Source organism: Chiloscyllium punctatum, chromosome 15 (assembly GCF_047496795.1).
Source record: "Chiloscyllium punctatum isolate Juve2018m chromosome 15, sChiPun1.3, whole genome shotgun sequence".
Lineage (NCBI taxonomy): Eukaryota > Metazoa > Chordata > Chondrichthyes > Orectolobiformes > Hemiscylliidae > Chiloscyllium > Chiloscyllium punctatum.
Window position 1 is genome coordinate 1110243 of NC_092753.1, and position 288358 is coordinate 1398600.

At 43.2% G+C, this 288358-nt stretch overlaps 3 protein-coding genes across 12 annotated transcripts in view; 2 read left to right on the plus strand and 1 right to left on the minus strand.

Moving 5' to 3' along the window:
* Positions 1-48221: 48221 nt before the first annotated feature.
* Positions 48222-138073, plus strand: LOC140485972 (gamma-taxilin-like). 5 transcript variants are annotated; one of them, XM_072584430.1, is made up of 11 exons: positions 48227-48351; positions 61046-61152; positions 80742-81054; positions 105476-105567; positions 116475-116645; positions 118693-118887; positions 120327-120446; positions 121939-122013; positions 122423-122515; positions 130152-130247; positions 132387-138073. In XM_072584430.1, the coding sequence occupies exons 3-11, from the start codon at positions 80757-80759 to the stop codon at positions 132720-132722; spliced, it is 1476 nt and encodes a 491-aa protein (XP_072440531.1). In that variant the 5' UTR covers positions 48227-48351; positions 61046-61152; positions 80742-80756; the 3' UTR covers positions 132723-138073. The 5 variants fall into 5 exon arrangements, with proteins under 5 accessions (XP_072440530.1, XP_072440531.1, XP_072440532.1 ...); XM_072584431.1 differs by having other exon boundaries at positions 61046-61143; XM_072584429.1 differs by lacking the exon at positions 61046-61152 and having other exon boundaries at positions 48222-48351.
* A 727-nt stretch (positions 138074-138800) lies between these two features.
* On the minus strand, positions 138801-182076 carry LOC140485973 (histone-binding protein RBBP7). Its single transcript, XM_072584434.1, has 12 exons — positions 181922-182076; positions 177478-177622; positions 174088-174233; positions 171028-171201; positions 163479-163594; positions 161625-161785; positions 159469-159595; positions 151720-151797; positions 148065-148141; positions 144984-145041; positions 142994-143104; positions 138801-142754 (listed from the first exon to the last, which is right to left on the minus strand). Exons 1-12 carry the CDS (start codon positions 181944-181946, stop codon positions 142686-142688), a joined length of 1287 nt encoding a protein of 428 aa, XP_072440535.1. The 5' UTR covers positions 181947-182076; the 3' UTR covers positions 138801-142685.
* A 49567-nt stretch (positions 182077-231643) lies between these two features.
* reps2 (RALBP1 associated Eps domain containing 2) overlaps positions 231644-288358 on the plus strand; it is a 205429-nt gene continuing 148714 nt past the window's right edge. For 3 of the 6 annotated variants that reach the window (XR_011962488.1, XM_072584435.1, XM_072584436.1), the window contains exon 1: positions 231644-231992. Coding sequence is in view for 4 of the 6 variants with exons in the window: in XM_072584435.1 (XP_072440536.1) it covers positions 231819-231992 (174 nt within the window). In the remaining 2 variants the exon portion in view is untranslated. Of the gene's footprint in view, positions 231993-284994; positions 285226-288358 lie in introns of all 6 variants that reach the window. The other 3 variants (XM_072584438.1, XM_072584437.1, XM_072584439.1) reach the window with 3 other exon arrangements.

The following is a 288358-nucleotide window of genomic DNA, read 5'->3' on the forward strand; positions in this document are numbered from 1 at the left end:
AATAAAGCCTAAGACACTATATGCTTTATTAACAGCTCAGTCTACCTGCCCTGTCACATTTAATGACTTATACATATACGTACTCTGGTATTTTCTGATCTCGCACACCCTTCAGGGCCTTTCAGCCATTTATTTTATGCTTTATCTTCATTTTATTTTCACTGAAATGTATCATCTTGTGCTTCTCAACTTAAAATTCCTACAGTGTGTAAACAGGCCATTTGGCCCAACAAGTCCACACTGATCCTCCGAAGAGTAACCCATCCAGACCCATTCCCCTAACCTGTATTTACCCCTGACTAATCCACCTAATCTACACATCCCTGAACACTATGGGTAATGTGGCATGGCCAATTCACCTAACCTGCACATCTTTAGATTGAGGGAGGAAACCGGAGCACCTGGCAGAAACCCACACAGACACTGGGAGAATGTGCAAACTCCACACAGACAGTTGTCCAAGGTTTAAATCGAACCCTGGTCCCTGGCACTGTGAGGCAGTAGTGCTAACCACTGAGCGACCATGCCACCCTTCATTTGCCATCTATCCATCTACTCCTCCAACCTATCTATGTCCTTTCAATTTTACAGTCTTTCTCACAGTTTTAGTGTTTCCAAGTTTTGCATCATCTGAAAACTTGGAATTGTCAATTGGATCAAGACCATTAAAATTTATATCAGAGAAAGAAAGGATCCTAAAATTGATCAATGGGGATCTCCACTGCAAACCTTCCACCAGCCTCTTTGGTATCCTTGGTGTTACTGTGCCATTCATTTCATAAGATAAACCTCCCTCAGAAATATGTGGCACTTCAAGTGCCTTTTAGGAAGTCCTTGTACATGACATCAATTGTATTATACTCATCAACACTCTGTTATTTGCCTAAGACCAATGAAGCTGAAGACTGAGATAGACAGTTTTTACATTCAGTAAGGGAATTAAGAGTTATGGGCAAAAGGCAGGAAAGTGAAGTTGAGGATTTTTAGATCTGCCATGATTTCATCACATGACAGAGGAGACACAACGAGCCAAATGGCCTACTGCTACAGATTATGGCTTTTCAAATAACTCCAAGATACTTAAACATTCTTTTCCGTTGAGGTCTGTGCTGGCTGCTTTTAATTAATTTTGTGTGACTACTATTTCTATGCCAAATAACTCTCTCAAGAAATTTTTCCACCACTGAAGTTAAACTGACTGATCTTTGTTGACCATGCGCTATTTTCCAGTCCTCTGGTACCAGCCGAATGGAAGAAAGGTTAGAAGATTATTATCAGCATCTCTGAAATTTCCACCATCATTTCCTTCAATATTCTTGGATGGTTTCATCCAGTCAAAGTACCTTATTAACTTGTAAGTATCAACCACCCATGCAATAGCACCCCTTATCACTTTTAAGTCCTTCAAGTATCGACAGCACGAGCAAAGTGCCCCACAAAGAACTCAGTCCTTGTTCTGTTCCGATGCAGTCTACCCCACCCCCACCTCCCCTCCCCGAGCTTGTCCTTAGAACCTAAAGCCTTCCCTCCGTTCTATCCTATGTCCATCTGTCTTATCCACCTACTTCTGTACTCATTTGTAGGAAGTTATTATTTGTGACATGGTGCTGTTAATTATCTTTCAATTTGTGTCTACAGGAATGCATTGGTATGAATGTGGACCATAACCATTGGCAGCTCAACTTTTCACTGCACCCACACCTCCCTTACCCTCACCAAATCTCCCAAAGAATGAGTTTCATCTCTTTCCGACATTCTTGAATTTGACCCTGGCACCAGGGATTCAGTACATGACCCTGGAGTCAGGTATACAGCCACAGACATATCTGTCTCTTCCCCAAACTAAAAAATCCCTGATCACTACTGCTCGCTCTTCTCTCCAGTAGAGATGGGCCATCCATGGTGCCACTACCTTGGTTCTTTCTGCACCCGTCTGAAGATCTCTTGCCACTTTCACTATCCAGAACGGAACACTAGTTAGTGAGCAGGACCTTAAGAATTGGTGCACGCCTGTCTGGGTCACTTTATCTGCCTGAATGTCTCTATCCTGTGGTGTGATTTCCTACCTCTCTCTAAATGTGCTGTCCATGTAGTTCTCTGCCTTGCTGATGTAGCACAGTAAGTCCAAATGCTGCTTCAGTTTGAGACCCAGAGCTCACCTTTATGCAGCCAGTGAACACTTCCTGTACATGCTTCATAAGGTCACATGAATTTTCCACAAGTCCCCACACATCCTTAGGATTGGCATTTCTCTTGGCCGAACTCTAGTAGTCTTACTTTCTATTTTTATTTTTGAGACAGTACCAAACAGTAACTGTTCATAAAGAAATACCTCTATCCCCATCCCTTCACTGAACTCTCCACTCAGTAAGTTTAACTTCTTACAATAAACCTTACTGAAAGCACCTTTTTCCTCCATATACCAAATTCCCATTTTTAATCAAATTCCCCAAGCACTCACCCAGTTTTTTCTCACTCTGGTGCATTCTGACTGTGCATGTCTTACTGCATGAATGTGACCTTCATTTCAACATGACATTCATGCTAAGAGGGGCTGACTTGATATGATTTTAAACTATTTTTTTTCCATTACAATTTTTGTTCTCTTGGGAATTTTTTCAGTGTAAACTGTGTATTAATTATCCCAAGAAAACTGATTGAAGAGACAACTTTGACAAAAACATTAACTCAGTCAGGCAAACATTTAGATTACAGTGACACTAATGGTACATTAACTTACAGATGTTGTGGGTCCAAAAAATGAAAGTGTGTTATAAGTAGGAGAAAGTAGATCTGCTACTAACTAGCAACTCCTGGGAGCCATGAGACCTCCATGCCATAAGCAAATGTGCTCTACTTAAACCCCATTATAATGGGCATTGTCTATTTGAAGAGAGCAGAGTGTTCATCCAGATAAATACCACCAAAAACTGGATTAACCAATCTTATTTATTGACTTGTGGAATTTTATAGTAGAGAATATTAATGTCGTGTTTATATGACGAACAGCAGTTAGATCAATTGTATTATTTGATTGTCATTACAAGGTGCAAGTTGATGCCTTTGGCATCAATCTTTGGTAAATTGGAAGGTGTACAAAATCAAGGAGCTATAATCTGTAATACACATTTCTGTTCAAGCAGAAGTTTAAGTGAATTCTTAGGAGTGTGTTCAGATCATTTGAAAGTTAACTTCTGCATGTGTGTTAGTAATTTGTGACTCATCTAGATTAGGTAGCCATTTAAGGTCAATTAATTTATCTAAAGTCTAATTAAAAAGCAAAATTATTTCACCTAAAATCAAACAAAAAAAAACAAAACAATGAGAACACCCACTAAGTCTATCAACATATGTGGGAACAAGCTAGGAATTAATTTTGGAGGGGTGAATTCTTTGCCAGATTACACAATCACTTGTGCTTCTAAATCTCTTTTTGGGAAATCTCAAGGCAGTTGCTAACTTTGCCCACTTGATGGGGCTGTCACCAGTATGTTGACAGCAATAGTCATATTGGTTGTGCTCAGCAACAATATATTCATTTCGTCTCGAAACTGAAATTACAGAGGGTTAAATTTCACTAGTACCTGCAAAGTGAATAATTCTTATTGGTGAAACACTTATAAATAATTAACCCTAAATAACTGAAATGACTGTGGTATATCTGATACATAGACTGCAGTAGAGGTTGGCTCAACAATACTAAAAGTTTCCCAAAAGTTGATGGTAAAGCTGGTTTGTGTGGATGAAGGGCACTTATTTAAAATGACAACTCACCAAAGGAAAGAGAAGTGGTGTAATACTGGCAACACGTATGGTTAAGTAAACACATTGAGTTTGACATTTTCAGAAAATTCACCGGCAAACAGAAGTTGCAAATCCTCCTGGAATTAGGATACAAATTATCAAAGAAACATCCTGACAAACTTTATTCACAAAAAGTACAGGCCAGGTGAAGTGAAACTTGCACAGATGCGTTAATACACAGTGCCTCTGCTAGAAGTCCTAGATAAATATAGCAGAAAGTATATTTGGAATTACCCTAACCCCTCACTCACTGGACAAACCTTCTTTCCCAAATGAGCAGAGATACTGTCATCACTCTACACCCAAGATCTATCCAGCCCCGAACACTTCATTATTCTCACACTGAGCAACAATCAATGATTCTCACTGTCAAATTGTGACAGATAAGTCATTACTATAGCTCCATCGGGGAAAATTAGTGTTATCTTTGTAAAAGACATCTCCAGAGATAGTGAAGTAATTTTTTTCAGTTCGTGGAAAAATAAACCTTTAGAACTTTTTCTGTCCACTATATAAATGTGTTCTCATGTACCAGGCTGAACAAATTTCTGCCTATAAAATATGGCCAATTCTTTTTTCCATTACTATTTGCCTGTTTAAGGAAATGACTCTTTGTTAAAGTGAAAGAGGTATACAAAACTCTTATCTTTCTCCTTACTACATGAATCTTCTGATAGCAAATAATATAATATTTAATAGAACCTTTGAAAGAGACTTTAAATTTAATATTATGTTGGTTTCATTTTTACACAATTCTTTAACATAGAAAATCATACTAATCCATTTCAGAGGCATAAAAATGTATTGAATCCAGTACAGAAGTTAGAAAATAATATTCTAGGGATTGAATTTTAAAGAGAAGAGTGAGCTAAAGACCTCAAGCAATTTTGCAAGGAAATGCAGGGTGGAAACTTGATGGATGAATTTAGGTTTTATTGGTAGAGGGATTGAGTTCCAGAACCGTAATGTCATGCTGCAACTATACAAAACGCTAGTGTGGCCCCACTTGGAATATTGTGTACAGTTCTGGTCGCCCCATTACAGGAAGGATGTGGAAGTATTGGAAAAGGTGCAGAGGAGATTTATTGCTTGGTCTGGAGGCAAGGTCTTAGGAAATGCTGAGAGGCTTGGGTCTGTTCTCATTGGAAAGAAGAAGGCTAAGAGGGGATTTTATCGAGACATACAAGATGATCACAGGATTAGATTGGGTAGACAGTGAAAGTCTTTTTCCTAGGATGATGACAGCTTGTACAAGGGGGCATAACTACAAATTGAGGGGTGATAGATTTAAGACAGATGTCAGAGACAGGTTCTTTACTCAGAGAGTGGTAAGGGTGTGGAATGCCCTACCTGCCAATGTAGTTAACTCAGCCACATTAGGGAGATTTAAACAATCCTTGGCTAAGCACATGGATGATGATGGGATAGTGTAGGGGGATGGGCTGAGATTAGTTCACAGGTCGGTGCAACGTCGAGGGCCGAAGGGCCTGTTTTGCGCTATATTGTTCTATGTTCTATTGTTCTAAGAAGGAAAGACTCCCAGCGCTGGGTTAAAGAGAAGAGGATATGCACAAGAATCAGGAGGACAGAATGTGCTGATGGAAGGTGTCAGCAACAGAGATAGAGGGTTAAGAGACAATCAGTACATAAACAAAATGTTCGAGAGGCTTTAAGATTTCAGGTAATGATGAACTGGGTACCCGTATGGGTCAGCAAAGACAACAGGCAGGCGGGACTGATGCAAGTTGGGAAAAAAACATGTGTAATAGTTATAGATGATCTGAGATTTATTGAGATAGTTGAATAGATGCTGACTAGGAGAGTATTTGAATCTTTAAGATGACAAAGGAACAGGTGAGGGTTCCAGCGGTGTACATGAAGGAGCTGACAATGTTGTGAAGGTGCCAGTAGGCAATCTTTATGATGGAGAGGATTTGGGGTTGGATAGGATGCTAAGTTTGCAAAACTGTTTCATTCCCACTGAGCCAATGGCTGTGAAGGGTAATATAGTTGGTGTCAAGAATATGTCATCTGTAGTAGAGTTTGAGTACGGTGATTCATGTATTGTTAATGATTAGTGAAAATTATAGTTTACCCAAGACCAGTTAATCAAGTGGCCAGGATAACAGTGGAGTGGTTGACAGTGCTGATGGGGAGGTAGGTTTCATCGATGTATATATTCGGAAGCTGACCAGTTGATTAGGAGTGGGGTGCACAGGAATATTCTGGGAGCAACTGCCTGTTGATTTGAACCCTTCAATAAATGGATACATTTGGGAACTTACAGGTAATGAAGGATCATGTGATTCACGTAGGCTTCTAATACAAAATGTCTTTGAGGTATGACTGATTCAGAAAATACTAAATGCATTTGCACAAAAGTTTCATACTTGATAAGCTTTGTAATTCTTTAACTTAGTCATGCTCAAACCTTATTTCTATCAGTCAATGCCTTGCTTAGGAAAGGATCCACAATAATGACTGAGAGAATTGGGTGCTGTTTCCAACAAAATAAAAATAGGCTTAGATTTCATGAACTTCATGGTTGGTGTTTCTCTTCCTTATTATTTACAAGACCACCACCCCCTCCCCAACAGATAATTAAATCAAAATTTGTTTTCATTTTTAAATAAATGCAGTAGATAAGTGCACAAGCAACAAAAAGAACAAATAGTTGACCCACACCCTTACTCAACTCCTGGAATTACACAAAAGTGTTCAAAACTTTTCCAAACGTAAATGTTTCCAAAGAGTCGTTTGTTCTTCAGGCTGAAATTGTAGCCATAGCAACAAAGTGGGACTGCTGGGAATGCTGCGGATTGCTTTCAGCAGCTGTTCTTCCAGCTTGGGGCAGAACTGTCAATTAATTTGTTTCAATTAATTTCTTATGAGACTATTAAGCATAAATAAATTGGGTTGTGTGAAGGGAGAGCAGATGATACAACTGTTCCGGAATAAGACAATGAATGCTTGGCATTCTACCTATGATGCAACCATGCTCACTGGGTAGATCATTAGATGTTTCTAAGTCACCAGGTGCTCTGTTGCTGATACTAATTGAGACAAACAATGGGAGAAGGACAATGAATGGTTCTGGGATTAGACAATGGATGGGTGTTTGAAGATTGGAGATCCTATTTTGGGAATAAATGACATATGTTTCTCATGTCAAACCTGAAGACAGTTGGGGAGGGGTTGTTTCTGAAATTTGACAAGAGTTTGGAGTTGAATGTCTAGTGTTTACAGATTGAAAACAGGTTTCCCTGTTAATTCCTAGGGGGCTACGTGGGAATTGAGAGAACAAGAGACAGAGGGTAAGATTTTGATTACTGTAGAATTTATAGTACACAGATTCAGTTGGGAATTCTGACATTTGCAGTATGGTGGTTAAGATCCTGTTGTATTGTGGGGCAGAAGAATCTGGAGTTTGGGAACCTGAAGCTTTGCAGCCCAAAGAACATACCTTTCAACACATCAGACCCAACCGAAGTCTGCTTTTGGTCCTTGACTAGGAGAAAGTGAGGACTACAGATGCTGGAAATCAGAGTCAAAGAGTGTGGTGCTGGAAAAGCACAGCAGGTCAGGCAGCATCCAAGGACGAGAAGAATCGATGTTTTGAGCGTAAGCTCTTCATCATTTTGGTCCTTGAAATCAATGAAAAGGATTTGTGTATGAGCCACATACTAGAATTGAAGATATCCAAATGTGGTAGGGGACAAAGTGCAGAGGCCTGTTATATGAAGAGTAACAGAAACTGGACGAAAACTTGTATAGGATAATTCAGATGTGAGAATCATACCATACTTAGAGATAGAGTGGTAGAAGAAAAAAAGAATAATTGCTTTCAGTTTTCTTAAAAACATTATATTGGAAAAATTAGTATCTGTAAGAATATTGAATTATTTGTTTTTGATGAATGTTATAGGAGATGAATCATTTTATAATGGATTGTGTGATTATGACACTATACTGTCAACTACAGCAGTATAATCCACAGCTGGAACGAGCAAAATTGTCTTGTAAAATGTCAACAGTGAGTCAGTAGGCCCAATTACTTATTCTGTGATAAAATCCTGCACTTAAAATAGAGAGGTGCAGGGAAACAGGCATCTTCTTCAGAAGCTGCATTATGCTAATTCTAATATTTCTGGTAAGTCCATTTTGAAAGCACCCAATTTTATTTATTTTTCTCTGTTTCCACTCTTTAGTTTTTTTTTAGATTACTTACAGTGTGGAAACAGGCCCTTCGGCCCAACAAGTCCACACCGATCCACCGAAGCGCAATCCACCCAGACCCCTTCACCTAACACTATGGGCAATTTAGCATGGTCAATTCACCTAACCTGCACATTTTTGGACTGTGGGAGGAAACCGGAGCACCCAGAGGAAACCCACGCAGACACGGGGAGAATGTGCAAACTCCACACAGACAGTCGCCTCCTTCGATTGTATGATTCACCATGAATAATGTGATCAGAGAGTGGATTCAAACCATTCTAACTGTTAATAAGTGAAACAAGTTTCAAGCTATTGGAGCACTGATAGAAACATAGGAATATAGAAAATAATGGTAGGAGTAGGTCAATTAGCCCTTCAACGAGGCAAAGGTGAGGACTGCAGATGCTGGAAATCAGAGTCTCGATTAGAGTGGTGCTGGAAAAGCCCAGCAGGTCAGGCAGCATCTGAGGAGCAGGAAAATCAACGTTTTGGGCAAAAGCCCTTCATCAGGAATCAGCCCTTCAAGCCTGCACAACCATTCAATATGATCATAGAGTCATAGAGATGTACAGCATGGAAACAGACCCTTCGGTCCGACCCATCCATGCCGACCAGATATCCCAACCCAATCTAGTCCCACCTGCCAGCGCCCGGCCCATATCCCTCCAAACCCTTCCTATTCATATACCCAATCCAAATGCCTTTTAAATGTTGCAATTGTACCAGCCTCCACCACTTCCTCTGGCAACTCATTCCATACATGTACCACCCTCTGCGTGAAAAAGTTGCCCCTTAGGTTTCTTTTATATCTTTCCCCTCTGACCCTAAACCTATGCCCTCTAGTTGACTGATCATGAAATCTCAGTATCCCACGCCTGCTTTCTCTCCATACCCCTTTAGCCTCAAGGGCCATGTCCAGCTCCCATTTGAGTATATCCAGGCCCCAACAGCTTCCCATGGAAAAGAATTCCACAGGTTCACAACTCTCTGAGTGAAGAAATTCTTCCTCATCTCAGTCCTCAATGGTTTACCTCTTATTCTTAGACTGTACACTATCAAAACAATCTAACCTGAGGGAGAGGCAACGTATTCTCCTGCAGGCAGCTAAGGCAAGTGTAGTTGTTACAAGATAGCATTGACAGAATCTTGAGCGTGGGACACCAATATAGTTTCTCCACCAAGAAGGTGAAGAGAATAGAGAAAATTCAGTGAAAACAATTCAAAACAAAGAAAGTAAATAAAATTGGGTGATTTAAAAATGGACTTACCAGAGGTATTAGAATGGCATAATGCAGCTTCTTAAGAAGATCCTTCTGGGTAAAATTTCTGACTGTAACAACTGTTCCTTTTTTGAGGTATTTTAGGTGCTGGAGGTGATTTCCTCGAGCTCCAGGAGCAGCAATTACTGTTTTATATGCTGTTGCATTGTTTTGGAACTTTGGAAAAAAAGTCAAAACAACCGCAGTCTTAAAAGGGAGAAGTACAGGCAAAGGAAACACATGGTGAGGTTAGTGCAGGAGAGAGAGAGAGAAAGAAACTGACACCAGAGTGATCCTGCACAGTACTGCCTTTGCTGTTTGAATTCATGTATCGCTGGACACCAGAGTGCATCTGGGAAAAGTAACAGACAGTGAAATTCACAACTGATTTTGGAGGAACTGTTTGGGCAAAGTTTACAGCACAGAATCAGATAAGTTAATTGTTTTAAGTCACCTACAGAAAGTCTGCAGTAATGAGTAGAGTGGATTCTTTCTTGATTATATGTTTTTTGAGATATCCTTCGTGATTAAACTTAAACTATAAGCCATAACTATTAATCTAACCTGGGGCAGTGTTTTGTAGAGGACTAAGACAGTGTTATTTTCTGGGTCTGGAGATTGTGAAGGAGCAAAAATTGCCTTTAATAGAGTGATATGTGCTTCTTGTCAGATGTGGGAGGTTAAAGAGAGTTTAAGGGTTACTGCGGATTATATCTGGGATAAATGCTGTTGGTTGGAAATCTTATTAGATCGAATGGATTGGTTGGAAAGACAGTTAGAAGCAATGAGGAATTTGCAATAGCAACAGTATGTGATGGATGGCATTTATTCGAAGGTGGGAAAGTCACATAGATGGGTTAACTCCAGGAAAGGTAAGAGAGGTAGGCACCTAATGCAGGTGTGTTCTGTAGCTATAGCCATTCCAACAGGTATACTGTTTTGGAAAATGTAGGGGATGATGGATTGTCAGGGGAACAGTCAAGTTTCTAGTATTGAGACTGGCTCTAATGCAATGAGAGGTACGTCAGATTTCAAGAGATCAATTGTGTTAGGGGATTCTCTAGTCCAAGGTACAGACAGATGTTTCTGTGGCTAGCAGCGAAAAATCAGAATGGTGTGTTGCAAAGTAGGGCCTCCCTCCGTCCCTCCTCCTCTAACCTAAACTAAGAGTCCAGAAACTTGCCCCAAAAAGAAGGTCCAAGGAAGTTCCTGTGGATTGAAGAGTGAGGCTTTAGTTCAGGAGTCTTTGACAAGGAGGTTGAGTGAAGTAATTACGCCACAGTTGAAGAGGGTGAAGACATGACTGCCCAGCTGGTTCAGTGCACTACGTGCTTGATGTGGGAGGTCAACGACTCTGGTGTGTCTGGCTCGTATAAGTGTGGAAAGTGTGTGCAAGTTCAGTTACTGACAGAGCATATTGCAACACTGATGAAAGAACTCAAGGACCTTAGGCTCATCCGAGAGAACGAGATCTTTCTGGACAAGACCTTCAGCGAGGTTATTACACCAATCATGCCAGAAGAGAGTAGACGATGAGGAAGGCAGAGAGGAGACAGGTGCAAGAGACCCTGGGTGAAGTACCTGTCTGGAACAAATTGAATCTTTTGGAAACAGTAGAGACAGATGACACTGCCAGTCCGCGAGGTGGCCAGGTCTGTCAATCAAAAGTTGGCGCAGAGGCAGAGCGGAAGAGTCGGACATCACACAGAGCCGTGGTAATAGGGGACTCCATAGTGAGAGGAACTGACTGGGGTTTTTGTGGCAGCAAATGGGACTTAAGGATGGTGTGTTGCCTTCCTGGTGCCAGGGTTAAAGACGTCACAGACAGAGTGCAGGAAATCCTCCAGGATGAAGGTGAAGAGCCAGAGGTGGTGGTACATGTCGGTACAAATGATGTCGGGAAGAGGAAGAGGAACAAACTACAGCGGGACTTCAGAGAACGAGGAAGAAGGCTGAAAAGCAGGACGTCCAGGGTGGTTATCTCTGGTTTGCTTCCAGTTCCTCGGGCTGGTGAGGCCAGAAACAGGGAGATAATGGACTTGAACGTGTGGTTGGGGAACTGGTGCAGGAAGCAAGGATTTAAATTCTTGGATCACTGGGGTATGTTTCGTGGTAAGCATAAATTCTACAAGAGAGACAGTTTGCACCTTAATAGGTTAGGGACCAGCATTCTGGCAGGCAGGTTTGCTACTGCAATACAGCTACGTTTAAACTAAGTAGCGGGGGTGGGGGGACAAGCTGGATGTTTAAGAAGGAAATTGAAGGGAAAGTTAGAACAAGGGAAGTCAAGAAAGACAACTGTATCAATGAGGCAGAAAACTCAAAAAGGGATCATGCTGTAAGGTTGAATGAAATAAGAGTTGACGGGAAGGGTGAGGGCAGTAACAAATTAAAAATACTATACATGAATGCACAAAGCATTAGAAATAAGATGGATGAGCTTGAGGCTCTTTTGGAAATTGGCAGATACGATATTGTGGGGATAACTGAGACGTGGCTTCAAGTGGACAGGGCCTGGGAAATGAATATTCAAGGCTACACATGCTATCGTAAGGACAGACGAACGGGCAGAGGGAGTGGGGTGGCCATGTTGGTAAGGGATGATATTCAGTCCCTTGCGCGGAGGGACCTAGAATCAGGGGATGTAGAGTCAGTGTGGATAGAGCTGAGAAATACTAAGGGTAAAAAGACCTTCTAGGGAGTCATCTACAGGCCCCCAAACAGTAGTGTGGATGTCGGATGTAAGTTGAAGATGTTACTACAGTTGTTATGGGGGATTTCAACATGCAGGTCGACTGGGAGAATCAGGATGGTATTGGACCTCAAGAAAGAGACTTTGTGGAGTGCCTCCAAGACGGATTCTTAGGAGCCAATCAGGGAGAAGGCAATTCTGGATCTGGTATTGTGCAACGAACCAGAATTGGTCAGGGACCTCGAAGTGAAGGAGCCATTGGGAAGTAGTGACCATTATACAATAAGTTTCAATCTGCGATTTGAGAGGGAAAGGGTACAATCGGAAGTGATAATATTTCTGTTGAATAAAGGGAACTACGGAGCTATGAGGAAGGAGCTGGCCAAAGTTCAATGGTGCAATACCTTAGCAGGGATGACAGTGGAGGAATAATGGCAGATATTTCTGTGTATAATGCAGAAGTTGCAGGATCAGTTCATTCCAAAAAGGAAGAAAGATCCTAGGAGGAGGCAGGGGTGGCCTTGGCTGATGAGGGAAGTTAAGAAACATATAAAGTTAAAAGAGAAAAAGTATAACATAACAAAGATAAGTGGGAAAACGGAGGACTGGGAAGCTTTTAAAGAACAACAGGGGATTACTAAGAAGGAAGTACGCAGAGAAAAAATGAGGTACGAAGGTAAACTGGCCAAAAATATAAAGGAGGATGGTAAAAGCTTTTATCGGTATGTGAAAGGCAAAAAAATGGTGAAGACTAAAATTGGGCCCTTGAAGACAGAAACAGGGGAATATATTACGGGGAACAAAGAAATGGCAGAAGAATTGAATTGGTACTTCAGATCTGTGTTCACTGGGGAAGACACAAGCAATCTCCCTGAGGTAACAGTGGCTGAAGGACCTGAACTTAAGGGAATTTATATTTGCCAGGAATTGGTGTTGGAGAGACTGTTAGGTCTGAAGGTTGATAAGTCTCCGGGACCTGATGGTCTACATCCCAGGGTACTGAAGGAGGTGGCTCGAGAAATCGTGGATGCGTTGGTGATTATTTTCCAGAGTTTGTTAGATTCAGGATCAGTTCTTGTGGATTGGAGGGTGGCTAATGTTATACCACGTTTTAAGAAAGGTGGGAGAGAGAAAGCAGGAAATTATAGACCAGTTAGTCTGACCTCAGTGGTGGGAAAGATGCCGGAGTCTATTATAAAGGATGAAATTACGACACAAATGGATAGTAGTAACAGGATAGGTCAGAGTCAGCATGGATTTATGAAGGGGAAATCATGCTTGACTAATCTTCTGGAATTTTTTGAGGATGTAACTCTGAAGATGGACGAGAGAGATCCATTAGATGTAGTGTACCTGGACTTTCAGAAAGCTTTTGATAAAGTCCCACATAGGAGGTTAGTGAGCAAAATTAGGGTGCAAGGTATTGGGGGAAAGTACGAACTTGAATTGAAAGTTGGTTGGCTGATAGGAAACAAAGAACAATAGAACAATAGAACAATACAGCACAGAACAGGCCCTTCGGCCCACGATGTTGTGCCGCACTTCTAACCTAGATTAAGCACCCATCCATGTACTTATCCAAATGCCGCTTAAAGGTCGCCAATGATTCTGACTCTACCACTCCCACGGGCAGCGCATTCCATGCCCCCACCACTCTCTGGGTAAAGAACCCACCCCTGACATCTCCCCGAAACCTTCCACCCTTCACCTTAAATTTATGTCCCCTTGTAACACTCTGTTGTACCCAGGGAAAAAGTTTCTGACTGTCTACTCTATCTATTCCTCTGATCATCTTATAAACGTCTATCAAGTCACCCCTCATCCTTCGCCGTTCCAACGAGAAAAGGCCGAGAACTCTCAACCTATCCTCGTACGACCTACTCTCCATTCCAGGCAACATCCTTGTAAATCTTCTCTGCACCCTCTCCAAAGCTTCCACATCTTTCCTAAAGTGAGGCGACCAGAACTGCACACAGTACTCCAAATGTGGCCTAACCAAAGTCCTGTACAGCTGCAACATCACTTCACGACTCTTGAATTCAATCCCTCTGCTAATGAACGATAATACTCCATAGGCCTTCTTACAAACTCTATCCACCTGAGTGGCAACCTTCAAAGATCTATGCACATAGACCCCAAGATCCCTTTGTTCCTCCACCTGACTAAGAACCCTACCATTAACCCTGTATTCCGCATTCTTATTTGTTCTTCCAAAATGGACAACCTCACACTTGGCAGGGTTGAACTCCATCTGCCACTCCTCAGCCCAGCTCTGCATCATATCTAAGTCCCTCTGCAGCCGACAACAGCCCTCCTCACTGTCCACAACTCCACCTATCTTCGTATCATCTGCAAATTTACTGACCCACCCTTCGACTCTCTCATCTAAGTCATTAATAAAAATTACAAACAACAGAGGACCCAGAACTGATCCCTGCGGAACTCCACTTGTAACTGGGCTCCAGGCTGAATATTTACCATCTACCACCACTCTCTGCCTTCGACCGGTTAGCCAGTTTTCTATCCAATTGGCCAAATTTCCCTCTATCCCATGCCTCCTGACTGTCCGCATAAGCCTACCATGGGGAACCTTATCAAATGCCTTACTAAAATCCATGTACACTACATCCACTGCTCTACCCTCATCCACATGCTTGGTCACCTCCTCGAAGAATTCAATTAGACTTGTAAGGCAAGACCTACCCTTCACAAATCCGTGCTGGCTGTCCCTAATCAAGCAGTGTCTTTCCAGATACTCGTAAATCCTATCCCTCAGTACCCTTTCCATTACTTTGCCTACCACAGAAGTAAGACTAACTGGCCTGTAATTCCCGGGGTTATCCCTATTCCCTTTTTTGAACAGGGGCACAACATTCGCTACTCTCCAGTCCCCTGGTACCACCCCCGTTGCCAGTGAAGATGAGAAGATCATTGCCAACGGTACTGCAATATCCTCTCTTGTGATAGAGTAGTGATAAACGGCTCCATTTCGGAATGGCAGTGACCAGTGGGGTACCGCAGGGATCAGTACTAGGACCGCAGCTTTTTACAATGTATGCTAATGATATAGAAAATGGTATAAGCAATAACATTTGCAAATTTGCTGATGATACGAAGCTGGGTGACAGGGTGAACTGTGATGAGGATGTTAGGAGATTACAGGGTGACCTGGACAAGTTAGGTGAGTGGTCAGATGCATGGCAGATGTAGTTTAATGTGGATAGATGTATGGTTATTCACTTTGGTGGCAAGAACAGGAAGGCAGATTACTACCTAAGTGGAATTAATTTAGATAAAGGGGCAGTACAGAGAGATCTGGGTGTTCTTGTACACCAGTCAATGAAGGTAAGCATGCAGGTACAGCAGGTAGTGAAGAAGGCTAATAGCATGCTGGCCTTCATAACAAGAGGGATTGAGTATAGAAGCAAAGAGGTTCTTCTGCAGCTGTACAGGGCCCTGGTGAGACCACACCTGGAGTACTGTGTGCAGTTCTGGTCTCCAAATTTGAGGAAAGATATTCTGGCTATTAAGGGAGTGCAGTGTAGGTTTTTTTTTTAGATTAGATTACTTACAGTGTGGAAACAGGCCCTTTGGCCCAACAAGTCCACACCGCCCCGCCAAAGCGTAACCCACCCATACCCCTACATCTACATCTACATTTACCCCTTACCTAACACTATGGGCAATTTAGCATGGCCAATTCACCTGGCCTGCACATCTTTGGACTGTGGGAGGAAACCGGAGCACCCGGAGAAAACCCACGCAGACACGGGGAGAACGTGCAAACTCCACACAGTCAGTCGCCTTAGGCGGGAATTGAACCCGGGTCTCAGGCGCTGTGAGGCAGCAGTGCTAACCAGTGTGCCACCGTGCCGCCCACGGTTCACGAGGTCAATTCCTGAAATGGTGGGATTACCTTACACTGAAAGACTGGAGCGACTGGGCTTGTATGCCCTTGAGTTTAGAAGACACAGAGGGGATCTGATTGAGACATATAAGATTATTAAGGGTTTGGACACTCTGGCAGCAGGAAACATGTTTCCGCTGATGGGTGAGTGCCAAACCAGAGGACACAGCTTAAAAATATGGGGTAGACCATTTAGGACAGAGTTGAGGAGAAATTTCTTCACCCAGAGAGTGGTGGCTTGTGTGGAATGCTCTGCCCCAGAGGGCAGTGGAGGCCCAGTCTCTGGATTCATTTAAGGTAAGAGTTGGATAGAGCTCTCAAGGATAGTGGAATCAAGGGTTATGGAAATAAGGCAGGAACAGGATACTGATTAAGGATGATCAGCCATGATCATATTGAATGGTGGTGCAGGCTCAAAGGGTAGAATGGCCTACTCCTGCACCTATTGTCTATTGTCTTCCCTGATGCCAGGATCAAGGATGACTCAGAGAGGGTGCAAAATGTTCTCACGGGGTAGAGGGGCCAGCAGGAGGTCATTGTCCACATTGGAACCAATGACATAGGAAGGGAAAAGGTTTTGATTCTGAAAGATTACAGACAGTTAGGCAGCAATTTAAAAAGGAGGTCCTCGAGAGTAATAATATCTGGAATACTCCCGGTGCTACGAACTAGTGAGGGCAGCAAAAGGAGGATAGAGCAGATGGATGCATGGCTGAGGAGCTAGTGTATGGGAGAAGGATTCACATTTTTGGATCATTGGAATCTCTTTTGGGATAGAAGTGACCTTGACAAGAAGGACGGATTGTGCCTAAATTGGAAGGGGATGAATATACTAGCAGTGAGATTTGCTACAGCTGCTCGGGAGGATTTAAGCTAGTAAGGTTGTGGGGCTGGGGGGTGGGGGGACCCAGGGAGATAGTGAAGAAAGAGATCTTTCTGAGACTGGTACAATTTAGAACAGAAGCGAGTCAAACAGTCAGGGCAGGCAGGGACAAAGTAGGACTAATAAATTAAACTGCATTTATTTCAATGCAAGGGGCCTAGCAGGAAAGTCAGATGAATTCGGGGCATGGTTAGGAACATGGGACTGGGATATCATAGCAATTACAGAAACATGGCTCAGGGATGGGCAGGACTGGCAGCTTAATGCTCCAGGATACAAATGCTACAGGAAGGATAGAAAGGGAGGTAAGAGAGGAGGGGGAGTGGTGCTTTTGATAAGAGATAGCATTACAGCTGTACTGAGGGAGGATATTCCTGGAAATACATCCAGGAAAGTTATTTGGGTGGAACTGAGAAATAAGAAAGGGATGATCACCTTATTGGGATTGTATTATAGACCCCCTAATAGTCAGAGGGAATTGAGAAACAAACTTGTAAAGAGATCTCAGCTATCTGTAAGAATAATAGGGTGGTTATGGTAGGGGATTTTAACTTTCCAAACATAGACTGGGACTGCAATAGTGTTAAGGGTTTAAATGGAGAGGAATTAGTTAAGTGCGTACAAGACAATTTTCTGATTCAGTATGTGGATGTACCTACTAGAGAAGGTGCAAAACTTGACCTACTCTTGGGAAATAAGGCAGGGCAGGTGACTGAGGTGACAGTGGGGGGGCACTTTGGGGCCAGCAACCATAATTCTATTCGTTTTAAAATAATGATGGAAAAGGATAAACCAGATCTAAAAGTTGAAGTTCTAAATTGGAGAAAGGCCAATTTTGACGGTATTAGGCAAGAACTTTCAAAAGCTGATTGGAGGCAGATGTTCGCAGGTAAAGGGATGGCTGGAAAATGGGAAGACTTCAGAAATGAGATAACAAGAATCCAGAGAAAGTATATTCCTGTCAAGGTGAAAGGAAAGGCTGGGAGGTATAGGGAATGCTGGATGACTATAGATATTGAGGGTTTGGTTAAGAAAAAGAAGGAAGCATATGTCAGGTATAGACAGGATAGATCAAGTGAATCCTTAGAAGAGTATAAAGGCAATAGGAGTATACTTAAGAGGGAAATCAGGAGGGCAAAAAGGGAACATGAGATAGCTTTGGCAAATAGAATTAAGGAGAATCCAAAGAGTTTGTACAAATACATTAAGGACAAAAGAGTAACTAGGGAGAGAATCGGGCCCCTCAAAGATCAGCAAGGCGGCCTTTGTGTGGAGCCACAGAAAATGGGGGAGATACTAAATGAGTATTTTGTATCAGTATTTACTGTGGAAACGGATATGGAAGATATAGAATGGAGGGAAATAGATGGTTACACCTTGCAAAATGTCCAGATTACAGAGGAGGAAGTGCTGGATGTCTTGAAACGCATAAAGGTGGATAAATCCCCAGGACCTGATCAGGTGTAACCTAGAACTCTTTGGGAAGCTAGAGAAGTGATTTTGGGCCTCTTGCTGAGATATTTGTATCATCGATAATCACAGGTGAGGTGCCAGAAGACTGGAGGTTGGCAAACGTGGTGCCACTGTTTAAGAAGGGCAGTAAAGATAAGCCAGGGAACTATAGACCGGTGAGTCTGACTTCAGTGGTGGGCAAGTTGTTGGAAGGAATCCTGAGGGACAGGATGTTCATGTATTTGGAAAGGCAAGGACTGATTAGGGATAATCAACATGGCTTTGTGCGTGGGAAATCATGCCTTACAAACTTGACTGAGTTTTTTGAAGCAGTAACAAAGAGGATTGATGAGGGCAGATTGGTAAATGTGATCTATATGGACTTCAGTAAGGCATTCATCAAGGTTCCCCATAGGAGACTGGTTAGCAAGGTTAGATCTCATGGAATACAGGGAGAACTAACCATTTTGATACAGAACTGGCTCAAAGATAGAAGACAGAAGGTGGTGGTGGAGGGTTGTTTTTCAGAGTGGAGGCCTGTGACCAGTGGAGTGCCACAAGGATTGGTGCTGGGTCCACTACTTTTTGTCATTTATATAAATGATTTGGATGTGAGCATAAGAGGTACAGTTAGTAAGTTTGCAGATGACTCCAAAATAGGAGGTGTAGTAGACAGCAAAGAAGGCTACCTCAGATTACAACAGGATATTGACCAGATGGGCCAATGGGCTGAGAAGTGGCAGATGGAGTTTACTTCAGATAAGTGCGAGGTGCTGCATTTTGGGAAAGCAAATCTTAGCAGGACTATTACATCTAATGGCAAGGTCGTAGGGATTGTTCCTGAACAAAGAGACCTTGGAGCGCCGGTTCATAACTCCTTGAAAATGGAGTCGCAGGTAGATAGGATAGAGAAGAAGCCACTTGGTATGCTTTCTTTTATTTGTCAGAGTATTGAGTACAGGAGTTGGGAGATCATGTTGCGGCTGTACAGGACATTGGTTAGGCCACTGTTGGAATATTGTGTTCAATTTTGGTCTCCTTCCTATCAGAAAGATGTTGCAAAACTTGAAAAGGTTCAGAAAAGATTTACAAGGATGTTGCCAGGGTTGGAGGATTTGAGCTATAGGGAGAGGCTGAACAGGCTGGGGCTGTTTTCCCTGGAGCATCGGAGGCTGAGGGGTGACCTTATAGAGGTTTACAAAATCATCAGGATAAATAGACAAAGTATTTTCCCTAGGGTGGGGGAGTCCAGAACTAGAGGGCATAAGTTTAGGGTGAGAGGGGAAAGATATAAAAGATACCTAAGGGGCAACTTTTTCATACAGAGGGTGGTACGTATATGGAATGAGCTGCCAGAGGAAGTGGTGGAGGCTGGTACAATTGCAACATTTAAAAGGCATTTGGATGGGTTTATGAATAGGAAGAGTTTGGAGGGATATGGGCCGGGCGCTGGCAGGTGGGACTAGATTGGGTTGGGATATCTGGTAGGCATGGACGGGTTGGACCAAAGGGTCTCTTTCCATTCTGTACATCTCTATGACTCCATGACTCTATGCCTGTATCTCTGGAGCTCTCTATTTTAAGTGCAGGATTTTATCGCAGAATAAGTCAAATTGTCAGGTGCAATGTAACAGATTGCACTGTGCAGAAAATGTGTGATAGCCATAAAGATGGAGTGAGCACATTCTCAAGCTGATCAGATTGCTCATTTTTGAAATCTTCAAATAGGTAACAGCTAGTCTGGCTGTACAAGGTAAATTATTTGAATACTGACTTACCCGAGTTTCCAAGGGTTGTGAAGATCAAGGACATTAACTTCTAACATGCCATGATGCCTGCACAGAGTGGGTGAGTCTGCAAATAAGCAGTCCGGTGTTTTGGATTCAACAGTGACCAATGTGCAGACAATAGTGTGCTGATGGCACAAAATCCCAACCACTGGACACACGGCTGAGTAAATGGAAGCCACCATGTACTGAATGATGGGCAGAAACAGGCAAAGGAGACTCCAGGCAGCAGAGGCATTGTAGTCGGCAGTGTCGAAGCAGGGTCAGGGATCAGGAGATTTTGTGAGGGACTGAAATGTTTTGTTAGTGGGAATTAGAGGTTCAGAAATTTTGCCCTAGGCCTAACCATCATCAGCTGCTTCATCAATGACCTTCCCTCCATCGCAAGGTCAGAAATAGGGTTGTTTGCCAATGATTGTACAAATTTCAGCATCATTTGCAGCTTCTCAAATAATGAACAGTCCATATTCAAATCCAAGAAAACCTGGTCAAAATCCAGACTTGGGCTGACAAGTGGCCAGTAACATTTGCACCACACAATTGCCAGGACATTGTGCCTCTCCAGTAAGAGACAATCTAATCACTGCCCCTTGACATTCAATGTCGTTACCATCACTGAATCTCCTACTATCACTCTCCTAGGGGTTTCATCGACCAGAACCTCAACTAGACGCTCTGCATAAACGTAGTGGCTGCAACAGCAGGTCAGAGGCTCGGAATACTGTGATGAGTAACTCACCTCCTAATTTCCAAAGCCTGTCCACTGTCTACAAGTCATGATCCAGGAGTGTGATGGAATACACCCCATTTGCTTGGATGGGTGCAACACCAAAAACACTCAAGAAGCTTGACACCATCCAGGACAAAGCAGCCCGTTTGATTGGCACCACATCCACAAGGATCCACTCCCTCCATCACCGACACTCAGTAGCAGCAGCACTGAAGATCCTTGGACAGCACCTTGCAAATCCATGATCAGAAGGACAAGGGCAGGAGATGCATGGCAACACCACCACCTGCAAGTTCCCCTCCCAGCCACTCACTATCCGGACTTAGAAACATATCACCATTCTTTCACTGTTGATATGTCAAAATCCTGGAATTACCTCCATAGTGGCATTGTGGGTCAATGTATAACACGCGGACTACAGGAGTTAAAGAAGGCAGCTTAACAGCACCTTCTCAAGGGCAACTAAGGACTGGCAATGAATTCTGGCCTGTAGTGAAGCCTGCATCTCATTAGTGAATAAACAAAAAAAAACGCATGGTGCTGTTGTGAAATGGTGCTTGGAGAAACCCAGGAACAGCACCAGCTAGGTGAAGCTAGGTGTCTGTGAAAGAGCTAGACTTGTGCTCATTAGGAGATGCTGAAATATAGCTTTGGGAATCCAGTTGAATTCAGACTCGAGAAGCAACTAAAGTCCCAGAACATGAGCATTACTGAGGCAGTGCATGATGGAGAGACTTTTGAGGGAGTTCCAAGTCTAAATCTTTGAAAGTGAAGAATCAACTTCCTTACGAAGGCAGCAAAGTTTTCATGAGATTTAGTGACCCATGTTTTCACTACAATGGAATGGATTACTAAGAACTCCATGGGATCTTTCGCAAACTCAATTGCTGTTTGATATAGTCTATGAGGAGTTCAATCTCAGCTTCTCTATTAACCCATATTTGTTTTATTTTTCTAACTCTGTATCATAAAACTAGTTTTTTTAGCAACATGGAAATGTAGGAGCAGGAATAAGCCATTCAGACCCTCAAGCCTCCTCCACCATCTAAATCATAGCTGATCATCTACCTCAATGCCACTTGCCAACATTTTCCCTATACTTCTTGATCTCATTAATGTCCATACGTCCCTCAAATTCTCTCTAGGACATGCTTAATGACTGAGCTTCCATAGTCCTCTAGAGTAGAGAATTCAAAACATTCTTCACACACTGAGTGCAGTAGTTTTTCCTAAGTGGCTTTCTCCTTATTCTGAGACTGTGTCTCCTGGTCCTAGATCCACCAACCAGGGGAAATATCCTTTCTACACCCACCCAGCCCAACCCTACTAAAAATTTTGAAAGCCTGAATGGGATTACTTCTCATTCTTCTAAACTCTCGGGATTACAGGCCCAGTCTCTTTGTTCTGTCCTCATAGGACAATTCCACCATCCTAGGAATCAGTCTGGTGAAAGTCCACTGAATTCCCTCTAAACATGTACATACTTCCTTAGGTAAGAGGGCAATGCTTCAACAGCAGTCTCATCTAGGTTAGGTACAACTGAAGGAAGACATCTTTACTCCTGTGCTCAAATCCTCTCATCTGCCTTTATTTTGCATGCTCCCATATGTTACCCCTCAGTGGCTTATGACAAGGCCATCTAGGTCCCTTTGGGCATCAACACTTCCCAATCTTTCACCATCTGTGAAATATTCTCACCTCCATCATCCACCAGGGTGGAAAACACATACTTATCCTTATTATATCTCACATCATGGTTGTTCAAAAACAGTGGAATTTTGTGGCATTATTCTCTAAGTTAGTACCTGGGATCTCAAATTTTATTTAAAAAACATACCTAGTCCCTGACAGACAGCAACATAATTTAGTAGGCTTGTGAGGGATGGTAATACCACTCTGGGATGAATCAATTCATCTCAGTTAAGACACTTCAATATATTGACTCCAATGTCCCTGGGCAATGATGGGGAAATTCCATCAAGGTTTCATCTCCTGGTAAACTTCCAGCATCTCCTGTTCAAAGTAGGCATCGAGTGAAGTTGGTGTTATGTTCTCTGGCTCAAATTAGTTACTGGTACTCACTGGCAAGGCTGGCATTTGAAAAATAGTTACTTGGCAAGGAAAAGCTGGCAGATCTTTGTCAAACTTATACCTCAACAAGGAATATCAGCATTTTACCCTGTGGCATGTAGTGACTTGGAAAAAATTACTGCACTCAGTGAGATAAGAACAAATGTCAATCATCCATAAAAGGCCACCTCTAGTATTGCTTATGTATCTGCCAATAAAATGGAAGATCAATAATAATTGTATTGTCATGAGTCAGGCGTGTGTTAATGGAATAATGAATAGCAAAGCAAAATCCTTGTTATGGTGATCCTACATTATTTGAAATCGCATTAATCAGGGACAACCAGTACTGAAAGAGAGATGGTGCATGACTGTGTACTTTGGGTGTTTTAAAAAGAGGAGGGGATCCACAAAATGGATCTGTACAAGTCAATAAAAAGCTGGCCAATTTAGGATGTTGGGTTTTCCATACAATTGAAATTGCTTTTGAAATGAATCTTTTCAAAGAAGAAGAAATGGGCATAGAGTCATAAAGCCTTACAGCATGGAAACAGACCCTTTGGTCCAGCCCTTCCACACTGACCAAACCTCCCAATCTGAGCTAGACCCATTTGCCAGCATTTGGCCCAAATCCCTTTAAACACTTCTGATTCAGATACCCATCCAGCTGCCTTTTAAATGTTGTAATTGTATCAGCCTCACCACTTCTTCTAGCAGCTCATTCCATACATGCACCTCGGGCCCTTTTTAAATCTTCATCTCTCCCCTTAAACCTGTAGCTTTGGACTACCCACCTCAATGAAAAAGACTACTTTCTCTATCCCTGCCTCTCACGATTTTATAAACTTCCATAACATTACACCTCAGCCTCCAAAGCACCAGGAAAACATGCCCCAGCCTAATTAGCCTCTCCCTATAACTCAAACCCTTCAATCCTGGCAACATCCTGTTTATCTTTTCTGTACTGTATCAAGTCTAACAACACCTTTCCTACAGTGGGACAATGAGAATTGTACACAGTATTCTAAAAGTGGCCTCACCAATGTCTTGTACAACCACAATATGAATTCCCAACTCCCATATTCAGTGTTCTAACCAATGAAAGCAAGCATGCCAAATGCATTCTTCACCACCCTGTCTACATGCGACTCCACTTTCAAGAAACTGTGCATCTGCACCTTCTTTGTTCAGCAACATTCCCCATGGCCCCACCATTAACCATATAAGTCCTGCCTTGGTTTGTTTTACCAAAATGCAACACCTCATATTTATCTAAATTAAACTCCATCTGCCACTCCTCTGTCCAATGGCAAATGTGATCAAGGTCCCATTGTGCCCTGAGATAATCTTCACTGTCCACTATACAATAATATTGGTGTCATCTGCAAACTTACTAACCATATCTCCTATATTCACATCCAAACCATTTATACAAATTATGTAAAGCAGTGGACACAGTACGAATCCTTGTGGTCCACCACTTATACCAGCCTTCAGTCCAAAAAAAATCCTCTACCACCTTCTGTCTCCTATCCTCAATTTTGAATCCAAGGGGACCAACAATCTCTTTCCTAGCTTCCCACAAAATTCTGGGAAACACCTGATCAAGTCCCAGAGAGTTATCTACCTCTATTCCCCAAGTACCCTAGCTTCCATGTCCTTCTCCACAGTAAATACTGATGTGAAATATTTATTTAGTACCTCATCCATCTCTTCTGGTTCCACACATAGATGGCTGCATGCAGATAAGCAAGATCAAAAAGATTGTAATTAATGTGGAGCAAAAATAGCCATTTAGAATAGAAATCATAGGAAAGGAGATGGGAATTTCTTGTTGAATAAATGTCCCTGTAGCATTGTTTGATAGGGATGTGCTACTTTGCAACAAAAGATTTGTTTTACAAAGCATAATTTGGCTTCGAAGAAAGAGTTTTTTGCAACATAACCATTCCATCTCTTAAATGCTGCAGTGTGTTCAAAATGATGAGAGGTCAGGACGGAGCAAAAAGGGAAAAATTGTGTCCATTCATGAAAGGAACAAGAATGAGAGGGCTTTAAAATAATTAGTAAAAGAAGCAAAAGGGACACGAGGAAAAGATTTTTTGCAGAACAAACAGCTTAGGTTTGGAATGCACTGCTTGAGAGCAAAATGAAGTCAAGGCATTCAACGGGGAATTTGATGGTTATTTTAAAAGAAACATGTGCTGAGTTTTGGAGTGAAGGCAGGAGACTGATGCTAAATGAGACGTACGTTTGCAAAGCTGCACAGTCAGGATGGAGTCACCTCCTTTTGTGCTGTAACAAATTGTGATTCCATTTCTACATCTCATTGCTTTCATTTGAAAGATCACCGAGAGGGAAAAGGAGCAATTTTATGTTCCTCGGACCAGCAAATATTTGCTTTTACACTTTTTTTTGAGATTAGTAGCTGCATAAAATTCATTATCTTCTGGATTTGTTGAGGAAATTTACAGAACTGAATACATGACAAAATATGATGCATGAAGGGTGATGAATGCATCTTAAATTTTATATGTAACTTGAAGGAGAAGCAAACTTAGGAGGTTGGGACAAGAGATTGAGTCTTGAAAAAATCCAGGGAGAGAAAGAAAAAGATCGGAGAAAACAAATGAAGGAAGTAAAGCTGACAAGTGAGTGACGAGGGGGGAAAGGATCAAAATAAGATGTTTGGGTTAGGGACATTCAACACATCCTGATAGTTGCTAAACGATACATATAATAAAATGGGTACATTACTTCCCCTCAAGCTTGAAAATGTTGTGGTGATTTTTGTCTTTGCTAGAAAATAGCTTTCAGTGGAAGTCTGAAAATTGTAAGAGAAGAACTGCCGACACAGAATTCCGCTGGTACATTCTGTAACTTGGAGTCTTCTAACTTGGCTGCAGATGATGGCCGGGAGAAGCCTCATGTCTTTCAAGCTGCAGGCATGTAGAGAGAGGCATGCTTCCAATGAAAAATGCTGTTTGGAATTGTTTCAAGTCCACTAAAGACGACCAGTTAGTTCAACTTAATTCCATTGTGAACTTTGTAAGCTGCTGTATTTCTCTGCTCAATTCTAGTGTTAAGCCATCACCTTACTTTGAAAACAATGACAGAATCACAAACTCATGATTATTATGGTGCAGAAGGAGATCATTCAGCCCATCATGTCAGCACTGGCTCCCTGAGTAATTTGACTTAGTGCCAAATGTTGCCTTTGCTCTATAACCCTGCACATTGTGAAATATTCACCCAATGCCCTCAGTTTGTACCACCCTTCACCACACATCCAGTCTGATACCATGAACTGGGTGATTTTCTCACCTTGAATTTGCTTCTTTTGCAAACCACTCTAAAACCATGTCCTCTACTTCTCAATTCTTTTACCAATGGTAATAGTTTTTCCCTATCTCTACTCTGTCCACATCCCTTGTGACTTTGAAAAGTACCAATCTCCTTTCAATCCTCTCCTCTCCAAGGAAAATGGTCACAACCTCCAATCGATCCACTTAACTAGGTCTCCAATCCCTGGGACCATTCCTGTAGACCTCTTCTGCACTCTCTTGAATGTACTCATATCATTCCTAAAGTATGATGCCTAGAACTGTACATAATATTCCATCTGAAGTCTAACTAGTTTACCATACAAGTTGAGCAAATATTTTCCAGATCTTGTTCTCTATGCCCTTATTAATGAAGCCTAGAATATTGTATGCTCTGTTGACAGCTCTCTCTACTTGTTCAGCCACCTTGTTACTTATGTAAGTGTACATCCAGGTCTTTCTGCTCCTGTACACCCTTCATTTTATGTTATTTGTCCATGTTCTCTCCACCAAAATATATAATCTTTAAATACTCCACATTGAACTTCACCTGCCAACTAACCACTGACTCCACCAACTTGTCAATGTCTCTTTCGAGTTCTACATCATCTTCCTCGCAGTCTACAAGTTATCCATGTTTTGTGTCATCTGTAAACTTTGAGCTATTCCCCTGCACACCATGTGCTACATAATTTATATATACATCAGGAAAGGCAAGCGTTCTAATACCAAGCCCTGAATAACTCCACCACAAACCTTCCTCAAGCCTGAAACATACCCATTAACAATTACATTTTGTTTCCTATCACTCAACTAATTGTTTTATCCACCTTGCTACCATCCCTTTAATTCCGTTACTCACACCAAGCAGGAAATGCTGGTGATACTCAGCAGGTTTAGCAACTCCTTTGGAGATAGAAACAAAGTTAATATTTTGAGTTCCAATGATCCATTTTCAGAAGTTCTGAACACACAAAATTTAATACACCTTTCAAACAAATATATCTTGAGTATGTCTGAACCCATCTCCACTTTGAAGCTAGTCATTGTTTAACTATGATTTATTCTGCCAACCACTGATGCCAGTGAAGCCAGCCCAGCTCCATTCTTGCCCCATCACAGTCGACTCTCCACCATTTGATTATTCTTACTTTGGATTGACCAATGTTATTTTCCACCATCATACTAACTTTTCTGATACAATGATCACTTTTCCAAATGTATTCCCAACGTCACTTGATTTACTCAGCCCACCTCATTCCCAAGAATCTGGTCCAGCAGTGCCTGCTTTCTTGTTGGACTGGACGCATACAGCTGTGGGAAATTCTCTTGCATATAGTCAAGGAATTCCTGTATATTCTTATTGTGCCACTATCCCAGTTTATATACAAGTAATCAAATTCTCCTACTATAAGTATGCCAGGATGTTTATACCTCTCTGTAACTTCCTTGTAGAGTTGTCCCTCTATGCTTTTCTCATTAGTTGGTCTATTGCTTACACCAATCGTCCCTTTATGATTCCTTAGTTTTCGTCAAATCAGTTCTGTCCTTGCAGGCTCTGAAACATCCTCTTTCTCCACTGTTTTCTGCAATGGTCTCCTTAACCAAAATCACCACCTTTCCTCGTTTCTTTCCCTTTCTTCCCTTTTTCGAACACATTGGAACTAGGAAAATTTAAAAACCAGATCAGCTCTTTCTTGAGCCAGGTCTCTATTTTCACCACAACATTATAAATTCCTGAAGGCAATCTGTGCCTGTTACTGTCCAGACTTATTAACCACACTGTGCATTTACAAACATGCAGTGTAACCCCAATTTAGACTTTGCTACCTTCTCCCTTAATCTGACTTCACCTATTTGCTTATTACACTCGAGTGCTATCTGCTCCCCCTCATATTTTATGCACACTGGAATCACCCTCTAATATTGTCTCCTGGTTCTCACATCCCTGTAAGATTAAACCCTCCCCAACAGCACTAGCAAAATGCCCACAAGGAAATCAGTCCCAGCTCTCTTCAGCTTGCACAGGTCCCCCAGAGCTAGTCCCAGTGTCCTCCTCCAGGGCAAGTCCTCACTCACACACCATCCTTCCAGGCACGTATTCGTTTGATTTGTCTTTCTGTTTCTGTACTCACTTGCATGTGGCAATGGGAGTAATCAGGAAATCACTACTTTAGAGGTCCCACTTACTAATTTCTGCAAACTCCCTAATTTCAGATTGCAGACCCATATTCCCCTTCCTACCTTTTCAAAACATGTTTTCAACTATAGATATTTGATTCATATCTTTTAATTGCTGCTTATTAATTATTGGTTTGTACTCCTTCTGATTCTTGCCTGCACAATCCCTATTCCCTATCACTCCTACCCAAAACACATCTTCCTCTAGTTGCTCTTCTATCACTTATCTTGCCCATGAGATCTTGCTCCCTCTACCCCCATTCTACAGAACCGCTGACCACCAAAGTTTTCATTTGCTGGCCATGCCCATTGACCTTGTAAACAATTCCCTCCCCATTTTAAAGCTAATGCTACAATCACCTCTTCAAAAAAATTCTTCCATTCTTGCAAGTTGACAGCCCATCTCCAATATCCCCACCATCTTCAGAGTGCTCACATCAACTCGAGCCTCCCAGCCTACCTCGATCCCCTGCTATTTGCCTATTGGTGAAACAAGCCCTACACTCATCCCTGGAATATCTGGATAACAAGGACACCTACGTCAGGCTCCTACTAATCGACTAAAGCTCTGCCTTCATAACTCCTACCAAAATAATCTCAAACCTCCGAGACCTTTGTCTCAGCTCCACCCTCTGCAAGTGAATCCTCAGCTTCCTGACCCACAGACTGTAAGCAGTGAAGATAGTCAACAGCACCTCCTCCATGATAATTCTCAACACTGGTGCCCTGCAAGTATGCTTTCTCAGCTTCCTACTGTACTCCCTGTACCCTCATAGCTGTACACCAAATTTCGTATGAACACCATCTCCAAGTTTGTTGATGACACCACCATTGTAGGCCAGATATCAAACTACAGGAAGGAGATAGAGTGTTTGGTGTCATGTTGCAATGATAACAATCTATCGCTCAATGTCAGCAAAACAAAAAAAAACTGATCATTGACTCCAAGAAGAAAGGAGGAGGACATGCCCCTATCTACATCAATGGAGCTGAAGTGGAGAGGGTCGAGAGCGTGAAATTCCTCAGAGTGACGATCACCAACAATCTGTCCTGGACTTCCCACATCGATGCAATAGGCAAGAAGGGACAACAAGGCCTCTTCTTCCTCAAGAGGCTTAGGAAATTCAGTATGTCCATGAGGACTCTCACCATCTTTTACAGATGCACCATACAAAGCATTCGATCTGGGTGCTTAATGACTTGGTATGGCTATTGCTCTGCCTGGGACTGTAAGAAACTACAGAGGGTTATGTGCATAGCCCAGACTAGCACAGAAGCCAACCTCCCATCCATGGACTCCATCTACACTTCTCATTGCTGCAGAAAAGCTGCCAACATCATCAAAGACCCCTCCCACTCTGATTATACTCTCTTGCAACCTCTTCCGTCAGGCAGAAGATACAGAAGCTTGAAAATATGCACCAACAGGTTCAAAGACAGCTTCTTCCCTGCTGTTTTCAGACTGCAATTTCAAATCTAATGTTGACCTTGTTTTTGTGCACCTCCTGTGCAGTCATAAGCTTGTATGCTTCATCATGTCTCAGCATCCTATGACATGTATGTCCTTGTTTCCTGTGATCTGCCTGTACTGCTCATAGAACAAAATGTGACAACAATAAGTCAAACAAAATCAAATCAACATTCACAAATATGTTGTCCCTTCCTCAATAAGCATCTTTGCTGTAAGTATATGCTTGAATATCTCCAATCAGGCTTCCACCCCTGTCACAGCATTGAAATGGCCCTAACAAAAGTCTCAAATATACTTTTATGGCAGAAATTAATGCTCAATCCTTCCTTACCCTTCTCAAGCCTTACAAGTTGAGCAAAGTAAAACCTTAAGTTATCTCGGGACTGTGACTTGAAGGAAGTTCTGGGATTTGCATATTAATGAATCAAAACCTGCATCCCCATTCTGGGTAATTAAAGACTTTACAATGATCTAGATTTGTTCAATACATCGCATCAGTTGTATGTCACTTTAATCTTTTATTATAAATTCTATGTCCTACGGTGGCACAGTGGTTAGCACTGCTGCCGGGTTCAATTCCCGCCTCAGGCGACTGACTGTGTGGAGTTTGCACGTTCTCCCCGTGTCTGCGTGGGTTTCCTCCCACAGTCCAAAGATGTGCAGGTCAGGTGAATTGGCCATGCTAAATTGCCTATAGTGTTAGGTAAGGGGTAAATGTAGATGTAGGGGTATGGGTGGGTTACGCTTCAGCGGGGCGGTGTGGACTTGTTGGGCCGAAGGGCCTGTTTCCACACTGTAAGTAATCTAATCTGATCCTGCCCCACTCACTACCTGACGAATGAGCAGCACTCTGAAAGCTTGCACTTTCAAAACTTGTTGGGCTATAACCTGGTGTTGTGTGATTTTTAACTTTGTCAACCTCAGTCCACACCATTTCTGAAGGAGTTCAAGGGCGCCGTAGAGTGAGTATGACTATCAGAGAGCTAGGCAAAAAAGAATTTAAAAGTGATGCTGCACAAAGGACGGTGTGAATTGGTGAGTCGTTGGCAATTTTCTTTTACACTGTAAGTTTTTTAACAAGTCTTTCGTTCAGTTCTGCTTAGTTATTACAACGTATAAAGACATGGTTGGACACCTCAGTCATAGAATGTACATCCTGTTCTATTTAGAATCTCCAGGATATTCCTTGCGTACTGGATGAACACATGCACAGCAAGTGTCAACAGATTGAGCTCTTGGTATCACTGCAGTGCATTTGTGTATGCTGCACTTCTGACCCATTAATCTTTCCATCACAAAGACTGCCTGCTTTCACCTTCATAACTCTGCCTGAGCACATTTGTTGCTGCAGCTGTCATCCATTGCTGTGTGATCTCAAAACTTAGCCATTCCAACACTGTCTTGGCTGGCCTCTCACTTTTCAAAATCATCAGCTTATCAAGATGTCTTCTGCCTTTATCCAATTCCTCAATAAATCCCACTTACCCATTACCCCTGATGTAAAGAAGTTTCTGTTCCTTTAATCTCTTCTTTTATCTTCAAAAGACTTGAATCTAGAAAGTAATTAAGTGCGACATGCATTTCACCAATTATTTTACAACCAAAACAAAATTCCATTGATTTAGTCTCACAGAAAGATATTTACTGTGAGATAAATGACTAGTCAAACTGTTTCTGGTTTTGTTTTAAGGGGTGAATGCTGGTCAGGAAATCTTTCCTGCATAACAAGGAAGTTAGACCAAGGAGAGCCAATGGATGTTATCTACCTGGACTTCAAGAAGGCCTTTGACAAGGTGCCACACAGGAGGCTACTGAGTAAGATAAGGGCCCATGGAGTCAGAGGCAAGGTGCTACCATGGATACAAGCCTGGCTGACTGGCAGAAAGCAGAGAGTGGGGATAAAAGGCCCTTCTCAGGATGGCAGCGATGACATGTAGTGTTCACAAGGCTCAGTGTTAGGACCACAACTTTTCAATTTCTATATTAACAATCTAGATGAAGGAACTGAGGGCATTCTGGCAAAGTTTGCAGATGATACAAAGATAAGTAGAGAGACAGGTAGTATTGAAGAGGTGGAGAGGCTGCAGAAGATTTGAACAGGTTAGGAGAGTGAGCAATGAAGTGGCAGATGTAGTACACTGTGGGAAAGTGTAAGGTCTTACACTTTGGTAGGAAGGATAGAGGCACAGACTATTTTCTAAATGGGGAGAAAATTCAGCAATCTGAAGTGCAAAGAGATTTGGGAGTTTTAGTCCAGGATTCTCTCAAGATAAACTTGCAGTTTGAGCCGGTAGTTAGGAAGGCAAATGCAATGATGGCATTTATTGTGAGAGGACTTGAATATAAAAACAGGGATGTACTACTGAGGTTCTATAAGGCTCTGGTCAGACCACATTTGGTGTATTGTGCACATTTTTGGGCCCTATATCTCAGGAAAGATGTACTGGTCCTGGAGCATGTTCAGAGGAGATTCACGAGAATGGTCCCAGGATTGAACACCTTCACATATGAGGAATGTTTAAGGACTCTGGGTCTATACTTGGTGGTGTTTAGAAGGATGAGGGGAATCTAGTTGAAACTTACAGAATACTGAACGGCCTAGACGGAGTGTATGCTGGGAAGGTATTTCCATTGGTCGGAGATACTACCTGAGGGCACAGCCTTAGAGTAAAGGGAAGACCTTTTAGAATGGAGATAAGGAGAAACATCTTCAGCCAGAGAGTGTGAATCTCTGGAATTCATTGCCACAGAAGACTGTGGAGGCCAAGTCATTGAGTATGTTTAAGACTGAGATAGATAGGTTTTTGATTATCAAGGGGATCAAAGCTTATGGGGAGAAAGCAGGAGAATGGAGTTGAAAAACTTAACAGCCATAATTTACTGGTGGAACAGACTCGATGGGCTGAATGGCCTAATTTCTGCTCCTCTGTCTTATGGTCTTATGCTCCTATTTTAAGTATGGCATCTTTTATATTCACTTCAACTTGGCAGTTTAAATTAAAATGGGTGCCTCCAACAATGCAGTTACTCCCTCACTGCTGAATGAAGTTTATGCTGAGGTGGCATATTCAATTCCTGAGCTAGACCCCTGAACTGCTGACTCGCACATGTAATTACTGAGCCAGCCCTGGCTAACAACTCCTCTTTAGGAACGTTCCTTATGAAATGTAAAACACTGCTATCCTTTTATACATGGACAAGCCATGTGCACCACTAAATCCCATTGAAAGAAAGGCATTTTCTTCCAACATCACTCTAATTTCAAATTATACATTCAGTAGTATTAACTATTAAAATAAAAGGGTCACACATTCTCTATGGAACCATTTTACATCGGTGCAATTGAAGCATTTTTCTATTCAAAGTCAAGTGGGAAACTACAATATCTGTCTCTTCTTCAAATTATTGTCTCTACATACATGGACTGTTGGTAAAGCCTTCCATCAGAATTGGCGGGACAATATTGATAGATCAGCTGGTAGACATTGCAATATTAGAGTTTCCTCGAACTGAGATCAGATAGGGGCTTTAAAGAAAACCCTATGTTGAGAGACACATATTAGAAACAGACTAACTCATATTGTCCAGTTAATTTCAGTTTAAGCCAGCACTAATTTCCCTTCTCTGAATTAAGGCTTGATCATAGTTTTGTGAACTTTTTCAGTTCTGTTCTACTGAGGAACTCGGTACAGGAAAACAGAACAGAATGGTTTAATTGGGAGACATGGCAGTACCACTGAACTAATTTACCTGTTGAACAGTTACCTTGAGGTTATGACCACTGGCACAGCAGATGCCCTTGAATCTGTCAAAAGTAAACTAAGTAAATTAAAAGGATTGTTATCTCAAGTTCAACTTGTGGTAAATTTGACTCTGCAACTGACAACTAAATAATTCTGGAGTGTATGTGAGGCAGGTTTTGTTTGACATATATATAATATATATACATAACATACATAGCTTATATTTGATTATAGCTCCCTTCAAGCAAGTTTGCTTATGTCAGCCATGGCTATGTTGGTAGCACTCTCAATTCTAAGTTTCAGGCTTCAAGGTTCAGTCTAGGGCTTGAGCCCAAAATCAAGGCTGACATTCCAGTATAAAACTGAGGGAGTAGTGCACTGTAACAGGTGCTGTATTTTGTACAAGATGTTTAACTGAGACTCCGTCACCCTCTCAAGTAAATGTAAGACACCCCGTGACATAATTTCAAAGAAGAGGACACGATTTATTACTGCTGTTCTGGCCAATATTTATTATCAATCAACATCACAAAAACAAATAATCAGATCAGTATCACATTGCTGTTTGGGGAGTTTGCTGTGCATAACGTTTGTGGATGCTGGGAAAACATCAGGTCATGTGCTTTGGTAGGAAGAATAGAAGCATGGCCTATTTTCTAAATTGGGAGACAATTCAGCAGTCTGAAGCACAAAGAGACTTGGGTGTTTTAGTCCAGGATTCTCTCAAGGTAAACTTGTAGACTGAGTCAATAGTTCCTCATGTGCATAACCCGACTACCATGTTTCCTGTATTACAACACTTCAAAAAGATCTCATTACCCCTAAAATACTTTAAGATGCCAAGTCAGTATGAAAAGCATTTTTAAAATGGAAGTTCTTTTATGCAACAATTGGCACATAAAAAATTGTTATATACCTCTAGTATCTGATATCCTGAACCAGATGTTTTAAGAAACACTATTTGAGGGAAGAATTTGTTTATATGCTATATTGCTAAAGACTTATGACATTTGTATTAGAGTACAGTAGAGTATTATTTGTATTTATTTGTCATTTCTACCAATTACAACTGATGCAGTAAAAATGAGACAGTGTTCCTCCAGTACCGAGGGTGCTACATGGACAGCATAAACTACACAATTGTACATGGCATAAAGCACATAAGAAGAGCAAAACACACATCATACAGTGTAATAGAAGAATGATAAATAATAGACATTTTTCTAGCAGCAAATCAAAGCTGTGCAAAGGATTTCAGATGGATAAGAGTCCAATCACACTGTGTTAAAGAGCCTGATGGCTTGGGGTATGAAACTGTTGCACAGTCTGGCCGTGAGAGACCGAATGCTCCGGTATCTTCTGCCAGATGGCAGGAGGGAGAAGAGTTTGAGCGAGGGGGTATGTGGGGTCTTCCACAATGTTCTTAGCCTTTCGGATACAGCATATGGAGTAAATGTCTGTAATGAAGGGAAGAGAGACCCCCAATGATCTTCTCAGCTGTCCACACTATCCGCAGTAGGGTCTTATGATCCAAACCAGGCAGTGATGCAGCAGCTCAGGGTACTCTCAATGAACCCTCAGTAGAATGTGGTGAGGATGGGGGTGGGGGGTGTGCGAGGTGGGCTTACCTCAGCCTGCACAGAAAGTAGAGATGCTGTTGGACTTTCTTGGCTATGGAGCTGGTGTTGAGGGACCAGGTGAGATTCTCCGCCAGGTATACGCCAAGAAATCTGGTGCTCTTTACAATCTCCACAGGGGAGCTGTCAATGTTCAGTGGACAGTGGTCGCTCTGTGATCTCCTGAAGTGAACAACCATCTTTTTCATCCTGTCCACGTTTAGAGATAGGTTTTTGGCACTGCACCAGTCTGTTAGCGGCTGCACTTCCTCTCCGTATGCTGACACACTGTTCCTGCTAATGAGACCCACTACTGTCGTGTCATCAGCGAATTTAATAATATGATTCGTGCTGTGCATTGCTGCACAGTCGTGGGTCAGCAGGGTGAACAGCAGTGGACTGAGCACACAGTCCTGACGGGCCCCCATGCTCAGTGTGATGGTATTGGAGATGCTCTTCCCAATCCGCACTGACTGAGGTCTCCCAGTCAGGAAGTTCAGGATCCAGTTACAATGGAATTTAGGCCCAGCAGACTTAGCTTTCCAATCAGATGCTGAGGAATGATACTATTAAATGCAGAACTGAAGTCTATGAACAGTAGTCTGATGTAGGTGTCCTTCTTGTCCAGATGGGTGAGGGTCAGAGGGAGGGTGGTCCAAATGGCATCATATGTTGAGCAAACTGCAGGGTGCCCGGTGAGGGCAGCAGCAGGGTCTTACTATGCCTTGAAGCACACTGAAACTATGGCATAGCTCAGGGAGATGTTGAAGAAGTGGCAAGGACACAATTCTTATGAATTTATGGAGGAATCAGGTATTATTTTGCATAAATTAGATTTATCATGTACTATTTTCCAAGCAAGTCTGGTTTGTGATGACTTATGCTTGTGATGACTTATGCTTGTTTCATTTCTTTTAGGCACATTTTGCATCTAAAATGTATTTTTTGATTCCTTATCGGGAAGCAAGAGACACTGAGCCTCCTACTGAATGCAACCTGCTAACCCTCATGTGAATCTTGGCAGAATTGGAAAGTCGAGATTAGATTGTATTTAGCAGCAGTAAACATTAGTGGAAAGCTATTTACCTTAAACACCAAGATAATGTTTACATGCACACTGGATATCTGAGGTACTGCAGTAACTGGCAAATCACTTTCCCAGTTCTGTCATCTCTTGAAAACCATCACTCTTCAAGTGATCAAGTTTCATCTTCCTACTAATGCTCTGTTGCTGTCCTTGTCTGTGTGTACCGATAGTGCCTCCATATAGTTGGTAGAATATTTTCAAGATAATTTTCTAGAACAGTACGTTCCACAGTTGATCAGAGTGCACGCTATATTGGAACAGATATTCTGCAATGAGATATGATTAATTAATGATTCTACAGCGAAGGTCCCTCTATGTAGTAGCAATCATAATATGTTTGTATTTTACATTCTGTTTGAAGGAGAGAGAAATGAATCTGAGACTAATTGTACAAACTCAGTAAGGACAATTATGAGGACATGAAAGCAGATGTGGCTAAAATAAGTTGACAAAGTAATTCAAAGGATAGGTCAATAGAGATACAGTGGCAGATAATTTTTTTAGATTACTTACAGTGTGGAAATAGGCCCTTCGGCCCAACAAGTCCACACCACCCCGCCGAAGCGCAACCCACCCATACCCCTACATCTACCCCTTACCTAACACTACGGGCAATTTAGCATGGCCAACTCACCTGACCTGCACATCTTTGGACTGTGGGAGGAAACCGGAGCACCCGGAGGAAACCCACGCAGACACGGGGAGAATGTGCAAACTCGACACACACAGTTGCCTGAGGCGGGAAATGAACCCGGGTCTCTGGCGCTGTGAGGCAGCAGTGCTAACCACTGTGCCACCATGAGAATACACAAAACAGATACAATATAATGAGTGATAACATCCTCAAGTACAGACCCACTATCCATGGTTAAACATAAAGTTTCAGGATAGTATGAAACTTAAAGAAAATGGATATAAGTGTGCAAAGATAGGTGGCAAGTCAGAAGATCGAACAGAACATAAATAAGCAGTGAATACGGACAAAAATATTAAGGAGGGAAAAACATAATGCGAGAAAAATGGCCAGAAATATAAAAACAGACAGTTCGAGTTTCTATAAATATTTAAGGAGACCAGAAGTTAGGAAAATGATCATGGCACTGTGGAAAGCAAGTCTAGAGAATTAATGATGGAAGTTAAAGGAGATGACAGATGAATCAGACGGGTATTTTGCAGTAGTCTTCACTATAGAGAGTACAAGCAATATCTCAGGAGTAGTTATAAACCAGGAAATGAAAGGAGAGGGAAATTGAGAAATTACAGTCACCAGAGAAGTGATACTAAGCAAATTGGTGGAGCTGTGGGCTGACAAGGGTCATGATAGACTTCATCCTAGGATCTTAAAAGCAGTGGCTCGTGAAGTAGATGGTGCAGTGGTTTTAATTTTACAAGAACCTCTAGATTCGGGAAAGGTCCCGTTGGATTGAAAGAGTGAATATAACTCCTTTATTCAAAAAGAGAGGCAGACAGAAAACAGGAAACTATAAGTCAGTTAGCTTAACATTTACCATACAGAAAATGTTAGAAGCTATTAGTAAAATACTCAGAGCAGGACACTTGGATAAAATCACAGTAATCAGGCAGAGTCAGCATGGTTTTGTGAAGGGCATATCAAGTTTAATCAATTTATTAAAATGCCTTGAGAAGGCAACATGTTGTGGATAAAGGGAAACTGATAGATGTACTGGGACTTCAATTTTCAGAAGACAATTGATGAAGTGCTACATCAATAGTTATTGCAGAAAATAAAAGCTCATAATCTCGTTGGTAGTATTCCAGCAGGGATAGAAGATTGATCAGCTCACAGGAAACAGAGTAGGCATAACTGGGTCATTTTCACTTTGGCAAGATGAGACTACAGTATAACACAGGTCAATATCGCAAACTCAACTGTTTACAATTTATGTAAATGATTTAAGTGAAAGGACGTAAAGTATGATTACCAAATTTGTTGATGACACAAAGATATTTTGCAAAGTGAGTTGTGAAAAGGACATAAGGAGGCTACAAAAAGTTAGGTTAAGTGAGTGGGCAAAGATGTGGCAAATGAAATATGATGTGAGAAAATGTGAAGTCATCCATTTTGGCAGGAAAAACAGAATGAGGCATATTCCAAGTGGTGAGAGATTGCAGAGAGAGCTATCTAGTGCTCCAGTGCATGAATCACAAACAATTATTATATAGGTATAGAAAATTATGAAGAAAGCTTCTAGAATTTTATCTTTTATTGTAAGATAAATTGAATACAAAAGTAGGAAGGTTTTGCTTCAGTTATGCAGGAACTGGTGATGTCATGTCAACTGTAGTGTGTATAGTATTAGTCATCATGATTAGAGAAAGCTGTAAAAGTATTGGAAGCAGTTCAGAAGTTTACTAGACTAATACTTGGAATTAGTGGCTTGCCTTATCAGGAAAGGTTGGATTTATATCCACTGGAATTTAGAACAATAAAAATGACATGGTTGAAACATATAAGATCCTGAGTTTTCTTCAAATCACGGTGGGAGCAGTTTTTGAATATGTTTAAAGCATAATTAGATAGATTATTGGTGTGTGCACAAGGTAAAATCAAGGCTAAGTGGGAATGTGGATTTGAGGTTACAATTAGATAAGCCAATAAAATTAGATGACCCAATAAAATGGCAAAACTGGCTTAAGAGGTTGAGTGGCCTACTTGTGCTCCATCTTCATATGTTCATGGGAATCTCCCACTAGTTATATCAATTATTTATCCTTACAAGCTAGGGCCAAAGAGGAGTGTTTTCTAGCCATTCATCAGGAAATAAAACAACTTCTATTTACATAGCACTTTTAATGTATTAAAACATCATAAAATGCTTTACAGAAGCATTATAAAACAAAATATGAAACTAGGCACATGAGAAGATGTAAGGTCAGATGTTCAAAAGTTTGGTCAAGGAAGTGGGTTTTAAAGGTGTTATTTTCTCAGCTGATGGCAACATCAGGCAGGTCCGATCCCAAGGTTAGACCTGGCTTGATAGATCATACATTTGATTTTGCAATTTAGTTTTGTGGTGTTCAGTTGCTGAACATATTCATAACAGGCTGCCAGAGTACTTTTAACAAATGAACATAAGTTTATTGCACAAAAAAAGGGAAAGACCAAACTATATATGTAAAACACAATTTGTAAAGATCTAATCATAAATAACAAAGACAAAGGTTTAAAACATTTTCCCAGCCACTCAGTGCAGAGCCAGAGACTAAAATCATGGGTCTCACTGCTGTTCCTGGTGCCTCGGTTGCCCTGTCTTTGATTCGCCACACCCAACCCAAACACAGTGGGCCTTCTAGAGTCCTAGGAATCAGTTATTGGGTGCTGATGTACTCTCTTGCCCCAAACTCTTACTCAATTCTAGTGAAACATCATTCCTATCTTACCTCTTTCTTCAATTCTTTAATCGCTTACTCAACTAATGAAGTTACGAGCATTTCTTTTCTGCAGTTTTTTGCACATTCACCCGTTGTAATTCCCTGTGATACACACTTACTGATTTTTCTCACTGGATAAAAGTAACTTTGACAACTTATAGGCAGCTAAAACAAGTTAAGACTAGTTCTGATGGACTGGAGATTGCCAAAACGGAACTAGTGCAAACATAGAAGATGTTGGAGAAATGCAGCTGGTTTGGCAACATCTGTGGGGAGAGAAAAACAGAGTTAATGTCTTCAGTTCAGAGTGGCTCTTCTTCTGAACTGAGCAGGACTCAAACTTGGTGATGCCATGCAACTGGAAGTAGGTGGTCCTAGCAATGCATGAATATGTAGCCAGAAGCTCATTTCAGAGTCAAACATGACACCATGCTGTGAACAGTCTGGTTTAGTTGGAGTGAAATCTGAAAATGATGGTTTCCGCCATCCCAATATCCAATTAGAGTGAATTCTGTTTATCCAGGAGTGGATGTCAGATAAGCAATCTGATAATTCAGCAACTTTGAAGGAATAGAGAGAGATAGAGGTGGGCATCAATGTAAAAGTGAAAGTCACCATAGGCCAGGGGACTGACCATAGGCTGTTGGCTCATTAAATGCTGGCCAGCCAGCAACACCCATGACCCATGAGTGAAGTTAAACAAATTAGAGACAGATGACTGGGGGTGAGTTTAACCTGAGCACCATCATGCCTCAGACAAGGGGTCATGTTGAGAAGGCAGGGCATTTTTGGTGACCTCAGTTTGTACAGGAATTAAACCCATACTGTTGGCATTACTCCGCATCACAAAGCAGTCTTGAGATACCCAACTGAGAGGACACTGGTGTGGTCAACCACATGTCAAAGGCTCAGATGTGGTGAGAAAGATGAGAAAAAATAGTTTGTCATTGTCACTCCCCCTGCCTCTGCTGTCCCTCCATCCTCACCACCAGCAATAGGTAAGATGAGGTCATGGATTCTTTATCACAAAGATCGAAACAATTAGTTTTCTTTGATAGATCTCTCCCTTCCACTAGCCGCCATGCCAAGCTCACTTTAATGCTGTTCCTTTCCCCAACTCTGAATTTACAACTATCTCCAGTTTTTCGCGATTCCCCTCTTAGAACATCTCTGAGCTCACCTATACGCCTTTCCCAATAACTGCTAAATGTCCAACATTCCATCCTGCAACTCATATTAGCTATTTAGTGAACAATTCTCTCTTCGTGTGTTTTGCCCTCATGACCCCTGCTCAAAACTTGACCCCACCAGCCACGTCTAAACTCCATTTCCCTTCAAAGTCCATAAAGGTGATGGTTGTCTTCCAAATCTCTGCCCCAGACTTCATCTTTTAATTTCTCCAGTCAGATTTCCAGCCCATGACAATTCTCAAATTGCTCTTTTCATTATTAGAATGGCATCCTGAAGCACTATGACTAAAACAAACCTTTCCTTCTTCAGCCTTATCAATCTATCTGCTGTATTTGACATGGCTGAGCTAAACATCTTTCTTTAAGACCTCTCCAATATCACCCAGCTCATTAGGAATACCCTCTCATAAGTCCCATTCTTATCTAGTTAATCTAGCTAGGGTATCACTTTCATTGATTTCTCTTCAAGCTCCTGGGCAGCAAAGTGGCTCAGTGGTTAGTACTGCTACCTCACAATGCCACAGACCCAGGTTCAATTCCAGTCTTGGACAACTGTGTGGAGTTTGCACGTTCTCCCTGTGTCTGTGCGGGTGCTCTAGCACAGTCACAAAGATGCACACAGAAGAGGTGATACAAGACCCCCCACCCCGCCACCCCCAAAAAATACAAACCTTCATTTCTCAGCTACATGCTGATGCTTGGCAACATCATTAGTTTTCATATTTATGCTGACAAAACTGCTGTCCTTACCCAGTCTGGCCTGCACGCTTCTTCAGAGCCACAGCAATGCAGTTGACTCTTAACAGTGCTGTGGGTAATTTGGGATGGGCTATAAATGCTGACCTAGCCTATATCACGTGAATTAATAAAACAGCCAAATCCACTCTACCACCAACCCTTCACTCCTCAACTGTTATCAAACTGCTGATCTGAAATCAAGAGCAGGATGAGCAGAAATTTCTACCAATTAGAATATTGAGAAGTCTGAAGCCACTGTTTTCTGTCCTCACTTCAAACATCACTCACTGACTCCATCCTTCCTGACAACAGACTGACACCGTAGGTTCACTTGACCCCAAAATGGGCTTCTGGCCACATTTTCCTGCCATCAAAAAGATATATCTCTTTCACAGCACATCTGCACTGCAACCTCTTCATTCATGCCTTTAGATTTCACTATTTAACCACACACCTGCCTGGTCTCCCTCAATAATCTTGAAGTAATTTAATTCAGGCCTCCTGAGCATCCTCAATTTAAATCGTTCTAGTGGTGATCATGCTTTCGGTTGCCTGGGCTCTGAGCACTACAATCTCCTCTATACATGTCTCCACTTCTTTGCATCACTTTCTTCCTTGAAAAATACTCCTCAAAACCTACCTCCTTCTCTCAAGCTTTTAGTAATCTAACCCAGTATCTTCTTATGGGCATGATGTCAAGTTTTGCATTATAAACCTCCAGTGAAGTGCCTTGGTATGATTCATTATATTGAAGACTATATAAATCTGTTACTATTTTGACAAGCTCCTGTCACAGTCTCATAGACTAATCGAAAAGCAATTTCAATGTTGAGTCCTGAAGTCGGACAGAAATTTTGCAGTCTGCAAAAATGACCTAAGGAAAACATGCCACCACTTCAACACACCACTGTGTACTCTGAGCAACGTTTCTGTCTCGGGCCTGCTGCAGTGCTCCAGCAAACCTCAGAGCAAGCTGGAAAAACAGCATCTCATTTTCTGCTTGGAAAGTCACATAAGCTGTTTTCGGTACAACCAACCCATTTTTACCGAATTATGGTCCCCATTTGCAGCTTTGCTTTCTCCCCGGCTTACCATTATACACCCCTTTGTCTCCCAGTCTTTCTACCCCTGGGAGCTCCATCTCCACCTGTTGCTTATTCCTTCACCCACCCTCCCCCTCCATCTTCAGCATATATACCTCCTTTTCCCAGCTACTAATACTTCCAAGTAGGGTCACTGGACCTGAAACATGAACTTTACTTTCTCTCCACTGGTGCTGCCAGACCTGCTGAATCTCTCCAGAAATTTCTGTTTATGTTTCAGATTACCAGCATTGTTCTTTGTTTCATTTTATTGATGAAACCTAATTGGAGGGTTTCAAATGTGGAGCAGTTGGGAAGATAGGCATGGATTGGGACACAATACTTGGAGTAGTTCAGGGCTTGGCAAGGTTCCTCTTTTACATTTATAACTTGCCCAACTTGTTACATCTGCTGCCATTTACCTACATTATCTGAAAGATCTAAATGAAAAAGACACTAATTTGTCAAGACTGAAGCCTTCATGTTAGCATGCTGCAAAAATGTATGACATGGCAAGTGGCACTCATTTTAAACTTCTGAGGGTGCAGAAAAGATTTACAAGGATACTGCCGGGTTTGAAGGGTGTAAGCTCTAAGGAGAAGATTTGGGCTATTTTCCCAGGGCGTCTTACAGAGATTTATAAAATCATGAGAGGTATTGATAGGTTGAATAGCTAATGTCTTTTCCCCAAGGTAGAGGAGTCCAAAACTAGAGGGTATAGAAGAGAGGGGAAAGATATGAAAGCAACCTGAGGGGCAGCCTTTGCATGCAAAGGGTGGTGCATGTACGGAGTGAGCTGCCAGAGGATGTGGTGATACAATTACACCATTTAAAAGGCATCTAGATGGGTTTATAAACAGGAAGGGTTTTGAGGGATATGGACTAAATGCTGGCAAATAGGACTAGATTTATATAGAATTTCTGGTCAGCATGGATGAGTTGGACTGAAGCGTCTGTTTCTGTGCTGTTCAACTCTATGACTCTATATAACTCATTTTAATGTTACGTCACAACTGCACAACTTTAAATAGGTCTATGACCTATGTTACACCTAACACTTTACATTTTTTCCATTGTTGACAGCTTTCACTGCCAGAATTGTTTACTATAAAATCACAAAGCCAGAAAATGACAAGGGTGGCTGTTTAGTCCATTTTCTTTAGCTCAGCTGACCAGCAAAAACTGGCAGTCTTCAGAGTATCCAGCAGTTTATTTAATGATTCTAGCTCTTTATTTTCTTCTGTTCTGTCAATAATGTACTCTGTGCTATTCACACTCTTCATCGGGTAAAACTATAACCCAGGAAATGGATACCACTTGCAACTGTTAATCTGTGCCCTAAATTAATCAAAAACTGAAAGAATGGGCAGCAATTTTACATGGTGGTCCAGGTATGTGTCCATCTGGAAGGTTCCTGAGTTGCAAATATAAAATTATGCAATCTAATGAATTTCCCTATTCACTTATGTTTAATTGATCTAATTATGTTTGCTTCAAGGCACAGCATAATAGATTCCGAAATGTATTCAGGCAAGGTGCATTTATCCCTTTCATTGTAGTTACTGACGGCTGGATTAAACATCAATTCTGGTTTCTATGGGGTTAGAAAGAATAGTTGAAAAGGACAAAATTGCAAGGCTGTGGTGAAAGAACAGGGGAAAGAATCTTATAGGATAACTAATACATACAAGACTATGGGCCAAGTGCTGGAAAATGTGTTTAGAATAGTTAGGTGGTTGTTTCTGATTGACACAGAATGACAGGTCAACTGACTTTTTTTCCATAGATCTCTATGACACTTTCAGAGAGCAACACGGAATTAATAGGCTGATGATCATTTTTTGCACTGGAGCATTCTATGATTCTCAATCCTCTCTGTCTCTGTTACTGTTCCCCTTTCTCTATCACTGTCTCTGATCACTTTTATCCAAGAAAAAAAGTATTCTTTGCTTTCAATATCCTGCCTTAAATCCTCTTCCTTTGAACAGCTGATCAACATACATTTATTGTCAAAGTGAGACTGAAAAGCTAACTTGATGAGTTGCACAATAATTTTGAGATTTAGCATTGAGATTCCTGTTGACTTGGGAGACTGTGAAGGAGAGGAATTGACAGATATCTTTAGCCTATCTCAGGGATGCAAGCAACACGTTAAATTGTGCAATTTTTACAATATCAAAAAAATTTAAATATCTTAAAGCATACCTCTGAAAATGTTTCATCCTAGTTCTGTGGTGTCAGTGGAGATAAACATCTCTATTCAGCAAACATTTTAAAATCATGAATGTGGTTAACAAAGTGATATTCGTGAGATAATCTTTGCTTATCATGTTGATTGAAGAATAAATACAGGATAGGATGCCAGAAGTAACTCCCCTGATCTTCCATAAAATAGTTCCATGGGGTATTTTACATCCACTTGTAAAAACATATGGACCTTGGTTTAATATCTCATGCTCCTCCGACAAAGCACTGTTTCTTCAGTACCGCACTAAAACAGCAGCTTGGTTTTTATACACTCAAACTCTGGAATAATATCTGTATTCAGGATCTTGTGATTCATAGATGGGAGTGCTACTGTCAGATCCACAGCTGATTTAACCTTTAGATCTTTGCATTTGAAAATAATGCATTCTGAACTGATTAAGAAATTTTCATATTTCATTCTTGATGGATTTAAATAAAACATCATGGGAAAATAAGTGTTATTGATAATCACAACCTCTCTGAAAATGCACAAGCCTATGTCCGTATACCACAGGATCTGGAGAGCATCCACACTTTGGCTCACAAAGAACGTAGTGATCTTTTCCAAAATAAGAACAGTCAATCAGGTCCTCTTGTTTTACAACAGCACAACCTTCACTAAATCACCCATTATCAGCCGACAGGGCCATATTCACCCAGGAGCATCTTTGACATTCTCACGCTTTTGCTGACACATCACCCCTTTCCTGGCTTCTCTCAGGTCTCATTACCAGTTTCCATGCTGTTTCTAGACAGATGCAAATTGTTGTGTTTCACCATCTTTACCCAAGTTCTAGGCTGTCGCTCTAATGATTGACGATGACACAAGACTGAAACCAATAGGTTTAAGCAAAGATAGCATGAGACAGGAAGCAAATGCCAATAAGCAGAACTGAGGTAGAGATCAGTCATGATGAAAGCTTTTGTGCTTCTTTAAGATTGGGAAAGGACAGATGAGTTTATAGCAGGACTGTACTTGCAGCTGGAGACTGAATACCAGAAAAGGGGTTAAATACCTTCTGTTATGTTTCCAGAATCAGTCTAAATGCATAAACACTCATTTGTTGCCATTTTAGCTGTGATGAAAGAAGGGGTTGTTCACTTCCTTATCTACTCTAAAGTGTTTGGCACTTAAGGTGGGATTCACATTTTGACAATGACTTAAAATCAAGATACGTTGCAGTTGTCGTTTCCTTACCTTAATGCCAGAAGCTCTGTGTTCAAGCCCCATCTGGCACAAGGTGTACCCTGACATATCTGAACAATTTGATTTGGTAACAATACACTTCTTAATATGAAGGAGATGCTAGTGGTGGGAGGGTTGGTGCATGATGAACTCTTGTGGTTCAGTAGTCGTGCCTATGCCTCAAGGCCAGAAGCTTGGTGTTCAAGTCCCACCTGCCACAGAAGTGTACCCTGACATGTCTGAACAGGATGATTTTATGAATGAGAAACTATTACGGTTTCAGCCATTGTGGCGGTGGTTTGTGCTGCGTAGCAGTGTGGTCCCTTTCGTTGGCCAGAATGTCAGAGCTCAAGACCCATCTGCCCTGGAGATATCAATAAAAAATGGAGCTGGAAAGATTCAGCAGTCAGGCAGCATCAGAGGAGCAGGAGACTCGATGAAATGAAGGGTTGAGATCTTTTGTTGCCTTTTCTGCTCCTCTGACGCTGCCTGACCTGCCATGCCTTGACATTTTACCAACTCTGACTTTCAATGTCTGCGCTCCATGCTGCTTCCATGTCCTGGAGATAATATTTGAACAAGTTGACTAAAGGTGTGCTTATATGAGGGAGATGGGTAAAATGTGAGGGAGATGGATAAGATGTGAGGGAGCTGGGTATAATGTGAGGGAGATGGGTAAGATGTGAGGGAACTGGGTATGATATGAGGGAAATAGGTAAGATCTGAGGGAGATGGATAAGACGTGAGAGAGCTGGGTATGTTGTGAGGGAGCTGGGTATGATGTGAGGGAGCTGGGTCTGATGTGGGGGAGCTGGGTATGTGGTGAGGGAGCTGGGTATGTTGTGGGGGAGCTGGGTCTGATGTGGGGGAGCTGGGTCTGATGTGGGGGAGCTGGGTATGTTGTGGGGGAGCTGGGTCTGATGTGGGGGAGCTGGGTCTGATGTGAGGGAGCTGGGTCTGATGTGAGGGAGCTGGGTCTGATGTGGGGGAGCTGGGTCTGTTGTGGGGGAGCTGGGTCTGATGTGAGGGAGCTGGGTCTGATGTGAGGGAGCTGGGTCTGATGTGGGGGAGCTGGGTCTGATGTGGGGGAGCTGGGTCTGATGTGAGGGAGCTGGGTCTGATGTGGGGGAGCTGGGTCTGATGTGAGGGAGCTGGGTCTGATGTGAGGGAGCTGGGTCTGATGTGAGGGAGCTGGGTCTGATGTGGGGGAGCTGGGTATGTTGTGGGGGAGCTGGGTCTGATGTGAGGGAGCTGGGTCTGATGTGAGGGAGCTGGGTCTGATGTGAGGGAGGTGGGTCTGTTGTGGGGGAGCTGGGTCTGATGTGAGGGAGCTGGGTCTGATGTGAGGGAGGTGGGTCTGATGTGAGGGAGGTGGGTCTGTTGTGGGGGAGCTGGGTCTGATGTGAGGGAGCTGGGTCTGATGTGAGGGAGCTGGGTCTGATGTGGGGGAGCTGGGTCTGATGTGGGGGAGCTGGGTCTGATGTGAGGGAGCTGGGTCTGATGTGAGGGAGCTGGGTCTGATGTGGGGGAGCTGGGTCTGTTGTGAGGGAGGTGGGTCTGATGTGAGGGAGCTGGGTCTGATGTGGGGGAGCTGGGTCTGATGTGAGGGAGCTGGGTCTGATGTGAGGGAGCTGGGTCTGATGTGAGGGAGCTGGGTCTGATGTGAGGGAGCTGGGTCTGATGTGGGGGAGCTGGGTATGTTGTGGGGGAGCTGGGTCTGTTGTGGGGGAGCTGGGTCTGTTGTGAGGGAGCTGGGTCTGATGTGAGGGAGCTGGGTCTGATGTGGGGGAGCTGGGTCTGATGTGAGGGAGCTGGGTCTGATGTGGGGGAGCTGGGTCTGATGTGAGGGAGCTGGGTCTGATGTGAGGGAGCTGGGTCTGATGTGAGGGAGCTGGGTCTGATGTGGGGGAGCTGGGTCTGATGTGAGGGAGCTGGGTCTGATGTGAGGGAGCTGGGTCTGATGTGAGGGAGCTGGGTCTGATGTGGGGGAGCTGGGTCTGATGTGAGGGAGCTGGGTCTGATGTGGGGGAGCTGGGTCTGATGTGGGGGAGCTGGGTCTGATGTGAGGGAGCTGGGTCTGATGTGAGGGAGCTGGATGTTGCTGCTGTTCTGGGCGGGCAGACACCTCTCTCTCTCTCCCTCCCTCTCTCTCTCTCTCCCTCCCTCAGACGCCCTCACTCCGGGCTGTTGTCACTCTCTCACTCCCTCCCTCCCATTCACTTCCGTCACATCATGGCGACGCGGGTTGTACAGGAGGCGAGCAGGCTCGATTTAACGGCGGACGACCCTGAGGTAAAGCGTGTGCGGAGGTTTAGGGCACCGCAGCTGGGGGAGAGGGCCGGGCAAGGCCTGGCTGAGGCCGGGAGGAGGAGGGGGCTGGGCCCGGGCCCGGGCTGGAGGGAGACGGCAGGGGAGAGGACCCGGGCCCGCCGGCTCCACATGGAACAAACGTCAGGGAACCCGGCGGCGGGAGAGGGAGGGCCGGGGGGCTGGGGGCCGGGGCACGGGGCACGGGGGCTGGGGGCCGGGGGGCCCGGGGCTGGGGGGGCCGGGGGCTGGGGGGGCCGGGGGGGGGGCCCGGGGCCGGGGGGGGGGCCGGGGGGGGCCCGGGGCCGGGGGGGGGCCGGGGGGCCGGGGGGGCCCGGGGCTGGGGGGGCCGGGGGCTGGGGGGGCCGGGGGGGGGGGGCTGGGGGGCCGGGGCCGCAACAGCCAGGCTCCGTCCCCCCCGACAAACCCCTCAACCCCCCCCCCCCCCGGGTCAACACCGAGCCCAGGCCCCGCGGCCCTTGGGGGGGGGGAGGGGGGGGAGATGGAGGGGTGACCTCGGGAGGTGAACGGATTAATTAATTAATTGATAAACAAATGAATAATGGTGACGGGGGAAGGAAACGGGCGCCTCACGTGGACCAGGACCAGGAGAGACAGAGAGAGAGGGGTGGGGGGTGGGTGCTGGGGGGGGGGTACTGTGTGGTGGGGGGTGGGGGGGTCTCTGACCCTGGGAACTGGTGGCCTCACTGTCTGGGCACGGTCTGTAAACAGACCCCCTCAACCCCAACACCACCACCACCCATTGACCCCATCTCCCCCATCCCCTATCGCCGCCTCATCGCCCCCTTTGCCCCCCGCCGCCTCATCGCCCCCTTTGCCCCCCGCCGCCTCATCGCCCCCTTTGCCCCCCGCCGCCTCATTGCCCCCTTTGCCCCCCGCCGCCTCATTGCCCCCTTTGCCCCCCGCCGCCTCATCGCCCCCTTTGCCCCCCACCGCCTCATCGCCCCCTTTGCCCCCCGCCGCCTCATCGCCCCCTTTGCCCCCCGCCGCCTCATCGCCCCCTTTGCCCCCCGCCGCCTCATCGCCCCCCTTTGCCCCCTGCCGCCTCATCGCCCCCTTTGCCCCCTGCCGCCTCATCGCCCCCCTTTGCCCCCCGCCGCCTCATCGCCCCCTTTGCCCTCCGCCGCCTCATCGCCCCCTTTGCCCCCCGCCGCCTCATCGCCCCCTTTGCCCTCCGCCGCCTCATCGCCCCCACCACCCCCACTCCCCTTCCTGCATCGTGACATCCCCTCCCCCTCACACCCACCATGCCACCACCTCCCTAACCCCCTACTTTGCCATTCCCCACCTCCAGCCCTGTGTCATGCCCATTCCCCTTCCCCCCCCGTGCCACTCTCCCTCCCCCCGTGCCACTCTCCCTCCCCCCGTGCCACTCTCCCTCCCCCCGTGCCACTCTCCCTCCCCCCCGTGCCACTCTCCCTCCCCCCGTGCCACTCCCCCCTCCCCCCCCGTGCCACTCTCCCTCCCCCCCTCCCCCCGTGCCACTCTCCCTCCCCCCCTCCCCCCGTGCCACTCTCCCTCCCCCCCTCCCCCCGTGCCACTCTCCCTCCCCCCCTCCCCCCGTGCCACTCTCCCTCCCCCCCTCCCCCCGTGCCACTCTCCCTCCCCCCCCTCCCCCCGTGCCACTCTCCCTCCCCCCTCTCCCGTGCCACTCTCCCTCCCCCCCTCTCCCCGTGCCACTCTCCCTCCCCCCCCTCCCCCCGTGCCACTCTCCCTCCCCCCCTCCCCCCGTGCCACTCTCCCTCCCCCCGTGCCACTCTCCCTCCCCCCGTGCCACTCTCCTCCCCCCGTGCCACTCTCCCTCCCCCCTCCCCCCGTGCCACTCTCCCTCCCCCCTCCCCCCGTGCCACTCTCCCTCCCCCCCTCCCCCCGTGCCACTCTCCCTCCCCCCCTCCCCCCCGTGCCACTCTCCCTCCCCCCCTCCCCCGTGCCACTCTCCCTCCCCCCCCTCCCCCCGTGCCACTCTCCCTCCCCCCCTTCCCCCGTGCCACTCTCCCTCCCCCCTCCCCCCGTGCCACTCTCCCTCCCCCCTCCCCCCGTGCCACTCTCCCTCCCCCCCCTCCCCCCCTCCCCCCGTGCCACTCTCCCTCCCCCCTCCCCCCGTGCCACTCTCCCTCCCCCCCCTCCCCCCGTGCCACTCTCCCTCCCCCCCTCCCCCGTGCCACTCTCCCTCCCCCCCTCCCCCCGTGCCACTCTCCCTCCCCCCCCTCCCCCCGTGCCACTCTCCCTCCCCCCCTCCCCCCGTGCCACTCTCCCTCCCCCCCTCCCCCGTGCCACTCTCCCTCCCCCCGTGCCACTCTCCCTCCCCCCGTGCCACTCTCCCTCCCCCCGTGCCACTCTCCCTCCCCCCGTGCCACTCTCCCTCCCCCGTGCCACTCTCCCTCCCCCCTCCCCCCGTGCCACTCTCCCTCCCCCCCTCCCCCCGTGCCACTCTCCCTCCCCCCGTGCCACTCTCCCTCCCCCGTGCCACTCTCCCTCCCCCCGTGCCACTCATCCCTCCCCCCCGTGCCACTCTCCCCTCCCCCCGTGCCACTCTCCCTCCCCCCGTGCCACTCTCCCTCCCCCCGTGCCACTCTCCCTCCCCCCGTGCCACTCTCCCTCCCCCCGTGCCACTCTCCCTCCCCCCGTGCCACTCTCCCTCCCCCGTGCCACTCTCCCTCCCCCGTGCCACTCTCCCTCCCCCCGTGCCACTCTCCCTCCCCCCGTGCCACTCTCCCTCCCCCCGTGCCACTCTCCCTCCCCCCGTGCCACTCTCCCTCCCCCCGTGCCACTCTCCCTCCCCCCGTGCCACTCTCCCTCCCCCCGTGCCACTCTCCTCCCCCCGTGCCACTCTCCCTCCCCCCGTGCCACTCTCCCTCCCCCCGTGCCACTCTCCCTCCCCCCGTGCCACTCTCCCTCCCCCGTGCCACTCTCCCTCCCCCCGTGCCACTCTCCCTCCCCCCCGTGCCACTCTCCCTCCCCCCGTGCCACTCTCCTCCCCCCCGTGCCACTCTCCCTCCCCCGTGCCACTCTCCCTCCCCCCGTGCACTCTCCCTCCCCCCGTGCCACTCTCCCTCCCCCCGTGCCACTCTCCCTCCCCCCCGTGCCACTCTCCTCCCCCCGTGCCACTCTCCCTCCCCCCGTGCCACTCTCCCTCCCCCGTGCCACTCTCCTCCCCCCGTGCCACTCCCCTCCCCCCGTGCCACTCCCCCTCCCCCCCGTGCCACTCTCCCTCCCCCCTCCCCCGTGCCACTCTCCCTCCCCCCCTCCCCCCGTGCCACTCTCCCTCCCCCCCTCCCCCCGTGCCACTCTCCCTCCCCCCCTCCCCCCGTGCCACTCTCCCTCCCCTCCTCCCCCCGTGCCACTCTCCCTCCCCCCCTCCCCCCGTGCCACTCTCCCCTCCCCCCCTCCCCCCGTGCCACTCTCCCTCCCCCCCTCCCCCGTGCCACTCTCCCTCCCCCCCTCCCCCCGTGCCACTCTCCCTCCCCCCCTCCCCCCGTGCCACTCTCCCTCCCCCCCTCCCCCCGTGCCACTCTCCCTCCCCCCCTCCCCCCGTGCCACTCTCCCTCCCCCCCTCCCCCCGTGCCACTCTCCCTCCCCCCTCCCCCCGTGCCACTCTCCCTCCCCCGCCCCCTCCCCCCCGTGCCACTCTCCCTCCCCCCCCTCCCCCCGTGCCACTCTCCCCTCCCCCGTGCCACTCTCCTCCCCCCGTGCCACTCTCCCTCCCCCGTGCCACTCTCCCTCCCCCCCGTGCCACTCTCCTCCCCCCGTGCCACTCTCCCTCCCCCCGTGCCACTCTCCCTCCCCCCGTGCCACTCTCCTCCCCCGTGCCACTCTCCCTCCCCCCGTGCCACTCTCCCTCCCCCCGTGCCACTCTCCCTCCCCCCGTGCCACTCTCCTCCCCCCGTGCCACTCTCCCTCCCCCCGTGCCACTCTCCCTCCCCCCGTGCCACTCTCCCTCCCCCCGTGCCACTCTCCTCCCCCCGTGCCACTCTCCCTCCCCCCGTGCCACTCTCCCTCCCCCCGTGCCACTCTCCTCCCCCGTGCCACTCCCCTCCCCCGTGCCACTCTCCCTCCCCCGTGCCACTCTCCCTCCCCCCGTGCCACTCTCCCTCCCCCCCGTGCCACTCTCCTCCCCCCGTGCCACTCTCCCTCCCCCCGTGCCACTCTCCCTCCCCCCGTGCCACTCTCGCCTCCCCCCGTGCCACTCTCCCTCCCCCCGTGCCACTCTCCCTCCCCCCGTGCCACTCTCCCTCCCCCCGTGCCACTCTCCCTCCCCCCGTGCCACTCTCCCTCCCCCGTGCCACTCTCCCTCCCCCCGTGCCACTCTCCCTCCCCCGTGCCACTCTCCCCTCCCCCCGTGCCACTCTCCCTCCCCCCGTGCCACTCTCCCTCCCCCCGTGCCACTCTCCCTCCCCCCGTGCCACTCTCCCTCCCCCCGTGCCACTCTCCCTCCCCCCCGTGCCACTCTCCCTCCCCCCGTGCCACTCTCCCTCCCCCCGTGCCACTCTCCCTCCCCCCGTGCCACTCTCCCTCCCCCCGTGCCACTCTCCCTCCCCCCGTGCCACTCTCCCTCCCCCCGTGCCACTCTCCCTCCCCCCGTGCCACTCTCCCTCCCCCCCGTGCCACTCTCCCTCCCCCCCGTGCCACTCTCCCTCCCCCCGTGCCACTCTCCCTCCCCCCGTGCCACTCTCCTCCCCCCGTGCCACTCTCCCTCCCCCCGTGCCACTCTCCCTCCCCCCGTGCCACTCTCCCTCCCCCCGTGCCACTCTCCCTCCCCCCGTGCCACTCTCCCTCCCCCCGTGCCACTCTCCCTCCCCCCGTGCCACTCTCCCTCCCCCCGTGCCACTCTCCCCTCCCCCCGTGCCACTCTCCCTCCCCCCGTGCCACTCTCCCTCCCCCCGTGCCACTCTCCCTCCCCCCGTGCCACTCTCCCCTCCCCCCCGTGCCACTCTCCTCCCCCCGTGCCACTCTCCCTCCCCCGTGCCACTCTCCCTCCCCCGTGCCACTCTCCCTCCCCCCGTGCCACTCTCCCTCCCCCCGTGCCACTCTCCCTCCCCCCGTGCCACTCCTCCCTCCCCCGTGCCACTCTCCCTCCCCCCGTGCCACTCTCCCTCCCCCCGTGCCACTCTCCCTCCCCCCGTGCCACTCTCCCTCCCCCCGTGCCACTCTCCCTCCCCCGTGCCACTCTCCCTCCCCCCGTGCCACTCTCTCCCTCCCCCCCGTGCCACTCTCCCTCCCCCCGTGCCACTCTCCTCCCCCCGTGCCACTCTCCCTCCCCCCGTGCCACTCTCCCTCCCCCCGTGCCACTCTCCCTCCCCCGTGCCACTCTCCCTCCCCCCGTGCCACTCTCCCTCCCCCCGTGCCACTCTCCCTCCCCCCGTGCCACTCTCCCTCCCCCCGTGCCACTCTCCCTCCCCCCGTGCCACTCTCCCTCCCCCCGTGCCACTCTCCCTCCCCCCGTGCCACTCTCCCTCCCCCCGTGCCACTCTCCCTCCCCCCGTGCCACTCTCCCTCCCCCCGTGCCACTCTCCCTCCCCCCGTGCCACTCTCCCTCCCCCCGTGCCACTCTCCCTCCCCCCGTGCCACTCTCCCTCCCCCCGTGCCACTCTCCCTCCCCCCGTGCCACTCTCCCTCCCCCCGTGCCACTCTCCCTCCCCCCGTGCCACTCTCCCTCCCCCCGTGCCACTCTCCCTCCCCCCGTGCCACTCTCCCTCCCCCCGTGCCACTCTCCCTCCCCCCGTGCCACTCTCCCTCCCCCCGTGCCACTCTCCCTCCCCCCGTGCCACTCTCCCTCCCCCCGTGCCACTCTCCCTCCCCCCGTGCCACTCTCCCTCCCCCCGTGCCACTCTCCCTCCCCCCGTGCCACTCTCCCTCCCCCCGTGCCACTCTCCCTCCCCCCGTGCCACTCTCCCTCCCCCCGTGCCACTCTCCCTCCCCCCGTGCCACTCTCCCTCCCCCCGTGCCACTCTCCCTCCCCCCGTGCCACTCTCCCTCCCCCCGTGCCACTCTCCCTCCCCCCGTGCCACTCTCCCTCCCCCCGTGCCACTCTCCCTCCCCCCGTGCCACTCTCCCTCCCCCCGTGCCACTCTCCCTCCCCCCGTGCCACTCTCCCTCCCCCCGTGCCACTCTCCCTCCCCCCGTGCCACTCTCCCTCCCCCCGTGCCACTCTCCCTCCCCCCGTGCCACTCTCCCTCCCCCCGTGCCACTCTCCCTCCCCCCGTGCCACTCTCCCTCCCCCCGTGCCACTCTCCCTCCCCCCGTGCCACTCTCCCTCCCCCCGTGCCACTCTCCCTCCCCCCGTGCCACTCTCCCTCCCCCCGTGCCACTCTCCCTCCCCCCGTGCCACTCTCCCTCCCCCCGTGCCACTCTCCCTCCCCCCGTGCCACTCTCCCTCCCCCCGTGCCACTCTCCCTCCCCCCGTGCCACTCTCCCTCCCCCCGTGCCACTCTCCCTCCCCCCGTGCCACTCTCCCTCCCCCCGTGCCACTCTCCCTCCCCCCGTGCCACTCTCCCTCCCCCCGTGCCACTCTCCCTCCCCCCGTGCCACTCTCCCTCCCCCCGTGCCACTCTCCCTCCCCCCGTGCCACTCTCCCTCCCCCCGTGCCACTCTCCCTCCCCCCGTGCCACTCTCCCTCCCCCCGTGCCACTCTCCCTCCCCCCGTGCCACTCTCCCTCCCCCCGTGCCACTCTCCCTCCCCCCGTGCCACTCTCCCTCCCCCCGTGCCACTCTCCCTCCCCCCGTGCCACTCTCCCTCCCCCCGTGCCACTCTCCCTCCCCCCGTGCCACTCTCCCTCCCCCCGTGCCACTCTCCCTCCCCCCGTGCCACTCTCCCTCCCCCCGTGCCACTCTCCCTCCCCCCGTGCCACTCTCCCTCCCCCCGTGCCACTCTCCCTCCCCCCGTGCCACTCTCCCTCCCCCCGTGCCACTCTCCCTCCCCCCGTGCCACTCTCCCTCCCCCCGTGCCACTCTCCCTCCCCCCGTGCCACTCTCCCTCCCCCCGTGCCACTCTCCCTCCCCCCGTGCCACTCTCCCTCCCCCCGTGCCACTCTCCCTCCCCCCGTGCCACTCTCCCTCCCCCCGTGCCACTCTCCCTCCCCCCGTGCCACTCTCCCTCCCCCCGTGCCACTCTCCCTCCCCCCGTGCCACTCTCCCTCCCCCCGTGCCACTCTCCCTCCCCCCGTGCCACTCTCCCTCCCCCCGTGCCACTCTCCCTCCCCCCGTGCCACTCTCCCTCCCCCCGTGCCACTCTCCCTCCCCCCGTGCCACTCTCCCTCCCCCCGTGCCACTCTCCCTCCCCCCGTGCCACTCTCCCTCCCCCCGTGCCACTCTCCCTCCCCCCGTGCCACTCTCCCTCCCCCCGTGCCACTCTCCCTCCCCCCGTGCCACTCTCCCTCCCCCCGTGCCACTCTCCCTCCCCCCGTGCCACTCTCCCTCCCCCCGTGCCACTCTCCCTCCCCCCGTGCCACTCTCCCTCCCCCCGTGCCACTCTCCCTCCCCCCGTGCCACTCTCCCTCCCCCCGTGCCACTCTCCCTCCCCCCGTGCCACTCTCCCTCCCCCCGTGCCACTCTCCCTCCCCCCGTGCCACTCTCCCTCCCCCCGTGCCACTCTCCCTCCCCCCGTGCCACTCTCCCTCCCCCCGTGCCACTCTCCCTCCCCCCGTGCCACTCTCCCTCCCCCCGTGCCACTCTCCCTCCCCCCGTGCCACTCTCCCTCCCCCCGTGCCACTCTCCCTCCCCCCGTGCCACTCTCCCTCCCCCCGTGCCACTCTCCCTCCCCCCGTGCCACTCTCCCTCCCCCCGTGCCACTCTCCCTCCCCCCGTGCCACTCTCCCTCCCCCCGTGCCACTCTCCCTCCCCCCGTGCCACTCTCCCTCCCCCCGTGCCACTCTCCCTCCCCCCGTGCCACTCTCCCTCCCCCCGTGCCACTCTCCCTCCCCCCGTGCCACTCTCCCTCCCCCCGTGCCACTCTCCCTCCCCCCGTGCCACTCTCCCTCCCCCCGTGCCACTCTCCCTCCCCCCGTGCCACTCTCCCTCCCCCCGTGCCACTCTCCCTCCCCCCGTGCCACTCTCCCTCCCCCCGTGCCACTCTCCCTCCCCCCGTGCCACTCTCCCTCCCCCCGTGCCACTCTCCCTCCCCCCGTGCCACTCTCCCTCCCCCCGTGCCACTCTCCCTCCCCCCGTGCCACTCTCCCTCCCCCCGTGCCACTCTCCCTCCCCCCGTGCCACTCTCCCTCCCCCCGTGCCACTCTCCCTCCCCCCGTGCCACTCTCCCTCCCCCCGTGCCACTCTCCCTCCCCCCGTGCCACTCTCCCTCCCCCCGTGCCACTCTCCCTCCCCCCGTGCCACTCTCCCTCCCCCCGTGCCACTCTCCCTCCCCCCGTGCCACTCTCCCTCCCCCCGTGCCACTCTCCCTCCCCCCGTGCCACTCTCCCTCCCCCCGTGCCACTCTCCCTCCCCCCGTGCCACTCTCCCTCCCCCCGTGCCACTCTCCCTCCCCCCGTGCCACTCTCCCTCCCCCCGTGCCACTCTCCCTCCCCCCGTGCCACTCTCCCTCCCCCCGTGCCACTCTCCCTCCCCCCGTGCCACTCTCCCTCCCCCCGTGCCACTCTCCCTCCCCCCGTGCCACTCTCCCTCCCCCCGTGCCACTCTCCCTCCCCCCGTGCCACTCTCCCTCCCCCCGTGCCACTCTCCCTCCCCCCGTGCCACTCTCCCTCCCCCCGTGCCACTCTCCCTCCCCCCGTGCCACTCTCCCTCCCCCCGTGCCACTCTCCCTCCCCCCGTGCCACTCTCCCTCCCCCCGTGCCACTCTCCCTCCCCCCGTGCCACTCTCCCTCCCCCCGTGCCACTCTCCCTCCCCCCGTGCCACTCTCCCTCCCCCCGTGCCACTCTCCCTCCCCCCGTGCCACTCTCCCTCCCCCCGTGCCACTCTCCCTCCCCCCGTGCCACTCTCCCTCCCCCCGTGCCACTCTCCCTCCCCCCGTGCCACTCTCCCTCCCCCCGTGCCACTCTCCCTCCCCCCGTGCCACTCTCCCTCCCCCCGTGCCACTCTCCCTCCCCCCGTGCCACTCTCCCTCCCCCCGTGCCACTCTCCCTCCCCCCGTGCCACTCTCCCTCCCCCCGTGCCACTCTCCCTCCCCCCGTGCCACTCTCCCTCCCCCCGTGCCACTCTCCCTCCCCCCGTGCCACTCTCCCTCCCCCCGTGCCACTCTCCCTCCCCCCGTGCCACTCTCCCTCCCCCCGTGCCACTCTCCCTCCCCCCGTGCCACTCTCCCTCCCCCCGTGCCACTCTCCCTCCCCCCGTGCCACTCTCCCTCCCCCCGTGCCACTCTCCCTCCCCCCGTGCCACTCTCCCTCCCCCCGTGCCACTCTCCCCCTCCCCCACGCCACTCTCCCCCTCCCCCACGCCACTCTCCCCCTCCCCCACGCCACTCTCCCCCTCCCCCACGCCACACTCTTCCCCCCTCCCCCACGCCACACTCTTCCCCCCTCCCCCACGCCACACTCTTCCCCCCTCCCCCACGCCACACTCTTCCCCCCTCCCCCACGCCACACTCTTCCCCCCTCCCCCACGCCACACTCTTCCCCCCTCCCCACGCCACACTCTTCCCCCCTCCCCCACGCCACACTCTTCCCCCCTCCCCCACGCCACACTCTTCCCCCCTCCCCCACGCCACACTCTTCCCCCCTCCCCCACGCCACACTCTTCCCCCCCTCCCCCACGCCACACTCTTCCCCCCTCCCCCACGCCATGTGCCACTCTTTCCTCCCCCCCCCCCCCCCCATGCTACTCTCCCATCCACCAAACCTTGTTACCTGATTTCTGACACACACATACAACTTCATCCCAAAACCCTTTCAAACCCCGAAACCCTTTTTCCTTAATTTCACCCCCCCGCACCCTTCATTCCCCCGCACCCTACACCTCCCCATCCACATCAGCGCATTAATTGACTTATCACTTATTGACTTTAACACCTGCCTGTCCTTCAATGCTGTGCCCTCCTTGCTTACTGTACTCAGGCCTACTTCCTCCCTAACCCCCATTCTCCTCCTCCTTTCCCCTATTGTGCACTGCTGTCCCACTTCCCATCCTCCCTCCCGCTTCCTTTCCTCCCTCCCACACTCCCCCTCCCCATTCCACGAATCTCCCTCACCCCCCGCTTCCATATGCTCCCGCCCCCTCCCCTTCCCCACATGCACCCTGCACCCATTTCCTTCCATAACACACCCCCACCCCCACCCCCACCCCCACCCCCACCACATTCCCTTCCAGAAATGTTGCGAGCTCAGAACAGGGGCCATGGCGTCAAATTCCCTATTTTAACCCCTCCCCCCAACAGACACACACACACACAGACACTGGTTAATGCCAAGCATGCACAAGATGCAGGTGAGGAAAAGGGGAGGGGGCGGGGGTCCTCTTCAAACCTGAGCTGCAATCGGGATCCAGAACATTGCTTTTTTCCATCTTGCCCACATGAACCATGTGTGTCTAGATTATTCATTTTCAATGATGTATCGTTCCTAGCCAGCCTGGTGTGGAAAGTAAGGTGTCTCTGTGTGTGTTTTACGTACCTTGGTTGCGCTCGCACTCCAGGGCCTGTCACTGTGCTGTAGTTGCAGTGTGGACTAGCACATGAGTGGGATCTGCAAGTTAACTCAGCAAAGCATGCTTCTCTTTTAGCGGTAGAGAGGGAGGTGGAAGCAGAAAATCACCTATTTATGCAGAAGATAAATACCACACAGAGTTTAAATTTGATACTGGGACAAAGATTGACTTTGGAGGTTGCAGTAAGGCATCAATCTGTTCAGAGTTTTTGCCATTTGGTTGTATTCATGTTGGTATTCAAGTTAGTTTATGAAAGTATGCCTTTTTTTATAAGTTGGTGCAGCAATTAAAATAGGCAAATAAAGTTTCAAATTAGTGATAGTTGCAGATGCAGTGGTGAACCATTTCCACTTCCAAAGTTACTGCTGAGAGTAACTGTATTGGGCCATAAACGGTGCTGTGTCTCCAAGGATACTATTTATATTGATTTTTGCGATCTGCAGACTGTCATTGCTGTTACTGGACCTTGTCAGTTTACATGAGAAATATCCGATGATGCCTCAGCTCCTCCAACACAATTTCATGTATTTGAGTTGTGGAGACTCCAGTCATGTCTGTAGTATGTAGAATTGTCTTTTTGAGACAGGATGAAGATCTGTGAATTGTGGTGAATCACTAGAGGCCCGCGTTATATTTTTACAGGCCTAATCAGATGGGCTGAGGAGTGCCAAGAGGAGTTTAATCTAGATAATTGTGAGGTGTTGCATTTTGGAAAGGCAAGTCAGGGCAGGACCTATACAATTAATGGGAAGGTTCTGAGGGGTGTTGCCAAATCAAGACCTTGGAGTGCAGGTTCATAGTTCTTTGAAAGTGGAGTCGCAGATAGACAGTGAGTTTGGTACACTTGCTTTTATTGGTCAGTGCATTGAGTATAGGCGTTTGGAGGTGATGTTGCGACTGTACGGGGCATTGGTTAGGCCACATGTGGAATATTGTGTTCAATTCTGGTCTCCCTTCTATAGGAAAGGTGTTGTTAAACATGAAAGGGTTCTGAAGAGATTTACAAGGATGTTGCAAGGGTTGGAGGGTTCGAGCTGAGTAGGCTGTGGCTATTTTCCTTGGAATGTCAGAGGCTGAGGGGTGTCCTTACAGAAGTTTATAAAATCTTGAGGGACATGATAGGGTGAATAGTCAAGGTCTTTTCCCCAGTTTAGGGGACTCCAAAACTAAAAAGCATAGGTTTAAGGTGAGAGGAGAAAGCTTCAAAGGGCACCTAAGGGCCACCTTTTTCAGGCAGAGGATGGTGTGTGTTTGGAATGAGCTGCCAGGGGTAGTAGTGGAGGCTGGTACAATTACAGCATTTAAAAAGTATCTGGATAGGTATAAAAATAAGTAGTAAGGTAAAAACAATGACTGCAGATGCTGAAAATCAAATACTGGATTAGTGGTGCTGGAAGAGCACAGCAGTTCAGGCAGCATCCAACGAGCAGCGAAATCGACGTTTCGGGCAAAAGCCCTTCATCAGGGCTTTTGCCCGAAACGTCGATTTCACTGCTCGTTGGATGCTGCCTGAACTGCTGTGCTCTTCCAGCACCACTAATCCAATAAAAATAAGTAGTGTCTGGAGGGATATGGTCCAAATGGTGGCAGATAGGACTAGATTGATTTAGGATATCTGGTTGGCTTGGATACGTTGGACTGAAGGATCTGTATCATCCTCAGGCATTCAACTCCAGACATGCCCCAAAATATATAAATCCACTGAGGCATTTTTGATGTATTGCATAGAACAGGTCAAAGCCTCCTAAGAATTACAATTGCATATCTTTTAATGAAGTTTCTTATCTGAATACTATCCCCTGAATTACTGTTGCCTGATTTTTTTTTAAATACATATGTAGATTGAGCCAGTCCCTTTTTGAACCTGTCTGAGCTCAGCAATGTATGGGACTTCTCTCAACAAATCCCTGGTCTGGCCAAGGACCACTATATGTAGACACTAAGAAAAAAGCTGAGCCAGTCCTGTGTCTCTGAGCCCTGCTGTGGATGTTGAAGCATGTGATGACTTAACATGGTCTGAAAACACTAGGCATTTTTTGACCCTGTGACCTTTTAATTGACCTCCAGCTCTGACAGGATTGGGAACCAACCTTGTGGATCTTCAAATAGGGGAAAAAGGGGTTGGAGAGCAAACATGTGTCCCTAAACCACTGATCTTCTAAGAGGTACTAGAGGTATATAAGTGCACTCTGAAAGGAGATTCCAATATTTTTGAATGTTTCCCTCCTTACACGTCTGTTTGATAATTTGTATACTTACATGCCTGTTGAATACATGTTCCTCTCGAATAATCAACTTGGCATGTGGTCATGTCATATCATCCATGCAATAATTGGCCAAGACTTTTGTTTCTGGTGAGACGTGTAGTCAACATTAATTAAGTAAAGCAATCTAATGTTTGAATCACAAAATTAGTAAGTAGGTGCACAAATGTTTGTGCTGGCTCTGTAGCAATTGATGTTTCTGCTCATGAAACTGGATTACAAGACCATTTTAAAAAACAAAATGACGTGAACGCGTGTTCTCAATTGTGGTTCAATTCCAGAAGGACTGAGCTGTTATGTGATTTTCAGCAGAGTGTTGTAAGATTTTCCTACATATTTATATCTATAATTGTATGCATATTGTGAAACAAGATCATGGAACAGCAATGACCGTACACTGAATCCAGCATTATGCTAATATCTGAAGTTGGTACTTTTGTTGTACAGTGGTTTGATTTTGTTTGGATGTCTAAAAATCCAAATGACTTGCATTTTGTGGATCATGTTCTGCAATAAAATAATCTTAGTGTAAAATCAATGTTTCTAGGCAAAGGCATGATATATGTGGTTGGGAATATGAAGCAAAGTACGTTTCTGCACGGCCATGTGTAAAATGTTGATAATTCAAGAACGTAACAGAATTGTCACATTGATTGAGTTGGTAGCACGTTCTTTATGTAGAAGGTTCAGTTTTCAAGTTCCAGGACAGGAGCACACAATTAATGTTGGCATTCTACTTTTATACTGAAAGGCTACTTTGGTCAGTATCCTTGTACTGCATTTTCAAGACACTATAATTAGAAGGTCACTTCAAGTCAAAGAAAAGAAGCTTCGCTTTGCTAATCTTCCTTTATCCACACCTTTCCTTTGGCCTCCCTCCAATTTTTCACGTACACTGTATTGTCAGTGACACAATGCAGAGCGAATGTATTGTGTCTCTGATGTTGCCTGACCTGCTGTGCTTTTCCAGCATCACACACTCTACTCTGATTTCACAATCTGTAGTCCTCACTTTCTCCGCTTCACTGGGTAGGTCAACATATGTTGTTCAACACGAATTGGTTTCCATGTCAACACCTCACTAACTCTATGTTATCCTCATCTATCCTGATGCCTCCATTGCCTATTTTGTTTTGTCTGCTTCCTATTAACTACTCAAACTGAAACCATTGTTTTTGGCTTGCCCTCCATTAAAGCTTACTGTCTTATTGATTATGTACTCCTTCTTGGAATCCTATGATTGGAACTGTACAGCCTCAGGGTCATCATTGATGCTAGATTTTGCTTCCAGATCCATAACTTATCACAGATGCCACCTCACTTTTCTTTAATGGTGAGGTTGCCTGTCTCTGCATTGTCGAGTCTCTTGCTGAAATGATCATTCTTCAGATTCTCCTGCTCTAGTGCTCTGCTGGCTGTCTCCCATCCTCCACAATCTTAAACTCACTCAAAACCCTGCTAACATCATAATTCACATTGCATCCTGCCTAGCCAATCACCCCTGTACTCATTTATCTCTGTTAGCTGCTGGTCCACCAACATCAGGGACTTACATTACGTTCTCGGACCAAGCTTTTGGTTACTGTTCCTAATATTACCTAAAGCTTAAGTATTTTGTCAGGTTACCCTCTTAAAAATGCCTTGCGTTCAAACCTCTATGACTATAAATTAGGTGTTCTTGTAGCACAGTCGTAGTGCCCTTACCTTTGAGCTAGAAGGTCTGGGTTTGTGTCCCACCTGTGCCAGAGGTTATTCAGATTGATTGATTAAATAATTATAAATGTCAACTCGTGAATTCCTAGTGGCTGGTATAGTCTGTTATTGTACATTATTACTGTTCAGCCCATGATCAGAAATGGAACCAGCCTCATACGTCATTGCCTTATGCAGCATCTATACAGCTTAAATTTGACCTAGTGTCCTAATTACACAGACAACCTGCAACCCTTGCCTACAGCTGTCGATTCAGTCACCAGAACTCCTTGGATAGCATTCCTGATAGGACAGGAGAATTTTCACTGTGACTATTGCCAAGAAGATGGATTGTAACTTTATGTATTCCCAGATTCTGAATGTGGAATTGTATCAAATACATGTGTGATGTGAAGGTGCAGTAAAAGTATTATCCCCCAGACTCTGTATTTGTTCTCCAGTAATTAATTGTTTTCGGAGGTGTGGGTGGGGAGGGGAAGGAGTCTTTATTATGATAGCACGTTTGAAATTCCATCAGCTTTTAATTCACAATGTTAGCCTTTTTTTAGCCTCCGCAATAAACAATATTGAGCAGTCATAAACAGCTGGAAATGAATCCTAATTGGGGATGGGGATATGTAAATAGCCAACCAGATTAAGTTTAATTAATGGTATACTACCTTTAATTTCCACACCCTTCTATTTTTAAAGAAGATTTGCACTTTGTATATAATCCAGTATCACTTTGTTTCCTGAATCAACAGCTCTTTATTTTATGTGACAGCTTGTGTTAACTCTGTTTAAAGCTCCTATCCCTGTTTCAGTGATGTGAAAACAGTCTTATACGTTCCAGTACAATAGGCACCAATTATTAAATAAATCTTGCACCCAAGAGTGTGTAAAATGAGTTGGTTTGTTATTAAGTGATTGTGTTTTAATATTTTGAAAATCAAATGAGGAGCTTTTTTATTCAGAGTTATACTTCAAACACAGTTAAATAGTAAATCTCTCAATTGGTGCATTGCACAAGCTGTTGTATGTCATCAGTTTGCATGATATCCATGTATTTAAGATCATAGAATCAACATGAGAAGTCAACATGGAATACATTAGTCTGCAGTGTGGAGACTTTCATTAATGTTAGAATGATAGATTCATGAGAGAAGAGGCGACCATTTGGCCCATCATGCACCGGCTGATTTATAAAAGCAATCCAGTTAATTCCTGCCTTCCACCTTTTGTTCTGCGGATTATAGCACCTTTCTGTCCCCTGCTTACTTATCCTTTAGCAAATAGAAGTAAGTTCTTTCTATTCACTGCATCAAGATCCATTGTAATTTTTCAAGCCTCCTTTAATCTCCCTTAAAATGCCTGTTTTTGCAAGGTAAACAACCCCAACTTGTCCAGTCTTTTTTCACAGCCAAAATGCTCCATTCCTTGCAGAGTCCCAATACATTTTTATAGTGCCTCTTCTCAATAATTACTTTCTGGTTGTAATGGCATGAGCAGAACAGTATGGAGTGCTTCAGCTGCTGTCAAGCCAGCGTTCTCTATAGATCAAGAAGAACCTCCCAGCTTTTATTCTGGAGACCGTGAGCAAAAAAATGAAAGTATCCTGTATACCCTCTTGAAATCCTGAGTGACATGTCCTGCAGCCTGAAGATATGTGCAAAAATGCTTCAGGGTTCTTCTGTTCCTCTGGTTTTTGGTCCTTGTGTATTCCCATGCATTGTTTGTTCTCCCCAAGTGCATCACCCCTCAATTCTGTGGACTGAATTCTATTTAGCACTATTCCACCCACCTGATTAGTCTGTTGGTCTCATCATTTCTCTCTCACTAACAACCATGTGGCCAATTTTTGCATCCTATGAATATTTCTTAATAATGCTGCTTACATTTAAGTCCAGATCATTGCAAAAACAGCCAGAAACCCAAGATTGAATCTGTGCAGGCCCTCAACCAGAACTATTCCTCCAGTCACAAAAACATCCGTTGACCATAACTCGACTTCATGCAATTGAATCAATTTTTAATCCAACTTTCCACTTCTTTTTGCTTTTAATTTTATGACTAGTCTGTCATGCATGCTTCTTTGATGGTTAACTTGATTTCTGTAATTGTGGCGTCACGTGTAGGCCAGACCAGATGAAAATGACAGATTTCCTTCTGTAAAGCACATTAAAGGACCTGCTGAGGCCTGCACTGGGCAGGGTAGAGGCCTGGACCAGAGATGGATGAGGAGGCTAGGACTCTGAGGCAGCCTGCGTTTTGCCTTTGAGTGTTGGGAGGGCTGTTGGTATATGGGGGACACCACAGGGGGAGAGGGAGAAAGGCTGCTGCGAAGAAACGAGGTAAACTTCAAAATAAACTGAATGCTTTTTAACTTTTATTTTAGTGTGCAGGGTCCATTGTGCAGCACCATCTTTAGACCGGTAGCTTCTTTCTATAGCTTGAGAGGGCTGTCCACTTTCTTTCTGATCTTTTAACCACCTTCTACTCCATGTATTTGTTGACATTTATCCAAGGTGTGTGGATTTGTGAGGGACATCCCTTTGTCTTCGTGGGGACATATTTGATTCTTCTTGGATGCCTCCCCCACTCTGACTCAGGTTTACTTTCTAGTACCTATTTCCGATCCGCTTTTGCCAAATCGCACCTCAGCTCTGCAAAATGAGCCTTTCCCTGGTTTGAAACTTTTATTCTCTTTGTCTTCATCCTTTCCCATAACTGCTCCGAACCTTAGTAATTTTTGATCGTATGACTAAAATACTATCCCACTGGTATCCTTTCCAACTGACCAGATTCATTCATTAAAACTAAGTCCCAATTGCCCTTTTTTTGGTTAGACATACTACATATTAATCAAAAATAGTTCTCCCTAATGTAGTTTCAGAATTCTATGCCCTCCACCATTTATAGTTATTGCAATTTCTGTTAAGATTGTTGAAATCCCTCACTATTAATGATATTTTACTTATGTATTTTCAGCAGATAGTCTGCAGGTTTGCTGCTGTATCTCTATTTGATTGTTTGGGGTCCATAAGTACACTCCACACAGCATAATGGATTTATCTTTGTTCTTCGGCTCAATTCATGGATCTTCATTTAATGACCCTTCAAGCATGTCATCATTTCTCATAGCTGTGATTATTTCTTTAACTAATATTTCTTTAACCTATTTCCCCCACTTTGTTCCCAATGAAAGTAGTGATCAAGTGATCATGATTTGGTTATAGAAGAAACAGATCTAATGCACTGCAATGGTGAAAGCTTTTTCAGTGATCCCACTGTTGCGTTGTAATCCAAAGAGGCAGGTCCTCTTGCATAGAAAGAGACCATACAGTCGCCTGAGTCTGCTTACCATTCATTGTGATCAGTGCTGATTACCTGCGTCAGATACACTTTCCGTCCTCAAGTCCCTAGATTGCCCAAGAGTGTGAAAGAGCAGCTTTGATTATGTGAATCAACTGGGTAGCCACAGCCCCCTGTGGTGAATCATTCTGAAGTTTCCCAACCCCCTGAAGAAAGTTCTCCTCTCCATCCTACATGTTGGACCCCTTATCCTGAGACTGAGAGAGTCATGTTCTAAATTTCCTGGTTGGAGAAAACAGCCTCTGTGTTTACCCTTCAGTCCCCTTTGGAATGTTTCCCCCTGAACACCCCTAAACTGGAGGGAGTATAGACCCAATTACTTGAGCCACTTATCATAGAGCATCTCTCATCCCAGCAATCAGCCTAGTGCATGTTTGCTGTGTCTCCTCCAAGGCAAATACGTCCTTCCTTGGATATAGAAACCAAAACTGCACATAACATTCTAGGTGTGACCTCACCAAAGTCCTGTGCAATTGTTAGCTCAACTTCCTTGTTATTGCAGTTATTTTATATGAACCTGCTCAGACATGTCATGACACACCTCTGGGGCAGGTGGGATTTGAACCTGGGTATTCTGGTCAAAGGTAGTGACATTTTCTAATGTGCTGAAGAACCCTGTCCTTATCCCAAGGCGAACTTGTAACATTTTTATACTTTAAACAAATTCTGCTTTCCTGCTCTTTATTACCAAAGTGAATAACCTCTCACTCATGCTCCACATCGTGCTCCATCTGTCACCTTGTTGTCCACTTTTTTTCAACTGCTATATCTCTAGTACAGTCTTTTTGCTCTCCTCACAGCTTATATTCCCACTGAGCTTTGTACCATTAGCTTACAAAGATACAGGTTGTTCTGCGCTAACATGCGCTTTATCAAGGTGAATTAGCTGTGCTGCAATTTAAGAATTGGTGGCACTGTTTCTAAAGCGCGAACTTTAAAAATGTATGTTAGCTGTAACACGATTACATCACCAACACTTGAAGCACTGTTTCTAAAGTACGATTTTCTATAATACAGGGTTGCACAAGAACACAACCATTGTGTTATAGAGGTACTTCCCGTACATGACTCTCAATATCTTTATTAAAGTCATGAATGTGGATTGCAAACAATGATAGGCTCAGTGCTGATTGTTGTGGCATTTCCCTAGTCAGACTTTTGACTTGAAAATGCATAAAGTATCCTCTCCTTCTATCCATTAACTAATTCTCCAAACTTGCTATTATAATGCCTCAGCTGCCTGAATGCTTATATTTCATATTCCGTTTTTGTGGTGCCTTTTGAAAATAAATTGGGAGTTAACTGCAATTTTATGGCTGTGCAGTGAGCAGAACAAAATCAAGATCACAGTTTGAGATGAGCTACATTATGTTTTCACAGTTTCCTTGGAAGCAGCTAAGACAGAACACGTCTGGTTATTCGGTCCTATATTAAATAATTTGTTTAAGCTTATGGCTTGAAATCGAGAGTGGTTCACATGGTTCTCTAAACAACATAGTACCAAGGAAAAGATAACACCTGAGTCATTTATGAGCTTGTGGAAAAAAATTACTGTGGTAGTTCTTTGACAACTGTAAATAATCTTTATAAAGTTGGCGGCTCAGGAAGGAAGTAGATTGATGTTGCTATCAATCAGGAATTGAAACCTGTTGCCTGCTAATTTGCAATTTAGCATGCAGATGTTGGGTCTTTGCTTATAATTTCAGATTTCAATTTCTGCCATTTGGGTTTCTGGGACAGTAACCAAAATGTATGGGGCAGAGGTGGAAACCGCTCCATATAGACATGGAAGATGCTAGCAATGTGCTACTAAGGTTGAAAATCCCATAACATCGGGTTATAGTCTGATAGGTTTATTTGAAACTGCAAGCTTTCGGAGCCCTTCGCTCCTTCCTCAGGCCCTAAAAGCTTGTTGTTTCAAATAAACCTGTTGGACTATACCCCGGTGTCATGTGATTTTTGACTTTGTCCACCCCAGTCCAACACCGGCATCTCCACATCATCACTACTAAAGTTGTTTTTTGATGTAGTCCAGACTAAAATCTAATTGTTGTTGTAATAAGACCTTTTTTTTATATGATCTGTAAAAGGGCAGAAATGCCTTTCCTAAATTCTCTAACCTTTCCCTCAGTTCCTCTTTTATTCAACATTTAGTCTCATAAAGATTGAGAACATCTTTAACTTGATGTTGCTGTAAACTCTTGTGAAGAACCTGGGGAGATGCTGTAATTTTAAAGGATGTTGGTACACATTGAAAGGGTAGAAAATGTTGATGAGCATACTGTGCTCTTAGTGACTGTGGCTCCGATACGAAAAAATATTTTGCCAGATTTTAAGTGAAAAAATGACCCTAACCTGATTGGAATAAGCTGGGGCTTATCCAAGTGAATTTTTAATGGTGTGCTACCTCTTTGTTACTGTCAAACGGACCATGTGATACTGAAGAAGTTTATAAATGTAGAGACTCATTCTTTCAGATTTGTTTATCATTTCAGACATATTGTTTATAAACTTTTTGTCTTTTTACCCTCCTCAATCCCATTTTAATTTCACTTTAACTTGATTTGGTATTGAATTCACTTTGGTGCCTTTAGCAAGATTCTCCAGTCTGATTGGTTAAGGCTTTAATTAAGGCTCTCACTCATCCTAGATCCTCTAGAGGGCACCACATAATTTTGCCTAATTTATAGTAAAGTCCAGGGCAAAATCCATAGAAAGTCTCTGGCCGAATGCAAGTATAATGAGTAACTAATGATATTTATTTGTCAGTGACAGCAAAATTTAATCCATCACATTGCCTAACATGTGTATAACAGCAGGCATCCCAGTCTTGTTATTTTCAGAAAGGAAGGTTTAATTGAATAGAGCTTGTGGAATGCAGACTGAAAGTTACTTTGCCTTAAACTGCTTAGAGGACAAGGCACATGGTGTATGAAGAACATGGTGTGATGAAATAGTTCTGGTGATGTTGGGGGAAGCTATCCATGGGCTGAAGCTCTTAGACAGTCAGATCCACTTGAAGTTATGATGACCTGCACTACCTGTCTCACTGACCTGAATTGTTTCTGGAGTTGTTAAGTTGCCAGCCATGGCGTGTGATGCTTAGCCTGTTGGAATGTGACCTCCTTGTGTTCTGTGGTATTGGAAAGAAACAGCAGCTTTTTTAAAATAGGAGAAGCAGAGCTGCTTAACCAGCAAACAATATTTCTGTGTTCATTGATGTTTTGTCGTACTTTTTTTTGTTAGTTGGCGAATGATAGCACAATTGGAGTTTTCAACTGAGACAGAAAGGTGGATAGATTGGATAAGATTTTTGAAGGGATATGGAGTTGACATGAGGCTCAGCAATGGTCTGATTTAAGGACAGAGTAAATCTGAGGCGCTCACTGGCATGCTACCATTCCTGTCTCCTATTAGAAATGCATCTGATGTTTGCAGGTCCATCAAACCTCTAACTGGGATTTGGGAAGTTTGCACCAAGCTTCAAGGGCCTAACTCTGCGTTTGCTGCAATGTCTTTTAGCAATACCTTCTCCCCTTCCAGCAGTGAGACAATTCTCGGTGCTTATTGAGGAGGGTGTGACTGTTTGAGGAGTTCTGCCCATCTTTGTCAGGTGTCCATCTGAAGGTCTGGCAACCTATAGGATTTGTGAAAATGCAAATTAAAGATTGGTTTGATCTCTTTGAAATGTATGAATAGCCTTGATCTGCTTGTATTTTTAAAATTCGTTCCATGGGATATAGGTGTCTATTACATATCCCTAATTCTACTTTGAGAAGGTGGTGGTGAGTTGCCTTTTGACCCACTGCAATCCATTCGGTATCAAATATCTCACGGCAAAGTGGCAACTCCGCACTGAAAGCTCGGTATTTTTGTCAGGTACTAAGTACCATCATATCATTTATTTCATGCTCGGCAGTTTACAGCTGCAGATACAATTCATGCTTGGGTTTAAATTGCAAGGTTAGTTCTCAGTCTTTGCTGGTTTTTCCAAAGCTGGGACTATAGTTAGAACAGATGCAGTAAGGATGCATCTAAGTGTGAAGGTTCACTCAGAAAAAAATGATCTTTTGCAAGTGTACATGATGGATATCACATTGAGTATGGAAGATAATTTAAGTGTTGCCAAAAAAAACCAATGCAGGCAATGCCTGGATCAATCCAAAATAATCTGCCTGGTTTCAGATTCAAACAAAGCAGCTTTATGTCTATCATCATTAGTTGGTGCATTTTTCATGGCAACGCCTCTACCAATCAGAGTCCACATCTAAACCAAAAATCTCTCCTCTTAACAGTATAAATGTTGGTTTTCCCTCTTAATTTTTATTCTTGTAAATTGTCCTATTGAGTGGAAGACAAAAACCTTTGCCTAGAAGTGTTTTCTTTCCAGTGATAGGTTGAGTGCCAGATGATGGCGATCACTGGGTCTCATACCCAGGATTGTTAGTCCGGCCATTTTAGCTTTGCTGATTTAACGCAAACGGAATTATGTGTAACTGGTAGGCATTACAGGGGATTCACTTGACCCTATGCTGTGAATGATACAGACAAACAGTGGTGGGAATTAAGAGGTGTCTGCTTACACACATTGTGAATGTGTGTAAAGATTGAATCTAGTTTTATCTTCCACCTTCTGGCTTTCTGGAAAAGGCCACTTGTTGCTGACAGGTGAGGAGATGTTATTGCTGCTGTAACTTGAAGGAATGGGAGTGTGAAGGAACTTGGAAGGAAGTAGCTTCCTTTATTTACTTTGCTGATCTCCATTTTGAGGGGAGGAGAAAGGAAGGAAGAGTCAACAACAGTGACGCCAGCAAGAAGACTTTCACAACTTCTGCTCTGAAGAAGGGAGAGGGAGAGATCGTTTTCAGCTTTGAGGTGGGTGTTTAGTCAACTTTCCTAAGGCCTGTTACTTGGAGGCAAGAGGAAGGAAGGTGGCAGAGGCTGGAAGATGGCAATTGATGAGTGTATTAGTGTATGCCCTTCCTTTTCGCATTGTCTGGCCCTGGATAGCTGCAGCCGCCTGAGGGAAAGCTTATTTCTTTTCAATAATGGGATCTATTGGAGAACTGTACAGATGGTTCCAGCTGTCCCACACAAAGACATCTTCCATCCAAAATAATCAGGAAGATGACTATCAGAGATGACTAATAATTTCAGGTTGATGTGTTCCTCCAATGCCCAATAACAAGCCATATATAGAATGTAGTCCCCACCCCTGAATCCCCTGTCGTCCTTCTTTGATCCCCCTATCTTTCTCTGTCTTACTCTTTGAGCAGCTGGAAGTCATGCTGCTCAGAGGATCAGGGTGACCCCATGCAAGGCTCCCTCCTAAGAAATCTCCCTTTGTACATAGGAACTTTGACACAAAGGGGTTTGCACACGTAAGTCCCAATGCAGCAGAATGTTGCTGATTCATAGACTCTGAGACTTCCTGTAATTTCTGCGACCTGGACTAGTGAGTGTTTCATATTTATACAGGATGTTTGAGGTTACAGCCACGCTTTCATTACGTGAAGTGGTTACTCCTTAAGTTCCGGCTGAATTTCAGATCCAATCTCTTGATCTTTGACCACCCAGTGCAGAGGAGAGTGAGCACATAAAGAAGGACCTTCTTATGGAGGGGTCTTGCCAGAGTGGCTGTCAGCAGGTTCAGGAAGCAGGCAGTTATTCTGCCTGACTGCCTTTTCATGCCCAGGTAGACCTGATAAATGAGCATGTTGTGTCTGCTGGTACACATACATCCTTCTGCAACCAGTGGGAGGATCAGAAAGAATCATCAGCCTGGGAACTATCACCTTAATTTATAAGTTTCCTTTACAGTTTCTTTTTGTTATGCATATTTGTTCTGTCACTTGCAAACTGACACTTGGTTCCTCTTCAGTAACTTTCTAGAGTTGGAGCTAGAGAGATTTAAATAGAGAAAGGCTGACATTGTAACTTGGGTAAGGAGTGTCTGCTATAATGTGCAACTCTGTAAATAAATAAGAATGTGTGTGCAAAGATTGGCTGCAGTTATATCCTTCAGTAACTGGCCACCTCACAGCATGTCATCCTTCACCTACCTACCTCCATCCTATCATGACCACTTCTGTTTTAAAACTGACTCAACTTTCCAAAAATCCCACTCCCTATCTTGGCCAGCCTGTCTGTAGCCGAGCTATTTTCTGATTTGGCACCCGGTCTGCCTCACCCGCTGTGCTCACGTTTGACTGAAGCCAGCTCCCTCACCAGTGAGCTGCTGCGCAGGCAATCTCACCCCAACAACAATTTGTGATTGTTTAGCATTTTTAACATAGTTAAATGCCCCAACACACTTCATAAGATAATCAAACTAAATTTGATGATTAGCCAAAAACTAGGATGAGTGAGGATAATTAACCAGCAGCTTGGTTAAAGAGGCAAGTTTTAAAAAGAGAGGAATTAGAATTCCAGGCTATTTTATGTGCAGAAATGTGTGACTCGTCCTCTTCCCAAAATGACTTTTTTGTAAATTAATTCAGCTAAGTTGAAATGTGTGATCGCATTTTTAATATCTCTGCTTGCATCATCTGATGAAGGCCACTTCAAATTAAAAGTTCTCCTAGTGTGGTATTGCTGACCTTTGTTGACTTTGTATGTCTCCCGATGTTTAGTCTTTGCTGGGATGGATCTACCAGCTTCTGAAACGTGCATAGCTGGCAGCAACCCCAAAGTAAACATGCCCATTTGCCAAGGTCAGCATTAAACAGAAATGAAAGAAATGAGTCTGCCCAGTTTTGGTACATCTAGTATATTAACGCTGGAGTTTCCACAGGTTGCATGAGCAGCATTGAACATGAGTTGATGGAGCTAACAGTCACAATCAATTTGAAGGATGCTGTACAGTCACATGGTGTGGTGTGAGTGTTTGAATCCAGTGCGCACACTGTATTTACTGAGTTCATTGGTGCTGACACTGAAGCAGAGGACAAAAAATATTATCAGTACTGATTTTGAGCCAGCTAAGGGGTGTTTAATGATAGATCACTCAAATACATCACAAAAAGAGACTATTCAGCCCAAGGTATTCCTGCTGGCTCACTATGGAGCCATCCAGTCTGTGGCATATATTCCTTCTTAAACTTGCAAGTGCAAATTTGATCTTATTTTGAAATCCTTGATGGTCTTCACTTGCTGCATGCTCATAGGCAGTATGTATGAAAAAACAGTATTCCTTTACCCTCCGCTCTTGTCCAGAGCCTTAAATCTGTCTCCTCCAGTCCCTGTACCATCAGCTAATGGGAAAAATTTTGCTTTGTCTACCTTATCTGACGCTGTCTCATTCTTGTGTACCTCAATCAGATCTCTTCTCAATCTCCTTTGCTCCAAAGAAGGCAAGCCCAAATTCTTAAACTTCAGTCTTACAGACACTTGTATCACTAAAGTAAAGGACAGGGTCTCTGCAGTAAGACCAGGTGGATGAAAGGGACTGTGTTGATAGGCTCCGCAGCCTGGTTACATGCAAAAAGTACTGGATGTTATTCACATTTTTCATGCCTTTTTAACTAAAGCATTATATTGATCTGGTCTGCAGCTGCTTTACAGTGACATTTGCTAGGGTTGCAATTTAGCAGTAATGTGGGTGAGCGATTCAAATCTCTGCTGATTATATGCAGATCAGTCCGCTTTAACAGTTGATTCAGTAGGAAGCGTTCTCACCCGATCCAGAAGATTGTAGGTTCCCAGTTGCTGTCCGGAATCTTGCATGTTCAGTTTAGTTCATTACTTCACTGCACTGAGAGAGTGCAGGATGAGACGTAATCTTTTCTGCCCCATCAGGCGGATGGATAGGACCCCATTTTGAAGAAGAGCAGGGGAATCCTCACCATTATCTTGATCAATCCTTATTCATCTCCCAGCATCACTGCAGTAGTTAATTTGAACGTTACTTTGTCTTTTTGGGTGGGATCATGCTATGCACACATCAGCTGCAGTATTTCAAAAAGGTTTTATCGACCGTAAAGTGCTTTAGGAAACCCTGAACTTACGAAAGAAGTTATGAAAGTGCCCCATGCACTCTGCCTTGGCTGTCTCTGTTATGAGGTACTGGAAGCTTTGCCAGCACCTAAGATGTGAGGCCTGGTTGGAGCTGCTGGCTGAGGCAGGAGTGATACCAAACACTGAAGGGTTGTCCCAAAGTGATAGACTATGACAGTGGGGGTGGAGAAAGGTGCAGTGACTGAGTATCTGCAAGGCTTGGTGACCATTTTGGGGTCATAAAAGATGGCAAGTGTGGCAGTAGGGCTTTGGTACTGTGTGGACAGGGCATAGATCAGGCAGAGAAGGGAGAGTGTGTTGAGAACAGACTGACTGACTTGCGATAATGTTTTCAAGGAAAATTGTAGAACAAGAAAGCTTGGAGATGGGAAACAAAACTCTCATGAGCTTTGTATCAGCTGCCTGAAAGGGAATGGCCTACAGTGTGAACTTGTTTTCCAGAGAAGCACAGAATGGTTACAGAACACGATAGCTCCTGGCGTGTAATGTTTGTGCCAGCTCTCTGCTACAGCAACTTAACTAGTTCCTCTCCCGTGCTGTAGTCCTGTAAATGTTTTCCCTTCAAAATAATTATGCAGTTCCTTTCTAAAAATGACAACTAAATTTGCTTTGACCACATTCTCTGGATGTGTACTCCAGATCTGAACAACTCACTGCATGAGGATGGTTTTTCCTTGTATCGCTTTGGTTCTTTTGCTCATCACTTATTAAGAGAAAGCCCCAAGGCCTGTATTGCAGTAAATCACCAAGGTCAACATGAGTAGACCACTTTGTACTGTTGGGTAACCTATTGTGTTGCTTTTTTATTTGAAGCTTCAAACTTAATCGTTGACTCTCGTTCAAGGTGCATTGTAATGGACTAGTTATTCAATAAGTCCGTAAGATGTAGAAGCAGAATTAGGCCATATTGTGCCTGTTCTTCCATTCAATGAGATCATGGCTGATCTGATAATTATCAACTTTCTTGCCTTTTCCCTATGACCCAGGATTTCTTTACTGATTGAAAATCTGTGTGTCTTGGCTTGAATGTACCTAACAATCTAGCCTCAAAAGCCGTCTGTGGTAAAGAATTCTGCAGATTCTCTACCTTCATGTACTTTTAGATTTCTAAGATCAGAAACATCCAGACCTCCTCTGAATGTAACACAGCATCTACAGTTACAAAGATTCTAAATATACAAATCGAAGATCCAGTCTTGTGGACTAACATGACTTTTTTTTGCGTATTTGTGGGAAATCTGCTCAATTACATAGAATAATTCCTCTTGCTCACTTTGCAGTCTTTCAGGAAGATGATGCTATTGTGGACTGGCGACTTTGGTGATATATGTAATGCAGAATTAATATTGTGACAATTAGTGAGTATTTTTTTTAACTTGACTGTTGAGATATGTGCTTAACCCAGCAAGCATGGTATTATCCAGCATTCTACCAACCACAATTATGAATGGCAAGGCTGATCACTTTGTGTTCAGATGACACATTGATTTTTAAAGAAGAACTAATAATAACAGTAGATTGTAAAACTGCAGGAGTTGCTGTTTAGCTTTACATTGAAATGATTACATTTGTATTGAAATTATTGAGTCAGTTTTGGTGATTGAGCCTTACAAGAATATTGCATTCAAAGCAACTGTCTTCACAATTCACATTTGTTAAAGTCAGTGTGAAGGTTATAGTGTCAGTGTGCTGTTCACTTGTGGGTTTTTCCTGTGTTGTCCTGCTGTACTGGAACATTTCAGTGCCCAGTTGCTTCCCTGTTCCCTTGAGCCCTCCCAAGACACACACTACCTTATCTTGTGTTCAAAGTACTGTCACGCACCATTAACTGGCACCACCCATTCCCTGAGTATGGTGGATAAAAGATCTTACTGAATATCCAGTAAAATCTATAGTAGAATGCATAATCCATGAACTATTTTCATTCACAAGTAAATTTGCTGAAGTTTAGTTTTGTTTGTTCAACAATATTGATTTGATATTGAGTAGTTTGTAATGTATAATATTGATAAATGTTGGAGTAAAATTCATTTTGATGATACTTGCTCACCAGAAACATGAGGTGCTAGTTAATAATAGATGGTTTGTGCATCTGAGCTGGCTGTTATGACGCACCTCTGGAGCAGATGGAACTTGAACCCATGCCTCCTGGCCCAGCAGTAGCGACACTACCACTGTGCTACAAGCGCTTCCCCACACTGCTTATGTTTTGGTTTCCGGAATCAGGCTGGCTCTGATTGTTAGTGTGCTGCTTGAGTGAGAAAAGTTGGCTTTGTACCACAAGATGCAATCTACAGAAAGAACTCAAAGCTTTAACATAGTGCAACAAAGCAATTTTTGTTTTTACATATAGTTCTCCATATGTCCACGTGTGTCGCTGGCCAGGCCAGCATTGATTGCCTGTTTCCAGCTACCCATGAGAAGATGACACTGAGTTCCTTCTTAAACCATTGCAGTCCATTTGGACATTAGGGAGTCCCAGGACTTTGACCCAGGGACATTGAAGGAACGGCAATATATTTCCAAGTCAGCATGGTGTGCTACTTGCATGTGGTTGTATTCCCATGTATCTGCTGCATTTGTGCATTTAGATGTTAGTGGTTGTTGCTTTGGAAGGTGCTGTCTAAGGAGCCCTGGTGAAGTGGGACTGAATGTTGGTGACAACAATCAAGTGGTCGCTTTGTTCTGGATGGTGTGAAGTTTCTTGAGTGTTGCTGGAACTGCATCCACTCCACGTAAGTTGGGACTATTCTATCAAACATCTGACTTGTGGACAGGTATTGGCGGGGGGGGGGTGGTGGTCAGGAGGTCAGTTCCTCATGCAGCATTCGTAGTCTCTGACCTAATCGTTTGGCCACTGTGTTTAGTTCAGTTTCTGGTCAATGTTGGTAGTGGGGGATTCAGCGATGCTAATGTCATTGAATATCACAGTGGTTGGGGAATTGTTGCTTTTTGCAGGTGATCATTGCTTGGAATTTGTGTGCTGTGAATGTTACTTGCTACTTGTCCGCCCAAACGTGGATCTTGTCCAGGTCTTGCTGCATTTGAACATGAATTGCTCCAATATGTCAGAAATCGGAATGGTGCTGCACATTGTGCAGTCATGGGCGCACATTCCCACTCTGACTTTCTGGTGGATGGAAGATTATTGATGAAACAAGTGAAGGTGAATGGGACTAGGATGCTGTCCTAAGGAACTCCTGCAGAGAAGTCCTGGAGCTTAGATGACTGACCAACAACCACAACCATCTTCCTATGTGGCAGGTTTGACTCCAACCCATGGTGAGACATTGTCTGGCATTGTCCTTCGAGGTGATAGAGACCATAGGTTTTTAAATTGCTGTGGAAGGGGCCTTGTTAAGTTGCTGCTTTGAATTTTGAGGGTGGTTACCAGAGCTACCACTTAATGCGTTGGTGGTGGAGTGAGTGAATATTCAAGCTGGTGGATATGTTTCCATTCAAGGCTACATCCCTACCCCATGTCAATGCTTATGAGTTGACTGCAGGATTAATTTATGATTTGGAGATTAGATTAGATTCCCTACAGTGTGGAACCAGGCCCTTCGGACCCATTTCCCTCTGACTAATGCACCTAACACTGAGCAATTTAGCACGGCCAATACACCTGACCTTTTGCCTGTGGGAGGAAACCCTCGTACCCGGAGGAAACCCAGGCAGACACTGGGAGAATGTACACACAGACAGTCTGCCTGAGGCTGGAATCGAACCTGGGACCCTGGTGCTGTGAGGCAGCAGTGCTAACCACTGAGCCACCGTGCCGATGCAGGTGTTGGACTTTGGTTACAAATTTAAAAATCACACAACACCAGGTTATAGTCCAATAGGTATAATTGGAAGCACACTAGCTTTCGGAGCGCTGCTCCTCAACCACCTGATGAAGGAACAGCGCTCCGAAAGCTAGTACTTCCAATTAAACCTGTTGGACAATAACCTGGTGTTGTGGGATTAATTTATGTTAGCCTTTTTCCGGAATAACTCTGTATCTGTGTTTGTTCTCTTTATACATATTTTACCCAAAATGGCATTCCCAGCTTAGATTTTCTCCCATGTATGTACAACACACGTTTTCATGGGAGTCTAGGAAGAAACTGTAGTCAGGCCTTTGTTGGCATCCCCCTCACCCCACACCAAAGTAGCTCAAACAACTCCTCCATTGGATTTGGTATGGAAATGAAACACTCGAGCTCTGAGCTTGATTAAGATCTGTGGGAGTATCGTGGGTGTGAGCCTGTCTTAGCACTATGCTCTAAAACAGAATTAGCACATCAGTGTGTACATGTTAACTTCCCTACTGCTGTTACTGCCAAATCAACAGTAACTGCTCCCACCACAGCCGCGCAGCTCTACAGCATTGAATTCAAACCATGTAAATTTTAAAACACATTTGAGATTGCAGTTATCACATAAATACCAGGCTTCTGTCGTATATTGCAAACTGCAGTGAATTTTAAGTCTTTTTTTATTGAAATGCATAAATTGCTACAGTCTCCAGTATCAATGTAGATGTGAACCCCTTTAAATGCCTCCCTGCAAAAGGAGTTAGGGTGGGAGTGAACTCTGAACCAGAGAGATTACCACAGAAATTGGGGTGTTGACAGGACTGGCAGCAGAGAGTTTGGAAAACCGCACAGGGGGAAGCAAGCAGCAATGACGGTCGCAGATGTTGAAGGTTATTGCAGACTGTTGGGGATTACATATATTTGCACATTTATTTCAAGAGAAAAAACACATTTTGTCACATATTGCAAGTTTTTGAATAGGCCTCTGCACTCTCCCGTAAACTCTTATTCCAAATATAATGTCAGGAGGATTTGTGTTGCTTGAATGTGTGGTAGATCGTACAATCAGTTGGCCTACCCTACGGTGAGAGGTAACATTGTAACTTAGATGTAACATAGTAACTTAGTTCAACATCTTGAAGCATGACAAGACAGACTAAAGCTCCCTTCTGGTTTCCAGTGTCACTTGGTAAGTGAAACAGTCTATTGAGTATTGGTATTGATTATCTGTGTATTCTTAGTAGGATATTATTAGTTTGGTTTATTGTTTTGTAGAGTGCCTATGATGTGTTTTCGTTTTGAAAATATATCTTTTAAATGGCATTCTCAGAACTCAGAATCAAACTTATTTCTCTGAAATCAAGGTGATGTGGATGCAACAGATTTTGTGGCAGCCTTTTCAGTTTCTGCTCGTTTATTCTCCTTGTGCTGACTCCTACCGAGTTGCAATTTAAGAAAGTGCTGATGACTGTCACTAGCCATATTGATTGCTTCAGCCACTTGGACCACCAAAAAGAAAAGTGGTCCTTGTGGACTTTATAATTTAAAAATGTTGCAATTTTAAATTCTTCATTTTCATTCCACTGAGAATTTAGCCTTAAAGTTGAATGCATTTCATAGAATAAATTGAAGAAACAAATGCTTTTTTCTTAAAAGGCGAATCAGTGTTCACAATGAAACTGTTTCATAATAAGCAGTTTTCTGTCTTGATTTAGGTTCTACAATAAGGTAGATCATATATTCTTATAACTATTTTTAGAAGGTGCAGTTGTGTTTGTTTTTGAGACAATGCAACAACCAGTTTTAGCTTCAAAGATCCATTTGTGCATTCTTGTTTGTTTGGCTATATTTACATTTGATGTTTGGGAGGGCTTGGAGTTGTCAAGTTTGTGGATTTAAAGGGAATGTTGATGCAATGCAAGGGTGGGAACAGAAGCAAATTCAGCTGTTCAAGAATCGAAACATATATGATTTCAGGTAGCAACTGAGGATGCATGGCAGGAAATTCATTTGAGCACGAGCAAGTAAAAAGGCCAGATTTTGCTGCTGCAGCTTCAGTCTTTCTTTTGTACAGTGGTTAAATACCTGTCCCAAACCAAAATAAAACTACAAGTCGACTTGAAATATTTACTAAAGCGACACAAAAGCTCACTTATACCTGTGTTTAATTTTAATTCATTGGCTTGTTTTATAAATTGTGTAAAAAAAAGTAAGTTAACTTGTTATTTCTTCACAGACGAGATTAAATTTTAACTCTAGGGTAGGAGAATGTATTTGCTGTTTTTTTTAATCGAACTTGGACCAATGGCAGATAAGTAACTTGAAACTGTTGAGGATTCTGTAATATTTAAAGCCAAGTTGAGATAATAGCTAATATTCTTGAGTCTTTTGCGATTTGACTTTTTGTTGTCCTAAATCCAAGGATTATTTTCAAATTGCTTGGCTGTTAATTCTTATAATGGTAATGCCCATTGGCTTCTGATTCTGTCACCTTCCTTTGCATTCTTTATTCAGTTTATTTCAGATTTTTTGCGTTGTTGCACAAACTAAACATAACTAAAGACAGCTTTCTCCCCATTCCATAAATGATGTATTTTTTCGTTTTTGTTTTGCTTGCAGTTTCGAGGTGAAAACATGGAAACCCAGGATGTTTGTGGATTACATGTAGCTCCCAGAGGTTTGTTGGTTGATGATGACTGCACTGACTCCGCTCCTGGTCTTCATGCAGTGGATGCCACTGCTGAAATAATTGAGAACGCATGCAACTTGCATCCGGCCTGCTACACCAGAGAAAGCGGGCTGCTATCTGTCTCATCCACCTGTGTCATGTTGGAAACAAGAGGAGAAATACCTGGCAGCGAGGATATGCGAATGGACCCTGCTGGGGGAGAGCACCATCTGCTTTTGGACAAAAACAAAGAGAAGGCTCTCGGTGAGTGTTCCTGCTGCTTCTGTGGTTCACCTGAAATCAGAATTTTATCAGATATTGCTGCTGATGTTATTGTAAGGTGCTAACTGGAAGGAGCAAAACAATCGAATCAAATGAAGGTACTGATTGGGTTAAGATCTGTAAAACATATTATGAGGTAGCAGAATAGAAAAAGATTAAATCAAATAAAGAAAGAAAGGAAGGCAAACAAAACACTGACTGTGTTAGCTTGCATTTTATTGTGTCTACCACAAAGTAGAACTCACCAAGGTGTTTCTCTCAATATGATTTAGAGATGCTGGTGTTGAGCTGGGGTGTACAAAGTTAAAAATCACACAACACCAGGTTATAGTCCAACAGGATTAATTGGAAGCGCTAGCTTTCAGAGCGCTACTCCTTCATCAACATGTGGTGTCACACAACCACCTGATGAAGGAGCAGCGTTCCAAAAGCTAGTGCTTCCAATTAACCTGTTGGACTGTAACCTGGTGTTGTGGGATTTTTAACTTTCTGTAAATAGGTGGCAGGAAAATTTGACACCAAACCACAAAGGGAGAGATTAATCTGGAGGTCCTTAAGAAACTGGAAAGAAGAACAAAGTGGTTAAGGAGTATAGTTCCAGCGAAAAGACAGCTGGAAGCTTAGTCATTAATTATGAGGTAAAGGACTGAACAGAGAGAGATTTACAAATATTTAGGAGTGAACACAAGGTGGAAAAAATGCAGAGATGAAAAGCTTTATCAATAAAGGCAAAAGTTATGAATGTGGTATAGATTGGGATAGAATAAAAACTTGTGCAGAGTCGAGTTTTGGAATTCTAGCTTTGGTGGTGTGCTTTGCCTCATTTAAAGTCTGTCATCCTTTTATTCTAATATTCCTGGGCCACTAGTTATTGATGAGAGGGCAGCTAACTGAGACTGCTACTGTAGTTGGGCTGTTAAGTAAGATGGGGTACAAAATTTGTCTAGTATCAGGTTAATGACCCTTTCCATTTTGCCCTTTTACAAGGAGCTGATGCCTGAAAGCACAATTCCGAAGTCTAATTGGGATCCGAAATCTCAAACCATTGATTTAAACCTTTATCTCAATTCCACAGAGTTGATTTGGGTTTCCCTTGGTCTTTTCAAACAGATTTGTCAATTGGAAAATCAAAGCTTTTTTGATTGTCATGTACCGCTTTTGCCAGAATCTCCAGACCGCTGCCCTCACTGCAGTACTACTAGACTTTTTGCTTACCTGCAACAGGTTTTTAAAATTCTCAGTGCTGAGAGTATGAGCATTGCTGGAATCCTGTCCAATCCCTAATTGCCACTTTGACTTCTGCAGTCTCTGGCATGAAAATACTGCTGTCATGTTTGGTAGTTCCATAATTTTGAGACTGCCACACTGAAGTTGCAGAAGTATATGTACCAATCGGGATGGTGTACGCTTTGTAGAGGAACTTGGAGATTGTCGTGTACCTGCACATCTGTAGATTTGGGAAGTACTGACAGGGTTGTCTTGACACCTTCCTGGAGTGCGTCCTGAAGATAGTACTCACTGTAGCTATACAGTGGAAAGATTGAGTGTTTGACCTAGTGTTTGGAGTGCCAATTACTTTTTCTTGGATGACTGAGCCAGAAGTGCTACACCATTCAGTGAAACTCTGACTGCTCTGTGTATGAATTCTGGACTCTGTGCGCAGACTCTTGATACTTTTGCTTGATTGTTGCAGTTACACTTGTTCAAACAGTTTGTTCCAGTCAATTGAAAATAGCAAATGGAACTCCTCCAGACATAGAGTCAAGAAGCATGGAAACAAACCCTTTGGACCCAACTAGTCCACACCGACAATGTTCCCAAACTAAACTAGTCCCACTTGCCTGTGTTTCGCCCTCCAAACCTTTCCTATTCTTGTACTTACCCAAATGTCTTTTAAATATTGTAACTGTGCCTGCATCCCCCAATTCTTCTGGCAGTTCATTCCATACATAAACCATTTTCTCTGTAAAACAAGTTCCCTCTCAAGCCCTTTTTAAAACTTTCTCCTGTCACCTTAAAAATATGCCCCCTAGTTTTGAATTCCCCAGCCCTAGGCTAAAGACCCTTGCTCTTAGCCTTATCTTTGCCCCTGATAATTTTACAAACCTCTATACGTTCACCCTTCAAGCTCCTATGTTCAAGTCAAAAATGGAAGATGACAGAACATAAGCTATAGGCCAGTTAACTGAACACCTGTCACAGGGGAAATCATGCAAATCCATTATTAAAGATACTTGGAAATCATAATGTGATCAGGCAGGGTCAACGTGGTTTTGTGAAAGGGAAATTGTGAAACTAATTAATTATAAATTTTTGAGGAAACTAACAAGGGAGAGACAAAAATGGATAATTGGAAAAGGATATAAAAAGGTTAAGTGTTAGAGGGAAAATGTATAAATATGAGAAAATGTAAACTTGTCCACTTTGACAGGAAGAATAGAAAAATGGTATGCTATGTAAATGGAGAGACATTGCAGAACTCAGATACTGAGGGATCTGGTGTCCTGCGCAATTTCGAAGGAACATTGGTGGGAAGTACGTGGATCACACAGAGTTAGTTTGCAGCAAGTGGAATATTGACATCTGTTGTGAGAGGAATGGAATGTAAGAACAGGGAAATATTGCTGCAGATGTACAGGGCCTTGGTGAGACCATTTCAGGAGAACTGTGTACAATTTTGGACTCCTTTATTTTACACAGGATATAATTGCCTCAGCAGTTAAGAGAAGGTGCACTTGACTCATTCCTGGAATGAAGGACTTGGGAGTATGAAGAAACTTTGAGTAGGTTGGGCTCTTACTCATGGAGTTTAGAAGATAAGAGATGGCACGGTGGCTCAGTGGTTAGCACTGCTGCTTCACAGCACCAGGGACCCAGGTTCGATTCCAGCCTTGGGTGACTGTGTGGAGTTTGCACATTCTCCCAGTGTCTGCGTGAGTTTCCTCCCGGTGCTCCGGTTTCCTCTCTCAATCCAAAAATGTGCAGGTTAGGTGGATTGGCCATGCTAAATTACCCATACTGAGAGGTGCATCAGTCAGGGGTAAATATAGGCTAGGGGAATGGGTCTGGGTGGGTTGCTTTTCAGAGAGTCGGTCTGGACTTATTGGGCCAAATGGCCTGTTTCCATATTGTACGGAATCTAATCTAATATAGTCTTATTGAAACATAATTCAGATTTTGAGGGAATTTGACAGGATAGGTGGTGAGAAGATGTCTCCCCTTGTACGTGAAGCTAGAATTAGTGAACACATTATCAGCAGTTTTGCTTTTAAGTTTTTTTTTCCTTTTTGGTTGTTGGTTGATGGAAATCGTTTTCCTAGAAAACAGTGGGGACTGGGTCATTGGATTTGTTCAAGGCTGAGGTAGATTAGATGTTGACAGACAGTGGAGTCATGGATTATTGGTGGGGGGGGGGCGGTGGCAGTGGCAAGCAGAAAGGAAAGTGAAGGTGAGACCACGACTGATTGAGGCATGTCTAATCAAATTGCAGCGAAAGCTTGCAGGAGACAAATGGCCTCCTCTTCTATGTTCCTACTTGGTACACTCGACTTGTACCTTGTAGGTGATGGACAGGCTTTGAGGAGCTAGGATTTGAGCAATACTGGAGAATATCCAGCCTCCCCCACATTTATGCGGCTGTTCCATTTGACTTTCCTATCCGTATGGTTCCCAGGATGTTGATGCTGAGGAATCTGGTGATGGTGGCACCATTGAATGTCATGGCAGTGTGGTTAAACAATCTCTTGTTAGAAATGGTTATGGCCCAGCACTTGTTTAGTCTAGGCACTATTTGTAACTTAACCCAAAACTGCATATTATACAGACACTTTTCCAAGTGAAAATGGATTGCTTCATTATCTATAATAAGGAAATTTGTCTGTATCCATCACCAAACATCCCCATTTCTGACTTTATAGTGAAGATCGTTGCTAGAGCACTTGAATGTAGAGAGGCCTACAGTGCTGACCTGAGGCTGACATCCTATAATGATCTCAAACTGAAATGATTGACCTCCAATAAATCTAACTACCTTTTGAGTTAGATATGACTCAAGCAATGGAAAGAGTTTCCCATCTGATCCCTATTAAGACCAGTTTTACTGAGCTGGTTGGAACACTGTTCTTCATACTATTTTTGAACTAATGAAGTCTGGAGCTCAGTGATCCCAGCTTAACCCAAACTGAGCCTGGGTGATTAACAGTTGGTTGATAGCTTAGTTGACAGTTCAGCTGGAATATTTTTTAATTAGGCATTAATGAGAAGATTGGCTTTCTCCTGCTTTTCGTGGAGGAGATATGGCTGTTTGCTTTCACTCATCGGGTGGATACTAGTGTTGTAGTTGTACTGGAGCAGCTTTTCTGAAGATGCATTTAGATGTGAAGCGCAGGGACTTCATTACACAGCAGAATCCCAATGAGTTGAATCCCAGCAAATCTATCCACAAATTCATGCTTAACATGTCTTTATGATCGCCAAAGAGGCCACATTTCCACATGCATGCCCTCTGTATAGCCTCATATACCAAAAAAACAACAGATTCAAATGAAATCGCAATACAGGCAGTACCTCAGTTGTGAATGGGTTCTATTAATCTATCTGTTCACAGTTTGGTTTGTTCTCAAGTCAGAACGCAGTGCTGTTCATAAGTACAGGTAATATTTGTGTGTTGGATATTTAAAATTACAGCCCATATGGAATCGTGGTCATTAGTACGAGTGTTCGTAAGTCAGGTGTTCATAAAAGGACGTGTGTGAAATAACTTGGTTCAAATTGTTCTCACTTTATAATTGTCTGACCTTGTGAAAGGCCAGAGCTTTTCAATGAGAAAAATCAAAAGTGGTACTTCCTGCATCATTCCACGTCTTCCACTTGCTGTGTCGATTTCACCTGCTCTCCATTGATCATCCTTTTAGTTGTAGTTATTTGGTAGTACAGAACTTGAGTTTTGCTTCAAAAAATATCTTATCTTGCAGTCATCAGACTACTTGTGTCACAATTATCCAGTTTTGAGCTGCTCACTGTTATAATCTATCCCATTTTGTCCTCAATTTGAAGGTGAGATTTGTTCTGCACACTGACATGTGAAATTGGTCACTTCTAGCAATGCCGTCTTGAATGGAAGCTTCTGTGACTAGACAATGGTGAAGTCAGGATCAAATAGATAACTTTCTCTCACTGACTGCTGCACATGTAGTTTTAATAGCTCCATCTTCAGGGCTCTGCTAGATTGGCCAGTCAAGTTAATGGGGAGTTACTCATGCTGATGGGCATTGAGGTCTGTCATCAGAAGTGCATTCTGTAATCTCGGTATTTTCTCTGCATGCTGGAGCCTTGATGTCTTGTTCAACCTTGAACTGATCTTCAAATTCGCATCCTATTATCAAAGACAGTTTACCATTGAAGTTCTGCCTTTCTCCCCCACATCTCCTTGGCTTTACGAAGAGGCACACAAAGTTCAAGACCAAAGACGTTGTACAAAATCATCATAAATCACTAATGAAGTTCCAACTTGAGTATTGTGGCTAATTCTGGACGGTATGTTGAGTGGTGATAGAGGAAATTCACTCAAATAGTTACAGCAATAAAGGCTTTATTGATGTAAAATACCTTGATTTGCTCTCTTTAAAGCAAAAGAGGTTAAGAAGAGATTCAGTAGCTGTTTGAAAGAATTTTAATTGTGAATAATGAAAAACTGCTTCTAATGGTCAAAAAGTCAGTGTTCAGAAATAATTGACAGAAGAACTGGAGAGGACATGAGGAAACGATATTTCTACCGCAAGTTGTCAGTCTAGAAAGGGCTCTATGAAAAGGGGTTGGAGGCAGAATGAATAATATTTTTCAAAAGTGGAAAAGCTTTTAGAGTTGCAGGAAAAGCGGAAAGGTGGGACAAATGGGATAGATCTTTTTTTAACTCCTGGGTCATGGGTGTCATTGGCTGACCAGCATTTATTGCCTGTCCCTAGTTGCCCTTCAGGAGGTGACGGTGCGCTGCCTTCTTGGACAGCTGTGGTCCTCGTGCTGTGGGTTGACCCACATCCTTCAGGAGAGAATTCCAGGATTTTGACCCAGCAACAGTGAAAGAACGGTGATTTAGATCCTAGTCAGGATGGTGAGTAGCTTGGAGGGGAGCTTGCAGGTGGTGGCATTCCCATGTATCTCCTGCCCTATTTCAGATAGAAATGGTTGTGGGTTTGGAAGGTGCTCTCTAAGGTTCTTTGGTGAATTTTGCTGTGCATCTTGTAGATAGTGCCCACTGCTGCTATTGAGCATTGGTGGTGGAGGGAATGGATGCTTGTGGATGTGCCAATTAAGCGGGCTGCTTTGTCCTGGATGATGTAAAGTTTCTTGAGTGTTGTTGGAGCTGCATTCATTCAGATATATGGGGCGTATTCCATCACACTCCTGACCTGTGCCTTGTTGATGATGGGCAGACTTTGAGGATTCAGCAAATGAGTTACTTGCTGCAGGATTCCTTGCCTGTGACCTACTCTTGGAGCCACTGCGTTTACGTGGTGAGTCCAACTGAGATTCTGGTCAATGATAATCCCTGGATTTTGATTGTGGGTAATTATGTGATGGTAACACCATTGAATGTGGAATATGGCAGTGGATCAATTGTCTCTTTTTTTTTGGAGATGGTCATTGCCTGGCGTTTATGTGGAGCGAATGTTACTTGCCATTTGACAGCCCAAGCCAGGATATTGTCAAGATGGTGTTGTATTTGAACATGGACTATTTCGGCATCTGACGAGTCGTGAACATTGTGCAATCATCAGCGAACATCCCCACTTTTGACCCTATGATGGAGAGAAAGTCATTGATGAAGATGGTTGGGCCTAGGACACTATGCTGAGGAATTCCTGCAGGGATGTCCTGGACCTGAGATGACTGACCCCCAACAACCTTGACCACCTTCCTTTGTGTCAGATATATGTCCAACCAGTGGAGAGTTTACCCCCAATACCTATTGATTGTACTTTTGTTATGGCTTCTTGATGCCACACTTGGTCAAATACAGCCTTGATCCAAAGGCTGCCACTCACCTCACCTGTGGAATTCAGCTCTTTTGTCCATGTTTGAAACAAGGCTGTAATGAGGTCAGGAGCTGAGGGGTCATAGAACATAGAACAATACAGCGCAGTACAGGCCCTTTGGCCTTCGATGTTGCGCCAATCCAAGCCCACCTAACCTACACTAGCCCACTATCCTCCATATGCCTATCCAATGCCTGTTTAAATGCCCATAAAGAGGGAGAGTCCACCACTGCTACTGGCAGGGCATTCCATGAACTCACAACTCGCTGAGTAAAGAATCTACCCCTAACATCTGTCCTATACCTACCACCCCTTAATTTAAAGCTATGCCCCCTCGTAATAGCTGACTCCTGGCCTCACTGGGCATCGCTGAGCAGGTGTTGCTTCATCGCACTGTTGATGACACCTTCCATCACTTTACTGATGATCAAGAATAAACTGATAGATCAGTAATTGGCTGTATTAGATTTGTCCTTTTTTTTAAATAAGGCACAGCTAAGCGATTTTCCACATTGTCGGGTAGATGCTAGTGTTGTAAATGTACCAGAAGAGGCCGGTAGGGTTCAGAAAGTCAGCTGAAGACTGGTATCTGTCATGCTGGGAACCACTGGAGGAGGCCGAGATGGATCATCCACGTGGCACCTCTGACTGAAGATTACTGCAACTGCTTCAGCTTTATCTTTTGCACTGCTCTGCTGGGCTCTTCCATCATTGAGGATGGGGATATTTGTGGAACGACCTTCTTCTCCAGTGAGTTGTTCAATTGATGGTCATAGTCCATGATGAGATGTGGCTGAACTGCAAAGCTAGATCTGATCCATTGGTTATGGGATTGCTTAACTCTGTCACTTGCTACTTACCAAATTTGGCATGCAAGTAATCCTATTTGGTAGCTTCATCAGGTTGACACCTTATTTTTAGGTATGCCTGGTGCTGCTCCTGGAATCATCTCCTGTATGCTCCATGTAACCAGGGTTGACGAAACCCTGGCTTGATGGGAATGTTTGAGAGGGGAATATGTTGGCATATGAGGTTACAGATTGTGCTGGGGTATAATTCTGCTGCTGTTGATGGTGCACAGCACCTCATGGATGTCCAGTCTTGAGTTGCAGGATATGTTTGAAATCTGTTCCATTTAGCACAGTAATAGTGCCACACAACACCATGGAATCAGATGAAGGGCTTTTGCCCAAAACGTCGATTTTTCCTGCTCCTCGGATGCTGCCTGACCTGCTGTGCTTTTCCAGCACCACTCTAATCTAGACTCTGAACACCAGCATCTGCAGTCCTCACTTATGCCTCATCTCTACTAAGACTGTGTGATGGTCGCTCTTATTGATACTGTCATGGACAGATGCAACTGCAGCTGGCAGATTGGTAAGGATGAGATCAAGTCTGTTTTTCCCTTTTGTGGTTTCCCAGTCTAGCACCAAGTCCTTTAGGACCTGACTAAAGGCCTCTTTCAAAGAGCTGATACAGGCTCAGTAGGTTAAATAACCTCTTACTTTGCTGCATTACTCCACAATTTCTCTAGCTGTGTCCTCATTTGTGATATAATTAGTGAGATTGTATACTGTAACATTGCCCTATTCTATCCTGAGCTCCACGCTACACAAAGTCCAAACTGTTCAAAAATCCACCATCCACTCTTTGTTTTCTCTATATCCAACCTTTAACATTGCTCATCCTCCAAAGCACTGAATCCAAAACACTTGTACCTGGTTGACAAATGCCCGTCATGGTTGTGCCCTTACTCTGCAGCCCCCTGCCTCCAACCTGCTACTGCACCTTGTAGGCTGTGCTTCCAGCCATGTCAGTCCTGGCATTTTTGATTTGCTGCTTGTGATCTTTACAGTGTGGGGGCTTTGAGTTTCTTTTTGTGTAAAAGACACTATGAAAATTGCAAGTTTAAAATAAATTAATTACCAGTGAATAATGTAACACTATCTCAGCCCGTGCACAGGCTGAAATGTAAAGCAGGTCGGCAAATTAATTATCTTTATTCTTAACAGAGTGTAGTGCTTTGAAAAGAGGAATGAACTGCCAGAGAAAGTGGTAGATGCAGGTCCACTTATAACATTAAAAAGACTTTTGGACAGGTATACCAACAGGGAAGGTTTGGAGGGATAAGGGCCAAATGCAGGCAAACAGGACTCATTAGGTTTGGGAGACATGGTTGACATGGATGAGTAGGACTAAAGGATCTGTTTCCATGCAGTATAACTCTATAACTAAGCTCCTAGCATACTTGGGTCAACATTGCAAAATGCCAGGAATTTTGCAATTTTTATTCCAACCTATTATAAGGATAATAGAATCGTAGGATCTCTACAGTGCGGAAACAGCCCCTTCGGCCCAACATGTCCACACCGAACCTCTGAAGAGTAACCCACCCAGACCCATTCCCCTACCCTATATTTACCCCTGACTAATGCACCTAATCTACATATTCTTGAACACTATGAGCAATTTAACATGGCCAATTCATCCAACCTACACATCTTTGGATTGTGGGAGGAAACCGGAACACCCTGAGGAAACCCACGCAGACACGGGGAGAATGTGCAAACACAGACAGTTGCCCAAGGCTGGAACCGAACCTGGGATCCTGGCACTGTGAGGCAGCAGTGCTAACCACTGAACCAGGAAGTGAACACAAATATGATATTGTAATAAGGAGGCTCATTGTATGGATGAACTAAGAAATGTGATGGATGTAACAACACTCCACGGAAAGCACGTATGATCTATCCCTCACGTGGGAGCAGTGTGCTCCCGACAATGATGTCATATGCCATTCTCAACTGATACTCTTGATTGGAATGGAGGTAGAGTAGGGTAAAAACTAATGTTGGCAGAGCCTTCTTTTTTGGTTAGAAGTTAAAGTGTGTTATTCTAAGTCTATTAAAGCGAATATGAGTGTTGCTGGCTTGGCCAGCATTTATCACTGACTCCCAAGTGCCCTTCAGCATATGGTGGTGTGCTGTCACCTTGAAGTGCTGCAGTGCTGTTGGGAAGAGAATTCCAGAATTTTGACCAAGTGACTGAAGGAATGTCAATACAGTTCCAAGCTGAGATTGTGATCATTTTAAGGGGTTCTTGAAGTTGGTGGTTCCACGTAGCTGCTGCCTTTGTCCTTCCAGGTGATGGAGGTCATGGGTTTGGTAGGTGGTGTCAAAGGATCCTGGGGGAGTTGCTACACTGCTTCTTGTTGGTGGTACACACAGTGAATGTCAAACCTGGGTTGGTGGCAGGCTGCTTTGATCTGGATAGTGTGAGTTTCCGAAGTGTTTTTGGAGCTGCTGTCTTCCAGATAAATAATGACATGACCGTTCCTGACATGTCCTGTAATCATGTACAGGCTTGGGGAAAGCAGGAGGTGAATTATTCACCACAGAATTTTTGTTCCTGTAGCCAAAGTGTGTTTGTAGCTGGTCCAGTTCAGATTGTGGTCTGTGGTAACCCCTACTAAGTTAATAGGAGGAGAAAATTCAGTGAAGGTTAGGCCATTGAACCTAACAGAGTGGTGGTCAAATTATCTTTTGTTGGAGATAGTCATTGTCAGGTATTTGTGTGGTACAAGCTAGCCGTGTATAAGGCATGATGCTGAGCATTGTGCAGTCATTGGTGAACATCCCCATACCTGACCTTTATGATTTCTAGGAGCCATAGAAAGTTTTAAAAATATTTTAAACTGTGGTAAGATCTAGAGTGTTGATGGTGTGTCTATTCCAGTACTGTCCCCCCACACCACCACCTTTCAAATCTGTCATGATTGCCCATCTTCTTAAAAAAAACCTTTTTGTGACCCCAACATCATTGCAACTCATCATTGTTCCCAACCAAATCTCCCTTTGCTCCACAAAGTGCAGAAACAGCTACTGCTTCCCAATCGAAGATGGAGGATGGGAAAAATTTCTGGCTGTAACAGGCCGCTCCTTTTTTGAGGTATTTTGAGTGTTGGAAGTGATTTCCTTGAATTCTAGGAGCAGCAATTACTGTTTTATAAGCGGTTGCATTGTTTTGGAATTTTGAAGGGAACAAAAGGTCAAACCAATAGCACTTTTAAAAGGAGGAGAGACAGACAAAGGCAGCACATGGTCAGGTCAGTGCAGGAGTGAGAGAGTGAACCTGCACAGTTACTGTATTTGCTGTTGAATTCATGTACCGCTGGACAACACAGTGCATCTAGAAAAACTATCAAACAGTGAAATACAAAACTGATTTGGAGGAACCTATTTGGGAGAGGTCACTGCATAAAAATAAATAAGTGAATCGTTTGAAGTATAGCCTTGCTATAAATCTACAATAGTGAGTAGAGTGGATTCTTTCTTGATTACATGTTTTATTTGAGATTAAACTTAAAAATATAAGCCATAAGTATTAATTTAGCCTGGAGCAATGTTTTGTAGAGGAATAAGGCAGTTCTATTTTCTGGCTCTGTAGGTTGGAAAAGGTAAAAATAGCCTTTAGTAGAGTGATATGCTGCTCTTGTTGGACGTGGGAGTTTAGGGAGAGTTTACATGTTACTGAGGATTATATCTGCAATAAACGCTGTTGCTTGGGAATCCTATCAGATTGAAAGGATCGGTTGGAGGAACAGTTAGGGCCAATGAGGAATTTAGAAGAGCAAAGGGGTGTGATGGATGGCAGTTATAGGAAGGGGGGAAAGTCTCAGATACAGTCACCTAGATGGGTTAATTCCAGGAAAGGTAAGAGAGTTAAGCAGTTAGTGCAGGAGTCTTCTGTGGCTATCCCCATTTCAAACAACTGTGCTGTTTTGGAAAATGTAGGGGGTGATGGATTCTCAGGGGAATGTAGCACGCACAGCAAAGTTTCTGGTATTGAGACTGGCTATAATGCAGTGAGAGGTACGTCGGCTTCCGAGAGATCAATTGTGTTAGGGGACTCTCTTGTCCGAGGTACACACAGATGTTTCTGTGGCCAGCAGCAAAAAATCAGAATGGAGTGTTGTTTCCCTGGTGCCAGCATCAAGGATATCTCAGAGAGGGTGCAGAATGTTCTCAAAGGGGGTAGGGGCCAGCAGGAGGTCATTGTTCACATTGGAACCAACGACATAGGAAGGGAAAAGGATGAGATTGTAAAGGGAGAACATAAAAGTTAGGCAGGAATTTAAAAAGGAGGTCCTTGAGAGTAATAATATCTGGGATATTCCTGGTGCTATAAACTAGTGAGGGCAGAACAGGAGGATAGAGCAGATGGATGCATGGCTGAGGAGCTGGTGTATGGGAGAAGGATTCACATTTTTGGACCATTAGAATCTCTTTTGGGGTAGAAGTGACCTGTACAAGAAGGACAGTTTGCACCTAAATTGGAAGGGGACGAATATACTGGCAGGGAAATTTGCTACAGCTGCTCGGGAGGATTTAAACTAGTAAGGTTGGGGGAGTGGGGTTGGGGGTGGGTGGGGGGGGGGGGAGAGAAGAGGCGGGGGGTACTGGGACCCAGAGAGATAGTGAGGAAAAAGATCAATCTGAGACTGGTACAGTTGAGAAAAGAAGAGAGTTAAACAGTCAGGGCAGGCAGGGACAAGGTAAGACTAATAAGTTAAACCGAATGGGAAGGCAGATGAACTCAGTGCATGGTTAGGAACATGGGACTGGGATATCATAGCAATTACAGAAACATGGCTCAGGGATGGGCAGGACTGGCAGCTTAATGCTCCAGGATACAAATGCTACAGGAAGGATACAAAAGGAGGCAAGAGAGGAGGGGAAGTGACATTTTTGATCAGCGATAGCATTAAAGCTGTGCTGAGGGAGGATATTCCTGGAAATACATCCAGCTTATTTGGGTGGAACTGAGAAATAAGAAAGGGATGATCACCTTATTGAGATTGTATTATAGACCCCTTAATTGTCAGAGGGAAATTGAGAAACTAACTTGTAAGGAGATCTCAGCTATCTGTAAGAATAATAGGGTGGTTATAGGAGAGGATTTTAACTTTCCAAACATAGACTGGGACTGCCATAGTATTAAGGGTTTAGACGGAGAGGAATTTGTTAAGTGTGTACAAGACAATTTTCTGATTCAGTATGTGGATGGATCTACTAGAGAAGATGCAAAATCTGACCTCCTCATGTTAGGTTCTTTTCCATAGGTTTCACACAAGATGCAATTCACGCACACCAACTTCTGTAAGCACTGAAAGCTTATTCAAGCTTGTACAAGCTAGGTGACCCCCCTCGGCTGTTCCCCCCCCCCCCCCCCGTGTGCAAAGTCAAGTCAAAAGAGGAACTAAACAAAGAAAACTCATCCCCTTTATACAGGTCAGTTAGCGATGCTTATAGATAATCTGGCCACTCCCCCATTGTCACATGCCACTCAAGTCAACCCTCAGTCTTTCCATCACAGTCACATGTTACACCAGTTAACAATAGTTTGAGAAAATGTAAGTGTCAATGGCCTAATTCTAGGGTATCGTTATGCAAGCAATTTCCTGACTCAGTGTTTCCCCAAGACAATGCAGGTGCGACATACCGAGCTTCAGGGATGGCAAGAAAGCATTTCGGAATGGAAGAGATTGAATGATAGTTTAATTTGATAATAGTAGGGGGAGTAGTAGCAAATATACTTAAGAGGGAAATCAGGAAGGCAGAAACAGGACATGAGATAACTTTGGCAAATAGGGTTAAGGAGAATCCAAAGAGATTTTACACATACATTAAGGATAAAAGGATAACCAGGGAGAAAATAGGGCCCCTCAAAGATCAGCAAGGTGGCCTTTGTGTGGAGCCGCAGGAGGTTGGGGAAACACTAAACAAGTATTTTGCATCAATGTTTACTGTGGAAAAGGACATGGATAATATAGAATGCAAGGAAATAGATGGTGACATCTTGAACAATGTCCATATTACAGAGGAGGAAGTGCTTGGATATCTTGAAATGCATAAACGTGGATCAATCCCCAGGACTTGATCAGGTGTACCCTAGAACTCTGTGGGAAGCTAGGAAGTGATTTCTGGGCCCCTTGCTGAGATATTTGTATCATTGATAGTCACAGGTGAGGTGCCAGAAGAGTGGAGGTTAGCTAACCTGGTGCCACTGTTTAAGAAGGGCGGTAAGGAAAAGCAAGGGAACTATAGACCAGTGAGCCTGACATCGGTGGTGGGCAAGTTGTTGGAGGGAATCCTGAGGGACAGGATGTACATGTATTTGGAGAGGCAATGACTGATTAGGGATAGTCAACATGGCTTTGTGCATGGGAAATCATGTCTCATGAATTTGATTGCGTTTTTTGAAGAAGTAGCAAAGAAGATTGATGAGGGCAGAGCAGTAGACGTGATCTATATGGACTTCAGTAAGGCATTTGACAAGGTTCCCCATGGGAGACTGGTTTGCAAGTTTGATCTCATGGAATATAGGGAGAACTAGCCATTTGTGTACAGAACTGGCTCAAAAGTAGAAGACAGAGGGTGGTGGTGGAGGGTTGTTTTTCAGACTGGAGGCTTGTGACCAGTTGAATGCCGCAAGGATTTGTGCTGGGTACACTGCTTTTTGTCATTTATATAAATAATTTGGATGTGAGTGTAAGAGGTATGGTTAGTAAGTTTGCAGATGACACCAAAATTGGAGGTGCAGTGGACATTGAAGAAGGAAAGCAAATCTTAGCAGGACTTATACACTTAATGGTAAGGTCCTGGGGAGTGTTGCTGAACAAAGAGACCTTGGAGTGCAGGTTCATAGCTCCTTGAAAGTACAGTCACAGGTAGATAGGTTAGTGAAGAAGGCATTTGGTGTGCTTTTTTTTATTGGTCAGAATATTGAGTACAGGAGTTGGGAGGTCATGTTGCGGCTGTACAGGACATTGGATAGGCCACTTTTGGAATATTGTGTGCAATTCTATTCCCCCTCCTATCTGAAGGATGTTGTGAAACTTGAAAGGATTCAGAAAAGATTTACAAGGATGTTGCCAGGGTTGGAGGGTTTGAAATATAGGGAGAGGTTGAATAGGTTGGGGCTGTTTTCCCTGGAACTTCGGAGCCTGAGGGGTGACCGTATAGAGGTTTATAAAATCATGAGGGGCATGGATAGGATAAATAGGCAAAGTCTTTTACCAGTACTAGAGGGCACAGGTTTAGAATGAGAAGGGAAAGATATAAAAGAGACCTAAGGGGCAACTTTTTCACATAGAGGGTGGTATGTGTATGGAATGAGCTGCCAGAGGATGTGGTGGAGGCTGGTACAATTGCTACATTTAAGAGGCATTTGGATGGGTATATGAATAGGAAGGGTTTGGAGGGATATGGGCCGGGAGCTGGCAGGTGGGACTAGATTGGGTTGGGATATCTGGTCGGCATGGACGTGTTGGACCGAAGGGTCTGTTTCCATGCTGTACATCTCTATGACTCTAATTCCAATCAAATTTCCTCTTTGGTGCTTCGCAATATTACAAATCCAGTGTGTCTGTGACAGTAGTGAGCTCACCATTTCTCAACTCGTCTGCAGCCTTCATAGTCACCCCGTTAAATTTTATTGCCTTATGTGGTCTAGTTACTTTTATCATGTCTCAGGTAAAGACCATCTAAAACCACTCATCTCCTGCCTTAGCCCAACCAAAACCACTTCTGTCTCCGTTGCTTTTGCTCTTTCTGTTGCATGCTGAATGTCTCTGTTGCTCTCCTCCCATTTCTCTCTCTCTGTCTCTACCTCCCCCTTCCCCAAACCCTCCAGCTGCTTCTCTCCCACCCATCAGAACCACAGAAAGCACTCTTGAATTCTGCACTTCTCTGCTAAAACTGCTCACAAGTCCAAGATCATCCTGGAATGCAAATATAACACTGAGCTCCTTTCCAGTGTCTTACAAACGATCTTACCATCTCTTACCTACCTCCTCCTGGCAGCACGTGTGAGGAGCCCACGGATTGATGTCTGTCAGACTGATACCATTTGATTGCTTCTCTTTGCCAACCCCACTGTTTCCCAGAGGTCAGCTTGCCCTGCCTCACTCCTGAACTCCCATCAATTCCTCTCCTGTGTCCTCTTATGCCCTCTCCAAGCTCATCTTGTCTGGGAGACCCCATATCCCATAGTCAAGATGAGCTGAATCCCCATTCCAAATAAATTGCTGACCAGCTAGCTTTCTCTCACATTGCTTCAGGTACAACTCCAATCCTTCAGATTGAACATGATCACTCCTCAGAATACCAACATTGTCCTTACCAATTATCTCCTTACTTTCAGTCGTCTTCTCCAAGTGTTTGAGCTGCACATTTGAATCACTCCCATTAGTTTCTCTCCAATCCAACCCCTCCCAATACCAAAATGGCTTTTTATCAAAATCGCAAGTAATCTCCAATGTCTCGTTATAAACTCTTCTTCCTCTACCTTTTCAGCCTGTCTCCAGCCTTTGACATGATTGACCATGACATCATTCACCAACATCTCTCCATGGTCATCCAGCTCGGTAGGTTTATAATTGCCTCATTCCGTTTTCCCTATTCGGAGAATCACCTGCAATGGCTTCTGTAGTCAATCCTGTACAATTGCCTCTGCTGTCCCCCAAGGGTTCCCTCTTAACCCTTCATATTTCTTATTGACATGTTGATACACAGCAGCAGCATTTGAAAACTCAGTGATAGTTTCACATGTGCACTGATGACACCCTGCTCTCTCAACTGTTCCACTTTTTTTGAGTCATGTAGGGTTTTTCAGTTTTCAGGCTGCTGATATAATACTGGTGATCAGAATTTCCTCCAGCTGTCTTTAGTTCCTGCTGCTAAATCTGTTCCCTAGCCACTGTCCAGTTCCTACCTTTTGGAGCTGTGAACCACACTACCTGGAACCCCTGTGTTATATGTGACTGCAGGACAGGCTTCCATATTTCAGCTCAGTCGCCACAACAGCTAATCTTCCCCTTTATACCTGTGCTCTAAACCTGTGTCAGCTCATCTAGTTCTACAACCCTTCTTCATGCCTTTGTTATCTCGTAATTTGACTATTCCAGTACACCTCGACCCGATGACCCGTTTTTCCATTCTTTAAATTTAGATCCCTGACCTAATTCATAACATCATCGCACTCCTGCTGAGAGATCTACATTGTCTCCCAATGTAAAAAAAATGGCCTTGCTACATCCTATCTCTCTCATGTCCTCTCGTCTCTCAATAATCCAAAAAATCTCTGATCTTTTAATTCAGACCTAGAGTCATAGAGATGTACAGCACGGAAACAGAACCTTCAGTCCAACTCGTTCATGCTGAACGGATATCCCAACCTAATGTAGTCCCACCTGCCAGCACCCGGCCCATATCTCTTCAAACCCTTCCTACTCATATACCCATCCAGATGCCTTTTAAATGTTGCAATTGTACCAGCCTCCACCACTTCCTCTGGCAGCTCATTCCATACACGTACCACCCTCTGAGTGAAAACGTTGTCCCTTAGGTCACTTTTATTTCTTTCCTCTCTCACCCTAAACCTGTAGTTCTGACTCCCCCACCCCAGGAAAAAGATAACTGTCTATTTATCCTATCCATGCCCCTCATGATTTTATAAACCCCCAATGCTCCAGGGAAAACAGCCCCAGCCTATTCAACCTCTCCCTATAGCTCAAATCCTCCAACCCTAGCGACGTCCTTGTAAATCTTTTCTGAACTCTTTCAAGTTTCACAACATCCTTCGGGTAGGAGAGAGACCAGAATTACATGCACTATTTCCAAAAGTGGCCAAACCAATATCCTGTACAGCCGCAACATGACCTCCCGGTCCTGTACTCAATACTCTGACCAATAAAGGAAAGCATACCAAACGCCGCCTTCATTATCCTATCTACCTGCAACTGTACTTTCAAGGAACTATGAACCTGCACTCCAAGGTCTCTTTGTTCAACAACACTCCCTAGGACCTTACTATTAAGTGGATAAGTCCTGCTAAGATTTGCTTTCCCAAATGCAGCACCTCGCATTTATCTGAATTAAACTCCATCTGCCACTTCTCAACCCATTGGCCCATCTGATCAAGATCTTGTTGTAATCTGAGATAACCCTCTTCACTGTCCACTACACCTCCCAATTTTGGTGTCATCTGCAAACTTACAAACTATACCTCTTAGGCTTGCGTCCAAATAACTTATAAAAATGATAAAAAGCAGTGGGTCCAGCACCGATCCTTGTGGCACAGGCCTCCAGTCTGAAAAACAACCCGCCGCAAACACTCTGTCTTTTACCTTTGAGCCAGTTCTGTATCCAAATGGCTAGTTCTCCCTTTATTCCATGAGCTCTAACCTTGCTAACCTGTTTTCCATGGGGAACCTTGTTGAAAGCCTTTTTGAAATCCAAACAGATCACGTCTCCCGCTCTGCCCTCATCAATTCTCTTGTTACTTCAAAATACTCAATCAAATTCATTAGGCAAAATTTCCCATGCACAAAGCCATGTTGACTATCCCTAATCAGTCCTTGCCTCTCCAAATACATGTACATCCTTTACCTCAGGATTCCATCCAGTAACTTGTTCACCATCAATGTCATCTCACCAGTCTACAGGTCCCTGGATTTTCCTTACCGCCTTTCTTAAATAGTGGCACCATGTTAGCCAACCTCCAGTCTTCTGGCACCTTGCCTGTGACTATCAATGATACAAATATCTCAGCAAGGGACCCAGCAATCACTTCTCTAGATTCCCACCGAGTTCGAGGGTACACCAGATCAAGTCATAGAGATGTACAGTATGGAAAAAGACCCTTCAGTCCAACCTGTCCCTGCCGACCAGATATCCCAACCCAATCTAGTCCCACCTGCCAGCACCCGGCCCATATCCCTCCAAACCCTTCCTATTCGTATACCCATCCAAATGCCTCTTTAATGTTGCAATTGTACCAGCCTCCACCACATCCTTTGGCAGCTGATTCCATATACGTACCACCCTCTGCATGAAAACGTTGCCCCTTAGGTCTCTTTCATATCTTTCCTCTCTCGCACTAAACCTATGCCCTCTAGTTCTGGACTCCTCAACCCCAGGCCTAGGGATTGATCCACATTTATGTATTTGAAGACATCCAAGCACTTCCTCCTCTGTAATATGGACATTTTTGAAGATGTCACCATCTCTTTCCCTCAGTCTATATCTACCATGTCCTTTTCCACAGTAAACATTGATGCAAAATACTTGTTTAGTAGCTCCCCCATCTTCTGCGGCTCCACACAAAGGCCACCTTGCTGATCTTTGAGGGGCCCTATTCTCTCCCTAGTTATTCTTTTGTCTTTAATGTATTTATAAAATCCTCTTGGATTCTCCTTAACACTATTTGCTAAATCTTGCTCATGTCCTGTTTTTGCTCTCCTGATTTCCCTCTTAAGTATATTCCTACTGTCTTTATACTGTTCTAAGGATTCACTCGATCTATCCTGTCTATACCTGACATATGCTTCCTCCTTTTTCTTAACCAAACCCTCAATTTCTTTAGTCATCCAGCATTCCCTACACCTACCAGTCTTTCCTTTCACCCTGACAGGAATATACTGTCTCTGGATTCTTGTTATCTCAGTTCCGAAGGCTTCCCAATTTCCAGATGTCCCTTTACCTGTGAACATCTGTCCCAATCAGCTTTTGAAAGTTCTTGCCTAATACCAGCAAAATTAGCCTTTCTCCAGTTTAGAACATCAGCTTTTAGATCTGGTCTATCCTTTTCCATCACTATTTCAAACCTAATAGAATTATGGTCACTGGCCCCAAAGTGCTCCCCACTGACACCTCAGTCACCTGCCCTGCTTTATTTCCCAAGAGTAGGTCAGCTTTTGCACCTTGTCTAGTAGGTATCCACATACTGAATCAGAAAATTTTCTTGCACATGTTTAACAAATTCCTCTCCATGTAAACCCTTCACATAGACTGGGACTGCCATAGTATTTGGAAACTTAAATCCCCTACCATAACCACCCTATTATTCTTGCAGGTAACTGAGATATCCTTACAAATCTGTTTCTCAATTTCCCTCTGACTATTATGGGGTTTTTAATACAATCCCAGTAACGTGATCGTTTCTTTCTTATTTCTCAGTTCCACCCATATAACTTCCCCGGATGTAATTGCGGGTATATCCTCCCTCAGTACAGCTGTAATGTTATCCCTTATCAAAAACGCCACTCCCCCTCCTCTCTTACCTCCCTTTCTGTCCTTTCTGTAGCATTTGTATCTTGGAACATTACGCTGCCAGTCCTGTCCATTCCTGAGCCACATTTCTGTAGTTACTATGATATCCCAGTCCCATGTTCCTAACCATGGCCTGAATTCATCTGCCTTTCCTGTTAGGCCTCTTGCATTGAAGTAAACACAATTTAATTTATCAGTCCTACCTTGTTCTCTGCTTTGTCCTTGACTGTTTGACTCATTTCTTTTCTCAACTGGACCAGGCTCAGATTGATCTCTTTCCTCACTCTCTCCCTTGGCCCCACCCTTCCCACCTTAATAGTTTAAATCTTTTCTGAGCAGCTCTAGCAAATCTCCCTGCCAGCACATTAGTCCCGTTCCAATTCAGGTGCAATCCATCCTTCTTGTACAGGTCACTTCTACCCCAAAAGAGATTCTAATGGTCCAAAAATGTGAATCCTTCTCCCATACACCCAGCTCCTCAACCATGCATCCATCTGCTCTATCCTCCTATACCTACCCTCACCGCAAATAATCCAGATATTACTACTCTTGAGGATCTCCTTTTTAATTTCCTGCTTAATTCTCTATATTCTCTCTTCAGAATCTCATCCTTTTCCCTTCCTATGTCACTCATTCCAATGTGTACAATGATCCCCTGCTGTGCCCTCTCCCCCTTGAGCACATTCTACACCCTCTCTGAGATATCCTTGATCCTGGCACCAGGGAGGCAACACACCATTCTGATTTTTCACTGCTGGCCACAGAAATATCTGTCTGTGCCTCTGACAAGAGAATGCCCTGACACAATCGATCTCTTGGAACCCGACATACCCCTCACTCCATTAGAGCCAGTCTTGATACCAGAAACTTGGCTGTTCATGCTACGTTCCCCTGAGAATCTAGCACCCCCTACGTTTACCAAACAGCATACTTGTTTGAAATGGGGGTAGCCACAGAAGACTCCTGTACTTCCTGCCTTCTCTCTTTCCTTTCCTGGACTTAACCCATCTATCTGCAACTTTTTTCTCTTCCTCTAACTGTCTCCAACCGATCCATTCGATCTGATAGGATTCACAACCAATGGCATTTATTGCAGATGTAATCCTCAGTAACACGGAAACTGTCCCTAAACTCCCACCTCTGACAAGAAGAGTATATCACTCTACTAAGTGCCATTTTTGCCTCTTCCAATATACAGACCCAGAAAATAGCACTGTCTTATTCCTCTACTAAACATTGCTTCAGGCTTATTTAATACTTATGGCTTACTTTTAAGTTTAATCAAGAGACATATCTCAAATAAAACATATAATCAGCAAAGAACCCACTCTACTCACTACTGCAGACTTACTGTGAGGCCACACTTAAAACGATTCACTTATCCATTTCTGTGCTGTGCTGTGACCTCTCCCAAATAGGTTCCTCCAAATCAGTTGTGAATTTCACTGTTTGTTAGTTTTCCCAGATGCATTCCGATGTCCAGCGATACATGAATTCAAACAGCAAAGGCAGTAACTGCGCAGGTTCACTGCTGTGTCAGTTAGCAGTGTGAGTTTTTTCTCTCTCTCTCTCTCCTGCACTGACCTCACATTGTGCTTCCTTTTCTGTTCCTCTCCCTTTTAAAAGTGCTGTTGTTTTGACTTATTTCTCTCCAAAGTTCCAAAACAATGCAACAGCATATAAAATAGTAACTGCTGCTGTTGGAATATGAGGAAATCACCTCCAACACCTAAAATACCTCAAAAAAGGAGAACCCTGTTAGAGGCAGAAATTTTCCCCGTCCTCCATCTTGGATTACCCAGAATCATCTCTTGAGTTCCTGATTTAGCTTCACCAATAACTGTGTTGTTTTCAGCTCCCAAGGCGCTAAACATCCGGCTCGTAATTCCTCTTCTCTTTCCAGTTCTTTTTGTAAAACCAGTCTTGTGGACCTAGTTTTGATCATTGGGCTCTCCACATGCAAAATACAGCCAAGGCCTGGACAACATCCAGGCTTGGGCTGATGTGTTGGGCCAATGTTGGTTTCTATTCAAGCTCCAATCAATGGCCGTCTCCAACAAAAGAGAATATACCATCTCCTCTGGACATTCAATGGTATTACCATTGCTGCCTCCCGACTATCAAAATCATAGGAGTTACCACTTGCCAGATCACAACTAGACCAACAATATAAAAGTTGTGGCTGCAAGAGCAGATCAGAGGCTGGTAATCCTTCAATGATTCCTCAAAGCCTGTCCATGTTTTACAAGGCATAAATTAGCAGTACAAAGGGCTAATCTTCACTTGACTGGATGAGTGCAGCTCCGACATCAGTCAAGCAAATCGATACCATCCAGAACAAAGGGCCCACTTCTTCATCATCTCATCCACAAACGTTTAGTCACTTTACCGCGAACACACATTGGTCACAATATGTAGTATAAGATGCACTGTAACAGCTCACCAAGGCTCCATGGATAGGAGCTTCCCAACACACAGCCTGTTACTCGGATGGACGAGTGTTAAAATGACAGGCCAGAAGCCCCAAAATATAGTGGTCAGTTTTAACTTGTGATACTGAAGTGTTTTTTTTAAAGGAGGGCTGAACTGCCAAACTTGGCTGCAGGTCTAAAATAAGTGGTTTGAGAGAGAAACCAATGAAATGCAACACCGTGTCAAAGAAATTTCAAACAGACTGGAATGTGATCTCTTGTGTCCACAAAAATAAAAGAGGCTGATGAGCCCTTGGTCAATAGTAAGCCATCCTCTGTGGATTATATCCCAAATTGCCAATGGCATTTTGTGTTTTTCCCCTTTGAAGACTACAGTCAAACATCTATCCCCTAGTTGCCTCTTGCATATCAGTTAAAAAATAATCAAGACAAACAAGGTTTAGTCAGCCTACAGAATCAGAGTCTTAAGATTAACCAACTAACTGCTAACAGCCTGACCCTAACCATAACCCTATTACTACCAGTAACCATCATTGGAGCAGCTGCGCATTTAATGTATCTGCTTTTTAAAATTTTTTAAGAAGTTTTATCTTTTGGATTCACCTGTTACTTTGAATAATTGTGCTTGTACACACCATTACTAATTCTCGTGTCTAGTTGTTAATAAAGTCACTCTTTGTTAGTTTGAGAAAGTCTGGTGCAATTTGCTTGTTTTAAAACATAAATCATTTGAATGTGGGACAAAGGTATCCAGAAGAGAAGAAATCCTTTCTAAATTCACATTCTTCGACACCCTCCTTCTCTCTACCAACCCCCGCACCTCTGCCGGTTGACTGTAACAAGGGGAGCTTGTTCATCCTTAGTGACTAGGAGACCTAGCAGTTTGGAGATTGCTGTCTGAAGCTGTAATGAATTGGGGAACCTCGCCCCTGATCTGCTCTGAGCACAAGGGAAGCAGAATCATGGGATTGTCAAAACCTGCAAGTTCCCTCCCAATTTACACACTATCCTGACTATATCACCAAAACAATATGCAAAATTGAACTTGCATGGCTTGGTGTCAAACTTTTTGTGATAATATTCCCGTGAAGTGCCATATAAGATGTTATATTATATTAAAGGAGCTCTATGCAGTGTAAGGTACTGTTGTTAAATTAAATGGAAACATGTCAGAATTATCGGTCTTGCACTTCACAGTTAAATAGGCTTGAGTAAAATCTCTTGCTCTTTTGGTTGCTATGAGCAATAGTTTGTACAAAACGAAGCAGGAGGAAGGAACAGCCACTGCAGCCACATCCATAAACACCATGTAAAATGATTGGTTTGAAAAACTATTTTCCAACTATCTTGACCACAGAGCTGATGAAATAATTTGCAGCGTGGAGTTTTTAAAGGTCAGACTGTACCAGTGAACCAGATTGAAGTCTTTGGTAATTAGTGTACTCAGTGGATTTTCTGATCACGTCTCTTCAGCTCGCTGGTGTGATCGACTTCAGTCACTGCAGGGGGATCTGTATTTATTGATTCATACTCAGACCCATAGCCATGTTTTTTTTTCAGTACTTTACTGGATATGGGCATTTAATGTTTACTTTCCATTTCAGAAGTGATTTTAATGTCCGGTTTGGAAGCAGAGGGGCTTTATGTGTGTTTTTTTGTTGCATTCTGGTCTATTTATTGAATGGTTTAAGTTGCTCATTGAAATTCAGTGTTGGTGTAAAGCATCCAGGGACTAATTTATTAACTAAGGTGTTAAATGGAACTGGAGGTGTAAATCTCATATCTGAAATGAAAAATTGCTATTGATTCTCATGTTGCATTGCAGGGAAAGAAGTGATGTTGCTCATGCAAGCTTTGAACACGCTCAGCACTCCAGAGGAGAAACTGGCAGCTTTGTGCAAGAAATATGCAGACTTGGTATGTTGTATCACTGTGTTACTTGTGCTGTAACACTACATATTGTCAACTGGGAAGCGAAGGGAATGAAGGAAGGGAAAATAGGGCTAGCTACAGTTTTTGATGTAATTCTTCTGTTTAAATTGTTACCCTTCATTGAGCTGCTTATGAGCACATGACTAGGCACATACTCCCCTGAGTTTAAAAGAGCTGAATTCACTGCAATATACAGCAACCTTAAAGGATGTGAGGGATAGATGCAGGTAGGGTATTTCCCCTGGTGGTGGTGGTTCTCGTGTCAGAGCCTCTTTAAGGACTGAGGTGATGGAAAACCTGTTCTTCACTCCAGGTTATTGTGAACCTTTGGAATTCTCTACCCTCAGATATCGGTGGATGTTCAGTCATTGAGTACAATTGTAAAATCAGCATGGTATGGTTACAGCAAGGAAGAGGCCATCATTTCAAAGCTTTGTTCAAGAGTAGCTCAGCTAATCCCATTGCATCATCATGTCAAGACAGAGGTTAATATATGTGGAGTCATGGAGTGATACAGCATGGAAACAGACCCTTTGTTTCAACCAGTCAAAGCTGTTAGATACTGAAGAAACTAGGTGATATAGGGAATAGTCCAGGAAGTGAAGTTGCGTTAGAAGATCAGCCATTATTATATTGAGTGGCAGAGCAGGCTCAGAAGGCCGAATGGCCTGCATTTGGTCCTATTCTTTATGATGTTCTGTTATAATCAAGGCCCAAAAGCAAGGATTGATGTCATATTCTGTTTTTTTTTCCAAAACATCTATATCTCTCACCATCGGAGAGGATTGGAGGGAGGTATGGGATAGGCCCATCAAAGATTGGAAAGAGTTCTTAACCTGGTGTGCTGATCATCCTTTATTCGTTTCTGGAAAATGAAACTGTTTTGAGGCCCTTGCTATGGGAAAGCTGGTTTGCTTTTGCTTTGCAAAAAACTCAGTTTGGCAGCACCTATGGCAAGAAAGTAGAGTTAGCGTTTTGGGTCCAGTGACCCTTCCTCAGAACTCTCCTTCAGAACTCAGTTTGAAGAAGTCACTGGATGCGAAACATTAACTCTCATTTCTCTCCAGAGATGCTGCCAGACCTACTGAGCTTTTCCAGTAACTTCTGGTTTTGTTTTCTGATTTCCAGTGTTCATAGTTTTTGGGATTTTGTTTTTGCTTTTCCTTTTGCTGGTGAACAAGGCCTTGTTGTGCTCCTGTACCTCATCCAAGTAACAGAGCTTATGTGAGGCTTAGCTGTAATTTGAGCTTTTTAGGGCCATGTACCAGCCTGGTTTTGTTCTGGCTTGCTATCCGCATGACAGCACTTAAACCATCACAGAGGACCTGGGGCATTTTTCATTGTTCTGTTCATCCTCTATTGCAGGCCGTTGAGATCATTTTTAGCACCTTTCAATCACTCTGGCTCATCACTGTCTGGAGGGTGAAGTTACTCTTCCCAAGCATTTCATACAGCCCAGTAATCTCCAGTGTTTTTTGTGATTTAAGGCACTGAATCTCCGAATGCTATTCGACCTTAAGAACAACACAGTTAAAACTGTCCTGTCCTTCATCAGTGGATGCTTTTCACTGGGTTCTTTACAGCATGTTAGTGGTCTCGAAAGGGGACAGTGGTGAATTTTCCCTTGTGTAATTTACACCATCACCACAACCAAGATCAGTTATTCTTGAGGGTTTGAGCAGGGGCCATCTTGGTATCTGTAGCACTACCAACACCCTTCAGCTTCTGAGGGAAGTATAGGTGAAATTTATGTGCTTGTTTTAAGACTATAAGAAATAGGAACAGGAGTAAGCCATTCTGCCCCTTGAGCCTGCTCTGCTCTTCATTAGAATGATGACTGATCCAACATTCCTTATTTCTTGCCTTTTCTCTATTATCCTTTGATTTTAATTTCATGTGAAACACCTTAGCTCAAGTATGCCACTTAGAGTGGTACTGAGTGCAGTCTCGCTTTTTATAAGGGAAGGTCTCTCTCTTTACTGTTTTTTTTTGTCAATGCTTGATTGTCAATTCAGAATCACTAGCATTCCTAAACCCTTTTGCTGGCTGGAGTGCGTTTACAGTTTAGTTAAACCTTAATAAAAGCCAGGATTATCCAGTAAATCACTTGAGCAATGTTCCAAGTTACTGAAACAGACAGTGCTCTTTGTGCTCTGAAGGGTAATTGTAACAGCAGGGGAGGCAGTGGTGTGGTGGAAATGACACTGAATTCCATCTGCTGTGTTTGGAATTTGAATTCAATAAGAATCTATAATGAAAAATTGCTCTAATGGTGACCATGTAACCACCATTGATTGTTGTACAAACTCATCATTAATGTCCTTTAGGAAAGGAAATCTGCCATCCTTACCCAATTTACCCTACACATGATTCCAGACCCAGAGCAATGTTGTTAACTTTTAGCTGCCCTCTGGGCAAATTAAGAATGGGCATAAATCTTAGCCGAGCCAGTGACACCTCATTCCATGTGTAATTAAAAACTAAATCAAGGTTTGTGTTTTGCTAGTGTGTTTGGCCCTAAGAATTACCTCCAACAAAAGAGTGGGCACCCAATGAACACAGTCCACTGATTTCTCAGCAACAAATCCAAACAAGCAGACAAAACGCATCCAGAAACTCTAGCCACACTCCCCTAAATCAAATTCATCTCGGAAATGACTGCCAGACTACTCATCCCCCTTGGCATCATGGTAGCCCACAAACCCACCAACACACTAAAGCAGCAGGTAATGAAATTGAAAGACCCTAAACAGGCAACAAGCAAAACTAATGTCATTTACAAAATACCGTGCAAGGACTGTAACAAACATGACATTGGACAAACAGGCAGAAAACTACCCACCAGGATACATGAACATCAACTAGCCACAAAATGATATGACTCTCTCTCACCCGTATCCTTACATAGTGATAAGGAAGGACACCACTTCAACTGGGACAACACGTCCATCTTAGGACAAGCCAAACAGAGACACGCAAGAGAATTCCTAGAGGCATGACATTCCAACCAGAACTCTATCAACAAACATATTGACGTGGACCCCATTTACCACCCCCTAAGAAAAAGACCAGAAAATGACAGCATCATAGGAAATGACATCACCAACCCAAGGAAACCCAAACATATAAATAGAAAGCAGGAAACACGAGCAGGGCTTCGTCTGGAGACTCGCTGAAGATGTTACCTAATATGACAAAACGTCTGAAAATGAACCTTCCAGCTCAGTGAGCAAACCTACACCCACATCTTGCTTTGTATGGGGCTATCTTGGAAAAGGTGATGAGCTCAATATTAACTCACTGGTGTAGGAGCAAATACAGCCACTGAATTGCTGTGCTCGCAGGAAATGCAGAGCTTAGACTTTGGTGCAAAATCTGGCTAATAACAATTTTCCTCCATTTTGCTATCGCCGTGAAATTGAGAACTTTACTAAATCTATAAAGTAGAAAGATAATGTCAAAAATGAGGACTGGTCTTATTTCTGTGTTTCATATAGTTCAAATATTACTTTCTGTTGGAAGTCTCTGCCCAATTTTGATTTCTTAAACCATCCATCATTCTGGGGAACCAAAGTCAACAAGGCAGCAGGCTATGAGTTCCAGTGTTTGTCCTCTCGACTTGCAGAATTTTTAATTGGCAACATAACCTACCATTCATAAGGCAGATCAGGGTTCACCACCCACAAATGCCCTACGTTCCAGCGCTACCCACCAATTGGTGGGTAAGTAAGCAGACTTGATCTGGTAAGGAGTGGTCAGGGTTCCCTCTTCTTAACCCTCTGTCAACTGTGACAAATATTTTTATTCTGTTTCAGCACATAGTTATCATACTTATTTAATCTTGGTTAACCTGATTAAAAATGAAACAGAGCCAAATCTGAAATGAAAGAGATTGGAGCTTTTTTACCAATGACTGAATAAAATAATAAACCACAGTTTATCTTAAGAGTGCCTTTCGTTGTGTGAATGAAAAGACCAGTGGCAAACTGTGTAGCTGCTGTCTTGTCTCTGCAGTGATGGTTGAATTGCAGATGTCCTGGAGCTCTTAGTGAATCATTGTTGGTATTCTAATTTGCTTTTCATCAGTTGATTTTCTGTGCTTGAGGAAGATTTTGGGAGAGTGAGAGGAGCTTCCAGAATCCTTGCTGTTATCATTCCATGCTGCTATCATTCCATGCTGCTAACCCCCTCCGCATTGTTGTTAAACAAAAGCTACTAAAGCATGATTTTTTTGTATATTCCAAGTCTATTGTCTCTTTTTCAAACTGAACACTTCTAAGGTAACATTTCATCTCCAATATGTGAAGATATGATGTAAATGTGAGCAAAATAAGAGGCAAATTGCTGACAGCTCACTGAGTTTCAGGGCCTGTTGATTAAGATGGGAATTCCATTGCAGCTGTTGTTTATGTATTCAGTGTGTTACTTGGGCTTGTGAGGTGATTACGGGAGGCATTTTAGTTCATGAGAGTCCTTTTAAAAACCATTTTTAGTCCATGAAAGTCTCAGATATTGACATCTAATGGTGAAAGTTGAATATTGATAATCCACTTTCAATAGTTGTAGCAAGACGAGTAGTCAAAAGGAAACTTGTTTCAAGATTCTCTATCAGTGGATGTCTGCATCACCTGCTTGCCTGTAAAATGAATTGTAACAGCATAATGTTCGATTTGGAGTCACAGGAAAGCTGACTGTATTATCCTTATGAATTGAATGTTAAATGTTTTTGCACCACTGCAGTTGAATTTATGTTTGCGTTGATTGATCAATGTGAGCAATGGGCCAAGGTAATCCAAGATTCAGTACCTATTCTTGTGTTAGCAGCGAACCACTGAGATTGGTTTCAATATGGGTGTGTTAATTCCTAATTGACCTCCAGCAACTCGTACTAGAAGTAAAAGCATGTAGACATTTGGTGAGGACAGAAATGACTGATCACAATGCCCAAGCTCTCCGTCAAGACATTATTATTTGCTGCTATGGCAAGGAACTAAACAATTGGTCGCGACACGAGTCAGTGGCCTTCAGGAGAGGTGCAGTGGAAATATTGATAAGTTAACAAAGTGTTTTTGGTTTGATCCTTTTTGATATTTTTGGATCATCTTCATCAGATTTTCTTTTTTGGCGATGTGTAAGGGGTGCTGAAGGTGAAAGATTATAGAACAAAGACCAGTACAGCACAGTACAGGCCTTTTGGCCATCATTATTGTGCTGGCCTTTTATCCTATTCAAAGATCAAACTAGCCTACGTACTCTTCATTGTATTATCTTCTATGTGCCTATCCCAAGAGTCACTTAAATGTATCTGACTGTACTACCACCGCTGACAGTGCATTCCACGCACCCAATACTCTCTGTGTAAAGAACCTACCTCTGACATCTCCCCTAAACTTTCCTCCTGTGACCTTAAAATTATACCCCTCATGATAGATATTTCCTTCACAGGAAAACATATCTGGCTATCCACTCTATCTATGCCTCTCAACTTCTTGTACGCCTCTGTCAAGTCACCTCTCATCCTTTTTCGCTCCAGGGATAAAAGCCCTCGCTCCCTCAACCTTACTTCGTAAGACATGCCCTCCAGTCCGGGAGCATCCTGGTAAATCTCCTCTGAACTGTCTGTAAAGCTTCCACATCTTTCCTATAATGAGGCGACCAGAACTGAACACTGTATTCCAAGTGTGGTCTAACCAGGGCTCTATAGAGGTGCAGCATTACCCTCGTGGCTCTTAAACTCAATCCCCCTGCTAACGAAAGCCAACATGTCATATGCCTTCTTAACAACCCTATCAACTTGGCTGGCAACTTTGAGGGATCCATAGACATGCACGTCAAGATTCCTCTGTTCCTGCACACTGCCAACAATCCTACCTTTAACCCTGTATTCTGCATTCATATTTGACCTTCCAAAGTGAATCACTTTACACTTTTCCAGGTTGAACTCCATCAGCCCGGTTCTGCATCCGTTCAATGTCCTGTTACAACCTACAACAGCCCTCCACACTATCCACAACTCCACCAACCTTTATCTCATCGGCAAGCTTACTAACCCACCCTTCCACTTCCTAATCCAAGTCATTTATAAAAATCACAGAGCAGAGGTCCCAAAACCGATCCCTGCAGAACACCACTGGTTTCCGAGCTTTGGGCTGAATACTTTCCATCTACCACCACCCTCTGTCTTCTATGGACCAGCCAATTCTTTATTCAGATAGCCAGATTTCCCTGTACCCCATACCTCCTTACTTTCTGAATGAGTCTACCACGGGGATCCTTTATCAAATGCCTTGCTAAAATCCACATACACCACATCCACTGCTCTTCCTTCATCAGTGTGTTTTGTCATATTCTCAAAGAATTCAGTAAGGCTTGTGAGGCATGGCCTGCCCCCCTCAAAGCCATGCTGACTATCTCTAATCAAACTATGGTTTTCCAAGTAATCATAGATCCTGTCTGTCAGAATCTTCTCCCATACGTTGCCCACCATTGACATAAGACTGCCTGGTCTGTAATTCCCAGGATTCTCCCTATTCCCTTTCTTGAACAAGGGAATAACATTTGCCACCCTCCAATCATCTGACACTACTCCAGTGGACAGTGAGGATGCAAAGATCATTGCCAGAGGCACAGCAATCTCTTCCCTCGTATCCTGTAGTAACCTAGGGTATATCCTGTCTGGCTCAGGGGATCAACTGTCTGATGATTTTCAAAATTTTCAGCACATCCTCCTTCCTAACATTAACCTGTTCTAGCATATCAGACTGTTTCATGCTGTCCTCTCGATAGTGAATACTGAAGCAAAGTACTCATTAAGGATTCCCTACTTCCTCTGATTCCAGGCACAAGTTCCCTCCACTATACCTGATCGGCCCTACCCTCACTCTAGCAATCCTCTTGTTCCTCACATAAGTGTAGAATGCCTTAGGGTTTTCCTTAATCCTACCCGCCAAAGCTTTTTCATGCCCCCTTCTAGCCCTCCTAAATCCATTCTTCAGTTTCTTCCTGGCTACCTTGTAACTCTCTAGAGCCCTTTCTGATCCTTGCCTCCTCAACCTTGAGTAAGCGTCCTTCTTCCTCTTGACTAGATGTTCTACATCCCTTGTCACCCAAGATTCTTTCAAACTACCTTCTCTTCCTTGCCTCAGAGGGACAAACCTGTCCAGCACTATCAGCAAGTTCTTCCTAAACAACCTCCACATTTCTGTTGTGCATTTCCCTGAGAACATCTGTTTCCAATTAAAGTGCCCCAGTTACTGCCTAATAGCATTGTAATTCCCCTGTCCCAATCAAATACTTTCCCATACCATCTGCTGCTATCCTTCTCCATGAGTATAGTAAAGGTCAGGGAGTTGTGATCACTGTCACCGAAATGCTATCCCACGGAGAGATCTGACACCTGGCCTGGTTCATTGACCAGTACCAATTCCAATATGGTCTCCCCTCTAGTCGCCCTTTCTACATATTGCATCAGGAACCCTTCCTGGACACACCTGACAAAAACTGCTCCATTCAAACTATTTGAACCAAGGAGGTTCCAATCAATATTAGAGAAGTTAGTCACCTATAACAATGACACCGTTACTTCTGCACCTTCTCAAAATCTGCCTCCCAATCTGTTCCTCCGTGTCTGAGTAGCTATTTGGCGTAGGGTGGGGGGGGCTGTAAAAAAAACTCTCCAATGAAGTGACTGCTCCTTTCTTGTTTCTGACTTCCACCCATACTGACTCTAGACAAACTCCCCTTGATGACCTCCCTTTGTGCAGCTATGATCCTATCCCTGCTTAGCAATGCCACTCTTCCACCTCTTTTACCTCCATGCGCTATTTCTTTTGAAACATCTAAATTGTGGAACATCCAATAACTTTTCCTGCCCCTGTGATATCCAAGTCTCCGTAATGACCACAACATGCCCCATGCCTTCTATGCCACAGACCCAGGCTCAATGGCAGAAGCCTGGCCCCTGTGGCTTTCTCTTGGTAAGTCACACACACACACCCCCCTCCCTGCACAGTACCAAAAACAGTATACTTATTATTGAAGGGAACGGCCACAGAGGGTCCCTACACTGTCTATTCCCTTTCCCTCTTCTGATGGTCACCTAACCACCTTTATCCTGTAACTTATGTGTGACAACATCCCTATGATTCTTCTCTATCACCCCCTCAGCCTCCCGAGTGATCCAAAGTTCATCCAGCTCCAGTCTCTAACATGGTCTGTGAGGAACTGGAGTTGGCTGCACCTCTCGCAGGCGAAGTCAGCGGGGACATTAATGATGACCCTTATCTCCCACATGTAACTGCCGTAGCTTCCATCCCCTCTGTTCTAAATTGACAGGAGACGTTGAATATATAAAAAAACGCTTAATCTACCAATCCTCACCACACGGTCTTTTGTTTTTTGGTTAGAGGAGGAGGAGTGGGAGACACTACACGTGTAGTTGTCTTGAGTTTAACCACAGCCTGAATATATTAGTTCACGTGCCCAGCAATTCCTTTGCCCACATCCACTCCTGTTGAGTCTTCGCTCCACCTATTCACGAGGTAAGTATTTAACAGGGAGCCTTACCTTACCATCCTGTTAAATATTCTCCAAGATGGCAGCTTTTATTGCCAATAATAAAGTAAACGTGAACAAACTAGTCTCATCCGGTTGAATTTTCAAGCTGGAACAGGGTGCCTGATTATATTATGATACAAATATCCCTACCTCCCTAATAAAAACTGAAAGAACTGCAGATGCTGTAAATCAGAAAGAAAAATAGAAATTGCTGAAAAACCTCAACAGGTCTGGCTGCATCTGTGGAGTGAAATCAGAGTTAATGATCTGAGGAAGGGTTACTTGACCCGAAACGTTAACTCTGATTTCTCTCCACAGATGCTGCCAAACTTGTTGAGCGTTTTCAGCAATCTCTGTTTTTGTCCCTACCTACATTCTCAGTTGGGTCATGGTGTTTTTTCTCCTTTGTTTATGGGGTATAGATACTGATGGATGGCCAAAATTTACTGCCCATCCCTCTTGCTGCCGGAACCAAGTGGCTTGGTCAAACACTGTTGTGGGTCTAGACTCTCAGGCCAGACCAGATAAGGATAGCAGATTGCCTTTCCTAAAGGACACTTTTGAACCAGACTTGCTCTCAACAATTGACGTTAAGTGAGCTTTTAATTCCCAATTTTCATTGGCCTAGATGTCACCATCTGGGTCGGTGGATTGGCCATGCAAAATTACCCATTGTGTCTAGGGATGTGCAGGATAAGTGGATTAGCCATAAGAAATGCAGGTTTGTAGGTATAGGGTTGGGGATGGGTGAGTTTGGGAGGGATGCTCTTTGGAAGGGTAGTGTGGACCCAATGGGCCAAATGGCTTGCGTCCACACTGTAGGGATTCCATGATCTACAAGGAAGTGTGTGGTGGGCTTGGTGGGGGGGGGGGGGGGGGGGGCGGGGGAGAGAAGAACACATCTTTCAAACATCAGCCTGAGTCTGTGCACTATTAGGAGGAGAAAGTGAGGACTGCAGATGCTGGAGATCAGAGCTGAAAATGTGTTGCTGGAAAAGCGCAGCAGGTCAGGCAGCATCCAAGGAGCTGAGCCTGAAGAAGGGCTCATGCCCGAAACGTCGATTCTCCTGCTCCTTGGATGCTGCCTGACCTGCTGCGCTTTTCCAGCAACAGATTTTCAGCTCTGTGCACTATTAGTCCTGTGACAATAGCACTACACCAGTGCCTCCCCATGTGACTGAAGGAAAATTATTGAGGGACTAATACTTTGTTCTTAAATCATTAATTACTTGTGTCACCAAGATGTTTTGTTTTTAAGACATTGGTTCATGTGCTTTCTTCACAGAACACATTTTTTTGTTTGATTTTCCTGTGGGTGCATGTGTATCTCAGGAAGAAAATCTGTTGTGCTTGTCTGCATTTCTCATGTTCGCTGTTTATTAATTTCTTCTTTCAAAATGCACGATGGATTTCATTTTTCCAGTTGTGTATTCAATATCCAGACATTACTAGGTTTTAAAATTTAGTGTGTTCTAACCTGTTCTTTGATTTATTTTATGTTACCTGTTATTTATTTATGCCTTTTAGTTATCAACCATTAGCTCATTTTAATTACTTTTCCTCCATAGAAAGTTTCAGAATTTCTCTTGGTCTTCTCTGTTCTGGTAAAAGACTTTAGCTAAAACCCCTTATCTCTGGTATTTGCAAAAGTTGAATATTGCTTCTTTGTTTTTGTACTCTTCACCGTGATTACATAGCTCAGGATCCTGTTCACAGATTTGTCACTTTGTTTTCCCTACTTAAAAAGATTGAAATATTGCTAAGTCTCTCTGATATTGCTTTTACCAATTTGTTTTCATATTGTTTTGATTTCTTATCACAATGTATTGACTGATGGTGAAATGCAGTGTGCTTCGGGTCGAGTGATTGTTCAGTCTAAGAAGCAGCAATCAAGATTTTGGGAGATTATTTTAGCTTTTTTATTTGGTGGATTATCTGTTTGATATTTACATTCAAGTTGGTTTACTTTGTAGCAGAGTCACTTTAGTCATTGCATACTTAAGATAGAAAAGTGCCACTTATATGCATGCATTTCTTTATTATATCAAATAGATTTAATGATATTAATTCATTTCAAATTGCCCTTCACACTGACAGGACTATAATTAAGTACTTCACTGTGGTGTGGTATCGTGCAATTTGCTTTTACATACAATGTAGTTTGGATGATAAATTCTAACAGTGTCACTGGCTATTACCTCATGTTTAAAGTGGGTGTATGCAATATAAAAGTTTCATGCATCTGCTTTAAGTAGGTGAGACATTGGCAGCAGGACTGAAAAAGAAATGTTGTCACATTCTTTTGGTGTGTTAATCTGCTCGTTTTTCATTGCTAGTTGGAAGAGAACAGAAGTGTCCAGAAGCAAATAAAACTACTTCAGAAGAAACAGGCACAGATAGTGAAGGAGAAAGTTCACCTGCAGAGTGAGCACAGCAAAGCCATTCTCGCTCGCAGTAAACTGGAGAGTCTTTGCCGTGAACTTCAGCGTCATAATAAAACATTAAAGGTGAGTGTGTTCTGCCTTTGACACAGTGAAGGTTAAAAGTACTATACAATCTAGTTATTTAGCTTCAGTTTATTTACAGCATTTTATTATGGGAGTGGCTTTATTATATTTTATAAGTTGTGCCTAAACTACAGGGATGGACATTATGGATATCTGTCATGTCTTGACAAACCAAATTCCATTCTTTGGTGTGGTCATGAGCATGATAGTCTATTATCTCAGGATGTCGCCTACATGCACGTGTAATGACATTTGAAAAAGTTCTGCACAGGGATTAACAAAAGTTTCAGTTGCTGCCAAGTCAAGAAGTGTACAGCGTATCCTTAAATTTGTTAATGGAATGTGGGCATCATTGCCTTGATCAGCACTTATTACCCATTCCCAATTGGAGGAGATGGTGATAAAGCCTTATTAAAGAACTGCAGCCTTTGGTGTGTAGGAGCATTCACAGTACTGTTAGGAAGGGAGTTCCCAGCATTTTGACCCATTAACCACGTAGGAACGGCAATATTGTTCCAAGTCTTTGTGATTCAGAGAGAAACTTGCAGTTGGTGGCATCACTTGTGAGAGACTCAGACACGTGATCAAAGGGTGGTGGTTAGATTCTCTGTATTGGAGATAGTCATTGCTTGGCACTGATGTGGCGCAAATGTTATTTGCAGTGATCAACCCAAGTCTAGATATTGTCCAAGTCTTGCTACATATGGAAACAGACTGTTCAGTAGCTGAGGAGCTGTGAATGATGCTGAACATTGTACAGTTATCAATGAACAGATGGGAGCTGGATACTACAGAGGTATTGCTTATGTGAGTGATCACAATTATGGCAAATAGAGTAAGGCACATGGCAATAGTTAATTATAGGCCATTGACCAGTTTTTCAAATAGTTCATAACTGTGCTGCATCTTAACTCTGTTTAACTGCCTTGTATATAATCTCTGTATATATCTCTCTGTATGTAATGGTAAAACTCCAGAATAAGAAATTTCTTGTAGGGGGAATAATCATACTGGCAAGATGAGCAATTGCTAATTTAGAGTGCAAACTGACCAGATTTGTTAAAAACAAAGACATTCTACAAGTTGAACCATGACATGATACACAAGGTCATTGTGTGTCAATCTGTATTTCCATGAGGCTTCTCCTTGAGGTTCTTTGAACCTGTCCTGTTGATTCAGGGCATTCTTCACCATTTTAGCTCAGCTGACCTACCTTTATCTTATGACTAAATTTCTTTAGCAGCTTTAACATTTCAACTTTAGTTTCCAGGTCTATGAAAACTGCAAGTGCAATGTAACTGTATTTGCCAGTGCTTCCTGACAAAGATGGGTCACTTTTACTTTTATTGCCTGGCTTACCATCCTATGATAATCAATGAGGTGATATTTATTTTAATGACATTAAGTTTAATGGATCTAATGTTAATTATTGCCAAACAACCTTCCGGGCACTCAATGTTGATCGAGTCTCACTGTATTAAGTTTTAGGTATTGTAGATTTTAGCAGCGCAGGTTTTAAAGTATTATTATTTTTTCTTTAACTCTTGATTTCTTGAGCCAATCTTCCATTCCCTTGTTTTATTTTCCTCTTTGGAGCTGTCTTAACTTTGAATGCACCTGCTGTAATTTACACTTGCGTCTCAGACTTTGCACCGATGATTTCACAGACCTTCGGTCTCTGACTGGTTAAAGAGATACTAATCGTTTTCCCTGTTCACTCCTGGGTGCCAAATGTCCTAATTTCCCCCTCTGCAATGTTTACAGCTCGTGGTTTCACCAACTTGTGCAAAAGTTATAAAATCTTAAACGTGGATGGGCAAGTCTAAATAATGGCTGATACTGTCACAGCAAAACTTGGATTTTGATGGTTCCTAACTCTTCCCAGTAAAACAGATAGTTGCTCTTTGGGGTTGTCAGTGCAGTGATTATACTTACAAAGCCAATTTCCCTGATCTAGTTTTTACTTCTGCAAACTGTTTTCTTTACATTTGACAGGAATTCAGTTGGCGTAATGAACTGACCACAAGTGCTTTTTTAAATTACGCAGGAGGAAAACATGCAGCGAGCACGGGAGGAGGAGGAACGTCGCAAGGAAGTGACGGCACATTTTCAAATGACCCTCAATGAAATTCAGGCCCAGATGGACCAGCACAACCTGCACAACACAAAGCTGCGACAGGAAAACATCGAACTAGCTGAGCAACTGAAGAAACTAATAGAACAGTATGAACTACGAGAAGAGGTGATTTCGGGTTGTTCTGGATTATTATGTTTTGCTACTGATGGAGGATTGTAGATTGTAAAATATCAGAAGTTTTCCAGTGTAACACTTTAGCTTTCCACGCTTTCTAATGAACAATACTTATTGTTGTCAGAGTTAAGTTTTATATTTGTATATTACTTTCTAATGGCAAACTTTCCTCACCAGTAAGTTTTAGTGATAATAGCTGTATGTAAAGCTGATAACTCAGTTGATCCCAGGTATGCAGGGATCCTCTTATGAGGGGAGGTTGAGTAGATTGGGTGTGTACTCATTGGACTATAGAAGAATGAAAGGTGACCTTATTGAAACATACAAGATTCTAAGGGGATACAACAGGGGAATTGTGATAAGGTTGTTTCGCTTGTGGGAGAGAGTACGGCCAGAGAGCATAATTTCAGAATTAGGGATTGCCCATTTAAGACAGGGATGAGGAGGAATTTCTTGGCTTGGGGCAGTGAATCTGTGGAATTCTGCACCACGGAAGGCTGTTGAGGCTGGGTCATTGAGTATATTCAAGGCCAAGAAAGTCATTTTTAAACAGTAACAGAATCAAGGGTTGTGGGGAAAAGGCAAGACAGTGGAGTTGAACATTTTCAGATAAGCCATCATCTCATTAAATCGCAGAGTCCACTTGAGGGCTGAATGGCCTACTGCTGCTACCTCTAATGACCTCACAGTTGCTCATAATATTCACATAGCATATGGAGACAGCTATTTGCAGTATTCCTGGAAGCTTCAGTTTTAGTTGTGGTTTTGTGTACTTTCATTGATAATTGTGTAATCTTAGCTGTTGGCAAATTGGCCAGATCATATAATATTGTGAGAAACACAAGTTAAACAGTTTAGTGGTTGCGATCTCACTGTGGTTAAACTTTGGCTATTATGTAACAGATAATCAAAGTTTAAGTTTAAATCTGTGTATGCCTATTCTAATGAAGTGGTTATTAGCAGAAGTAGTGGGTGTGCAGTTGTCACCACTAATCAACATGGTGCATTGTGCAAAATGAAATTATTAAGATTTCTTCAATATGTGTTGTACCTGACTTCCTTTTATCCAAAGAGACCTGGATATGAAAGGAAGTTATTTGTTTTGTGTAGATATTTTTGATAGCGAGAGCAACAGCTGTCGAGTATACTGCAGCTTCTAGTGTCAGGTCCACTCTGGTTAATATACAGAAAATCCATTATTAATTGGGTTATTTGGTTTGATCCTTAGCACTTCATAGCTTCCGCTCCTGTCAGCTTCTAATAAATAGAAATATTGTTTTCCCAATGATTAGGGAGTTTTTCTTTTAAATGGACTACTGCTGGGGATTAATTTATTTATCAATGTTGATACTTTTTAACTGTCATTGTTGGCACTGTGAAGGCTGGGTAATTTACTTTGTCTTGTTTCTGCCCTCCTTACCCCTCTATAGCATATTGACAAAGTTTTCAAGCATAAGGAATTACAACAGCAATTGGTAGATGCCAAGCTCCAGCGAACTACAGAGATTATGAAAGAGGTCGATGAGGAGCATCATAGAGAGAGGGAGTTTGTAAGTAAAGGCTGTTATTCATTATACTTTCACTGTTTGCACTAAAGCTGCATGTTATCCATTTCTGAAGTACATTGCAACTCTTGGAAATCTGCTAAGTGTAGTTGATTCTCTTAATGTCTGGACATATTTGAATTGCCTCAGCTTTAAACTGCTTTCATAGAAGCTATAAAGAATTTTCACATCTTTTGTTACAACCAGCTCCATCCTGCATGTTTCAGTTGTGCATTGATTATTGTTTGTTTATCTTTTGGGGTATTGATTAGCTTTTCAATTTATCTGTAACTTTGCGAACATTTTCTCCCCTTTCTTCAACTTTGAGTGGCTCACATCCCAGACTTGAGTCCATCCAATGTGTTAATGTTTTCACAATTTAACATGTTCTCATAATTTAATTAAACAAATCTAAAAATATGTTTTAAAACAAAATACATTTGTGATTGATAATGCCCTTCCATATATAGTGTATTTGCAAATAGTCTTAAAATGAAAAAAACATACTATTGGTGCATTGTGTTTGTGTAGCTAGGTGCTCAATACTGCCTCTCAGTCTTGAAGTTTCAGTAAAAGTATGATTGGTACCAATTTACAATTAACCAAGGGATTTATCTGAGGGCTAATCTTGCATTATGTAGCGACTGATAACATAGTGCCATAGGCACTTGCCTGTGAGTCCTTTGTTTGCCTCCTTTCAGGAAAGAGTGCATTGCAGAAGCTAAAAGAGATGAGCTAGAATGTTTAAATGTACAGATTAGTTTTATCTCTGATCAAAATGTGCAAAACTACTGCAAATCATTTTGAACACTGCACGTCATGTTTACTTGCTTTAGAGAATAGAACATAACTGAGGTTTTCAATTAATGGGTTAGACCAATGATCCAGAAATATTTTCCTCCTCAATTCTCCATTTAAGTTATTTTACATTTAATGACTTCATTTATACCACATTGAAACTCTGCTTTCTGTACGGTCAGCTTCACCTGCCTAAGTTTTCACTGCCATCTCGTACCAACATGTTTTTGAATTACTTTTATTTTCTGGAGACCTCCGGTACATATATCCGGGTTCCAGGCTCTCAAAAGACCAGTAGGCTGAATACCGTGAGGAAATACAATTTGGGTACTGCCCCTGATCCTAGCCTCTATCAATGTAGCCAATAGGCTATATGGTTCCTAAAGAAGTAGGTGAGATTTGTTCTCCCTCTTATAAAGAAACATTAACAGAACTGAAAGGAATTCAAATCTAATGTTGATCTTGCTTGTTGTGCATCTTCTTTGCAACCTTAATTTTGCATTCCTCATACTGTTCAATCACCCCAGGATCTTTAGGTGTAATCTAGCTGTTCTTCATGCAAAACAAAACTTCTCACTGTACCTAGGTACATGTGACAATAGTAAATCAAATCAAATCAAAACATTCTGCCATCCTAAATATGAAAGTGATGTGTAACATTTTAAGAAATTACCTGTTTGTTTTTGTTCTATTTTGCTAGCTGCTAAAAGAAGCGACTGAATTGAGGCACAAGTGTGAACTGATGAAGCAGCAAGAGGCACAACTGAAACAACAGGTATATTCCAGCAAACTGTTGGACCTTCCACCACCTGGCACTCAGTTTTTAGATACCAGCTACTGCATTCTTACCTCAGAATGTGTAGGATAGTCATTGCCATTGAAAGATCTGTCTTGCTGTCTGAAACTTTCAGAAAGAAGGAGGTTGAAATCAGAGAATAATATATCCACTATGGGAGCGAACAAACGAAGTGAAGTGATTTTTTAAAAAAACACCATGAGGAGAGACAACATGGGAAGATTTGAGACTTTAGAGTTGGAAGGAAAGAAATGGACCACACGACATGATACCTTTTGAAGTGACAGCAACTAATCAAATAACCTTGATGTTTAATTTTAAATTGCTGCAATTATATTAACAAACTATCAATTAAGTTGTTATATGTCCGATGCTTCTTGTTTTATAGCTTTCTCTGTATATGGATAAGTTTGAAGAATTCCAGAGCACATTGGCAAAGAGCAATGAGGTTTTTACAACGTTCAGGCAGGAAATGGAAAAGGTAAAGGCAGACTGACCAATTTTTTTCCCATACTTGTTTCAACTTCGTATTGGTTGAACCATCAACCTCTTAGGCAATTTTCTGATTTTGCTTTATTTTGATGCTTTATCTTCATTGCATTTTGTACTCTTGGAGTTTGGAATTCAATTATTTCTCATTTGATGAATAAATTATTATTCTAAAATCGAACAGAACCAGCAACTTGAGATAGGTGCAAGTTGATAGCAGCATGAATTTGAATTTTCTATGTCAATCTGCAGTCTCAGTGCTATTCACTTACAGGCTTATGAAGTGAAACCTCTTAGATTCTAACTATTAGGGAAATCAAAGAGGCTGAAATGTTGCAAGTTACTCTTTGTTTTAAGCTATTGTAAAAGTTTGAAGCCTTCCATCAAGGGGGCTAGAAGTGGAGTCTTGTATTCATCTACCAAACACGCTGCGCCTACAGAATTAGACAATAGACAATAGGTGCAGGAGTAGGCCATTCTGCCCTTTGAGCCTGCACCCACCATTCAATATGATCATGGCTGATCATCCTTAATCAGTATCCCCTCCCTACCCCCCTCCCCTCCATATCCCCCCCTGTCCTTACCCCCCCTCCCCTCCCCTCCCCTCCTATCCTTAACCCCCTCTCCTGCCCTCCCCTCCTTACTCCCCTCCCCCTCCCCTCCCCTCCCCTCCCCCTCCCCTCCCCTCCCCTCCCCTCCCCTCCTTACCCTCCCTCCCCTCTCCATAACTCTTGATTCCACTATCCTTGAGAGCTCTATCCAACTCTTTCTTAAATGAATCCAGAGACTGGGCCTCCACTGCCCTCTGGGGAAGAGCATTCCACACAGCCACCAATCTCTGGGTGAAGAAGTTCCTCCTCATCTCTGTCCTAAATGGTCTACCCCATATTTTTAAGCTGTGTCCTCTGGTTCGGCACTCACCCATCAGCGGAAACATGTTTCCTGCCTCCAGAGTGTCCAATCCTTTAATAATCTTATATCTCTCAATCAGATCCCCTCTCAGTCTTCTAAACTCAAGGGTATACAAGGGTGTACAAAGTGAAGCGAATGGCACTGAAACAAGTTGCACAAGCTGACATTTATTGCATAGTCCCTAGTTGCCCTGAAAAGATAATGTTGGGCCAACATCATGAATGTGCCCTACCATTCAGTATCTTGCTGAGTCATGTGAGAGGGCAGCCATCCTCATTATTGTGGGACTGGAGTCACTGAGGTCAATGAGCACTGATGAAAGTCACAGGCCTGAAATGTTAACTCTCCTCCTTTAGAGCATAGAACAATACAGCGCACAACAAGCCCTTTAGCCCTAGATGTTGCGCTGACCTGTGAACTAATCTAAGTCCACCCCCCTACACTATCCCATCATCAACCATGTGCTTATCCAAGGATTGCTTAAATGCCCCTACTGTGGATGAGTTAACTATTTTGGCAGGAAGGGCACACCCTTACCACTCTCGAGTAAAGAACCTGCCACTGACGTCTGTCTTAAATCTATCACCCCTCAATTTGTAGCTGTGCCGCCTCATACAAGCCGACATCATTATCCTAGGAAAAAGACGTTCACTGTCTACCTATCTAATCCTCTGATCATCTTGTATGTCTCTAACAAATCCCCTCTTAGCTGCCTTCTCTCCAGTGAGAACAGACCCAAGTCTCTCAGCCTTTCCTCATAAGACCTTTCCTTCAGAGCAGGCAACATCCTGGTAAATCTCCTCTGTATCTTTTCCAATGCTTCCACATCCTTCCTGTAATGAGGCGACCAGAACTGTACAAAATATTCCAAGTGTGGCTGCACTGGCATTTTGTATAGTTGCAGCATGACATCACTGCTCCGGAACTCAATCCCTCTACCAATACACTGTATGCCTTAACAGCACTATCAAACCTGGGTGGCAACTTTCAGGGATCTGTGTACATGGACTCCAAGATCCCTCTGCACATCCACACTACCAAGAATCTTTCCATTGACCCAAGTATTTTGCCTTCCTGTTATTCTTCCCAAAGTGAATCACCTCACATTTATCTGCATTGAACTCCATTTGCCACCTCTCTGCCCAATTCTGCAGTTTATCCCGGGCAGCATGGTGGCTCAGTGGTTAGTACTGCCGCCTCACAGTATGAGGGTCCCAGGTTCAATTCCAGCCTCAGGCAACTGTCTGTGTGGAGTTTGTACATTCTCTCTGTGTCTGCGTGGGTTTCCTCCGGGTGCTCCGGTTTCCCCCCACAATCCAAAGATGTGTAGGTCAGGTGAATTGCCCACAGTGTTAGGCGCATTAGTCAGAGGGAAATGGGTCTGGGTGGGTTACTCTTCAGAGGGTCGGTGTGGACTGGTTAGACCAAAGGGCCTGTTTCCACACTGTATGGAAACCCCCTGCAACCTTCTTCCACACTATCCACTACTCCACCGACTTTAGTGTCATCTGCAAACTTACTAACCCACCATCTACCTATGCCTGCATCCAAGTCATTTCTAAAAATGACACACAGCAGTGGTCCCAAAACAGATCCTTGTAGCACACCACTAGCAACCGGATTCCAAGCTGAATATTTTCCATCAGTCACCACTCGCTGTCTTCCAGAAAGCCAGTTTCTAATCCAAGCTGCTAAGTCACCCTCAATCCCATACCTCTGCATTTTGTCCAACAGCCTACCATGTGGAACCTTATCAAAGGCTTTACTAAAGTCCATGTACACCACGTCATCTGCCCTACCCTCATCCACATGCTTGGTCACCTTCTCAAAAAACTCAATAAGGTTAATGAGACATGACCTGCCCTTGACAAAACCATGTTGACTACCTCCAATCAAATTATTGCTTGCTAGATGATTATAAATCCTATGTCTTATAATCCTTTCCAAAGCTTTTCCTACAGCAGACGTAAGGCTCACTGGTCTATAGTTACCTGGGTCATCTCTCCTGCCCTTCTTGAACAAGGGCACAACATTTGCAACCCTCCAGTCCTCTGGTACTAAACCTGTAGACAAGGATGAAAGCCAAAGGCTCCAACATCTCTGTAGCTTCCCAGAGAATCCTTGGATAAATCCCATCCAGCCCAGGGGACTTTTCTACTTTCACTCCTTATAGAATCGATAACACATCTTCCTTATTAACCTCAATCCTTTCTCATCTAATATCCCATACCTCATTCTTCTCCTCTACAATATTCTCAGTTTCCTGAGTGAAAACAAATGAGAAATATCCATTTAGCACCTTTCCAATCTCCAGAGGGTCCACACACAACTTCTCATTTCAGTTTTGAGTGGCCCTATTCCTACCCTGGTCATCCTTTTATTCCTCCCATACCCTATAGAAAACTTGAGGGTTCTCCTTTATTTTATCTGCTAAAGACTGCTCATGTCCCCTCCTTGCTCTTCTTAAATCCTTCCGAGCTAATCTGTACCTCTCCATCACCTCATCTGAACTATCTCGTCTCAACATCACATAAGCCTCCTTCTTCTGCTTAACAAGAGCTACAGTTTCTGTAGTAAACCACAGTTCCCTTACCTTATCACTTCCTCCCTGCCTGACAGGGACATACCTATCAAGGACACGCAATATCTGATCCTTAAACCAGCTCCACATTTCCATTGTCTGCATCCACTGCATTTTGCTACCCCATTCTATGCCTCCGAAGTCTTACCTAATTGCATTATAATTGCCCTTCCCTCATCGATAACTCTTGCCCTGTGGCATGTATCTATCCCTTTCCATCACTAAACTAAACATTACTGAATTTTGGTCACTCTCTCCAAAGTGCTCACCAACCACTAAATCAAACACTTGGCCTGGTTCATTACCAGGCACCAGATCCAGTGTGGCCTCCCCTTAATCCACGGATGCTGCCAAACCCTGTCTATTTTCAGCATTTTCTGATACTGTGAAATTTCCAGTATTCACAGTATTTGGCTTTTAGATGTCTCTCAATTGATTTGGAGACTCTTTACTGAAGTAATGAATTTATAAAGGTGCCATACGGAATGTTGGTATGTTTTGTTTTAAAAAAGCAGATCTCTGATCTGAAGTTGATTTATTTCTGTTATAAGTCTGTCATCCACACAATGTAAATTTCTTATTGCATTGACATCTAGCATATACTGTAATTTGGAAAATTGCTCATGTACATCCTGTCGACAAATCACAGGAGAAATCCAACCCAGTGAATTATCACCCTAACTCTCTACTCTCTGGCAAAACAAGGGAAGGAGTGTTGTTGACAGTCCTATTGAGCAGCACTTAATGGCACGAAGCAGGGGGTGATGGTTGAAGGATGTTTCCAGTGGTGTATTGCAGGGTTTGATGCTGGGTCCCTTGCTGTTTGTCATGTACGTTAATGATCTTGACATGGTATAACCAGTAAGTTCACAGATGATATGAAAATTGGTGTGGTAAATAGTAAGGAGAAAAGCCTTAGACTACCTGATGATATAGATGGATGAGTCAGATATGCTGAACAGTGACAAATGGAATTTAATCCTGAAAGATGTTTGGTGATGCATTTTGGATGGAACTAATGAGGCAAGGGAGTACCTGTTGTGTGGCATGGCCCTTAGAAATGCAGAGGATCATCTTGGTGTACATGTCCATAGATCCTTGAAGGCAACAGGACAGACGAATAAGCTGATTAAGAAGGCATGGGGTATTTTTATTGGTCAAGGCATTGAATACAAGAGTAAGGAGATTACGATGGAGCTGTGTACAATGTTAGTTCAGTCACAACTGGAGTAATGAGAGATCCTGGCTGCCATGCTACGGGAAGGATGCAGTTGCATTAACCAGAATGCAAAAGAGACTCATCAGGGTGTTTCCTAGACTGGGCTGTTTCAGCTGTAATGAGAGACTGGATGGGTTGGGGTTGTTTTCCTCCAAACAAGAAGGTGGAGGGTAGCATGATGGCTCAGTGGTTAGCACTCCTTCCTTCCAGCACCAGGGACCCGGGTTTGATTGCAGCCTTGGGTGACTGTCTGTGTGGAGTTTGCACATTCTCCCCGTGTCTGTGTGGGTTTCCTCCTACAGTCCATCGTTGTGCAAGTTAGATGGATTAGCCATGGTAAAAATGCAGTGTTATGGGGATAGGGTGAGGGGGAGGTGGTGGGGATGGGGGATGGGGGATGGGGGATGGGGGATGGGTGCTAGGTTTGGGTAGGATGCTGTTCCAAGGGTCAATGCAGACTCAATGGGCTGAATCACCTCTTTCCACATCTTAAGGATTCTATGATTCTATTCTTTGATCTGATTGAGGTGTTTAAATTTCTAAAGGACATAGATAAGGTAACAGGGAGAAATCTCCCCATTATAGGAAGGCTCAGTAACCAAGGTCACAGTTTTAAGGTAAGGAGCAGGAGAATTAGAGCTGATTTGAGGGGCAGTTGTTTTCAGCCAGACTGTTGTGTATTTGACATTGCCTAAAAAGGTGAGAGAATGAGGAATCCGCGACATTTAAGACATAGTTAGGTGAACATTTGGAAGGTACACAAGGCTAAGTGCTGGAAAATGGGATTAGAGAAGGTGGATGTTTGATGACCGGCAAAGCCGCAATAGGCCAAAAGGCTTCTTTCTGTACAGTTAAAGCTTTGTCTTCACTGACTTTCACTTTGGATTAAGCCTGGACCCCTCAGCTCCTGCCAACATCACAGCCTTGGTCTGAAGAGCTAAACTCCAGAGCTGAGATGAGAGTGACTGTCAAATGCTGCCTTGATGACAAGGACAGACTGTGACTTCAAGGATGTCTACCAAAAGTGAAGTCAGTGGGGACTCAGGCTTAACAGGCCACTGGTTGGAGGTCATAGCTGGCACAAAGCAAGATGGTTGTTGTTGTTGGACGTCAGCCAACTCAGTCCAAGGAGCCAAGTGCTGGCAAATGGGACTAGATTAGGTTTGGATATCTGGTCTGCATGGCCGAGTTGGACTGAAGGGTCTGTTTCCGTGTTGTACATCTCTCTGACTCTATGACATCTCTGCAGGAACTCCTCAAACTGGCTATTTTCTAATCACTCTGTTCAGAGTTGCTATGATGCACCTCTGGAGCAGGTGGGACTTGAACCTTGGTCTCCTGGTTTAAAGATAGCGACACTACCACTGCATCTGTACGTCTGCTGTCCTTGTCATTCTAGGTGGTTACAAGTTTGGAAAGTGTTGTCAAAGGATCCTGGGTAAGTTGCTGAAGTAAACCTTATAGACAATACACACTGCTGCCACTGTGTGGAGCCCGGACGGCATGGTGGCTCAGTGGTTAGCACTGCTGCCTCACAGCACCAGGGTGCCAGGTTCGATTCCAGCCTCAGGCAGACACAGGCATTCTCCCTGTGTCTGTGTGGGTTTCCTCTGGGTGTTCCGGTTTCCTCCCATTGCACATAGTGTTAGGTGTATTAATCAGAGGGAAATGGGTCTGGGTGGGTTATTCTTCAGAGGGTCGGTGTGGACTTGTTGGGCCAAAGGGCCTGTTTCCACACTGTAGGGAATCTATTCTAACAAGGTCAGAAGTGGGGATGATTGCACAATGTACAGTACCACTCAGGACAGGTACTGAAGCAGTTTGTTTCCATATGCTGCAACATCTGGGCAATATTCAAGCACACATCTTCAAAAAGAGAGAATTTAAGCATCTCATCTTGATGTTCAATTTCATTGCTATTGTTAATTCTCCCACTGTCAACATCCCAATGGTCACTATTGAACAGAAACTTATGTGGACCAGCTATAAATACTGTGGCTACAAGATGCCCTGATTAATTTACCTTCTGGCTCATCAAGCTTGTCCACCATCTGCATAGCACAAGTCTGGAATGTGATAGTATAGAAAAGCTTCCTGTATATGTGCAGCTCCAACTGCACTTAAGAATCAACAATATCCAGGACAGAGCAGCCCATATAATTAGCAGCAGATCCATATTCGCTCCCTCCACCATTGATGTACAGCAGTGGCAATTTGAACTGTGTACAAGATGCACTGCAGTAACTCACCAAGGGTCCTCTGACACCGCTATCCAAATTTGCAAACAGCTGGAAGGACAAGGGCGGCAAGATGTATATGAGCGCCGTCACCTACAAGTTCCCCTTCAAGCCACACATTGTCCTGATGTGGAGTTAAGTCTTCATTCCTTCACTGGCTGGATCGAACATCTCTCTATAGTAGCACTGTAGGTATTTGTATAGCACGTAGATTAGAAGCAGCTCACCACTACCTTCTCAAGGGCATTTGGGGATGGGCAGTAAATGCTAGCCAATCTATGATATCCATATCCATGAAAAAAACATTTGAAAATTTTGCTTTTTGCATAGAATTAATAGTGAGATTTGACCTAACTGAGTTTCTGGTGTTGTGCACTGCATACTATAAATCTAACTTTTTGTCAACTTAAAACAGAACTGGGATGTTTTTGCAATAAAATTGTCAGAAAAATACCCTTGATGGCATTGTGCTGCATGTTCGGTCAACGGATCTATTCAGTTGTTGCACTTCTGAAACCAACTGAATTATGTTGTTTTAGAAGCAAGAAAATAGATGAATGATTTGAAGAAGAAAACCTCAGCCATATTTGCTATTTATGTAAGCATCTTCTTTGGAGAGGGTTAAACGTGCTTTGGTGTGATGTCACATTGAAGAGAGTCTTGTTTTTCCCTTATGCAGATGACAAAAAAAATCAAGAAGCTGGAAAAAGAGACCACAGTGTGGCGTACTAAATGGGAGAACAACAACAAAGCACTCTTACAGATGGCTGAGGAGGTGTGTGCTACTTTTGTTAATTGTCACATAGTCCACATTACAAACAATGAAGAACTGTGTGTTGTATTTGTACTGCGTGGGTGTTTGTTTGCACAAAAGGTGCAAGTTCTGGACTTGTAACCTTGATTTTTCTAAGTACCTACTTCGCAAAAAGCTGGTTTTCTGTAACTTGCTCAGAATTATAGTCAAAACACATGGAAAGCGATGACATTCAAAATATTCCCGAAGTGACAAACGAGTATATTTAAGGTTGGGATGGAGGCATAGGTTGGGAGATGTAATGGACAAAGGATTCCATTGAACTCCATACCTTTACACAGCAACATTATACCTCAATCACTTTCTTTTCAAGGGCATGTTTTCAGCTTCACACTAGATATACAGAATGACAACTGTTAACAGTTTAAAAAGTGTGTGGAATATCTGCATTATCCTTCCCTTGGCTTGCAAGTGTGGTGTAGTGAGTGATGAACGTTTGGACAAACGTTCCCGTTTTTCCTGCAGGAAATTTGTACTGAAGGAATGCTCCCAGCTCCACATCAGGGGTGACAGGTACTCTGGAACTTTGAGACAATGTTACATTGGGTTGATGGCAATGATCAGGATAGTGGAAATCAGTAGGAACAGAATTCTGCTCTTTCCTTCCAAGTAACTCTCCCATTCATGTTAACTCCATAATTTCTACACTATATGCATGTTTTAACAAAAAGCTGCCTGTTCAACAAGTTGTCCAAAATTTTGATTCTTCACCCAGCATAAAGGAGCTGTTGAGGACTATTGTGCAGAAAATAACCAATAGTTTGCATCATGTATCATTTTTGAATTAAGAAATGTGCCACTGAGCTTCTGCGAATAGGGGATGAATATTTTTCAGTGCAGTAGTGTTTCTAACACTGTCATTCCATTTGGTCGTGTGGAGGAGCGGTTTCATTTTATTATGTAAAAGTGCTTTCTGTTGCAATGCTGTATGGAAGTTGAATGGAGTGATAAAGCACTTTCTGCAGCTCTGATACCAGTTCATATTGTTGCAGAGACAATGTGGGAAGTAAATGATGATCACAAGCTGATGAGTTAATGAGTCTTGAGTAACAGCCCTATATTTACTGCTAGTCACTTGATTGTAACATTCTCCATGGAGATCTACTTCATTAACACCCAGAAATTTTTGAGCTTTTAAAAAACCATTTTTGTTTCAACCCATGTTGCCTCTCTTCTTGCTCCTTTTACTGTTTTTAATATGTAAATGGAAGTCTGAACTAATGAAACTTGTGCACCTTCTCCAGGGATTTAGCAGACCCATCACATATTCTCTGTCCTTTGCTGACAGGATACTATATGTGTTTGAAAATAGATATTGACAATTATTGTAGGTTTTGTAAGGTAACAAGATCAAAGACCTATTTTGGCTGAGTCTTCCCTTACAGATTTTAGCCTAATGGGGGAAAAAAAAACAGTTTAAAATCCATAGAATGATGATCTCCCATTTCATTTTGTACTTGGCCTCCCCCCAACTTATCCTTTGCATGTCTTTGCTTGAATTTCTGCTTCTCCTTCATGCACAGGGCTGCTGGAAACCAAAGCTACCTTTTTGAAATAAGACAATGTTGGATGGTTCCCAAATGCTCAGATATCAATAAATTGTTTCGTGCTTGGGTAATTCTGCAATTTCAAAGTCCAAAAATATGCAGGTTGGAGGGATTGGCTGTGTTAAATTGCCCGTAGTGTCCAGGGATGTGCAGGCTAGATGGAAATGCAGGGTTACAGGGATAGAGTAGGCAGATGGCTCTGGGTGGGATACACTTCAGAGAGTCAGTGTGGATTTGATAGGCCGAATAGCCTGCTTACACACTGTATTTAAGTCCCCTAAATAGTCATTTGAGTATGACTAGATCTTTTGTGCTTGTGATATAAATATTGACTAGAACCCAAGGAAGCACCTCCATTCTCTTGAGAGTAACACCATTGAACCATTTCTGTTCAGCCTAGAGAGATGGCTTTGGTTTAATGTTTCATTCAAAAGGTGGAATCTCTGACAGTGCAGCACACGTTTCTGCATTTCTTAGCTGTTATTAAGTAATTGGCTTGAATTTGTAACACATTGAAGAAAGACGTAATACTATTTTTGCTGTTTTAAAACAGAAGACACTTCGAGACAAGGAATACAAAGGCCTACAGGTGAAGTTGGAGCGGTTGGAAAAGCTTTGCAGAGCCCTGCAGACGGAGAGGAATGACCTCAATAAAAAAGTGCAGCTTCTTCAGTGTCAGCTTTCAGGAAATGATCAGCCTTTAGATCTGACGGAAGAAGACTATCAGGCGTGCAAGACCCCAGATCCTCCCGAACTGGCGGTGGTGAACACTTCGAGTCAGGAGGAAGCTGGAAGCCAATCTCATGCTACAGCTATTTTAAATCAGGAATGTTCAACTGGCGACGTAGAAAATGCAGTTGTGGCTTCGGGCATAGATTCTGTTGACTAAAACTATCTGTTTTAAAGAGTTGTGTGGAGTTATATATTTTTGTGTAATTATTGTTTGAGTTGTTTCTTGGTAATTATTGGCTTTGTGGTGAGAATTTCTTACACATTTTTCTACCATATCTGTATTTTCTTAGGGGAAAAAGGAATTTATGTGGTTCAAGTAGTTGTATGGTGGGTCAAGTTTAGTCTACTTTATAAATTTTCATAATTAATTACAATTCCTTCATTTTTAAAATTGAAATTTTTGACATTGCAATCCACCACAACACAATACTTGGACTGAGATGTAAACATTTCATGTAATTTTAATAACAGACGAGTAACTTTTTTTAAAAAAAACTGAGCTTGACTTTTTTCACAATGTTGTTGCAACTGGATATGTTTGATTGGGACATGCTTCCAGAGAAAGGATTGCTGTTGGCTTTTCTGACATTGTGCTTTTTGGATCTAGAACTTCCACAAAGCACTGTTTTTTGACTGAAACACTTAACACATGTGGGAACATCTAATGTTAAGAGTTGGAGAGTAACAGAGTGGTCTCTGATTGTAGATTGCTTCAGCTGAACAAAGGTGGATAGGAAACGGGCTCTACTAGCTGAGTGCCCTGTACCTTTCTCGTCAGTTGTCTTCACATGCCTGTGTCAGAAAGAAGCTTTCAGTGGATCATGATCCTCAGTAAATGTGTTGGGATTGAGCTTAATTTTGTAGGCCATTCTCTCGCCAATATTTTTGTTAGTTTGCAAAACTCTGATGTCCCAGCATTGGAGCTGACCCGAATTTGTTAGTGGCAATTGACCTTAAAAAAAAATCTTTATTTTGTTTTGTAGCTTGTTTGGTCAAAGCTGCCATTTAATTTATTGTTTTACTTCATTTATACTTCATAGAGTTTTCACTGACGCAATTTGTTTTTGAAATGTAGCTGTGGTAACTGCACTATCCTTTCACCTCAGGATTTGAACCTAGACCAAAGCTAAGGAGATAAAAATTCGGTGTCCCTGGTTCCAAGGGTTCCAAATTAAATTAGTTTTGACAGTCTGTATATCTGGTGCATCTGGGTCTAATAAGCCCAAAGCTGTCAGTGGTAGTCCTATCCCTCAGTTATTGTTGATGGAAAAATAAACATTGGTTAAACACTGTGTATGAAGAGTGGGGTCCTATTGAGGTAATTGGTGAAACACATTTTAACCATAGCAGGGACTTTTAGCTTCTAAAGCATGCTAAGCAACCCCCATCACCTTTCCACTCCCAAAACTAAATGCTGGGAAACTTGACCAACCAACTTGAGCCCTGGATGTGAAGAGACATAATTGATTACAAGATCCCTGTGGGTTTTTAACTGACATAGTTACCTGTAAAACTGTAACATTTTGAACTGCCCTATCACTATTTTAACTATTAAACAACACAATTCTCATTTCAGAAATGCTGATTCAGGCCCTGTTTTAGTCAGATTTTCATGTTCAGTATTTAGCTGTTTTTTCTATCTCACGACTGGTCACCTCTTTCTTGCTCAATCATATCTGTAAAACAATATTCGAGGTTAATTTGTCCCAATGACAAATGTACTTGATGTATCATTTTTATCTCTTTTATCAACTCATTTATAGACTAGTTATGGAGGTGATTATTATGAAGAATTTCTGACTTCCTCATTCAGGAAAGAATGTTGAGGAAATTGCACCGCAGTTGTAAGAGTTTGAAACTGATTCATAAAGATCCAACATCATGTTAACATTAGAAACTGACTACATGACAATTACTCATGAACTACTGGTTACCGAATGCTATATTCTGTCAACATTTTCCTGTTAGTTTCAATCAGCTGGACAGCTTATGTATTCTCTATGCAGTGTTCCCACTGCGTTGTGCCATTACTACACAATCCTTGGGAATGTGCTGCATAAGGAACGCATGTTGCATGTTTAATAAAGTTCTTTTAAGATGTGAACATGCATTTTAGTATCTTAAAGGGACTATGTGGCACCCAAAATGGGGAAATCGAAGAGATTGGCTTCCATGCAGTATATCCTGCCATCTTTCCATTCTGCCTTTAACTCTCTGTTGTCTTCTTGATGCTCAACAAAGCATCGAGGTTAACAGCACTCTGTTAGGCAGAATATGCTGGAGGGTTTTTCCTGTGTGCTGAATGACTCTGCCTAAACCTGATGGTGTGGTTATTGGTTTATTCTCCTATCTTGACAGTTGCCACGCTAGTGCAAGTATTTGATATGTCAAACATTCCACTCGTTATTCAACTTTATCTTTTTCAGTTCTTTGCTCATCCTTATGGTTTCTCTCTGGGATGTTATGGAATGTGAACCTACAAACCTCTTATGAATATGAATTTTTGTTTTGAGATATTGAGTTTTCTTTAATCTCTTTGTGTTACATGAAAATAGACCACTCCAAGTTTAGGTACATCCTGGTACGTCTGAGTGCCAAGACTTGAAACTAACTTTACAGCCAGAATGTGTGTTTTGGAGTGGGCAAGTACTATGTACTTTTTGGTACAGAAGTTAATCTTTATTTGCTGAAATGTGTGTTGTAACTCAGCACTTAATTGATTTTGTATTTATCTGGAGAAAGCTTCCATTCTAGAGCAGCCTGAACAAAACTTGTCCTCAGGCCTCATACAAAAGGAATATTCATTGGGTTCATGTTCAGTTTAAGAGCCAGTAGAAGGTGCAGGAAAAGCTCAGCAGGTCTGGCAGCATCCATGAAGAGAAATCAAAGTTAACATTTTGGGTCTGATGCACCTTACTCAGAATTCAGGATCACCAGACTCAAAACATTACCTATGATTTCTCTTCACAGATGCTGCCAGACCTGCTAAGCTTTTCTAGTGACCTCTGTTTTTGTTTGATTTACAGCATCTGCAACTCTTTTTTTTGAGTGAGAAGAAATTGTTTGGGAGGATGGAGTAAAAGCACCAGCTTTTGTACACTGCTTGTGCACAACTTAAAGTTGCAATGTAAGATGGAATATAGTTTTTACAGAACAAGACAAAGAGCTACTTATAGGATGGGAAACCAACGTTGCCATCCTCCTCGATGCATGAACACTCTGGTACTGGAAACTTGAAGGATTCAGTTAGGCACTTTGTGTATTTGTGAATGCCAGAAGAGAGGGATTTCAAGAGCAAAAGTCTAATTTATACCCATTTGAGTAGTTCCTTTCATTTACAAGCAATAAATCCATGACTACATTCAAAATGATAGACTAATCACCTCCACTGAATCTGAAATTCAGTTGCTGGCCTATTGAAAAGATACAGCAGTTCTAGCGATATTCAGGGGAAAAAACCCACCAAGGTGAGAACCACATTCCAAACAATGCTTGTGAATGGCCACTTTCCTCACCAGTAATCAATTATTAATACTTTTTAGATAAAGTAAGTTTATTTGAAGCCGAGCAGAAACCATTTTAACCGATCCTGATTTCATCATTGAAATCAGAGCATGTTTTACGTATAATGTATTTAATCCACAGTACAATGAATTGATGCAGCAATATGTTCTGTAGTTAGGATGCACTTAATGCAACTATAAAAATTGAGTAGAGACCTGGAACAGTTACACACACAAAAACAATTTGGCATCTCTCACGTATGGTAGCTGGAAAAAGATTGCTGTTAGAAGCCACTCTTAGACTAGAGTTTGCTTTGGTATGTTGTGGGTACAGGAAAGCCAACTGGTATTTTTGGTACCCAAAAGCAGAGAATTTTAATGCCATTTTCTGTAGTTTAGAATAAATATTGAAGGTATACAGTCTGACTTCTAGCAAAGAGTCAGTAAAATATCTCACGTATTTCAAATAAGATTGTGAAATCAAGCAGTTACTTACAATTACTTAAACACTGGTTGTAATCTAATCTAAGCCTTTTAAGATAGTTATTTATTGAGTTGAAAAAGTCCCTTGTTTGAATGCAGTCAGTACCTTAACATTGATAACCAATTTGTATGCATTCTACAATTATAAATCCCTGATCATGAATTTCCTTTGTTGGTAAGTCTTCAATCCAACAATTAATAATAGAAAGTATGGATTAGCACAATCCAATCCCTCCAAGTTAGTTCACCTTTCAGTTCACTTTGTGGTATTTGCACTTGGCTGGCAGAATTACTGCCTGTTTTAGATAATACTTAATGTAAAGGTGTTTAGTGACTTGTCAGAAAAAGTAAATAATGCCTGCTCAACTCGTCATCATGGAACGACTCCAGCACAGGTTGAATCTGTTACTGTATTGTTCAGCACTGATTTCACACTTTATGTAAATTTGACATCAATTTGCAAAATTGCTATCATCTGTAATCTAAGATTCAAGCAATTTGTATTGCCTGTTAAGTTGCACTTCTAATCAGGCAAACAAAAATGCTGCTTTGTGATGTAATTTGTTTGTTAAAAGATCATAAGATACATATATCAAACTATATTGACCAAATGATTTAACTTACAAATGTGAAATTGAATATCTTTTAAGCAGCATAATTGGCCAGTGTGATTGAGATTCACAGATGATTTCTTTCTGATCTACATTATTGATTGACTCTTACACTCTTTACATTTGTTCTAAATATCCTCAAATCATTTCAGAAAATGCATCCAGACTGTAATTGGACCAAACTCCTTTTCACTTGTGGGAAAATTGTCCATAGCACTTAACAATTTTAACCTTTTTAACAATTTTTGAATTTTTTGACCAACTAATTATTTAGTGTAATTACTTGCACATAAACATGAAATACATTAATATTTAAATTTGAAACATTTTGCTAAAGCTACCCGTTTAGAATTTTCATGACTTACAGGTGAGATCTGATCCCCCAATATATTAAAAGAACATTGCTTTTACTTTCTACAGTTTTTCTTTCAAATAATTAGATTTTGCATGTTGTGTAATATTCTGAAGTTAGTGTAAAATATTTTGCCTGGTTGTTGATTGACATGACTTCAGCAATTTAGGTTAATTCTTATTCTGCTTCTTGTTTTCTTAACACCCCCTTGTGGCATAGCAGGTGATTTCACTACATGACCAGTAGAATCCATCCTTTCTCTTTGTTGCTTAAACTGATCTCAGAGGAGATGTTGGGAGTGTGGGACAACTACAGTTGACCTAATCTTACTTGGACTTAAAGTGGACAATCAGGATTTCCCTCCTGATAACAAATCAGTGAAAGTCTTGCTGTAAAGTATAAGTGAATTTTAGGTTACAGGAAGATTAAATTTTTCTGTTGTTGAATATGACATACACTGCCCTCACCTTGCACATGAAAAAACTTCTCTTGGGGGTAAAAGTATTAGGAGTTTGTTGAGTCTCAGAGCCATAACCCTAAAACAAATCAAGATTAGAAAGGGGGGGGGGGGGGGTGGGAAGAGGAATGAAAGCATTGTTATACAAATGTTTGGTGTAATTTTTTTCATGTTTCATAACTGGTAAGAGACTGGACTGTTGTATTTTTAAGCTGCTGTTCCTTGCACTTGACTGGCTTAATGTAAACCAGTTACAAGTTTGTTCATCTTTTAAAAATCACACTGTCTTAGGTTAGAGGCTGCAGCTTCTAATGGGAAGGGAGGAGGAGAATTGGAAACCATTTTCAATATTTTTAAAAAATGCTTTACTCTGGATATTTCAGTATGTTTCCTTGAAACTGCTGTCAAAACCATCATCATGGTATCTGAAACATGTGTTTTTGATATTGGTCTTCCTACTTTGTGCTGAAGAATAAAAGATGCAGCTTCTAATCCACATGTTACTGCAATTCTAAATCAAACTTGTTAAATTAAAAAAATACAGACTCTGTATTTCTACTTTGAATGTCTAATGTTTTGCGTATATTGACGCAAAAATAGGAGATGTTTGGTGCATAGCATGTCTTCCTAGTACTGCCTGATTAGAATGGGTTTGCTGTCTGTGTTGATCAATGTTTTACATGTGGCAAAGTATGCTGTACTGATGGTGCATTTACACATTTAGCTGGCAATGCTGTGGTTAAAACCTCAGGTGATGATGAGAACAAAAAAAAAATCTACCTCTGAAGATTGTAGCAGAGAATTACTGTGAAACAATGTGAGGCAGAAATAGTCAATACTTAAATCAGTTTTATTTTTTTCAGGGGTTTGGGCACGTATTTGAATGGGTGGTCAGTACAGTCATGTTTTCAAATTTTCACAAAAGTTTTGTAGAATCCTGAAATGTGAATCTAAAATGTTATTTACTAAAAGGACATGTACAAAGCAAATCAACAAATATAAGTATAGATAATTATTGCTGCTTTCTTTTGTCATGTATATTTCAGGTTAGAAAGTTTTATACATTATTGGTTTCTTGTTTGGTTTTCGAATGTTATTTCAGTGCAGTTGACATTTCATTTACCCATTTTTATATTAATTGATGGTAATACTGTTCCTGGTTTCTAAGGGTGTTTTAATAATGTAGCCTAAAGCAACAGAGATCCACATTTAATATTGTTCATCACATTTGTGAAACATAGAATTCCTGCAAAATGAATCCAAATCAGTCAGTTGAGGTAATGGACTTACTATAATTTGGGAATATTTACACATTGATAGAAATAACCTTTTGCTTGTAAAGCTGTCCCAATCTCTTCCCTCCCTGCTCCACTCTTAATTTTCCATGTCTTAGTAGAAAGGGCCATGATCTGTTTATTTTGTATTCCTTTGTCTATGTGACCAAGATCAGCAAAGAGCAAAAACCTTGCATTTCTCCAAGAAAACAAGCACAATCTGTTTAAGAACCAGAAAGCATGAAAAATCTTCATGTGGAAACATATTTCTTTAGAGGAACAATGATTTTATGATAAAAGCATGGTTAGATGTCACGTGGAAAACATGAAATTTATACGCTGACATTTTATGAATTGTCTTCAAAACTGACCACAAATTACACAAGTTAGAGTATTATTAACAAGCGTGGTTCAGTATTAACACTGAAAAATATTTAACTACAGCTTCTATAATGCAATGGTTGCATTCTTGTGCAATCCCACATTAGAAACTGCGCTTAAAGTGTTGGCAATGTAATCGCTTTAAAAGTTTGTGCTTTAGAAACGGTCCCCAATTCATCAAGTGTATTACTTAATGAATTTGCATTAATGTAAAATGAGGGATAAGGGCTAAACACAAGTAAACAGGTCTAGTTCAGTTTAGGAAACCTGATTGGCATGGACACATTGGGTCAAAAAGACCTGTTTCCATGCTATATACCTATCTCAACATGGAATAAAAATCCCTGTATGTGTCATTCAGGTGCCAGTCAGCCTTGATGTCAACAGGACCATACAACCTCATGGAACAGAAAATACAACACTTATTATTGTAATTCCATTGAGGAAGTATATAATTATACATGATTTGGAGGGACATTCGACCTCGGACCTTCTGGTGACCATCCTCCAAAATGGACTTCAGGACAGGCAACAACACAAAGTGGCCAAACAGAAGATAGCCAAGTTCAGTACCCATGGGGATGACCTCTGGTTCATGTCACACTATAGAATAAAACACAATCCTACAGACCCATACACTCACTCAGAACCATCTCTCATACATAAACTCTTTCATATGTTCTCTCACACACTCCCAAAGACACTCATTCCCTCCCCCAACCCAAGCACATGTTTGTGACGTGAATTTGTATTTTGCTCAAAAACTGCATGAATCCATGTAAGATTCTGTAAGTCCCTTTTTTAGGGATAGAATCAGTCTGAACATTGAGGCACAGACAGCCTCACACAGCATCTCACCTTCAATGCTTTATTTGAGCTTACTTGAGAATGTAACTTCTAAAAAACAGTTCTGGGATTTACATATGAAAGAACTGAAACCAACATGGTCATTCTAAAAGGGACTTCACAAACAATCCAGGTCTTTTTCAATATATAATTTCAGTTGCATCACATTAAGCTTTTGCTATAAATTCTGTGTCCTACAATCTCATACACGACATCCACCTGATGAAGGAGCAGCACTCAAAGCTTCCAAACAGTCCTGTTGGACTGTAACCTGGTGTTGAGAGATTTTTAACTTTATAATTATGCAAGACACCAATGACAGAACATCAGCCATTCCAACAGCACATTTCATTTGTGTTACTAGAATGTTGATCTGTTTTTCATAATACAAGATTCTTTCCATTATTTATTGATTTTGCAAAAATTGACATCCTACAGTATCCATCATGGTTTCAGCCCATTGATCATACTTCTGTCAATGAAGAGAAATATGTCACAAACAAAATATTGGTGAACAAAGACTACCACCATTCCAACTTGCAGAAGCAACTGCAATAGACATTTTTTCTGTGTTAAATTTGTAAGAAATTGTAACTTTAGCATCAACACAAGTGATTGATGTTTCTATGTAAATATGGGCAGAACCTAGAGTAAAAATCCTTCAAATTGGAGGGTATATGTAATTTAAATTGTGTTCTCTTACCTTTCTGCTCCACCTCCAATGTGTTGTGAAATCAAGTAACTTGTTGAGCAGTCAAAAACTTCATTCATAACAATGTTGAGTTCAGAAAAAACAAAAGGTGACTTCATTGAAGCATACCAGATACTGAAGGGACTTGATGAGAAAAGATTAGTTTCTCCTGTCTTAGGAATCTAGACCAGAAATGTAGTCTTGGGATGAGAATAAATCCTTTTGGATCCAGATAAAAAAATGCCATCATTCAGATTGTGAATCTTTGCATTTCTCTATCCCAGAAGATTGTGGATGGCTCCATCATAACTGCAGATAACATTTTTAGATTGAGATTCAAAGAGGTGGAAAGGCAGAAGATCAGCCATGATCATATGAAATGGCTGAACAGATTTGAGGGGCTGGATATTGTACTAATGTTCTCAATATTTGTGAATAGGTATCCACTCGGTTAGCATCTTACAACAGAAGGGGGGGGGGGGGGGAAGGGGGGAGGGAAGGAGAAACTGAAAAAACATCAGTGCAGCATTTGTTAATTTATACTTATATATGTGACTTAAAGTTTCATTCACAGCAGATTTACAAAATCAAACTAAATTAATTTCTTATCTGTATGTTGATCAGTTTCTATCTTTTATGTTTAGATGTTAAAAAGCATAGCTAAATTGTAAAAATTACAAAAGGTTTATTGTTTTTATATCTCTGCTCTACAATGTGCACGAATGCAGTTGTTAAAATGAGGAAAACACAGAAGCGAATGTCTACATGAATTCTTAAGTGCACATATGTTAGAGCTTCAAAGAGTGTAAGAAAACTACACCACAACTACTGAAGTCTGCAGCAGCATTTCACCACTTAATGCTGGATTATAAATGTAGATAAAATCTTTCAATATGCAATAATTTCTAATTAGTCCAAAATTGTGGGCATGGTTGTTATACGCTTTCAGAATAAGCTGGAAAAATCAATGCTACTTAGAACCACTACAGTGTAGTTGTGTGTTGGTGGTTTAGAGGGAGTTAGGCAGAAATAAACCAAAGAATTTCATGTGTTGAAATACGCACTTCGAATTTTAAAAAAACTCTTCAGCTTGAGAGTTGAAAAATTGCTTTGCAGAGATTTTAGCAATTTTAACTCTCTTCCACTGGAACCAAATTATATGCACACTGAATTAGTGCCCCTGCTGCCAATCACATTTCAGAGTCACACCGTATATTATGTAATACCGCAACACACATGTATACACGTTTGTGCTTAAGCAGCTATCAATAAACTTTTATACATACTAAAGGAATACAATTACACACTACTATATAAATCAGGCTTTGCATTCTCAAAACACTACCAAATTTCTGTACGACGCTCACTGAAAACCAAGGAGTTGCACGTCAGAATTTGCATAAAGTGCTTCTTATACACAAGCCTCAGCACTTCAGTGGAAAAAGATTGCTTGGAAACTTGTTACGATTATCTGTCTAAATAAATTTTAGACTCTTTTTAAAGAGGTGGTGTCAAATGGGGTTTATGATCCTTGGCTCTCAAGTTCAGATGCAGGTGTATCAGGTTCTTCATCATTGTAAATATTCTCAGCCTGAAAGAGAAAAATCACACAATCAAGCTGCAACCAATATGGTTAAATTACATAACTATGACTTGGACATTAATTTGAAGTTTACAACTTGGAATATCTTGACTGAGGGTTCCATAGTTTTCTTTATTGATGATTAAAATATGAATGTCATTAAATATTTCAGGAAAGTGACCATGATTATTATTTAGACCAAAACTCAAGATAACCTTCTAGGTGGTCCTGCAAGGCCAAACACTCACCATCTGCCAAACTTGCATAATATTGTCTTCTGATACAGAACAGATTACCCATGGTTCATTTGGATTCCAGGAGAAATCAGAAATTTTTGCAGTATGTCCTCCATGAATAAACTATTAAGAAGAAACAAAGAGATTTTCAGAACAGCAAACAGCTACGTACACAAAGCATTCTCACGTAGAAGTCGTAAACATGATGTGTCACAATCATGCACCCGAATCCAGATAATAACATCTCCCAGCTTTTCATCTCTGCATTTGCACCAACACTGCAGTGCTACATCAATATAGATTCTATCTTCTGAATATGACTTTAGTGGTTTTGCTGAATGTTAAAAGATCCTGTGGAACACTGTTAAATGCAGAGTTTTCATCTGGTATTCTAACGGGCATTTCTTGCTCAGCCACTAGATAGATGACTGGCTGCTCATATATCCCAACTGTCTTATGTTCTGTCATGTAATAGTTGACCTCTATTACAGGCATGATATTAATGACATGATACTGATGCTCAGTAGCAGCAATGGGTATCATCTACAACATGCACTGTAAAAATTCTCCAAAAGATTCTTTGACAGCACCTTCCAAACCCATAACCACTTTCATCTAGAAAGACAAGGGAAACAAGTACATGGGAACACTGCCTGCAAGTTCCTCATTTAAAATGTATCAAAAATAAGAGAATATCATTATGAAACATAACTTCAAAGTATGAATGAGACAGTGAAAGGTCAATATACCTACCAATGAAAATCAAGGAAATATTTTGGATTATCAGAAGACAAGATGGAAGTGACTAATTTAATCCCATCCCTGCCACCAAGAGGGTAACCAGCAAACACAATGGCTATTAAAAAGGTAAAAACGCTCATGTAAAAGGAAAATTGGATAAATATTTTAAAAAAGGATTATGGAGAAGAGGAATTTTTAAAAAGTCAAATTACACAGCTCCAGTTCAATAGCAGCACTATGAATGACTTCCTTCAATGCTGAAATGTCTCTATCTTGTTCTATCATCGATGTATTAAACTGAAATATTTGAGACATTTGAAATATTAAACTGAATAGTGGCACCTCAAAACTTAAATACATAAATAATAAAAATTTAGTCAAAGGGGTGACCAATTTGAAACCAAAAAGATCTTAATGAAGTGGAAACCATAGCTGAGGTATTACCCTCAATATCACTTTGCAAGAGTCTGGATCAAAAAAGAGGCCATTACCAATGTCGCACAAAAGCAATAGGAAATAAAGATTCAGAAAAAGGTGAAAAGTGAATACATAAAAGACAAGATACATAAGAACACTGTCAGGATTCAAATTAGTAAAATCACTTGATCCAGATAAGAAATAGCCAAAATTGCTGATAAAATGGATGAAAATTAAGATTGCTCTGGCCACAATTTTCCTTGTATAAGGTATGGGGTGGAAAATGTTACACTCTTAAAGAAAGGGATAAATCTAACAAATCCCAAACACTTAGCTCAGTGGCAACGATGAGAAAACCTTTACAGAATGTTCCAGATCCTCTGACATGGGAGGAGGTCTCCAACTCAACATATATTTCTGATGCACCTTGGGACTACTGCACTTTTTGTTTTTGCTTAGATATAAATAATTTAACCAATGTGAAAAAATTCAAAGTTAGCAGAAGTTATGAAACTCAAAATATAATAAAGTGAAAAGAATGGGAAGCATCAGATGTGTACTGCCCTGTAAATACATAGCAAATGAAATATGAAGGGATTAATTTTAGTCAGGAAAATTAGGTTTAGCAACATGAAGAACAAAGCGACAATCTTGAAATTTGACATAGCTAATTATGGACAAAATCAAGCAGTTGTAAATGTTCAAAAAATGAAATTAGACGTTTATACAAGTAAGGTCATCAGGGACATAGAGAAAAAGCATGAAAACAGAGTTGACGCTGGAACTAAAAGAATTAAATGATCTCCTCTTCCTTGTCGTCTCCATATCTTGCACAAAAACCTACCAGTAGTTCTGGCGGTCCATCCTCTGCATCTTCAGCGGATTGCTCCTCACCAATTTTACTACAAAACACACATTTAGAAAAATCATTCATAAATTCAGATAGCCATGAAATTAGTCTTACACCTTAGCAGCATCTGTCTAAAAACACCTAAAAGAATGTTACCAAAAGGATATTGCTGGACAAAGTGCAAAAATATTTACAACGATGATACAATCACTAAGTACAATTATCGTGCAAGACTTAACAGGTGGTGGCTCTAAACTAGCAAAGTGTGATCAAAAGTTACCAAGAGGATGGGTTAGGTAGACAGATGATGCTTCCATTCACAGACAGTTGAAAACTATGGGTCATAAATATAAGCAAAAAAGTCATCCATAAATCCAATAAAATAAATGCCTCTACCTTGTTCCAAATTAAGAGAAAAAAGTTAGATGCATGTATGAGGAAAGAGAAGAGAGAGATATGCTGAATGGTTAAATTGCAAGTCAGTAGAGCTTCAGATGCACAAACTCTGGCAAGGTTAAGTTATGCAAGACAAATTACAGTGCAGAAAAAAAACTAGAATTCTAAAAAATAAGAATAGCAGATAACACAGGTAAACCAATTTGCAATATGCAACAGTTAAACAGACCTTCTGTACAAAAATGGTAAGGAAAGCAACCACTTCTCGAACCTCAAACCATATATAATCATAGTCATACCATATCAGCATTAACATACATCCAAGTTTTTCCGAAGGACTAAGACATTAGTTATGTTTGTGTGATTACATTCCAAAAATAATCCAAAAGTTAACTATTTTGAAATCTCAACAAACCTCAACCATAGCATTTGATTCAGCGTTGAAAACAGCAGATACCAAATTTATAATGAAATCATGTTGTCCCAAAGGATGTTCATGTTGGCCCAAATAACAGAATTAAAACAGATTCTCTATCAAGAAAATACATCCATCCAATAACTTACAAACCTGAGCAAATTTCATTCTGCACTGAAACAAAGTCAACAGCAGTTTTATTATAAACGTTGGTCACGACCAAATTTCAAGCTAGTTATGACCCAAAAGTTGTTTACATGGATTTTGCTTTTAAACAACTGTATCTTACCTCTAATCCCTTCAGATTTAAACTCAAGATAAAAGTAGATATTCTTTTTTCTTTGCAATAGTCCACTAGGTTTAGTGACTATTGCAGATCGACTTCTAAACCTCTCTGCTCATCCACAGTTTCTAGCTTTTCATTGTTTAGAAATTGGTCACCTAATTCTTTCAATTTATAAATTATACCTTAGTAACTTTGTTCCCACCTACTTTTAATGCGGTCAGCAAACCTTAACATATACTTTACTATCCCTTTATCTCTGTATCACAGATAAAATACAGAAAGCTTGTGGCACCAGTGTGGATTGCGTCAATATGTGTTCATACCCATTATCCCTATTCTGTTTCTTAGCCAATCCAATAGGCTGCCTCTTATCCCAAACTATTTTTTGTTAATGGCTTCTTATATTGAACCACATCAAATGACTTCCAGGAGTTAATAAATAACATTCACATACACTCTCTTATCTACCATATCCATTATCACTTCAGAAAGCAAGCTAGGTTCTTCAGAAATGGTTTACACTTTCCAAATCCATGCTGGCTCTCTCTGATCGATTGCGTTCTAACAGCTCTGCCCATTACAACAGATTTTTAGTCTGATAGGACTATAAAAAATAAAACAGAACTGCAGATGCTGGAGATGTGAAACAAAAACAGAAATTGCAGGTTCAAACTCATTATGTTTGGCAGAATCCAGGAAGAAAACAGAGTTAAGGTTTCAAGTCCAGTCACACTTCAGAGCTTTAATCAGCACTATAATTTTTTAGTCCTGATAAACCATTTATAAATAGTGAAGTCACACTGCCAATACCTAATCCAATCTTGAATCAAGAAACTTGGTAGATCACGATCAATCCAGCAAAAATTTTTCCTGAGGTAGGACCCATTCGTATTTTTGATTCTTAATCTCATTACTTTCCCCATCATCCCTTTATTAAATATAAAAGTGATCTGGTTAGGCTCGCGGTCTCCCTTGATTTTTGTCCTTTCCTTGTATTCTTATACTTCATCCTCCTCTTTTACAGTGAAGAAATACAAAGACTGATTTCCAATTATAATGTCGCTATCTCTGAATATACTGTAAAAACCTTGTGCATTGTCCTTCATAACCACTGCAAGACTTTTCTCCCCAATTCTCTTTTTGCTGCTTTTTTACTCCCAGTCTGCAGAATCTTAATTGATCTTTGCCCTTCAATCAGGCCTTTGTTTAATATTACACGACCATTCACTACCCATATTGACCAAATTTGTTGAACCTCCAGAGGTCAAGCACTAACTTTTAGGGTTATTATAAAAGGTGCTGCATTCTAGTAAATACATTTTTGGACATTTTCCAGCGTTCACCCAAAGATTTATTCATTAATAGATGTGTAGAATATGCTGCGGTCAATTTCAGTCTCATCCCTCCAGAGGCAGCCTCATCTAAATTTAAAAACTTTTGCTTGTGACTCACCATGCTTCCTCTAAAATCTAATATTAATTTCTATTATATTAAAATGTCACCACTAGCTAGATATTTCCTTACTGTTAAATTGATTAATTCCAGTTCATTATTAATACTAGGATTTATCTTATTGGTTCCATAACTTATTGTTTCAGGAAAACGACTAAATGAAAAGAAATCTGCTGTCTTTGGAACTTGAGCCATTTTGCTACAATCTGTCTCTCTGCAAAGAAAAGTCTTCCATTTTTGCATCAAGTTTCACTGATCTGTGTTTGTTTGCCCTGCTATTTTATCACTGCTATTTGGTACTCCAGAAGCAATTTCCAAGTGTTGAAACTTTATTTCTCAATTCTACCCAATATTTTTATTGTATATTAACATCACTGATGTCCTCTTTTGTCATTGCTTTAACAGTGTCCATTATCGACACTAATAATTTCCATCTACTTGAAGAATATTGTCACTTGATGCTGATTAAGCTCAGTGTCTCAGGGATAAGAAAACACCCAATTAGAAAAGAAAAATGAAGAATTACCTTAAATCCCAGACATTGAGGCGACGATCAGTACCACTGGAAGCAAGAATAGTTTCATTGTGTGGCGACCACTGCACCTACAAAAATAAAATCAAACATTTCAGCACATTTGCAAGGTGTGTGGATGAAAGGGGCGGGGGGGGGGCGGAGAAGATGGTGGTAGAGGAGAGACAGTGAAATGGGGAAGCAAAACTGAAGAAAATCTACAACAAATGAGTGTCGCAAAAACTCATTAGCACTGTTTTATAGTACCAATACGCAAAGTTTGTTTTTATTCTCCCATCTGTGGCTAATAAATAATCAGATTAAAATCAATGTTAAACTGGATCAACCATTAATGAGCAACTAAAACTACAGTGATGGCAAAATATTTTGAAGAACCCTTTTTAAGATTACAAATTATTTCTTGACTCAACTGCAAAGATGTTTAAAACTGATAAAATGGGACTAATAATAAAATAGAAATATAGTGGAATTTCCACAATTTGCAATAATCCCAATGGTTGATATGAATTGGCAAATTAAAGATTTTCAAAATTCTTGCTTTACACATTCTATTTATCATGTTTAACATTGAAAGAACATGAGAATAATGCATGTTATCTGAAGCTCCACTCATTCTTGGGAGAAAGGCTGAACAGGTTTGACATACATAAACTGTAGTTTGAAAGAATGACAAAAACTTATTGTAGTCTATATAATTATGAGAAGATTGTTAAAAAGTGGATATTTGTGTAGGATGTTTCCTCTTACAAGAGAGTAAACCTAGGGGACAGAGTTTAAGGATAAGAGGTTTCCTTGATAAAGGCAGAAGAGAATTTTCTTCTCAGGATCAATAATAGTGTAAAATTTGCTTCCCAGACATCATTCAAGGCTTGATTTTTAAAAAATGATTCATGGTGGATTTTGATTAACGAGGGAGTCAAGTGTTCTGGAATGCAGAGAAGTAATTGGAGATGAAAGCACAACTAGGTCAATGATGATCTTAATTGGCCAAGTGGTTAAAATAAAACATGTTCCACTACTCAATCTAGAGACAGACACAGATACAGAAAATGTCCAATCACCTATTTTCCTGACATCAAAATTCAGCTCTAACAGGTTGAAGGGGCTCTCTACTGCCAATTTTTAATTTGCCATCACCTGTCTTTCTCACAAAGGGCCACTCTCCCAGTCTAATTCAGTAATGCTGACTTGCTGTACACGTCTCCTAGCTATTACGTCTGCAGATGAGCTACACAATACATGGCGAGGTTTCACACACAGGATTGTGTGCAGATAAATAGTGATACCTTCTCTTTACCATGATCACTTCGTCAACTGTGTCTCAAAATATTTCTTTCTGGATTAGGGAATAGTTTCCATTATTCTGACAAAACTTCCAACAGCTCATTCAAAGGACTATACCAGCTGCAAATTTAGATCAATGGAGCACAACTTTGGCAAAGGAATATTGTATTTTGAGTTTTAATGCAAAATGCAGCACACATTATGCAGGCATCAGTACAATTAAGAACAATTGCCACATAATTAGACCATCCGGATGCTACGTTTTCACATTGTATTAGATACATTCTATGAACAAGCTATAATTTTGCCCTTGGCCTAGCATTTGCGCTGCAAACCACGCCATAACTGCAGATGTTGGAAAGTGAAATAAAAACTCAGAAATAGCTAAGTAAGACTGCACCTTTGGAGGCAGAAAGAGTTAACGCTTCAGGTAAAGTAAAAGCAAGATACCAGAGATGCTGGAAATCTGCATCAAACCTGAAAATGCTCGAGAAACTCAGAAGGTCTGGTATATTCTGTGGAGAGAGAAGCAGAATGAGCATTTTTCAGAAATGATGCAAAGGACACAATTTAAGGCAAGTTTATTAAAAATCCAATGTCACATCTGAATTGTAAACCCTTCCATCTATATTAGAAAATTGGCTCAAAACATTTCCAGCAACACGAAGCCCTAATTTTAGAGAAATCCAAGATATCATCAAAAGATCAGGGAGTGGTTCTCAGAGCCAGCTAAGGCACGTTTGGCTAGAATGCCCACCTTTATGATTCCATTTTCAATATTGATCTGTGATGCTACATAATGCTGAACATCCACAAGGAAACTTGCAAAAAAAAACAAAACTAAATAAACAGTGTGTCCATTAAGATGCTTTGTCTCTACAGCGGTTGTTTATGATATCTCATGTCTATCCTATTTTTATTAAACTGATATTTAGTGGAAGACACACACATGGCTGGTTACATGGCTGCAGGATTTTACAATAAATTGAGAAATCTGCTGGCCTCAGAGCTACCATACAGGTCCTGCATGAAAGTCAGTCATATCTGATGCCAGCCTGTCCTTCTACCAACACATACCATTCTTTATAAATTAAGAAACACGCTTCATTCAGCAGATAGACCAATTCAGTGCCTCTTCTCCAAGTGGGAGTTCTCCAGCAGCTCTTTAATCCGTCATTTAAGCACTGAAATTACTTTTCTTTTTACAAACCCAATTCTCTCTCATTGTATTTGGAACAGTGACTATTTTGAGGGACACTCAAAAAGATGGATCCATAAATTTGGGCACCTTTCAATCCATGGTGTACCTGCTGACATCCTCATCATTTTGTGCATATTAGGCAAAGAGTTAGACAGATCATCCACTACTGGTTCATTTGAAGTGTGCAAGTGGGACACTAATGCCCAATTAAAGATCGAACTCCATTACTGCAGCAAAGGCTGTGTCTAACATACAGCAAAGTGCAAGTCAGAAGATTTGAACCATATGGTTGATGGTAAGTTAAGGCAGGGAGGGGTGACCTCTTTCCCAGGTCCACTGTGCTAATCAGAGCCTATGACATGCCTCAGTGAGGTAAGAGACTTAGCGGAGTTCAAAAGCCTCTGCTGTGGCCCAAACATGGTGGCATCCAATTGTCTAGCAATTCTGAGGTGGGCAGGAGGAAGGGGTATTCCTACACAGAAGGCTGGAGGAGCTCCCATCTTGCAATAAGGAAAGGGTAGAAGCCTGAAAAATTCCTGAGCAAACCAACTGAAGGCAGGCTTGCCCCCGACACTTACACTGGGATGCAGGAAGTCCATCCTTTGTGTGTAATCTAATTCCATTTGTATTCATTTCAGCCTATTTGAGTGAAGTGGAACTCAAGAGAATCAAGAACGTTTCTTTTGTATTGGCCAAACTTATTGTGTGGGAGATATACTGCAAATTTCAGTCCTTAGAAAGAAAACAGCAAACAATGTACAAAACTAGACTTTTCTATCCAGATACAAATTACACAGCACAGCAATTAGCATTCAACAGTAAAACACAATATAGTTTTTACAGCTACTTTAAACTATTAACCATGTAGTTAAGAAATCAAATGTATAAGGAATGTGGATCTTCAAATGAATATCACAATCATAATTCCTTAGAAATTTTTTTTAAAAAAAGTGTTAGCTGAACAATATCTATAACCTTTCGAAAGCAAAACTAGCCTTTCTTAAAAAAAAGGATTAAATTATTCTTCTTACAATTCCAATAGAATACATGTACTTCTTGCATATATTATAGAAACAAAAAATGAATTCAGTAACATTAGTGAAAATTTTCACCAGTGAAGTATTTAGGGAATTCAATCTCTAAGTAAAATCTAAGACTGCTTACCTGAAAGATCTCATCTTTGTGAGACTCAAAGGAGTGGAGCTTTAATTTTAGATTTCGAAGGTCCCATAATGCCACCGTCTAGAGAGAATGTAAAAATTGCTTTCATACCACAGAAAGGTATTTAGTAAATGACTACACTTCTTTAATACATTAAAAACAATGTTGTGTTCAGAGAAAACCATCCAGGATTGCAAAATCATATAAAAGAGAAGTAGGCCATTCATACCATTGAGTCTGTTCTGATAATCCTCAGTCCACTTTCCTGCCTTTTCCCAATAACTCTAACATGTCATTACTGACTTTAAAAATCTCAGCCTTGAATATACACAACGACCCAGACTCAATGGCCTTGTGTTGACAAATTCCACAGATACACTACCTTCAGAAGAAATTCCTCATCTCTGCCTAAGAGTGACCCTTTATCCTGAGATTATATCCTCTGGTCTTAAACTCTCCCATAGGAGAAAACAACCTTTGTGCATCTAACCTGTCAAGTCCTCCAAGAGTTGCAAATGTTTCAATTCTTCTAACTGCTAATGAGTACAGGCCCAATCTACTCCACATCTCCTGAGCTCTTCCATACCCAATACAAGCCTAGCAAACCTTCTCAGCTGCCTCCAATATCAGCAGATCTTGCCGTCGATACAGGACCCAAACCTATTTCAGTTGTGGTATGACGAATACCTGCATAGTTAACAAACTTTTCTTTTTTTCTTACACTCCATTTCTTCTGAAATAGAGGCCAATCCTTTTACCTTTCTTTTTACCCACTGAATTTGAATGCTAGCTTTTTGTGATTATACACAAGGACTCCCAGATATGTGCTGTAGCTTTCTGTAATCTCTCCATTTAAAGAATATTCAGTTCTTAATCTTCCTGGTAAAGTGCATAACCTCACATTTCCCATGTTATATTCCATCTGCCAAGTTTTTGCCCACTTAGTTAACCTGCCTATATGCCTTTTTGGACACTCATCTTGCCTTGTCTTCACATCTATTTTTGCCTTCTCTACAAACTTGACTATAGTACATTCACTTTCATTATCCAAGTCATTTATACAAGTTGTAAATAATGGTGGTTGAACTGGTGGTTCTTGTATGACTCAACTAGTTACAGGTTAGCATCCTGAAAACAGCAGGTGTGCACATATGTGCACATAAAATCCAAAGCCGTCTTTTATTAGTTAGACAATCCTCTATGTTCATATATTACCTCCAACACCATGGGGTCTTATATTAAGTATTGAAAAAGTAAGTGCGTTTCCATTTCACTATCCTGCTTATTCAAATAATTCTAATAAATGTTAGGATCGATTGCACCTTCATGAAGCCATGCTGACTTTGTCACATCATATTATGTATTTCTAAATATTCTGCTATTACATCCTTTATAATTGACTCTAACATTTTCCCAGATAACAGATGTTCCTTCTCTTCTGAAAAATAGGTAACACATTGACATTTTCCAGTCCTCAGATTTCCAGAATTTAAGGATTCTGAGAAGATTACGACTAGCTATTCTTTTTAATATCCTAGGGTGTATTCCATCAGGTCTGGCAATTTATTGGTCCTTTGCCCTATTAGTTTTCCCTCGTGCTTTTTCTCTGCTGGTAATTATTGTATTTACTTGCTTTCCTTCTTTGCTCTTTGGATTTTAATGCTATTCTACTGTGAAGACAGATGCCAAGTGTTTATTCAACTCCTCCATTTTGCAACTGCAGGGGGAGCAGTGAGAGCAAGGTGCTGAGTGGGAGCAGTCGACTTGCGCTCTGCAAAGGTGAGTGAACTGATATATTTGAACAGCGGATGAACCAGAGACAGCACAATCTCCCGCCCACCCTCCTCCTCAACCAAAAAAAGGGGACTGGTGTGTTGATAAGGTAAGGGTTTCCTATTTTGTTTTTGTCGTGTGATTGTGAAAGTTTTTCATTCATCTATTATTTGATATTATAGTTGGACTAAGTACAACTTAAGAGTAAAAATGGCAGGAGATCTCAGACCCATGTCATGCTCAATAAGGGGGCTCAGGGACGTGGCTGATGTCCCTGGCTCCTTCACATGCAGGAATTGTGTCCAGCTGCAGCTCGTTAGACTGCATGGCAGCCCTGGAGCTGCAGATGGACTCACTCTGGAGTATCCATGATGCTGAAGAGGTTGTGGATAGCACATTTAGCAAATTGGCTACACCGCAAATTAGGATTGCTAAGAAGAAAGGGAATGGATGACCAAAGGGCAGAGCAAGAGCAGGAAGACACTGCAGGCATTTCCTGCAGTCATGTCCCTCCAAAACAGGTATATCATTTTGGATGCTGTTGGGGGAGACGGCTCACCATGGGAAGGCAACAGTAGCCAGGTTCATGGCACCCTGGTTGGCTCTGCTGTACAGAAGGGCATGAAAGAGTGCAAGGGCCATAGTCATAGGGAATTCAATTGTAAGGAGAGTAGATAGGCAGTTCGGTGGTTGAACATGAGACACCCAAATGGCACTTTGCCTCCCAGGTCACGTGTCAGGGATGCCTCAGATCGGCTGCAGAACATTTGAGCAGGCAGGGGGAATTGGACAGCCAGCTGACGTGGTGCATACAGGCATCAATGATATAGGCAAAAAAAAAACAGGATGAGGACCTATAAGCAGGATTTAGGGAGTTAGGAGCCAGGTTAAAAAGTAGGATCTCAGAGGTAGTAATCTCAAGATTGCTATCAGTGCCATATGCTCGTCAGAATAGGAATGATCGAATAGTCAGGATGAATGAGTGGCTTGGAGGGATGGTGCAGGAGGGAGGGGCTCAGATTTTTGGGACCAGTTCTGGGGGAGGTGGGACTATTATAAATCGGACAGTCTACACCTGGGCAGGATTGGAACCAATGTTCAAGGAGGTGCTTTTGCTAACGCTGCTGGGGAGGGTTTAAACCAATGTAGCGGGGGATAGTAAACAAATGGAGGAGATCAGTGGTCAGTAAGGAGATAGCAACTTAAGCCTATAAAGGAACTAGATAATGAAGTCAGCGTGACTGAGGGGAAGAGTAGGCAGGAAGCAGATGATGAATGCAAAGGGACAGGTGGTCTGAGGTGCATTTGTTTTAATGCAAGAAGTGTAGCAGGTCAGGCAGATGAATTTAGGGCTTGGATCAGAATGTGGGAGTATGTTGTTAGTGCTGCTACTTAGACTTGGTTGAGGGAAGGGCAACTATATATCCCAGGATTTAGATGCTTCAAGCGGGATAGAGAGGGAGGTAAAGGGGTGAAGGAGTTCTATTATTGGTCGGAGAGGATATCACACCTCTGCTAAGGGAGGAGACTATGGGGGACTCTAGCAGTGAGGCAATATGGGCAGAGCTCAGAAATAGGAAGGGTGCGGTAACAACGTTGAGGCTGTATTACGGGCCTCCAACAGTGAACGTGAGGTAGAGGTACAGGTACAAATATGTAAACAGATTACTGAAAGACGTAGGAGCAACAGGGTAGTGGTGATAGGAGAGTTTAATTTTCCCAACATTGACTGGGATTCACTTAGTGTTAGAGGTCTAGATGGAGCAGAATTTGTAAGAAGCATCCAGGAGGGTTTTCTAGAGCAGTATGTAAATAGTCCAACTTGGGAAGGTGCTATACTGGACCTGGTGTTGGGGAATGAGTCCAGCCAGGTGGCTGAAGTTTCAGTAGGGGATTACTTTGGGAATAGTGATCACAATTCCATAAGTTTTAGAATAGTCATGGACAAAAACAAGAGTGGTCCTAAAGGAAGAGTGCTAAATTAAGGGAAGGTTAACTATAGCAAAACTTGGCAGAAGCGGAGGAGAATGTGGATTGGGAGCAGCTGTTTGAAGGTAAATCTACATTTGACACGTGGGAGGCTTTTAAAGAGAGGTTGATTAAAGTGCAGGAATGAACGAGGATAGAAATGGCAAGATTAGGAAACCATGGATGACAGGTGAAGTTTCGAGACTAGCTAAATGGAAAAAGGAAGCATAAATAAAATCTAGGCGATTGAAAACAGACCAAGCTTTAGAAAAATATCGGGAAAGTAAGACCAATCTGAAATGAGGAATTAAAGGGGCTAAAAGGCCTCATATCTTGAACAAACAGGGTTAAGGAAAATCCCAAAGGCTTCTATTCATGTTTAAGGAGCAAGAGGGTAACTAGGGAAAGGGTTGGCCCACTCAAGGACAAAGGAGGAAAGTTATGCGTGGAGTCAGAGAAAATGGGTGAGATCCTTTGAGTACTTTGCATTGGTATTCAGAGAGAGAGACATGACTGATGTTGAGGTTAGGAACAGATGTTTGATTAATCTAGGTCAAGTCAGCAGAAGGAGGAGGGAAGTGTTGGGTATTTTAAAAGCCATTAAGGTGAACAAGTTCCCAGGTCCGAATGGGATCTATCCTAGGTTATTGCAAGAGAGAGGGGAAATAGCTGGAGCCTTGACAGATATCTTTGCAGCATCCTTTGATTATGGGTACGGTCCGGGAAGACTGGAGAATTGCTAATGTTACCCCCTTGTTTAAGGAAGGTAGCAGGGATAATCCAGATAAATATAGACCGGTGAACCTGACGTCAGTGGTAGGGAAGCTGCTGGAGAAGATACTGAGGGATAGGATCTATTCCCATTTGAAAGAAAATGGGCTTATCAGTGATAGGCAATGTGGTTTTGTGCAGGGAAGGTCATGTTTTACCAACTTAATAGAATGCTTTGGAGGAACTGACAAAGTTAATGGACGAGAGAAGGTATCATTTCAGCAAGACATTTGATAAGGTTCCCCATAGTAGGCTGATGGAGAAAGTAAAGTCGCATGGGGTCCAGGGTCTACTAGCTAGATTGATAGAGAACTGGCTGAGCAGCAGGAGCCAGTAGTAGTGGAAGGGAGTTTCACAAAATGGAGAACTGTGACCAGTGGTGTTCAACAGAGATGAATGTTGGGACCACGGTTGTTTGTGATATACATAAATGATCTGGAGGAAGGTGTAGCTGGTCTGATTAGCAAGTTTGCAGATGATATCAAGATTGGTGGGGTAGCAGATAGTAAAGGGTACAGTCAGAGAATGTAGTAGAATATTGATAGATTGGAGAGTTGGGCAGAGAAATGGCAGATGGAGTTCAATCTGGGCAAATGTGAGGTGTGCACTTTGGAACATCCAATTTAAGAGCGAACTATACAGTAAATGGAAACGTCCTGTGGAAAACTGATGTACAGAAAGACCTGGGTGTCCAGGTCCATCGTTTCCTGAAGGTGGCAACACCATTCGATAGAGTGGTCAAGGCAGAATACGACATGCTTTCCTTCATCAGACGAGGTATTGAGTACAACAGTTGGCAGATCATGTTACAATTGTATAAGAGTTTGGCTCGGCTACATTTGGAATACTGTGTACAGTTCTGGTCGCCGCATTACCAAAATTGGAGAGTGCGCAGAGGAGGTTCACCAGGATATTGCCTGCTATGGAGGGTGTTAGCTATGAGAAAAGGTTGAATAGATTAGAATTATTTTCATTAGAAAGATGGAGGTTTGAGGTTGGGGGGGGGGGGGGGGGGGGGGGGGGAACTGATTGAGGTCTACAAAATTATGAGATATAGAGACAAGGTAGAAAGCAGGAAGCCGCTCACCCTTAAAGAGTGGGGGACTCAATTACTAGGGGTCACTAGTTCAAGGTGAGGGGAAACGTTTAAGGAGATATGCATGGAAAGTTCTTTATACACAGGGTGGTAGGTGCCTGGAATGTTGCCAGCAGAGGTGGTAGAGGCAGGCATAATAGCATCATTTAAGATGTATCCGACAGATACATGAATGGGCAGGGAGATCCTTAGAAAGTAAATGACAGGTTTAGATAAAGGATCTGAATGGGCACAGGCTTGGAGGGCTGAAGGGCCTGTTCCTGTGTTCTTTGTTTCTCTGCCTTTTCCTGACTGCCAATCATTATCCTAATCTTATTCTTTAAATGCTGCCGTTAACTTTTTTATATATTTAAAAAGGTGCTCTTACAGGTAATATTAAAACTGTAAGTTTCCCTTTTTTAAAAAATTGTCTTTTGCAGGGTTTTAAAGCTTTCCTAATCCTGTGGCTTACCATTGATCTTTGCCACATAGTACATCACTTTTTCAATTTGATCCAAGCCTTAAATCTTTTATCAATCATGTTGGCTTACCCCTTCCTAGATTTCTTCACCAAATCGGATATATCCTTTCTGTGCACTCATGAACTATTTTCTCAAAACATCTGCCATTTTTCTTCCACCATTTTTGATGTTAAACTCAATTCCTAGTTCACTGCTGCGTGCTCTGCCTCATTCCTTTGTAATTCTCCTTACACAAGCTTACCACAACTGTTTCCAACCCAAGTTCCTCCCTTTTAAACAGGATGCTAAAGCCTACCATATTTTGGTCATTGCTTCCAAGGGAATCTTTAGCTCTGACATTATTTAACCTGCCACATTATACATTATTAAGTCCAATGTGGCCTGATCCCTGGTTGGATCCACAACATGTTGTTTTAGGAACTTGTCCTAACATACATTATGAATTCTTTCTTGTGGCTATATCTGCCAATCTGACAATCCTAATCTATATGAAGTTTAAAGCCACCCATGAATAACACACTGCGTTTTTTTACATATCTTCATTGTCTCTTAATTTATTCTCAGTTCTATCTCGTAGCTAATGCTGGAGGGACGACAGACTACTGACAATCTCTACTTATTATTTCTTACCTCCATTGATTTGGATTCTATATCTTCTGATTCAAGATAACTCATTCCACCCCATACTAACAATGCCATCCACCCACTTCCCTGCTTGCCTGTACTTTTGAAAAGTCACATGCCCCTGAATATTTAGTTACCAGCATTGATCTGTGTAACCATGTCTCTCCAATGGCTAAAAACAAAATCCATTAACCCCTTATTCGGCTATTAATTCATTTATTTTGTTTCAAATATGGAGACATGAATTTTAAAATATTTTCATCATTCCGCACCCTATTTACTACTGCTTTCCTATGCTTATGCACTCGGTCCCTTCCTGTCCCACTTCTTATCCAAATAGCTGCCCTGTAATGTTGCTATATCCACATGCCTTGTAAGCCTACATTTCCCCTCTCCATTCCATCCATATCAACCTTTGACCACACATTTAACTTTTTTATTTATCCTATGTCAGTTTGCCTTTGGTTCAGATAGCAATCCCAAGATTATACCTTGAAGGTTCTGCCTTTTAATTTAGATGCTAAATATTCAAAATCTTTCAATGAAAACTCCTTTCTAGTCCAATCAGTGGTCGATGGCAATGGAATTCTCCCTCCGCCCCTCTCAGTTCTTCTCTACCCCAGAGGTGTAATCCTTAATCCTGACATCAGGCAGGCAACACGGCCTTTGGGATTCTTGCCTGCGCTGCAGAGAATTATATGCATCTTGAAACACCCCCTACACCCCAACAAATTCCTATTTCCTTTCCCCACTTGAATGGGTCTCTGCACCTAAGTTCTGTGGTCAGTTCACTCATACTCAACAGTCCCCATTCTCATCTGCACAGTTTACAAAAACCTCAAAATTAAATGGACAATGTCTTGGTTGAGGTGCCTCAACTTTAAACTCAAGTTCTCATATCTGTCGCACCTGCGGTTACACCCATTGCCCCCAGTCATACACCACCCTTGGAGCAGCAGAACTGCTGGGATCACAGAACTACCAGGGAACTTATGGAAACATAATACATGAACTATATTATGTTCGATAAGGTTGCTAACGAAACTAAGAAGTTTTAACCTTATCAGCAGAGCCAGTTGCTAGGATAAATTCACTGTACGGGTTGAAGGACAGACAGTTGACTTCAGCTGTGTGTGCATCTACAGAATGGCTCGGTTTTGAAGTATTATTTGACCTTGTGTCCCAACTGGAAAATAAAGATTATAAAAGTTTAGTCAAAATTGAAAACAGTTAAACTTTTATTTTTGTAGGTGGCATTTCAAAAACCATAGAATTCCTAGAGTGGAAGCAGGCCATTCAATCCATCAAGTTGACACCGATCCTCTGAACACCATCCCACCAAGATCCAGTTCTACCACTCTATCCCCATGACCCTGCATTTCCCCACAGCTAACCCACCTCGTCTGCACGCCTGTGGACACAATTTAGCACGGCCAATTAACTTAACCAGCACATCTTTAGATTGTGGAGAAAGTGAGGACTGCAGATGCTGGAGATCAGAGTTGAAAAGTGTGGTGCTGGAAAAGCACAGCAGGTCAGGCAGCATCCAAGGAGTAGGAGAATAAATGTTTCAAGCATAAATCCTTCATCAAGGGCTCTGACAGATAAACGGGGGGGGGGGATGAGGAAAAATGAGGAAACTGGTGAAACCTACATTGATCCCAGGTGGTTGGAGGGTCCCAAGATGGAAGATGAGGCACTCTTCCTCCAGACAAATCAGGTGGTTAGGGTTTGGCGGTGGAGGCAACCCAGGACTTGCATGTCCTTGGCAGAGTGGGAGAGAGAATTAAAGTCTTCAGCCACAGGACAGTGGGTTGTTTAGTGTGTCTCCCAGAGATGTTCTCTGAAACATTCTGCAAGTTGGCGTCCTGTCTCCCCAATGTGAAGGAGATCACATCGGGAGCAACAAACACAGTAGATGACGTGTGTGGGACAGTGGGAGGAAACTGGAGCACTCTAGAGGAAACCCACACAGACATGGGGAGAGTCACAGTCAGCAGACGGTGGAATTAAACCCAAGTCCCTGGCCCTGTGACACAGCAATGCCAACCATTGATCCATCCTGTAATCCGTGCTAAAGGCATTTAATGTTCTGAAATATCAGCAAATTATGAACAGGACCACTGTTCTCAAGTTACACACCAAGCATATTCAATAAAGATTTCAGTTTTTACCATAAATGAGCATCAACTATTTTCCAACTTTCATTGCTACATAAAGTGTAAAATTATAAAACAGTTTAACTTGTGGATATGAAGGTAGAAATAGGCAAACATATTAAATTTAAATCTGCCAAATAACCCAATTCAACTGCCAATAAAGATCAAACTACAACAGATTAGCACCAAGTTTATGCAGCAATAAGCCTCAGATTCAATCAGATTTGAGGAGTTAGCCATTCAAGTTATTAAATGATACAATTGGTTTTTGTGACCTTGGTTGGGAAAAGAAATCAAGTACCAGCAATTCCTGTTCCTGATACTATATTCAGTATGAGTCATAAGATACTACGCCCATAAGAAGGGGAAGAGAGGTATAATGGCTTTTGTGATCAAGTCTTCACCAAAACTCACTTACTTGACTAAGATGAAAAGCAGCAGTTTAGGAGAAGTGCCAGTCGAATCTACACACTTCAGGAGAGGGTCACAGGCAGGGAATGAAAAGAAAAAACAAACCCAACCCAACTGACCTGAAAATCGAGCAAACTAGTTGATATCAATTTTGAATGTGCCTCATGTGGAGGTCCATGAAACATAACTATAATGAAAACCACAGTTATAAAGAAATATAAAGTGAATTTTAAGATTAGCCACTAGAAAACATTCACTATTGCATGAGAACATGCAAATCATAGCATCTTAGCAGATCAGAATAATTCCCGCTGGAAGGTATTCATGTACTTGGGAAAATGCTGCCCACAAAACAGCTCGAGAGCCTAATGCAGTGGTTATTTGTAACATGTCCCTGGTGGCCCCCTCTCCATCACCTGTAGCCCTCAGCAGAAGTGCTGCTCCATGTGTCCTTGGACTGTCATCCATAGCCTGCCAGCTCTGAGGTGTTACCAGAGTCACAACATATATCAAAGAGAAAAGAAGACAGATTTGGGATTATAGGTGTGAAGTGAAAAGTTGGTGAATACCTCTGGTTGACTAACTTTCTTAAATGGATGCAGTCTTGCGATTTCAGTTTTAAACGGGATGTTATCTTCAACTTACATCATGAGCTTCTGGTCATCAGCTACAGATCCAAACAAAGATTCATGCAGTAAATGCCAGGAGACATCTTCTACAACCGCAGTATGGCCTGTAAAGATGGTTTTAGCATCTACTATCTTCCCTTCTTTTGGACCTGCACTTATGTCCCAAAGACAGATAGTCTGTGGGAAAAAAACGTTAAATGAGCTATAATATCAGTTTGCTGAAGAAAATTTCTTAATTATTAAAACATAAAACAACAATGTGATCACAAAGGTTCAACCAAATATTTGCGATACAGCACTGGATTTGAATCACAGTAATTATACAATCACACAGCACAGAAGCAGACCCTTCAATCTAGCCAGACCATTCAGAACATAATCGCAAACTAAACTAAGCCCACCTGCCTGCTCCTGGCTCATATCCCTCCTAACCTTTCCTACTTATGCAAGTGTTTTTTTTAAAAAACATTATAACTGTGCCTGGATCCACCACTTCCTCAAAGTTCATTCCACACATGGACACATTTTGTAAAGTGTGGTTCATGTCCTTTTTAAAATCTTTCTCCTCTTGCCTTATGCCCCTTCGTCTTGAAATCCCCCTTCCTCAGGAAAAGGCACCTACCATTAGTCCTTTCTATACCCTCCATGATTTTATAAACCTTTACAAGGTCACCCCTCAACATCCTACACGTGAAAAAATTTCCAGGTATTTCTTTATAACTCAAACCTTCCATACTCGACAATATCCTGGTAAATCTCCTCTGAACCCTCGCCAGCTTAATAGTATTCTTCCTATAACAGGGTGAGTCAAATTGGACACAGTACTCCAGAACAGGCCTCAATGTCCTGTATAACCTCAATACAACTTCTCAACTCCTATACTCAAAGGACTAAACAAAGGTAAGCATGCTAAACACTTCCTTAACCACTCTATGTGACACAAACTTCAAAACATAATGTACCTGAACCCCTAGGTCCCTCTGTTCTACAACACTAGCCAAGACTTTACCATTAACTGGCTAAATCCTTCCTCTGTTTGTTTTACCAAAATACATATATCTTGCACTTATCCAAGTTGAACTCCAACTGCCATTTTTCATCCTACTGACCCATCTGCTCAAGATCGCTTTGTGATCTTAGAAAGCCTTTTTCACGGTCTACTACGCCATCAATTTTGGTGCCATCCACAAACTTACTGACCACACCTTTTATATTCTCATGCAAATTATTTATATAAATGACAAACAAAAGAGGACACAGAACCAACCCCCATGGAACACCAATGGCGACAGGCCTCCAGTCAAAAAGCAACCTTTCACCACTACTGAATTCTTATAATGTGGAGGCATTTTATAACCAGGCTTTTACTGAATTTATTAGTGTTTTCTTTATTCTTTCATAGGATGTAGGTACTTCTGGCAAGGTCTGCAAAAATTTCCCATTCCTGATAACCTTTGAACTGAGTGACTTGTTGGGTATTACTGAGGATAGTCAAGACTGAGTCACACTGTTGTTGATGTGGATCACATGTCAACCAGGTATGGGTTGCAGATTTTGCTCACTAAAAACAGGATATTCATAAATCAGATGGGTTTTTAATGACAACCAACAATGGTTACATGGTTACTGTTACTGAGACTAATTCTAAAATTGAACTTTAAATTCCACAAGCAGCCATAGTGGGATTTGAACCAGTCTATCTGGATTATTCGACCAATAACATTTTCATTACATCACCACTAGTCCAGATAAACAAGGCACTGACAGTTTTGGTAACAAGCATGCTTCCTGGATGAAACATTCAAGTGTTGACAAATGCAGTGCCTCTGGCCAATCAATCAAAAAAAGTTAAAGCAATGGGTGCACCTACATGATCATCTGAAGCACTGAGTAGATGTCCACTTAGGTTTGGGTTCCAGGAGAGACCATATCCTTCTTTTTGGTGGCCGCGCAGTCGAAGATCAGGATTACATTCACCACTGGGATCTGACTCAGAAAAAAGATCAGCTCCAGAGATTGGAACAAAGAAATCTATGCTGGGTTAAAATCAACATTTTATTTCAGAATTGTACACTAGCAAAACTTCTTGTTTTAACAAAAAAAAAGTTATTATTTGAACCAAAGAAATTTAATTTTGGTTCACAATCCAACTTCAAAACTAGTCAATACTAGTAGTAAGTCAAAAAAGGTGACAATGTCATTGTTTTAGCCAAGGAAACCATATTAGTTAAACAGCAAAAGACACGGTGTACAAAATATCCCCTCAGATTTGCAGAATGCCAGAAAAATCTCCATTTCTGAACTATGCAGAGTCATACTAAAAAAAAGGGTGACCAAAAGTTAATCAAAGACGGTGAGCTTTAAGGTGAGCAGCCAGAAATCGTGTTACATATTGGCACCAATGTTACAGACAGGAAAGGGATTGAGGATCTGAAAAGTGACTACAGAGAGCTAGGTTGGAAACTGAAGAGCAGGATGAGCAGAATAGTGATTGTGGGTTTGCTACCAGTGAGGTGAGGAACAGCCAGCAAATCAGCTTAAGACATGGCTGCAAGTCTGGTGCAGGAGGCGGGTGACTTCAGATACCTAGACCATTGGGATGCCTTCTGGGAAAGATAGGACCTGGACAAGGATGATGGGTTGCACCTGAACTGGAGGGGCACAAATATCCTGGGTGGGAGATTTGCTCGTGTGGTTTGGGAGGGGTTAAACTAGTTTGGCAAGTGGGGTGGGAACCACAGCTACATATCGAGAGGGCAGTAGTTGTAGATGGGGCAGTGACAGGATGTAGTGAATCTATCAGGACGGTTTCTCATGTGATGAAACAAAGGGATTGGCTAAAATGTGTCTGCTTTAAGACAAGGAGTGTCCGAAATAAGAGTGATGAACTTAGAGCATGGATCAGTACTTGGGCTATGACGTTGTGGCCATAACAGGGACAGGATGATTGCAAGATGTACCAGGGTTTAGAACTTTTAAAAAGAACAGGGAGGGTGAAAAAAAGAGGAGGGGGTGCAGCTTTGCTAACCAGAGAGTGCATCACAGCTACGGAAATAAAGGTTGTTGAGGAAGGTTTGTCTAATGAGTCAGTATGGGTGGATGTTAGGAACAGCAAGGGAGCAGCCACCTCATTGGAGGTTTTCTACAGATCCTCTAGTAGCAGTAGGGAGATTGAAGAACTGATTGGCCAGCAGATTTTGGAAAAATGCAGATGTAGCAGGGTTGTTGTTATGGGTGATTTCAATTTTCCCAATATTGACTGGAACCTCCTTAATGCATATGGTATGGATGAAGCCGTTTTGCCAGGTGTTCAGGAGGGTTTCCTTACTCAGTATGTAGACAGCCCGACAAGGGGAGAGGCAATGAGCAAGGACAGGTGTCAGATCTCACGGTGGGAGAACACTTTGGTGACAGTGATCACAGCTGCCTCACATTTACCACAGCCTTGGAGAGGGAAAGGAGCAGTTACCGAGAGAAGATATTTAATTGGGGAAAAGGAAATTATGATGGTATCAGACAGGAGTTGGGAAGTACTGACTGGGAGCAATTATTCCACAGAAAGGGTCACAGCAGACATGTGGAGACTGTTTAAGGAACAGTTGAGAGTGATGCACAAATCTGTCCCTTTGTGACAGGGAAGAAGGGGTAAGATTAAGGAGCCTTGGATGGTGAAAACAGAGGAGCTTCTAGTCAAAAGGAAGAAAGCAGCTTACGTAAGGTGGAGGAAGCAAGGATCCAGCACAGCTTTAGAGGATTACAAGCTTGCTAGAAAGGAGCTCAGAAATGGACTGAGGAGTGTCAGGAGGGGGCACGATAAAGGCTTGGCAGAAGGATTAGGGAGAACCCAAAGGAATTTTATTCATACATGAGGAATAAGAGAATGATCAGGGAGAAGGTAGGGCCAATCAAGGATAGCGTAAGGAACATGTGCGTGGTGTCTGAGCAAAACTCTGAAAGTTGCCATCCAGGTAAATAGTGCTGTGAAGAAGGCATATGGCGTACTGGGCTTTATTGGTAGAGGAATTGAGTTCCAGAGTCCTGAGGTCATGTTACAGTTGTATAAGACTGGTGCGGCCTTATCTGGAGTATTGTGTACAGTTTTGGTCGCCATACTATAGGAAGGATGTGGAGGCACTGGAACGGGTGCAGAGGAGGTTTACCAGGATGTTGCCTGGCATGGTAGGAAGATCGTATGAGGAGAGGCTGAGACACTTGGGGCTGTTCTCATTGGAGAAAAGAAGGTTTAGGGGCGATTTGATAGAGGTGTACAAGATGATTAGGGGTTTAGATAGGGTTGACAGTGAGAACCTTTTTCTGCATATGGAGTCAGCTGTTACTAGGGGACACAGCTTTAAATTAAGGGGAGGTTGGTATAGGACAGATGTTAGGGGTAGATTCTTTACTCAGCAGGTTGAGAGTTCATGGAATGTCCTGCCAGTATCAGTGGTGGACTCTCCCTCTTTATGGTCATTCAAGTGGGCATTGGATAAGCATATGGAGGTTATTGGGCTAGTGTAGGTTAGGTAGGCTTCGGTTGGCGCAACATCGAGGGCCGAAGGGCCTGTACTGCGCTGTATTTTTCTATGTTCTATGTTCTATGTTCTATGTTCTATGTTCTAAACAGGAAAAGCCCCAAATGAGTTTTTTACCTTGGTTTTCACTAAGGAAAAGGAACTTGTGAATGAGAACTTTGAGGAGCTGGGATACAGCCTTGAACAGATCAAGATTGATGACATTGATGTGCTGGAAATCTTGGCAAACATTGGCTCTGGGATTCGAGAAAGGAAGTTGCTAAGCCGCTGGCGAAGATCCTCGCTTCCTCACTCTCCACGGGAGTCGTACTGGAGGATTGGAAGGAGGCGAATGTTGTTCCTCTTTTCAAGGGTAATAGGGAAATCCCTGGCAATTACAAACCAGTCAGTCTTACGTCTGTAGTCAGCAAGGTTTTCAAAAGAATTGAGGGATAGAATTTATGAGTATTTGGAAAAGCATAGCGTAATTAAAGGCAGTCAGCATGGCTTTGTGGTGGGGTAGGTCGTGCCTACCTAACCTTATTGAGTTCTTTGAGGAGGTGACAAGACAGGTCGACAAAGGTCGAGCAGTGGATGTGGTATATATGGATTTCAGCAAGACATTTAATAAGGTTCCCCATCGTAATCTCATTCATAAAGTCAGGAGGTATGAGATAGGGAGATTTGGCTATCTGAATTCAGAATTGGTTGGCTGACAGAAGGCAGAGAGTGGTTGCAGATGGAAAGTATTCTGCCTGGAGGACAGTGTTGAATGGGGTCCCGTAGAGCTCTGTTGTTGGGCCTCTGCTCTTTGTAGTTTTTATAAATGACTTGGATGAGGTGGTTTAGAGGTCGTTTAGTAAAGGTTGGAGGTGCCGTCAATAGTTTCGAGGGCTATTGCAGGCTCTGGATTACAGTGGTGCTGGAAAAGCACAGCAGCTCAGGCAGCATCACAGGAGCAGGAAAATCGACTGGAAAAGCATAGCCATGAACTGCTGTTCTTTTCCCGCACCACTCTAATCCAGAATCTGGTTTCCAGCATCTGCAGTCATTGTTTTTACCTATTGCAGGCTGCAGTGCAACATAGACAGGATGCAGACTAGGCTGAGAAATAGCAGATGGAGTTCAACTTGGATAGATGCGAATTGATACATTTTGGAAGGTCAAACTCGAATGCTGAATATAAGATTAAAGACAGGATTGTTGACAGTGTGGTAGAACAGAGGGATCTTGGTGTTCAAGTACATAGATCCCTCAAAGTTCCCATCCAAGTAGATAGCGTTGTTAAGAAAGCATATGGTGTTTTGACTTTCACTAGCATGGGGATCGAGTTTAAGAGCCGCGAGGTTTTGCTACAGCTCTACAAGTCCCTGGTGAGAACACATTTGGAATATTGTGACCAGTTCTGGTCACTCTACTATAGGAAAGATACAGAGGCTTTGGAGAGGGTGCAAAGAAGGTTTACCAGGATGCTGCCTGGACTAGAGGGTTTCTCTTATGAAGAGACAGTGACTAAGCTCAGACTTTTCTCTCTGGAGAGAAGGAGGAAGGGAGGTGACCTGATCGAGGTGCACAAGATAATGAGAGGAATAGATAGAGTCAATAGCCAGAGACTTTTCCCCAGGGCAGGAATGACTGGTACGAGGGGTCATAGTTTTAAGATATTAGGAGAAAGGTATAGAGGAGACGTCAGAGGAAGGTTCTTTACGCAGAGAGTTGTGAATACATGGAGTGCGTTGCCAGCGGTGGTGGTGGAAGCAGAGTCATTAGGGACATTTAAGAGACTGCTGGATATGCACATGGACAGCAGTGAATTGAGGGGTGCATAGGTTAGGTTATTTTATTTTACATTAGGATTAAACCTCAGCACAACATTGTGGGCCGAAGGGCCTGTTCTGTGCTGTACTTTTCTATGTTCTAATGGGAAAAAAAATTAATGGGCTGAGAAGGGCTTCAATAGGTTGAGCATACTGCCCCACTCAAGACACCACCAGTAATATTGCCCAACAAGATCATTCACTTGATATTTGCAAAAAAAAAAATTCACCCTATTTTCTTCCATTTGCATCCTGGGCTCTATTATAAAAAGGTGAAGTTTATAATATTCAAGGAGCTATCTCCACCTATAGGTTTAATGATTTGTTTACTGCTGTTGGAATGCAAGCAAGGATTCACGATAAGCAAAGAGCAAAATGGCCATATAATCAGTTTTAGTAATTATCAAGGGACAGCTTTGGCCAGTTCACCTCTGAGTAATGATATAGGATCTTTTCCATCCACCGGAGACAGAACTTGGGGCCTAACTTTAATTTTTCGTCCAAAAGGGTGGGACATTTGGCAGCATTGGGACTCTTTTCATAGCATTCTGAAATATTAGCCTAGAATATTTCAAATCTCTGGAGTGGGTTTGAATCCACAGCATTGACTCTAAAAATTACTAACCATGAGCGAAAGGCTGACACCTTGTAAAAGTGATTTTCTTTGATCGGTTGGTTGGGTGCTTGCTCAACCTTCTGCATTGAACCTGGAGCTTCATTAAAGTGGTATCTTGTTCTAACTCATTAGGTTAGTGTTGCTCCCAACATTTACACTCATTATTGAACCTGCATTAATCTGGTGGTTTCATCGACAGAAGTGCAGTGAGTTTGTGAAATCATTGTTTTTCAAACAGGGTTTCTGTGATTTTGCTGCTTGTGACCCACAGTATTTAGTAGATCTTGGATTGATCAGTAGTCTACACACAGTTGTAGTGCCACTAAAAATATTCAGTGCTTTACATGAACAATGATTCTCTTTTGTTGACCTGCCTTGTGGTCACACTTCTAAATGAAAGCAACGCATCTTAATGCAAAATTATGGAATTGTACCCTTTTACAAAAACAACAGATTGCTTTCCAGCATAACCATTCTTATAAAGAATCCTTTATAGAATCATAGAGCACAGAAAAGGCCCTTTGGCCCTACAAGTCTGCAAAGCCAGAAATATACTACCCACACTAGTCCCACTTTCCTGCACTAGGCCCATATAGTATTGAATGACACGAAGTGCTCATCCAAGTACTTTTTTGAAAGGTTGTGTGGTTTACCACCTCCCTACCCTCCCAACCAGTGTATTCCAAACCCCCACTTGGTGAAACTGTGTTCCCTTGAACCCCATCTAAATCTCCTGCTTTTCGCCCTAAAATTATATCCCCTTGTTACTGACCCTTCAAATAAGGAAACAGCTACTTTCTATTCAACGTCCATGCCCCCTCATAATCATATACACCTCTATCAGCACTCTCAACCCTTTTTTGCTTGAAAGAAAGCATGGCAAGCTTATCCAATCTGTCTTCATAGCTGAGATGCTCCATCCCAGGAAACACCCTTTGCACTTCCTCCAGTGCAGTCACATCCTTCCTAGAGGTTGGTGAACAGAATTGCACACAGTACTCCAGTTGTGACCTAACCAAATTTCTGTACAGCTCCAACATAGTCTACCAGCATTGCGAAATTATGCCTCCATGACTGATTCAGTTAAATATTCCTGAGACCTTCTGAACTACTCCATTAACCCATCCTGCCAACTCAAGGATTTATGAACAAACTCCCCAAGATTCCTCTGAGCTTCCAAGTGTGTTGTAATTCATCAAGTAATCCCTTGTCTTATTTCTTATTCCTTCTTCCAAACTGCAAGGATTTTTTTCCAGTTTAAAATCTGGAGAACATTTCAATATGTACAAAGTGATTATTTACCAATAGATGGCTACCCAAATAGTTCTCATTAAATTACATTTTACACCCTGTTCAGCTTAGCGAAAACTGAAAATAGTTATTACCATTTAAATAAGATCTACTGAGACATTGACATAAAACAAGGCTTACTCCAAATTAAAAGGAAGCCATTGTATAATCACATAATACTCATGTGAATTTAGTAATCGCCAATTCTAAATATCTGTGTCTGGGATATTCCAGTGAAAGTGCCTGAAATGATCTGTGAACAGGCAAAAGGGGGGTGAAAACAGAGGACAGAGTATTATCTTCACTCTAAATCCCCAGTATCTACTTTTCATGACCTCATTCAACATGCAAACCCTATCTCCTCCAACCACTTTCCTACTTTAATCTCACACGCCCCAAGCCCACACAAAAAAAAAATTCACATTCTCAATCTCTTCCAGCTTTGCCTCAGCATCCATTGCCAATACACTCACTTTTTCACAAAACTTCCTACTCTGGAGATTCAATCTCAGCAATTCAAGTTCTCCAAAATTTCAATTTCATGATTCCTCCTGGCAAATTACACCTTTATTCTGGTGACAGCACTGTGATGTGCTTCATTGAAAAGGTGGGAAATTATTCAGTTTAAAATAATGAGACCAGCAGTTAATCATTAGTTACGCAGTGTTTCATCAAAGGACTTGGTCTCATGGGGTTGTACTGCAACAGGAGATGTATAATCATTCATTTCAGCAGCTGGCAACAACACAAGATCGGAAACCCAATTGCAGGAAACCATGAGACACTACAATGCATAGTCCAGCTTCTACATTTTGCCTAACAGGACATTCTTTGAACAAAATCAGTAGTGGCAGAGGAACTAAGTATTCAATTTCTTACCTGGCAGCTATATTTTAAAATATAAACAGACTTGAATAATCAATGCTGTTCCTGGTTTTGAAGTGCACTTGAAACAGTTACAGTGCAACTCATTGAAATCTGTCAAGAAGTGACCTTATGTGTCAAGTGTCACAATTTCCTTGTTAACACTCCTGTGAATGTCTTGGGATCAGTTTTCTACATTAAATATGCTGCATACATACAAGCTGGTGTCTTTTTTTTGTGGTGACCATTCATACAAATGTCATTGCAATGTGTGCACCAAACAATCGTGGTCCCACAATCAATCTATGCAGTATTCTTTACCTGGCTTAGATGGATGCTTGGTATAGTCGAAGACAAGCACATCAGAGGTGGGGGTTTTTGTAGCAATAATGCACGGATTCTGTGGCATGTAACGTGCTCGGTTCACTTCACCTTCATGATTGATTTTAATTTCAATTTCTATTTTTCCACTCACAGATCCAAATCCGCCAAATTCTGAAAAAGAATATCATGATATATTGAGACCACTTGTCTTAAAATTACAAGAGGACCAAGGAATTATAAACAGAAAAGTCTCCAGAAGTAAAGAGTCTACGGATTACAGTAATTCAATAAGCTATCTGATAAAGTATTCAATTCAGCTTCCTATTTCAGTTTAGCAAAAAGCATTAATCACTGCCCCAAAGCGTAACAAAAGGCAAAACCAGCCAGAAAGCATTCAAATCAGCCATCATACAAGACCTGTTGGTCCAGCCTAAAAAGCATGGACAGGAAGAAATACTAGGAAGGTGCAAGTCATAAAACAAAGTTTGTAATTGTGCCAATTGTGGTTTGTTTTTACAGCTGAAAATGTGTTGCTGGAAAAGCGCAGGTCAGGCAGCATACAAGGAGCAGGAGAATTGACGTTTTGAGCCCTTCTTCAGGAATGAGGAAAGTGTGACAAGCAGGCTAAGATAAAAGGTAGGGAGGAGGGACTTGGGGGAGGGGCATTGGAAACGCGATAGGTGGAAGGAGGTTAAGGTGAGGGTGATAGGTCAGAGTGGGGTGGGGGCGGAGAGGTTAGGAAGAAGATTGCAGGTTAGGAAGGTGGTGCTGAGTTTGAGGGTTGGGACTGAGACAAGGTGGGGGGAGGGGAAATGAGGAAACTGGAGAAATCTGGAGTTCATCCCTTGTGGCTGGAGGGTTCTTAGGTGGAAGATGAGGCACTCTTCCTCCAGCCGTCATGCTGCTATGGTCTGGCAATGGAGGAGTCCAAGGACCTGCATGTCCTTGGTGGCATGGGAGGGGGAGTTGAAGTGTTGAGCCACGGGGTGGTTGGGTTGGTTGATCTGGGTGTCCCAGAGGTGCTCTCTGAAACGTTCCGCAAGTAGGCTGCCTGTCTCCCCAATATAGAGGAGGCCACAGCGGGTGCAGCGGATGCAGTAAATGATGTGTGTGGAGGTGCAGGTGAATTTATGGCGGATATGGAAGGAGCCCTTGGGGCCTTGGAGGGAATTAAGGGGGGGAGGTGTGGGCGCAAGTTTTGCATTTCTTGCTGCTGGTGCCGGGAGTGGAGGTTGGATCGGTGGGGGGTGTGGGCCTGACGAGGGGAGTCACAGCACTAAAGCACAGCAGATTAGCAGACTTTTGGACCCAAGTTCAAATTCATAAGAGATGGAGGACTTTTGTGTACTGCTGTCAAGTGGTCAAGGGGCAATCTCACAGTAGGTATGGAACATTTCTCCTCTGTTTTATACGCACTGTCGCGATCAATAAAGAATGAGTGCAGATAGAGTCACAGAATCAGAGTTGTACAGCATGGAAACAGACCCTTCAGTCCAACTTGTCTATTCTAAATTAATCTAGTCCCATTTGCCAGCGTTTGGCCCATTGCCTCCTCTAAATCCTTCCTATTCATGTATCCATCCCAATGTCTTTTAAATGCTCCAGTTGTACAAGCCTTCACCACTTCCTCTGGCAGCTCATTCCACACACACACCACTCATGCATGAAAACGTTGCCCCTCAGGTCCCTTTTATATCTTTCCTCTCTCACCATAAAACTTATACCCTCGTGTTTTGAACTCATCTATCCTAGGGAAAAGATCTTAGCTCTTCACCATGCCCCTCATGATTTTGTAAGCCTCTATAGGACATACCTCAGTCTCCAACACTCTGGGAAAATAGACCCAGACTATTCAGCCTCTCCCTATAGTTCAACCCTTCCAAACCCAGCAACACCGTTGCAAATCTTTTCTGAACCCTTTCAAGTTTAGCAACAGCTTTCCTATAACTGGGACACCAAAACTGCACACAGTATTCCAAAAGTGGCCTGACCAATGCCCTGTATAGTTGCAACATGACATCCTATCTCCTATACTCAATGCACTGACCAATAAAGGTCAACGTACCAAATGCCTTCTTCACTACTCTGTCTACTTGTGATTCCACTTCCAACAAACTATGAATCGGCACCCAAGGTCTCTTTGTTTAGCAACGTTCCCCGCATCCCTACCACAAGTCCTGCTCTGATTTTCCTGACCAAAATGAAACACCTCACAGTTATCTAAATTAAACTCCATCTGCCACTCCTCTGTCAATTGGCCCATCTGATCAAGGTGCACTGTATTCTGAGATAATCTTCTTCACTGTCCACTACAACAATTTTGGTGTCACCTGCAAACTTACCAACTATTCTTCCTACATGCATATCCAACTCATTTGCAGAAATGGCAAAAAGCAGTGGATCCAGCATCTGTCCTTCCGACATAGCACTGGTCACAAGCCTCCAGTCCGAAAAACAACCATCCACCACTGCCCTCCATCGCCTATCTTCAAGCAACTTTGTAACCAAATGGCTAGCTCCCCCTGAAATCCATGTGATCTAACCTTGCTACCAGTCTACTATGCAGAGCTTTCCCCAATCTCTTGCTGAAGTCCATACAGTTATGTCCACTGTTTAAACTTTTACTATATGTTGTACATAAAATAATTATCCCTTCCTTCATTCTGCACCCCACCCTACCCACCTTTGTCAATTTAATTTAAACTAGTAGACGAGAAGTTATTTCGCAGCCCAAAAGATTCTGAGGCTGAGTTCCACAGCAAGGGTCCCAGGCAACTGAAGGTACTACCCACCAACAATAGGTGAAGCGCGGGATGCAAAGACTGTTAGAAAAAAGTGAAATAGCAAAACTCACACTTCAAAAATGGAAAAATTAATGGGACACTGGTCAGTTAAAAATGCAAAAGACACAGCAGCAACTCATTTAGGATTAATCAAAAAAGCAAGCTTGATCAACACTTTTAGTTACTTTTTCACTAAAACCACAAGTACCAACATACAAAACCTATGTAGCTCAAATACAATGTTTATAGAACTCCAAAAAATCACAACACGTACCTCCCTTCTCACTATCATAGTGAGAAGCATCAAATTGAGCATCATCATTGGGGATCTGAACACTTGCAATGACCAAATGATTCTGTTCATCAGATGTATGTGTCCCGAGCACCAAACGATGCACACTATAGTCTTTTCCTTCAGGCCTATATAGAAAACAAAGTTTTTAAAAAAAAACCATTAACCTGGAAAATCAAGCTGCACAAAACTAAAAATGTGATCCAAAGTAATTATGTTCCTTTGAACAATAAAGTTATTCTTTTCTGCCATGAAAACTCTCAGTCCTTGCTCTAATCTTCATCTGATAGCACAAGAATGCTGATATTCTCCCATTAACCAAAAGGACTAGTCGCATAACATATGTATGAGAATACAACACAATTAATTCCTAAGTTACACTAGGAGGAACATTAGTCTACTTTATGGATAGTGGAAATCAGTAATATTATAGCCTCAGAGGTCTACAGCCCAGAAAAAAAAAGGCTCTCAGGCCCATCAAGTTTGTGGTAGACAAAAACCACCACTTAACTACTCTAATCCCATTTTCTAACATTTGGCCCATAGCCTCGTATGCCTTGGCATTGCACATGTACATCCAAATGCTTCTCAAATGCTATGAGGTATTCAATCTCTAGAATCCTTACAGGCACTGAGTTCCAGATTCCCATCACCCTCTGTTTGAATTCCTACCCCTCTGCCTCACACTCCTTCAAAATCTCTTGCCCCTTAGCTTAAATCTATACAGCTTGGTCATTGATTCCTTTTACCAAAGGGAAAAAGCTTCTTCCTGTCTACCCGATCTATGGCCCTCAATTATACACAATTCAATCATGTCCCCAACCCACACAGCCTCATCTGCTTCAAGATAAACAACCCAAGTCTGTCTAATCTCTCTTCATAATTTCTCCAGCCCAGGCAATAGCCCTGGTAAATCTAATCTATACCTTCTCCAGAGTAATCATATTCCCTCATAACGTGGATTTTCAAACTACACACAATATTCTAGATGGGGCCTAACCAAATGTTTTATATAGTTCCACGACCACATTCCTGCTCTTAAACCGTTTTGGCTAATAAAGGCAAGTAATGTCACCAAATTACAAAGTAGTGAAATAAGGCACTCAATATTCTCGCTTTCATTTTCCAATGGAAAAGTTGGTAACTGCAATAGGTTTTGTAGTTGCTTTGCAGTAATGAAGTTAATTCAAGGGATGCCATCACTTTAAGATTTGATACATTGCCAGCTTAAAAACCTGTCAATAGTTCTGCGTGAGTTAATTTGAACAGCAAGACACGCAGAGCACATTATAATATATACAAGTTTTTTAAAAAGCTGAAGATAAAACAAGCACATATGCTCAAATAGTTACATTTTAATTATATAAACTTTTCTTCGTTCCCACATACTGCACACCACTGGTAAATAAAATGCAAATTATGAAACTCATGCAATGATGCAACATATTATTTAACAGCGATGAGGCTCTCTTTTAGTGTTAGAATCAGAGCTGTACAGCACAGAAACAGACCCTTTGGTCCAACTTGTCCAGATATCCTAAATTAATCTCGTCCCATTTGCCAGCATTTGGCCCAAAGACATGACCCACTCTTACTAGTATCCTTACAAACAGATGAGAAAGGACACCACTTCAACTGGGACAACACATCTATCAGTGGACAAGCCAAATAGAGACATGCATGAGAATTCCTAGAAGCATGGCATTCCAACCAAAACTCTATCAACAAACACATCGACTTGGACCCCATTTACCACCCTCCAAAAAGGAACCAGAAATGACATCGCCAACCCAAGAAAACCTAAACATAAAAATAGAAAATGGGTCATAATACCAATGCTTCACCAGACGCTCACTGTTGATGTTACCTAGTATGGTAACAAAACGTCTGAAAATGAACCTTCTAGCTCAGCGAGCAAACTTCCGTCCAGAATTATGAACCTGTTTCTCAAGGTCTCTTTGTTTGGTGACACTCCCCAGGACCTCAAAATTAAGTGTATATATCTTGCTCTGATTTACCTTACCAAAGTGCAACATTTATCTAAATTAAACTCCATCTGCCACTCCTCAGCCCATCTGATCAAGGCTTTGTAATACTTGAAGATAACAGTCTTAGTTAGCCACTGTGCTGCCAATTTTGGTGCCCACCTGCAAGCTTACTAAGCATACCTCCTATATTAACATCTAAATCATTTATACAAATGACAACAAGCAGTGGACCCAGCACCTATCCTTGTGACATATCGCAAGTCACAGGTCTCCAGTCTGAAAAGCAACCCTTCTCGTCCACCAGCCTACCTTCAAGCCAAATGGCTAGCTCTCCCTTAATCTAACCTTGCTAACCAGTTATGTCCTTTCATGGGATGAATGGGCCACTAGCAATTTCAGCATTCGTTGCCAACCTCCACCCACCCCCAATTGTCCTAGTTTGCCTGGGCCATTTGAGAGAGCAGTTAAGAGGACTGAATGTCAATAGCCATGGCCTCTTTTACCAGTCTATCTGATAGACCTGACAAGACATCAGTTGGTGCACTTTTTAAAATTAAGTTGAGCAAAATGGACAGGAAACATCTCTAAAGATGGGCAGGTCAGGTGAATTGGCCATGTTAAATTGCCTATAGTGTTAGGTGCATTAGTCAGAGGGAAATGGGTTTAGGTGGTTTACTCTTCGGAGGGTCAGTGTGGACTTGTTGGACCAAAGGGCCTGTTTCCACACTGTAGGGAATCTAATCTAATCTAGGAACGTCCAGGACATTGTTTGTTTGGTTGGTAGGCTACAATTAGCAAAGGTAATGAAAGAAAGAGTCAGTATAATTCTTAAGAAGTTTAACTGTGCTGATGTGGAGGCAAATCTAGATTTTCCCTAGCTGGGGAAACCAAGAACACAATCATAGTGTCAAAATAAGAAGATAGCCATTTTGACTGTGATGAGGACAGATATCATTGAACGGGTTGTGAACTTTTGGAAATCTTTACCACATAAAAAAGTTGTGGATGTTGTTGTTGATTATACTCAAGACACACACAGATTTTTAGATCCTATAAAGGATTGAGAGAGGTTGGAATAGTACAGAAAGGTGAATTTGAGGAATACCAGTCATCATCTTATTTGAACAGCAGAACAGGCTCATAAGGAACACATGGCCTACTTCATCTCTATTGTACTGCTCCTGCACAAAGGATGTAATTTAATTTGATTTAGATTATGATTTGTATGTCCTGTTTCTTCGTCATACTAACTCAAAAAGGAAACCAGAATTGTAATGTAAACATTTTAAAGTTACATTCAAATTTACTCCTCAAACAAGAAAGCCATTTTAAACACCTTATATAAAAAAAACACAAACAAAATGTTGCAACAAAAACAAATTACCTGGTAACATCAGGAAGCCACTGTACAGTAAGACTTGGCCATTCTAACGCATGCGTCATAACTAGATCATAGAGAAATGGAGTATTCTTCTTCCATATTTTATATTCCTCATTGATCACACGCTCTTCCACTGCGTCGTCATAAACTGAAAGAACAGTTTGCCTATCAATTCTTGTCCACAGCCATAACTGAACAATTTTTTGTGAAAGTTAAGTTAAAAAAAATCACATTCATACATATTTAAAAATCATATTATCAGAATCATTAATGGTTACCCATTACAGCAAGACTAGAAACTGTTGCATTTGCCGAAAGATTAACACATTAGGCATTTTAACTAATTACATTTTCAAAGTTTTCTGCAAGTTTCTGTACAATATTTTGTAAATGTAACTCTATAAATGCAGTTGTTTTCATGGGAGTCTCTGGCACTGCAACGTATTCTCTCTACTTCCCAAAATTGTCTTTACTCATCACTTTTCAAAGTGACTAAATATTGCAGTGGTATTTAATCCACTCAGTAGATTACCTATTTTACAAATCAAAACAGAAAACAGATGTTACCAAGAATATTTTATTCTATGCTTGTAACAATTTGCACTTACGTCAGCTGCTGGCATGAGAAACAGTCAATAGGAGTATAATCAAACAAAAATTGAAATGGTTTACCCATTTTTGCTCATTCCTCCCATACCAAAGCTCGATCAGATTTTTTTTACATTGAAACGCAATTATCTTAAAATATTGTCTAATCAGACTCAGTTTCCAAACATTACAAATCATTTAAAGTATTCATGATCATTTCAACAAAGTCTCAAATTTCTATGTTTCTGCTAAATTCCATTGCCTGAGAAATCCTTAAAAATTTTAAAGATCACATCATTATTTTCACATTTTATCAGCAGCCTGAATCCACTAAAATGCCTAATCCAGGCTATAAAACATCACTAAAGAGAGTGCTACATTTTCAAAGATGCAATTTTTTTGACGGGGCATTAAACATGAAGTTTGTCTACCCTATCTGATAGGCGTAAAAGAGGTATCATGGCACTATAAGAAGAGGAAGGGCATGTTCCAATCAACCACACTGGAACAATATAATTTATTCTATTGCTGTTTACATGTCACACTCATGGTGCAGTGCCAGTATCCCTATCTCTGAGCCAGCAGGCCTGGTTTCAAGGCCAGCTCCTGTAGCTTGCGATGTGATTGCGGAACAGGTTGATTACAAAATATCTGCTGCTGTTAAAGAAAGATTACCGTTGGGTGCATTGGTTACTATGTTTCCTTCATTACAGGTGACAGATCCCAAAATCATTTATTTGGTTGTATACCACGCTGATTCCCAAGGACAAGCAGCGCTATAAATATATTAATTCTATATCTTAAAAATGTGTTGCTGGAAAAGCGCAGCAGGTCAGGCAGCATCAAAGGAACAGGAGAATCGACGTTTTGGGCATAAACCCTTCTTCAAGAATGAGGAGGGTGTGCCAAGCAGGCTAAGATAAAAGGCAGGGAGGAAGGACTTGTGGGAGGGGCGTTGGGAATACGATAGGTGAAGGAGGTTAAGGTTAGGGTGATAGGCCGGAGAGGTCAGGAAGATGATTGCAGGTCAAGAAGGCGGTGCTGAGTCTGAGGGTTTGGACTGAGAAAAGGTGGCGGGAGGGAAAATGAGAAAGCTGGAGAAATCTGCATTCATCCCTTGTGGTTGGAGGGTTCCTAGGCCGAAGATGAGGCACTCTTCCTCCAGGCATCGTGTTGCCATGGTCTGGCGATGGAGGAGGCCAAGGATCTGCATGTCCTTGGTGGAGTGGGAGGGGGGAGTTAAAGTGTTGAGCCACGGGGTGGTTGGGTTGGTTGGTGCAGGTGTCCCAGAGGTGTTCTCTGAAACGTTCTGCAAGTACGCGGCCTGTCTCCTAAATGTATAGGAGGCCACAGCGGGTGCAGCTGATGCAGTAAATGGTGTGTGTGGAGGTGGAGGCGAATTTCTCACAGATATGGAAGGATCCCTTGGGTCCTTGGAGGGAAGTGAGGGGGGAACCTCTCCGCCCCCACCCCCTCTCTGGCCGATCACCTTCACCTTAACCTCCTTCCACCTATTGTATTCCCAACACCCCTCCCCCAAGTCCCTCCTCCCTACCTTTTATCTTAGCCTGCTTGGCACACCCTCCTCCTTCCTGAAGAGCTTATGCCTGAAACGTCAATTCTCCTGTTCCTTTGATGCTGCCTGACCTGCTGCGCTTTTCCAGCAACACACTTTTAAGCTCTGATCTCCAGCATCTGCAGTCCTCACTTTCTCCTTATTAATTTTATATGGCAAGTTTCTGATTGCATTTCAAACAAAAATTACTTGTGTAAACATTTAATACAAAAAAGCAAAATTCCACTCAGCAAATAAACCTAAGCACCTCCCACTGCAACAGATCAGCACACAAGACCACTCAAGTATCACGCACTGCAGTACCAGATCAGTTAACTGTACTTCAGAGTAAAGTATTTTCTATAACGAGTCCATAACAGCAAGAAGATTTACAGGCTTACAATGGAAGGGCAGGCAGCGGGAGAGAACAGCTGTTAATTAAAATAAGCTCCATCCACCAGGTTCAGCCCATCTCCTGAAACAACACTGACAAGGCATCACCAATGGGGTAAAAACAATGACTGCAGATGCTGGAAACCAGATTCTGGATTAGTGGTGCTGGAAGAGCACAGCAGTTCAGGCAGCATCCAAGTAATCGACGTATCGGGCAAAAGCCCTTCATCAGGAATAGCTGACAAATGATAATGCTGGAAGCAAAAGTGGAAAGATTAATAATATTGGGCTTCCTTCAGGTTTAGGTGATGTCAGGAATATGTTTCTCTCCAGAAGTCGGTGTTGGCTAGAACAGACTAAAAATAACACACCCAGAAATTATTTCCAGGGATAGTAAACATGCTTTGAAATTTAAAATGATACCGAAGGGCAAGTTAAAAATTGCACACCAGATTATAGTCCAATAGGTTTATTTGTAAGCACTAGCTTTCGGAGCGCCACTCCTTCGTTAGGTGGTTTTGGAGCAGGGCTCCGAAAGCTAGTGCTTCCAAATAAATCTGTTGGACGAGAACCTGGTGTTGTGAAATTTTTAATTTTGTCCACCCCTGTCAAACACCAGCACCACCAAGTCATGAAGTGCTTTAAAAAAAACCTGGTGGGAAGAACAAGACAGAAAAACAAGTGGGGCTGACCCTCCCTATGATGGGCATTAACACTGCCCAATCAGAGCATACCAAATGGTGATATGATGTGGGAGCAATCAAGCACCTGGCAGCTGTTTTGTTACTTGGCTGTAGGGAATTTGTTAAATATTGATCACATTGAAGCTCCTAAAAGTCCTTCATGCTCTGTCACAAGGGAAAGACAGGTATGCCTCAGGCAATGGAAATGCTGTCAAAAAAGACAATTAGTGCTTTGCACTTTTATCTTGTGTGCAAGGAAGTCTGTTTTTCAATGTGGTCTCTCAAACCAGGGTTCTTTTGTCTGGTTTGTGGATGATGAGACTATTTTCAAATTATGAACGCATTGGTCCCATTTAACTTCACAGTTAAAAAAATGTAGAGGTTCAATTGTAATCAACAATTTCAGGTTGAGAAGCACATAACTTTTAGTAATACTGGAAGAGGGGTCTGATAAGTTATACAAGCTATGAACTCCAGCTGGAGCTGTTCAAACTACACTGCTGTATAAGAATTGTACAAGGATCCATTCCGACTTGCAAACTTAAATGTATTTGTGAAAAAAAATGACGTTCCACATTTACTATGTCGTATATAACGTGGAACATACACTATCAAAACAGGCCATTCAGCCCAACTGGTGTATATTCTGTTCCATATGACCCTCCTCTGTCAACAATATACTGTTCCTCTTGTGCCAATGCAGCTTCCCCTTCAATACACCCGCAGCCTTCACTTCAACCACTGCATCTGGTGGCAAGTTCCACATTCGTGAAGCCCCCACTTGGGTTCCTCCTGCGCTGCCAATCGCTCAGGCTGCTGTGACCCCTGGGCTCCCGGGGGTCGGGGGGGTTTGGACGCCAAGTTCGGAGCAGCCTGTGTGTGTGTGTGAGCACGACTCACCGGGACGGCCTGACCGGAGGACAAAGTACCAGGAGGGGAGCAATGCCTCACCGACCAATACGTGAAAAAGGAAAACCCGGCTGCTCCCTAAAGCACTACCTCGTCCCTGCGACTGGGAGGCGGGGGGCAGGGGGCAGGGAGATGGGGGGGGACATATTAGCAGAGACAGTGGGAGAGCGGGCAGAGCCACTGGCCCGTCCTCGGTGCGACCACCCCACACCAACGGCAATGTACCTCCGTCTCACTGGAGGAGGAGATCCACTCAGGGGTCTGGGGGGAAGGAAAACCCAAATCTCATTTCCATTTCACCCCCCTCCCCAACACTCACCCTCTTTATCCGCCATTCTCACCATACGGAACACGGGTTGCGGCCGCCGCTGCTGACGGTTTAATTTAAATTATTCAAAACCGATCCGAACAATTGATCCCGCGCGCTCTCTTCACCAACCGCCCCCGCGCAAGTAACGCGATACGCCTGCGCCGCTTCCCCCACCCAGCCCTGCGCATGCGCAAGTTCCCCCCGCCCGTCCGCGCATGCGCTATTAGGCTCTCTGTTTGGAGAATGCCAATGTGCTGCTTTTAACTTGTCTCTGGTTACCGTCCGTAGACACCACTCTGCGACTGCTGGGTTCCCGGCGATCCCCCTTTGACCGGGAGTTCACCAAATGCTTTCTGTCTGAGACATAAGTAACTGCTTGTTTCACACTCAGACTTTTACCGGGATGGCCAGTCCAAGTGCAGCAAAGCTTGGATAATGTCAACGTTTGGCCAGACTAGTGACAATTCGTGCCATGTAAATGCCACGCAATGAATATAGTCAACAAGAGACAATCTAACCATCATTCTTTGGCATTTAGTGACTTTACCATCACTGAATCCACACCATCAACATCCTAAGGATAGCCATTGACCAGTAACTGAACTGGGAGAAAGTGAGGACTGCAGATGCTGGAGATCACTGAACTGGACCAGCTGTATAAATACATTAGATTCCCCCCCATACCCACAGGGGTTACATTCCAAGATCTACCGCAGAAGCCTGAAACCATGAATAGGAGCAAACCCGTTCATTTAAATGAGAAATTTACCTTCCCGGCAGCCTGCTGGTTCTGGAATGTTCCCTGTAATATATTTGGGCTGCGGTAAACTGCAGATACACAATCAACCTGTACCATCGCTGTAAGAACAGGCCAGAGTTTAGGAGCCCTCACTTCCTAACTCCCCAAAGCTTGTCCACCAGCTACAAGGCACAGCTCAAATGTTTGATAGAATTGCATGGCTGAGTGTAGCCCTAACAACACTCAAGAAGCTAGATGTCATCTAGGGCAAAGCCGGCTTGAATGATACTCTTTTCATCACCTTCAACCTTTAATCCCTTCACCACTAATGCATATTGGCAGTATTATGTCCCATATACAAGATGTATACATCATTGAATTGAATTCATTGTCACGTGTACCGAGGCACAATGAAAAGCTTTGTCTTGTGAGTAATACAGGAAGATCACAGAGTTAAGTAGCATAGATAGTAAATAATAGGTAAAGAGCGGCAAAAACAAAAACACAGGTACAGGTGAATGTTAAGAGTCTGTGAGTCCATTCAGTATTCTAACAACAGTAAGGTAGAAACTGTTATGAAACCAGCTGGTGCATGTGTTCAGACTTCTGTACCTTCTCCCTGATGGTAGGGGTTGGAGAAAAACATTGCCAGGGTGGAATGGACTTTTAAGAATGCTGGCAGCCTTTCCTTGACAGTGGGCCTGGTAGATAGCTTCTTTCGATGAGAGGTTCGCCTTTGTGATTGTCCGGGCTGAGTGCACCACTCTCTGTAACCATCTCCAATCTTGAATGGTACAATTGCCATACCAGGTAGTGATACATCCAGACAGAATGCTCTCTTGTTGAGCCTTTGTAACCAGTGCATCCACATGAAGAGTCCAAGAAAGCTTTTTGTGGATGACCACTCCCAGAAGCTTGACACTCTGCACCTGTTCCACCTCTGTGCTGTTAATGTGTAGGGGGACATGAGTAACATTCCACCGAAAGTCAATAATGAGTTCCTTGGTTTTGCCGGCATTGAGAGCTAGAGTGTTCTCAGTGCACCGTTTTTCCAGGTCTTCCACCTCCCGTCTGTTTCGTCGCCATGTGAGATTCGGCCGACTATGGTGGTGTTATCAGCGAACTTATAAGTGACATTAGTCTGATATTTGGCAATGCAATCATGGGTATACAGTGAGTACAATAGGGGGCTGAGTACGGACCTCTGGGGGGCCCCAGTGTTGAGTGTTAGTGAGGATGAAATATTGCATCAAAGCTTCAACCAGGTCATAGAACAGCACAGCACAGTACAGGCCCTTTGGCCCATGATGTTGTGCAGAGCATTTATCTTAATCTAAGATCAACCAAACATACACACCCCTCAATTTACTGCCATCCATGTGCCTGTCCAACAGTCACTTATACGTCCCTAATGTATCTGACTCTACTATCACTGCTGGCATTGCATTCCACGCATCCATCACTCTCTGCGTAAAGAACCTACCTCTGATATCTCTCCAATACCTTCCTCCAATCTCTTTAAAATGATGACCCCTTGTGACAGCCATTTCGGCCCTCGGAACAGTTTCTGGCCATCTACTCTATCTATGCTTCTCATTACATTATACACTTATATCAATTCATGTCTCTTCCTTCTCTCCAGTGTGAAAAGCCCTGGCCCACTCAACCTCTCATCATAAGACATGCCCTCCAATTCAGGCAGCATTCTGGTAAATCTCTGCACCCTCTCTAAAGCATCTACATCCTTTCTATAATGAGGTGATCAGAACTGGACACCATATTTCAAGTGTGGTCTAACCAGGGTTTTATAGAGCTGCAACAAAACTTTGAGGCTCTTAAGCTCAAACTCCATGTTAATGAAAGCCAAAACACCAAACGCCTTCTTGACAACCCTATCAATTTGGGTGACAACTTGGAGGGATCTATGAATGTGGACCCCAAGTTCCCACTGTTCCTCCACACAGCCAAGAACCCTGTATTCAGCATTCAAATTTGACTTTCCAAAATGAATCACCTCGCATTTATCCAGGTTGAACTCCATCGGCCACTTTTCAGCCAAGCTCTGTATCCTGTCAACGTTTTGTTGTAGCCTGTAGCTGCCCTCGACACTATCTACAACTCCAATGACCTTTGTGTCATCAGCAAACTTACTAATCCACCCTTCCACTTCTTCATCCAAGTCATTTGTAAAAACTACAAAGAGCAGAGCCCCGAGAACAGATCCCTGCGGCGCTCCACTGGCTACTGACCTCCAGATGGAATACTTTCCATCCACGAACACTTGCTATCTTCTTTCGGTCAGCTGATCCTCTATCCAGACAGCCAAATTTCCTTGTATCCCATACCTCCTAACTTTCTGCATGAGCCTACCATTAGCAACCTTATCAAATGCATTACTGAAATCCATTTACACCACATACACTGCTCGACCTTCATCAACTTGTCACATCCTCAATAAGGCTTGTGAGGCATGACCTCCCCTTCACAAAGCCATGCTGACTCTCTTAATCAAACTATGTTTTTCCAAATAGTCATAAATCTTATCTCTCAGAATCCTTTCCAGTACTCATTCCTCGCTTCCCGTTGTAACCTTGGATATGTCTGGTCCAGCCCTGGGGACTTATCTATCTTGATGTTTCCCAGAATTTCCAGCACATCCACTTTCTTTATATCAATCTGTTCAAGCCTATTAACCTGGTCCATGGTGTTCTCACTATCAACAAAGTCCCTCTCTCTAGTGAATACTGAAGCAAAAAATTCATTTAGGGCCTTCCCTACCTCTTCAGACTCCAGGCACAAGTTCCCTCCACTATGCCTGATCGGCCCAACCCTCTTACTAATCATTCTCTTATTCCTCACATAAATGTAGAACATCTTTGGGTTTTCCCTAATCCTTCCCGCCAAGGCTTTTATGTGCCCCCTTCTAGCACTCCTCAGTTCATTTTTGAGTTCTTTCCTAGCTACACTGTAATCTTCTAAAGCTGCGCCAGATCCTTGCTCTCTCAGCCTTAAGTAAGCTTCCTTCTTCCTTTTGACGAGAAGGTCCTTTTCTCTTATCTTCCAAGGTTCCTTCACCTTACCATTCCTTGCCTGTCTTGGTAGGACAATGTTATCCCAGGATAATGTTATCCAATTTGCACAACAAGTACTCCTTAAACAGCCTCCACATTTCTGTTGTGCATTTCCTGTAGAACAATTGTTCCCAATTTATACTCCACAGTTCCTGTCTAATATCAGTATAATTTCCTCTCCCCCAGTTAAACACCTTGCCAGACTGTCTGTTCCTGTACCTCTCCATGGCTATGGTAAAGGTGAGGCAGTTGTGGTCACTGTCACTGAAATGCTGTCCCACTGAGGGATCTAGCACGAGGCCTGGCTTGTTGCCTAGCACCAAATCCAATATGGCCTCCCTCCTAGTTGGCGTATCTACATATTGAGTCAGGACAGGGGGGTGGACACCTGCCTCATCAGCCTGGACCAGGAGAAAGCCTTTGACAGGATATCGCATACATATATGAGGGATGTCCTCTCCAAAATGGGCTTTGGGGAGGGAATCGGAAATTGGATCAGACTGCTCTACACCAACATTGTCAGTGCAGTCTCAATCAATGGGTGGGAATCAGATAGCTTCCCTGTAAGATCTGGAGTCAGGCAGGGATGCCCCCTCTCACCCGCCTTGTTTGTGTGTTGCATAGAGCCATTTGCCAAATCCATCAGGAAGGATGCGAGCCTGAGAGGGGTGACTATTCCTGGCAGCGGGGGCCTGCAGGTTAAGGCCTCCCTGTACATGGATGACGTCGCTGTTTTCTGCTCGGATCCGCTGTCCGTGCACAGACTCGTGTGCATCTGCGACCAGTTCGAACGGGCCTCGGGGGCCAAGGTAAACCGAGGCAAGAGCGAGGCCATGCTCTTCGGGAACTGGGCCGACCAATCCTCTATCCCCTTCACCGTCAGGACTGACCACCTGAAGGTGCTGGGTATTTGGTTCGGGGGGGCTGGGGCGTGCGCCAAGACCTGGGAGGAGCGGATCAGGAAGATGAGACAGAAACTAGGCAGATGGGGGCAACGGTCGCTCTCCATCGCGGGAAAAAACCTGGTCATCAGGTGTGAGGTACTCTCAGTATTGCTATATGTGGCACAGGTCTGGCCTATCCCCAGGACCTGTGCCGCCGCAGTCACCTGGGCCATCTTCCAATTCATTTGGAGATCAAAGATGGACCGGGTCCGAAGAGACTCTATGTACAAAGACCGGTGCAATGGGGGAAAAAACACGCCCAATGCCACCCTCACCCTGATGGCCACCTTTGTGTGTGGCTGCATCAAGCTGTGCGTGGATCCCCGGTACGCAAACACCAAGTGTCACTACGTACTGAGGTTCTACCTGTCCCCGGTGTTGCGAAGGATGGGCCTGGCCTCGCTGCCGCAGAACGCTCCAAGTAGTTGGACCGTTCCGTATCACCTGTCCTTCGTGGAGAAATTTATGAGGAAAAACACCTTTGACCACAAGTCCATCAGGAAGTGGTCAGCACGTAGCGTCCTTGAGACCCTTCGGGAAAAGGAGAGGGCGGATCCTGTCGAGCGGTTCCCTGAGCATACTGTCAAAGCCATTTGGCAGAATGCCTCATCACCAGAACTTTCCAACAAGCACCAAGACGTGGCTTGGCTGGTGGTGAGAAGGGCTCTACCTGTGAGATCCTTTATGCACGCCCGGACTCTCTGCCGCACCGCACGCTGCCCTCGAAGTGGCTGCGGGGGGGACGAGACTGTCACACACCTCCTTCTGGAATGTGCCTATGCAGAGGAAGTCTGGAGAGGAATGCAGTGGTGCTTGTCGAGGTTCGTCCCGAGCAGCGCCGTGACGCGGGACTCCGTGCTCTACGGCCTGTTCCCTGGGACTCACACCGAGACGAACATTAACTGCGCCTGGAGGATCATCAACTCGGTGAAGGACGCTCTCTGGGCGGTCCGAAACCTGTTGATTTTCCAGCTGAAGGAGTTGACCCCGACCGAGTGTTGCAGACTGGCACATTCCAAGGTCCAAGACTACGTGTTGAGGGACGCGCTGAAGCTTGGGGCAGCTGCCGCCAAGGTGCGGTGGGGAAAGACCACCGTGTAAGATCGGCCTGCCTAAAGAAGAACAGGGGGCCCATGCGGACGTTTTTTTTTGGGCTCTGCTGATGCCTCAGCCAAATATATGTACAAGAGTGGAAAATGCACAGGATTGTAAATGACATTGATAAATACGAATCTGTGTTTGTAAATATGGACATATGTATGGCATGATCAAATGTACAGACCATAAAACCATTTTATGAATAAAGTATATTTTTGAAATAAAAAAAAATCTACATATTGAGTCAGGATTCCTCCCTGGACACACCTGACAAAAATCGGCTTCATCTAGACTGTCTGTACTAAGGAGGTTCCAATCAATTTTGGGGAAGTTGAAGTCACCCATAACACCAACACTGTTACATCTGCATCTTTGCAGAACTGCTGTTCAATCTGTTTTTCCATCTCTTTGCTGCTGTGGGGGGTCTATAGAAAACACCCAGTAAAGTGACTGTTCTTTTCCTGTTACTGACTTCTACCCATACTGACTCAGTAGATATATCCTTCTCAACAACTACCTTTTTTGCAGCTATCTCAAATTAACTATGCTACTCCCCCTCCTCTTTTACCCCCTTCCCCCCCACCCCCTCCACCCCATGTTCTTTTTAAAGGATCTAAACACTGGAACATCCAGCAACTATTCCTGCCCCTGTGAAATCCATATCTCCATTATAGCCACAATATCTTAGTTCCAAGTCCTGATCCATGTTCTAAGTTCATCACTCTTATTCCTGGCACTCCTTGCATTGAAACAGACACACTTTAATCCATCTCTTTGCCCTCTCAACTGTGTCTCCTTCCTGACAGACTCTCTGCACTCTCTTTCTGCCCATTCAACAACTTCCCTCTCCTCTGACCTATAGCTGTGGTTCCCATCCCCCTGCCAAATGAGTTTAAACCCTCCCAAAGTGCGAAAGCAAATCTCCCGCCCAGGACATTGGTGCCCTTCCAGTTTAAGTGCAACCTGTCCTTCATGTGCAGATCCCACCTTCCCCAGAAGGCACCCCAGTGATCAACATACCTGAAGCCAACCCTCCTGCACCAGTCCTGTAGCCACGCATTTAGCTGCACTCACTTCCTGTTCCTCGCTTCACTAGCATGTGGCACTGGTAGTAATCCTAAGACTACTACTCTGCTTCTGGATTAGTGGTGCTGGAAGAGCACACCAGTTCAGGCAGCATCCAAGGAGCTTCGAAATCGACGTTTCGGGCAAAAGCCCTTCATCAGGATTTCGAAGCTCCTTGGATGCTGCCTGAACTGCTGTGCTCTTCCAGCACCACTAATCCAGAATCTGGTTTCCAGCATCTGCAGTCATTGTTTTTACCTTGTTGATTTTTACTACTCTGCTTGTCCTGCTTTTTAGCTTCCAAACTAACTCCCTGAACTCACTTGTTAGACCCTCATCCCTTTTCCTAGCTATGTCATTGGTGCCAATGTGCATCACGACTTCTGGCTACTCACCCTTCCCCTTCAGAATCTTGTAGACTTGATCAGAGACATCCAGGGCCCTGGCATGTGGGAGGAAACATACCTTCTGGGAATCCTGTTCACAATCACGGAATCTCCTGTCTGTTCCTGAGTCTAAAAAGGTAAAAACAATAACTGCAGATGCTGGAAACCAGATTCTGGATTAGTGGTGCTGGAAGAGCACAGCAGTTCAGGCAGCATCCAAGGAGCAGCGAAATCGACGTTTCGGGCAAAAGCCCTTCATCAGGAAGGGCCCAAAACGTCGATTTCGCTGATCCTTGGTTGCTGCCTGAACTGTTCCTCTGAGTCTCCTACCACTAGCGCTTTTCTATTCTCCCACCTTCCCTTCTGAGCCACAGAGCCAGGCTCAGTGTCAGATACCTGGCCACTATGGCTTTCCCCTGGTAGGTCATCCCCTCCAACAGTATCCAAAACAGTATACTTACTATTGAGAGGAATGGCCCCAGCGGATCCATGCACTGTCTACTATTCCCTTTCCGTCCCCTGACTGTAACCCGTCTATCTTTTACCTGTACCTGAGGAGCGACTACCTCCCTATAACTCCTCTTTATTACCCCCTCTGCCTCCCGAATGTTCCGAAGTTCATCTAGCAACAGTTCCCTAACGTGGTTTCCAAGGAGCTGGAGTTGAGTGCACTTCCCACAGATGAATCTAATGCAATACTGCCATTGTTTCATTGTGACTGGGCCAAAGTCCTGGAACTCAATTGTTAATAGCACGAACTACAACATAGACACTGCAGTGGTACAAGAAGGCAGCTTACCAGCACTTTCTGTAAGGCAATGAGGATGGCTATAAAGGCAGGCCTACCCAGTGATACCCATATGCCAGGAACATAGAGTAAACAATTGCTCTGTGAGACCGAGTCCCATCCTCCAAATTTTGGGTTGTCTTCCCCCACCACACACCTCCACGAGTTACACACTGCAGCACCACCAATTATAGATTCAGTGTTTGTCATCCACATCTTTTGCACTGGGCAGTCTGTTCCAGGAACTCCCTTTGGAGAAGAAACATTCAAGCAAAGCCTTTCAAACAAAATGCAATAGATAGCACCTTCACTTATTTTTTATTATCATGGATTTGAGTACCAGAATAAAACCACACTTGCCAAAATAAAACAATGATACTCTTGGACTGGAAGCAGTGCAGCAAATATTCACTAGATTGGTTTGATGGTGGGATGGTCAGTAAGCTCTGTCTATGTACTGGGATTTAAGTGAAGGAGAAGTGATCATGTTGAAACATCGGTAGATACTGAATTTTGATAAAGCAGTCCTGTTCTTCGACTCTCAATAGTATGGATAACTTTCTGTGAACCATTTGGATAATTAGTGATTAGTATCAACCCTTTTGATCCGAAAAAATTACTTTACTTTCCTCATATTGGTTTGACACTCACAAGGTCAATCTTTTTCTCATTTATGGTTTTGTCGAGTGAATGTTCTTCAACAAAGTTTGATTACCTATCAAACATTTAATGCGCAAACCCCTTTGTGTAGAATTTCCCCTAAAATATTTGAGAAATAGAATTCCATGTCCCCTGCTTCCACAGGAGAAAATGTTTTTATGGTTAGAGTTCCTTGAACAAATCTTTTTACTTTCTTGAATTCCAAGGGCAAAATTTCCCATTTTCATCGACCAAAAATATTATGAAACCCATCATTATGAATACCAATGAGGAATATAACCTGAAGAGGCATCACTAAAGTGAACTAATTTGCCATTCTCTGTCCCATCAATGAAGGATGGAAACCAATGCTTCTCTCTGTATTTAATTGTTCATTATGTTTGTTTGCTCTTAAAACATTCTTGACTTAGGATGCTTCATTGTAATACTTTATTTCAAGACATCACAAATAATGTTTGGTTGTCTCTGGGTGCATATCCATTTCACCTGAACGATGAAACTTCACAACTCCTGTGTTCAATCTTTAAATATAATAGAAGTTTCCCTTTCTGATACCAACAAGGCACTGCAGGGTCTGCTATCAGTTGAACACAACTTACTTTCTACAAAACAGATTTCACCAAGAAATATCACCCCTTGAGACATCATTCAGGCCAATACCACATTTGTTTATTTCCCAGAAGTTCCCTTTTGCATCACTTCCTGTATGTGGTTTTAAAAACACTTCTCTCTGAAATGTTTCATCTTGCAGAAATGTGGCTTTTATGTTTTTGAGCTATACCTGTCTGCAAGGAACTTACTGTACAAATCCGTCAATGTAAAAAGGCTGGCTGTCCCTATGTGGTACTTTAGAATGAACTCCAAATCTTTTACAACTGTAATCCCTGTTTTATCCTATTATTAGTTTACTAGGATCTGTTTATTAGGAACCATGGTCATAAGAGCCTCCACTTCCGTTTCTTTCTCAAAACTGTTCTGTAGCTCTCATTTCATTATGTAACCAATTCAAGATGCAGTTATAGAGACTTATAACATGGAAACTGGCCCTTTGGTCCAACCAGTCAACACCAACCATGTTCCCAATCTAAACGAATCCCACCTATGCTTGGCCAATGTCTCTCCAAACCTTTCCTACTCATGAACTTATCCAAATCTTTTTTAAATGTTGGAGCTAATGACTGCAAGATGCTGGAATCTGTACTGAAAACACTAAATGCTGGAGATAACAGCAACTCAGGCACCATCCAATGGAGAAACAGCAAGTTAACACTTCAAGTCTAGATGGCTCTTCATCAGAGCTGAAGTGAATTGTGGAGGGGGCAGCATTTATACTATAGTTGGGAGGGAGGTTGGGGTGTAGAGTGCTGGGGAAGAAACACTTGTTATTTCAGATTAAGTGATCGGAATGTGAGAATGGTAGAACACTAGTGTCAAATAGTGTGGCACTGGAAAACACAGCTGGTCAGGCAGCTTGTGCTCGAAACGTCGACTCCCTTGCTCCTCAGATGCTGTCTGACCGGTTTTGTTTTTCCAGCGCCACACTTTTTGACTCTGATCTCCAGCATCTGCAGTCTTCACTTTCTCCTAGAACAATGGTGTGTCTAACTGCCAGACTGGAAAGAATAGACAGTCCCAATGGGATGGGGGAAGGCAGAGAGGATATGTTGATGGAGAATGTAACAAGCAAAGCTAAATAAAAGGAAAGTAATGAGAGTTGGTTCCCAATTTGAAGGTAAAAACAATGACTGCAGATGCTGAAAACCAAATACTAGATTAGTGGTGCTGGAAGAGCACAGCAGTTCAGGCAGCATCCAACGAGCAGCGAAATCGACGTTTCGGGCAAAAGCCCTTCATCAGGAATAAAGGCAGTGAGCCTGAAGCATGGAGAGATAAGCTAGAGGAGGGTGGGGGTGGGGAGAGAGTAGCATAGAGTACAATGGGTGAGTGGGAGAGGAGATGAAGGTGATAGGTCAAGGAGGAGAGGGTGGAGTGGATAGGTGGAAAAGAAGATAGGCAGGTCGGACAATTCAAGGAGACAGTAACTGAGCTGGAAGTTTGAAACTAGGATGAGGTGGGGGAAGGGGAAATGAGGAAGCTGTTGAAGTCCACATTGATGCCCTGGGGTTGAAGTGTTCCGAGGCGGAAGATGAGGCGTTCTTCCTCCAGGCGTCTGGTGGTGAGGGAGCAGCGGTGAAGGAGGCCCAGGACCTCCATGTCCTCGGCAGAGTGGGAGGGGGAGTTGAAATGTTGGGCCACAGGGCGGTTTGGTTGATTGGTGCGGGTGTCTCGGAGATGTTCCCTAAAGCGCTCTGCTAGGAGGCGCCCAGTCTCCCCAATGTAGAGGAGACCACGTCGGGAGCAACGGATACAATAAATGATATTGGTGGATGTGCAGGTGAAACTTTGATGGATGTGGAAGGCTCCTTTAGGGCCTTGGGTAGAGGTGAGGGAGGAGGTGTGGGCACAGGTTTTACAGTTCCTGCGGTGGCATGGGAAAGTGCCAGAATGGGAGGGTGGGTCGTAGGGGGGTGTGGACCTGACCAGGTAGTCACGGAGGGAACGGTCTTTGTGGAAGGCGGAAAGGGGTGGGGAGGGAAATATATCCCTGGTAGTGGGGTCTTTTTGGAGGCGGCGGAAATGTCGGTGGATGATTTGGTTGATGTGAAGGTTTGTAGGGTGGAAGGTGAGCACCAGGGGCGTTCTGTCCTTGTTACGGTTGGAGGGGTGGGGTCTGAGGGCGGAGGTGCGGGATCTTGGGAAGGAGGTAGAGCCGGGCAGTGCGGGCTTCCCGGACTTCCCACCCACAGCTTCCAACCTCATAGTCCGGGAAACCCGCACTGCCCGGTTCTACCTCCTTCCCAAGATCCACAAGCCTGACCACCCTGGCCGACCCATTGTCTCAGCATGCTCCTGCCCCACTGAACACATCTCTACCTACCTTGACACTGTCCTATCCCCCCTAGTCCAGGAACTCCCCACATACGTTCGAGACACCACCCACGCCATCCACCTCCTCCAAGACTTCCGTTTCCCCGGCCCCCAACGCCTTATCTTCACCATGGATATCCAATCCCTCTACACCTCCATTCACCATGACCAGGGCCTCCAAGCTCTCCGTTTTTTCCTCTCCAGACGTCCCCAACAGTACCCTTCCACTGACACTCTCATTCGTTTGGCCGAACTGGTCCTCACCCTTAACAATTTCTCCTTTGAATCCTCCCACTTCCTCCAGACCAAAGGTGTAGCCATGGGCACACGTATGGGCCCCAGCTATGCCTGTCTCTTTGTTGGCTATGTAGAACAGTTGATCTTCCGTAATTACACCAGCACCACTCCCCACCTCTTCCTCCGCTACATTGATGATTGCATTGGCGCCACCTCGTGCTCTCGCGAGGAGGTTGAGCAATTCATCAACTTCACCAACACATTCCACCCTGACCTTAAATTTACCTGGACTGTCTCTGACACCTCCCTCCCCTTCCTGGACCTCTCCATCGCCACTATGACGACCGACTTGACACTGACATTTTTTACAAACCCACCGACTCCCATAGCTACCTGGATTACACCTCTTCCCACCCTATCTCTTGCAAAAGTGCCATCCCGTATTCCCAATTTCTCTGCCTCCGCCGTATCTGCTCCCAGGAGGACCAGTTCCACCATAGGACACACCAGATGGCCTCCTTCTTTAGAGACCGCAATTTCCCTTCCCACGTGGTTAAAGATGCCCTCCAACGCATCTCGTCCACATCCCGCACCTCCGCCCTCAGACCCCACCCCTCCAACCGTAACAAGGACAGAACGCCCCTGGTGCTCACCTTCCACCCTACAAACCTTCGCATCAACCAAATCATTCACCGACATTTCCGCCACCTCCAAAAATTGTCCGACCTGCCTATCTTCTTTTCCACCTATCCACTCCACCCTCTCCTCCCTGACCTATCACCTTCATCTCCTCCCCCACTCACCCATTGTACTCTATGCTACTCTCTCCCCACCCCCACCCTCCTCTAGCTTATCTCTCCACCCTTCAGGCTCACTGCCTTTATTCCTGATGAAGGGCTTTTGCCCGAAACGTCGATTTCGCTGCTCGTTGGATGCTGCCTGACCTGCTGTGCTCTTCCAGCACCACTAATCTAGTATCCCAATTTGAAGGTGTTGAACTCAGTATTAAGTCCAGTGCCTAGTCTGAAGGTGAGATGTTGTTCATCCACTTTGTGCTGTGATTCACTGGAGCACTGCATCATGCCACGAACAGACATGTGGGCATGCGAGCAGGGTACTGTGTTAAAATTACCAGCTACGGGAAGTTTGAGGTCACGCTTGCACACAAACTGGAGGTGTTCTGCAAAGTAGTTACCCAGTCTGCATTTAGTTTCTCCAAGGTAGAAGTAGGTCTCATTGGGTGAAGCAAATAAAATACACAAGGTTGGAGGTCATGCAAGGAAAATGCTGCCTCACCTGGAAAGACTGTTTAGGCCCCTAGATGGTGAGTAGGGAGGAGGTGAAGGGGCAGATGTTGCACTTTCTGAGATTACATGGGAAGGTGCCATGGGAAGGGCGAAGTGGTGCTGGTGATGAATGAATGGACTAGGATGGCCCAAAGGGAAATGTAGATAGGGGGAATGAGGGGAAGGTGTGTTTAGTAGTGGTGTTCTGCTGGAGTTGTCTGAAATGGCAGAGAATGATCCTTTGAATGCGGAGGCTGGTGGGATGAAAAGTGAGAACAAAGGGAACTCGATCACGCTGTTGTGAGTGATGGGAAAGGGTAAGGGCGGAAGCACGGTGGTGGATCGGATATGGTTGAGGGTCCTGCCAACTACAGTGGGTGGGAAACCACGGTTATGGACAAAGGAAATCATGTCAGCAACGCTGTTTTGGAAGGTGGCATCATCCAAACAGATGCTTCATAGAAGAAGGAACTGGGAGAATGGGATGGAATCCTTGCAGTACTTGGGGTGGCAAGAGCTACAGTGAAGGTAGGTATGGGGTCAGTGGCCTTGTAGTGGATAGCAGTGGACAGTATATTCCCAAATTGGAGACAGAGAGGTCAAGGAAAGGAAGGGAAGTGTCGGAAGTGGATGATGTAAAGTTATAGAAGTATGAAGATTGGAGGTAAAAGAAATAAATTTTTCAAGCTCCTGGCAGGGGCATGAAGCAGTCATCGATGTGTCGAGAAAAGTTTTATGGGAGAGGGCCAGTGTAGGACCAGAACAATGATTGTTCCACATACCCCATAAAAAGGCAGGCATAACTGGAACTATATGGGTGCCCATAGCCAGTCCTTTGACTTCGTAGAAGTGAGATGAATTAAAGGAGAAATTGTTCAGTGAGAGAACAAGTTCAGCCAAGCGGAGGACAGTGATGGTGGATGGAGATTGTCCAGGTTTCTGGTTGAGGAAGAAGCTGAGAGCTCTCAGAGCATCTTGGTGAGGAATGGAGATACAGAGGGATTGGACATCCATGGTGAACAGGAGGCAGTTGGAGCCAGGGAACTGGAAATTGTCAATATGGTGGAGGGCATCAGAGGAATCATGGGTGTAAGTGGGTAGGGTCTGGACAAGTGGAGAGACAATGCAGTCAAAGTGGGAGGAAATGAGCTAGGTGGGGCAGGAACAAGCTGACATGATGGGCCTACCGGGGACATTCTGGTTTGTGGAGTTTGGGACAGAGCTAGAAGCGTGCTGTCCAGGATTGGAAGACTATAATATTGGAGGCACTTACGGGGGTGGGGCAATAAGATCTCTGAAGGTAATGAGCTCAGTGACAGTCCTGGCAACAATGGACCCATGTTGGATGTGGAGTCATGGTACTGTGGGAGGTCGGCAGAAGCATCCAAGCATTTGTGTTGAGCCTTCACAAAGTAAAGATCATTGCACCAGATTGTCAGCCGGTTTGATAACAAAGTTAGGGTTGGACCTGAGAGAGCATAGAGCAGCTATTTCAGCAGGGGACAGGTTAGAATGGGTGGGAGGAGCAGAGACATTGAGACGGCCAGTGTCATGTCAGCAGTATTCAGTGAAGTGATCGAGGCCAGGGGAAGGGGTCCAAGCAGAGGGTGAATACTGGAGGTGGATGAAGGGATCAGTGGAATGGTGGGGGGGATGATTCCTCCCTGAAGAAGTGAGCACAGAGACAGACACAGCGAAAAAACAGTTCAACATCATGGCGAACCTGAAATTCATTAAGGTGGGAGCATAGGCGTGTGAAGCTGAATCCTTTGCCGAGGACAGTACATTCAGCCTCAAAGAGGGGAAAGGTATAGTGAACACACGGTAAGGGCTGGAGTTGCAGGAAATGACCTCAGGGGGACAGAAAGTGAGGGCATCTGAGGGCTGGGAAGGGGAGGGTTCTGAGTGAAGGGAGGGGATAGGGTCCAAGAGGCAGAAAGGAGAGGGTGATGCAGGATGGATGATGGAGTCCATAAGTTGCTGGAGCTTGTGCACCTTAATGTCTGTAAAAAAGAGAAAAAGTCTTTTATTGAAGCCACAAAGGATGAAGTGAAACTTGGGCCGGCACAGCTTGGACAAAGGATGAGTCGGTGTTGCTGCAACATGGAATCAAGTGTGCACAATTGACAGAGCATGGCATTGATGGTAATTCACAGGATCCTGCAGGAACAGCAGTCTGAGGAACATTGTATGTCCTGGAGATACTTGTAATCCTGGGTGGATTTGATACATGAAGGGTGAACCTTGAGTTGAAATCCATGTGGAATAAGTCTGAGTCGTTGGCAGCCACTGAGAAAAGAAACATGGCTGTGAAAGCAAGTTTTGGCAAACACTTGTTGAACACCAACAGTGAAATGGAAAGCAATGAAGGTACACAGTGAAAGAGACAACTGAAATTCCTGTAGGAGGGAAGAACAAAACTTCTTCAGGGTAGACATTCCTCAAAGAGACATGGCAGTCGATTAAACTCTAAGAACAAATTATTGCAAATGCTGGAATCTGTACTGAAACCAGCAAATGCTTCCCCACTCCAATGGACTGTTCTTACAAGTCAGACAGTTAGACACACCATTGTTCTGTCTTTCACACATTCTAATAACTTAATCTGAACTATCAACATCTTTTCTCCCTCACCACTCTGCACTCCAACTGTCCCCCACTGCTTCTCCAACTATAGCATAAATGCTGTCCCCTCCTCACTTCGCTTCAGTTCTGATGAAGGGTCATCTAGACTTGAGACATTAGCTTGCACTGTCTCCGTGGATGCTGCCTGATCTGCTGTGATTTCCAGAATTTGTTATTTTCAGTCTTAAATGTAATTGTACCTGCATCCACCATTTTCTATGGCAGTTCATTCTACACATGAGCCACTGTGTGTCGTTTCCTTTTGAAATCTTTCTCCTCTAACCTTAAAAATATGCCCCCTAGTTTTGAACTCTCCCACCCCAGGGAAAAGATCCTTGCTTTCACCTCAAGTATGCCCCTCATAATTTTATAAACCTCAGTAAGGTCACCCTTCAACCGTCTACGCTCCAGTAAAACCAGTCCCAGCATTTCCAGTCGATTTTTTTATATTTCAAACCCTTCATTTCTGGCAGCATCCTGATAAATCTTTTCTGAATCCTCTCCAGTTTAATAATATCTTTCCTATAATAGGGCAATCAGAACTGTACACAGTACTCCAAAAGAGGCCTCACTAATGTCCTATAGAACCTCAAAATGACCTCAACTCCTATACTCAAAGGTCTGAGCAATGAAGACAAGCGTGCTAAACACCTTCTTAACCATCCTGTCTACCTGTGACACAGGTTTCAAAGAATTATGAACCTGAACCCCGAGATCTCTGTTTTACAACACTGCTTGGGCCCTACCATTAATTGTATAAGCACTCTCCTTGTTTGTATTATCAAAATATAATACCTTACATTTATCCAAATTAACCTCCATCTGCTACTCCTCAGCCCAATGACTCACTGTCCATTATACCATCAATTTTGGTGTCATCTGCAAACTTACTAACCACGCTTCCTATTTTCTCATCTAAATCATTAATATAAGTGACAAACAAAAGTGGAGTTAGGAACACTGCTGGTCACAGGCCTCCAGTCTGGTAAACAACCTTTCACCACCACTCTCTGTCTCCTACGATAAAAACCAATTTTGTATCCAATTGGCAGACTTACCCTGAATCACATATGATCTAGTTTTTCTAAATAGTCTACCATGCTAACCTTGTCAAAGACTTTACTAAAGTCCAAATAAACAATGTGTGCCGCTGTGTTCTCATCAATGTTTTTGGTTACTTCTTTACAAAACTCAATCAAGTTTGTGAGACATGATTTTCCTTGCACAAAACTTTGCTGACTACCCCTAATTAATCCTTGCCTCTCCAAATGCATGTAAATCTTATCTTTCAGAATTACTCCAACAGCGTACCCACCACCCATAACAGACTCACAGGTTTATAGTTTCCAGTTTTCTCCTTACAGCCTTTTTTAAACAATGGCACAACATTAGCCACCAAGGCAAAAGTGAGGACTGTAGATGCTGGAGATTAGAGTGGTGCTGGAAAAGCACAGTAGGTCATGCAGCATCCGAGGAGCAGGAAAATCGATGTTTCGGGCAAAAGCCCTTCATCAGGAATAAGCTCATTCCTGATGAAGGGCTTTTGCCCAAAACATCGATTTTCCTGCTCCTCGGATGCTGTGTGACCTGCTGTGCTTTTCCAGTATCACTCTAATCTTGACAACATCAGCCACCCTCTAGTCCTCCAATACCTCATTCTGTTTATAAGTGATACAAATATTTATGCTAGGGGTCCGGCAATCTCCTCCTTAATTTTACACAACGTCCTGGGATACATTTGATCAGGTCCTGGAGATTTATCTACATTTATGTTTCAGAAGACTTCCGACACTTCCTCTTCAGTAATGTGAGCTATTTTCAAAACATGAATGTTTATTTCCCTAAATTCTATAGACTTCATTTCTTTCTCAACAGTTAAAACTCATGTGAAATATTCATTTAACATCTCTCCCATCTCCTGAGATTCAACCGGAAGACAACCTTGTTGATCTTTAAGGAGTTTTATTCTCACTCTAGTTGTACCCTTGTTCTTAATATATTTGTAGAATCTTTTTGGATTATTTTAACCTGAAATTAGGGTAGGCGATGGCTTAGTGCTATCATTGGCTGGACTGTTGCTCCAGGGAACCAGGTCATGTTCTGGGGACCTTGGTTCGAATACTGCCATAGCAGATGGTGAAATTTGAATCTAATTTGAATCTGGAATTAAGAGTCTAATGATGACCATGAATCCATTGTCGATTGTTGGAAAACCCCATCTGGTTCACTCATGTCTTTTAGGGAAGGAAACTGCCATCCTTCCTTGGTCTGATGTACACGTGACTTCAGACACAGTGATGGGGTTGACTCTCAACTGCCCTCTGGGCAATCAGGGAAGAGCAATAAATGCTGGCCCAGCCAACGATACCCTCATTCAATGATTGGCCAAAGCTATCTCATATCCCCTCTTTGTCTTCCTTATTTCCTTCTTAAGAATCCCCCTACATTCTTTATACTCTTCAAGAGATTCAATTGATCCCCGTTGTCCATATCGAATGTATGATTTTTTTTATTCTTGACTAGAACTTCAATATATTTTTTCATCCCATGCTCCCTAATCTTACCAGCCTAGCCTTTCACTCTAATAGGAACATAATGGTTCTGAACTCATGTTGTCACATTTTTGAAGTCCTCCTACTTTATGTGCAAACAATGTACTCTAATCAACATTTGAAAGTTCTTGTTTCCTACCCTTAAAATTTGCCTACTCCAATTAAGAACTTCAACTCTTATGGAAGACTTATATTTTCTCATACTATTTTACAACTGATAGTATTATGATCAGTAGTCCCAAAGTACCCCCTTACTAATACTTCAGTCACTTGCCCTGCCTTATTTCCCAAGAGAAGGTCAAATTTTGCTCCTAAAGATAATGTTCTTGAGCACATTTAATAAATTCTACACCACCCAAACATTTAACTCTATGGCAGTTCCAGTCAATGTTTGGAAAATTACACTCCACTCCTATTACATCCTTATTATTCTGATTTTTGAGAATAATATTCAAATATTCTGATATATTTGAGATCTCTGCACATTGCATCACCTCTTCAGCCATTGATTTATCTTTGCTGTTCTTTTATTCTTTCCACCATTCGAACTTGACATTGGAAATTAACCAGAGATGTTCCGTTTTTAACTTTCTACCCAATCTCTTATATTCATTTTGCAAAGCCTTAACCCTTTCTCTAACTATGTCGTTCCTACTAACGTACACAATGATGTCTGGCTTCTTACTCTCCCCGTTGACAATATGCTTCAAATGTTTTGAGACATACTCAACCCTGGCACCAGAAAAGCAACCCATTATCCTAGGTTCATACTCACAGCAGCAGAATCTCCTGTCTGAGCTCTTGACAGGAGAGTACCCTAAAAAAATTGTTCTTTTAAATCTTAACAAACACCGTTTAACAAAAGATTAGTGACCAAGATCTGACTACCACTTCTCTTTTCCTCTGTGAGACTATCCTTTCCAAAACAGAATATCAGTTTGAAAGAGGAATAGCCGCAGGAGACTTCTTAACTACCTTCTTACCTTTCCTGACAGTCAACCATCTATCGAAATGATCCTGCTGTGTAATCACTTCTCTAAATCTACTAGTCATCACACTCAGTGTATCTTGTATGCCTTCAGTGACTTTAAGGTAGACAAGCAGGAGGCTGGAAGAACACAGCAAGCTTGGCCGCATCAGGAGATAGCGAAGTCAACGTTTCAAGTATAACCCTTCTTCAGGACTGGGGGTGGGGTAAGGGGAACTGCAGATAAAAGGTGGGATGGGGAGGGTTTTAGGTGAGGAGAGGGCGGGGTGATGATATAGTGATAGGTGAACATGGGTAGAGGGTACTGCCTAGTTGGTTGATGGGAGGAATGAATCTGGTTGGTAGCTGAAAGGAAGGGGTGGTCAGAGACATGGAAGGGAGGAGGAGGGGTTGGAAAGGGAATGGAGGTTATTTGAAATTGGAGAAGACAATTGGAGAAGTTGGGTCTTCTGGGCTATAGGCTGCCCAGGCGGGAGATGAGGTGCTGTCCCTCCAATTTGTGATCTGATTCACTGTGGCAGTGGAGGAGGCCAAAGATGGTCATGTCAGAGAGGGAATGGGAAGGAGAATTGAAATGGGCAGTGAATGGGAGGTCAGGTTGGCCCTTGCAGGCTCGGCTGAGATGCTTATTGAAATGTGTCCTTTGTTTAGTTTGGTTTCACTGATGTAGAGAAGACCGCTTCGGGAGCACCGGATACAGTAAAGTCCTTCAGCGACATTAAGGCTAAAAAGAAGCTCTCAATAGCACCTTAGATATAAAATTAAACTGCTTTTCTTACTCAGAGATTTAATATTACAAACAAAAAAAATGTAAACATTTAATTTTAAAAAGAAATCAAACACTTAGCTGAACAAACAATACAATGAGTCATAGAGTCATAGAGCTGTACAGCACAGAAACAGACCCTTCGATACCACTCGTCCTTGCCGACCAGATATCCCAACCTAATCTTATCCCATTTGCCAGCACTTGGCCCACATCCCTCCAAACCCTTCCTATTTATATACCCATCAAATGTCTTTGCAACGTTGTAATTGTACCAGCCTCCACCACTTCCTCTGGCAGCTCATTTCATACATGCACCACACTCTGTGTGAAAAAGGTGCCCCTTAGGTCTCTTTTATATCTTTCTCCTCTCACTCTAAATGTATGCCCTCTAGTTCTGGACTCCACTCCAGGGAAAATACTTTGACTATTTATCCTATCCATGCCCCTCATGATTTATAAACCTCTTTAAGGTCACCCCACAGCCTCTGATGCTTCAGAGAAAACAGCCTCCACCTGGTCGGCCTCTTCCGATAGCTCAAATCCTCCAACCCTAGCAGCATCCTTGTCAATCTTTTCATGACATCCTTCCAATAGGAAGGAGACCAGAATTGCACACAATATTCCAGAAGTGGCCGAAGCAATGTCTAGTACAGCTGCAATATGATCTCCCAACTTCTATACTCAGTGCTCTGATCAATAAAGGAAAGCATACTTAATGCCTTCTTCACTATTCCATCTACCTGCAACTCTACTTTCAAGGAGCTATGAACCTGCACTACAAGGTCTCTTTGTTCAGCAGTACTCCCTAGGACCTTACCATTAAGTGTATAAGTCCTGCTAAGATTGGCTTTCCCAAAATGCAACACCACACAATTATCTAAATTAAACTCCATCTGCCACTTCTCAGCCCATTGGCCCAACTGATCAAGATCCTGTTGTAATATGAGAAAACCTTCTTCGATGTCCACTACACCTCCATTTTAGTGTCATCTGCAAACTTACTAACTGTACCTCTTACGCTCACATCCAAATCATTTATGTAAATGACAAAAAGTAGAGGACCCAGTACCGATCCTTGTGGCACTCCACTGGTCACAGGCCTCCAGATTGAAAAACAACCCTCTACTACCACCCTGTCCTCTACCGTCAAGCCAATTCTGTAATGAAATTGCTAGTTCTCCCAGTATTCCATGGAATCTAACCTTGCTAACCGGTCTCCCATGGGGAACCTTGTCAAATGCCTTACTGAAGTCTGTACAGATCACATCCACCACTCTGCCATCATCAATCCTCTTTGTTACTTCTTCGGAAAACTCAATCAAGTTCATGAGACATGATGTCCCATGCACAAAGCCATGTTGACTATCCCTAATCAGTCCATGCCTTTCCAAATACATGTAAATCCTGTCTCTCATGATTCCCTCCAACAACATGCCCACCACCAACACCAGGCTCACTGGTCTTTAATTCCCTGGCCTATCCTTACCACCTTTCTTAAACAGTGGCACCACGTTTGCCAACCTCCAGTCCTCCGGCACCTCACCTGTGACTATCGATAATGAAAATATCTCAGTAAGGGGCCCAGCAATCACTTCCCGAGCTTTCCACAGAGTTCTATGATATACCTGATCAGGTCCTGGGGATTTATCTACTTTTATGCGTTTCAAGGTATTCAACACTTCCTCCTCTGTAACATAGACATTTTTCAAGATGTCACCATCTATTTCTCTCCACTCTATATGTTTCATGTCCTTCTCCACAGTAAACTACTCATTTAGTATCTCCTCCATTTTCTGTGGCTCCACACAAAGGCCGCCTTGCTGATCTTTGAGGGGCCCTACTCTCTCCAAAGTTACACTTTTGTCCTTAATGTATTTGTAAAAATCCTTTGGATTCTCCTTAACTATTTGCCAAAGTTATCTCATGTTCCCTTTTTGTCCTCCTGATTTCCCTCTTAAGTATTCTCTTACTGCCTTTACACTGCTCTAAGGATTCACTCAATCTATCCTGTCTATATCTGACATATGCTTCCTTCTTTTTCTTAACCAAACCCTCAATTTCTCTCATCATCCAGCATTCCCTATACCTCCCAGCCTTTCCTTTCACCCTGACAGGAATATACTTTCTCTGGACTCTCATTATCTCATTTCTGAAGGCTTCCCATTTTTCAGCCGTCCCTTTACCTGTGTACGTTTGCCCCCAATCAGCTTTTGAAAGTTCTTGTTTAATATGTCAAAATCAGCTTTCCTCCAATTTAGAACTTCACCTTTTAGATCTGGTCTATCCTTTTCCATCACTATTTTAACACTAATAGAATTATAGTTGCTGGCCCCAAAGTGCTCCCCCATTGACATCTCAGTCACCTGCCCTGCCTTATTTCCCAAGAATACGTCAAGTTTTGTACCTTCTGTAGTAGGTACATCCACATACCGAATCAAAAAATTTTCTTGTACACACTCGACAAATCCCTCTCCATCTAAACCCTTAACACTATGGCAGTCCCAGTCTCCTCCTCAAATAATCCAAATTCGGCTTTCAATCTCTGGATTTAAAAAAAAGTCTGCAGAGCCATCCACATGTAGGCCTCTCCACAAGTTCAATATAAAAACAATCTCTCCTTCACATTTTTATTATGCAATAAAGCAGAGGTCAACACCTATCTGATAACTAAAACTGAAACGCCCAGAGAGGAACACCCTTGCCCTATAATCTGTTAAAAGTGTGACAAGTGGTAGAACCTACCTCTCACCCTCAATCTGTTATAAAGGTTAAACAAAATGAAATCCTTTCACTCACTCTATAATCAACAAATAACAATTTAATTAATTAACTCCAACAGTGAGCAAATTAACAGAACCACTAACAAACCAAACAATTCCCCTCTAACTACTAACTATTCCCAAATAAAACAAAATCCCAATGGTATGCTGTTGGAATAAAATACAAGTCCCACTTACATAATAAAATAATAGAATTTAGTCTCTCAAAATTATAGTTAGGATACATCTTCCGGAATGTTCCTTGCCTTCTCTGCTGATATTATTTCAGGAATACCTTCTCCTTCAAATGCTTGTGTCAGTTCAAGAATGTTCTCTGTGTGAATTCTGCTGTCTGGAATTTTAGCTAAGACTGTTGTCGCACCATTATTAATTAGATGGTGCTTTTTCTGAGACCTGCAAGTTATTATTTCTTGGCAGACGGCAGTTGCCTGTCTCTGTTTCTAATCGGATTGTTTCTATTGCGTCAAAACTATCAGATTTAAATTTATAGATTTTTGGTCGCTAAGTGCTGGGTTTAAATTGATTGGATAAATTTGAAAAGACATGTTTGTCTTTGTAAAAATGCTGCTTGGCTGTTTGATACCAAATGTTTCAATTTGGGCACTCTTGGTGCACCTGCAGTTTAAGCTGCTGTTCAGGCATATGCATTTTTAATTCTAAGCACCAAAAAATACACAATTTTTTAAAGGGACAGTGCAATGTCTTCCCTATTTTACAATTTTACACACACCTATTTCACAACAATTACATAAATGAATTTGTCAAAAAATGTTTTAAATTGCTCTGCAGATTGAAACTCGATAAACTCAAGTTCTGTTGGAAAAAACTCAGTTGAGAAAGCTTTTGCAATTATAAAAAAACTCTCCACTTTTTTTGGGTTTTTTTGCTTTTTAAATTTTTTATTAGGTGTAAACTTTTAAAAACAATGAAGTTGAAAATAAAGAAAGAGAAAAATGTCTCTCTGCAGATCAATACTTGACAAACACATGGAGATCCTCCAATACAAGCTCTATACATGCACTTTGATGTCTTTGAAGACTGTAGCATCTCTTTCTTGCAAGCACTTGGAGACAGTCTCCAGTATGAGGTCATTTTCAGAGGGAAGTGTCATTTTCATATCAGTATTAGAACTAATTTTCTAATTTCCACCCTCTTATTATATCCCATCAGTTCATTGACCTCATTTCCTGGCTATCATCTTGAATATAAAATCTGTATTTAAACTAACCAGTAGCTTTTCCTACATGTCCTAAAATGGTCACATCATTCTATTTACAGGATCTTTCTCCAACAAATGTCACTTTAAGCAATCAACTTTCTGGGTGTGATAGCCTTTTGCTAAACTTCACCATCACTCAATTTACTACTGTCCAGCCCCTGATCGATTGCATTTTCAGACTACGGTATCTCATTATGTTCTATCAGCTACTCAGATTCTGAGAGTTTGTCATCAAACCAGATTAACCATTAGCAGTAAACTTTAATAATTTGATGTAGAAACAGGAAATTATGAAGAAACTCAACAGATGTGGCAGCATTCGTAGAGGGACAAAAACAGTTAACTTTACAGAGTGATTGAATATGAGACCCCTGACTGGGGTTGTTAACCTGGGCCGATCAGGAAGCCCTGGCTGACAGATATAGACAGGAGTGTCAGAGATTCTCCTCACTCAAGGGACTGGCTCTGAGCTAGTTGGTTGGAGTCTGTCTATTGTGCTTGGGTGACCAGGTGACGGGATACTGGGCCTCTGTGGAGTTATTTCAGTGACAATGAAAGAAAACAGTATGATCATGAAGACAATTTGCTGACAAAAGTTGCCTTTAAGTTGGGGTAAGCGATTTTGGCATCATGTCTTTTTATTTGGGATGCTTGGCTCATTCAATCCTGCCTTCGAGGATTGGGCCCAGTATGTGGAAAGAATGTGATATTGTTTTCTGGCAAATGACATTGGGGCAGATGAAAAGCAACAAGTAATTCTCCTGACAGCTTGTAGACCCTCAGCATTTTCAATTATTAGGAACCTAATGTTGCCTGAGGCACCAGATACGAAAATCTTTCAAGAGTTGACAGATTTAGTTAAGGGATATTATGACCCAAGCCTCTTACAATTTCTGAGACACTATTGGTTTTAGTCGGCAGTCTGAGAACCAGGGGAATCTATATCGGGATTTTTGATGAGGTTAAGATAACTAGCAGAGGCATGTGATTTCAAAATAATCCTGAATGAATGTTGAGAGACCATTTGGTATATGGGATTAATGACGTAACCATGCAGAAGGGCCAACTAGTGGAAACTCAACTGGACTTCAAACAGGCAGTACAACTGGCTTTGTCATCAGAAAATGCAAGTGGACACCTTCAGCTGTCTGACTGAGCTGAGGGAACACGTCTTGAGTGTAGGCGATCACAGAGTCTCACACAGGACATATCATGAGCAGAGGGACCTTAAGCCAGCTCACAGCAAAACTCGAAAAGAAATCCAATCCTCAGCAAAATGCTGATATGTTCTTCAGGATCCAGGCTGGCAAGCCATTGTAGTTGCTGCTGGTAAAGTCGACTCGAGACAGCAAAGGAGTCCTGACTTGAGTAAGAGAACAAGGAGAAAGTGAGGACTGCAGATGCTGCAGATCAGAGTCAAGAGTGTGGTGCTGGAAAGGCACAGCAGGTCAGGCAGCATCCGAGGAGCAGGAGAATTTACGTTTCGGGCATAAGCCCTTCATCAGGAATGTTCTCATAGGCCAGTTTGCAGGAGAGTGCACAGCCTGGGAAGTCCACCTACATGTGGTTTGGAACAGTTAAATTGCTTAGTAACATCCAAATCAGAACCAATCAAAATAAATGTCTGGCTAAATGGTCACCCAATTCTAATGGAGCTCGATACCAGCGCAGCTGTATCAGTGATTGCAAACCCAATCTTTAACAAGATATGCTCTCAGGTCCAACCCAAATATTTACACAGACCAGACTGAGAACCTTTACACATTAAGGGTCTCACTTAAGTTCTGGACTCCTATGAGAAGCAATTGGTGAAGTTATCACTGATTGTTGCAAAAGGCTCGGGCTTAAACTTGATGGGGCGAATTGTTTGAGAAAGGTTCACCTTGATTGGCTCAGCATTTATCGATTAGAAAATGGTTGGCTGAGTGAAATCCTAGTTTTTCAGGAAAGTCTAGGGACTATCAAAGGAGCCAAGCCCACCCTATATGTTGACCAAGTCTGCAAGGCCTGCTCAGTGCCATTACATTCAAAAGTAGAGACGGAAAGCAGGAGGCTGGAAAGTGAAGGAGTCATCAAACAGGTACAGTTTGCAGAATGAGCAGCACCGGTTGTACCAATTATGAACCCTTGGCGGGTGGGTTCACCTTTGTGCAGATTTTAAGTGAATGGTAAACGAGCTGGATAAATATCCGATCCCTCACACAGAGGACTTATATGCAAAACTGGTGTGGGGGGCTATCCTTTATGAAGCTGGACATGAGCCATGCGGCATGTTCAGACAGCTCCATACCATCCATCGTCCAATGGTCTGGCAGAAAGAGCAGTCCAAACATTGAAGGCAGGCTTAAAGAAACAGCCTAAAGCTTCACCTGATACCAAACTGTCTCAATTCCTTTTGATTATAGGACCACCCCTCACGCAACCACAGGGATAGCTCCAGCAGAGTTGCTGATGGGAAAAAACCTCCACACCAGGTTAAACCTGATATTCCAGGGGGAGGGTGAAACGGCATCAGGAACACCAATGCCAGCCACATGCCTCTTCTGAGTGAGAGAGACAGTTTACTTCAGGGGACAACGTTTGATATTGAAACCACAGAAATGGTCCTGCATGGGTATGAGGCAAGGTTAATGTGAGTCAAGTGTGTGTGCTGGAAAAGCACAGCAGGTCAGGCAGCATTCAAGGAGCAGGAAAATTGATGTTTCGGGTAAAAGCCCTTCATCAGCTGACCTGACCTGCTGTGCTTTTCCAGACCACACTCTTGACTCTAGTCTCCAGTACTCACTTTCGCCAAGGTCAACGTGAGGGGTCGGTCCCCGTGACGTGCAAACTTCCTGAACAAACATGTGGATCACCTGAATGCTGCTACCTCACAAACAGGGCAGGAGCAAAACACATCCGGCCCCTCAGAACAGCTGGCAAGGCTGTCAGAAACCGTGGATTCTTCCCCTCCACCTTGTGTCAAAGAAATCTCAGAGCCCAAGATGGATGCAGCTGATGTGTCAGCCTCAATACTGTTACCACCTGAAAAAAAGGAGAAATCTCTTCCGAGATGCTTTGGGTGCTAGAGGCAGGCCACGGTCTGGTATACACTCCCAACGTCAGAGGGGGAGAAACTGGACCTGGTGCGAAAATATCGCAGGAGAAGCTACAAGAAAGTGAAAAGGCCGATACCCACAGACTTCGGTGGGGAAGGGATGTAGTGATTGGAATGAAGGCCAAGTGGATGTCATTGAGCATGAGGTCCTTGATTGGAGCTGCTAACCTGGGCCAATCAGGGAGCCCCCTGCTGACTAATATAAACAGGAGTCTCAGAGAGTCTCCTGATTCTAGGGACTGGATCAGAGCTATCTGGTCAGCATGTATGTACTGTGCATGTGTAAATAATGGATGACCTGGTGATGGGATACTGGCCTCCACGAAGTTATTTCATATTTTGAATCCAATTAGACGCTTCAACTATTCCACCAATGACCTTCCATTCATCATAAGGTTAGAGGAGACTTTTGCTGATGATTACACAAGAGTCAGTATCATTTGTACTTCTCAGATACTCAAGCAGTCCGTAGCAAGATCTGGGCAACAACATTATTAGCAGACTACCCTGTCACTTCACCATTCACCTCCACCATCAATGTGGAATGGTAGCAGTGTGTAAAAGTTACACTGCAGTAACTTACCCAAGTTGGTTTGACAACATCTTCTAAACCCACAACCTCTATCTCCCTTTTATAAAAAAAATTTTCTTTTTTTTTAGAATAGCAAGGGCAGCAGAAACATATGAACACCACCACCTGCAAGCTCCCCTCCAAGTCACACACATGCAGACTTGGAATTCGATCATAAATGCTGGCTTCTCCACTGGTACTTTACTACACCTCCTCAAGCCTCAGTCCTGGAAATTCTGACTGAAATTATTTCTTCAGAACTTCCAGAAGTGTTGTCTTAACGAACTGACTCCTGCTTTACGTTACTTCAAAATGAATTAAAAGTGCCTCTTCATACCTGCATACGCTTGTACCAACTAAAGGTGGCCAGTGCAGCATAAGTAGCCATTATTGTTAGTAGTGAAAGGACTTTAAGTGGCACAACTCTGCCACCTTAGGGAGGCTAACAGTATTGCAGCTGTTGGGAATCACAAATATCAAAAGCTACCTGCACTAGAATTTCTGTCTTGGATGCATTCAGGAAATTGTACTGTTTTTGAATAAAGTTCAAACTTCTGCCCAAACTCATTTTGTATAGTGGAACATTGTAAACAGGTATTATTATGTGACTGGGAATAGATATTGGGACATATAAAAGATACTGTGAAATTTTCTGCTCAAGAGGGCTTAAAACCAAAAGGTCCTCCCTTTGGAAATGTGTCATATGGTCAGATTTATCTGATTTAAAACATAGCATTGGTGCATGATTTCAATCTGTACATTCTGCAAATAATTTAAGATACAGCGTTGATCTGATTGGTTTCAAGTGATTTTCACAATATGTAAATAAGAGTTTATTATCTTAATGTGTAATCTTTAAGGGCAGGAAGTGATTTATATCTGAGTACTATCTAAATTGATCTTTCTTTAAAAAAAGCTATATTTAAATTTATTTTAAATATAGTTCAATCATGCAATTAAAAGATTCTACTATTTCTGCATTGCTGAATGCATATAATTACTTTCCAAGCAATATACCAGATACCGAAAAAATATTGTGCTGTTTACCTCCTGCTACAGATGATTGGTGAAGAATTAGGCAAGGATGGTTACAATGAAACCCACATATTCTTGAATAGGGCTCTCTCTCATGAGATCAGGACAAGATGAGGAAACCCAATGGCCTTATCTGGTGTTCAGCACTTAATGAATAGTGAAGAAAAAGGTGGTGAAGTACTGACTGAGGTCACTGCTGACACACAAGATAGTGACAAGTGAGATGTGAAACCTAATTTACTGGCAAGGTCAGAGAAATAATATTTAAATTCATTTATTCTATCATTACAAACCTGTAAGTTTGAAAATGAATGGTCTTTGATTTAATTTACTTTTGTCCTAAGCACAGCGAAAAGTTTTGTTTTGCAAGCAATACAGGCAGATCATAGCATCGAAGGACATCCAGATCATCGGATGTTTAGACAGAGCAAGATATACAAAGTTACAGCGAATAGAAGATGAACACAAGCAAGATCAACATTAGACATGTATTTCAGAGACCACAGGTCTTTTCAGCAGTGTTTTCCTGTTCTTAGTCATGTTTGGCTTGGTTTCTATCTCTCACTCAATTTCTGTATGTATTACCTATCTCCCCTGGTTCCAATTCCCCTCCCACAATAGTTTAAACCCTCCTTAACCATTCTAGCAGGTTCCACTACCTTACCCCCTGGCATTCCCCCCCCGCCACTCCCCCCCAGACTCCAGGATATCAGTCTTGGTCCGGCCCAGGTTTAACCCATCCAGTTTGTACAGATCCCACCTCCTGGAGAACAGGTCCCAGAATCTGAAATCCTCCCTCTTCACACCATGTGTTCACCTTATATATCCTTCTGTTTCTACTCTGACTAGTTTGTGGCTCTGGTAGTAATCCTGAGATAATTACATTTCGACTTTCTTCCCAATTCTCTATATTCTGCTTTTAGGACTTCATCCCTTTTCTTACCTGTGTCATTAGGGCCATTGTGTACCACGACAACTGGCTGTTCATCCTCCTCCTCCAGAATATCCTGCAACCGCACCAAGACATCCAGGACCCTAGCACCAGGGAGGCAACACACCATCCTGGACTCTTTTTTGTGGCCACAGAAACACCTAACTATTCCCCTTTACAATTGAATCCCCTGTAACTATAGTATTTCTCTTCCTCGCTGTGCAGAGAGCCGACCATGGTGCTGTGATTCTGGCTGTTACTGTTATCCCTTGAGAGACCACTCCCCTCAAAGGTATCCAAAATGGTATATCTAAATTATAGTAGGCGATGTAAATGAACTTAGAGCCTTGGTTACTGCTTGGAACTATGACATGACTGCAATTACAGAGACTTGGTTGAAAGAGAGACAGGACTGGCACCTGAATGTCCCAGGATTTAGATCTTTCAGGTGTGATAGAAAGGGAGGCAAAAGGGTTGGGGAAGTTGCATTACTGGTAAAGGAGTACTTCACAGCTGGACTGAGGGAGGATCCATCAGAGGATTCATGCAGTGAGGCAGTATGGGTAGAGGAGTAGGAAAAGTGAAATCACAATGCTGCGGGTATACTACAGGCCTCCCAACAGCCAGAGGAGATAGAGGAGAGAATATGTAGACAGATTTTGGATGTAGACAGATTTTGGAAAGATGTAAAAACAGCAGGGCTGTTGTGGTGCGTGATTTTCATTTCCGTTATGTTGACTGGTACTCACTACATGCTAGGAGTTTGGATGGGACAGAATTTGTAAGGGCCATTCAGGAGGGAGTCTTGACACAGTATGTAATCAGTCCAGTGGTGAAAGGCTTATACCTAAAATGTCGACTCTCCTCCTCCTCAGATGCTGCCTGACCTGTTGTGCTTTTCCAGCGTCACACTTTTCGACTCTGATCTCCAGCATCTGCAGTCCTCACTTTCTCAATGTAATCAGTCCACCCAGGGAAGAGGTTGTACTGTACCTAGGTTTAGAAAATGAGCCCAGCCAGGTGAGTGAAGTTTCAGTGGGGGAGCATTTCGGGAGTAGTGAACACAATACCGTGAGTTTTAAGATACTCATGGTTAGGGAGAACATGCTTGGGTGAAGGTGTTAAATTGGGGAAAGGCGAACGACAACAATATTAGGCAGGAACTGGAAATTTTTGATTGGAGATGGCTGTTTGAGGGTAAATCTACATCAGACATGTGGGAATATTTCAAATGGCAGTTATTAAGAGTTCAGGAGTGGCATGTTCCTATAGGAATGAAGGATAGGTATGACAAGTTACATGAACCTTGGATGCTATGACTGTGGTCAGAAAGAAAGAGGAAGCATGCGTATGGTCTAGGAGGATGGGAACTGATGAAGCCCTTGAAGTATATAAGGAAAGTAGGAAAGAATTTAAACAAGAAATTAGAAGGGCTAAAAAGGGTCATGAAAAGTCATGAGCAAACAGGATTAAGGAGAATCCCAAAGTTTTGTATACACATATAAAAAGCAAGAGGGTAGCCAGGGAAAGGGTTCGTCCACTCATGGACAAAGGAGGGAATCTATGGGTGGAGCTGGAAGAGGTAGGTGAGGTCCTAAACAAATACTTTGCATCGGTATTCACCAAAGAGAAGGAATTGGTGGAGGATGTTCTCAGGGAAGGGAGTGTCGGGTTTCAAAGCCAAGTTGCTATTAAAAAGGAAGAGATGTTGTCCAGCTTAAAAGGTATTAAGATGGATATGTCTCCGGGTCTTGATGGGATCTATCCCAGCATATTGAGGGAGGAAAGAAATCAAATTGCTGGAGCATCTTTGTATCCTCTTTGTATCCTGGCCATTGGTGAGGTCCCAGAAGGCTAGAGAATAGCCAACATTGTCCAATTGTTTAAGAAAGGTAGCAGGGATAATCCAGGAAATTACAGGCCTGTGAGCCTCACATTGGTGGCAGGGAAATTATTGGAAAAGATTCTCAGGGTCAAGATCTATCCATATTTCAAAGCAAATGGACTTATTAGCGACAGGCAGCATGGTTTTGTGTGGGAAGATCATGCCTCACTAACTTGATTGAGTTTTTTGAGGAAGTAACGAAGATGATTGACGAGGGAAAAGCAGTTGATGTTGTCTCCATGGACTTCAGTAAAGCCTTTGACAAGGTCCCTCATGGCAGACTGGTACAAAGTCACATGGTATTGAAGATCTGCGTCCCCTCTAGAGGGGCCTCTTGGTTCGAGATCGGTCAAAGGAATCGACAAATGCGGTCTATTCAAAAAGCAAGGTTCATTAGTTTATTGAATTAACGTACCTTGACACAATTCTATCCAGCAACACAGAGATTGAAGTTTCCGTGTTCCGGGGTGAAGTTGCGCAATTACATTTGAAAATTACACATTATTTATATGTTTTTTAAGAAATAGTACAGCCTTAATTACAAGAAAGACCAATCCCATATAATAAGGTGACATGATTTACAACAAGTTAATCCAATGATATATTCTTTAAGAAGGATATCTAATTTATGTAAATTGTCACGCCATGTATTAGTTCAAAGTTAGTTCAAATGGTCAATTAATGTGTCAGTATTCATCTTATGAAAACTCTATTGTCCTCTTATCTTTGAACTGCAAGTTAATTCTGCAAATCATCAGCATGGTTCACAAGCCATTTTGTAGTTTTCTTTTAAATCGACAAACTATTTTGTTAAAATAAAAATCTACATATTTTGTTGCCTAAATTCCAATTTTAGATCCTCAGTATCAGGAGTGAGCTGGCAAAATGGATACAGAACTGGCTTAGTCATAGGAGACAGAGGGTAGAGGGGGAAGGATGCTTTTTGGAATGGAGAGATGTGACAGGGATCAGTGCTGTGACCTCGTGGTCTACATAAATTATAATTTATAGGTAAACACGACTGGTCTAATTAGCAAGTTTGCAGATGATACAAAGATTGGTGGATTTGCGGGTAGTGAAGTGGATTGTCAGAGGATACAGTAAGATATAGGTCAGTTGGAGGCATGGGCAGAAAAATGGCAGCTGGAGTTTAATCCGGACAAATGTGAGATGATGCATTTTGGAAAGTCAAGTACAGGAGGAAATTATACAGTGAATGGCAGAACCCTTAGGAGTATTGATATGCAGAGGGATCTAGGTGTGCAGGTCCACAGATCACTGAAGGTGGAAGCACAGGTAGATAAGATAGTATAGAAGGATTGCCTTCATTGGAAAGAGCATGGAGTATAAGGATAGACAAGGTATGCTGCAACTTTATGGATTTTTAGTTTGGCCATGCTTGCAATATTATGTACAGTTCCTGTGCTCTCTTGTTCTTTGTTCAGTCTAATACAGGAGGGAGAAGCTGTTCTTTAACTTGTTAGTACATGTGTTTAAGCTTCTGTATCTTCTGTTTGATGGAAGAGGTTGGAAGAGAGTATAATCAGGGTGGGAGGGGTTTATGATGATGTTGGCTGCCTTTCTATAGCAATGAAAAGTGTGGCTGGAGCCCATGTACAAGTGGTGGGTTGCGTAATGGTCTGTGTTCACAACTTCCTGTAGTTTCTTATGGTCCTGAGCAGAGCGGTTGCTGTACCAAGCCATGATGCACTCTGATAGAATGCTTTCTACGGTACATCTGTGAATGTTCCGTGAGGATTATTATGGTCATGTCAAATTTCCTTAGCCTCCTGAGGAAGAAGAAGCAATTTTTTTTAGCCAACTTGGCCATTGCATCTAGATGGGAGGACCAGGACAGATTTTTGGTTCTCATCACACCTCGGAACTTGACTCTCTCCACCTCAGCTCCATTGCTGTAGATAGGCACGTGTCCTTTTCTTTTCTTCCTGAAATCGATAATTGGTTCTTTAGTTTTGCTGACATTGAGGGAGAGTATGTTATCTTTGCACCGCGACACCAAACATTATATCTCCTTCCTGTATTGTGACTCATCATTGTTTGATATCCGACCTAAAACAGTGGTGTCATCAGTGAACCCGAAGATGGTGTTCATATGAAATTTGGCCACACAATCATCGATGCACAGGGAGTGCAGTAGGAGGCTGTGTACACAACCTGGCAGGCCAGCAGTGTTGAGGATTATCATGGAGGAGAGGCTGTTTTCTATCCTCACTGATTGCGGCCTGTGGGTCAGAAAGCTGAGGATCCAGTAGCAGAGAGCAGTGCCGAGACCTAGGTCTTGGAGTTTGTAGATTAGCCTGGTTGGGAATATGGTGTTGAAGGCGGCGATGTAGTCGATAAGTAAAAGTCTGACGTAGGTTTCTCTATTATCTAAGTGTTCCAGAGATGAGTGTAGGGCTGGAGAAATGGCATTTGCCATGGACCTGTTGTGCCAGTAGGCCATTTGCAAAGGATCAAGGCAGGCTGGGAGGCTAGAGCTGATATGAGCCATGACTAACCTCTCAAAGTACTTCATAATTATGGAGGTCAGAATCACTGGGCGCTATTCTGCTCCAAGAACCCATGGAGAAAACATCGGTTGCCACATACATGCAAAGTAGTAGCTTTTCATACATTTTAATTTTATCACCTCCGTTTTTTTCAGAACATGAATGCGAATCTTGAGAAAGGCCAATTGTTGGGGTAGTGGATTGGAGGGGAATTCCAGGCCACAGGCTGTGATTCAGCTGATTTTAGTGGCATTTGATGAGGTCATTGAGGAGCAGATGAGCCGGTGGTCGGTCCAGCAGTCACCTACACTGGCCATTGCTTTGGTAATTAGGACATTCTTTTGGTTTTGGGATCAACTGTTAGGTGGCAAACAAACCTCAACTGGGGGTCTCCCAACTGGTGCAGCCTTCATCTGCCATTACAACTGTTGGTATCACGTGAATATCTTCTACCTGAGTTGCCATTGACAATTTGTTTTGGATTGCGCTTTGACTGGTTCCTCCTTTTCTACCTTACTGTCATTGGCTGGCCCTGTTGGGAGTTGTGAACTCCTCAAGGCATTACTATCAGGATCAATTACTCAAATGTAAGCCTTTCCAGCACAGCAAGGTAGCAATCCATGGATTACCTACAAGTGGAAGGGTGGTTGAGTTGCCAGGGAGACACATCACAATGGATATAACAGCTTTGGATTGGGGTTGGGGTAATGACAACTATTGGTGAGTCCCTATTCTTGTGACATTAAATGGTTCCATACAGGAGAGCAGCAGAGGATAGCACCTACATTACTTCCCTTCCGCCTAGCAAATCAGAAGGGAAGAACAAAGAAGACTTTGCTAGTCAAGTCTCACAAGGGCCACCTCAGTGGAGAAGGGGATAGGTCTGTGGGGAAATGAAGCTGAGAAGCCTCAGCAGAAGATGAAGAGAAGGGTGTTAGTTTCAGAATGTAGCCTGTACCAATAACAAAAGGCCAGAGTTCCTCACCAACAACACAACACCTTCCTTAGGTCATCCCCTGACAAAAGGCAGGGTCAACTAACTCTCTGCAACCTAGCATCAGCACAAACATGTATGGCTGTGCTCCTACAGTACTTCTGCTCTGCCATAATTCCTACTCATTTTGGCTGTCTCTTCAGCAGGTGGACTCAGAGTCATGATTCTGCAAGGCCCAACATCTTATGCACTGAAATGTAGAGTCACTGGTTAAAGAGCAATCCGAAGTGGTGAATTCCCTGCTGTCCCACATTGACACCCTTGTTGACCTAGTCTTGGAATCTGCTGTAAAACTCTGCAACAGCAGCAGCCAATTCAGCAGCCAATTACTCATTTGGCTGTATTCAAATTAAAAATCAGTAGCTATGACAATTGAGAACAAGATGCAAATTTTACACCATTTTGGAATTTCAAAATTCTGGATCACAACATATCCTATACATGGTGTGCTTGGATAACCTTTTGTATGGGTTCAGCATATTGCGACTCAAGGTCTGTAGGCTTGACATATATCTTAAGCATCTCCTCTCCCCAAATGTCCGGGTTTAGATCTTGTTCAAGACTTGTGCATGATGCAATACATTGAGATAACCCTGGCCATTCACTGGTGTGAATCTTCAAATCTGTCTAATCACCTGAACCAAGTTTTTATGTCCCCAGTGGCTTTCTCCACAACCTGACTGGGAGAGACATGGGCCTGATTAAAAGGCATCCGTACCTCAATCCATTGGCGGAAGTGCTATCATCAGTCCTGGTCGTATTGTCCCCAATTTGCCATTCGTAAGACAAAGTTAAAAAAAATCACATGACATCAGGCTATAGTGTTGAATCGGATTTTAATTAGCAGGGATCTGTGAGAGCAAAAGAAATCAACAATACTTGAAAAAAATCAGTTTGAACTGACAATAATCAACCTTTATTGATAATACTGCAGCAGTTTTGGCTAAAACTTGAGAGAGGGAGAGATACAAGTTGTTCTCAATTTTTCTTCCACGTTTTGTGCCTTTACAAAGGAAAGGATATCATTTATATACTATAAAATATGCTGAAAAGTGACAGATTATGATGAAATGTTTACCATCCACAACACTGACCTTTGCGTTTTTGGTTTTTCAAAACATCGATCATTCACGTCATTCCGTAACTTTGTTTCTGTGTACAGATGTTTTGTTCAGGCTAAAATATGAAGTTCAAAATATACAAGGAGCCCTTGAGAATAGAGTTAAGGAGAATCCAAAGGGTTTTTACAAATACATTAAGGACAAAGGGGAACTAGGGAGAGAATAGGGCCCCTCAAAGATCAGCAAGGCGGCTTTTTGTGGAGCCACAGGAGATGGGGCAGATACTAAACGAGTATTTTGCATCAGTATTTACTGTGGAAAAGAAATGGAAGATATAGACTGTAGGGAAATAGATGGTGACATCTTGAAAAATGTCCATATTACAGAGGAGGAAGTGCTGGATGTCTTGAAACGCATAAAAGTGGATAAATCCCCAGGACCTGATCAAGTGTACCATAGAACTTTGTGGAAAGCTAGGGAAGTGATTGCTGGGCCTCTTACTGAGATATTTGTATCATTGATAGTCACAGGTGAGGTGCCAGAAGACTGGAGGTTGGCTGACGAGGTGCCACTGTTTAAGAAAGGGGTAAGGACAAGCCAAGGAACTATAGACCAGTGAGCCTGATGTGGGTGGTGGGCAAGTTGTTGGAGGGAATCCTGAGGGATAGGGTGTACGTGTATTTGGAAAGGCAAAGATAGTCAACGTGGCTTTATGCACGGGAAATCATGTCTCACAAACTTGATTGAGGTTTTTGAAGAAGTAAGAAAGAGGATTGATGAGGGCAGAGCGATAGATGTGATCTATATGGACTTCAGTGAGGCGTTCAACAAGGTTTCCATGAGAGACTGGTTAGCAAAGTTAGCTGTCATGGAATACAGGGAGAACTAGCCATTTGGATACAGAACTGACTCAAAGATAGAAGACAGAGGGTGGTGGTGGAGGGTTGTTCTTCAGACTGGAGGCCCGTGACCAGTGGAGTGTCAGAGGAATTGGTGCTGGGTCTACTAATTTTCATCATTTATATAAATGATTTGGATTTGTGCATAAGAGGTATAGTTAGTAAGTTTGCTGATGACACCAAAATTGGTGATGCAGTGGGCAGCAAAGAAGGTTCCCTCAGATTACAACGGGATCTTGATCAGATGGGCCAATGGGCTGAGAAGTGGCAAATGGAGTTAACTTTAGATAAATGTGAGGTGCTGCATTTTGGGAAAGCAAATCTTAGTAGGACTTATACACTTAATGGTAAGGTTCTAGGGAGTGTTGTTGAACAAAGAGACCTTGGAGTTCAGGCTCAGAGCTCCTTGAAAGTGGAGTCACAGGTAGATAGGACAGTGAAGAAGGCATTTGGTATGCTTTCCTTTATTGGTCAGAGTATTGAGTACAGGAGTTGGGAGGTCATGTTGCAGTTGTACAAGACATTGGTTAGGCCACTGTTGGAATATTGCATGCAATTCTGGTGTCCTTCCTATCAGAAAGATGTTGTGAAACTTGAAAGGGTTCAGAAAAGATTTACAAGGATGTTGCCAGGGTTGGAGCATTTGAGCTATAGGGAGAGGCTGAACAGACTGGGGCTGTTTTCCCTGGAGTGTTGGAGGCTGAGAGGAGACCTTATAGAGGTTTATAAAAAAATCATGAGGGGCATGGATAGGATAAATAGAGAAAGTCTTCTCCCTGGTATGGGGGAAGTCCAGAACAAGAAGGCATAGGTTTAGGGTGAGAGAGGAAAGATATAAAAGAGACCTAAGAGGCAACTTTTTCACTCAGAGGCTGGTATGTGTATGGAATGAGCTGCCAGAGGAAGTGGTAGAGGCTAGCACAATTGCAACATTTAAAAGGCATCCAGATGGGTAAATGAATAGGAAGGGTTTGGAGGGATATGGGAAAGGTGCTGGTGGGTGGGACTAAATTGGGTTGGGACATCTGGTCGGCATGAACGAGTTGGACCAAAGGGTCAGTTTCCATGCTGTACATCTCTATGACTATATGACTCTAATTACTGAAGTTTTGTCAAGGTTGCAGAATTTGTTTACGTTTAGCTTGTGTCATGAATGCTGGTTTCTGACCTTTTGCCATAGTCTTTTTAACTTATTGATCTGTAACCCAGGAGTATGGCCAGTTTTTCCCATCATGCAATGTTAAATGTTCCCCACAATACCACAATAGTCCAACAGGTTTATTTGAAAGTACAAGCTTTCGGAGCACTGCTCCTTCGTCAAGTAGCTGTTGGGGTAGGATACATAGGACACAGAATTGATAAGTAAAAGATCTAAGTATCATACAACTGATGTGATGTATCAGACAAATCTATATGGCTCAGTCTTTAATCACTTAGAATGGGGATGTGGGTTTCAATTGACCACTGTCCCTGAATATGTCAATTTCTCTTGCACACTAAAGGAGTGGAATCCATGCTTATGAGTCTGCGCAGGTGACATTTGATGCCTTGTGAGTGGAGTTAATCAATCTAAGTACCTTGAGAAAAGTGCTATAAAACTGAAGTGACCTCTATGTTGCTCCACGTGTATCGATGCAATTTTAAAAATGAATGAACCCCGTAGTCTGGGGTGTCTGTAATTTATTGAATGTTGGCACCCAACTCTCCATGGCTAATCCAGCTCAGGTTCCCCATTGACTGAATGAGCCACACCCACAAAAACTTTCATTTCCACCAGGACAGCTGTGCTTGTTGTTGGTCTAGGCTTCTGGTCTCCTTTAGGGAATGAGAATTGACTGATTGCAGCCTTGATGAAATGTGGATTGTACATGATCAACTGAAATGAACATGTCAAAGTGGGAATTTTTATTCTCCTGTACAGAAATAAAGTACCTTTTAAACATCTGTACTTAAAATTGCACTCAAGGAGATATTTGCTAAATTTTGTAAATGCCGCTAAGAAGGGGATTAATTGCTAAGCACATGATTTGAAGCTCAAGACAGCAGAGTCTCACATCTGTATTGTTAGCTGCACCCATTATTCAAATTCTTTGATTTTCTCAGGGGAGGAGCAAGTGACCCAGGGCTACTATTGTAAACCTTCTTGTGCCATAGCATTGGAAAGAGGTTGGGAGCAGTTAACCCTTTCTACTATCTCATAATTTGCTGAATTAAATATTATGACATTGCTGAGAAGTGCAAGTAATAATCTAGTGTGTATAAAATATTTAAGAAGAGTATTTTTAATGTTTTAAAAATCATTTATGATAATGCACTTATATAAAAATGGTTTGCACTATTTTGTCTGAAGCATTACAGCAGGGTATTTCAGAATCATTCCTTTAATCTTATGAGCTTCACTGACACTTTTCTCAAAGCCTTTCAGCTATTCCACAGCTTATGTAATTGGTATACACAGTCTCACAGCTACTCAACAGTTATACCATTAAAATGCATTTATTTTGCATGCTAAATTCTAATTGTTTTGATAATTATATGTGTGGTTTCTGTGTGGTAGAATTCACTGAAGTGAATTCCAGATATCACAACACCACCTCCAATTCCTTTCTGGTCCTCCTCAAACTGTTCATTTTTGTCTAAGCTTCTGGTCACCTTAGTGTATTGTAAATTTCTGTTTGATTTATACCCCTGAAAAGGAAAATGTATTTTTTTGCGTGCAAGTTGTTGTTCATTTTTCATGCCACTGTAAACAAAACGTAAATTTATGAATTCCTACTCAGGAAATGTCTGTGAGGCCATCAGCAAACTGAATGGACCTCAAACCTTGGCAGCATGTTTTTCGAACGGATGGCTCTGGGAGACAGCCAATTGCAGCATTCCTGCCCCAATCCGGAAGGTTCAAGTCCTTTTCCAAAGATTGAGCACCAGAATCCCAGCTGACACTCTGGCACTGTCCGAAGGAATGCTGCACTCAGAGACAGTTTATTAAAACCGAGGCCCTTTGAGATGGAGAAGAAAGATCCTGTGACACCGCTTTGAAGAGAAGGGGAGTTCTTCCTAGTGCCCAGCCCAAGATTTATCCCTCAATCACATCACCAAGAACTAATTATCCCATCATTATCACATTGCTGTTTGTGGGAGAATGCTGTGTACACGTTAGCTGTCATATTTTCTATGACAGTAATGACACTTCATTGGCTGGAAGGCACATAGGATATCCTACATACACAAAAGATACTTCAAAGTGAATTTTTCCTTTTATGTTTCAACATTGCAATATTGATGCTCATCAGTTCTGTTATGGTTCGAAAGTGTTGTGACCAACTTAGCCTCCCATTTTTGAAATCTGGCAATTGATTTATTTCCTATTATCCCAATAAGAAACTAATAAAGTGACTTTAAATGGAAACCTCACAGGACAAGAAATGTGATGATACTGTGCCTTTAAGAGATGTGATTTATCCTGTTTCTCTTGCAGAGGGGTATTGTCACAGTGGTGCTGAAATGTCTCCATCAGCGGGCAGTCAGTAACTTGTTTCAAGTTCTCCCTGGATTTAAAAAAAGCCATGAGTGGGTGGGGTCAGACACTCACAGACCTAAAATGATTTTGGTTTTGCTTGCAGTTGGTGTAGCTTTTTTTGCTGGCTACTGGAGCTGAAAGCTTGAGTTCTCTGTTGCTAGAGTGAAGTCTTAAACAGAGAGGCTTCTCTGAAAAAAGGTGAAAGGGCAGATTGTTCTCTTTCAATGTTTTTTTTCTACTGCACTAGAGAGAGAGAGATGCACATGAGGATAATAACTGTTGCTGAATTGCCTTTGCCAAGGGTGTGTTTATGGGATGCTACCTATATTGAAACAGTTGATGATTTGTGTTTAAGTAAAACATAATTATGTTAAGTATTTCAATAAAGTTGTGCCAATTCTCGTTATGATTTGGAGATGCTGGTGTTGGACTGGGGTGTACCAAGTTAAACATCACACAACACCAGGTTATAGTCCAACAGGTTTATTTGGAAGCAGTAGTTTTCGGAGCGCTGCTCCTTCATCAGGCGGTTGTGATACCACTCCACAATCTCCTGTTGGACTATAGCCTGGTGTTGTGTGATTTTTACCTTTGTGCAATTCTTATTCTTGTATTTAACTGTTGGAAGAATAAAGTGAGTTTTGATCAAATGTTGACCAATTGATCATATCTGGAACCCAGTGCCTTATACCTGCCTTTTAAAAAATATAAAAGTTAGGGTTTGGGCTTTCTCCATAATATACTTGGTAGTTGGGGGGTGGGGGCGGAGGTCTGGTCCATAAAAAAGGGCACTGAAGTGAGCATAATGGATTAACAAAATCAGAAGAACACAAATTTAAAAACGTAAATACGTCAATGAAACTAAAACAGAGTCCTTGAAATAGTGAATGTTTGAATGCATCTTTTGAATAGAAATATTTAAAATTAAAGAAGCACATCTGGAAGGCACCAATGGGAAAAGGTACAAGTAAAGTTATTTGATTCCAGCCTTCACTGTGTGGAGTTTGTACATTCTCCCTGTGTCTGTGTGGGTTTCCCCCGGGTTCCCCAGTTTCCTCCCACCGTCCAAAGATGTGCAGGTTAGGTATGTTAGCCATTGGTAAAACCGGACTCGTCTGGGTGGATGCTCTTCGGAGGGTCAGTGTGGACTTGATGGGCCGAATAACCTGATTCCACACTGTAAGGATTTTATGAAACCAGGCTCTTATGATTCTAAAGAAACAAAATAAGAAACAGCACGCAAAATAAAAAGAAATAAGCAAAATAAAATCAAGCATCAAACACCTTTGTACATCAAGATTAACAAGCTTCAGATCTGAAAGATTGGTGAAAATATGTAAGGTAAGAAACTATAGGAACATCTTTCCATTAGAGAGAGAGACACTTGGTTTTGTGTAATGGTGGGGTTGGGGGGTGGGTAGAGAGAGAATGGAGGGTAGTACATACTTCATGCATGGACTGAACCTGATAAAAATAAATCAATAGGAACATAAAACTGCTGGTGTACACGGCGTTTTCTTTAAAAATAACTGACTAATCGACTTTATCGCAAGTAAATACGCTGAATGCATGTCGTCCTTAAACCATTGCATTGACATGGACTGGTGCAGAATTGAAGATTGAGCAACGTTTTCGTCCTGTACTCGCTATAGAAGGTGATCGCTTCTGCAAAGTTTTTTCCAAATCCCGCTCTGGTACGCAGTCACTTGGATATTTGGCAATTCCCGTTATTTTAATCGTGTCTCATTTTTGTTCTAACTCGTGTGAGCATCCAAGAGTCTGGGGAAAAGGTGAGATGGGTGCTTTCTCAAGCATTTCAAACATTAACATGTTTTTAAAGATTTGAGGCATGCAGCAGAGGTCGCTCGTGGCAAAAAGTTTAAAAAGCGCTCCATTCAGATTATTGTTTACTCTTTGTTCGTTTAACATAGAAATAATTTGATTTTCAATTATTACATATCCCAAGTATTTTATTTATCACAGAAGACCAGGTGCTTGGAAACGGATTATGAGATGGTGACCAACATAACTTGTCATTTTAGTATGTTTAACTTTTGTTCGTTAACTTGATGAGTTGCATATCGACGTCGTCAGAACAAGTACGGTAATGTACATAGTCAACACAAGACTGGCAATTCTTAAGAGCCTGAAATACAATTAAATAAGCATTCAACTACTCGCGAAACAAGATTCATTGTTTCATTTCTTCACTTGAAATTGACCTGTCTGATGACAGGAATCCACTTGCTCTGACAGATGCTGACATGAACACTCCTTTAACTACATGGGCAATTATCAGTTTGAGAATGTCAACGCCCAAGAAAACTGTCAGCCACTAACTGTGATCTTCGTTGATGTGTATGTTATGAAGCGCAGTCTTCTTTCGTCTAGTCTCCAACGCCTCTGTAATTCATTGCTTCCCGCAAGCAAACGGGATATATTTGCATTTTTTGCGGAACACAGCAGTCTGACTCATACAAAAACAAAACGAATTCCCCATCTGCACTGCTTTAACACACAACGTTACACATTGGAAGCAGTTCACCTGTATCATGCAAACGAGGACCTCTCATACAAGCACTGTGTATTTTTGCAGTTGAATACTTAAAACTAAGCCAGGTTGCAGGCCGAATCCCACAGCTGCAGAAACAGCTGGATTGTATCCTGCAACAATACCTGCAGAGAGCACTGCAGCGGAAGAAATGGACGGATTGAATCCTGCAGCTGTGGTAACATCTGGATTAAATCCGACAGCAACAGCTGGAATGAACCCCGCTCTGCAGAAACTAGTCTGGATCCCACAAAGACAACAAAAGCTGGACTGAATCCTGCAGCAACAGCTGGACTGAGCACTGCAGCGGCAGTAAAAGATGAACGCTACACTTGTAGTTACAACCGGAATGAATCCTGCAGCAACAACTATACTGTGCACCGCAGCTGGAGTAACAGTTGGAATAAGTCGTGCAGCAAGAGCTGGTCTGTGCAGTGCAGCTGTGGAAACAGATGAATGGAGCACGGCAGCTGTGGAAACAAGATTAATTGAGCTCTGAGCTTTAGCAACAGATGAATTGAACCCTGAGCAACAGTAACAGATGAATTGAACCCTGAGCTATAGTAACAGATGAATTGAGCCCTGCGCTGTAGTAACAGATGAATTAGACCCTGAGCTGGAGTAACAGATGAATTGCTCACTAAGCTATAGTAACAGATGAATTGAACCCTGAGGAATAGTAACAGATGAATTGAGCCCTGAGCAACAGTAACAGATGAATTGGGACCTGAGCTGTCGTAACAGGTGAATTAGACCCTGAGCTGGAGTCACAGATGAATTGCATACTAAGCTATAGTAACAGATTAATTGAACCCTGAGCAATAGTAACAGATGAAGTGAGCCCCACGCTGTAGTAACAGATGAATTAGACCCTGAGCTGTAGTAACAGATGAACTGAATCCTCAGCTGTAGTAACAAATGAAATGAATCCTGTGCTGTAGTAAGAGATGAATTAAGCTTTGAGCTGTAGTTACAGATTAATTGAATCCTGAGCTGTAGTAACAGATGAATTGAGCCCTGAGCTGTAGTAACAGACGAATTGAGTCCTGAGCTGTAGTAACAGATAAATTGAACCCTGAGCTGTAGGAACAGATGAATTGGGACCTGAGCTGTAGTAACAGATGAATTGAACCCTGTGCTGTAGTAACAGATGAATTGAATCCTGAGCTGTAGTAACAGATGAATTGAGCCCTGAGCTGTAGTAACAGATGAATTGAGCCCTGAGCTGTAGTAACAGATGAATTGGGACCTGAGCTGTAGTAACAGATGAATTGAGCCCTGAGCTGTAGTAACAGATGAATTGAGCCCTGAGCTGTAGTAACAGATGAATTGGGACCTGAGCTGTAGTAACAGATGAATTGAACCCTGAGCTGTAGTAACAGATGAATTTAACCCTGAGCTGTAGTAACAGATGAATTGAACCCTGAGCTGTAGTAACAGATGAATTGAACCCTGAGCTGTAGTAACAGATGAATTGAGCCCTGAGCTGTAGTAACAGATGAGTTGAGCCCTGAGCTGTAGTAACAGATGAATTGAGCCCTGAGCTGTAGTAACAGATGAATTGAGCCCTGATCTGTAGTAACAGATGAATTGAGCCCTGATCTGTAGTAACAGATGAATTGAATCCTGAATTGTAATAACAAATTAATTGAGCCCTGAGCGATAGTAACAGATGAATTGAGCCCTGATCTGTAGTAACAGATGAATTGAATCCTGAATTGTAATAACAAATGAATTGAGCCCTGAGCGATAGTAACAGATGAATTGAGCCCTGATCTGTAGTAACGGATGAATTAAACCCTCAGCTGTAACAACAAATGAATTGAGCCCTGAGCTGTAGTAACAGATGAATTAAACCCTCAGCTGTAACAACAAATGAATTGAGCCCTGAGCTGTAGTAACAGATGAATTGAGCCCTCAGCTATAGGAAGAAATAAATTGAGCCCTGAGCTTTAGCGACAGATGAATTGAACGCTGAGCTGTAGCTTCAGGCGAATTGAAATCTGAGCTGTCGTAACAGATGAATTGAACCCTGAGCTGTAGTAACAGATGAATTGAGCCCTGAGCTGTAGTAACAGATGAATTGAATCCTGAGCTGTAATAACAAATGAATTGAACCCTGAGCTGTAGTAACAGATGAATTGAACCCTGTGCTGTAGTAACAGATGAATTGAATCCTGAGCTGTAATAACAAATGAATTGAACCCTGAGCTGTAGTAACAGATGAATTGAGCTCTGAGCTGTAGTAACAGATGAATTGAGCCCTGCGCTGTAGGAACAGTTAAATTGAACCCTGAGCTGTAGTAACAGATGAATTGAAACCTGAGCTGTAGTAACAGATGAGTTGAGCCCCACGCTTTAGTATCAGATGAATTGAATCCTGTGCTGTAGTAACAGATGAATTGAATCCTGTGCTGTAGTAACAGATGTATGAGGAAAGTGATCAATCTGAGACTGGTACAGTTGAGAACAGGAGTGAGTCAAACAGTCAGGGCAGGCAGGGACAAGGTAGGACTAATAAATTAAACTGCATTTATTTCAATGCAAGGGGCCTAACAGGGAAGGCAGATGAACTCAGGGCATGGTTAGGAACATGGGACTGGGATATCAGCAATTACAGAAACATGGCCCAGGGATGGGTAGGATGAGCAACTTAATGTTCCTGGATACAAATGCTTCAGGAAGGATAGAAAGGGAGGCAAGAGAGGAGGGGGAGTGACATTTTTGATAAGGGATAGCATTACAACTGTACTGAGGGAGGATATTCCCAGAAATACATCCAGGGAAGTTATTTGGGTAGAATTGAGAAATAAGAAAGTGATGATCACCTGACTGGGATTGTATTATAGACCCCCCAATAGTCAGAGGGAAATTGAGAAACAAACTTGTAAGGATATCTCAGCTATCTGTAAAAATAATAGGGTGGTTATGGTAGGGGATTTTAACTTTCCAAACATCGACTGGGACTGCCATAGTGTTAAAGGTTTAGATGGAGAGAAATTTCTTAAGTGTGTACAAGACAATTTTCTGATTCAGTATGTGGATGGATCTACTGGAGAAGGTGCAAAACGTGACCTACTTTTGGGAAATAAGGCAGGGCAGGTGACTGAGGTGTCAGTGGGGGAGCACTTTGGAGCCAGCAACCATAAGTCTATTCGTTTTAAAATAGTGATGGAAAAGGATAGACCAGAATTAAAAGTTGAAGTTCTAAATTGGACAAGGGCCAATTTTGACGTTATTAGGCAAAAACGTTCGAAAGCTGATTGGAGGCAGATGTTCGCAGGTAAAGGTACGGCTGGAAAATGGGAAGCCTTCAGGAATGAGACAACGAAAATCCAGAGAAAGTATATTCCTGTCAGGGTGAAAGGGAAAGCTGGTAGGCATTGGGAATGCTGGAAGACTGAAGAAATTGAGGGTTTGGTTAAGAAAAAGAAGGAAGCACATGTCAGGTATAGACAGGATAGATCGAGTGAATCCTCAGAAGAGTATAAAGGAAGTAGGAGTATACTTAAGAGGGAAATCAGGAGGGCAAAAAGGGGACATGAGATAGCTTTGGCAAATAGAATCAAGGAGAATCCCAAAGTTTTTTACAAATATATTAAGGACAAAAGAGTAACTAGGGAGAGAATAGGGCCCCTCAAAGATCAGCAAGGTGGCCTTTGTGTGGAGCCACAGAAAATGGGGGAGATACTAAATGAGTATTTTGCATCAGTATTTACTGTGGAAAAGGATATGGAAGACATAGACCGTAGGGAAATAGATGGTGACATCTTGCAAAGTTTCCAAATTACAGAGGAGGAAGTGCTGGATGTCTTGAAATGCATAAAGGTGGATAAATCCCCAAGACCTGGTCAGGTGGGAAGCTAGAGAAGTGATTGCTGGGCCTCTTGCTGAGATATTTGTATCATCGATAGTCACAGGTGAGGTGCCGGAAGACTGGAGGTTGACTAACGTGGTGCCACTATTTAAGAAAGGTGGGAAGGACAAGCCAGGGAACTATAGACTGGTGAGCATGACCTCAGTGGTGGGCAAGTTGTTGGAGGCAACCCTGAGGGACAGGATGGATATGTATTTGGAAAGGCAAGGACTGATTATGGATAGTCAACATGGTTTTGTGCGTGGGAATTCATGTCTCGCAAACTTGATTGAGCTTTTTGAAGAAGTAACAAAGACGATTGATGAGGGCAGAGCAGTAGATGTGATCTATATGAATTTCAGTAAGGCGTTCGACAAAGTTCCCCATGGGATACTGATTAGCAAGGTTAGATCTCATGGAATACAGGGAGAACTAGCCACTTTGATACAGAACTGGCTCAAAGGTAGAAGACAGAGGGTGGTGGTGGAGGGTTGTTTTTCAGACTGGAGGCCTGTGACCAGTGAAGTGCCACAAGGATCGGTGCTGGGCCCTCTACTTTTTGTCATTTACATAAATGATTTGGATGCGAGCATAAGAGGTACAGTTCGTAAGTTTGCAGATGACACCAAAATTGGAGGTGTAGTGGACAGCAAAGACCATTACCTCCAATTGCAACAGGATCTGGACCAGGTGGGCCAATGGGCTGAGAAGTGGCAGATGGAGTTTAATTCAGATAAATGCGAGGTGCTGCATTTTGGGAAAGCAAATCTTAGCAGGACTTATACACTTTATGGTAAGGTCCTAGGGAGTTTTGCTGAACAAAGAGACCTTGGAGTGCAGGTTCATAGCTCCTTGAACGTGAAGTCGCAGGTAGATAGGGTAGTGAAGAAGGCATTTGGTATGCTTTCTTTTATTGGTCAGAGTATTGAGTACAGGAATTGGGAGGTCATGTTGCAGCTGTACAGGACATTGGTTAGGCCACTGTTAGAATATTGCATGCAATTCTGGTCTCCTTCTTATCAGAAAGATGTTGTTAAACTTGAAAGCGTTCAGAAAAGATTTACAAGGATGTTGCCAGGGTTGGAGCATTTGAGCAACAGGGAGAGGCTGAACAGGCTAGGGCTGTTTTCCCTGGAGCGTCGGAGGCCGAGGGGTGACCTTATAGAGGTTTACAAAATTATGAGGGGCATGGATAGGGTAAATAGACAAAGTCTTTTCCCTGGGGTCAGGGAGTACAGAACTAGAGCGCATAGGTTTAGGGTGAGAGGGGAAAGATATAAAAGAGACATAAAGGGCAATTCTTTCATGGTAAGTGTATGGAATGAGCTGCCAGAGGAAGTGGTGGAGGCTGGTACAATTGCAACATTTAAGAGGGATTTGGATGTGTATATGAATAGGAAGGTTTGGAGGGATATGGGCCAGGTGCTAGCAGGTGGGACTAGATTGGATTGGGATATCTGGTTGGCATGGAAGGTTGGACCGAAGGGTCTGTTTCCATGCTGTACATCGCTATGACTCTATAATTGAATCCTGAGCTGTAGTCACAGATGAATTGAACCCTGAGCTGTAGTAACAGATGAATTGAACCCTGAGCTGTAGTAACAGATGAATTGAGCCCTGAGCTGTAGTAACAGATGAATTGAGTCTTGAGCTGTAGTAACAGATGCATTGAGCCCTGAGCTGTAGTAACAGATGAATTGAGCCCTGAGCTGTAGTAACAGATGAGTTGAGCCCTGAGCTGTAGTAACAGATGAATTGAGCCCTGAGCTGTAGTAACAGATGAATTGAACCCTGAGCTGTAGTAACAGATGAGTTGAGCCCTGAGCTGTAGTAACAGATGAATTGAGCCCTGAGCTGTAGTAACAGATGAATTGAGCCCTGAGCTGTAGTAACAGATGAGTTGAGCCCTGAGCTGTAGTAACAGATGAATTGAGCCCTGAGCTGTAGTAACAGATGAGTTGAGCCCTGAGCTGTAGTAACAGATGAGTTGAGCCCTGAGCTGTAGTAACAGATGAATTGAGCCCTGAGCTGTAGTAACAGATGAGTTGAGCCCTGAGCTGTAGTAACAGATGAATTGAGCCCTGAGCTGTAGTAACAGATGAGTTGAGCCCTGAGCTATAGTAACAGATGAATTGAGCCCTGAGCTGTAGTAACAGATGAGTTGAGCCCTGAGCTGTAGTAACAGATGAATTGAGCCCTGAGCTGTAGTAACAGATGAGTTGAGCCCTGAGCTGTAGTAACAGATGAATTGAACCCTGAGCTGTAGTAACAGATGAGTTGAATCCTGAGCTGTAGTAACAGATGAGTTGAGCCCTGAGCTGTAGTAACAGATGAATTGAGCCCTGAGCTGTAGTAACAGATGAGTTGAGCCCTGAGCTGTAGTAACAGATGAATTGAGCCCTGAGCTGTAGTAACAGATGAGTTGAGCCCTGAGCTGTAGTAACAGATGAATTGAGCCCTGAGCTGTAGTAACAGATGAATTGAGCCCTGAGCTGTAGTAACAGATGAATTGAGCCCTGAGTGTAGTAACAGATGAATTGAGCCCTGAGCTGTAGTAACAGATGAGTTGAGCCCTGAGCTGTAGTAACAGATGAATTGAGCCCTGAGCTGTAGTAACAGATGAATTGAGCCCTGAGCTGTAGTAACAGATGAGTTGAGCCCTGAGCTGTAGTAACAGATGAGTTGAATCCTGCAGCAACAGCTGGATCCTGCAGCAGGAGGTGATGACGTCACGTTTGCTGCTTTAAAAAAATGGTGGTTTCTGTGGAGCCAGGAAACGGGAGCTTTAGAAACGGTCGGGGTTGTGTTAGACAGCAGCAAGGGCCGGGCAGCAGGTAAACTGGCCCAGCGAGGATCAGCAGCATGTCCGGGGACTGTGTCGTGGGCTTGGTGCTGAGTGAGCAAGAGGAGAAGCGCTTCTCCGACCTTTTCTCATTGACTCTCACAGACGCCGACACCACAGGCAGAGTTGCAGTCGGAGCTAAAGTTGGCGAGTTATTCCGAGCCTCCCAGCTCCCTGCAGACACTTTGCACCAGGTAGGTAAAGGAGATTTTGCAATCCATTCAACAACGACTCTGGTTGTTTGTTGAGCGACTGCCCGCAGATTGTATTTCTGTCGAAGTTTTTTATCTGTTGTACCGCTGGAACTTTTAAAATGTGCCTTTCTATGTTTTTTTTCCAATACACGTCTTTACCGTGTGGGTGTTTGTTTTTTTTCCCCCTTTTCAGTTTTCAAGCTGCTACGAGTTGCTCTCATCTTCAGAGCTGATCTGACCGGGAGAAAATGCCTCCAGTGTTTCAGTAACTGTAAAATGAGTCTGTTTTATTTAATCATTGTGTGAATGCAAAATGTGGGCGAAACCCGAAATCCCCCCCTATGATAAATTGCAGTAACGACAATCGCCACAAATCTGGCCGCTGATGTATTCATCTCGCATATTTATGAAGGAACGTCCTCTTCCAACAGTCAGTTGTTGTCTGGGCTGAATTTCCTCATTTTTAAAAAAATCAACTAAGTTATAAATCTTAATATAACCCAGTAAGTGAGGTGCTGGGCTGTGTTAAAGTCGAAGGCCCTTCTCTGCTGGTTTCCAGACCTGAGCATTGTTGACACTTGCCCATTCGTAGGAGCATTTGTGAATGTCCTGTGCTCCATCATTTTGATACTCCAGTGGGAACGTTAGATGGGGAGTTTCAGACGATTTCACCCTGCCAAATGAAGGAACTATAACACACCCAAGTCAGGAGCAATGTTCCCCTAACCTATGTTTGCAATGTTTGGCAAGGTTAATGCACTGCCCGGTTCCCTTAAGATTGTTTCACGTTCACTTAAAGCAGGCGTGCCTTGAGCCCGGTCTGTATTGATCCCTGGGTAGCACATTCCCAATTACTAAACGGAAAGTACGTCAAATGGTGAAACCTAAAGTAAAAGGAGTGCTGGGAAAGCTCAAAAGGTTTGGCAGCATCTGGTGACAAACAAAAGTAATGTATTGAGTCCTACTTGAATCTTCAGAAGACAAACTGTAGTACTGAAGAACAATTGTTTTGTTGCCTTTATTTCCCTTTGCAGATGTTGCCATACCTATTTCGTTTTTCCAAAACTTTGTTTTTGCTTCGGTCCCAATTGCTGTGTGGTGCTAGTTTTGAGGGGCTGTTAACCAGATCCTCTGGGTAGTAGATAGCATTTGTTTACAAAGTGCTGATAAAGAAACTTGTTGCAGATCAATAGTCTTGCACATTGTAGCTGCTATTGTAACAAAGGTTCTGATGACCTGTCAGTTTGGGTTTCTGGTCAGAGATGACCCCCCCCCCCCCCCAGCTGTTGTTGGTAGGTGAGGTAATAACAGTAATGCGATTTTACTTCATTTTGGAGATGGTTCATCCATCCCTTGTTTGGGAGTGTTATTACTTCTTCTGCAGGTCAAAGTCTTTTTGCATGAAGGTGTGGACTGCGTCACTGACTGAGAAATTGGAAGTGGAACTGAACGCCAGTATTATCATCTGTGAACATTCCAATTTCTGGACAGATGCTCATTGATTAAGCAGCAAAGAGGAGATCAGCCTTTGATCCTTCTCTGACGAACGTGTTCTGGAGATGAGTTGATTAGACTCAAAGTTGCAACAATTTTCCTTTGTGTCACTGATCCTTTGTAAATCTGAAGTCAATGGCTATCAAAGACTTCTTCGTACTTCACACAAACATCCAAGGCACAATTCCCTTCTCTGGAATGCAGCTAATGCATTCATGGGTGGATCAAACCTTTACTGGTACCTGAAGCCAGATGGTCCTGGCAAAAAATAAGTGAGCATTGGTGAGGCATTATGACTGGATAGCACTATTGGTTAGATTCCTGGTGATTGAAAATAGGCTGCAAAAGTAGTTTCTGGCTGGACTAGATTTGACCTGAACTTAATGGGTCAATTTTCTGTGGTAGCTTCCTAACATTTTGCCTGGATCTGTTTGGCTAGTGTTGGAACAAGGAATTTGAGTCAAATTTTTGTGTCCAGATCCCTTACCACTTCTTGGTGTCAGTTTTTTTTTGTATTGGTTCATGGGATGTGAATGTTGTTAACTGGGCCAGTATTTATTAACCAATCCTAGTTGTCCTTGAGGAGAAAGTGAGTCACCTCCTTGAATTGTTAGGGTGAAAGTTCAAATGTTTTTGACTTGGCAACAGTGAACCGGATTGGCATTATATTTTCAAGTCTGGATGTTGAGCAGCTTGAAGGGGAACTTGCTAGTGGTACTGTGCCCATGTATCTGCTGCTCTTGTCCTTCTAGATGATAGTCTTTGTGGTTTTAGCAAGTCCTTGGTAAATTTCTGCAGTACTTGGTGTAAATGATGCACACTCAAGCAATGAAGCATCAGTGGTAGAGGAAGTGGATGTTTCTTTGTGAATATGTTGCCAGTCAAACAGACTGCTTTGTCCTGGATGGTGTCATGCTTCTTGAGTGATGGTGGAGCTGCACTCATTGGCACTCCTGTGCCTAGTAGATCGTGGACAGGTTTTTGGGAGTAATGAGGTGAGTTGTTCACTGTAGGGTTCCTAGTCTCTGACCTGACTTCCAGCCATGATATTTCTATAGAATCCCTACAGTCTGGAAGCAAGCCATTCAGCCCATTGAGTCCACATCATCCCATCTCGACCTACACCCCATTCCTGTAACCCTGCATTTCCCATGGCTAATCCACCTCACGTGCACATCCCTGGACACTATGGGCAATTTCCTATGGCCAATTCACCTGGCCTGCACTTCTTGTGGGAGGAAATTGGAGCACCCAGAGGAGACCCACAGAGACACAGGGAGAATGTGTAAACTCCACACAGACAGTCACCCTCTGCTGGAATCAAACCCAGGTCCCTGGTTATGTGAGGCAGCAGTGCTGCCACTGAGCCACCACACCACCCACAATGGCTAGTCCAATTCAGTTTTTGGTCAATAGTAACCCCCAGGGTGTTGATAGTGGGTAATTCAGAATTCTAGTAAATGTCAAGTGGTGATGGTTAGATTCTCTTATTGGAAATGGTTATTGCCTGACTCTTTTTTGTTAGAATTGGTGCTTGCCATGTGTCAACCCAAATCTGGATATTGTCATGGTTTTGCTGTAAATGGATGTGGACATTTTTAGTATCTGAGGAGTTGTGAATGGTAGTGAACATCCCCACTTCTGATCTTAAGATGGAAGAAATTAATTAGGAGACACATCAGAAAATAATTGGAAAGCAATGGGTTGGTTGCTGAATACAAACAGCATTTGTAAATTGCATGCCGTCTTACGAAACTTTGAAATCATTATATTGTAAGACATATTAAAATTGAATACATAAATAACTTGGCAAGCCTTTTTTGGTAGACAGTTAAATTGTTACAATAGAGCGAGGTTAATATGAATTCATATTCTCCCAGTGACCATAAATAGAATCATCCAGGCCATGCATATTAACCAAAGTAGTTGAGATTGAGGTCTCTGTAACCTCTGCAACTTTATGAAGATTGTGTGTAGAACATTTGACCGTTCTGAATGATCATTCATCCAACTCCAGTGTCTTGTATTTGCAGCATCAGGCCAGTGGCTGATAATTATACAGCATGGAAACAGATTCCTCAGTCCATGCCAACCATGTTCCCAAACGAAACTAGTCCTACCTACCTGCGCTTGGCCATATCCCTCCCAACCTTTCCTATTTATATACTAATCCAAATGTCTTTTGAACACTAATTGTACCTGCGCCCACCACTTCCACTGGCAGTTCATTCCACACGCTAATCAGTCTGTATTTTTTGAAAAAACAATTGTCCCCTTATCTATTTTAAATCTTTCTCTTCTCACTTTAAAAATATGCCCTCTAGTTTTGAAGTCTTTCACCCAAGGGAAAAGAACTTTTGTCATTCATCTCATGATTTTGTAAACTCAACCTCCTAAGCTCCAGTGAAAAAGTCCCAGTCTTTCCAGTCTTTTGATATTTCATACCCTCCATTCCCAGCAACATCCTGTAATTCTTTTCTGCACCCTCTCCAGTTTAATAATATCCTTCCAATAACCGGGTGACTAGAAATGCTTAGCACTCTGAAAGGGGCCTCACCAATGTCCTGTAAATCATCAACTTTACATCCAAACTTCATTGCTCAAAGGTCTGAGCAATGAAGGCAAGCATGCTAACCAACCTGTTTACCTGTGACACAAACTTCAAAGAATTATGTACTTGTGATAACTTGGAGAGAATAACTAGGTGTTTGGGGAGTTTATTTTCATATCATCCCTATAATGCAAACAGTTGGCAACACCAGACTGCCAGGGGAATCATCTAGTGTCCTGATTAGAGTGGTGCTGGAAAAGCACAGCAGGTCAGGCAGCGTCTGAGGAGCAGGAAAATCAATGTTTCAGGCAAAAGCCTTTCATCTGATTCATGATGAAGGAAATTTGCCCGAAACATCGAATTTCCTGCTGTTCGGATGCTGCCTGATCTGCTGTGCAATTCCAGCACCACTCAATCTTGACTCAAATCTCCAGCATCCGCAGTACCCACTTCTACCTTTCATCTAGTGTCCTCTCAAGTGTGAAAAGGTGCACTGTATTCATCCCTGATAGAGAGTGGGGGAGCTAATGTGGTGCAGTAGGTCATGTCCCTGCCTCTGACCCAGAAGTTTCAGATTTAATTCCCATTCCAGAACTTGGCGGGTACGTTTGTAATGTTCAACCAAAACAGGTTCATTATCGAGCTGCATGTCCTTCCTGTATACCATGACAGACAAGAAGAGCAGGAGAGTTTCCTGCTCAGCCCTGCTTGATCCAGACTGGCATTCTGGTAACAGGAGAACAACCTCTGGAAGCTGACACTAGTTCATGCTTTGTCCATCTCTTCCAGCACTCGGTGTGGCAACCAAGAAGAAGATGGCAGCAAGGTCTTGTTATACAAATCAAACTTTGTTTAAAATTTTAAAATAGCCCCATAAAGCGTATAAAAAGACTTAATCTGAAATGAATTTATATTTATAGTATTTAGCAAGATGACTATTGAATGCAAAACAGGAAATAATGCTGCTCAACTGGAAGGACAACTCAAAATAAGTTGCAACACTCAGCAGGTCTGACAGCCTCTCTTTGAGAGAGGAAGATGTGGTTATTTTAGGTTCATGAACCTGCTTTGGAGAGGGTGAAGATTTACCAGGATGTTGCCTAATCTGGAGGGTTTTAATAGTGACGAGAGGTTGGACAAACTGTAATTGATAGAGGCTGACGGGCTACCTGATAGACATCTACAAAATTGGGAGGCATAGATTGGGTGGATCATCAGGTCCACACTGCCACTCCAAAGAGCAACCCACCCCGATCCATCTCCCTATCCTATAACCCTGCACTTCCCATGGTTAATCCACCTAGCCTGCACATCCATGGGCACTGTGGATAACTGAGCATGGCCAATCCACCTAACTTGCACATCTTTGGACTGAGGACACTGGAGTAACCAGAGGAAACACATACAGACACAGGGACAATGTGCAAACCTCACACAGATGGTTGCTGAAGGTGGGGGTTGGGGTGAGGGGGGTGGGAGCGGGGATTGGGGGGGGTGTGGGGTGGGGTGGGGTGGAGGTGAGTCAAACCAAGGTCTCTGACACTTGAGACAGCAGTGCTAACCACTGTCCCACCATGCTGCTGTGTGGCTGAATTCCCATTTAATTCCTTAAAAGGACATTAGTCAATGAGATGAGTGTTTTACATAATCAACAATGCTTTCATGGTCATCTTTGGACTGGCTATTAATTTCTGCTATCTTACTTGCCAGCTGCTGTTGGTGGGAATTGACCCTCTCTCCACAGATTATTCGTCAAAAATTTCAGATTCCTGGATCCAGCAACATTATCACTATATCACTTCCTCCCCTATCATCTTTTAATTTTAACTAATTCTACAAAGTAACTGAGGAATTGTATCTCATCGTGGAAACATAGTTATTCATTGTTCATTGCTATTTTTCAGTTCAAGCAATTGCAATAGAAAAATGAAATTGGAAAAGAATTTCCATGTAATGTCACTTAAACAGAGATGCACATGTTGCTGCCTATAATGTTCCTGGTTTACCATATGCATTAGGCATTCAACCTTTTAAATTGGAATCATATAATTTACAGCACAGAATATGGTCCTTTAGCCTAGTTTACCTGTGCTGGCTCTGTGGTAGAGCTACCAAATTAATCCTTATCCTTTGTCCCTTCCTCGTGGATCTGCAACATTTTCTTCAAGTGTTTATTCGATTTCCTTTTTGGAAGTTATTATGGAATCATTACACTTTGAGGAAATGCAGAACACACTGTATGAATAGGTTTTTCTGCTTTTTGTTTTGTTCTTTTGTAAGATAGGAGTATCACTGGCTGGGACAGCATTTATTGCCCATCCCTAATTGTCATTGGGAAGGTGGTGGTGAGCTATCTACTTGAAGTGCTATTGGTGTATGTAGACCCTCCCTGCCACCACGGAGGGAGTTCCATGGTTTTAACCCAGTGACACTGAAGATACATAGTGTGTATTAGTTTTGTTAAAGTTTCTATATATGGTGATCAGGAGGATAAGTGACTTTGAAGAGAGCTTACAGATGATAATGTTCCATCTATCTGCTGTCTTCTCCCTCTCGATTATAGTAGTCATGGGTTTAGAAGATGCTGTCTAAAGAGCCTTGGCAGATTTGAAATTCATCTTCGAGATGATGCATACTGCTATAACTGTGTGTAGGTGGTGGAGAGAGTGAGCATTTGTTCAAGGGATGCCAATCAAGCTGGCTGACTTTTGTCCTGTATGACGAGCTTCTTGAGCATTGTTGGATCTGCAACCATCCAGGCAAGTGGGGTATATGCCATCACAGACAATGTCTGAAAAACCCAGCAGATCTGGCAGCATTTGGCTTTTTTTTTTCTCGTTCTCTCTCTCTCTCCACAGATGCTGCCATACCTGCTGAGTTTCTCTAGAATTTTCTAATTTTATTTCCAATTTTCCAGTGCCTGCAGCAGTTTTACTTTTTGAGTATTCCATCACAGTCTTGACTTGTGCCTTGTAGATGGTGAACTGGTTTTTGGAGGTCTGCAATACTGAAACAAACTTCTTTTTTTAAGGAATTAGAATGTAAAAGATGAACATAATGTGAGCTTTGACTTTTGCAAAAATATATTTTATTCATAACAAGTGTCTTTATGTACATATCTCTAAGTAAAGATATCTGTCCAATAACTGAATGGAGCCCCAGTTGTCTTTGACAGAAAGACCTTAGATGGTGGTTGTTCCCCACTGCACCTTGGCGACAGCTGCCACAAGTTTTAGTGCATCCCTCAGCACGTAAACCTGTGAGATATTACTGTGTACCAGATTTTAATAATTGTATACCTGAACAATTAAGTCTATTTTGCTCTTCAACAACTTCAAGTCTCTTTCTCATTAAGTAAGTATCCTGGTTTCTTTCTTATATTACTGTTAAGTTTACTTTATTGTAATTTAATCACTTTAAATTTTGGACAAAATGTTGGCAGATGAAGTTCACTCACTGAATTTGTTCATTCTTCATTTTGTAATTTATTTGATACACTTGAATATGTAAATCTATAATCCTTCACTCCAGCTCTTTAATGTACAAATGGAGAAAAGCGGAGGTCCTAGTACAGTTCTCAAGGGAACACCAATTCAAATGCTGCCTTTTAGTTTTACTCTGTCTCTGACTGCTCAATTTAACTTAACTTGTACTGCAAGGTTGCCTCCAAATCTGCACTATCATTTTTCTGCATAATGTCTTATGTAGACTTTATCAAATGTATTTTTTTGAAGACATTGTACTGTACAGAATTGAAGTACATTTTGTGACTGTGTATATAAGATTTTTATGAATAAAGTATATTTTTGAAATTTAAAAGGATCAGTGGTGACACTAATGCATGGGCAGCTGCCATCAAGGCGTGGTGAGGGAAGACCGCTGTTCAAGGTCTTTCTGCGAAAAGTAGAAGTGGGTTCAGTTCAGTTATTGGACCCTCCCAGTGCCTCAAATATATGTAAATATAATGCTGCATGAGTAAGAAAAGCTTGGTTCTTTTTTGCAACTGCAAGGAATGCCAAGTTTTCATGTGCAAAGACTGTACAGGAATGCTTCACTAACTGTGTTTGTATATAAAGATCTGTTCTTGTGTAAATGTTGTCATGTATAAGTAAGGATTGCCTCTGGGTTTTTTTTCCCCTTTCAATTGCAAACTTCTGTTCTTTGTCTCACATGCAAAGACTGTGTACAGAAGTGGTCCAGGAACTGTGTGTGTTTAAAGGTTTTTTTATGAATTATGTCTTTTTTGCCAAAATAAGGCAGTTCCCTATCAACAGTGTTAGTGCAAGCCACTTAATCTGTCGCAAAATTACAAAACTATTATTGGACCCGCCCAGCAATCGACCTTTCAGCCCATCATGCCTGTGACAGCTCTTCTGAGAAGCATGCACTTAATTTTCTCCCTAATAACTGTACATATTCTTAACATGGTTTAGCGAAACAAATACCTGGCAGGGTTTTTTTTTTGCTCTGACTTGTTTTCCATCCACAGTTACTGAAAGGAAGTAGTTGTGCACATTGGCTGAGTATAGAATGCAGATTGTAACTTGAGTAACCTGCATTGGGGATGTTCTGCTCCACCAAGGGCTGGAAGGAATGTGTAAATATTAACCCAGTGAGGAATTATGGCTTTGTGGAAGGCAGATAACATCACCGATAGGCTTTCTGCTTCAGTTGGGATGCTTTGATACGTGTGGCTGAATGATTGCCTGTCTCAATTTGAATCTGGATTAATGGTGCTGGAAGAGCACAACAGTTCAGGCAGCATCCAAGGAGCTTTGAAATTGATGTTTCGGGCAAAAGCCCTTCATCAGAAGTTTTTAAAACAAATTGCAACTCTGCAGGAAGCATCCCAGCCTGTTAGTGTAAGGGAATCTAGGGCCACCACCAATAAAACACATATTTTACTCCTGTTGGAGCTATATTAAGCATACTATTTTACTATATACGAGTGACTGCCCCCCCCCCCCCCAAACCACTATTATTATTCATTGTGACAACATCACAGGGTTCTCAATTCAGCAGTCCAGGCTAATGCCTTGATGACACCATAGTAGCTGGTGAATTTAAATTTCAATTAATAATTGTGGAACATTACATTAATTTCAGTAATGGTGACTTCAATTTGTCATTTTTAAAATAAAATCCAGCTGGTTCCCCAATATTCTTGCACTACACGTGACTCCAGACCCACCTGCACCCAGACAAAATGTGGCTGACTCTTAACTGATCTCTGAAATGGTTCTAGTAAGCCATTGAGCTCCAGGGTGGTCAGGGACAGATAACAAAAATGGCTGTAGTGACATGTGAATCGCAGGCTTTAGTCAGGCTTATGTGAAGTAGGAAAGTGCAGTCTTGGCGCAAAAGCATAAATCCATAAAAGAAAGAAGTATTTGAAATACCCGAGGTAATTACAATCAAGGAAATTAAATTATTACATAAATCATTACACAGGAACAGCTGTTGTCTGAACTGTGTTGCTTTAACAGAATAAGACAGCAGCAAAAGACCATTAGTTTAAAAATAGGCAGCATGTTCAGGGTCTAGGATGTGCACATGGTTTAAATTTTTCTTTTAAAAATCTGCCAGTAATTTTCATAGTGCCTGTAATCATTTCAATATTTAATTGTTATGGAAATAATTTCCAACAAACTGAGTGCACATAATTTAGTGCACACAGTGTAAATAAACTGGTTCTCTTTTGATTTGTTCTTGTGGCCAACTTTACACCCTAACTCTTTCAGCTGTCCTCAGTCAAACAACAACTTGCATTTATATAGTGCCTTTTTTAAAAAACAATCAAATGTCTCAAAGGCACTTCAAAGTAGTAACATAAAGTAAGATTGGACAAGTCAGTCACGGAAAGGGCCCTTTAGGAAGGCGGCTGAAAGCTTTTATCAAATAAGTCGCTTTAAAAGAATATCTTGAAGTGGGAAAGAAGGGGAGAGACTCAAGGAGAGAGTTCTCCGAGCTCAAGGTCTTGGTTACTAAATGCATAGCCACCAGTGGTAAGATTATTTAGAATGAAGGATGCTCAATGCCTGAGTTTTATACCACAGGGTTGCAGAGCTCGAGGAGATGACAGTGGAAAAAAAAGGAGCCAACTGTGGGATTTTTAAAATTGAGCCTTTGCTTCAGTAGGAGCAAACCTATGTTACTGAAAGCAGAGTAGTGGATACATGAAAATTAGTGTGAGTTAATTCTTCAGTTTGAATGATCTCTGGTTAATGAAAGATAGAAATCAGTGTGTTAGATGTTGAATTTTCAATATGCAGTCACCTGGTGCCATTTTTCCCTATCTAACTGCAACAAGAGAATTATGTGCAATGGCTATTCCACTTGTTCTTGCTCTACCCACCTCTGGTGTCTTGGCAAGTGACATTAAATTGTTCAAAGACAACGTAATTTGAAAAGACCAAGTCAGTGCTGCATTTAAAAGCCTAAATGCCTACCATTTAGATAGGCTCTGTGATGACACCCCCACCTTACCTCACTACCACTTTTCTCAACCTCTCTCTCTACGTGGCCAGAATGCACGTTTGACTTTGAGTGTAGAGTAGTTTTTTTTCATAATTCTTCCGACATTGCACCTTGCCCATAATGTTAGGTGCATTAGTCAGAGGGAAATGGGTCTGGGTGGGTTACTCTTTGGAGGGTCGGTGTGGATTGGTTGGGCCGAAGGGCCTGTTTCCACACTGTAGAGAATCTAATCTATCTCTCTCCACAAATTCAAGCTGCAAACTCTGTTTCACTGATGCTCACTCCATCCTTCTCACTGGTTGCCATCTGAGGCTGAACCAGTCTTTTTTTTTAACATTCTGATCATATTTAGCTCTAGGTTAAGCTTGAATCTTCACATGTGCACAGTCACTAAGGCTACTTATTTGGAACATAGTAGCATTGCCCTTGTCTCTGTTAATAATTAAAAGACATGTTTCTCCTTCCTGATTATTATCCAGTGGCAATTCCTGCAGCTGCATGTTGGCTGAATAGAGAATAGCACATGAGATTTGTTTCATTCAGGCTTTAACTGCAGGAAGTGTCATAATCCCACAGATGATTTTGTCTGTGCAAACCACCATTTAAAAGGTTGGTCATATACTTTTGAGGATTGGAAAGAGGTTTACAAGGATACTATAAACAGCATACAAGTCAAAATACCTCTGAAAACAGGGCTCACTTTTACAGGCCATGAAAAAAACCGGAACATGGTGGTGTAGGAGATTACCATCCTTATCATTTGTGACAAGCAGACTGCTGTGACTGGGTGTGTGTTAAACTGCTACGCATCTTCATTACTCAGCATGTATCATTGGTTTGTTTTCTTGCACCCAATAACTAAACCATGTATTTGTGAGATGAGATTCTGAGGCTGGTACTGATGCATGTACAGCATTAAAATAAAAGCGAGTGTGGAGGATGGGAATTTGAGATGAGAACAGAAATTGCTGGAGAAAGTCAGTGGGTCTGGCACAGCCTGTGCAGAGAAGGGTCACTGGACCCAAAATGTTAACACTGCTTTCTGTGGTGGCACGGTGGTTCAGTGGTTAGCTCTGCAGCCTCACCGCACCAGGTTCGATTCCAGCCTTGGGGGACTGTCTGCACATTTTCCCCGTGTCTGCATTGGTTTCCTCCGGGTGCTCTGGTTTCATCCCACAGTCCAAAGATGTGCAGGTCAGGAGAATTGGCCAAGCTAAATTGCCCATAGTGTTAGGTGCATTAGTCAGAGGGAAATGGGTCTGGGTGGGTTACTCTTTGGAGGGTCAGTGTGGATTGGTTGGGCCGAAGGGCCTGTTTCCACACTGTAGAGAACCTAATCTATCTCTCTCCACAAATGCTGCCAGAGCTATTGAGTTTCTCCAGCATTTTCTGATTTTGTTGCACGTATAGCATGTGTATATAATTGAAATAGCACCACAGAGGCTGGTATCCTGTCTCCAAGTCCTGAGCATTTGCATGTGCACAGTACATGAACTCTGACCAGCTAGCTCCGAACCAGCCCCTAGAGTGAGGAGAATCTGAGACTGATGTTTATCTGTCAGCCAGGGCTCCCTGCTTGGTCCAGGTTAACGGCCCCAATCAGGGAACTCCTAGTTAGAGACCAAATTGGCCAACATCCTTCTAATCACTGCAATAGCATGTAACAAAAACTAGGCAGTGGGGTTGACTTAAAACGTGGAGAATTGAGCAAGTCCCACTGTTTGTGCAGCTGTCTTTTGCAATTTTGTTGTGTATGATACTTAACAGCTTTTTGCCCACTACAAATCCAGTCTTCAATTATTTGCTGTATTAATCGAAAGAAGAGAGAGAACTTTCTTGCTGGTGTAAAAGTACATGTTGCGAATGAGTGTGTCTGCCACGTCCATTATTCGCGAAAATCATTAATTGCACTAATCTTCAGAAACACATGGCCAGGGAGGGGTGGGACTTTGTTGGATGCATAACAGTCGGCTGAAAATATGGGATCGTCATACATTGGACTGACTTGTACACTGCACATTGTAGTATCCTTTTGAAACTTCTCCAAACATTAAAGATCTCAGGTTATTGCAATTATGCTGAGTGTTCCTCATTGGAAACATGACTGGTTTGTCAGCAAATCACGAATGGGTCCATTGCACATTGAGGACCAACTGTCTGCTTCATTAAGGCTGCGGCCTGGTTTTTAACAGTATTGTGCAGTTTGATCATATGTGGCTGGTATTTATGTAGGACTCAGTCTCTCCCAAGTCAAGCGTTAGAAACCTTACTGCTGACAGCTACCAGGGTGTTGCCAGCAATATCGGTTCTCCAATACTCGCCTGCATTCTGATAAAGTGCCTCACTTGTGATATCTCAGTGTATGATTTTTGTGCGGAGACCCTCCCAAGGTCTGAAGCTTTTTAATAGACTGTTTAAAATTTGAACTGCAGGTGAATTTTTCACATGAAACCATGTTTTAAAAGAATTTGCATTCTACATTTGTATTAACTTAAAGGTGGATTCATCAACTCTATGCAAGAGACTGTTTTAAAATTGTCAGTTGTTTGTCTCTTCCTTTAGTGGTCAGCAATTGGGCTCAAATCAGGCTATACCTGCATTGGATCTATGAAGTTCACTTCCTAGATTAAAAGCATGCCATTTAGCACACCGAATCATCATGCGTTTTATGTTTTGGTTTCTATTTTCATTGTTAATACAACATAACAACAAGTTTTGTTTTGCTGTCTGGTACAGGAATACTACTGGAACGTTTTGTTTTTCCTGTAAATACTGTTCATTTCTGATCAATGTGTCACAGATGGCCCTCACGGAACCATGCAGTGGCATCTTTCTGACACTTGTACTGTGTTACAGTCAAGCATGTGTTGTAAAGTACATCAAAAATCTGAATATTTTGCTAATTTAGTACTGTAGTTGGTAACACAATCTGGCTGCATTTCTATCTTGAGGTAAAGTTGTGGGAACTGAAACGTTAACTCTGATTTCTTTCCACAGATGCTGCCAGACCTGCTGAGCTTTTCCAGCAATTTCTGTTTTCTTTTGTTCTAGAATTTATTGTGCCCTGTTTTTTGAAATGCACTAAATGGGGATGAAGCTATCAGTATTTTCAAAATGTCACTCTACCACTCATGTTGACTTTGGAGGGAAAGTTAAACAAACTGAAGTCCACAAAGGAGTAGTAGAAACTAACATCACCTTTTTTAGGTAACTATTTGATGATCAAATATAATAACAAATAACCTTTTTCTGGGATGCACCAATATTTTGTGCATCACATCAGATTGTATTGTTTGAGTATACATTGCAAACAAAGGCTTGTTTATAGTTACTTCCAGTGGCAACTTTGTCTTTTTAAAAGCAGTTAGAGCACTAGACAAGATCCTCTTGCCAGTTTTAAACATGCCCAGGTCACTTACAATGTGGTTAAGGTCAGTTGACAAGGGTCTCTAATACTTACAGCTATACATGATGACAACAGCTACTAATCTTTACCCATTGCTTAATTCTTACTTGATTATCAACAATCACTGCAGGGATGTCAATTTTTAAAATGCAAGTTACGGGGATTAATTTGCTCCCAGAAAGGAATGCTGGCCTTTCAAGGTTGATGTGAAATATACAGGAATTGAAGATTACATTCAATGGCGTTAAAACAACTCTGGAAAAAATCGTAGGGTCATGAACTTGTTTTTACTTTGAACACCTTACTGTTTCCTGGTTGTATCTGCATTGGAGGTGGATTTTTTAAGAAAGCGAATTTAGATGATTCTTGATGGTTAGCCCATGAGGTAGTCCCACCAATTGAAGAGCAGTGCCCTCTTCGTCATGTGGGTGAAATGAGAGTCTCCATAATCCCAAAGGCTGTTCTATGTATATGGATGAGAGAGAGAAAGAGAGAGACCCAAAGTCAGAAATGTGTTGTGACTGGTGTGGACAAAGGTTAAAAATCGCATAACACCTGGTTATAGTCCAACAGGTTGCTTCGGAAGCATCAGCTTTCAGACCGCTGAGGATAGCAAATGTGGTTCCCCTGTTTAAGAAGGGGAGTAGAGACAATCCTGGTAATTATAGACCAGTGAGCCTTACTTCAGTTGTTGGTAACGTGTTGGAAAAGGTTATAAGAGTTAGGATTTATAATCATCTAGAAAAGAATGATTTGATTAGGGATAGTTAGCATGGTTTTGTGAAGAGTAGGTCATGCCTCACAAACCTTATTGAGTTCTTTGAGAAGGTGACCAAACAGGTAGATGAGAGTAAACTGGTTGATGTGGTGTATATGGATTTCAGCAAGGCATTCGATAAGGTTCCCCGCAGTAGGCTATTGTACAAAATGCGGAGGAATGGGATGGTGGGCGATATAGCAGTTTGGATCAGTAATTGGCTTGCTGAAAGAAGACAGAGGGTGGTGGTTGGTGGGAAATGTTCATCCTGGAGTCCAGTTACCAGTGGTGTACCGCAAGGGTCGGTGTTGGGTCCACTGCTGTTCGTCATTTTTATGAATGACCTGGAGGAGGGTGTAGATGGGTGGGTTAGTAAATTTGCAGATGACTCTAAGGTCGGTGGAGTGACGAAGGATGTTGTAGGTTACAGAGAGACATCGATAAGCTGCAGAGCTGGGCTGAGAGGTGGCAAATGGAGTTTAATGCAGACAAGTGTGAGGTGATTCACTTTGGTTGGAGTAACCGGAATGCCAAGTACTGGGCTAATGGTAAGATTCTTGTTAGTGTAGATAAGCAGAGAGATCTCGGTGTCCAGGTACACAGATCCTTGATAGTTGCCACCCAGGTTGACAGGGTTGTTAAGAAGGCATACAGTGTTTTAGCTTTTACTAAAAGAGGAATCGAGTTCTGGAACCATGAGGTTATGCTACAGCAGTACAAAACTCTAGTGCGGCCGCACTTGGAATATTGTATACAGTTCTGGTCACTGCATTATAAGAAGGATGTTGAAGCTTTGGAAAGGGTGCAGAGGAGATTTACTAGGATGTTGCCTGGTATGGAGGGAAGGTCTTACGAGGAAAGGCTGAGGGACTTGAGGCTGTTTTTCATTCGAGAGGAGGAGGTTGAGAGGTAACTTAATAGAGACATATCAGAGGGTTAGATAGGGTGGACAGGGAGAGCCTTTTTCCAAGTATGGTGACGGCGAGCATGAGGGAGCATAGCTTTAAATTGAGGGGTGATGGATATAGGACAGATGTTAGAGGGAGTTTCTTTACTCAGAGTAGTAAGGGTATGGAATGCTTTGCCTGCAACAGTAGTAGATTCGCCAACTTTAAGTACATTTAAGTAGTTATTGGACAAGCATATGGACGTACATGGAATAGTGTAGGTGGGATGGGCATCAGATTGGTATGCCGGGTTGGTGCAACATCGAGGGCCGAAGGGCCTGTACTGCACTGTTATGTTCTATGTTTTTCAGGTAACTACTCCAAAAGCTAGTACTTCCAAATAAACCTGCTCCCACGAGGAGGTTGAACAGTTCATCAACTTGACCAACACCTTTTCACCCCAACCTCCAATTCCCCTGGGCCATCTCAGACACATTCCTCCCCCCTCCCCCCTCCCCCCCCCCCCCCACCCCCCCCCACCCCCCGGCCGTTCTGGGACCTCTCCATCACCATCTCCAGCGGCCAACTAACCACAGACATTTACTCCAAGCCTACTGACTCCTACAGCTAACTAGACTACACCTCCTCCCACCCTACATCCTGTAAAAACACCATCCATTATTCCCAATTTCTCTGCCTCCATCGCATCAGTTCCCAGGATGACCAATTCCACCTCAAAGTTCCAGATGGCCTCCTCCTTCCATGATCGCAACTTCCCTTCCCACGTAGTTGATGATGGCCTTCAGCACATCTCCACTTCACGCACCACGGCCGTTGAACACCACCCCTCCCAGTGCAACAAGGACAGAACCTTCCTGATCCTCTCCTTACACCCCACCAACCTCCGCATAAATCGCATCGTCTTCTGCCACCTCCAAACAGACCCCAACACCAAAGATATATTTCCTTCCCTACCCATATCAGTATTCTAGAGACACCATTCCCTCCGCAACTCTCAAAGTCCACACTCCCCACCAACCCACACCCTACTCCTGGCAACTTTCCCTGTCACCGAAGAAAGTGCCAAACCTGCACCCTTACCACTCCCCTCACCTCCATCCAAGGCCCCAAGGATCCTTCCGCATCTGTCAGCAACTTGCCTGTACTTCTACCAATGTCATCTACTGCATCCATTGCACCCGTGTGGTCTTCTGTACATCGGGGAGGCAGGATGCCTTCTTGCGGATCACTTCAGAGAACATCTGTGGGACACCCGCACCCACCAACCCCACCGCCCTGTGGCTGAATACTTCAACTCTCCCTCCCACTCCATCAAGAACATGGAGGTCCTGGGCATCCTCCACCACCAAACCGTTAACACCCAATGCCTGGAGGAAGAATGCCTCCTGTTCCGCCTTTGGGACTCTGCAACCACATGGGATCAATGTGGATTTCAACAGCTTCCTCATTTTCCCCTCCCTTTTCCCCTCCCTTTCTTCCCCCCCCCCCCCCCCCAATTATCTCAGTGCCAAGCCTCCAATTTGGCTGTGCCCTCTGGACCTGTCCATCACTGCCCCCTCTGACCCATCGCTTTCTCAGCTACTCCCTCCATTCCCCCCTTCCATTTATCTCCCAGCTCCCCCGGCCCACAAGCCTCATTCCTGAAGAAGGGCTTATGCCTGAAATGTCAATTCCCCTGCTCCTCGGATGCTGCCTGACCTGCTGTGCATTTCCAGCAACACACTCCTGATTCTGATCTGCAGTCCTCACTTCTCCTGGACTATAACCTGGCATTGCGATTAGAAAGGAAATGGTTCACATTGGCTCTAAAGGCTCCTCTCAGCACCAGAGGGGCATTTAGAGACTTCTAGCTTTTAAATTAAATGCATTTTCTTTCATTTTGTGGGCTGCGAACTTCACAATTTACTTTAGATTACTTGCTTACAGTGTGGAAACAGGCCCTTCGGCCCAACAAGTCCACACCGACCCGCCGAAGTGCAACCCACCCAGACCCATTCCCCTACATTTACCCCTTCACTAAACACTATGGGCAATTTAACATGGCCGATTCACCTAACCTGCACATTTTTGGACTGTGGGAGGAAACCAGAGCACCTGGAGGAAACCCACGCAGACATGGGGAGAATGTGCAAACTCCACACAGTCACATGAGGCGGGAATTGAACCCGGGTCCCTGGCGCTGTGAGGCAGCAGTGCTAAACACTGTGCCGCCCATAATTGTTTGTTAAACTTGATTTTCCATATTTCTTAGCTGGGAGTAGGTTTGGTAGCGAGTTCACACCTATGCAGACAAATATATTATGATGGATTTTGTTGATTTTGGTTCTTCAGTGACATGGACAGATAATGAGTTTTAAAATGATATCTCTCTTCTCACTCTTACTACCCCTCCCTAAGCAGGTTGATATTTAATTTTCCCTGTGTTTTTACAACAATGGGAACCTAATTTTGCCATTCCCTCCATTCATGGGTTCTGACTATACATAGTCCAGTTGCTGTCCTTGCAAAGATAACCCCCACTCTTGGTTTAAGTCACACCTTGACATGGAGAAACTTCTGCAATACAAGCGCACTTAAAAGTTAAAACGGGACGTGTTCAATCATGAAAAGCATTTGGAAATAGTGTTTAATTTCTCCAAGCATTGACGCATGTTGGGAATACTTTACATATATATGGGGAACTGGAAGATTTTGATCTGTTTGGACACTTTTTTGGGAATGAAAGGGGTTGATTGTTCTAACAATTGAGGACAAAGCCGCTGGTGGGGAAATTTATTGGAAAAACATTCTGAAGGACCGCACTAATCAATACTCTGAAAGGCAGGGATTGATAAGGAATAGTCAGCATGGAGTTGTTGGAGGGAGATCCTACCTGACTAATTTATTGAGGCCTTGTGTGGAAGGCTGGTCCAAAAGGTAAGAGCCCAATAGGATCCAAGACAAGTTGGCAAACTTAATCTAAAATTGGTTGACAAATAGGAGGCAGAGGGTGATTTTGAGATTAGAAGCCTGTGATCAGCCGTGTACCTCAGGGACCTTTGCTGATGTTATGTAAATTAACAACTTGATGTGAATGTAGAAGTTGGCGTGAGTAACACCAAAAACTGGTTTTGGTAGTGGGGAGAATGATATCAGAATGCAACCGGAGACCAATCAGCTGGTAAGTTGGGCAGAGCAATTGTAGATGGAATTCCCTTGTGATAAGTGCAAGGTGATGCATTTTAGGAAGTTGAAGGGATGGATGGACACAATTAGTGGTTGGTCTCTTGGGAGTGCTGAGGAACAAAGGGGCCTTTTTGGTGTACAAGTCCGTATATCCTTGAAGGTGTCAGCACAAGTCAACAGCATGCTGAGTAAGATGTATGGAGTGTTTACCTTCATTAGCCCACGTGTAAAGATAGGAGCAAGGAAGTCTCATTTCAACTTTAATAAAACCATTGGTTAGGCCACAGATGGAATAGTGTATGCAATTCTGTTTGCCACACTTTTAAAAGGGTGTGATTGCATTGGATGTGAACATAGGAGGTATAGTTAGTAAGTTTGTGGATGGAACTAAAATTGGAGGTGGAGTAGACAGTGAAGAAGGTTTCTCCGATTACAACAGGATCTTGATCAAATGGGCCAATAGGCTGAGGAGTCGCAGATGGAGCAGATTTAGATAAATGTGAGGTGCTGCATTTTGGGAAAGCAAATCAGAACAGGACTTGTACACCTTAATAGTAACGTCCTGGGGAGTGTTGCTAAACGAAGAGACCTTGGAGTGCAGGTTCATACTTCCTTGAAAGTAGAGTCACAGGTAGGATAATGAAGAAGGTGTTTGGTATGTTGATCAGTGCATGGAATATAGTAGTTGGGAGGTTATGTTGCAGCTGCATTGGTTAGACCACTATCTGAATACTGCATGCAATTCTGGTCTCCCTGCTAGAGGAAGGATGTTGTGAAACTTGAAGGGGTTCAGGAAGGATTTACAAGGATGTTGTCAGGGTTGGAGGGTTTGAGCTATAGGGAGGGGCTGAATAGGCTGGGGCTATTTTCCTTGGAGCATCGGATGCTGAGGGGTGACCTTTATTGAGGTTTATAAAATCATGAGGGGCATGGATAGGGTGAATAGAAAAGGTCTTTTCACTGGCCTGGGGAAGTCCAAAATTAGAGGGCAAGTTATAGGGGAAAGTTTTATAAAAGGGATGTAAGGGGCAAGTCTTTCTCACAGAGGGCCGTGTGTGTATGGAATGAACTGCCAGAAGAAGTGGTGGAGGCTGGTACAATTACAAAACTTAAACGACATTTGGGTGGGTATATCAATAGCAAAGGTTTAGAGTGATATGGGCCAAAAGCTGGCAAATGGGACTACACTTGCATAGGATATCTGGTTTGTACTGACAAGTTGGACCAAAGTATCTGTTTCCACACTGTACATCTCTAACTGAGAGGGTGCAAGAGAGAATCACCAGGATGTTATCTCGGATGAAGGGCCTCATTAATAAGGATTGTGTTCAAATAACAATCAAAATTGATGAATGGTGAAAATAGCCTCTTTCTTCAGCCACCGCTGTAGCGCAACTTGTGTCTTATGATCCTGCCCCACTAGTCACTGATGAAGAAGCAGTGCTCTGAAAGCTAGCACTTCCAAATACAGAGGAACCTCTATTATCTGAACGACATGGATGGGGAGTACCTTGTTTGCATAATTGAATGCCAGATAACACCGTTTAGCCAAGCACTGGGACCTTGCGATCTTGTCTGGATAATCCAGAACTTGGATGACTTGAGGTTCCTCTGTAAACCTGTTGGACTGTAAGGTGTTGAAAGGTGTGGCACTGGAAAAGTACAGCAGGTCCAGGCAGCATCCGAGGAGTAGCAGAATCAACATTTCAGGCAAAAGCCAGAAATGTGGGAGGGGGAGGGGGTGAGGCTGGGGAGAAGGTAGTTGGGAAGGTGATAGGTAGATGCAGGTGGGAGTGGTGCTGGTGACAGTGTGGCGTGGAAACGTGGGAAGGAAGATGGACAGGTGGGACTGTTCAAGAAGATGGTGCCAAATTGGAGGGTTGGATTGGGGGGAGGGGGATGTGAGGAAATTGGTGAAATTGACATTGATGCAGTGGGGTTGGTGTTGTGGTTTTTAACTTTGTCCAAATGAATCTATCACCAGCACCTCCACATCTGTCCTGAGAAACAGGAGATGGTTGAAACATTTGTTAAATGGTGGCTGTTACTTCTGATGGGATTCGGAGTGTCTGTCTGGTCTGCTTGGATAATTTAAGAGTCCTTTTTGTCTTTTAAGTTAGTACAGGTACTAAGCCTATATGCTCAAGTTAGAAATTATGCATGTACTTAAATAAAAGAATAAAAGATATTAAACTGATTACTACAGCTGGATTGTGAGAATTGTTAACTGTTTGCTGGTGTGAGTTTCATTCATTCATACAATTTCATGGAGGTGCTGCTTTGATAATCAGTTTAATGGTCCTGTTAATATGTATTCAAGAAGTACATACTGTTTCTTGTTCCATAATCTGGTGAGGCTCCGACAGATGGTTGGTTAAAGCTGATTTAATATTATGTTTCGGTTAGGTTGTGGAGACAGACTGGCCGTGGGGCTTTGGTTTCTGAATAGGTTAGTAGTCTTTGATATTTATTCAGAGGGCAAATACGTCAGAGGGTTGGAGGTGTGAAGAAGCAGTACTGGATTTGGAAGGAATGTTTTAGTGTAGCAACAGTAAAATGTACTACAGATCCATGGTTTTATGAATGAAATGGGAATGCAGTAAATATGGAGCACTTGTGAGTGGGTTATGAATGAGTGAGAATGCTGTATTAGTAAATATCAAGCACTTGTGAGGGGAAATGCAAAGCGTTTGTGAATGGGTTAGTAAAGAGATCGGATAAGCTGGGTTTGTTTTCCGTGGAGTAGAAGAGTCTAAGGTATGTGATCGAGATACAAAATTGAGAGACATAGAGTGGATTTTGAGAGTCTTTTCCCCATGCCAGATGTGTCTAAAATCAGAAGACATAAGTTTAAGGTGAGGAGTAAGTGCTTTAGTGGGGATCCGAGGGGAACAAATCATTTTCATCCAGAGGATGGTGGAAATGTGGACTGCATTGCCTGAGAGGGTGGTGAAGGCATGTGCAGGAGAAGGATGTGCAGGCTAGAGGTGGGTTAGCCATGGGAAATGCAGGGTCACAGAGATAGGAGAGGTGGGTCACTGTGGGCACGATAGACTGAAGGGCCTGTTTCCACACTGTGTGTAGAGATTGTATGACAACAAGCACGTAAAGTAGCGACCATAATATGGTAGAGTTCAGTCTGGAGTTTGAAAGAGAGAAGGCGAAATCTGATGTAATGGTGTTACAGTTGAATAAAGGTAATTATGAGGGCATGAGAGAGGAACTGACTAAAATAGACTGGAAGCAGAGGCTAACCGGGAAGACACTAGAGCAAAAATGGCAGGAGTTTGTAGGTATAATTGAGGACACTGTACAGAGGTTCATTCCCAAGAAAAGAAAGATTAACCGGGGAGGGATTAGACAACCTTGGCTGACAAAGGAAGTCAGGAAATGTATTAAAGAAAAAGAGAGATCCTATAAAGTGGCTAAGAACAGTGGGAAATCAGAAGATTGGGAAGGATACAAAAGCAAACAGAGGATAACAAAGAGTGTAATAAGAAATGAGAGGATCAAATATGAAGGTAGGCTAGCCAGTAATATTAGAAATAATAGTAAAAGTTTCTTTCAGTACATAAGAAACAAACGACAGGCAAAAGTAGACATTGGGCCACTTCAAACTGATGCAGGGAGCCTAGTGATGGGAGATAAGGAAATAGCAGGAGAACTTAACAAGTACTTTGCGTCAGTTTTCACAGTGGAAGACATGAGTAATATCCCAAACATTAAAGGGTGTCACGGGGCTGAGTTGAGTATGGTTGCCATTATGAAAGAGATAGTGCTAGAAAAGTTAAAAAGTCTTAAAATTGATAAATCTCCTGGCCCCGATGGGATACACCCTAGAGTTCTGAGAGAGGTTGCTGAGGAAATAGCAGAGGCATTGGTTGAGATCTTTCAAGAGTCACTGGAGTCAGGAAAGGTCCCGGATGATTGGAAGATGGCTGTAGTAACCCCCTTGTTCAAGAAAGGATCAAGGCAAAAGATGGAAAATTATAGGCCAATCAGCTTAACCTCGGTTGTTGGTAAAATTCTAGAATCCATCATTAAGGATGAGGTTTCTAAATTCTTGGAAGAGCAGAGTCTGATTAGAACAAGTCAACATGGATTTAGTAAAGGGAGGTCATGCCTGACAAACCTGTTGGAATTTTTTGAAGAGGTAACAAGTAGGTTAGACCAGGGGAACCCAGTGGATGTGGTCTATCTGGACTTTCAAAAGGCCTTTGATAAGGTGCCACACGGGAGACTGCTGAGCAAGGTGAGGGCCCATGGTGTTCGAGGTGAGCTGCTGGGATGGATTGAGGATTGGCTATCTAACAGAAGGCAGAGAGTTGGGATAAAAGGTTCTTTTTCAGAATGGCAGCCGGTGACGAGCGGTGTCCCGCAGGGTTCGGTGCTGGGGCCACAGCTGTTCGCATTATATATTAATGATTTGGATGAGGGAACCGGGGGCATTCTAGCGAAGTTTGCCGATGATACAAAGTTAGGTAGACAGGCAGGTAGTACTGAGGAAGTGGGGAGGCTACAGAAGGATCTAGACAGGTTGGGAGAGTGGTCCAGGAAATGGCTGATGGAATTTAACGTGAGCAAGTGCGAGGTCTTGCACTTTGGCAAAAGGAATATAGGAATGGACTACTTTCTAAATGGTGAGAAACTTAATAAAGCCAAAGCACAAAGGGATCTGGGAGTGCTAGTCGAGGATTCTCTAAAGGTAAACATGCAGGTTGAGTCTGTGATTAAGAAAGCGAATGCAATGTTGTCTCTTATCTCAAGAGGGTTGGAATATAAAAGCAGAGATGTACTACTAAGACTTTATAAAGCTCTGGTTAGGCCCCATTTGGAGTACTGTGTCCAGTTTTGGTCCCCACACCTCAGGAAGGACATACTGGCACTGGAACGTGTCCAGCGGAGATTCACACGGATGATCCCTGGAATGACAGGTCTAGCATATGAGGAACGGCTGAGGATACTGGGATTGTATTCGTTGGAGTTTAGAAGATTAAGGGGAGATCTAATAGAGACGTACAAAATAATACATGGCTTTGAAAAGGTGGATGCTCGAAAATTGTTTCTGTTAGGCGAGGAGACTAGGACCCGTGGACACAGCCTTAGAATTAGAGGGGGTCATTTCAGAACGGAAATGTGGAGACATTTCTTCAGCCAGAGAGTGGTGGGCCTGTGGAATTCATTGCCACGGAGTGCAGTGGAAGCCGGGACGCTAAATGTCTTCAAGGCCGAGATTGATAGGTTCTTGTTGTCTAGAGGAATTAAGGGCTACGGGGAGAACGCTGGCAAGTGGAGCTGAAATGCGCATCAGCCATGATTGAATGGCGGAGTGGACTCGATGGGCCGAATGGCCTTACTTCCACTCCTATGTCTTATGGTCTAAAATGCCAGGGCATTGTAGGCTATGGACCAAGTGCAGATTAAATGGGTATGAGGTGGTTTGGCATTCACTGTTCAGCATAGACTTGATGGGTCGAAGGGCCTGTCTCTATGCTGTATGACTATGAATTTATCACTCTATGACCTCTCTGCCAATGGTTGCCTGGCAAACTAGCTGGGCTCAGCTTCTGCAGACCCTTGTGAGGTTAGAAGGAAAACAACAAAAAGGATGGAAAGCTACAGCATGTCTTTGTTTCTGCTGGCTGAAACTTGAAAATCTCATAAATTCAATACTTCACTGCCTTAAACCTTCAATCGGAGTTGTGACCACTTTTCAAAGAACCAGCTTGATTTACAAAAAAATTGGAGTTTTCTTTAAAAGAATCTTCCATCATTACGTGACTGTTGGTAATTTGATTTTATCAACAAAAATCTCAGTGGACTGTGTAAGAAGCCATCAGCTGCTGTCCTTTATTTTATAGACCATTGGGCAGTGAGGGTATTTTTCTCTTCTGTTTTTCTTAAAGTGTCATCATTGTGGAATCAATATTATCCTGTTTGGGATAAAAAGGGGATAGGCTTATAATTCTGGGTTATAATTTAAAAATTGACCAGTTTTGCTGCTTGTTGTGAGAATTGGGTTTTTTTTCAATAAAAAGATTATTTTGTTTATTGGAGAACCTTTGCAAAAGTCTCACATACTCTGGATAGCAGTACAAAAGGGAAACAATTAACCATTTTGGTGATTAAATTAGACTGTAAATTGTTCTGATACAAAGGCACTAAATTTATAGGTGTGCTGCAGCTGTTGGAGTAGTAGGACCTGATTATCAGCATTTGCTCTCGGGGCGGGGGAGGTGGAGGAGAAGAGAGAGAGAGAGCGGGAGGGAAAGACCATTGCTGATAGTACAAAAAAGCAAGGAATTCTACTTTTTCAGGGTTTTTGTTTTCCTTTTAACAGTCTGAATTTTTTTTTAAAATAGATGGGTTATAGAGTCAGAGTTGTACAGCACAGAAACAACTCCCCTCTGCCGACCAGATATCCTAAATTAATGTCATCCCATTTGCCTGTATTTGGTCCATATCCCTCTAAACCCTTCCTATTCATGTATACATTCATATGCCTTTTAAATGTTTAAATTGTACCAGCCTCCACCACTTCCTCTGGCAGCTCATTCCAAGCATACACCATCCTGGGACAGCACAGTGTCTCAGTGGTTAGCACTGCTACCTCACAGCACCAAGGCCCCAGGTTCAATTCCAGCCTCTGGCGACTGTCTGTCTGTGTGGAGTATGCAAATTCTCCCCGTGTCTGCATGGGTTTTCTCCCATAGTCCAAAGATGTGCAGGTTAGGTGAATTGGCCTTGCTAAGTTGCCCCTAGTGTTAGGTGCATTAGTCTGGGTGGGTTACTCTTTAGAGGGTCGGTGTGGACTGGTTGGGCCGAAGGGCCTTTTCCACTCTGTAGGGAATCTAATCTAATCCTAGGGATGGAAAAAATTAACCCCAGCTCCTTTTTTTTTTTTGAAAAGGTCATCTTTTTCACCTCTCATCTTAAACCTAATGCCATCTAGTTTTGGACTCCCCACCCGAGGAAAAAGACCCCTGCTCCTCACCCTATCCATGTTCTTCACGATTTTATAAATTTCTGTTGGGTCACCCCTTAGCCTCCGCTCCAGGGAAAAAAAATCCCCAGTCTTTTTAGCCTCTCCCTATAGCTCAAACCCTCCAGTCCTGGCAACATGTTTATGAATCTTTTCTGCACCTCTCAAGTTTAACAACATCCATCCTACAGAAGAGCAACTAGAATTGTACACGGTTTCTAAAAGTGGCCTCACCAATCTCCTGTAGAGTGGCAACTTGACATCTTAACTCCTGTGGTCAGTGCACTGACCAATGAAGGCAAGCCTATCAAATGCCTCCTTCAAAACCCTGTTTACCTACAACTCCAATTTTAAGGAACTATGCACCTGCACCACTTGGTCCCTTTGTTCTGCAACACTCCCCAGGGCCCTACCATTAACTGTATAGGTCCTGCTTTGGTTTGTTTTACAAAGTGCAACACCTCACAATAACCTAAATTAATCATTATCTCACTCCTTAACCCATTGTCCAATCTGATCAAAGACCTGTTGGTATTCTGAGATAATCTTCACTGTCCACTACACCATCTATCTTGGTGAAATCTGCAGTTACTAACCAAGTCTCCTATGTTCACATCCAAATCGTTTATATGAAATGTCAAAAGCAGTGGACCCAGCACTAATCCTTTGGTACGCCGGGTGTTTAAAGGCCTTCAGTTTGAAAAGCAACTCTCTACCACCACCCTTTACCTCCCTCCTTCGAGTCAATTTTGTATCCAGTTAGCCAGCTGTCTCTGGATCCCATGTGATCTAACCTTATCTCTGGAGCCTTTACCCAATAGTTCAGCATACTAGTCTTATCAGGAGTACACAAGATGTTGGTGGTCTAGTTGCCACTGATCTTTTGAGAAACTTCAGGACGATTACTGTTACATGATCACATGATCGTAACTGTCAACAATGTGAGATGTTCAAGTGTTTTAAAAACAATAATTAAATATAAATGTGATCTATAGATGTATAAAAACTTCATTCATGATAGAAGTCATTGAAACATCTGATCGGAATGACTTTTTTTGTACTCTGTCCTCCCCAATGTCAGTGACAGTAAATTGTTTAAATTCCTTTTTTGCATCATGTTTACTGTTGTTCATTTGCTTTTTAGAAATAATAATACTTTTAGCACACTTGACATGTTGAATGGTGTCGTGACGTCGAATTCTCTCAGTATGAATGCAGACCATTCGACCATCAAGTCCACACTAACCCTCAAAGAGCATCCTACCAAAACCCCAGTCCCTATCACATCCTGTAACCCTGCATTTCCCGTGGCTAACCCGCCTAACCTACACATCTATGGACAAGTTTTAGCATGGCCAATCCACCTAACCTGCACAGCTTTGGACTGAGAGGAAACCAGAGCATCCAAAGTAAACCCATACAGGCGTAGGGAGAATGTGCAAAGGGCTTAAGAAGGGCTTCTGCCCGAAACGTCGATTCTCCTGCTCCTTGGATTCTGCCTGACCTGCTGTGCTTTTCCAGCAACACATTTTTCAGCTCTGATCTCCAGCATCTGCAGTCCTCACTTTCTCCATAGGGAAAATGTGCAAACTTCACACGGATAGTCACCCGAGAGTGGACTCAAACCCAGATCCCTGGTACTAAGGCAGCAGTGCTGGGCACCATCATGGTGCCCCAATAAATTAATGACATCACAACGTTGTACAAATAACCTGCATCAAAATGGCATCGATAACCTCTTGATTATATTGCTGGTTTAAGAAATGTAACAAGCATGGTCAAAAGCTGTGAATCAAAGTTTTTTTTAAAAAAATGGCAGAATTAAAACATTTTTGAGATTTCTTTACTCTTGTAACAATGCTCAAAAAGCATGGGAAAATTCTATCACTGGAGCAACCAATCTTAAAGGAACTCTGGAAAAAATCTCTGAGAAAATGAAGACTTGTATTATTTTGAACACTGCTCTCGAAGAGACAAAGGTTAAGCATCCACATTTTATTGTCCAAAAAAACTGTCCAGAAGCGTAGTTCATTATCCCAGGAACAAATTGTTACAGACTTTCTTTCCAAGTTATTACCTTGGTTGGCAATGGGAAACTGAGTAGGAATGGATGGCCACTTTCAGAGTGGGAGGTGGTGACTAGTGGAGTACTTCAAGGAGCAGTTCTTAGCCCCAGCTGTTCACAATATATTAATAACTTGAATAAGGAAATCATATGAAATATTTTCACATTTGCTGACCACTTAATCCCAAATGGTTTTGTGAGTAGTGAGGAGGATGTAAAAAGACTTCAAGGTGATTTTTAGCCCGTTGAGCGAGCAAGTAAATGGAAGGTGCAGTTTAATCTGAATAATGGTGGCGTTGTTAACTTTCACCAGGGAAAACCGAATGGTGACCTATTATTTAGATTAGATTCCCTACAGTATTGAAACAGGCCCTTCAGCCCAACAAGTCCACACGAACCCTCCGAAGAGTAACCCACCCAGACCCATTCCCTATATTCACCCCTGACTATGGGCAATTTAGCATGACCAAGTCACCTAACCTGCACATCTTTTGGATTGTGCGAGGAAACTGGAGCACCTGGAGGGAACCCATGCAGACACGGGGAGAATGTCTGTGTGGAGTTTGCACAGTCACCCAGGACAGGAATCGAACCTGGGTCCCTGGTGTTGTGAGGCAGCAGTGCTAACTACTGTGCCACCGTGCTGCCCCATGGCGATAACTGTGATAAATTGGGAAATGGGACTGGGATGTACTTCTGCACCAGTCACTGAATCCAACCATACAGTTGCATCAACTCGTGAGGAAGGCAAATTACATGTGAACTTTCGTTGCAATAGAGTTTGAGTACAGGAGCAGGGGCATCTTATTGCAGCTGGACAAGACCTTTGATGGGCCCATATCAGGAGTAGTGTGTGCAGTTTTGGTCTCTTGACCTAAGAAAAGATGTACTTACCAGAGAAGGAGCGTGATGGAAGTTCACCAAACTGATTCCCTGAGATGAAGGGCTTATGCCCGAAACATCGACCCTCCTGCTCCTCAGATGCTGCCTGACCTGCTGTGCTTTTCCAGTGCCACACCTTTCGATTCTGACGCTCCAGCATCTGCAGTCCTCACTTTTTCTCCTGATTTTCCTGAGATGGCAGGTCTGTCAAGTGAGGAGAGGTTGGGTCGGCTGGGCCTGTATTAACTGGTGTTTGGAAGATTTGAGAGGGGGTCTCATTGAAATGTTCAAAATTTGGGCAGATTGGATGCAGAGCTAATGGTTCCCCTGGCCAAGGGGTCGAGACCAAGGGATCCAGCCTCAGGATGTAGTAGTGAGGCCATTTTAACTAAGGTGAGGAGAAATTTCTTCTTTTGAGGGTGGTAAACCTGTGTAGTTCTGTACACCAGAAGATCTTTGAGGCCACGTGATGAAATATATTTAAGAAAGAAATTAGATTTTGCGATCTGAAGGTATCCAAGCGTATGGGAGAAGCATGGGAGTATGGTGTTCAGATCGAGGGTAATGGTGGAGCAGGTTTTCTGCTTTGCAACAGCATGAACTTTGACTTTTCAGGAACAGCACCACTAAAGCTCCTACACTATAATGGCTGCACATTAATACTGCAGGTAAATTGGTTTCCATCTCCTACTTCATAAAAATGTACAATATAATGCAGCCACACTTACTGCTCTAAAGGTTACACTCTCCTACCTTAAGCCGATTCTCCTTTGGAGAAAAAAATATTGAATTAGAGAGGGGCACTGAAACATTCCTCAAATCTGTGTAACGTGTTCCCTTGGGATTCTCTGTGCCATTCCACTCCATGCCGAGAGATTACCGTCCACTTCCTCATCCTCGTATTCCATCTTGGGTACATATCGCTTTGCAACTTGCTGCCCTTTAGGAGGTGGGATTCCACATGAGAGAGCTTGCTACACTGGAGTCCTCCTCTTCTCCATTCAGATCTCAATGGGACAACGAGGCATGGGGAAATCCTGCTGAATAAGTTCTGAAGCCATTTCTGGCCCCTTTTACATAAAGCATTTGTAACTTCTGTGGCTTTAGTGAGTTTATGTTCCATGTGAGTGTGAATGGGTGAAGTTGCTCTCAGTCGTTTCAAGGGGTAATGGTTCGTTTATTAGATATTAGAACCAGTACATGCACAATGGAGCTTCATCTGCACCTTGCCAATTCTGTGATCGAGTCCTGTGTTCCTGATAGTGATATACTGAGTTTGGTGGGGTTGGCGAGGAGCAAGTCAGATGAAAACCATCCTTTTGGTTCTATTTTGCAATGTTGGTCTTAGTCTCCTCCCTCGCTTCTCTGGCTTTATTCAGGCCATGGTGACCCTGGGAAAAGGAATGCAGAGTGTCTGCTGTTTTGTTTTGAGACTTGTGGTTAACGTAGTAAATGGTATATAAAATTAGATTTCCTTTTTATGGTTTGTATTTTATTAATTGTGCCTTTGATGATAGGATTAGGGTTAGATCTTTTTGATGCTGGTTCAACCAATAACTCCTTCAGAGTTGTGTTCAAAGAGTGCAGTTGTTGTGCTGATGTTAGTATTCCTGGCTTTTTAAAAATGTTTTTGAGCATTAGCTTGTATTTGGTTTAAAGTTGATAGCATTCATTGCAATTTTTTTTTTGAGAGGTTACTGGCAAACCATCTCCGCTCTGGTGAAGAGACATCTAAACATTAGCTTGCTGTCTGACCATGGATGCTGTCTGACCCGCTGTGATCTCCATCTTTTGTTGCCTTCAGTACACCTTCTGCAGTCTATGGGGTGTACCTACACTCCAGTGTTCAGGAGGGAGTTCCAGGGTTTGTCTGAGAGACTGAAGAAACTGTCATGTGTCACTTGGAGAACAACTTGGCGGTTAGGTGGTGATCAACTAGGAGAAAGTGAGGACTGCAGATGCTGGAGACCAGAGTTGAAAAATGTGGTGCTGGAAAAACACAGCAGGCCAGGCAGCATCCGAGGAGCAGGAGAATCAGGTTAGGTGGTGATGTTACCATGTGCCTGCTGATCATGGTGTTGTAAGTTATTGTCAGAGAAGACCTGGTGAGTTACTGCAGTGGACCTTGTAGGTAGTATGTACTGTTGCCAGTGGTGGAGGGAGTGAATACTTAAGGTTGTGGCTGGATGCTGATGAAGGGGTCTGCTGTGTTTCTGGTTGATATTGAGTTTCAGGAGTTGGCACTGCACTCATCCACTCCAGCCTTGCATTGTGTAGATGGTGAGAGGATTGTGACAGAACTCACAGCCTCTGGCCTGATCTTGTTGTCGGTTTTGGGTCAAGGACGACAACAAATTTGCAGATGTTGGGGGATTCTGTTGAAGTGGGAGATGGCACAGGGCAGGGTGACACTAGGCACACAGTGACTGCTGAGCAATCAGTTGGCCACTTGACACATAAGATGGCCACATTCCTGATGAAGGGCTTTTGCCCGAAGCATCGATTTTGCTACTTCTCGGATGCTGCCTGAACTGCTGTGCTCTTCCAGCACCACTAATCCAAAATCTGGTTTCCAGCATCTGCAGTTATTGTTTTTACCATAGTATGGAGAGAGACAGCAGAGCAAATACAGACACTGCCTGGAGCCATCAGGATGCCAGCACAACGCAGTCACAACTTAGTTGATTAGTTTAAAGATGGGTGGGGGAGAGAATACACGAGTAGAGTATACTGCCCACCAACGAGTCTGGATCCAGACAACACCCTTTTTTTATAGAAATGATCACAGCTTTATATGGACTCCATACTGAGTGCTAATAGCCAGGTGTCCTTCTCCAGAAGAGCAATTAGCACCCACTACTAGAGTAATGGACTGCTGCAAAGACACGGAAACTGGCAATATCTGTGCTGGAACTAATAACAACCATGCTGAAGTTAACAAAGGCAGCGCTGGAACTGACAAAGACTGTATCAAAGCTATCAATGATTCTGCAATGATTACCATAAACAAACCATGTCACAAGATGTATGCAAGTAGCTTGACATATGCTCTGGGTTGGGGAAAAAAATCACAGCTGACCACTGTGCTGTTGGTGTCTTTCTGTCCCCTGAGCTCCAGTATTTCCTTGTACAATAAACTGTCATTGAATCCCAACTCTGACTCCGAGATTGGTGATTTTCCCCATAACACTGATGGTAATGTGGTTGAACATTTGAGGGCAAATGGTTAGATTTCCCTTTTTTTTTTATTGAAGGTTGTCATAAAATGGCACTTGTGGCACAAATGTTACTCCCATTTTGAATGCCCAAGTCTGAATATCCACACAGGTCTTGCATAAAAGTGTGTGGACTGTTTAACTAACTGGGGAGTCATGAGTGATACTGGACCCTAATCATCAGTGAGCATCCCGTCTAAGGATGGAGGGAAGGTTATTGATTGTCAGCTGCTTAAAATGGTTTGGCCTTGAACACTAATCTGAGGAACTGTCCTGGGTTTGTGTTGACTTGCCTCCAATCAATCTTTTTTTCCTTTTTGATAGACATGACTTCAACTAGTGAAAAGTTTTCTTGTTGATTCCCATTTACTTTGGTTTTATGAGATCCTCTGTGCTATATGTCAAATGATAATATGGTGTCAAAGGCAGTCACTTTAGCCTCCCCCACCTTGAATTTTCCTTTTTAGATGGATTAAAAACAATGACTGCAGATGCTGGAAACCAGATTCTGGATTAGTGGTGCTGGAAGAGCACAGCAGTTCAGGCAGCATCCACTGCTCCTCAGATGCTGTCTGAACTGCTGTGCTCTTCCAGCACCACTAATCCAGAATTTTCCTTTTTAGATCCTGTTCAGCTCAAGGCTATGAAGACGTCTTGAGCTGAGTGGTCCTGATAGATACTCAGTTGAGGTTCTATTAGGAAGTTTGTTGGTGAGTAATTACTGTTTGCTGGCACTATCTGTGACCACCTCAAGCACTTTGCTGATTGAGAAGAGGGCACTTGGATGGTGATTGTACAAATGTTGCCCTGTGCTGTGGACTGAGGAATATCCTGGAGTGTTTTCCATTCTGCCAAATAGATGCCACTGTTGTTTGTTTAGGGGTGTGAATATTGGATTGTTACGGTAAAGCTGTCCTATTCCTATCAGACCATAAGGCTGCTCTCTCATTATAGAGAGAGATGTTTGGTGGTTTAACCTGAGCGTCATCATACCTCCAGGCAAGGGAGAGGTTCAGAAGAAGAAGCCTTCTTGATAACCTCAGTTGATGTGGGGATTGAACCCATGCTGTTGGCTTCATGCTGCATTGCAAGCCATTCATCTAACTAACTGAACGAAACTGGATGATTCCATGGCATATGAATGAGTTTATTTTCTTAGTTTTTTAAATCAGCCCTTAAAATGCATGATCTGCATTATAAAGTAGGAATTATTGATCCATTGTAATTATCTGATGTGTGAAGTGACTAATAAATATCATACAGACTATTATTCATTATGCATACAATAATTCCTATAATCGCCTTGAGCCATTTTGCCCCCTCAAGGTCTAGAAGTTTGTATGTGTCTTGAGCAGTGTCACAAGGCAGGAAGAAGCTGTGACAAGAATATTACATGAAGCTAATCTGATTCTGTCGAGTTCAAAGCCATGGAGAAATTTGTACTGTGCTATTCTTCGGTGAAATGCATATGCTATTTCAGTGCTGCTCTGCATTTGAACTTAATAGTTTAACATGACCACAGAACCAGAGGAATTCTCGGAGGCAGCGAAGCAGTATGTTGCTGTAAAGCTGTTTGACTTCCACGTTGATCATTTGGACTGATCTGTTGAATATGAAGGTGTGGTTGTCTTCAGTGCATAAACCTGAAAGTCTGGTTTAAAATTTTATAGCACTGCTTTGGTACCTGTAGAAAATCTGATGATTTGTTCCTTTGTTTTAGCTTAGAAATACATAATAATAGTATTCTGGATTAGTGGTGCTGGAAGAGCACAGCAGTTCAGGCAGCATCCAAGGAGCTTCGAAATCGACGTTTTGGGCAAAAGCCCTTCATCAGGAAAAGTATGTTCACCTTCCACTGTAAAAATAGAGTCTGTAAAATTTAACAAATGTGATTGAGGTTGTGGTTTATTTACTCTAGGTTTTTAAAAATAACTTCAGTTATTTCATTTGAATATTCACAAATAAGGGAGGATTTCTACAAAGCTTTGTCCTTTTATCTGAGGTTTCCTCTTTCTACTATTGTATCAGTGTTGAATCTACTTTATCCTGATCAATTATCTTCTGCTTTAAGTATTGAGATGGTGGTAAGTGCTTTCCTGTACTAATTTGGGGATGCCAAACATGAGAGGATTTTCCTTTTGGGTGTGTTTTTTAGAATATATTTTCTTCTGGTTTTAATTGGTGCTGCTGATTTTCTGTTTCTTTGTGGAATAAAGACGCTGTGATGGGGATTCTGTTCAGTGAAATTTTCAGAGAGTGCGCGTATTTTGTTTTGTGAAGAAAAAAATGCAGCCATTTCCTCAAAGGAGCAGAACTTGGATTAATGTGTTTTGTATGACAGAGCTAGGCGCAGAAAAGGAAACTAGGAAATAATTGAACCTTTCTCTCCCATGTAGTCTGCTATTTGCTATTTGCACAAGATTACCCTTGCTGTTTTCTTTAGTATTGCTAATCTGTAGCAATGATAATTTTAAAGAATGATTATTGGCAAATACCTGTGGTGCTCAACTGAACTATTTGGCCCTATTCGCAATCACATCCACACCACAATTCCCCTTAAGAGGTGTCTCAGTACCACTTGGGTTTGTGTGTCAAACCCATTTTTAATTCCCTGCGTTTGTCTAAATGCCCAACCTTGTTCCAACCTTTTGCCCACCGGTTTTTCAGGTTCTGGTGAGGCTCTTTTGCTTATTTCTTTATCGCCAGGTCAGCCTGATGCAACACAAGTTTGCAGGTTAAACATTCATTCCTGCCTACTTCCGTCGGTAGTTTGAACAAATTGGAACTGGTTTGATGCGTTAATATTTTATGAGAGAGGTGACCTCGATCCACCTTGAAAAGACATCCCAGCCAATAAAATGAAGCGCTGCAGTCATCGGATGAAAGTAGCCATTTTACTTTGCTGAATCAATGCAGCAATTTACTTTTAGCTAAATGCCATTCAAAGACAATTCAATGATCGAATGAATCGGGCATTTTTGTGCTTCTTTGGAAATTTGGTCGTACAATGCATCCTTTTTTTTTAAGTAAAATGAATGGGACTGAATGTTTAAGCAGACAGCGAGTTTTTCACGATTGGACTGTGGTATTTGTGTATTTTGAAATCTAGCAAAAGTGACTTAATCTTTTCAAATCATGACATGAAGTTTTAAAGATCTGAATTTCAAATATACAGCAGAGTAGGAAATGTCTCCCTCTTTTTTTTGTACTCTCAACATGTGTGGAATTGTTTTTAATGTGGAAATGTTACAGTCTTCATCAGAATTTTAAAAGCCAAAAACATCAGCTTGAGCCAATTGATAGTGCACCTGATCGCTGGCTATTTGCATGCGGTGAGCTGTCAGCATGGTTTGAGGCAGCTGCTGTAACTGCTTTGTCTGACTCGATCAGTAAAGTGTGGCAAATGGCCTTTTCTCTGTATACACTGGCATTCTGCACACACAGAAGAGGCTGTGTTTTGGGTAAGGGTTGCCTAGAGCGAGGCGAACTGTCCTTGGAGCACATAAGCAAAGAATTGTGGCAAGAGTCGTCATTCACATTTAATTATTTTCTTTCTTTTGAAAGAATGGCTGTAATTCACTGTTGGCTAATTCACTTTCACACGCACTTCAGACTTTTTATTGAGTGAGAGGAGAATGTATTTGTAATGTGGTTGTGGAAAATGAGTCTATCGATAGAATCGAAAGAATCATCTGACTTTCTGTTAAGTGATGTTTTATCATGTTTTATTGGTAAGTTTATTTATTATTCCAAACCAAAGGAGTAGCCGTGGGCACCCGCATGGGCCCCAGCTGTGCCTGCCTCGTCGTAGGATATGTGGAACAGTCCATCTTCCGCAGCTACACTGGCCCCACCCCCCACCTTTTTCCTCCGCTACATCGATGACTGTATTAGCGCTGCCTCGTGCTCCCACAAGGAGGTTGAACAGTTCATCCACTTTACCAACACTTTTTCCACCTCGACCTCAAATTCACCTGGACCGACTCAGATTCCTCCCTCCCCTTCCTAGACCTTTCCAATTCCATCTCGGGTGACCGAATCGACACGGACATTTATTATAAACCAACCAACTCCCACAGCTACCTAGACTACTCCTCCTCCCACCCTGCCCCCTGTAAAAACGCCATCCCATATTCCCAATTCCTTCGTCTCCGCCGCATCTGCTCCCAGGAGGATCAGTTCCAATACTGAACAACCCAGATGGCCTCCTTCAAGGACTGCAATTTCCCCCCAGATGTAGTCGACGATGCCCTCCACCACATCTCTTCCACTTCCCGCTCCTCCTCCCTTGAGCCCCACCCCTTCAACTGCCACCAGGACAGAACCCCACTGGTCCTCACCAACCACCCCACCAACCTCCATGTCCAACTTATCATCCGCCGTCATTTCCGCCACCTCCAAACGGACCCCACCGCCAGGGACATATTTCCCTCCTCTCGCCTATTAGCATTCCGAAAAGACTACTCCCTCCGTGACTCCCTCGTCAGGTCCACATCCCCCACCAACCCAACCTCCACTCCCGGCACCTTCCCCTGCAACCGCAAGAAATGCAAAGCTTGCGCCCACACCTCCCCCCTTACCTCCCTCCAAGGCCCCAAAGGACACTTCCATATCCGCCACAAATTCACCTGCACCTCTACACACATCATCTATTGCATCCGCTACACCCGATGTGGCCTCCTCTATATTGGGGAGACAGGCCGCCTACTTGCAGAACGTTTCAGAGAACACCTCTGGGACACCCGGACCAACCAAACCAACCACCCCGTAGCCCAACACTTCAACTCCCCCTCCCACTCCACCAAGGACATGCAGGTCCTTGGACTCCTCCATCGCCAGACCATAGCAACACGACGGTTGGAGGAAGAGCGCCTCATCTTCCGCCTAGGAACCCTCCAACCACAAGGGATGAACTCAGATTTCTCCAGTTTCCTCATTTCCCCTCCCCCCACCTTGTCTCAGTAAAATCCCTTGAACTCAGCACTGCCTTCCTAACCTGCAATCTTCTTCCTGACCTCTCCGCCCCTACCCCACTCCAGTCTATCACCCTCCCCTTGACTTCCTTCCACCTATCGCATTCCCAATGCCCCTCCCCAAGTCCCGCCTCCCTACCTTTTATCTTAGCCTGCTGGACACACTTTCCTCATTCCTGAAGAAGGGCTGATGCCCGAAACGTCGATTCTCCTGTTCCTTGGATGCTGCCTGACCTGCTGCGCTTTTCCAGCAACACATTTTCAGCTAAGTTTATTTTTAACTAAAAATCTTTCATGGAGGTATAGTTGGTAATGCTAGTATTTGTCGTCCAGCTGTAATCTCTGTTGGCCTGAATAGCTCCATAGTCTAGATTAGAGTGGTGCTGGAAAAGCACAGCAGGTCAGGCAACATCCGAGGAGCATGAAAATCACGTTTCGGGCAAAAGCCCATCATCCCTGATGAGCTTTTGCCCGAAATGTTGATTTTCCTGCTCCTCGGATACTGCCTGACCTGCTGTGCTTTTCCAGCACCACTCTAATCTAGACTCTGGTTTCCAGCATCTGCAGTCCCCACTTTTGCCTAGTTGAATAGCTCTACAGGCTAGTTCAGAGGGCTTTTAAGTGTCAACCATATTGCAGCCATTTTGGAGTCACATGTAGGCCAAACCAGGTAAAGATGGCAGTTTTTTTCTTTCCTGAGACAAACTCCTTTTTACCTTGTTTCGTATACTGTGTGTATTTAAGTACAATGTCTTCAGTCCTGTCTTGACTACCCCCTTCATTTGCAGTGCATTAAGTTAGATTCCTGACCTTTTTCCCATACTCACTGAGCTATTACTTGTTCAGGAAATATTTTAATAGCCTCTGCTGAGCCCTACCCAACCCCTTTTAAATTTTTCCATAATTTTCTGTGCAACTGAACCCACTCTCCACTATTTAGCTTAAAGCCCTATTTACACAATTGGCCAGGACTCTGGTCCCAGCTTGATTCAGGTGGGACCCATCCTCATGGAACATCTCCCTCCTTCCCCAGTACTCTGCTAATGTTCCATGAATTTGAACCCGTTTCTCTCACAGCAATCTTTTAGATTTTGTTTTACCTCTTTATTCACCTCTTTAATCTTATTCACCCTGCACCAATTAGCACAGGTAGTAGTCAAGAGATTAGAAACAGGTCTTTTGGTTCAGCAAGTCCACACCAACCCTCCAATGAGTCATCCACCCAAACCCATTTCCCTCTGACTAATGCACCAAACAACACTATGGGTAATTTAGCATGGCCACTTCACCTAACCTGTACATGTTTGGATTGTGACAGGAAACCAGAGTACCTGGAGGAAACCCACACAGACACAGGGAGAATGTGCAAACTCCACACAGACAGTTCCCTGAGGCTGGAATCGAACTTGGGCCCCTGACACTGTGAGGCATCACTGCCAAACACTGAGCCACCATGCCTTTTGGTTCTTCTTTTTAAGTTAGCCCCAGCTGCTCTCATTCCCTCAGCAGAACCTCTTTCCTCTTCTTTCATTCTCGACAGTTTATACTTAAGTGGGCGACAACAACTGGATACGAAGGAACCTCGATTATCCGAACATTAATTATCTGAATTTCGGATCATCCGAACAAGATCGCAAGGTCTTGTTATCCAATATTCAATTACCCAAACATTCGATTATCCGAACAAAATAGTCCCTGCCCATGTCATTTAGATAATTGAGGCTCCTCGTATTTCCCTGGCCACTCCAAGTTCCTCTGTCCAAAGAACAAAGGAAGTTACAGCACAGGAACAGGCCCTTTCAGCCCCCCAAGCCTATTCTGATCCAAATCCTCTGTCTAAACCTGTCACCTATTTTCAAAGGATCTGTATCACTCTGCTCCCTGCCCATTCATGTGTCTGTTCAGATACATCTTAAAGGATGCTCTTGTGCCTGCTTCTACCATCCCTGCTCGCAATGTGTTCCAGGCACCCACTTCCCTCTATATAAAGAACTTTCCACGCATATATCCCTTAAACATTTTCCCTTCTGACCCTGAACTAGTGAGTTTATTAATTGAGTCCCCTACTCTTGGTGGGGGGGGGAAGCTTCTTGCTATCCACCCTGTCAATACCTCTCATAATTTTGTAGACTTCAATCAGGTCCCCCCTCAACCACCGTCTTTCTAAAGAAAATAATCCTAACCTACTCAACCTCTCTTCATAGCTAGCACCCTGGATACCAGGCAACATCCTGGTGAACCTCCTCTGCACCCTCTCCAAAGCATCTACATCCTTTTTGGTAATGTGGCGACCCAGAACTGTACACAGTATTCCAAATGTGGCTGAACCGAAGTCCTATACAACTGTAACATGATCTGCCAACTCTTCTATTCAATACCTCATCCGATGAAGGAAAGCATGTGTATGCCTTCATGACCATTCTGTTGACCTGCGTTACCACATTCAGGGAACAATGGACCTGAACACCCATATCTCTCTTGTACATCAATTTTCTCCAGGACTTTTCCATTTACTGTATAGTTTGCGCTTGAATTGGATCTTTCAAAATGCATAACCTTGCATTTGCCTGGATTGAACTCCATCTGCCATTTCTCTGCCCAACACCAATCTATCTATATTCTGCTGCATTTCCTAATCAGACGAGCTATACCTTTTGTGTATCATTTATGTATACTACAAACAACAGTGGTCCCAACATGGATCCGTGTGGAACACCACTGGTCACAGTTCTCCCTTCCACTACTACTGTCTCCGGTTGCCGAGGCAGTTCCTTATGAGAGATCCTGGGCACTAGGCAGGCAACATGGCCTTTTGAGACTCCCGATCCTGGCAACAGTGTCTATTCCCCAACTATACCACCCCCGATTATAACTACACTTCTCTTTTCTCCCCTCTTCTTCCCCCTGTTTTTGAACAGCTCCCTGTACCATGGTGCTGTGGTCAGTTTGCTCATCCTTCCTACAGCCCCCACTCTCATGCATTCAGGGAGCAAGAATATCCAACCTGTTAGAGAAGCTCAAGGACTTCTTCAGCACTAATCCCCAATGCCTCTATCTGCCTTGCTCTTGTCACAACCTCCTGTCCCTGACCACTGACTAATTTGATTGAATTTGAGGTTGTTAATCTAAGGGGTGTGTAAAAAAAAAACAATTCCTGAAGAAGGGCTGATGCCCGAAACGTCAATTCTCCTGCTCCTTGGATGCTGCCTGACCTGCGCTTTTCCAGCAACATATTTTCAGCTCAGTCTAAGGGGTGTGACAGCTTCCCTGATGTGTTGCAGTGTTTGAAGCTCAGAATCCAGCTCATTAACTCTGAGCCAGAGTTTCTCCAGCAATCTACACTTTTTACAGACATGGTCACTATGAACTGTAGTGGCATTCACTCGCTCCCATATCATGCAGTTACAACACACTACCTGGCCTGGCATCACTAGTTTATTTATTTAGTTCTAAATGTGATTTTTAAAAATGCTAACCAGGTCTTACAGGTTAAAAACTAAGAGTGTTTTCCCTATTTTACCTTCAATCTGACAGGCAACCAGGTGTGGTTTACCTGTGATGTCACTCTTTTTGTGCTGTGCCCCTGATCCTGGGCTTTAATTTATTCTTTTTTTTAAAAAAAACTTTGGAAATAGTCAAAAAAATCAAGCAAGAAGCACCTCTTCCCTTCTGCAGCTCCAAATACACTAAAATATGTACTAACTTGGGTATGTCTCATTCTGGACGTAATTGTTCCTTCCTTCCTATGTGAAAGTTACTGAGCTGTAATTAGCGCCAATGCAATAGAATGTCGCGTAGGTTTGAATATAATTAGTGAGACTCCAGATTTGCAGAATAGAAGAACTTCTTAAGTAACAAGGATTGCTAGGATGTGTGGTATACTTTACCACTATGTTCACATCTTGAGCCTTCAGTGTCATAATGACCCAAGACCTGGAGAAGTACTCCCATCTTTTTCTGTCTTACACCAGCAAATTATTGGGTTCCCTAGTATTTGATCAGTCTGTCCATATCACTTGGTGATATGTGAATCCCTTTTAACAGCAAACCATTCCACCATTTGGTGCAGTGTGTTAAGGTTCCAGTATTCTAGGCATTTGTGACTGGGTGCAGATGGGAAGTGTGATCTATTACATGCACACAGCTGGAGGAAGCACAGGTCCAGATGTCTCTTTGCCAGCTGCACTGGGGAGGCAACAGCCTAATAGTATTGTCGGTGAATTGTTAATCCAGAGTTCTATAAATCAATAAAAACATCTGGAGTTAAGCATCTAATGATGGCTGTGAAACCATTGTTGGGAAAAACCCATCTGATTCACTTAAGGCCTCCACTTTTGGGAAGAAAACAGCCATCCTTACCTGGTCTGGCCTACATGTGACTCCAGACCCACAGCATTGTGTTTGACTTTTAACTGCCCTCGGGCAAGTAGGGATGGGCAATAAATATTGGCCTAGCCAGTGGTGCCCTTATTCTGTAAATGAATTTTTAAAAATGTCTAAATCTGAGTCCAGGAAGCAGTTCATTCCTGGATGAGGTTAATATGTGCATTCAGTCAAAAATCAGAAATAAAAAGGTTTGTTTAAAACAGTCTCATGTTACAGAATTCATTCTTTTTTTTAAATACTGGAAATATGTCACCAATGCAGTTATTGCTACATTGACTCTTTTTTTAAAAATTTTTTTCATTTTGATAAATAGCCCATTATTTCCAAAGTTACTAGGTGCAGCAATTTTTGTACATTCATCAACTCTTTTCTGTCACCTTGCTGGAAGAAAGTGGTTCAATTTACTAGGACTTTGCAACAGACCTCCGATTTTAAAAATATTTTTTTCTTAATGTACCATGATAAATTACATCAAGAACATATTGATGATAAATGATCCAAGAAAATTATGTTCTTTGTTATTTCTCATTCTGAATTCAACATGCAGATATATAGGCTAAGTTTTGGGGAAACTGGGCTGAGCACAAATCTCCATATATTCAGAGAGCAAAGAAAAAAATCAACTTAGAGACTCCCTGGCATACGGTGTGAGCTGATGTGCCACTGTGCTTTTCCAGCTATGTTGGTATTGCATGTCTATTTCTATTTCACCTGGTTGTAACGTTAGTGAGAACAGATGGTTGCTATTTTTTCCAACTGCAGCAGATATTTGCATTTTGCTGGATTGACATTTTCAGTCTGTGTGCAATGACTGTAGTCTTGTAAGAAATAAGGCAGACAGGTATCCTTCAGTTAAACAAATAAGGAGTTACTTTTATTGCTACATTCCACTCGAGTAAAATAGTAAGTATTTGAAAATGTGCAAATTCATCCTATTCCCATGAATCCCGCCAGGACAGTCTTGAGGCCCAAGCAGTCAGAAAGATACAACTATGAAGGGTATCTGGATGTAGGTTTGCTCGCTGAGCTGGAAGGTTCATTTCCAGATGTTTTGTCATCCTGCTAGGTAACATCTTCAGTGGGCCTCCAGGCAAAGCACTACTGATAATTCCTGCTTTCTATTTATTTGTTTAGGTTTCTTTGGGATGGTGATGTCATTCCTTGAGGTGATGTCATTTCCTGCGGTGATATAATTTCCTGTTCTTTTTCTCAGGGGTTGGTAGATGGGGTCTAACTCTGTGTTTGTTGATAGTTACTGCACCTATGCCTTACCGCACACTTCACCTTCAACAACAAAACCTACAAATAAACCAATGGAACATCCATGGGGTCTCCAATATTAGGGTTCTTAGCAGAGGCAGTAATTGCAGAGATTCAAACAAACAGCTCTGCCAACCATCCAACTCAAGCTTTGGGTCCACCACGCGGATGTCATCTTAACATCACTAAATAAAACAAATTAGAGGAAACCTTCAAGACCAATAATGCCCTTTATTGGCATAAAATTCACTAAAGAGGAAGAAAACAACAACAAATTGCCATTCCTAGATGTCACATAGAGTGAACAGCCAATGGGCAACTTCAAACCAGCATCTACAGAAAAACAACACTTATGGACCAAATATTGAACTTCAGAAGCAATCATCCAAACACCCACAAACAAAGCTGCATCAGAACATTATCTCAATGAGCCAACACACACTGCAACACAGAGGAACTATGCCGAACAGAGGAAAATCACCTGTATGATGTATTCGAAAAGAATGGGTACCCAATGAACAGTCCGCCGATTTCTCAGCAACAGACCCAAACAAGCAGACAAAACCCGTCCAGAAACCCTAACCACTCTCCCCTACATCAAAGACATCTCTGAAATGACTGCCAGACTACTCGGACCCCTTGGCATCACGTAACCCACAAACCCACCAACACTCATTGAAATAATGTTCTGATGCAACTTCGTTTGTGGATGTTGGGATGATTGCTTCTGTAGTTCAATATTTGGTCTGTATGTGTTTTTCTGTAGACACTGGTTTTGAAGTTCCCCATTGGCTGTTCACTCTACTGTGACATCTAGGAATGGCAGTTTGTTGTTGCTTTCCTCCTTTTTTTTTAGTGAATTTTATGCCAGCACTGGTAGATATGTAGAAGGACAAGGAGCATTGAGGAGGCGGGAAGGCTGCAGAAGGATTTTGACAGTTTAAGAGAGTACTCCATCTGCCACCTCTGCGCAATGTGGGAAAGTGAGAGGTATGCACTTGGGTAGGAGGAATAGAGGTGTGGACTATTTCTAAATGGGGAGAAAATTCAGTGTGATGTGCAAAGAGACTTGGGAGTTCTAGTCCCAGATTCTCGCAAGGTAAACAGGTTGAGTCAGTAGTTAGAAAGGCAAATGGAATAATGACATTTTGAGAGGACTTGAATATAAAAGCAGAGATGTACTACTGAGGCTCTATAAGGCTCTGGTTAGAGCACATTTGGAATAGTGTGCAATTTTAGGCCCTATATCTCAGGAAGGATGCACTGGCCCTGGACCATGTTCAGAGGAGATTTCCAAGAATGGTCCCAGGAATGAAAAGCTTAACATTAGAGGAACATTTGAGGACTCTGGGTTTTTACTCAATGGGGTTTAGAAGGATGAGGGGGGGGGAATCTAACTGAAATTTACAGAACACTGAATGACTGGACAGAATGGACGTTGGGCAGATGTTTCCATTGGTAGGAGAGACTAGGACCAGAGGGCATAGCCTTAAAGGGGAGACCTTTTAGGAAGGAGATATGGAGAAACTTCTTCAGTCAGAGAGTGGTGAATCTATGGAATTCATTGCCACAGAAGGCTGTGGAGGCCAAGTCATTGAATGTATTTAAGACAGAGATTGATAGATCCTTGAGTATCAATGGTAATTGGGAGAAAGCGGGAGAATGGGGTTCAGAAATGTATTAGCCATGATTGAATGGCAGAGCAGATTTGATGGGCTGAATGGCCTAATTTCTGCTCTTATGGCCTTAAGTAAGAAAGAGCTGAAAATGTGTTGCTGGAAAAGCGCAGCAGGTCAGGAGCAGGAGAATCAACGTTTCGGGCATGAGCCCTTCTTCAGGAATGAGGAAAGTGTGTCCAGCGGGCTAAGATAAAAGGTAGGGAGGAGGGACTTGGGGGCGGGGTGTTGGAAATGCGATAGGTGGAAGGAGGTCAAGGTGAGGGTGATAGGCCGGAGTGGGGGTGGGGGCAGAGAGGTCAGGAAGAAGATTGCAGGTTAGGAAGGTGGTGCTGAGTTCGAGGGTTGGGACTAAGACAAGGTGAGGGGAGGGGAAATGAGGAAACTGGAGAAATCTGAGTTCATCCCTTGTGGTTGGAGGGTTCCTAGGCGGAAGATGAGGCGCTCTTCGTCCAGCCGTCGTGTTGCTATGGTCTGGTGATGGAGGAGTCCAAGGACCTGCATGTCCTTGGTGGAGTGGGAGGGGGAGTTGAAGTGTTGAGCCACGGGGTGGTTGGGTTGGTTGGTCTGGGTGTCCCAGAGGTGTTCTCTGAAACGTTCCGCAAGTAGGCGGCCTGTCTCCCCAATATAGAGGAGGCCACATCGGGTGCAGCGGATGCAGTAAATGATGTGTGTGGATTAGATTAGATTAGATTACTTACAGTGTGGAAACAGGCCCTTCGGCCCAACAAGTCCACACTGCCCCGCCAAAGCGTAACCCACCCATACCCCTACATCTACATCTACCCCTTACCTAACACTACGGGCAATTTAGCATGGCCAATTCACCTGACCTGCACATTTTTGGACTGTGGGAGGAAACCGGAGCACCCGGAGGAAACCCACGCAGACACGGGGAGAACGTGCAAACTCCACACAGTCAGTCACCTGAGGCGGGAATTGAACCCGGGTCTCTGGCGCTGTGAGGCAGCAGTGCTAACCACTGTGCCACCGTGCCGCCCACAGGTGGAGGTACAGGTGAATTTGTGGTGGATATGGAAGGATCCCATGGGGCCTTGGAGGGAAGTGAGGGGGGAGGTGTGGGCGCAAGTTTTGAATTTCTTGCGGTTGCAGGGGAAGGTGCCGGGAGTGGAGGTTGGGTTGGTGCGGGTTGTGGACCTGACGAGTGAGTCACGGAGGGAGTGGTCTTTTCGGAACACTGATAGGGAAGGGGAGGGAAATATATCCCTGGTGGTGGGGTCAGTTTTGGAGGTGGTGGAAATGACGACGGGTGATACGATGTATATGGAGGTTGGTGGGGTGGTAGGTGAGGACCAGTGGGGTTCTGTCCTGGTGGCGATTGGAGGGGCGGGGCTCAAGGGCGGAGGAGTGGGAAGTGGAGGAGATGCGGTGGAGAGCATCGTCGATCACGTCTGGGGGAAATTGCGGTCTTTGAAGAAGGAGGCCATCTGGGTTGTTCAGTATTGGAACTGGTCCTGGTCCTCCTGGGAGCAGATGTGGCGGAGACGAAGGAATTGGGAATATGGGATGGCATTTTTACAGGGGGCAGGGTGGGAGGAGGTGTAGTCTAGGTAGCTGTGGGGGTCGGTCGGTTTATAGTAAATGTCAGTGTTGATTCGGTTGTCTGAGATAGGCCTCTCCATTTCCAGGAAGGGGAGGGAGGAGTCTGAGACGGTCCAGGTAAATTTGACATCTGGGTGGAAGGTGTTGGTAAAGTGATGAACCTTTCAACCTCCTCGTGGGAGCACGAGGCAGCACCGATACAGTCATCGATGTAGCGGAGGAAAAGGTGGGGGGTGCGGAAGATGGCCTGTTCCACATATCCTAGCCCATGGGTACTCCTTTGGTTTGGAGGAAGTGGGAGGATTGGAAAGAGAAGTTGTTCAGGGTGAGGACCAGTTCAGTCAAGTCGAAGGAGGGTGTCAGTGGAAGGGTACTGGTTGGTTCGGCGGGAAAGGAAGAAGCGGAGGGCTTTGAGTCCTTCGTGATGGGGGATGGAGGTGTACAGGGACTGGATGTCCATGGTGAAGATAAGGCGTTGGGGATCGGGGAAGTGAAAATCATGGAGGAGGTGGAGGGTGTGGGTGGTGTCCCGAACGTAGGTGGGGAGTTCTTGGACTAAGGGGGACAGGACCATGTCGAGGTATGCAGAGATGAGTTCGGTGGGGCAGGAGCAGGCTGAGACAATGGGTCGGCCGGGGCAGTCAGGTTAGTGGATTTTGGGCAGGAGGTAGAAATGGGCGGTGCGGGGTTGTGTTTCTGAGGTTGGAGGCAGTGGATGGGAGATCCCCTGAGGTGATGAGGTTATGGATGGTCTGGGAGATGATGGTTTGGTGGTGGGAGGTGGGGTCATGGTCAAGGGGGCAGTAGGAGGAGGTGTCCACGAGCTGGCGTTTAGCCTCAGTGGTGTAAAGGTCGGTGCGCCATACTACTACCGCGCCTCCCTTGTCTGCCGGTTTGATAGTGAGGTTGGGGTTGGAGCGGAGGGAGTGGAGGGCTGCACGTTGCGTGGGTGAGAGGGGTGGACAGGTTGAGGCGGTTAATGTCGCGGTGGCAGTTGGCTATGAAGAAATAGAGGGCGGTAAGAGGCCAGCACGGGGTGTCCAGGTGGATGGGGTGTGTTGGAGGCGGGAGAAGGGGCCGTCAGAGGGTGGGCGAGAATTTAAGTAGGAAAGAGTCAGTTGACCCTTCAAGAGGATCATCTTCACTGTGCAGCTGTCCACTTCTTTCCTAAGAAGTCGCTACGTGGCTGTACAGTGGTGCAAATTAATTTTGGCCATCTTTGGGTTTCAGTCAGCATTCTTTTCTTTGATTGTTGTAACATCCACAGATCTCCTGTAATGTTGCTCACTGAGGAAGAGGCGTTGTTTCTTAGAATGTGAGCCTGCTATGTTTGGAGAGCAGTGCCCTTCACCATTCCCAGCAGGAGTAGCAGTTCTTTTTTTTTCTAAGTGCGGTAGTGCTTATTTTTTTCCCCAGCACCCATGGCGTGTGTGTGCAGGTATGAGACACAGTGAAAGACACAAAGTGCACAGATCTTTATTCAATTTCCACCACCAGGAAGATAGGAAAAACACCCGAGTGGCCAGTGACAAGCACTGCCCTTCAAACCAAAGGGCAATGCTGTGGAGTAGCAGTTCTTTTTTTTTTTCCTTTTGTTTGGGCAATGCTGTGTGATCAAATCCCTGTTTATATTTTTTTTTCTTTTCTTTTCTTTTTTTTTGTTTTTTTTCTTACTTTTTTTCTTTTTTTCTTTTTTTTCTTTTTTTTTAAAATTTAACCCCCACACTACCGCCTAAGTGCAGTAGTGCTTATTTTTACCCCAGCACCCATGGTGTGTGTGTGCAGGTGGGAGACACAGTGAGAGACACAAAGTGTACGAATCTTTATTCAATTTCCACCACCAGGAAGATAGGAAAAACACCCGAGTGGCCAGTGACAAGCACTGCCCTTCAAACCACAGGGCAATGCTGTGGAGTAGCAGTTCTTTTCGGTGACTCTCTAGAACAGGATAGGTTGAATTTTTGGGCAGATGGGGGGGTTCATCTGTCTTAGTGAAGGTGGTGATGAAGGCTGTAGACCGGACGGTCTGACCACAGACCCAACCTCTATCATTTTTGCAAGCAGGAGAAAGCGGGTTGGTTCTATTGTGCACATCCATGGTCACCAGGGGCAGCTGTCCATGTTAAACCTTCATTCGATCTGAATTTTGCTAGTGGGATGTTTAAGATATTACTTTATATGTTTTAATCTGGTAGTTAACTTTCAGTCTTCATGAGAATTCTTTGGAGTGATCAGGTATCCTTTTGAATGTCACACAGTAATAACTTTGGAGAGAGTTAGGTGCTGTTTGGGATTCAGAAAAGTAGAAATGAAATGTGTGCGCAAACCCATTGGGCATTGAAAACTCCCAACCTTTTAAATGTCTGAAGAAACTGCCCCTGCTGCAGAGAGAATTTTCAAAGAATTTAACATAGTAACAGTGATGCCAGAGGGTGCTTCAGCAGGAACATCCCAGGACTTGCTAACGTTAGCTATTGGTGCAAAGCTGCAAGTTGTGCCAGTGAATACACAGTGGCATACAGTATGGAGGCCAGGTGAATATGGACTCTGGACAGAAAGGTGATCAACTTGAATAGGAGCAGACGTTGAGGCAGCCCTTGTGTGAGTGAGTGGCTCTTGACCGGGAGTTTCAAGGCTGGATCAGCAAAAGTGCAAAATTCAAATCTCTTTTATTATGGACCAGACCAAACCCTCTCAAAATATATTAAGAAGGTAGCCTAGGCCCGAACTTTTTTTCTTATTTTAAAGGTGAATGTAAGTTACTGTTTTCCACATCAGATTTAATTACACGACACGACATTAAATCGTGTTCATTCATCCACTATAGATAAAATACAACAAAAAGAAGGAATTGGAATAACCTAACTCTACTGGAGAACTTTACAGGACAGTAAATGCAGTAACTGTAACTGTTCCAATACAGCAATATCTCAAACACAATTTTTTTTCTCTCCAATTGTTTTTTAGCTTGCATGCAGTTCTTCAATCCAAAAGCAAAGAGCATCAAAAGATAATTCTGAAAAAGAGAGAGAACTCCAGCTTTTGTCTGTAGCAGAGAGCGATGTGGCAGCTTGTTGTCTGGGAGCTGGATCCCACCCGTTCAGGCTGCTTCTATTGTTCCAACTTTCAAAAAAAAACCCTAAGGCCCCTTAAACTGTTTACTCTAGTGAACATGGTTGACTGCTGTGCACCTCTACCTTAAAATCTTTCTTCAAAAAAAAGGACAAAATAACATCTTTAAAGCCACAGTGTTGTCGCACTTGTCAAGTTTAATGAAATTTAATGACCCACAATGTCATTTAATATCTGGGTGGAGTTACTGAAATGATCACACCAATTTCTTGATCACCGTTCATATTTGATTTGCGCTGTCTGTATTGGATTGCATTATATTACCCATGTTTACCGTAAGTTAATTCTGGATGTTTGTTAGGGTCCTATACAGATGAGTTTTTATTACCTTTTCTAACTTGTACATTAAAGACTTGTCTCTTCTTGTGGAATATTGTGGCTTCACTGTCTTAGTAAATCCTCTGGAACTCCCCTTCTAGTTTAAAACTAAACACTACCAATCCCTAGCCAGATCATGGCATAATTTGGTCTTGTCTGAGGTTATAACAAAGTTGAGTTGTCTGGCTTGTAATAATCACAAATTCCAAGTGCTGGGTTAGGAATGGTATGAGTCATAGGCTGGTATGGATGGTGTGAGGTACCTTGGGCCTGAGCACGGGGGCTGAGTTGGCAATGGAAAGAATGAGGGACCAGGAAAGTTGGCATAACGGCTGGAGAATTGTTTTTTTTTTAAAGAACCTCAATATTCTGGTGGAGTGAAGCTGGCCTTCCATTCAAATCATTTCGAAACCCAACAGTCACAAAACTATTTTGTGTTCTTCCCCATGACTTCCATTTCCATCCACTTCCAGAGCAAACATCAGAGCTTTTTTTTTGTCAAGTTGGATTTGTGAAGCTGACAGTTACCTCGTTTTGTGTTCCCAGTTTATACTAGATACATGTATTTATGCTCTGGTTTGATGTTATCAGCCATTACTGTTGGACGACATTGTAATTCTGCCAAGATTGTCATCTTTCCTTGTCTTATTTCTGGGTTACAAAAGCACTGCAATATCTATCTGTCTTTTCTTCCTTTCCTTTCCCTTTACCTCCTAGTTTTTGTCTCCCTTTTTCTCCTTTTTGTTTTCTTCTGCAATCCCCTCTTTTCCTCTCCAATCCCCTCCTACCTCCAATTAAATAATTAAATTATACAACCTTCTTCTCTTAACTAGAAATGAAGCCCTTGTGCATTGTTCAGGAGGGTGTGCTGCTGGAGAGTTTCTTGTGAATGAACACTTGCAAAAATGCCATGCTTGCTGCAGAGAACATGAAGAAGGAAATTCTTCAATGCAATCGAAGGTTCTCTTTGAAACCGAGCATACTATTTGAATATACACGTGGGCCAAAAAGAAAAGGGCAAATTTAAAAATAGATAAGCTTTCACAGCAGATTTAGTATATTGTTTGTATGTAACATGATTTAACTGTGTCATTATGAAAGAGCTACTTTCTCACTTAGTTTAAGATGCGTCACAAGAGACCTGCTATTTTTAAAACAATTGTGCTGATAAATTGGCATTTTCATTTATAACTGCTTACACCCAGTGTTTTAAGCTTCTGGAAATTCCTGGTACATGCACACTTCTTCTTAAACTAGGTTTGAGTTTCTATTTTGTGATACAATGCCATGTTAGTTTTAACTCTTGGCCCAATATGCCTGAAGAGGTTACGAATTTAGAAATTGTCCCAGTTTTGTTCTATCGGTCTATTTTCCATTTACTGGAACTCCTCATAGTTTATTAGCTGCTACTTATCAGCATATAACCAGGTGCAAAAGAATATAAAATTCAGCAAATTTTGGTGTTGAACGATTGATGACAAAAAACGAATGTGCTGCGTATCAATTTTATCTGCAGCACCACTACACTCATTCATGCAGCTTGTTAAATATGAATGTGATGGTGAAATGGAATTTAAAACCAGAATGTTTGGAAGTGAAGATGACAACTAATTAACTGTCTCGAAGAAGGATTCAATTATCCTGTTTCAGTGAATACTGGTCTTCTCCCAGAAATAAATTTAGGTTTTCTGCGTTGTCTAAAGACGCATGCTACTTTCATTTTCTCAACTTGGTCTTTCTCCTTGCCCCAGCTTGAAACTTTGACCTTTTGAACAGGATTAAGTCTGTTTTGATCCGAGTTTATTGATTTAGTTATATAGCAAGAATATTTATGGCTGAAAATACATGTTTTCTAAATATTTCTACGTATAATGGGTAAAATGAATTTCGGTAAATCCAAAACGTTCACATTTCTGATCCGGTTTACTTGCACTAGGACATCTTGTCTCTGATCACTTGTTGCATGACGTTCTACTGGAAGCATACTTCTGTTTCTAACTGCTGTAGATTTATTTAATGTTGTTACCTGTACCTAGGTACAGTGAAATGTGGATAATGGTGCCATATTCTGGTGCCATCTTGGATTACAGAATAAATTACTGAATAAAGTGTACAAATGATAAAATACTAAAAAAAAAATTGATATTACTGAGGTAGAAACAGCTTCAAAAATTTAACCTTTCCCTCTCTATAGACTTCACCACCTTCTCTGCTCCTCCAGTCACTGCCATCCAATGTCATCCCTGGGGGTCCTGTCAATGTGTTCCTTTTCACATAAGCTCTGCCTGAGCAATGTAGTCTTAGTCTGTGATAGTTGTAGTAAATACCTATTGGATTTTTCAACACGACAATATTCATGTCCAATTTCTTTGTTATGGGAGATCAGTAGCTTTGCCACATCCTGTAAAACATCTTGTTGGAGGCAAGCTCACACTAGGGTAGCAGTGGCAGTCATTTAGAAAATCACCAATATCTTTGATGGTAGCTTTTTGGAAAACTAGTTGAACACCAATCAGACCATAGCTTTGGCAACAGCGTACTCGGGCAAAGGGAGAATTTCTTGCCCATTGGCAACACCGGTCTCTGAGAGTGCAGACAATTGCACAGATTTGTAAATACAGCATTGCCCACCAAGAAAGCAATGGTAACTTTTACTTTTGATTTAGAATATGGTCTTTCAAGACAGAATAAATTTTCAAAGATTGCCTTAATTAAAGAGAAGCAATAAAATGTCTGGAGTGCATTTTTGAGCTGCAGCACAAAGACAGTATAATACATTACAGAAGCTGGAGGTTAGAATGCTTCTGTTCCTGGATGGTGATACAGAGGTAATGGTTTCTCAGCATAGTATCTCATCCAAATACCTGCTGGATAGTAACAAAGGTTTCCAGAATAAGCAACAAGATCATTATAAGAAGGAACAGAAGCTAACTTGGGCAAAGGTACAGCACAGTAATTTTATAGAAAGAGCAAGGAGGAATGCTCCTATAACAGTGTGGTGATGCTAAGACACCAGGTTTTCAAAAGTGTGCAGCAAAGTATAAAACTAACCTCTCTGGTGAGTAGAATTGCCAGATCAGGACCATTTGTCAAACTTCTAAAGGCATTACATTGAAGTTTGGAATGTTAGTCTTATGAACATCTAAAATAGATTTTTGCATAGTTATCAATTGACAATGCATACCTATATGCAACAGTATATCTATTCAGGCTAAGTGTTTATTTTTGGAAAAAGGAGGATGTTGTGTTATGTCTTATGGTTAGTATCCCTCCAGAGGGACATGTTTATTATACATTCACTGCATCATAGCATATAACCTGCAGTATAAAGATTTGACATTCCATCTTGCTTCTGATCACTTGAAGCATGATGCTGTATTGGAAGCATGCTCCTTTGTTGTAAGTTAACAGCTTAGTATTAGCCCAGAGGCTCATGTGCCTGGGGAATGTAATGTTTGTACATCACATCTGCCTGTGATAAATATCTGTTGGATTCTTCAAGACCACAATATCTGTTCCTTGTGTTACAGGTGATTTTAATATAAACACTGCCACATAAGGCCAAACATCCAGTTGGTGTGCAAGGCTCGATCCAATCATTGCATTACCCAAACCCTCCAGGGGATAAAGAATGTATAGTTTTACTATATGGCTACAGGTTAAGTCTGATTAGTTGTTGGAAATCTGTAGACATAGAAGTTGTGCATGTGCTTACCCTTTTTTTGGGTGTTCAAAAATGTCACTTGAAAAGAGCCAGGAATGAGGGAATAAAATTTTGGATTTATTTCACAGACTTCACAGATGTGGATGATTTTAAAGTATGAAGGGGGAGCCTGAGATTTGGTCAAACCATTACCAGTCTGCTGAAGAAGTTCTACAATGGGACAAAGGCTTATGTGAGGATTGCTGAAGGCTTGACATCTCTTCGAGCTAATCTTTGTTTACCTTGCTGGAAACTGTTATGCACTCCATTTGTGCAGGAAGCATTGGCTACAAAACATGTTTCTGAGCAATAGGTGTCAGGTTAGTTTTTAAAAGCTTAATACCAGACGTGAAACACAAAGATGTTATCCTCCTGTTGAACAATAACAGCTAGTGGGGTTAGGGACACATTTTGAGGGTTAACCATGTGCTTAGTGGAAAGAAATGATTATTTTTGTGGGAGCAGGAGAATGAATGGAGTCTCCGAACAATTGATGGACTTGTTAATTTGACTGAATGAGTTGTATCCTGAATAAGGGCACTGTAAAGAGACAGGGATATAATTGTCTGGGTGGATTTGTTTTTAGATGAGCTGTGTGAAGGGTGTGGAAAGACGATGATGAATATTTCTGTGTTGATCCTTTTGTTTGGTCTGAGAGTTGGACCTTGCCTCGAGCAAGGGCTTTCCTTCAGTGAGATTATCCAGTGAGTAACTGAGCCATTCAATAATTACAAAAGCTGCTTGAAAACTCTCTTTCTAGATTCTTGACCATCAAGCTAACATACAGACAAAAAGTAATGAACTGAGAGCTTTGTGCTGTAATTAATACTAAAAAAATGATTGACTAAAATCTTCCATCACAGCTGTGATTTGTAAAAGCGAAGGCTTATCAGGATGTTCAGGTGTGATTGTTAATGGCCAGTAAATATTAGCTCTAATTACAATTGGATGACATTTTCCCTGTTACTGGAGGTCCACAGTTATTTGTGGCTGCATCTTCTGACTTAAAGCCATCAACAATAAAAGAGACTGCATTAAGGTGAATTTAAGCTTGTGTAGCTCTATGTAGTTAATGATAACTACAATATCATTCAATTTAACTGTTCAGAAAAGTATATTTTTCTCTCCAGACTGTGGGAAATTTGTCCAATGGCATTATGATTGGGGCAGGTTAAAACTGGGTGTACAAAAGCTGGGCCCAGTGTCCCCCGCACATTGCAGTATAAAGATGACTATGGCCTGAGGAATCAAATGTAAAAATTAAACATTCTGACACACCATACTTTCTAGTACCGTGTCATTGGGAAAGACTTCTGAAAGTAATGAGACTCTGATCTGGAAAATGTGTGACCCAGGAAGAAGAATATGGAAATCTCTGATTTCCAAACTTGTAACATCTTGGGTGTCAACTATTTCTGGCTATTTCTAGACTTGCTTTGGAAATGTTGGTAATAGTTCTGATTCTATAGGGTGTAAGAATCTTCCGTCTTACACTGGGGCCAGTTCTATGATCCAGTTATCTGGGAAGCTGCCTGAGGCTGTAATAGTGAGATTGGCAGACTGATTTTTGTCTGCATGGGGAAATTCTCACATGCAGGTTATGAGAAAAACCTTTTTTGTTCTTCAAGAACTAGAAGAGTGAGATTAAGACACTTAAATTGTTTTCAGCAGTAAGTAAGTTTGTTGTTTGCTGAGGCAAAGGTTGTAGCTGAGCAATTTATTTAAATATTGGCACATGCAAGATGCTGAAGGAGGCGCATTTAAAGCCACATAATAGTGCATTGGTGTTACATTTACCTGTTTCAGACCATTGACGACAGTGTGATTTATAACAAGATAATGGTATGTTGATATTACCTAGCTAAAACTACAGTTCTCCTGGACGCGAGAGATCTTGATGCATAGATTTATGTACCGGGCTCCTATGCAAGCATTTTAAAAACAAAATGTTTAAAAGCATGGCCATGTGTTCGTATTTAATATTTCAGTGTTTCAGTCCGGCACTCCTGAATATTCCAGCCTGATTTGACATCACATTGCAGTTCTACTCTTCTTGCAAACCTATACTAACCTATACAAACCTGGACTAATTCAGAGCCTGATTATAGTAATACTGTTCCTTCAAAATTGCAATACACAATTCACCGAATTAAAATTTATTTTAAATGCATCCTCAAAGAATGTTAGAAAGAAATGCTGCATTGGGATTATGCTATATTCAAATTGACAGAATCTCTTTTCTTTTAATTTTCAAATTTAGTTTTTGAAGTTTAAGTCTACTACAAGAGACTTAAATACGACAGTGAGGCAACTGGTGACAAGTACTTGTTAACCCTTGGGACATTTGGTTGTGAAGGGAATCTTGCATTCATGTAGCACCCATCACAGCCACAAAAACTACTTTGTACGTAATGGGGTACTTTTGAGGTTTTTAGTGGGAGTTATAATGAAGGAAAAGGTTGCAGCTAACTTGCACATGGCAAGCTGTCTCAAATAGTAACATGATTATGACCTGATAATCTATCAATTTTTAAGATATTGATTTGAAGATTAATTTTGACCAGGGAACCACTGATAACTGCACAGTTCCTCTTTTGAAATCATGTCACGGGATCACTTGCATGTATCTGGGGACAGATTGGCTTCTATTTAACATCTTATCTGAAAGACTGCACCTTGGAGTGCAGCACTCGCTCAGTACTGCAGTGGAATATCAGCTTTGATTTGTTTTTACTCCAGTCCTGGAGTTTAACTTGAGTCCACAACTTTCCAACTCAGACAGCATCATTAACAACTTCTCCATAGATGATTGGCTGTGGGACTGATTTCTCCTGCCTTTTTATCATTACTTATGTTTGGCAAAAATGTGACAGTCTGGGGTTTTGCGTTTTCAAACCCCCTATAAAATGAGTTTCTGAGAGATCTATAGTGTAATTGAGAATGGGCCTCTTCTCCCTTCAGTCGATGTATAAATTTGTAGCTGATTTTTAAGAACTGTCCACATTTGTGTTCATTTTAAATGAACAGGTCGAACCCTCTTCTCTGGTACCATTTTCATGCAGCTGTTTCTCTAGCTGCAATTATTGTCGAAATGATTTGAGTTGTCTGGCAAAATAACACTATTAGGAAAAATGGTCATGATGAAGATATATTGAGTTGTTGAATGAAACAGTTAATAGAATTCTTTTATGTTTTCAATGTCTTCTCTCTCTTCTTTAAAAGTAGCAAAACTTTGAATAAGAATGGGTATAAGGAAAAGGAAGGCAAACATTATAACTGATTACTACTTTCATATCTGCTTTCTAATCTGATGTATGCCTTCTGATCTGTATATATTCCCCTTGTGTGACACTTCATAGTTAGCTTCGCAAATCATATTGTTAATTGAATAATTTGGAGTAATTTATGGAGTGTTCCTTCACAAGGTATTACCAATGTCCTTGTTTTCTCCTC

Excerpts from the sequence above, each read along its gene's own strand:
- LOC140485972 (XM_072584429.1), top strand. The coding sequence starts at position 48,292 with ATGGCGACGCGGGTTGTACAGGAGGCGAGCAGGCTCGATTTAACGGCG. Across the intron at positions 116,646-118,692 it reads GTCATAATAAAACATTAAAG|GAGGAAAACATGCAGCGAGC; the intron begins GTGAGTGTGTTC and ends TAAATTACGCAG. Across the intron at positions 130,248-132,386 it reads TCTTACAGATGGCTGAGGAG|AAGACACTTCGAGACAAGGA; the intron begins GTGTGTGCTACT and ends GTTTTAAAACAG.
- LOC140485973 (XM_072584434.1), bottom strand. The coding sequence starts at position 181,946 with ATGGTGAGAATGGCGGATAAAGAGG. Across the intron at positions 177,623-181,921 it reads GAGAATGGCGGATAAAGAGG|TTTATGACGACGCAGTGGAA; the intron begins GTGAGTGTTGGG and ends CTGTTCTTTCAG. Across the intron at positions 151,798-159,468 it reads CAACTGGCTCTGCTGATAAG|ACGGTGGCATTATGGGACCT; the intron begins GTTAAAACTTCT and ends CATTCTCTCTAG.